Genomic DNA, 204,995 nt, shown 5'->3' on the forward strand with positions numbered 1-204,995 from the left:
AGAATCCCAGGGCTTCATTTTAGCCAAATCCCACTTTACCGCCAGGACTCACCACAGTCACCCCACACTTGCAGGCTTTCCAAGGCCTTACACTGTTTATGGTGTAAGAGATGAAGTCATTCCAGGCAAGTGATAACTCTTGAGGTATGTTAGACACCAAAAAGGGCTTCTCCCCCCCAAAGAATCATCTTTCCTTCCAAAATCTCCCCCACTTAGAGATCAGATCTTGATGTCTGAGGCTAATGCCTACAGCCACTGTCTGAGTAATGATTTTTCTAGATGCCTCAGAGTTGGAAGGGAAGAGAGAAGGGGATGGTCAGCTTTTAAGCAGTCTGACAGAAGTGTCAAAATCCAGCCCAGGCAGAGCAATGCTGGCCCTGATGTGTGTGCTGAGAACACAAGGAAATGCGCTCTGAATGAAGACAGCCTAGAAACTGTCTGTTTTCTTTGAGCTCCATCATTCTCCAGAGTTAACACTTACTGCAGGCAGCTACAGGCCGGCGCTACCCCTCGGTGGGTAACTGGATGGTCTGAGGTTAGCCCCCTTTGTTCCACACCTCTGTGAGGCAGGTTAAATAATGGCCTGTAGCACTGCTAGGTTTAACCCCTGAGGATTACTACTTCTTGGTCTTATAAATAGCTAAGTATGTGTTTGAATTAGTTTAATCCATGGGGCTGGCTTTAAGATTTCAGAATCTTGTCTGCATCAGCTAGAGACAGCACACATAGCTGAGCTGGCCAGGATTAAAGCTCTTACTACGAAGTTTGGGCTGTTTGGAGTCTGTAGCTGGATCTAAGGCTCATCAGAGCGGTGTCTGCTGAAGAATCACTGCTGTGAGATCCTGTGTGTGATCCTGGGCTGTCTCCAGGCCCAACCTGTGCAAGTGCTCGCCATACTGCTGAGGTGGCCCCTATCATTGAGATATTCTTTGCTGTAAAAGTTGTTTCTTTCAAGGGAAGGAAAATTCAGGTCCCAATGAGAGGAGGAAAAAGTTTGAAAGGGGTCAAAAGTGAGGACTCTGGACACTGGAAGGTGGGTGTGATTCTTAAGATAGGGTGTGATTCTTCTTTTTTTTTTCAAGTTTTATTTTTTATTTTAAAATTGTGTGTGTGTGTGTATGTGTGTGTGTGTGTGTGTGTGTGTGTGTGTGTGTTTTATCTGTGCATGTGTAAGCATAGATGTCCTGAGTCCAGAGGAGGGTGTTGGATCTCCCAGAGGTAGAGTCACAGGCAGTTGTGAGCCACCCAATGTGGCTGCTGAGAAATGAACTCAGGACCCCTGGAAGAGCAGTAGCAGTGAGAACTCTAGGCAGTGAACCATCTCTCCAGCCCTGTGATTGCTAAAGAAACAAACCCAGAAAAAGACAATGGCAGGAAGTCATGACTGTGATGCAAAGCTCCTTTCTCAGAAAATGAAAATTAAAAGGAAAAAAACATTGCATTTGTTATTTATACAGTTTAAGAAAATGTAAGAAAAACCTCCACGCAGCCTCAGTTGGAAACAATGAACTTCACTGACTCGTCATAGTGGAGGAAGGTTGACTTACCCTGGCCAATATCTTAACTGCAGCTTGAGAGACTCCGAGCCAGTATCTGCCCAGCTAAGCTACTCATGGAGGAAAGGCATGAGTTATTCAGTCACCAAGTTTGGGTACTGTTTATGCTACAGCAGTAGATCATTAATCTGGCCCAAGTCAGGCTCATTCCATCAACTCATGCTGCCTCCCAAACCATCTGGTTAAGGTGTCTTGTTTTTCAACTGAGAGAAGCTGGCCTTGAGGGATGAAGGTAGTGAGCTTTAGATGACAAAAATGAGCAATAAGTGGCCACTGGAGCAGAGGCAGAGGGTGGCTTGAGGAAGGCTGTGTGTGGAGAAAGCTAAGGGTCCAGGGAACCAGCTACTGAGAAGTGCTGAAGAAGACCCAGCTAGATGCCCCTTACAGTCTGCTTGGAGATTTTCTTTCTACCACGCTGGCTGCACAATACAGGCAGAAGGGAGTGAACAATGGATGGACGGATGGATGGATGGATGGGTGGATGGATAGGTGGGTACATTCAAAGTACATTCACAGTAGAGGAACAGTGTGGTTCTGAAACTGCTGCCTGTTCTCCACAAACAAAGCTAGTTCAAACACACAGTAAATGGAGCCTTATAAAATATAGAAGTATTGCATGCATCCTTGTACCTCTTTAATAATCCTAGTTAAAAAGAAACTAAAACTCCCAACCATAAACCCCACTCCCCCAAAGAAAATCCTCATAAATCCAGGCCAGACATCAGGTATTTGTTTGTACATTGACAGATTTATTATTATTTTTTTTTAAAGCTCAACAAACACATCTTCATATACACAAAGGCTGGTGAAAAGTAAGCCCTTACTGTTCTGTTAAAAACGAAACCTATGCATGAAGCTTGCCCACCACCTCCCCTAAACAGGCACACAGCACGTGTCTACAATACAGCTGGTTTTTGATTCATGTGGTTTTGAGCAGACCTGCCTGAAGAAAGAAAAACTCACTACTAGACTCTGAAAGGATAAAGTACATGCCTGTTACAACAATTAAGGAGAAGTTAGCAATAGAATCCTGAAAATTCTACATGAGTAGTTTAGAGTACAAAATTTCTCAGCTCTACATGGTTCACCTTTAATCAAAGGCAGTATCAATTATCAATACAAGAAAGCATTTGAACACACTAAGACAACTATGAGTATTTACAGCAACAAAAGAACATATCCCTCCAGCTCTCCTAAATGATCCCAGAAAGGAAATGCTCATCATAAATTAATGAATGGAGATTCTAGCCCAGCAAGAATCAATTTTTCTAAAAAGAAAACAAAACAAAAACGTGTCATAAAGAATATAAATATAAAATTCAGGAAAACATGTTCAGAAAAACTGCCACTTACTAAATGCAGGTGGTGTTAAACAAACAAAAAGACTAATAAAAATAATGGAAGAGGCATGGATTTACGAAATAAAGTTGATCACTGACATGAGAATAACTTCTTTGTACAGTATAAAAATGAGTTTCTTATTTCTTCCAAGGACACTTAGAAAACAAGCCATGCAAAAGAAAAGTGAGTTGCATGGTCTGAGTGACCGTCAAAGGTCGGCCCCTAGACCAGCTTTCAAAGTATCAAAGACCTGATTGTCCAACCCGATTCTTCCCCAGAAGTAAGAGGAAATATTGTACTCCTAAAGCAAGGCTCACTTACACCCTTCACAGACTCCCATACAGTGCCAGGTGCTTTTGTTTCTTCTTAAAGCAAAGCGGGGGAAGGGTGAGAGAACAGGGGAGAGGAAGACACACAGGCAAAGAACCTCATCATGTCAGTCAGGGAATGGTGAGCAGTTCTGCTCACTGGCAAGATGTGAGAAGGAGGCCCAAGTCTGCTAGGAGAGCCTGCCTGGGCACTCTGCTCCTGTTTGGGGAATGATGAATTAGCTCCTGCTTATCAGGAAGCAACAGAGCCAGCAAACAAAAAGGCCACAGAGACAGTCTAAGCACCAGACCCCCTCAACACTAGCCCTTTGAAGCCCCAGACAGTTTTGGCACGAGATGAACCAGCATTCACTCGGCTGAAAACAAACTTTTCAAAAGGCCTACTGATGACTATGGGTCTTGTGCTTTATAAATATACCCGTTCTGGCTGCAAAAAGCTTCTGCCTGACAGACCTCCATGGACTGTTAGGAAGCAGGTGAGATTGTACAGAAAACCCTAAAATGGTTTATGGCGGTGACACACAGGTATTTTCTGCTAAGGGCTTCATATGGCATAATAAGTAAGATGGTAACATGAACGGGGCTCAGATGAAGCATTGCTTCCTTTAGGTGGAAGGAAGGGTGTGTGTGTGTGTGTGTGTGTGTGTGTGTGTCTGTGTAAAATACCCGAAGAAAAGAGACAATTAAAAGTGACTTGCTTTTTAATGCTAATTTGGGGCCAGTAAGCAAAACCAAGGTTCTATGATTTCCCCAAATGGAACAAAGAATTAAAATACACAGCCCCAAAGCTGTGCAGCAAAAGGATCAATATGTAGCTTCACAGTCTGGCAGATGTTAGGAATTGAGCTGTAGGTGGAAACACAGGCTGAGAACATTTTAACACTCTGGTCAGACCTGGAAAGGGATCTGCTCCTTTGCGCCCTCCACAGGTACCAACCAAGTCAATGCCTTTCTCTAGGATTCCACCACTGGCCCCCATTTCCAGTCTTGGCCCTACTTCCCCTGCAATAACTCTGATGCCCCAGGAGGACACACACACACACACACACACACACACACACACACACCATTCCCCCTCCTTGCCACTCTGTTACAAGGGAGAGAAGTAAAAAAGAGATATTATTTTCAAATTATTAAAGAAATTAAGGGGGAAAAAAATGGGAAAATCGTGGAAAAAAGCCTGGAAAATACTACATGTGTTATGCCTTTTAAGAAAGGTAACATCCAGGGTTTGCATCTTTTAGATAAGATGACTAGGCCCACGTTTTTAGGATCCTCTGGAACAAAGAGTATACATCAAGAGTGTGGGAGCTGCTCACCCTTCTCCAAAGGTTCTTAGGAAGAGATCACACGGGCAACATGCAGTGACATCAGCCGGAAGGAGCCCTGCTTCTGGCAGGAAAATGTATTGGTGAACAGTCAGCCCAAATGGCAAGACAGTCTACAAATTACCCAAGTGAGAAGATGTATATTAAACCCATGCTACAATATACCTACAATACACACCACGGCTCTTTACTAATGTGTTGAATAACAACAAATATTAAAGATCACCCTGCTTTACACCTGGCATAGCCTCAGATTCTGCTTCAAGCTAGTCACTATTCATCACACTCCTGCTGTATAACAAGTCCCCACTTTAAAATCCAGCTCTTCGTTCTGCCTATCTGTGGGATCAATGAACCTTAGTGAACCTTTCTTCCTGAAATGGTCCTAAGGGAGGATGGCCAGGTACAATTATCTCCATTCTGCAGATGAAGAAATGGAGGCATAAAATGGCAGGGTGAATCATTCAGTCACTAAGTTCATCAACCAGTACAAAACTGCTTCCCTGCTTCTTTTTCACAAAACTTTAAAAGTGGAAACTTACCTTAAAAGTATCCTCAAATCAAACCTCTAATTTTCAAAATCTAGAGGGTGCAGACAGCAAGTATTTGATTATTTGTAATTATTAATCTAATTACAAGAAGCCCACCAAGAAAGGCTTCCAAAGTTCTAAGTTTCACTGAAGAACAGATGGTTGGAGCCAAAATTTTGTCTGGACAGCTCATTTACCACCAAAAAAAAGCACATTTCTTTTGCCACTGAGAGGCACACCTGCAACTTTATTTTCCTCAAGGTTAAAAATATTTATGAAGGAGGGAGAGCAGGAACCTGGGCAGAAAGCGGTTGAAGCCCCCTGTCAGTCAATCACAGAGTGAGCTCTCTTAGGAGACAAAGAATTTGCTGGACATTTTAATTTTCCTCTCTTTCCAACAAGGACTTGGGGTGCTGTTTACAAAATAAACCAAATCCTAAAACATAGCAGGGAGACTAACCCAGCAACAACAAAAGAATTCCTACCAACTATAAAGCAAGCAAACAACACATCTGTGATGTCTAGATAAAGCCAATCAAGAAAATAATTCCTTACTTCAGTTTGAAAAAAACAAAACTCAAATCAAAGTGCTTTCCGACTGTGTGTGCTTCATATACTGAAAGTATGATGGTGCGGACCCTCTGTTAACCTCAAATCCTGTCTTTGATGCTAAGTGTAAAATAAACCTGGAGATTTATCTCCCATTACAGTCTATTAGGTCTTTAAGAAAACAACTAGAAACAACTAGTTCACGAGAGTGAATTGTGTGCACCTGTGCCTTTTATGGAAAAGAAACTAACATACCTTTCGGCTCACCCATCATTTTCAGCAGACAGTACTTCACGACAGGAGGGGATCCCTGGCAGATGGTCAGTTTCATGGTTTTGGTCCCTAAATGTGCATATGTATCCATATAAACACACACATATGTGTACTTCATAATACTGATCTGTCACTTAGTAACTAGAAATATTTTCGTTATTTAAAGATAAAGCTAATGTAACTGAATTGTAAATAATTACAGTGCAAGGAGCCTCATTTGAAGTATGAATTTCACATATCATGTGTAAGTTTAACAATTTCCAAAAGCTATGCCACCAGATTTCATAAACAACTTTCTATTACAGACATGGTACTCTAACACTGAAAAATATACACAAACCCAACACAGAGGTAATTTCCAAAAAGCCTACTTAAGGAAGATTGCAAATCACGTACAGTCACCAATAAACATACAGCTTTAGGTTCCACAACATATATGCTGCTCAATTAAAATTCTACTTAAAATTCTCAAAAATTCAATTTTTCACAGAATGGATTCATCATGTGAAAAGAGTTTTTCAGATTTTTAAGGATTTGATTACTCTGACTTTAGAAAGCAAACATCAGAGCCAGCCCTGGTGGCAAACACCTGTACTCCCAGCACTTGAAGGATGGAGGCAGGAGGATCAGGAGTTCAGGCCATCTGTGATTACATTACATAGTGAGAATGATACCAGCCTGGGCTACAGGAAACCCTGTCTCAAAACCAAAACAAAAAAAAAATCAGAACCAAAATAAAAAACATTCAAAAAATTAAGCAAAAGAGGCTAACATCAGACTTAGATGTAAAAACACTGCCTGTGTTCTGACAGTAGATTTTCCTCAAACTTCGTCAGACAAAGCTATAAACTGACTTACTATAAATAGGCCTGTATCTCCCAGCCTATTCTTGTTTTAAGAAAAATAAAGAACTAGACTATGATGCAATACGAAACTTATCCATGTTCTTACATGTAGGTGTATTTTATTCTAAATATATTAAGGAAAACATTTCAATAATTACCATTACAATTAATTTCCAAAACATTTGCCACTCAAAAAATGTCAAGTACTAACTTTACTGTATGGCAACATACATTCTTCACATTAAGATTTTATGAAAAACAATCTGGAGTTTGGAAAAAAAAATCTATTCATGTTTGCTAAGAAAAGCATTATGAAAATTTCAGAGCCCAATTTGTTTTCTCCAAAACAGTTCTCTTTGTTCCTCCAGGAACCAATGTCATGCATGTCTCAATCAGTGGATAAAAAGATTTTTTACTTTGTTGTTTTTAGTTTTTGTTTTTGTTTTTTTTTTTTGAGATAGGGTTTCTCTGTGTAACCCTGACTGTCTGGAACTCATTCTGTAGACCAGGCTAGATTTGCATGCACCATCCTCACCTGGCCAGAATAAGATGTTTGTACTTTTCTTTCTTTCTCTCTCTCTTTCTTTCATGTGTATGAGTGCTTTATCTGTATGTACACCTGCATCCTACAACAGGGCATCAGATCCCATTATAGATGGATGTGAGATGCCACGGGAGAGCTGGGAATGGAACCCTGGTCCTCTGGAAGAGCAGCCAGTGCTCTTAACTACTGAGACATATCTCTCCAGGCCCTGGAGAAATACATCTTTTGAGTTCAGTCTTATGTTAATAAACTTTTAGGTCTCATGAATAAAAATTACTACCCAAGATAGACATTTTTGGGCTGGAGATGTGGCTCAGAAGTAGGAACTTGTGTTTGTTATTCATGAAGACCTGGGTTTGGTCCCTCACCTCCAGCACTGTTAAAAAAAATGTACACACACACACACACACACACACACACACACACACACAGAGTTATGAGTGATGAGATAATTTTGCAACATTTAAAAAGTATTTTGGTTGCTTTAAAGACCAATGATCCAATAGCTTTGTGAGAAACATTTCAATTAACCAGGCACTTGAACCTGTTTCTGAGAGCTTCAGTAAGTACAGGATCAGAGAGAGTTCAGGAAGCACTCACCAAAGGGGAACATAGCTGAAATGAGATCTCCTGATTAACAGTTAGAGCAGGAAGCTGGGTGTGGTCACCAGTAAAAATACAGCACTCTGGCCTGTTAGGCATTAGGGAAACCACTGCCCCTCTCCCTCCCCAGAGGCTGGAATACTGGGGTTGCCTTTCCTCCCCAGCAGTAATACCTACCATGCAAATGAGGGCTGGGGTGACATTCTTTTAGCACTCAGTGTTTGGGCAATTTCTCAAGTGACTACCCTTTCTAGGGAGTGGGTTTTGTTGTTCTTCAGAGTTTTAAAAATTAAGATGTAGCCGGGGGTGCAGTGGATCATGCCTTTAATCCTCAACATGCAGGAGGCAGAGGCAGGCAAATCTTTTTGAGTTTGAGGCCAGCCTGGTCTACAATAAAACTTCCAGGACAGCCAGAGAAACCCTGTCTGGAAAAACAAAAACAACAAACAAACAAACAAAAAATAAGATGAACATTAGATGCCTCTAGTTTTCAGTTATTTTGGAGGTGGGCATGGGAGGCCCCTCTTAACACATCTCCCCCAATGTTTTAAATGTACCATTCATGAGTTTTATACACTATACAACTATTGTAGCTACCTAGTTCTAGACTTCATCACCCCAAGCGCTGTTAGCTCATTCACCTCACTAAGTGGTCACCCCCCCACCTCCCTCTCAGAGCAACCTGTGGAAATCGCAGAGCTTCCACTCCCTATGGTTCTGCCCACTCTGTATTTTTAATAGAAATGACATCATGCAGTATGAAGGCATTTGTGTTTAGAGAGCCACTATTTCAAGCACCAAGTCCAGGGTGCTTAGGGCTGTTGCTTGGCCCTTGAAGTGCATCTAAGATTTCTTAGAACTAGCATATGTAAAGAAATTCTAGTTTTTTGGACTAACTTTTATCATGTAAAAATGCACTGTACTCAGAAGTACAAATCATTAGGCTGGGTGGGTAGCCGAGGGACAGAACCCTTGCCCAGCATGCACAGAGGCCCAGAGCTTAAGCCCCAGCACCATGCAAAGTTACCTTTTGACTCTGTGCATGGAGCAGAAAGATACTTCTTTTAGATGAAGTCAGTTTTCCTTTTTTTCTTTCCTTCCTTCCTTCTTTCCTTTTTCTCTCAACAGGTTCTCATTTAACCCAAGCTGGCCACAAACTCACTAACTAGACAAGAAAAGCACTCTTTAAGCTTTTTTAAAGATTGATTTATGCTTGTGAGTACTTCACTCACATATGTCTCCATCTCACGTGTATGCCAGGTACCCTCAGAGATCAGGACAGAGGACCGTATTACCTGGAACTGGACTCATAGATGGCTGTGAGCTGCCGTGCATGTGCTAGGAATTGAACCTGTGTCCTCTGTAAGAACAAGTGCTCGGAACTGCTTAGCTATCTTTCCAGCCCCTAGAGGAGGACACTGACCTCGTGGTGTTTCTGCCTCCACCTCCCAGGTGTTGGGATTAAATGTTCAAATGCTCCAGAGTGGCTACAGCTCCTGAAGGAAGAATAAGAGCAGAGCAGTGGGACAGTTCGTTTGACCGAAGTATATGATAGTGGTATGTGAGCAGCAAGCATTTTCTCTTGGTAATGCTGACATGGAAGCTATTCTGAAAGACTGACTGAGAACATCAAGACCATTTTTAAGTATCTTAATACATTTAATGAGGGCTTAGTCACCTGTGAAATGTTTTTCAAAAACCTTAAGTTAAAATAGGAAACCTCAGTGTACTGATGATCAGATCTCATGTTAACACTTAGGAAAAGGAATTTCTTCCATAGATTCATTTGTTCCCCATAAATTTGTTCCTGTGGGTTTTATTATTTTATTTTTCTTGTTTTTAAATTGTGTGTGTGTGTGTGTGTGTGTGTGTGTGTGTACATGGAGGCCTAGGCTAACTAAGCATTTTCCTCTATTGCTCCTTCATCCCCTCCCCCCCTTTTTTTTGACAGGGACTGTCTGGAGCTCAGCACTTTGCTAGACTGGGTGGTCAGCCGGGTCCTGGGATCAGCCAGTGTCTGCGTTCCCAGTGCTGGGGTTATAGATGCATGTCTCTGGGTGCCTGGGACCTGAACTCTGGTCCTCATGCTTGTGCAGCCAGAACTTGGTATATAGGAGCCACCTTTCCAGCCTCCGGTTTTGATGAGAGGTCTCAGGCTGGCCCAGGCTGGCCTTGAACTCTCAATGATGCTGTTTCAACCTCGAGAGTGCTGAGATCACAGGTATGTGTCACAACACCACAGCTACTTTCTATAATTTTAACTCAAATTGTTCAACCCTTATGCTTCAAAGTAAACTTTTCATGTACTTATATCGTCTGTTGGAAGCCACAACTTAAAAACATATAATTAAGCATTTTTAGCCTTCAACAAGTGGTCCACAAATGTGATGTACTGGGCTAGTCTTCATGTAATTGTTTTTTTCCTGGCATTGAGGATTGAACCCAGGACCTTGTCTACAGCCCATATAATTACAAAATATTATAAGTATTTATAGAAAGTAACAAAGTGTGATCATCCAAAAGGTCCCAGTTTCTCCCTACCACATCTGTTTCATAATAGCCAATGATAATTACTACAAGGACCAATCGGCAACAGATAAACATATAAAGAAAACATTATATATACATATATATGCATGTATACATATGTGTGTGTGTGTGTGTGTGTGTGTGTGTGCATTATTCAGCCATAAAGTTAAGTCATTCACAGGAAAGTGAAGAAAACTAGAGAATATGTCAAAATAAGCTAGTCACAGAGGTGGAAGTATTACATGCTTTCTCTCATATATGGGGGGAAGATGACATGAAGGTAGGACAGAAACGACTGCTGTTCTCAGGAAAGAACAATGGTAGTAGAGAGGGTGGTTAGGAGCGAAGCACAAGACACTAGTGCATGGAACAGTCATAGTCAAAGGCCATCACCACCAGCCTACATAATTAACGTACAATGAAAAAAAATCAGAAACCTAAATGGATTCTGTCTCTAAAAAGACAAAAGGTCTCATCTTTTCTATCTTTCGCCCATGTCTACAATAATATCTAGCCTGAAACAGGGGCACAAAACCTTAATGAAGACCTGTGATCTGAGAGGAACCTGGTGCCCTCTCACAACTCAACAGTGACCCAAAATGATTACCAGCACATTTCTGCTCTTGGCCAAAGTTGGAGTGGCTTGTGCCTGAGGTAGAAAACCCACTGAAAATCACCATGATAGTTAACAGAAATTTGTGCCATCAATAACAGGCACCACGGAGCAAATGAACACAGGCTTAGAACAGGAGCAGCAGCACACTGGGGTGGGTGTCACAATCACCGTGGCCCCTTTGCAGGACAGCAAACACAGGCAGAGAGCAGCAGAGCACTGAATTCATGAAGCTGGAGCTTGGGCTAGGATTTGAGGGCAAAGTCCCAGAGAGGAGACCACTCCAAGAAATTAAACAAGGAGTACTAACTGCTACCGGCTCCCTGGGGGTGTCTCTCAATCCTAAACTCTCCTGCACAAGGCCAGGCTTCAGGAAGGCCAGCAGTGGCAGCAAGTGAAAGCTGACAGAGTTGGCCAGAGAGAGGTCTTAGCAGTTCTTGGTACTGAGGAGACAGACATGGGAATTCAGGTTCATCATGGTAAACTGGCCCGAATAAATAACCCAGATTTTCAGTTGGAAACCCACAGTGGCCAGTTGCTAGGAGTAACCGCTAAATTTAGTATGTATGGCCCAATTCGTCCAAATGTCAACCCCTGATGCAGTCACAAGGCTCTGTCTGCAATTCATGTGATAGACAGAAGAAATCGTAACCCTCACAGGAGAAGACCAACAACCCAGGGCCTCTGTGATCTTAAAAACACAATACAAGGCATTTGATAAACTCACAAGGCAAGCTCAAAACAAAATGACTGAAACACAAGAGAAATATGGACAACAGAAACAACCAACATGTAGTAAGTCAGTCTTTTTTCCTCTGAGAGCTGAAATAATTTTAATTAATACGTTCGAGAATAGTATGTAAGGACCAATCTACATACTAGAGTGAAGACTGGTGCCTGTAATTCCAGCACTAGAGGAGGCAGAGGCAGGCAGATCTCTGAATTTGAGGTCAGCCTGGTCCACAAAGTGAGTCCAGGACAGTCAAGGCTACACAGAGAAACCCTGTCTTAAAAAACAAAACAAAACAAACAAAAAGGAAGATTGGGAATTCACTAGGTACTTGGAATATATGTAAGAGTCAATGAATATATTAGAACTTGATATTATAATATATAATATATAATATATATAATATTAAATTTCAAATTCTTTAGACATGAGAGAAGAGAGACCAAATGAACTAGAGGACAAATTGGTAAAATGTATACAGGTTCAAGTACAGGGGGAAATGATGGAAAACAGAAAAGATGGGGAGATAATAAAGAACATGGGGAAGAGGCTTTGGGGATTTCTAAAAAGGAAGACAGAGAGGATGGGTCTGGAACACTGATGTGAAGAATAACTCTAGGACAGCCAGGGCTTGACATACACACAAACCCTGTTTTGAAAAACAAACAAAAAAACAAAACCAACAACAAAAACCAGCCAACCAAACCAAACAAAACAAAAACAAACAAAGAAAAACAAACAAAAAACCCCCAACCTTCCAATAAGGAAAGTCATTGATCAACAGAGTCTATAAGTTTATTATCCTTTTAAAAGACCACACATAGGCATCTTATACTCAAAGTTTTGAAAGAAAGATAGAGAGGAAATCTTTCAAGATGGTCTGAGAGCAGGGGGTGATGGCAATACCTGTAATTCCCCGAACTAGAGGGGCTAAGTCAGAAGTCTGAGGTCAGCTTAGGCTTCAAGGTCTGAGCCTGCTCAACTGTTCCCCTCCCATGTGACTAGAAGGGAAAAACAAACAAACAACAACAACAAAAACAAAAAACCTTCTCTTCAAAATAAAACTCAGAGCTGACTGAGACAGAATTTAACAAATGGAACAGCATTTTAAAAGTGGCATACCTAGGATTTCATGCTCAGCATAACTATCCTTCAAAACTAAAGGCAACCCTGACCTGTACCTTTAAAATTTTTGGTTCATACTGATAAGTTTTATTCCAATAAAGGTGTTTCAAAAATAAAAGCAAAATAAATATTAAAAAAAAATTAAAAGCGTAGAGAATTCGCTGGTGGCAGATTTGGCGTTAAAGCAAACATCAAGTGTCATGTGATGAACTCTAGCCAACGACAGACCACATGTGACAGTGGTCCTGTAAGATGATAGGGTGTAGTGATGTCCTCTTATCTATGTAAAAAAATGCTAATTTTTGCATAATGGTGAACTCTTGTAGCTGCATTTCACACATTTAAAACCCATTCTTAGATTTATTTTTAATTATGTGTCTGTGTGTTAGTATATGCACATAAGTGGAAGTACCATGAGGCCAGAGGCACTGGGTCCCCCTGGAGCTGGTGTTACAGGCATGTGACACCATGATCGATAAATAAATAACTACTCCAAATCAAGAGTGAAGCTACTTATTAAGATGCAATAAAACTTGTATTGCTGTAGCAGCCCTTTTCTTCAAGCAGCCAACACTGAAAACATTTGAGACATACTTCTTCCTCTGTGAATCTTTTGGGTTCCCCCATCCTTGGATCTTAAAGTGAGTCATGAGGGCCAGGCATTTTTGCACAATGCCTTTAATCCCAGCAATTGAGGAGTGGATCTCTGATAGGTTTGAGGCCAGCTTGGTCTACATAGTGAGTTCCAGGACAGCCAGGGCTACACAGAGAGACCCTGTCTCAAAACAAAACAAAACAAAACAAAACAAAACAAAATGAAAAATCAAATAGCAAACAAACAGACAAACAGAAACCAAACATAACCCAAATGGTGACTTCTATTTCATGAGAGCTTGCTATGCTCATTTTAGTGATGGATAAAGGTATCAAGTGGCAACAGGAACTCACGTAGTATAGTTAATGATAAAAAAAATTGAGGTGTTTGGGTATAAGACATTTGAGAGGCCAAGCACTGTAGATCAAAGATATTTCATTATAATAATTCACCTGGAGACACTTATTCTGACAGAGCTTGAGTAACATATTAGAATTTAACTCAGTAGACTAAGTAATATTAGAGATGTTGCCACACAAGCACACCAGACACGCTGTTGCTGGCCTCTGGGAAAACACCTGAAAGTAGCCAGGAGCTCTAAGGCATAAAAAGCCAATAATGTATACAGGGCCAACAATGCGAAATTTCCAATATTTTAAAATAATGTGTACAGGGCCAACAATGCGAAACTTCCAACATTTTAAAATAATGTGTACAGGGCCAACAATGCGAAACTTCCAACATTTTAAAGCATCTTGTTGTAAATAAATCTAACAAAAATAGATGTCTGAAATAGAAGAAAAGTGGCCAGGCGGTGGTGGTGCAGGCTTTTATTCCCAGCGCTCAGGAGGAAGAGGCAGGTGGATATCTTGAGTTTGAGGCCAGCTTGGTTACAGAGTGAGTTCCAGGATAGCCAAGACTAGACAGAGAAACTCTGACTTGAAAAACAGAAAAAAGAAAGAAGAGAAGAAAAGCAAACAAGTAGACAATAAATTATATGCTCTTATAAAATATTTGCGTTCACATTTAGATAAAGAATTTTATTTATTTAAAAAAAAAACAGATCACTCATTGTTACCCTAGTAGGATTCTTTAAAATAATTGCCTTACATTTAAAATATAGCCATTTGCATAATAACTTAATTAGCAGTAATCTCAAAAGAAAAAGGCAGTTTTCATGCACAAATGAGCCTGCAACTTCAAGACAGATAATCATGTTGAAATTCACTTCATTCCAATAGTTAAATGGTTTCTTATAGAGGCTTGGGAGAAATGATGGATTTCAAGAGAGCTAAATTACTTCATTCAGCAACAGGACCTGCCACAGTAATTAGAAAAACTGGTCTCCTTGAGTCTTGTTCCCTCTCACATCCCTTTTCTTATTATCCTTGCCTTTCAATGCAATTATAAAATGTGTGACTTGGGATATTCAGTAGCATAAGTTAAACACAGTACAATCAATAAAGAAGGGTAGGATGACTTGACTCTATTCCCCAAACTATTGTCATAAAGAAAATTTAAAGTAGATATTTATTTTTCGTTGACCTACTTTTTTTTACTCCTAAAATCAAAAGTCATTTCACTTAATATTTTGGTGCACCAGAAGCAGGCATGGGATGCCCTGGAGCTGGAGTTCCAGGCTGTTGCGAGCTGTGTGAAATGGATGCCGGGAGTGGAGCTCATATCCTTCTGCCAAGAGCAGCGTCTGTCTTAACTGCTGCCATCTCCTCCAGGCCCCACTAAGTATTTTTGTATGGAGCATTTTGACTGTTTAATTTTGATGTGACCAAATGGAAGGTCTGTGTTTCTTAAAGGACACCTTGCTGCCCACTAACACAGACTCTGCAAGGGATCGTTAGGTACTGCCTTTCAAGTGCCTATAAATCGGGTGCCGGTGGCTGCATCTTCCTGAAGTCTCCTGATGTCTTTCCACAAGCTCCCTCTAGACGACTCAGTTAGGCTCACCAGTTCAGATAGCCTTATCTCTTCTTCTTACGCTACTTTTGCCCATTTCAGTGTCTATCAAATCCTCCAGAGGACACAAGGTGAAGAAATGAAAAACCATCAATTTCCAATATTCACTATGAACTAATCAATCATGAGGGAACGCCGAAACACTTTTCTGGATTACTTTCTGTTGGCAAAACAGTCTCCTTACTTTGTACTTTGAAACTCATAGTTCCTACCAGGATATACAATAAATAACTCCAAGAACTAACTTATACATTTCCAAATATAACCCAGATATATCCAGTGTAAAAATAAGTGGATATATTCTTATTAAAAACCTGTGCTCAAAGGCATCACATTTTGTTGAAATGGCTACAGTTTATTAATAATTCACACAGTTTCCTATCATGACTAGAAATGACTGAAAACTAGGAGTACAAAATTTTTATTGACTCAATGAGAATTATATAGCCATTTGGCCAGTCAGAGTATCAAAAAATATCCCCAGTAACTACTGTGAACAAAAAGTGAACAGGATAATATAATGTTTTGAAAATATTTTAATATTTACCATTTTGTTGCCTATATTTTTAATATATACACTGATTTAGTAATAAATATACTACCATTACACAGAATGCAGTATTTTTAGTATTCATAACTGCTTGAAATTAATGCTGCTATAATCTTAAGAAAGAGATAAGTAGGTGTTGTGTCCAAATTCCAAACTAATGCTGAAGAGATTATCACTAACAAAACTGTAAAATAAGCATGTTGGGCAGTATCTTTTTAAGCATGATTCTTGTAAACATAGCGGAGATCATTTTTTGGAGTCCTGACATTCCATGTAATGGCTTTAAAAAAAAAACCATACAAATCCTATAATTTCTTTTCTTGCATAGGGAATTAATTACTTTGTATTTTAAAATACAGCAGTCTTTCAGTGAAATGTCTTCATGGCATAGCACTTGTTTTCTGTATGAATTCAGAACTTTTGAGCAATAAAAGTGCTCTGCATAAGTTTATAAAATGCTTTGTGGATTTAAAATTTAACAGAAACATTTCAAAACAAGTATAGGTAAGGCTCTAAAATATTATGTCCATAATACATGACTACAGGAGGGAATGCCTCACTGTAGTACAACACAGTGTGCAGATGCGAAGCACAGTGTTGAGTTCAATGTCCCTTTACTTCTCCTCAGGTTGGTGCTAAGTGGCTAAGGAGTCATGGACAACCATCCTGTTCTACTTGCTGCATAGAAAGCAGAAGAGGGATGGGAGGACAAATTAGATAGTGAAAAGAATGCCAAAAATACAGTACATATGCTTTAAACAGTGCACCTTATAAGACAGACTACAATACCAACACTATTTTATAAAGTGCCATATTACATAAAACCAAGAGACATGTACCTTAGCTCCTGCAATAACCATTAAAACAAACTGCCAGGAAAGGGCAGTGCAAAATTAAAATAAACATAGCTTAGCATGCATCTCAGATGGGTCCCAAGTGCAGAGCATAGGACCTTAAGTTCTTAAATATATATATATATATATATATATTGCTTTTTAGAAAAAGATTAATAATAGCAGGTTATCAACATATATGACCATAAAATAAAAACAATAAGTTAAAATTCTCTTTTAAGAAACAAGCCATACATAAAATTCATTATAGCATCTTTTTCAAAAACAGACCTTTATCTCTGGTAATTGCTACCCAGAGGGTGCAAGTCTCTTAAAAAGCTTCCTTGTCCACCAGGCATGGCAGAAGTCATCAAGTCTTCTTGGCAGACAGGTGAAAAATCCATGACTTATCTAACCACTTACTAAAATTACAGAAACCTTTGCTGTTTCAAGAAGAATCTTGAGCTGGCATCATGTTAGTCCACTAAAAAAGTATCATGTGTCCTCTATTCACAGTAATGCTGTCTGTCCAGTGCTTTTGGACAAGGATAACCAGACAGGTTTCCCGAAAAATATTCATTACGAGGCAGATTCCAATGAGAACAATGGGACACATCTCTTTAAAGCACAGAACATACCTCAGGCACATGCTGAGGGAAGTAAGGTGTAAGGGTTAGCGACAACAGCCCACGTCCCGCAGCACTCAGTCCGAGAACTGGAAGAGCGTATCCGGGTTACTGCTGTCTGTGGGGTTGCTGGGCTGCAGTGTCTTGGTGGGTGTCGTTTTGCCATGGGAATGGGAGGAGGACGAGCGGGAGCTCTCACTGGAGCTGCTCCGTGTCTCTGTGCTGGTGCTTGTCCTCTTCATTTTCCTCCTCTTAGCCAATGGGGCCTTATCCACATTCTGAAGGCAAAACCCTTCTCTTTTGTATTTGTTAAAGGCCTGCAGAGAAAGGAGGGACAACAATGATATGAGGATAACAGCATTAAAGACTTTCTAGTAGTTCTGACTATGAGCAGAAGTCAGTTTTTCTGAAAAACCACAGTTCCACGTTGCTCTTCAAACAAAGCTCAGAGGACTTTTCCATCCAGCTCTTAAGACGCACACAAAGTTCTCTAGTGGGAACTAGAGCAGGGCCTCACATATGACAGCAAGTGCTCTGACATCAAGCAACGGTGTGAACTGTACAGCTGAGCTGTCTCAGAATTGTGATTACTTCTCTTTGTTGCTTTTTTGTGTTACTTAAAGTACTTTTTTATTTAACATGAGCAGGTTCACTGCTATTAGTTACTGAGTCATCTCTCCAGCTTGTGTTTTATGTTACTTGAGATAGGGGTCTCAGGCAGCCCAGGCTAACCTCAGACTTGTATGTAGCAGAGGATGACCTGGGCTGATTCTCCCGTGTCTACCTCCCAGGTGCTGAGATTCCACCACACTCACTCCATCCTGAATTTCCCTACTGTTGGTTATGAGGAGTGCTACAGTGATGCCTGCCAAGCCCATGTCACAGCCCCTGAGAAGAACTAGATTCCTATGGCCATTCTCTCTAGTCCTTCATGTGTTACATTTATCAGCTTTTCAAATCCTATTCTGTAGCTGGAACAGTGTTATTCCTTCTCCTTCCCCAGGATAATCCTTTCAGATGCTTTCTGCCTTTTTCAACTCATCTTGCACTGACTATCTCAACTGTGTGCATCTGCTGGGGACAAAGTGATACAGAGTCTCAGCCTTTCAATACAATGTGCACTTAGCACAGCTCATCTCCTTCATGTCCTTCCTGCCTCCAGCTGTGCACTAATGGGTTGCTAAAGAGTGGATGTTCACATAGGCCTTAGTTCCCAATGTTCTGTTGTATATTTTTCTAGGAAATGATTTCTCATTTGAGAGAGTTCTTGTATGTGTTGTTTGACTTTTCAAACATTCAAACATTAGATTACTGTCCACTTTCAGAAACTCATTTTAAATAGCTAGTGTTCTGTGAGTTAGTAACTCTGGCCTGCCATGCACTTTCTAGTCATAATGTGTTCATAATAGGAAGCAGTTTTTAAAAACACACCTAAAGTTAAAAGTACACAATTGTTTTAAATGTATTGATGGAGATCATGTCTCCAATGCTACCCAACAAGAACAAATGATTAGGAGACTTTTTAAACCATGCTCGCGCACAGAACAGGCTCTTACATGAAAGGTTGCTTTCACACAGGTGTGCACAGCAGCTCCTGAAGATCCCAGAATGTCTGGAGTCATCAGAGGATTAGAGGACAGCTGACTGCCATCCTGAAGCCATTCATTGTATCTCAAGCCAGACATTTTTAGCCTTTTATTTGGATCAACTGTAAGAAGTCCTGTGGGAATAAGGCATTGCAATTTTATCATTTTCCACTTTAAACAGTTTAACAATCAGTCTCAGATATGAAGGTCAATTATGTTTTTAAAGCATGATAGCTTCAACAAGCCTTTACTGCCTACATATGTGTTTTCATAAAGACCGAAATCTGCTTGCGGACACTGGATTTTAAGAAAAGGTCACAAGAACCTATTTCTATGAGGCTGTATGTAAGCCAACTGGCTTTTCACATAAGAGAAAATAACCACCCCTCAAAAAGACTCCACTGGTGACTTAGTAAACTCCAGATGAACCAAACACTAGCCATCTTCTAGGATAAAGGATGTAGTAGGGCACTAGAGACGTAGGGGCACACACTCAAAGAGGAGAGAATGGGAGACATAGAGACAAGGATGGCTATTCTAACCTGAGAGGACCAGTGCAGCAGCAAAAACAGATGAGTTGAACACAGGAAATGTGTTCAGCCTACAAGGCTTCTAGGAAATAAGGCCACATAATGAGAAGAAGGTGCCAGACTAAGAGGACCATGTGTGAAGAAGCAGAGGCCTCTGAAAGCTTGATCCACAAGGAACTAAAACATTCCACAGCAGTGTGCGACAGGACAATAAAGCAGAGGCAGGGCATCCAGGACATGAGAGGCTGGCTGTGAAGGCTAAGGAGCTGGACACAAAGCTACAGGAGACTTTTCAGAGGATTTTCCCTGAGAAAAGGTATGATTTCTGCCCTGTTGGTGCAGGACTGACTGGAAAGTCATGTGAGTAGAAAGGAAGGAACCTGGGTGTTCCAAGGCTTCTGTTTCTATGGTCTGGCCTTGGGGTAGTGCCATCATTCAAAAGAAAAGGGACAGAAGTACATGTTTGGGGGAAAGAAAGCAAAAAAGAAAAGATGAGGTTCGTTTTGGATCTGCTCATTGAGATGCCAGCAGGAGCCATGTGGTAGCTTATGCTAGAAATGGGATAAGGTTATAAAGGGAGAAGAGGGAGAAAAAGAAGACAAGCCACCTGGCAAGACTGTTAGACTCCTTGTGAGTTTCTGGAACAATTAACAAACACAAACTTGAGTCTTGGGCATGGTTCTACTTAGACACTACAGTTGATGCAGAATACCAGATTTCTTGCGAGTCTTACCTTGAATCAAATCTTTAGCCTCTTGGGATACATTCTTCCATGCTTCTCCTTCAAAGGAAAAATCTCCCTTTTTAATTTTCTTCATGATTTCTACTGCACTAGTGCATGTTAAACTTCTGTCATTAGACTGGAATGGAACCTGCCCTGACAGCATTGTATACTGCCATGGAAAAGGAAAGCAAAAAATCAGAATGACTAAAAAAAAAAAAATCCCTGTCAAATCATGCCAATAAATTAATACTAACTTCATGAGCACAATTTATCTGATACTACAATAAGCATTATTAGACTTAAAGACTTAAAGACTTCTACCACCAAAGTAACAAACACATTTCAAAGACTTACAAAATGAAGTAGCATGGCTTTTATGACATCAAAATTGAAATTTTTTTTATAACTACAGCAGCCCCCCCATCAATGAATGAGGAGATCTCAGAATTTTTGTTTAATAGCTACCCATCAAATTCTATGAAGAACAACTTTCTTTCATTTGCAAACAGTATAGCAAAAATCAAAGAAATAACTACACACATATGTGTTATATACTTATATATGTGAGTCTGTTTCCACATATGTCTTACATGTGTGTATTTGTATTTACAAAGAGCATGCACATAGAAGGGTCATAAAAAGGAAATCATGAAATTTGTAGGTAAATGGTGGGAACTGGAAAGGATCATCCTGAGTGAGCTGTCCCAGAAGCAGAAAAACACACACGCTATATACTCATTCATATAGATACATAATATACGATAAACCTACTAAAATCTGTTCATCTAAAGAAACTAATCAAGAGGAAGGGCCCTGACTAAAATGCTCAATCCCTATCCTGAAAAGAAAAGAGGATGGACATCAGAAGAAGAAAACAGGAAACAAGTTAGGAACCTGCCACAGAGGGCCTCTGAAAGGCCTCTGAAAGGCCCTGCAGACCTAACAAAGCAGATGCTGAGACTTATAGCCAACTATTGGGCAAAGTGCATGGAATCTTATGAAAGAAGAGGAAAATAGTAAGATCTGGAGAGGACAGACTCCACAAGGAGAGCAACAGAACCAGAAAACTTGAACACAGGGGTCTTTCCAGAGACTCATACTCCAACCAAGTACCATGCATGGAGATAATCTAGAACCCCTGCACAGATGTAGCCCATGGCAGTTCAGTGTCCAAGTGGGTTCCATAGTAATGGAAAGAGGGACTGCCTCTGACATAAACTGATTGGCCTGCTCTTTGATCACCTCCCCCTGAGGGGGGAGCAGCCTTACCAGGCCACAGAAGATGACAATGAAGCCATTCCTGATGAGAACTAAGATCAGAAGGAAGGAGAGGGGAACCTCCCCTATCAATGGACTTGAGGAGGGGCATGCATGAAGAACGGGGAGGGAAGGTGAGATTAGGAGGGGAGGTGGGAGGGGTTTATGGGTGGATACAAAGTGAATAAAGTATAATTAATAAAAAAATTCATTTAAAAAAATAAAAAAAGACACACATACACACAAAAAGCAAATACAGCAAAGTCTTAAACATTCACAGTATTACTTTCTTAACTTTTCTAAAAAAGTAGAGTACAGATTTTGGTATGATTATCCTATATTATGTCTAATATCCACTTATAAATGAGTATCTACCAAATCATACTAAAATCTGTACACCTAAAGAAGCTAAGCAAGAAGGAGGATCTTGGATAAGATGTTCAGTCTTCATTCAGAAAGGCAAACAGGATAGACATTGGAAGAAGGTGAAAGTAAGGAACAAGACAAGAGCCTACCACAGAGGGCCTCTGAAAGACTCTACCCAGCAGGGTATTAAAGCAGAGGTTGAGACTCATAGTCAAACTATGGGGAGAGTGCAGGGAATCTTATGAAAGAAGAGGGAAACAGAAAGACCTGAAGGGTCTGGGGCTCCACAAGGAGAACAACAGAACCAATAAATCTCGGCCTAGGGATCTTTTCTGAGACTGATACTCCAACCAAGGACCATTCATGGAGTTAACCTGGACCCACTGCACAGAGGTAGCCCGTAGCAGCTCAGTCTCCAAATGAGCTCCCTAATAATGAACAGGGATTGTCTCTGACATGAACTCTGTGGCTGGCTCTTTGATCATCTCCCCTTGAGGGGGAGCAGCCTAACCAGGCCACAGAGGAAGACTATGAAAGACAGTCCTGTTGAGACCTGGTAGACTAGGGTCAGATAGAAGGGGAGGAGGACCTCCCCTCTCAGTGGACTGGGGAAGAGGCATAGGAGGAGATGAGGGAGGGAGGAAAAATGGAATGGGGAGGGAATGAGGACGGGGCTACAGCTGTGATACAAAGTGAATAAATTGTAATAATAAAAAATTATATTAAAAATAATTGCACAAATTAAAAAAAAGGGAAAATAAGAGTAAAAATTTGGGAGCAAAAATATAAGAAGAAGAAGAAAACACTTGGAGAAAATGTTTTAAATGGAATCATGTGCTACTTCATAGGCACGAACATTGTTTTATAAATATCATGTTGTAGATGGAATGTTTTATCTCCCCTAACTAAATTTAGATGCTGAATACACAGAATCACTGTATTTAGAGCAAAGGCTTTTCTGGAGGTAAGGAGGATAAAGTTATGCATGAAGGTCCTGATCCAACTAGTACCCTTAAGAGAATGGATGCCAGAAAGCTCTGTCTGTTTAAGCATTTGTCACAGAAAGGATAAGGAGAGCTAGCAAGGAGCCAGCTGTAACCCAGAGAGAGGGTCTGTACCAAACACCAGTCCTAACACTGTGGGCTTGCATTCTCCAGCCTCCAAAACAATAAGAAAATGAGTTTCTGTTGTTTCACTCAGTTTGCAGCATTATGAGCAGCACAAGCAGACTCAGACTGACAAGCTATGCAAGCTGGGCATTTTAAACAAGAACTGTACATGCTTGGTGTATTCTAAGTTACAATCAAACCACATAGGACGCATTTCCTTGGAGTAATTTATTTGATTCAATAAAGGTAATATAATTTATTTAAAAACATTCCTATTTGTTAAATGCAAGATGAAAGAGGGGCATCTAATTCCAAGATAAAACAAAGAACTCCAATAAGTTTTGTGCTTTGTATACTTACTGCAGAGTAAGGTAGGATCTAGATATCTGAGACATATTCATTTATATGGAAAAAGTAGCAAAACTTTTTGATACTTAATGCATGTACTGGAACTTTTGTTTTTTATAAAACCCAGTTATGTTATGTTAATATGTTTTTCTTTTAATCCCAAGTGTGGGATTTTAGTTTGGGCTTTAGTTTGTCCACAGCTGATAATCCCCTTGTGTGGGAGAGCATGGTTTTTGCCAGCTGGTAACAGCCTGCCTCGGGTGCAGCACAGAGAGGGGCGTGGTCCAGGGCTCTGAGAGTATAAATATATGAGAGTCCAGAAAGAGAAAGTGTAGTGTGCAGTAATGGCGTGTGCTGAGTGGCAGTTTGGAGAGACCAGAGATGGATGGTGGCTTGGAGATAGACAAGAGAAACGATTCAATGCAACGGCTTGGAGGAGACTGCTTGCTGTGTCTGCTGTTGACAGAGATTGGTATAACCCCCGAAAGAACCCACAGACCCTAAACAGCCGGGAGAAGTAAAGTGGTCTGCGGCCCCCTCCCCACTAACCTCTCTCCTACCTAGAGGTGGGAGTTGTAAGGGAGAGGCTTTTATCTAATCAACGTTTATATTTTCCTCATTGTATCACATACACTGAGGATACATTGTAATTATATCAATTATATTCAGAATGTGAATTTAACAAACAATTTCAGTTAGGTTTTTCTGAAATTAGGATTCAAGAAGTACACAAATTCCGTTCCTTAAGGCTTTCTAATACATGGGTTTGCACTTTACTTTGCTTTGTTTGAAGAGACAGGATTACACACTGTTACCCAGGCTGGCCTGCAACCTCAAAGTCTTGTCAACTCAGTAACTTGGTTTGTTTGATGAGATAGCATTTCACATTATAGCCCAAGCTGGCCTGGGAACTTGAAAGCCCTGCTAATTCAGCCTCCTAAATTGCTGGGATTATGGGCATGAACCACCAAGCCTGGCCTCAAGACATCCTTTTCCTAATAAATTATCTACTAAAAAAGTTGGTAATTTGTACAATATTAGTGTTTACAGTCTAGACACCATGACTACGCTCTACGATACCATTAACCTGATTTTTATTCTGTTTTTCTTAAATATTTGACCATTAGAACTAATAAGCAGTGTGGCTTCTACCCTTGCCTTTCCAGAAGGTTGTTTTCATACACCCTCTCACACACAAAATTAAATAATTTCACACACACATATTAAGTAATAAGGATATTCTTAGGAGCTTATATTTCTTTGCATGTCTGAAACTCACTGAAAACCTTAAAAGAGCTTGATGGTCACAATGGTCTGAAATGTAAATATTCTCTTTTGTAATGAAAAAGAAAATACAAAAGATGAAGGGATCTTTTCATTTACATATTTTTAAGATATTGCTACTAGTAAGAAATGTCATAAATTTAAGTCTTAAACCCTCCAACCTACAGAAGTTGCTTGTTTACTTTTAATAAAGATTCTTATCCCTAAATATGTTACTTTAGTTTGAAAGTGATGAATGATGACTTAAATTGCTCAGACGAAAGCCATAGAAGGCTTAAAAATAAAGAGCCATCCTGCAGGGACAAGTGGCTAGCCACAGGGGAAACAAACTGACACCAAAATAAACTGCAGATGGAGTACAGATTGAAGTATAAAAATAAGAAAGTGATTCTGGAGGAAGTTTAGAAGAGTATTTCCGTAATCCTGAGTTGAGGGCGGGGTAGTGACATCAAAGCCACACTCCATGAAGATAAGACTGACACATGGAAATTAAAGAGCAAAAACATTTCTTTCTTAAACTAATTTAAAAAATAAAATAAATAAAAATCCTGTTTATTATAAAGAAAAGATAAGCCAGAGAAACATTTCCAATTATTGATGGACACAAGAGTTAAGTCTTTATTAGAGCTTTAATTCTCTCTAAGAAAAACTGCCTGGAGGAAAAGAGACAAACTCATAAATGGCAATCCAGAAAATAAAATATAAATGTCCCATGGGTGAAAAGATGCTCACACTGCATATTTAAAGAAATGCCTGAAATCTTAAGAACAATGTAATATTACTGAAGGCTAAAATTGGTAATATCCAATGTGTTCACATACAGTTGATAATGCCTACTAACCCTGACAGAAGAAAGTCTAGGCATCTGTGTTAAAATAAATATAAGTTTATTTAATTCCCTCCTGGGAATTCTAAGGTAACTGTGAGATAAATGCAACTATGCATATAAAAAAGATCTATCATTACAGCTTATAACTAGTGAAAAATGGGAGGAAATACTAATTACTACCAAAAAATGGTTCAATAAATTCTGGAAATTCAAAATATAGGTATAATATAACCCATTAGTTATTAAAAGAAACCCAGCCACCCTATATACACACACTGTGTAGACAAAGACAGATTAAGAACCCACATCCATGCAGCAATGGGAGGTGGGAGAGAGAAGTTTCCACATATCAACCTTGACTAGTGAGATGTGATTTTCAGTTCTATTTTTCTGCAGTGTCTGCAGTTCCTCCTTAACATGCTGCATTACAGATTATATGAAGACCAAGTAAAGCTATTTTGAGGTGAACATATGTGCAGGTTTTTCTAGTTTCATATCATGCACATTTTGTGAAAAGCATGTTCCCCATATAATTGTAAGGTACTATATATACTCCTAGTTGTAGCTATTAAACGTGTCAATTTATCCCAAACAATCCTGTTTACTTACACTTTTAGTGTGGAATTTCAGAGAATAAGTGTTTTTATTAAGGAGCCACTATTTTAGTATTTTGTCTAACACAGTATATGGCTTATGTAATCACAGTACTAGCTTCTTTCAAAACAATGATGTGTACTTTATCTGAACCACAGCAACCTGAATCTTCCAAAATAACGAAATTTTACTTTTTTCTATTACAGGCTTTAAGAAGTAGAAATGCACACTAGTGGGGGCTCTCCTGGTTATAGAGAGCAGGCCGGCGCACCTAGCTTCTCATGAACAAAGGAAAACTGCCATGAGAGCTGCACACCACGGACACCCAAGAGCAGATCAGGCTTACTGGCTGTTAGGACAAACTCACCAAGATGACACCCAAGCTCCACAGGTCACAGGACTCATCATAGCCATTGTGCGTCAAGAGCTCTGGTGCTGCATAGTGAAGGGTGAAGCATGGAGTCTTGAGCGGCTGGTTGTCAGGTGGCTTGAGGCGTGCAAACCCGAAGTCAATTACTTTAATTTCCAAATTGTCGTTTTCATCAGTGAACAATAAATTCTGTAGGATGTCAATACTCTCGTTAGATTCTCACTGAAATGACAGGAGACCTGCTGATCTATCTAGGGAACACTGTCTGTGTGAAAATTCTGGTATTTGACCAGAGCAGTCTCATGGGACAATCTGGGGTCTGGGTGTCAATGCACCATGATTTCTTCCTTACACTGCTTGTATCACTTCAGTTTTTACAGTGTCATGTCAAGTGCTCTTCAACTGCACCATGCTGCTTCTCAAGGCACAGCCTTTGTCTCTACTTTTTCCCGTGTCTGTGTTTGTATTCCACTTCCTCTACCATCTCACTTGCACTTGCCTGACTGCTGTATACTCACTCTGTTTACAGATGCTGCCCTAACCATCCCACCAAACTGAAGCACCAGTTTCCCCTTTTTTCTCCCATCATGTTTTAGTTTTCCTTTAGGGCACTTATCATCTCTCTATTTTTAGCTGAATGTTCTGGTCCCTGTCAGACCATAATTATGTAAGGGCAGGGACTCTGTGTCCACTTCATTTATGATGCTGTCCTCAGGGCCTGGCACACAAAAATACAAGTATAAATAATTTTATTAGACTGTCCTTTTAAAACAGGTTTGTGCCTGCCCCATGCCAAAGAAACCTTTCAACACAGTTTTTCAACAGGATGTGCTTATCCTGTGCCTGTCGAATTTGGGTACTTTTCACAATGTCAAGCTTCATTACTATTACATTTATATAACCAGTGATCTTTAATCTGACTTCTCACTGAGAAGTCAGAGACACCAACCAGATTAGAGATTAGAATTGCTTACTTTTTTATGTATATGAATGTTTTGCCTCCATGAGTGTCTGTGCCTGGTCCTTCAGAAGCCATAAGAATGGGTTGGATCCTCTAAAACTGTAGTTACAGAAGGTTGTGAGTGCTGGAAATGGAACCTGGGTCATATGGAAGAGCAACAAGCACTCTTAACCACTGAGCCATCTCTCCAGCCCCAGTGACTAGTAATATTTGCTATTAGTATTGCAACTTTATTGTCACTGATTGGGGACCATGAATTGCATACATGATAATGAATTTAATCAATAATCATATGTGTTGATAGTATCACTGGACAGATGTCTTCCAACTGTCTCTTTACTCAGGACAATCTAATCCCTGGGACACAATACTGAAATTAGGTCAATCAATAGCCCTATAAAGTGGCCAAATGAAAGGAAGAGTCACATATTCCTCACTTTAAAAGAAGTGATGAAGTTCAGTGAGGAAGGCAGGTAGAACAGACAGACAGCAGAGGCAAGTGAGCCACTTAGCTAAGTTATGAAAGCAAAGTCAAAGTTATTGAAGGAAATTAGAAGCATAATGCCAGTGAATACATAAATGATAAAAAACAAAAGGCCTTGTTCACATGGAGAAACTCTGGATAGATCAAACCAGCTACAGCATTCCCTTACTAATCCAGAAGCAAGGCCTTAAATTCTGTAAAGACTGAGAGGTGAGCCGGCTGTAGAAGAAAAGTTTAAAGTTAGTAAGCAGAGTTAGTTCCTAAGGTTTGTAGGAGTAGAGTCATTTTCAGAACAAGACATGAAGGCTGAAGCAGCAGGTACTGCTGACATGAAAGCTGCAGCAAGTCATCCAGAATAGCAGCTGAGCTCACTGAGAAGTCAGAGACACCAACCAGTTCTTCAAAACTGGAGAGTAAACTCAACAATGCCTGGCTTCAGAGCTGCAAAGGACAAGGTGGTGTTCCTGATAGAGGAGCACACAGCTGAAGACGTTAAGCTGAAGTCACTGTTCATTTGCCATTTTGAGAATCCTAGTGCCTTAAGAATTAAAATATACTCTGCCTCAGTGCTTAAATGGGCCAACAGAGCCTTGATGACAGCACTTGTATTTACAACATGGTTCACTGAACATTTACCTGCTCAGAGAAAGACCCCTTTCAAAATACTGATGTTCCTTGACAATGTAATGGTTCTCCCAGGAGCTCCACTGAAGAGGTACATCAAACAAGTGTCTGCTAACACAACTCCCATTTGGCAGTCCCTGTGTCGACTGTCTTTTAGGCATTCAAGTCTTTATTTAAGACAAACACTTAAGGTTATAGCTATTATAGATCACAATCCTGATGGATCAGAGAAAAATAAACTGAAAGCCTTCTGGAAAAGATTCACTGTCCCAGATATCATTAAGAAAACACTTGTGATTTCAAAAATAAAAATATCGACTAACGGGGTTTGCAATAAGTCAATCCTAAGCCTCATGGATGATCCTGACAGGTCAAGTCTTCAGTGGAGGAAGTAAAATCAGATGTGGTAGAAATAGCAAGAGAACTGTCATAGCAGCAGAAGATGAAGATGTGCCTGAATTGCTGCAGACTCACAGTAAAACCTTAGAGCATGAGAAGTTGGAACAAGAGAGTAGTTTCATGAGATGGTGTCTGCTGTGGTCAAGATATAGTAAACATGTTGAAATGACATTCTAAAACAATGGTTTTAGAATACCACACAAACTCAGTTGGTAAAGCCGTGGGAGGGTTTGAAAAGCTGGGTTCCAATTCTGATGAAAGTTCTACTATGGGTAGCATGCTATTAACATGCTACCGAGAAATCTTTCATGAAAGGCTTAATCAATTCCTGCAGCAACAGATCACCTTTGGGCAAAATTATCAGGACTCACTGAAAGCTCAAATGATCACTAGAATGGCTCAACAACCGTAACAAAAATTTAAAGTCTGTACATTGTTTAAAAGGTATACTGCTATTTCATACTCAACACCATACAGTACAAATATAACTTTATGGGCACCAGGAAAGAAAAGAAATTGTGATTAGCTTTACTGTAATATTTACTTTACTGTGGAATCAAGACCACAATATCTCTGAAGGGACTGCTGAATAAAACAGTAAATGAGGGACTAGAGAAATGGCTCAGTGGGTAGATGTTTGCTGTGCAAGCATAAGGACTTGAGTTAAAATCCTTAGCACCTACATTAAAAAATCGATGTTACCAATATGTGCACATATAATCTCAGCTCTATGGGAGGTGAAGCTTGCTGGTCACTAACATAGCTCCAAGGCTGAGTAAGATACCCTGCCTTAAGGGAATAAGGTACAGACACCAAGTGTCCTCATCTGGCTTTTGCTTGCATCTTCACAGGCGAATACCACACCCAATATAAAAAAAAAACAACACATAAATAAACATGTATCCACTATAGTCTATTAATAAAAACAGTGATCTGTATTATATTCAGAAGTAATTTTGCTAAAACAGATAATATTCTGATATTCAGAGATCTGCTTCCAATACTCAAAGTATTATTTTCAATCATTCCTTCACTCAAGGCCCTACTGCTAAGCCTCCCTGCAATACTTCTGCATTCCTTACATGCTTAGTGCATGCTGGTCACTGTATTGATGCAGACAGTTTAAATCAGTGTATCAAACAAGTACCACAATGTGACCCAGCAAGTGAATCTGATTATTTTGTCTTTAGCCAGTGTTAAGCTCTTACAGTGATTAAATGGTTCCAGTTCTGGAAAATCATTTACGTTCTTACTAATATAGTTGAAATAAAGAACATTTGATATTTCATTGATAAAAGGAAGAAAAACCTCCAGGCCCGTCTAACCCTTTGACAGTACAACTCCAAAGTTCATGCTCAAGAATGTACAAATCAAGTTAAAATTGTTTACCAATATCTGTGTATCTCTGTGTCTAAATGTGTTTCTTCTCTGGTTCTTTTTTTGCTGTTTGTTTTGTCCTAGTCTACTTTGTTAATTTTTACATTATTATTATTATTTTTTTATTCAGATGTCTGTCTCTTTCTTTTTCTTTCTTCTTTCTTTCTCTCTCTCTCTCTCTCTCTCTCTTTCTCAGATGTCTGTCTCTTTACTTTTTTCTTTTTTGGGGTGGGGTGGGGTGGGGTTGGGTGGGGTTGTTGAGACAGGGTTTCTCTGTGTAGCCTTGGGTATCCTGGACTTGCTTTGTAGACCAGGCTGGCATCACACTCACAGCGATCCACCTGCCTCTGCTTGTTAGTCTGTTTTCTAATGAGAGAGAAAGGGTGTAGATTTGACTGGGAGGTGGGGTGAAAATGGGGGAGTGGTAACTATAATCAGAATATATAATATAAAATTTTTTTTCAATATAAAATAAAAAAACCCACCAAAATAAACAGCAACAACAAAGACACACACACACAAAATCTAATGATGTGTTATGGTAACTTGCTCAGCCACGCCATTGCCATCCTATTTACAATAGTCAGGAAGTGAAAACATCCTTAATGTCCTTCAACTGATGAATGGATAATGAAAATGTGATATACATATAATTACAAAATTCTATTCAGTGGTAAAGAAAAATGAAATCATAAAATTTTTAGGTAAATGGACAGAACTAGAAAATATATTGAGATAACCTCTCTCCTCTGAGGTTCCTAGCTCCAAATTTTTAGATGTGACTATACAAGCTGGAGTAACTGCAGAAAGTAGGAGGTAAAACAGGGCTAGGGTAGAGTAGCTCTAGAGAAGAGGTAGTAGGATTGTTATAGAGAAGGAAGTAAGAAAAAATGGGGAGGGGAGTTTATCTGAGGAGGGAAAAAAATGTGCAATACACAGAGGGAGGGAAGGATAAAGAACACTAAAAACAATTAGAAAAGCTATAGGAAAACATGTTTTTCAAAAAATACATATACAGGGGCTGGAGAGGCGGCTCAGTAGTTAAAAGCATTGGTTGAATCATATGGGTTCAATTCCCAGCACCCATATGGCAACTCACAACTGTCTGTAACTCCAGTTCCAGGGGATTTGATGTCCTCACGCAGACATATATGCAGGCAAAACACCAATCAACACACACAAAATTAAACAAAAAAATACACACACACAAAAAAAGACTTAAGATTCTGCCAGGTACTGGGGGTACACACCTCTAATCCCAAAGGCAGGCAGATTTCTGAGTTCGAGGCCAGCCTGGTCTACAGAATGAGTTCCAGCACAGCCAGGGCTACAGAGAAAAACCCTGTCTCCAAAAACCAAACAAAACCCATATATAAGTGTATATGTGTGAAAAAGCTTTACCACTTGGGTGATAATGATCTACTCTAAAAGCCAAATACTAGCAAAAACCCAGTGCACTGCACAGAAAACCTCCCTTCCACTTGTTGGTAACAGGAGTCCAACAGACTTCCAAATCATAGACTACTGCCATTGACCTTGGCACTTTAAGACTACTGCTGACGATACTACAACTTCAGACACAGGACTTAGAGGAATTGGGCTGAAACTGACATGGAAGTCTCCTCCTAAGGAAATGTTCTCATAGTATTCAAACTGATGTTCAAACTGCCAAGGGAGAAAAATAATCAGCAGTTCTACACATCTGTAATGCCTGTGAATCACAATAATGACTAGCATGGCGAGGTATGCAATAGTGGCATTTATATCTTGGGGATAACTAATTGGTCTTAAGGCCAAGTCAACTGGAGGGAATTCTGGTTGATACTGTAACTTTAGTCAACTACTACGGCTGGTTAAGGGCCCTAGAGAGGAACCCACTAATGACTCATTCCTAAATCAATGGAAATCTTTTTTTTAATAAAATATTTTTTTAACTTTTATTAATTATACTTTATTCACTTTGTATCCCCCCATAAACTCCTCCCTCTTCCCCTCCTAATCCTACCTTCCCTCCCCCTTCTTTACGCATGCCCCTCCCCAAGTCCACTGATAGGGGAGGTCTTCCTCCCTTTCCTTCTGATCCTAGTCTATCAGATCTCATCAGGAGTGGCTGCACTGTCTTCCTCTGTGGCCTGGTAAGGCTGCTTCCCCCTCAGGGGGAGGTGATCAAAGAGCAGGCCAATCAGTTTATGTCAGAGGAATTCTTATTGCTTCCTAAATCCTTATATCCTTAGATATGAATAGCTCTCACTTCTCATCAAAGTCTCTCTCTCTCTCTCTCTCTCTCTCTCTTTCTCTCTCTTACACACACACACACACACACACACAAATATTCTTTCTGTTGAGACAGCATCTGACTCTGATGCAAGCCTGGCTGGCTTGAAACTCAATATGTGGATCAGGCTGAGATCTCAAATTCACAGAGATATGCCTGTCTCTGCCTCCTGAATGGTGGGATTAAAGGTATGTGCCACCATGCCCAGCTAAGAAGTTCATTTTTACAGAAGTCAGAGACCATGGCAGAAATTTACAAAAGGTTAAAATAAAGAGAACATTGACCCAAGGGAGTACTCATCTTCAATTGATAGTTTTATAACACAACTCTTCCTACATCTAAGGCTCAGGAAACATCACAGAAAAGGAGTGGGAAGATTGTTGAGAGCCAGAAGATCAGGATATTTGCTGTGAGATAGTCTTCTGTATATGTCAGGGAGCTGTACCCATGAGGCTGTAACAATCTGGTTGTCTAAACAAGACCAGCAGGGATACCACCAGTTGATACTCCAGTGTAGAGGACAGAAATCTTACAAAGCCCTAGCTAGCCTTAGATGAAGAGCTACAAGCCATGAATGACTGCCCACAAAGGGAAAAATCAGTCTTCTCCAAGGGCAAACCCTCGGAAACAGCCAGAGAGGGAGTAAAGGAGACATGGTGGCTGGAGTGGAGAGAAGGCAAGTGGAACTGAGGTAACTACAGTACTCACTTAGGAAATTCTAAAAAAGAAAAAAACATAAGCTTAGGTAAAAGAAAGAGAGGATGAAGTGAGAGTGAAAGAAAAGAAAGAAAAATATAACAGTTTTCTTAAATTTTTGATAACTTAAATCACAGCTCACGGGTGTTTTCCTGGGAGGTATCTGTCCTTCAGCAATTACGCCTAAGGCTCTCTGCAGTGCCGGGCACTGTACTACAGATCTTATAGGAAGCATGTTCAGCTCCATCTCCACAGGGTCTGCCTAGGTTCTAGAAATAAACCTTAGGGGACTAGTTTAGTCCCCTAAGGCTAATGAAGGAATTCCTTGGTCCTGCTTCTTGGAGAAATCAAAGGAGCAGGGCATTCAGTTTAAACTGACGACTTTAATCCATTCTTCCTATTACAGAATATGTAAGATTAGAGCACACTGACTTCCTATCTCCTGCCCCAAGGTAAAAAGTGAAGTGTCAGGACAGTTCTACGTGGGGGGCGTGTATGATCAGAAACGGGACGAAGTAATGGCTGATCCACTTCTATCCTCATTTCAATGTCTGCCTGAAAATACTATCACATATAGAACTTGTCTTAATCTTTTAAGAGGATCAATATGAAGACTACAAAGCAGCCTACAAAGAATGTCATCCAGCTTCTAAATTTGTCTGATTATCACCTAGAACTTAAGAGTTATGTCTATTGCAGAAAACGAATGTCATCTAACCATCTACCAAAAATAGTCAGAACTAAAATGCTGCATAGCAAAGGGATTAAACTTTTAGTTTGGAAATAATATACTCTGCCATTTAAAAGTCAAAGTGAGAGCTATGGTTAGGAAAATGTTAGTTCAAAGGTACACTTTCAGTTTCCTAAAACCTAGTTTAGGAATAAAATGCTGGTGGAACATGCTGTATGATCCAACAATTCTGCTTCATTTCCAGCTACAGAAGTAGAAGTATCTTTTTATCAGGAAAGTAAGTAGACAAATTTAAATTCTGCTGCAGAGGACATGTGCCTCATTTGAGACTCATGAGATGACAGATGGCCAGTTATCAAAGAATAAAACATGTGAAAATGAGTTCTATACAGTCATGGAACAGATCTTTTCCATTAAAAACTACATGCTTGTTCCTTGTCTATCAAGCAAACATTTAAGTGGTGTGCTTTCACATTTAAAAATAGACAGCTAATCTCCAAGGCACAGAGCACCATGTTTTCAGTGGGTGTTACGTAGGAGAGTGAGAACTACAGTGAAGGAAGTGGAGCGGGAGCTGTCATAGTTGCAAGTCCATAAGATGCAAGCCCATTCTGATTAATTACTAGCAATGGGAAGAACAGTGATAGAAAGTACTCACAGAAATTTAAACCTTTAAAGGAGAAAACCAATTGTAACCAGCCTTCTGTTTTACTGAGGACCACAACTGAGGGTTCAACCAACCGTGGACTGGAAACTTAAAAAAAAACAACCCCCGCAAAAACCAACTACAAAAACAAAAAACCCCAAACCCTCCAAAAATCGTATAGAAAAATTCAAAGACTTTTTTTCTTGTGATGATTACCTAAAATATACAGTATCATAACTATTTACATGTTTGTTGCTTATAGATATCATAAGTAATCTAGAGAGAGGAATTAAAGTATATAAAAGGATCATGTAGGTTATGTGACAATAATACACATTTTACGTAAGAGACTTGATACCTTTGACATCTGCAGGGGATCTGGGGACCAGTCCTCCATAGATACAGAGAGATGATTGTGTATTTGAATGCATGTATTTCTATTTTTAAAACATCTTTTTTGTTTGTTTGGTTTTTTTTGAGACAGAGTTTCTCTGTGTAGCCCTGGCTGGAACTCAATTTGCAGACCAGGCTGGCCTTGTATCTCTGAAGATACACCTGCCTCTGCCTTGTAACACCTGAGATTAAAGGTGTGTGCCACCACTGCCCAGCTTTTAAACACCTTCTAATAATTTAAGCACATGATAAAAAATTGATTTTATCGAAATATTCTTTTTGGTTTAATAAAAAAGGAACATCAAACCCATTAATATTTTAAATATACTTGAAAATATATTATAATCACATGGGAACTAAAAATAATGTCCTATTTTGGGCATATATATATACAATTTCTCATATGGTAAAGGATGATCTTTTTTTTCAGTCATTGGTTTTTGTTTTTCAAGTTTCATTATTACTTGCTTTTAGAAAGGGAGGAATTTTCACATTTTTGATACTAAAAGGGGATAATTCTGAGTTAAAAACCTTCATTAACCTTCTGAAAGAAATTTAAAAGGCTGTTGCTCTGCATTGCTCTCCAGGTCTATAAATACCACAGTGCATGAGCATACAAAAGCACAGATAGAGAGATAGTGAAGATAGCTTATTAAACCAAAAAAGTGCCTCATGTGTAACTATGTAGAACAGAATTACATACAGTATTGTTTAGGAGCTATCAATTTGATTAAAAAAATGTTAAAAATAAGGTTTCAAAATACACTATCAAACAACTACCACCCTCCCCACCCAAGACGGAATACATATAGCAGGGCTATTATTTTTTTGCTACAAAAATTTCCATCGCTATTTTTAGGATACAACTGTTGCATGAAGCATTTTTCCCATAAAAGGCTCTCACACTTACAAATATAACCTCAAGATGATCAGCTGGCAAGATGGAAAAAAAAGGACGAATTTATTTTAGACTGACACAGAAAAGAGAAGAGAAAGAAAAAAAAAACCCTAAGAAACATATCTTCCAGTATTTACTTACTGGCACCAGAGAAAAAGCTGCCCCCTAAAGCCTGGCGGCTACGTGAGGACTAGCTAACACTGAGAGCGGGCTGAATGGTAAGAGCTCACACTGGCCCACCTCAGGTTTCAGGTCTCTGTGCACTACCCCAACATCATGCATGTGGCTCACAGCCGAGACAAGCTTCCGCATGATGTAGCTCGCCTCAGTCTCGCTGAAGTGCTTCTTTTTCTTGATGCGCTCGAACAGTTCTCCCCCGTTCAGAAGCTCCATCACAAGGAATGTATGAAGCTAGAAAGGGGAGAAGAAGAAAGAATAACGTAGGGCCTTACTGAAAGGGAGCACATGTGTTCCAGCATTTTAGTAATCAGTAAATCTAAATAATCCCTTGCTGAAGCAACCTATAACAAGCTCTGTATTTAGAGCAAAGAGTTAAAGGATAATGTGGCTTTTTAGAATCCTATTTTGGCAAAGATAAAAATTCCAAGTATTTCAGCAAAATCTTCACAATCTTTTCCTTTACCTCATTTCCTTTCTTTTGAACTCTGCTCTAACTCTGAGTTTCTGCATTTTCACATTTAGGCTGGGAGCTGAGCTGACAGTAATCTAGGGGATTTTAAGTAGCGGTACGTGCAACTGCCGCCACTCAGCTAATGTGAAGTTTCCCTGGAAAGAAAGGCAGTGCTTGATAAATGTAGGGCTCGACGATTAATTACAGGATTTCTGTGGATATTTACTGCAAATATCTGTGACTCACTGTGGATTTTTTTTTTCCTGCGACAGGGTTTCTTTGTGTGTGGCCTTGGCTGTCCTGCACTGGCTTTGTAGACCAGAGTAGCCTAGAACTCACAGTGATCTGCCTGCTTCTCCTCCAAGAGTGCTGGGATTACAGGCATGCAATGCCCAGCAAATGTTTCTTTTAGAACAATTGTTTTGACTCTGAGGTCATTATTTTGATTCAATACTGTTAGAAATCCACTACATTTTGCATTATCTCTATGAAAGAGAACAGCCCAGAAGATATCAAAGAACAATCACAGGATGTCGTTTCCCTGTATAAATTCTAGGACCCTTATCAATAAAGTCTGGTGGTAAGACAAGCTACAGGTGGCACCTTGAGTGATGCCTCCAGATGACAAATCCTAACCTCTAAACCTGTGTTTCTTATCATAAATGGCAAAAGGGACTTTGTAGTCATAAGTAAGGTTCTTTTATCGCTGTTGCTTTTTTTTTTTTTTTTTCTTTTTTTGAGACAGGGTCTCACTATGTAGATCAGGCAGGCCTTGAATTTAAGAGGACTATCTGTCTCTGTCTCTTCTGGCTGGGATTGTGTGCCACCATGCTCAGCCCATGATTAAGATTCTTTTTTTAAAAAAAGATGTATGTATGTATGCATGTATATGTGTGTGTGTTGTCTGAATATGTGTCTGCACATCAGAAGAGGACACTGGATCCCATGGGACTACAATTATAGATGGTTGTGAGACGAATACTGGGAATTGAACCCAGGGCCTCTGGAAGAGCAGACAGTGCTCTTAACCACTGAGACATCTCTCCAGAGCACCTGATTAAGAATCTTGAGATGGGATGATTACCCTGAATTATTCATCAGCACCTAAGGTATGAGATTAGACTATGGAATCAAGACATTAGAGTACTGCATAGAAGGGCAACAAGACAAAGAAAATGAGTAGCTTCCAGAAGCGAAGAGTCAAGCACACAAGTTGAGCCTTGGAGTCTCCACATGGAGCCAGCTCTGTCTACTCCTTGAGTGTAAATCAGCACACCTGATTACAGACTACCAATCTCCATTCATTGTTTCAATAGAGAAGATATTAAGTTTGTGCTAATTTGTTATAGCAGCACTTAGGAATACACAGAGGATGTAAAAGAGATCACAGCACACAAAGTGACCTGCAACACTGTACAGCCAAAGGCTGAAGATCCACTCTTAATTAACATCACCACTACTTGAAAATAGACTGTATAGATATGAGGATCAGCTATCATGAGAAAAACTAAAGTGCAGAGCAGAATTATTATATCTATACTACTACATGTAGTATAGTATACAACATATACTAATACATGTAGCATTATATCATAAGAAAATTTCTGTTCTAATGCCTCTTGAACTTAAAAGTTGCCAATAATCAACTTGTAACATGAAATTTAAAAAACTAGGGATAGAGGTTTTTTTTGTTTGTTTGTTTTTGTTTTTTGAGAAAGGCTTTCTCTGTGTAGCCTTGGCTCTCCTGGACTCACTTTGTAGACCAGGCTGGCCTCAAATTCAGATCTTCACCTGCCTCTGCCTCCCAAAGTGCTGGGATTACAGGCGTGTACCACAGTAACTGGCTGTGATAGAGTTCTTGAGACATTAGTCAGAAGTTTCAAGATCCAATGTTTGGGCTGAGATACACTTAGGGTCACAGATGGGGTGTCGAAGGCCAGCCAGCAGTTTCATGATTGCTAGGTGAGTTTTCTCTGTGTTTGCATCAACAAAACATTGTCTTTCAGTGTGCATCTTGAATGGACAAGGGACTCACTGCTCAGATGAAAATTTGAGTAGGTCAATGAGGTAGAAGGCAGTGGAGGAGAAAAGAGAGTATTTTCAAGAGGTCTTGCTTATGAGAACCAGAGAAAGGAGAAGATGATACCAATTTGTTTGCTACCAAATTGTTTGTTACCTGACATAAAAACCAGGCTATGAACTTGCCTCCTCTACGACAGCAAAGTTAATTAAAGGCTTGTTGAAGTCCAGTGTCAGAGAAAAAGATACGGAAATACAGTATTTTCAGGCACTGGAAGGAGCTTAGAGGTGCTATGGACCAGCCAGAGCGATACTTCTCCCATGTCCAAGTGACAGGCTTCCATGTGAGACTTCTGTTGAAAAGCAGAACTGAGAGTAGAAGAGAGCATAGAAGGACCTGTCCTGAAGGCTTAGCAGATGTCACCACCTGGACCAAGATGAAAGGCAACATCTTTGTCTTTTTGCTTCCTGTTTGTTTTTTAGCTTGCAGCAACTGGCCATAAGAGTCTGTGTGATGCTGGGAGTGAAAAGAATGGTGAAGGCTTAAATCACCAAGTGCTGATATGCAGCAGTTAAGTGATGGCGGGTGGCAACGGCATTCACCATAAGCACACTGCAATTGGTGACAGTGGCATATTGAGTACTTGCCCCTCTGACATCTACCCATGTCAATATGGCAGCGAAGGATGGAGGCAAGTTGAAGTGAAAGGATGAACTGATCCAGAGGTAAGAGTGTGTGTGAGTTTCTCTCTGCTTCCTAGATGCTAGGGGGTAGTACATGGTCCTGATTCTCAGCAGCACCAATAAAACTGGTGAGAAGTTTGAATCCTGTATACGAACTAGTCCATGTGCATGGGACAAGGGAGTCTATGAAATACCTGATCATGGAAAACTTCATGTAGCTTCACAATGTTGGGGTGTCCTTCACAGAGTTTCAGAGCTGTTATTTCTTTCTGAGTATTGGCTTCCATTCTACAAAATCAAAAAATGAACATCTACACGTCTCTTCCAATGAAGTGAATTTTCACATCAGTGCACCACCATGCCTAATTGTTTTTATTTACAGTGTATTCAGAATACTTGTGTCAAAGTATCAAAATGAGATTCCACAAAAGTAATGAATCATACTGCCCACCAGAAAAGTAAAACTTTTTATTTTAAGAAAATTATTCCCTCTGAGTCAGAAGCGAGCCAGTCACACAAAGAAATGTATGCTCTTCTTGCCTAACAATTTGGTAATGGTAACATCCCGCTAGCAGAACAACTATCTGGCTGTTCTCAAAGCTATCAGGAGGCTTGCTAAACAATTTTGATTTCAAATACTCAGCTAAAAGAAGTCACCAAGCAAATCTGATTAAATATATCATTACCACAAGACAGTTTTCATATAAAATATAACAGATTATCATTTGTCCAGAATTGATTAATTCATCAGAAAAGATTAGTGCTAGAAGTAGTGTCAGAATCAGCTAATGCAGTAAATGGCTAAGCTTGGTGTGTAAAACGCCTTGCAATATATAGTTGATTTCCTTCTTCATAACTTACAGAACTTTTAAAGTAGTATAAACACCCAAGAAAGACTGCTAAGACTGCTCATACCTTTTGCTGATTATTTTGACGGCAAATGCTTGGTTAGTTTTTTTGTGTACGCACTTTCTGCAAATTGAAAAACTTCCTTCTCCCAAAGGTTTGTCCTTCAGATCTAGGTCATAGTGTTGATAGAATGGTGAGTCCTGATAAAAGATCAACATCACTTAATTTAATAAAAGGCTGGTAGCAATACACAAAGGATATGTAAAGCTGTAAATTAACATGAAATTGTTAACAGATTTGAATGCAATTATGTTTAATCATTAAAATATTTAGTATATCTATATTTTTATCCATACATTTGTTCAAGATGTACTGTCCTCTATCATGGTAAAAAGGAGCTCATAAACATTGATGTTAAGAATCCTCTAGGGAAAACACTGCTATTTCCACTTATTAATTTTCTAAAGTTGTCCTTCAGTTGAATGATAATCTAGCAAATTTACTAGACTTAAGACATCAATCGGTATCTAAACATTCAAAGAAACCACAAATCCATCACTGAGGCAACCACACCTATATACCTTCATCATTGCACTCCTGGCAACATTTGTTACTCCAGGACGTTCAACTCCCATATGGAACTGAAGAGGATCTATGACAGCTGCATTACGCTTGAAGAGGATAGAAGGAGCAACAAAGGAATAGCCCTAAAAAGAGAAGGAATGGTAAAAAACAAAGATTTGCAGTTTCACAGTTAGGCAGTTTAGATTGTGATTTTTTTTCTCAGAAAAAATGGTCAGATGAAGATAATTTTATTTGCACTCAAAACATAGCATTAACTCAACAGCAAATGTTTTTCAGAAGGAGATAATGCCATCTTCTGGCAGAACTAGACCAATTCAAAAATAAAGGTAGAAAGGCTTCCTTCCTATTCTAGCCCCAAAGCTGATGCAAACCTGTAATCCTTTTGCATTGCTGATAATATTGGTTTATGAACTCAGTTGATATCAAAAAAGATACAGTCAATACAGCAAATAATATGGCCCAAGTACTGTTTCAAACTAGAAAAATAACAAGTTTCATAAAAGCTCATCTCTAATTTAGCAATTATTGGATTTGTATTCTACGTTTTTAGAGTAACAAAACTTAAAATAGGATTCTGAAAAATAATAAGCTCAGTGGAAGAATGATATGATAAGCCAGAGTGATAAAAGACACTCTGTGGAAGCTAGGACATTTACTAGTTTACCGACAAACACCTACACATGGTTGGCCATGTACTCCAGTGACAGGATAAGCAAGAGGCAAACTCTAGATGGCCAGATTAAACCACACTACAGGCACTTACAGTGGTCAGAAGCACATCTATGATAACCTTTCCTAAGGGAAAAAAAATCTGCATTTTTTAAGTTTTTAAAGTTAAGATACAAACAATGTGTTTCATTATAACATTTTCATGTTCACATATGCACATATTGATGTGATAAAATACCATGACAAAAATAAATACTCTCATAGAAAGTGAAGAGATGGCTCAGTGATTAAAAGTGCATATTACTCTTTCAGAGGATCAAAGTTCAGTTCCCAGCACCCACGTCAGGCAGCTTGTAACTGGTAAGCTCAACTCCAGGGGACCCAACACTCTCCAATGTGCTCTGTGGACTTGCACCCACATGTGTATGAGCGCACACACACATACACACACACACACACACACACACACACACACACACACACACAAAATAAATCTTTAAACAATACTCTTGCAAAAACATGTTGGGAACAAAGTGCTCATTTTAGCTCCCAGTTCCCACTGACAGTCCATCACTGTCCGGGAGTCACAGAGACAGGAGCGGGGACAGCTGGCCACATTCCACATTGCATCCAGAGTCAAGAAGCAGAGGGCGGTGAATGCTTGTGCTGTCTTCTCCTTCTCATTCAGACCAGCACCCACCCTGGTCTGCTCACATTCAGGGTCTGTCCTCCCACTTTTGTTTACCCAATTATGAGACGCTCTCATGGGCATGTTCATATGCCAACCAAATCTAGGCAGTCCCTCATTCAGACTCTTCAGCTAACTGCAGGCTCTGTCAAGCTGACAACACTAACCATCACACCATCGCTGTTGTTTGCTCACACCTGCTTCCTCACACCAACTACTGCCCTCCCTTAGCATTCCTCACCTTGCCCAGCTGGCCTTCAATTCCCTGTGTGGCTGAGGATGACCCTGAACCCTTCATCCACCGGAGCCCTGGGATTACAGGTGAGTGCCACTACACCCAGTTTCATGCAGAGCTAGAGACTAAGCCCAGAGCTTCCTGCAGGCTGGACAGCACTCTACATCTCTGCTCTTCGTTCCAAGACCTTAATGAGCTAGAAAGCACACATAATTTATTATTTACTGGTGATAAAGGCCCAGATAAAGCTGAAAATTTTATTAGGATAAAAAAAATCAGCATGATTTCAGTGTGAGCCTCAACAAACACAAAATTTCAAGCATGAAATGAATACTTCCTCATAAAAAACACACATGGGTTGGCTGTTTTGGTGCATACCTTTGATTGCAGCAATGGGGAAGCAGAAGCAGGTGATCACTGTAAGTTCAAGATTAGCCTGCTCTATATAGTGAGCTCCAGAGGGCTACCCCGTAAGACCACTAAAACAAACAAAAACCAAAGTCCTAGAACTACAACTTCTCCTGTCTCAAAAAAACAAAAACAAAACAAAACAAAACAAAAAAACCAAAAACCAAACCAAACAAAAAACCCAATCCCTCCAGAAAAACAACAACCCCCCCAATCTAAAACAAACACATAAAAACTGTAATAAATCTGCTATTTAGCAATCTGTAAGCTTCAGTATTGTACCTTAACATATCTCTGCATTTAATCTTTTAAAAAACATGACTAATATTATTTTTATTTATTACAAGTTATTCACTTTGTATCCCGGCTATAGGCCCCTCCCTCATCTCCTCCCTCTCCCACCCTCTTCCCTTCTCCCTCCCATGTGTCCCTCCCCTAGTCCACTGATTGGGGAGGTGCTCCTCCCCTACTATCTGACCCTAGCCTATCAGATCTCTCATCAAGATTGTCTGGATCCTCTTTCTCTGAGGCCTAGTAAGGCTACCTCACCATGGGGAGGTGATCAAAGAGCAGGCAACTAAGTTCATGCCAGAGACTGTCCCCTGCTCCCCTATTAGAGAACCCCCAAGGAGACTGAGCTTCCCATAGGCTACATCTGAGCAGGGGGTCTAGGTCCTCTCCACACATGGTCCTTGGTTGATGCATCAGTCTCTGCAGAAACCCCTACTTAGCAATTAAAAACAAGGAAATCATGAAATTTGCAGGCAAATGGATGGAACTTGAAAAGATCATCCTGAGTGAGGTAACCCAGAAGCAGAAAGATACATATGATATATGCTCACTTATAAGCGGATATTAGCCATATAAGATAAACATACTAACTATAGTCTTAAAGAAGCTAAACAAGAAGGAGGACCCTAGGGAAGATGTTTAATCCCCATTCAGAAGGGCAAACATTGGAAGCAGGAGAAGACAGGGAACAAGACAGGAGCCTACCACTGATGGCCTCTGAAAACTCTACCCATCAGACTATCGAAGCAGATGCCGAGACTCATAGCCAAACCATGTGCAGAGTGCAGGGAATCTTATGGAAGAGGGGGGAGATAGAAGACTTGCATTTCGTCTTGAAAAGATTACAGAGCCCTGGCTTTCCGATGCTGACAAACCACCTCATCAGGGAAAACTGCCTTTCTTCTAAAGCATGTCTGGTGCACTGGGACTTTACCTGAAACAAGCGCTCAGAGCTCTGTGGCAGGGCAGCTGGAGAGTAGGTAGGGTCCATCTCTGTGAACTCCTCAGCGAAGTTGCTCACATCAAGCTCATCCCGGATCACTGGCTTGAAGGGCGCAGGCACTTTTTTGGCAGCTAAGTCATCCCAATTTATTTTCTAAAGCAGAGAATGAAAATTGGGACAGAGCAGAAATTTAAAAAAAAAAAATGTCAATAAAAATACATTACGAACAACAAACATAATTAATTTTTTTTAAGACACAGTGTCACTCTGTAGCTCTGGCAGGCCTAGAACTCTCTATTTCAGTAGTTCTCAACCTTCCTATTGCATGTGACCCCTCATGTTAGCCCCAACCATAAAGTTATTTTCATTGCTATTTCATAATTGTAATTTTCCTACTGTTATGAATTGTAATCTGTGTTTCTCAATGGTTTTAGAGGACCCCTGTGAAAGCTTTGGGGATCACTGACCCACAGGTTGAGAACCACTTCTCTAAGTAGCCTATGCTAGCCTTGAACTGTTCTCTAACGGCCTCTGCCTCCCAAGTGCTGCGTTTAGAGATATGTGCCATCACACATGGCTAAGACTTTAATTGCTAGTAAATGGGATTAAAAATAAGAGTGCACATTTCAAACTAAGGATTAAAAATAATATTTTTCTGGGAAGGATCCCATTTTCAGTCTGCAGCATCTGGAAGGGGCCTGCTGCTTTCTCACTGCAGGAATCTCAGTGCCCTCTAGGGGGCACCAACACACTCTGATTCACCTTGAGAGCTAAAATTAGTTTTGTACTGAGTCTTGGCAGAAAAGAATTAGGCCAAAATTAAAACTAGCAATCAACCAGTGACTTCTTCAAACCATAAAATACTGTTACAAAGGGCTTAAATGTATTCTGTGAATGTGATCCCAGCTCCTATTTTCTAGGGTGCTCACTGAGCTCTCCCCTTACACTGGTTCTCCTTTGGGTTACCTGGACAGATTACAAAGTGAAAGTGCATGAGTCAAGTGTTTGTATACTGGAGGTTTAAACAACACTGTCATAGCAGCTTGATTCTCATTCAACTCCCATTCAATATTTAGATACTGCCGCCTGTCTCCCCCCATACACACTGCCTGAGTAACTGACATGTTTCATATCATTCAAATTCAATCCTCTGTTGTTTCTTTATTCTCCTTCTGTCAATTAAAATATCCTTAGTAACCACCAAATTGAATTTTGAAGATTTACTACTGCAATGTTTTCAATATAAGATTATACCATTAAGAAAGAAAGAAGGATCATCAATAGGAATGGTGGTGATTTTCACTTAAAGATAGATTTCTCAGTCATGGGGAAATGTGAAAACTTATATTTGATGAAACTTAGCAAACTGTTTTTATAATAAAAATCATTATGCTCTCTTATAAAGGAAAAAGAAATAATTAAATGATGTGTTTAAGCTTTTCAGTTATGGTGAGTGTTAGAGATAATTTATCTTTTTAAACTTGAGGCCCAGAAATAAGAACTAACTATTTTTCACTGAGGCATCAGTTGGCGGAAGTGTGGATTAGGATACTGCCCACTTTCTGGCTAGTGTTCACTCCTCTGTGTGGCTTTAGGCTTCTATTACAGGCATATGCTTTATACTTTACTTAATGAAAATACATTAAGAAAAAAATCTAAGCTGGACAATGATGGTGCATGCCTGTAACCCCAGCACTTTGGAGGCAGAGGCAGGTGGTTCTCTGTGAGTTTGAGGCCAGCCTGGTCTCCAAAGTGAGTTCCGGGACAGCCAAAGCAACACAGAGAATCCCTGTCTCAAAAAAATGAAAGAGAGGAAGAAAGAAAGAGAGAGAGAGAAAGAAAGAGAAAGAGAGAGAAAGAAAAGAGAAAGAAAAAGAAAGAGAAAGGAAGAAAGAAAAAAGAAAGAAAGAAAGAAAGAAAGAAAGAAAGAAAGAAAGAAAGAAAGAAAGAAAGAAAGAAAGAAAGAAAGAAAGAAAGAAAGATTGATTCCAGGTCAGGTGAAATGGCTCAGTAGAGTAGAGGTGTTGACTGTCATCAACATGACAGTCTGAGTTTGATCCTCAGGTCCCCACATGGTTGAAGAAGTAGCTGGCTCCCATGAGTTGTCTTTCACCTCCATATAAGCATGTGTGCATGAACATGCATGTACAGTTGCATGCTCTCTTTCTCTTTTTCACTCTCTCTTACACACACATTAAAAATTCTAAAAAGAATCTTGAAAAATGACAAACTTCTAGAGTAAAGGAGTAATTTTCTTTAAAGAAACACCTTGTTACCAGAAGAATGTTCAATATGTAGAAAATTGAATGCTATTAACTATTCTTCCCACCTCTACACCATTACAGAGAAAAGATCATTTAGAACTTTCTAAGTAGACTTCTGGTCTACCCCATCATTTAAAAATGAAAGCAACTATGTAAATTAAAATTACTATTCCAAGCTATCAAGAAGATAAATACTTCCATACTAAAATATTCACAAGCACTGGGAACAGCATAGAAAAACATTGTAGAAAGACAATGGGAGAATTTTGTTTGAATTTTACTTACTTGTTAATTTTTAAGCCAAACTATGAACAAGATGTAATGTTTATTCAAAAATTAATATTTCTCAGCCAGTGCACAGTACTGTTCATTTTACTCTAAATGTGTTTGTCATCGTGTGCTGAACTTTGTAAGTTTCACAGTAATACTTTTAAATGGTTGGAGAGACTAAAATAAACATCTCTGCTCATACAGCGATGTGAAGAGATCTCATTTCAATAAGGAAACCACCTCCTCGCCCCATGCAGAGGACAAAAATCTATGGCCTCATGCACACAAGGCAAGTGCTCTTCCACTGACCTGCACTCCAACCTTGCTTCTTTATATTGAAAAGGCAATAAACAACACTATGAAAGCTCACTTGAAATAATTATTTCCTCTTTGCCTGCTATACTCTGTTCATCTGTTTGGTGATAATAATGTAACATTTTACAGAATAAAGCCACATAACGTGGATGACTGCTCCAGTATTTAATGAATACTCAGGTCATGATTGTTGATATGTGAAGTTATTTAAGTGCTCCCTGTTCAGGATTTTAGAAACCAGGGCCACGGCACCCCAGGTTTTACCGTTCAGACTGAAATTACTAAGCAGCTCAGCCACCTGCCAACATTATTTGTTAGCCTTTACTTGGAATAAACTGAGAAAATGAAATTGGCAGATGTGCTAGTGCTCTGTGCAATAGTGTCACCTGGCTTTTTCATAAGAAGAGCACTGTTCAGAGCAAAGAAAGCAAATGGCAACTTATGCCATGTCTGAGAAGCAAGCAGGCTCAGAACAGTCTGAGATTTCCCTGGGAAGAAGAGGAGATGGAATCAGTAACCAAGGGGAACCCGGTGCAACATCTCATGAACGCAGACAGGAAATACACACATCCTCAGCCCACGTGCAAACCCCAAGTCACCTACAGAAACTACCCCCTAGAACTTGTCCAGCTGTGTCCAACCTGCAGCTACACACAACCCTCAATGCCCACGAACAGGCACTGTAAACCTGAGCAAAGCTTGAGACTTCAGGGGACAGTATTTTTGGCAGCTCAGTTGTTTTCCTCTCAGGCACGCCCGCTGTAGCTGACAGCATCCTGCCTCAGTGGCAGAGGTCGGACATCACTATGGAGAAAACGACCTTCCTCACTCCTACTGCTCTAGGGAGAAAAGGCCATTCAGGTCTACACCTGTAGAATTATGGTCCTTCCTAAACATTATCTGTCGTAAGAATTAGGGGACTAAGGTAGGTGAGATGGGGAAGTGACCAAGAGGATTAAGTACACTCCTTTTCCAAATTTCACCTGAAAAAAGAGGTGTTCTTTGATTTCCTCCGCATCCCTTGGGCCACATCCCAATCGCTTCTTGGGATCTTTCATCAAAAGACGCTGAAGCAGGTCTTTAGCTGTAGCACTCATTTCCTGGGGATATGGAGGCTCACTCTTTAAGATTCTCCTGTGGATAGATAAAATTTACTGTTTAAAGTTACAACAATGGATACTTTACTAACAATGAGTATGGTGAAACATTCTGAAAAGAACTATGTACGTGAGAAAAATATTTGAGACAAGAGGCCAGAGAAAGGGCTCAGAGGTTAAAGGCACTTGCTGCCAAGCCTAAACATCTAAGCTCAATTTCTGGATCCACAGCTGTCCTGTGACCTCCCCTCACGGCTCTCCCCCCAAACAGACAGACAAACAAACAACAATCAATCAATCAACTAAATAAAGTGATGAGCAGGGATTAAAGGAAAACCACTTGATTATTCTTCAGTGTAAGTCAATCTTGGTAAGAAACTATTATCTCAAATATTTCACTAGTGAAAATTTAAAAAGGGGGGATACACCTTTTAAAAAGAGGCTAGAATATACCTCCCACACACAGTTCAGAATGATCCTGACTAAAGTCTCTAAACAACTCTTTTCTTTTAATTTTTTTAATTAATTACACTTTACGTCCCCCCATAAGGCCCTTCTTCCTCCCCTCCCGATCACACCCTCCCACCCCCTTCTTCACGCATGCCCCTCCCCAAGTCCACTGATAGGGGAGGTCCTCCTCTCCTTCCTTCTGATCATAGTCTATCAGATTTCACCAGGAGTGGCTGCATTGTCTTCCTCTGTGGCCTGGTAAGGTTGCTCCCCCCTCAGGGGGAGGTGATCAAAAAGCAGGCCAATCAGTTTATGTCAGAGGCAGTCCCTCTTCCCATTACTATGTAACCCACTTGGACACTGAACTGCCATGGGCTACATCTGTGCAGGGGTTCTGGGTTATCTCCATGCATAGTCCTTGGTTGGAGTATGAGTCTCTGGGAAGACCCCTGTGCTCAAATTTCTGGTTCTGTTGCTCTCCTTGTGGGGTTCCTGTCTTCTCCAGATCTTACTATTTCCCACTTCTTACATAAGATTCCATGCACATTGCCCAACAGTTGGCCATAAGTCTCAGCATCTGCTTTGATAGTCTGCAGGGAAGAGCCTTTCAGAGACCCTCTGTGGCAGGTTTCTAGCTTGTATCCTGTTTTCTTCTTCTTCTGATGTCCTTCTAAACAACTCTTAACAACTTCAGGTGAATTAATTTAAGAGACTATCATCTCTCCCCATCAATTCTTCCCAAGGATTAATAACCTTAAAAACCCAAAGAGAACTAGGGAGGTCAGGCAGGACAGCCAGAACCATGTGACTAACAGCTAAGTTTCTGCAACTAGACCTTGGCTTCTCAGGGCTGAAAGCATCTGCTTCCGCACGTGCTTCCACAACACAGTCCAGCAAGCCCACGAGGGGTGGAAGTCAGATAGAGAAAAGTGTTTGCACTATGGGAAACTTAAAAGACAACCAAGTTTGTTGTTGAGAAATGTATTCTATGGTCGTCTTCTAAAAAGCCTAATCTGAGTTTATGATTAGTAATGAGAAAAATAATGAGATCAGTGAAATGGAGAACCTTACCACAGTAGACATGATAATAAGCTTCATTATTTTGTTTTACAACAAGATCCTATGCTGTATGTGTTAATAACTATTACAGGGCCAGGGAGACAACTCAGAGGAAAGCCCTTGGCTAGTACGAGTCCCTAGGTTTAATATCCAATACCACAAAACCTAACCTAAACTAAACAAGCAAACAAAACCAAAACACCAAACAACAACAATAAAAGCAGGTAGGAAAAAAGCCTAAAATTAAATGTATAGAAGCATAGTTCGGTCAAACCATGGACTGAGAGGCCACAGGGAGGCTAAAGGCTGACTCTGCTCTGCCCTTTACTGGCTGTTTGACCTTGAGATAGCCTAATGGAGTTTTCTCACCTATAAAATGGAAATAATAAAAGCATCTACCTAAAAGCAGTATCATGAATGAAAAGACTTACATAGTGACCAATGCAGTACAGGGCACAGAGGAAATGCTTAATAAGTGTGAACTATTATTACAGTCCCTCCTTCAAACGTAACCATAAAGCAGAAGAGGAGTTGTATCAGCTAGCCACAGAGGATCATGAAATGATGCCAGAACTACAATTTTGGCAGAAAATTATAGCCATGATTTTAACATCAAAGCTAATTCTTCTTCTATATCTCTATTCTGGGAACCAAAGAGAAGACTGGTGCAGAGAAAAAGAGAGAAAGAAAGAAAAAGAAAGAAAAAGAAAGAAAGAAAGAAAGAAAGAAAGAAAGAAAGAAAGAAAGAAAGAAAGAGAAAGAAACCATTTTGCTCTTGCTATCTAATTGTCCGCTATTGCTCAGTGATTGCAAGGTTTTTAGTTCCAGCAGAGGCAGGCCTCTCCTTAGATATATTTGAGAAACTGGAAATCCTTTCTCAAAGAAAAATCAAATACAGCTTTTCCTATTTCTATACTTTTGCTGTACTTTTTGGAGGAAAGAATTCCTTGTGTATAGAACCACAATATAGACAAACACACTTTTGGTTGCACCCCTATTGTTGCATCAGGAAAGAGAAACATGCACCATGGCTGATGTCATCTTAGGTTGCAATGTTTGATGGAAGAGGAGAGCAGCAGCCAGTTCTAAAACAACACACAGAGCACAAACACCCACCTTTGTGGGCATGTCAACAGAGGAGCATCTGAAAACAAGAAATGGCTCTGCTGTGATGCCCACACTGGAAACAGGCTCATGGGACAACAGCCCAAGTTGGGAGCTTGTGTCAGACATGCCTGAAACAATGAGGGTATGCAAGAGAGCACAACCCACATGCACTGAGCTGACAGGTACTGGTGAGGTAGGGGCACAACATTAAGAAACTGGGCTGAAATCTGAAAGAATTTCTGCTGAAAACTGGTGAAGAAGTGTGGAAAAGCACAGGGGTCAATCCCATATGACAGTGTGACCAAAACCAGGAATTAACTTGGCAGTTGGTGAGATGCACCCCTCCTCAGCTTGGAGAGGATGAGGCATGAAGAAACCTATGGAATGAGGGTGGTAAGGTACTACTTCATTTTGGTGTGTGAAGTGGAGAAGGTCAGAAGCCTACTCCTGTTGCAAAGGTGCACGGCCAGGATGGTTCCTCAGTCAGTGAGGAGTGGTGAGGAAAAAGGGTTTATTGAGCCTTTACTCTGTGGGAATATAACCTCAGACTTACCTTTCTCTTACAATGTCTTTCAGCCTATTGGATAAACCAAAACAACTTGAAAGGGTGGGATTATTTTGGCTCACAGTTTCAGTTTACAGTTTACTGGCTTGTTACTAGGACCTCAGATAAAGCTTAATACGTTGATCATGGTGGGACACATGTAGTGGAGCAAAGATGCCAGTCTCATGGGGACTGGCAAGCAGAGACAAGAGGAAGAGCCCGGACAAGATACAACTTTTCAGCGCCTAATTCCTCCAACTGGGCCGCACCTCCTAATATTACCATAATCTCTCAAAAGTGCACCAAACACTAACAGAGATCAAGCTTTCAACACCTGAGTCTGGGAAACACTTTCTATTGAAACCATGACACACAGGTTGTGTCTTCATTCAACTTTGCCACTTTTCTATTTCATGACAACATTGTTGGCTCTTACAGTCTGGTTTCCATGTGTTCCCAGAATCACAGAATTATTTATAAGCCACCTGAGTTGGAAAGTTTTCAGTAAACCTCACTCTCATCTTTTGCTAATACTAAAAAGGAAGCTATTATGGGGTATCCACTCAACAGTACATTATATAGTCACTGCAAACTTATGTTTATAAAGAGTTAGTGATTAGAGAATGCTTACGATGCAATTTAAACAAGAATTTCTAGTCTGAATGAAATATCATACCAATGAAAAAGTCTAAAATTGTCTATTAGAACATCCAGTTTGAGGAAGGGCTCATTAGCCTTACTCTTAGATGAGAAGCTAATTGACAGTTGATGGCTTCTTGGGAGAGAAAGTCAGTTTTCTGTAAGGTTGTAGCTCTGGTAGGTCACTACATTTGAGTAGATAGTCCCATACCCATGAGTTATGAATAGCACAAACTAGACTTCATAGGTTATTTTAAAAAATGACAGGGTAGCTCTAGGAGAAATTAGGGAGAGGAATGAGAGGTAAATACGATTAAAATACCTTGTATATTAATTCTCAAAGAATAAAACTATTATCTTTTTTAAAAAGCAAAGCAAAATAAAATAAAGTCCTGCTTATTTTTGGGGTAGTATCTGTCTGTCTGTCTGTTTTTTGAAACAGGGTCTCATCTCATGTAGCTCAGGATAGCTCTAAATTGGTTATACAGGTAAGAATGATCTTGAACTCTTGATGCTCCAGCTCCATGTCTAATGTACTGAGATTACAGGCGTGCATCTTATGCCTAGATCTGCGTGTTATTACTGACATCTTCTATTGTGCATGTTTTAAACTATTATAAACATTACTTTTAGAATAGGAATAAGATAAACTTAACTTCACAGATTCACTAAGAGAAGACAATGAGACAAGGAAATCTAGAACTTTCCACGCAGAGGCCCTAGGGTGCCACTATACACAGCTGTCACCATCTGCTCTGCAAGGCATTCTCTTTCCCCCTCAGGCACAGCCCACACTGTAGCTCCATTATGATTACCTCCCTGACAACCTGGTTTCTAGGGAACCACACCTCTTTTGTACTTTCAGAGCGTCTTAGCACTCGTGCACATTTATCAAAACTCCTGATGTGAATTTTCATGTATTTGTCCCATATCTTCCTACACGCTACATAACTTTACTTAGGACAAGGACAAGCTATTTATATTTTGCTTTCTCCTTAGTAAAATTTCTCTGCAAATACTCCACTAATTAAATCTATTTTCTAATGTCCATAGGCCATACTTTGACAGCCTTTTATCAGAAATAAGCCCAGAAAGGACAACAGCAGCATAAAAATAAGCATTCCCAGGGAGACAGTACGAGTAACTTCCCAGTCACCATGTACTTGGTCCCTGTCCAACCTCACAGCAGCTGGGTCCTTAGGACAAGTGCATGACAGCAGCGACTGCTGTCTGCTTGTCAGAGTTGAGACTTTACCCAGGTATAATGTGGGTAACTTCTCACCTTAGATGCTCGCGTGAGTTTCTGTCTGAGTTGTAAATACAGTTATGTACTTTATAATGGCTTCCCAGGAAGCTATCCAACCACATATATGACAATGATCCCCAAAGCTCACACTGCCTCATGACAACATAGCCACTTAGTCAAAGTGCACATGTCTACATGCTGCCATCTCCCTGTCACTCAGTTGTGTGGCTGCATACCTCGTCCTATTTTCCTCTTGCACTCCATACACTAATGTCTTTAATCCAGTTCCTGGGATGCCTCTGACAGGTGCCTACTCCTGCCACCCCTTCCAGTAGTCAAGGAGATAATTCCTGTTTCTCACAGGTAGAAGAAACAAAGACGAACACATGTCTGACTGAATTATGCTGATAAGAGGTCACTGCCAGGCCCGCATATGTATATCTATTCTTAAACAACAACAAAACCCAGTATACTAGTAATTATTCTGCACATCACCCCAAAGCAAGACATCTGTAACTGGAACAAAATTTTAAGACTCAAATGAATGCACCATGATAACTGACAGATAAATGTGGAGAAAATATAAAACACACCAGAATTACTGCCTTCTTTTTCAGTGAGAAAGACATAGCAACTCATGCAAAACTCACTATATTAAAGTGATTCTCTAAAGAAAAAAGTCCTAGGCAGGGCAACAATAAAATAATTACCCAAAAGTAGGAGTTGGAATTTTTTTTAAAAAGTACACATGGTAGGCAGACTTTAAGTGTAAATCACTTAGTCACAGTTAGTTCTGAAGTCATAGCCCTTAGGTGTCTATTGGACTAAATGCCTTTCATGGTAAGGTTACCCATGCTTAGATGGAGTAAGCTGCCATGTTAGGCTAGAATACACAGTAAGGAAATGAAGACAGTCCTTAGCCGCCAGCAAGCAAGTCCACCAGTCTACAAAGAACTGAGTCTTGCCACAGCCATGTGAGCTTGGATACAGAGCTTTTCCCAGTTGAGCCCTGAGATGACTACAGCCTAGCCAAAACTCCTGACCGTAGCCTTCAAGTAGAAGATGTACCTAAACAATGCCCTAAATTCCTGAACCTTAGAAACTATAAAATGTATATTACTTTTTAGAGCGCTTTCAATACAGGTATCCTTGGTATCAGAACAGACTGGTTCCAGAACCCCAGGAATACAAAAATCTAACGATGCCAAGTTCTTAATATAAAATGATACGGGCATGGTATGTACATACAATTCATGCACACTTTCCCATGCACTTAAAATACCTCCAGGTTATTTCTAATACCTGATACAATGCAAATGTATAAACAGTTATTTACGCTGTATTTTTTAGGGGTAACTATAAGAAAAAGGCCTGAACTTGTCCATTACTGATGTATCTAACTATATATCTGTGGGTGAGGCTTGAAGGGCCTGCCTAGACTTTTGATAACACTTAAGCCTAGATTTAAACAACACTACACCCATAATAATATAAAGAAATAGTAATATAGTATTCTTCACTGAGGGAAAATGAAACACCAAATAAACATCTCATGACAAATTTCTCCATTTCAAAGGCAGAAAAATATAAGACAGAAAAGAAAATTGTCATGAGTGATGGAAGAGCAGTAGATAAACATTTACATCTTGATTTTCAGGTAAAAAGATGCTCATTTCTCATGGTTTTCAAAGCCCTGTCCTGTAGAAGCAGGCAGAAGAACTGATTCTCTGGAGGAGGCAGTATCTTCCTGTTCAACAGTAACACATGCTCACAAACAGCAAGCTGGTGGAAAGACATCAAAGAAACAAGAGCTCGGGAGACATACACACATGGATAAAGGTAAGAAACAGGTATACAAAGCTAAATGGCAACCATTCAAGTCTAAATTAACAAGTTAACATCTGTCTAAAGTGGTACCGAGGTGTGAGGAATCTCAAATAATTTCTTATGAGCATTCAACAGAAATGAAAAGGTTTATTCTACACGAAACTGTTTTCAACTCTCTGCAGTAATCATGTTACCAGTGGCTGGAGTCTGGGCCAGGTGAGTATGGATTCTTGTACTCTAATTCAAAGAGTTGAAATAAAGACTAACATAGAATGCAAAGGCAGCAAGGATGTTTTATTCAAAGCCAAGCTATAGAACAGGTCAGAACACACCACAGCAGAGCAGCAGGCCACAGAGTGAGGATACTCAGGAGCCCTGAACACTGTGTGGGGCTTCCTTTGATAAGGATCAAGAGAAGTATGATTACTAAGGGGCATAGTGCCACCTGTTCTCTATTTTGGTTGATCGCGTATGTCATATAAATCTACTGTATATGTCCTTCTCAATTATGTATCTAATTTTAATCAAACACACACCAAATTATGCATAAAAGTAATATGGTAAATAGGGGATTATCCCTAGGAGTTCACCTAAAGACACAGTTTTGCTTTATTGGGCATTCACCCAAAACTAGTTCAGGCTCCATCAATCATTGTATCAATTGGGAATACATCTGAAGACAAACTGTCACAGTCTAACAGTCAGACTGGGGAAAAACATGCTCCATTGCTCAGAGAGGGTCTTAGGCTGTCAAGTTCATTATCAGAGAAGGGGTATGTGCATAGCTTGAGCTGCATAAAGTCCCAGGTTACTAAACCATCACTTACGCTTGCCTGCTTCAATGTCCAGAAAGAGTAAGCAGAATTACTCTACATTCTTGACAGCACAGGACCCGGATTAACAAGAAAGATAAATTTGGCCTGTTTTAAGGCGGGGGGAGGGGGGAAACGGGACACGACAAGATATAGTTAACATAACTCACTATGGAATATAGAATCCATGACAATGTCGACCTAACATTTTCGGGGACAGCATGGAATAGGTAAGGAAATGCACCACCCAGGAAGAGAGTCTAACTTCAAGAAGAAAGTTGGACTCTTAGGTTTCCTTCTCATCTCAAGTTTTTACTACCTTTTGAAATTTTGTATACTAATACTCTTATTCAACATTTTAGGCAACCTGTAAACAATAATAGCAGGCAAATAACATGGAAAACACATTATTTTTGATCACGTTAAATAAGAATACAGGTAGTAAGCTAAATTCTTGAAGATCACAAAAATTAAGTAACAGGCAGGGCATGGTGGCATATACCTTTAATCCCAGCACTTGACAGGCAGGGGCGGGCAGATCTCTATGAATTGGAGGCCAGCTTGGTCTACATAGTAAATTCCAAGCTAGCCAAGTCTAGTAAGACCCTGTCTCAAAACAAAACTTAAGGAAAAAAATCAGTGAAAAAAAGCCTTCACCAATTAAAACACCTAGAGCAAGATAATAATATACTTATCTCAATGATACATTTTAAAGAGCATTCAGAATGATTATCTCAAAAGGAAAAGCTAGTGTAGGACAATCCAGCCATCAAAAACCACCAAATGATCACTTTAACACCAAGTTTTAAACAAAAATTAATTAACCTGACAAAACATATAACTGATTAAAGGAAGAAATTCCATTTTGATCTTGAAAAGCCATTTGGTCTAGCTTAAAGATTTCAGACAGATTTTGATTCACGATCTTTACTTGCTAAACCAGAATCCCAAATAGCTGATATAAAGAAAAGAAAATCAATTTAAATGTGAATGCTCTTGAAAAATTTCTGCTATCATAAGCAATTAGTTTCCTCTATAGGTAGGCAGAACTAGACTAAGAGAAAAACCATGGCCTAAATTTCCAGAATGATGGCCAAGATTTCCTATAATTTTGAAGCATTTTTCCAAAAATTAATCTAATTTTTTTTAGATGGGGATATCACAATTCTGCATAGGCTGGCTCCAAATCTGTAACTCTTGTGACTTAACTTCACAAACAGCTGGATTATAGATGTGAATCACCACATGCCACCTGAAGAATTTTCAAACTGTCAGAAAATTCATTTAAAATTAAGATTTAAAAATAGAATTTAGGATTTTGTAACAGGCATAATCTTGTCTGATTTTTAAAATGTTCCTGCTCATTTAAGTAAGCCGAAATACTGAAGTTTTTTACTTCTGAGTCTGCCCTGGAAACGGTACAACTTACTATTTTACTTTATTGCTATACAAAAGATACACAATAAACCCATACAAAGTGTTACTGGGTGAGGACTGCCTTGTTATGTATATGTAACTGTGAAACTGGCACCCACTCAAGATAGTGAAGAAACACATGCCCTTTCCAAGTTTCTCATGCTCCTTTGAGACTTCTTTTCTTTTCCCTTGCCAGGCCCACTCTAACCACCATTCTATTTTCTGTTGCTATAAATGAGCTGATATTTTTCAGAACTGGAATCATACTTACTGTATGATACACTTACACTCTACATTGTCACAATTTTTTTTAGATTATCCACGCCTTGTGTGTACACTTTTACCACTAGGTAGCTCTTTATTTGCATAGATACACCATAATTTGTTTATCTGCTTGTTGACTAATACTTGGGTTATTCCTGATTGGGATCACTTGCTGTACAAGGTTTTGTAAGGATATTTTTGTTTTCCCTTATATACACGTTAGTGCTAGAGTACACGGATCATGTAAAAGATGTTTTGCTTTAAAAAAAAAAACCTGCTCATTTTCTAACAATGTGGCATTCACACTGTACGACAAGGTCCCAGCCCTGTTCACGCTTCCTTGCATTTCCTATGTACTCTTTTTTGGGGATTGGGTTTGGGGTTTTGGGATAGGTTTTCTCTCCATATCCCTGGTTGTCCTGAAACTAGCTCTGTAGACCAGGCTGGCCTCAAAGCCAGAGACCAGCTGCCTTTGCCTCTGCAGGTGCCAGGACTACAGGCACCTCCTCCTCAAAGTGCTCAGCTTCCCCCCTGTTCTTAGTAGCATCTGGCTACTGTCTTTACTATAACCAGCTGAGCTACTATATGGTAGTGTTTCACTATGGTTGAATCTGTACTTCCCTAAAGTCCACTGACACTGCACATCTTTTCACATGTTCATTTGCTGTTCACTGATGATCTTTGCTGAAGTGTCTGTTCAATATATTTTATGAGCCACCATGTGGTTGCTAGGAATCGAACTCAGGACCTTTGGAAGAGCAGCCAGTGAACTTAACCTCTGAGCCATCTCTCCAGCTCACTATATTTTCTAATGGGGTTGGTTGTTTTCTTCAGTTTTTATATATTTTCTATATCAGACCTTTATCACATATATGATTTAAAAAATTTTTCCCAATCAGTGCCTTGCCATTTTGATTTGTTTAATGCTTTGAAGAATAAACATATTTAATCTGGAAACCATCTTGTTTATAAATTCTCTTACTGACTGTTCTGCTTAAGAGATTTTAGCTGGTTTTATATTGAACATTTGCCCCTCTCCGTCCCTAGAGATCAACAGCACAGGCTCTAAGATCAACAATCAATAAATGGGACCTCATGAAACTAAAGAGCTTCTGTAAAGCAAAGGACACTGTTGTCAGAACAAAACGACAGCCTACAGACTGGGCAAGGATCTTCACCAACCCTATATCTGACAGAGGGCTAATATCCAGAATTTTTAAAGTACTAAAGAAGTTAAAAAGCAACAAATCAAGCAATCCAATTAAAAATGGGGTATGGAGCTAGACAGAGAATTCTCTGTAGAAGAATACAGAATGGCAGAGAAACACTTAAAGAAATGTTCAACATCCTTAGCCAACAGGGAGATGCAAATCAAAACAACCCTCAGATTTCACCTTATATCCATCAGAATGGCTAAGATCAAAATCTCAAGTGACAACATATGCTGGAAAGGATGTGGAGAAAGGGGAACCCTCCTCCATTGCTAGTGGGAATGTAAACTTGTATAACTACTCTGGAAATCAATCTGGTGCTTCTCAGACAATTAGGAATAGTGCTTCCTAAAGATCCAGCTATACCACTCCTAGGCATATATCCAAAATATGCTCAAGTACACAACAAGGACATTTGTTCAGCCATGTTTGTAGCAGCTTTATTTGTAATAGCCAGAACCTGGAAGCAACCCGGATGTCCATCAACAGAGGAATGGATACAGAAATTATGGTACATTTATACAATGGAATACTACTCAGCAATTAAAAACAAGGAAATCATGAAATTCGCAGGCAAATGATGGGATCTAGAAATGATCATCCTGAGTGAGGTAGCCCAGAAGCAGAAAGGCACACAGTATATACTCACTTGTAAGTGGATACTAGACCTATAAGATAGGATAAATATACTAAAATCTGTACACCTAAAGAAGCTAAGCAAGAAGGAGGTTCCGGGATAAGTTGATCAATCCTCACTTAGAAAGACAAATGGGATGGACATTGGAAGTAGGAAAAAACAAGAAACAGGACAGGAGCCTACCAGAGCGCCTCTGAAAGACTCTACCTAGCAGTGTATCAAAGCAGATGCTGAGACTCATAACCAAACCTTGGGCAGAGTGCAGGGAATCATATGAAAGAAGGGGGAGTTAGTAAGACCTGGAGAGGACGGGAGTGCCACAAGGACCAAATATATCTGGGCACAGGGGTTCTTCTCTGAGACTGATTTTCCAACCAAGGACCATGCATGGATATAACCGAGAACCCCTGCTCAGCCCATGGTAGCTCAGCATCCAAGTGGGTTTCCCTAAGAAGGGGAACAGGGACTGTCTCTGACATGAACTCAGTGGCAGGCTCTTTGACACCCCCCCCAAGGGAGGAACAGCCTTGCTAGGCCACAGAGGACATTACAGCCAGTCCTGATGAGACCTGATAACCTAGGGTCAGATGGAAGGGGAGGAGGACCTCACCTATCAGTGGACTTAGGGGCAGGGAGGAGATGAGGGAGGGAGGGAGGGAGGGTGGGTTACAAAGTAAATAAGCTGTAATTCATATAAAAAATAAAACTTAAAAAAGAGATTTTAGCTGACACACATGGTATGTATTCTCTTATAAGTGGATTTTAGCCATATAGTACAGGATAAACATACTACAAGGAACAGACCCAATGAAGACAAGTAACAAGGAAGATCCGAGGGGGACACACAAATCTCACTTGGAAGAGGAAACAGAACACACGGAGATAGTGGTTGAAGGGAGGGAACAACGTAGGAGAGGGGATACAGAGAAATATGAGGTTGGAGACCAGGGGAGAGCAGGGTCAAGAGGACAGAAGACCTGTAGAGAAAAGAGAAACAGAGTGGGGGGCATTTCTGTGACAAGCTGGAGACCCAAGTCAGGGTAGGCTTCTGGGAAAGTCTGAGGGAGACTCAAGTAGAGACTCCTAGTAGCAGAGTCCATAGAAACTAAAGAGGACACCCTCTACCTAGACTAGTCTCCTAGCAGAGGTGGTGGTGGGGAAACACCAACCAACCCACAAAAACTTTGATGTAAAATTTACCCTGCCTACAAGATGTTCAGAGACAAAAAAAGGGCAGATAGAGAAGAGAGTGAGGGAATGCCCAACCAACGCAACCAAAGACCTGCCCTATCAGAGTGCCAACCTTTGACACTATAAATGATTCTCTGTTTAGTTTGCATACAGGAGCCTGATATAGTTGTCCTCTGAGAAGCTCTACCCAGAAACACCTCAAAACAGATGCTGAGACTCACAGCCAAACATTGAGTGATGTGTAGGGAGTCTTGTGGAAAAGTGGGAGGAAAATAAAAAACCTGGAGATAACAGGAGCTCCACAAGAAGACCAACAGAGCCAACTAACCAGGGCCCAGAGGGACTTGCTGAGGCTGAAGCATCAACCAAGGACCATGCACGGACTGGACCTAAACCCTTCTACAAAATATAGCTACTGGGAAGCTAAGGGTTCATGTGGGTTCTCAAGTAAGGAAAGCAGGACTGCATCTGACACAGACTTTCCTGCCAGCTTTTTGATCATTTCTCTCTGGCAGGACTGCCTTGCTAGGCCACAGGGGAAGATGACACTCTCAGTCCTGATGTGACTTGGAGTGGACGGGAAGGGTACTCTCCTTTTCTGAGGAATATGAGAGGAGGGAGGAAAGGAGAGTGGGACTGGGACGTGAGGTAGCATGGGGCTACAACCAGGATGTAAAGTGAATAAAAAAAATAAATTAAAAAAGAAAAAAATAGCTTATACAAGGCCACAATGAATTTTAGAAAATTAATTTTGTAAGAGAGATTTAAGTGCCACAGGACACAGGTCAGAGGTAACTTTAAGGAGTTCTCTTCCATCTTTATGTGGGTTTTGGGGATTAAACTCAGGTTCCTAGGCTTGAACAGCAAGAATCTTTAGCTGTTGAGATATCTCCCAGTCCTACAGATTTAAAAAGATGTTTTACAGTTACAACTTTCACATTTAGGCCTACTATTTCTTTTGAATGCATTTTTTTTTCTATATAGTAGTAAACATTTATTGAAAAGCATGTTTTCCCTTCTGAGCAGCAGTGGTTCTAGCATGATTTAATGAAAAGTCTTTCCCAAAGTGACAGGTATCTGAACCTTTGTCCAAAGTCTCTTGCCTGAACCTTTGTCCAAAGTAACATACAGAGTTACTTCTGGGCTCTCTATTTCTGTTTAGTTTATCTTATTTTCCCATCCTTCCTCCCTCCTTTTTTTTTCTTTTTTTTTTTTAACTTTTAACGAACAGGTCTTGCTGTGTAGGTAGGGCTGCTCTAGAATTCGCATGTTGATGAAGCTAGCCTTGAACTTGTAGCAATCCTCTTGTTTATCCATACCAGGATTGCAAACACGCAAATCATCCCCAGTATTCACCTGTTTGTCTTGATACCAAAACCAAAGTGTGCAATTATTACAGTTTATGATAAGTCTTGAAATTAGCTTTGTTCTTCTTCTTCAAAGGCAGTCTGGCTAGCCTAGGTCCTCTTCATTTCTACCTGAGTTTTAGATAAGATTACCAATCTCTATATACTAAAAACAAGCAAACAAACCCAGTAAAATTGTAATTGTATTGAATCTATGGATCAATCTGGAGGAAAATAACTATACTGTAAATAAATAACTATAAAATAATAAAAATTTTATTGTGTATTTTTTCATATAACAATACTTTAGCAAATCTCTGGGCATATCTCTTCTCTCAGACATTCCAATCAGCAGCACAGATGTCCAGCTCTCCCTAGACCTGTGGTTCCATTTCGTCAATGTCACGTGGGTTTTGTCCCTCTCTGTGTAGCACCCTGGGTGCTCTTAAGGTAGTGGTATGGGGCAAACTTGGGGCATACCTTGTTTATTTTCTGTATCTTTGAAAGCACTGCCCTCCATTGCCAGAGGTTCAATGTCTTTAAAACTGTTGTTTCACATTTTTCCCCATTGTTAAAATTGTTTCGGGCAAGAAGGCAAACTGAACCCTGTTATTTCATATTCATTTTAGTGGATGCAATATTTATTCTGTCAAATCTATTCCCAATGCTAGAAAATTCAAGTAGAAGTAGGACAAAAACAACACTGCGACTGTGATCCTTGCTATGAATGCACAGAAGACTCTGGAAACGTACAGGGGGATGATTGTATGACACCTGTGTAAGTCTTACCTAGATATCTCAGCCTGGGAGTTTTTTTCTCCGTCAACAGTGAAAGGAGATGCTCCAGTTAGTAGCTCATACATTAGAACACCTAAACTCCACCAGTCAACTGCCTACAAAACAATAATAATTTCATTTTGTAGAATTAACAACTAAAATACATATTATAAATAAGAGGACCAAAGTAAAGCTATATACTTTAAAATATTTTACAAAAACATTTTTCACAGCTTTCTTTGCAAGGAGTATTAAGTTAGTACATGTAAGAGACATCTAGAGGACAAATGTCTACATATACCCAGAACAGAAAGTGCTTTAATGATTTCTTAAATCAGTTAGTTTTATCACTGTTTACTTAAAATTTTTAACTTAAAAATGCTTTTCTAAAAGTTAAGATAGATGGAATATTAGGTTTAGTATCTGGGAGGAAAAAGTATCAACCATATTTTATAAAGTTCTTTAAACTCAAAGGCAAAAACATAAGCATCTCACACAGGGTATTAATTTTAAAACAGCCCCCTAAAATTAATTTTTAAAAATCAATTTCTCTTACAGAATGTGTCTAAATATCCCCACCATGAGGGAGATTTAAAAATAATAGAAGATAAAATGTACCCTAAACTGGAAAACTATTTACAAATACAATTTCTGAACAATAAATATTCAAGAAAGAATATTTTTTGGCTAGTTATTTCATGGATCTTAGTAATGCAGAAATTCTAGATGTAATACAAAGTTTTCATATTTGAAAATTGGTTCCATTAAGCTCTCAACTGCTGAGCCATCTCTCCAAACCAGTTCCATTAAGCTTTATTAGATAACTTTTAAAATATAAGTTATAAATTCTGACTAAACTTCACAATAGCTTTAAGTTATACCATGAAGCAAATTAAACTAGCATTTCAACTCTTGAATTCATAGAAGCAGTTCCAATGGCAGGTGAGTCAGTGCTGTCAGAATGTCAGGCACTGGGCGTGAAACTATGCTGTTTGGCTAACACAGATGTGAATCTGATTCTAGCCAGATTCACTAGAATCTGGGCCAGAAACTACTGCCATTCAAACTTGGAGAATGTCTTGATAGACATGGAACTGGTCTTCAGAAAGGAGACCAAGTATTTACCACAGACACTGGAATTGTATATGGTGTTTTGAAAGGAGAGGAGGGGAGGAGAATAAGGACAAACCAGCCAGAATTCATTTGTAGAATGTTATTAATAAATTAAAACTGATAGGAAAGTGTCACCTTTTAATACAGGATAGAAAGATGACCTAGATTTTATAATGACTTAGACCTGACAGCTTCTTTATTATCTTCATGGGCACAGGAAGAGACAAGACAGAAAAAACCTGAGCTCTTCAGAGGGCTAGGAAAACAGACTGTATTTTGAGTGTAGAATTTTCCTTTCAAGGTTGTGAAAAATGCTATTTCTGTTTGAAAATAGTCAACAAAGTCATCAATATCTTTGTGAAATTAAAGGCAAACTGGGAATAAAATTGATTTTCTTTGTCAGTGGCCTTTTCATATCTCGTTTGAAGGACATATTAACCAAAGTTGGCAAACACAAAAACCATCCATTTTTGTATGTTTGCTGAAGAACTTAACCATGCCAATAAAGCTGTGCAAAATCTTTCTCCATGATGCAGAGGGAAGCCATGTGCATAGCTTAGGTATTTAGTCACACCTCTGTATTATACTTGGTCCAAATGTGCCTCGTATAACAGAAAAGGGATGGATCTTTTTTTAATAGAGTCATGTTTGACATTTTGTTCAAGCTTACAGGCTCTTCTAATGGAAATAAAATTTAAAATTGTTTGAAGAGTAACTTCGAGATCCCAACCTTAACAAGAATGTCACAAAGCAAGAAACTTCATCAACAAAACATTAAAAGGAAAATCTAAAATGTCTTAAATTTTATATTTTTTCAATACAAAATGTTAAAACTCATAGTGTGTTCAAGTACACAAAACAGACAAATGAACTTAAGAAGTACCAGAAATATGACTCTGATTAAGAGTCTGTACTGGAAGTTATTAACTGGGATTCACCCTTATTGCACAATTTATGAAAATACACAAATAAGTATCAAAAGCAGAACATACCTTGTCATGTCCCGAATCACCCCCTCTGACAATATCGGGTGCCATGTATTCAATAGTTCCACAAAAAGAATATGCTCTTTCGGTCTTGAACAAACAAACAAAAAGCGGTTGTGATTTCAAGCTAGCATGACAAGTAATAATACAAGTCAGTGGTTGAGTTACAGCAGCAGTAGCAGCGGTATAATCTGCTGACAGACCTCTGTCCTGGGACAGACTTCTGCCTACTCAGAAGGGTCCTGGGTAAGCATCTGAGACAGGTTTCTCATGCCTGAAACACTGATGGTTATCATCCACCAACCCACTCACACATTACCCATTTATTAATGACTCTTTTGCTGTTGTTCTTGGTGCATGCATATTGCAGTTACTAAATTCTTTAATCATTCTTTCTAGGAATGGAAATATTACCAGTAAAGTAACGTGAATTAACATTTTAGCAAATGATATGCAAAACTGGGAAAACGTGAAGGAAGATCAAAGGCCAATGCGGAAGTATGGGAACCAAAATAGGAAACTAAGGTGAAAACATCTTTTCACCCATCACTTTGTACAGGCTGGGCACTGCTAATGGCATATTTAAATGATGAACAGAATTGTCTTGGGAAAAAATTGGTCTTTAATGACAGCCGTTGAGTTTTTTAAAATAAAACTCTAAAAATTTCAAAAGGGCTAATTTAATATATCAGCCTCAAAATTAGTTTTTTAAAAAAGATCTATTTATTTATTATTTATACAGTATTCTTCCTGCATATATACCTACACACCTGAAGAGGGCACTAGATCTCAGTATAGATGGTTATGAGCCACCATGTGGTTGCTGGGAATTGAACTCAGGACCTTTGGAAGAGCAGACAGTGCTCTTAACCACTGAGTCATCTCTCCAGCCCCTCAAAATTAGTTTTAAAAACTTAAAAAAAAAAATTAAAATGACCAACAGATCACCGAATGTAATAAAATGGAAAGCTAAAATTATCTACACTGAGTAAGAAAAAATTCTTCCATAAACACACACACACACACACACACACACACACACACACACACACACATTTATACAGCTATATTTAAAACATAAGAGTACTTTGGTGGCATTAAAATATTTCATCAATACCAGGTGTGGTGGTATACATACATCTTTAATCTCAGTACTCAGGAGGCAGAGGCTGGTGGAGCTCTTGAATTTGGGACAGCTTGGTCTACCTAGTGAGTTCTAGGCCAGCTGGGGCTATAAAATGAGACTCCATCTCAAAAAAGAAAAGAAAAATCAGAAAGCTATTTTTAAAGAACTTTGTTAGGGGAAAGATCTCTGATTTATACTTTATTCCTCCATCAGAGAGTTTTCAAGAAAAATGAACACTTCATTTCCCATTTTTAACTGTGAGGAACAGCTACTACTGCAGCGGTGACAAAGAAGTGACAGGAGGCTACTTTATTGGTTCAAGGTTAAATGCATTCACGGAAACAATGCTGTCAAGCACGATGAACTAAAACTATTCATCATAATAGACAGATACTTAAAAACATTAACATGGCTCATGATTTACTTCATTCATTTTAAATTCTATGGACACTGAAATATCCTTTTCCCTAGGAAATAAAAGGAACAATCCAGGTATGGGGCAGGAGGGGACTCTTGTTGTTAGCTGGCTGGCCTGTGTTTTCGAATAGTCAGTGTAAATCATAGAACACATACCACATCTCTCTGATTCATCATTTCATGACCAAATGCTGGAGGCAACTACCAAAAAGGTTAGCATTAAATAAAAACAATTTCTCCTGTGTATACAAAAGGCAACAATTTTAAACATTTTATTACATAGTAAAATGTGTATCAGGAAGTATTCATCAGATTATTAAAAATGTTTAAAATGTTCTAAAAAATTTCCTTAAAACTAAATTGTTTTTAAGTTAATATAACAATTATCTATAGCTCTTTTTTTGACACAAAGCAAAAAATACTGTATATCCAACCCCCAGAAGTATAGAAAAAAGTAATGAATCAATTATTACTTGATAGTAACCTGATAATAACCATTTTAAAAAGTTGTTTTTATTTTTTTGTGTATGAGTCTTTGCCTATGAGTTCATGCCTGAAGCCTGTGGAGGCCAGATGAGGGCAGTGGATCCCCTGGAACTGGAGTTACAAAGCAGCCACCCTGTGGGCACTGAGCATCCAAACCAGGTATTCTCAAGAGCAGCAAGTGCTCTGGACCACAGACACATCTCCCCCAGCTTCATCTGATATTATTTTTAAAGATGCCATCAAGACTTCTCTAAAACAGCAAATGCTAAGTTTTTTTAATTTAAAAAAAATTTACTTATTTTATATATATGAGTGCTCTATCTGCATGTATCCCTACATGCCAGAAGAGCGCATCAGATCTCATTATAGATGGTTATGAGCCACCATGTGGTTGCTGGGAATTGAACTCAGGATCTCTGGAAAAGCAGCCAAGTGCTCTTACACGCTGAGCCATCTCTCCAGCCCTGCTAAGTCAAGTTTTAGAGCACTTGAAAATATATTTTTCCATATTTAATAAGTAAAGATTTGATGAGTTTAAAGGTATTGCTTTCCTTAATTTTTGTTTAGAACTAGTTTTGCAGGCAAATAAAGTACAACTTTCATTTCCATTTATAGGTGGCTTTGCTTCACATATTTTAGTTATGCTGATTTCCTTCCCAGTGTAAGACAATAAAAATCAAATTTTAATTTGATAAAAACCTCAAATTTGGGCTGGAAAGATGGTTGAGCAAATAAGGGCAATGCCCACAAGCCTGATGACCTGAGTTTGACACCCAGATTCCTGTAAGTTGTCCTCCCATCTCTATATGTGCACTGTGGCATGTGTGTCCATACATGCATACACATACAATGAATAAATGTAGATAAATTTCAAATTGAAAGTCTTAAAAATCAGCATTTTCTTCTCTAAAACACTAAACACCTGTAACTTTGATTTTAAAAGTATATGAAATATCTGTATTGGTTAGTACCAGAAAAATGTGTCCTCACTAGTAGTCATGTTTTATTTTCCACATCCTTTTACCATAAATAGAATTTATCACTTTCCCTTGTCCTTTTCTTCACTCTAGCTCCTTCCAGCTACCTATTCAAACCCCTCATGTGTCCTCACTCTAAAGTATGTATGTATGTATGTATGTATGTATGTATGTATGTATGTATGTACGTACATCTATATATATAACCTTATTGAGCCTGTTTTTTGTTTACGTATATATGTCTTCACACTGCACTGGACATACAATAAGGGGGCTCTACTACATTCTAAGTCATGTTTCATTTTATCTGATAGCAACAACTATATATCTCATTCTTTATTATCTTAATATCAACTTCTACATAATGCACACATCATCCAAAGACAACATGACAATGAGTTTTGAAACAGTAAAAACAACAGAAATCAGAACTTGAGAGAGATAGCTAAAGGGTGTTCCTAGAAACTCTTACGTATTGTTTTAAAAACCAATTAGTAGTAATAACTATAAAATTCCAAGCTATGGAAAAGAACAAAATAAACTTACAGAGAGAGTAAAAGGAACAAAGGAACTAATTAAAGGAGTGGGAAACCTTGGGGACTGAGTGGAGCATTTCTTAGAGAAGAACAAGAGAAGGGAAACCCATGGCAAGACGATTGGGGCAATTATAAATTGTTAATATTGGTAATTGAAAAGAAAACATTACAGGAGTTTAACAAATATTTAAAAAGAAGGAAATTCTATGAACATATGAAGGCCAAAGAATTTTAGACATAATGTAGTATTTGATATAAAATTACAGCAACTTAATCAAAACTGATTCAGAATTAATGTCAAGCAGAATGACCTTCTAAAATAGCTCTGTTCATGTCATGCTACTCAGACTCTCAGCTATCTTGTCTGTACATAGCCACCAGAGTACATACAATGCCTTTTCTGGCCAATATAATCCTTCTTCCATATGGTTACATGCCCTTAGCCCCAACTCTTAACCATCCATATAACCCACACTGCCTCATTGTTTCACAAGCACTTGGGATAGTGTACAACTCCCTTACCTAGAAAACCTTCCCCAAGATATCTATGTGGACACCCTCATTTCCTTCACACATCACCTTCCTGGCAAAGCATCTCCAGGACAGCCTAGTGTGCCCTGATCCTTCCATCTCTTTCTTGATGGATCTGATTACTTACAACCTATTACCACATGGGTATTTGACTTACACACGTATTACTGTCTGCTGGCCATTTAGAGGGGAAACCTTTGATCTCCATACCTTGACTGAACAGTGTTCGGATCATTGCAGACAATGATTCAATAAGTCCTGAACATGCAGGAAAAAATGAAAGATGTTCATAACAGAAAATGTGAATGCTGAATCCATACAGAGTCATATTTTTGCCCTCTGACTTTCATATGCATATCCCACATCATGGACATGCACACATGTATATACACACAATGTAAAAAGAAATGCACTCCTATTATTTTGCTAAATGGACAAAGCAACAAAACAACTCCTAATGACATGTTACTACACCCATCAACGAATGCCTCACTCATCATTGAAGCTTTTTGCAGTAGATGACAAAACAGAGACCCACAATTTGTTAACATGAAGAGAATAGTTTAGAGTACTTGACCCTCTTGACCCTAAGTGTGATATCTCTACCACACCCTCTCTCAAGGCTCAAGGATCTATGTGAAAAAGGGACAAAAAGAAAGTAAGAAAGCCAAGAGCATGGTGGCATACGCCTTTAATTTCAGCTCTCAGGAGGCAGAAGCAAAAGAGATCTCTTATGAATTCAACAAGCATGATCTTTGTACAAAGCCAGCGTAAGGCCAGCCAGGGATACAAAGTGAGACCTTGTCTCAACATTCCCCACCCTGCCCCAAAAGATTATAAGAGCCAGAGAGGGTGGGAGTGGATCATTTCAAGGAAACTGTATTTCTTTTTTCATATACAACAGGGCAGATGCACACTTGAACTCACAGTGATTGTGACAGTATGCATAAGACATGCCAAAGTTCAAGTTGGACAAAATCCTAGCATGGAGGAGGGAGATGGACACAAGGTCCTCCTATCAAGGAGCTTTTGCACTTAATTGCTGCTGGGAGAAGAAAAGTCCATATGGGGTATATTGAGCACACTTCAGAGCAGGCCTCATGCCCACAAATAGTCAGCCAACATAAACTGGACTCCACGAGCTTAAGAGGAGAGGGAGAGAGAGAGGGAGGAAAGGAAAGAGAGAGAGAGAGAGAGAGAGAGAGAGGTAGATAGGCAGGGAGATAAGGAAGGATCTGGAAAGAACTGTGGGATGGGGATGGCTATGTTAAAAAACACTATAGAAACTGTCAAAAATGTAATAAAAATAGTATTTTACAAATAAATTTACAGAAAACAAACATTAATCATATATTTTCAATCTTAATATCCCAGGGCAAATTCTGCTAATTCCCCTGGGTTTGAAAGTCCCTGACATTCAACATAGTTTTAAGTAATTCTCATTTGCTTCTCATAAAATAAGTGAGACAATCCTATACTGGCAGATGCACCTCATCTGCTCCTGATGTGACCAGTGGCCCTCTACTGGACATAGCATGGAAATGCTTTCTGTGATCTCCAAGGCAGTGACCAGCCTACTCTCAGGGAAGCTAGCTTCCAATAGCTAGCCATCAGAATATAAACAAAAATTAAAAGAAAAGAGTTAAGATAAAACTGGCAGCTAAACATTTTTCAAGTAGACAAAAATATTTAACATTATTTGAATAAATAGATTATTTAATACTGAGGGTGATGTCAATTCAAAAGTTGTTGCTGCTTGCTGTCGTTATTTACATTAAATTTGCCTTAAAACATTAAAAAAAAAAAAAGAAGAAAGATCCTTAGTAAGATTTATCAGAACCAGTAATTTCTGCCATAAGGAAAAGTAAAAGAAAACTGTGAAGCCATCTTGTCCTTGTTTTTTGGAGGGTCAAAAGTTCTGCTCTGATGTCTGGGATGGGGCAGAAACTTCACAAATGGTTACAGTTAAATATGTTAACACTAAAACATCGTGTCTTTTCTGTTTTTATTATGCTTATTTATTTATGTGTGTATGTGTGTGGAAGTCAGAGGACAATTCTCTCCTTTTACGATGTACATCCCACAACAAACTAAGGTGGTCAGGCCTGGAAGCAAATGCCTCTGCTCACGAGCCATCTTGCTGGCCCACTTTTAATTTATCTTTTTTTCAGCTAAGGACAAACTGAGGCCACAGGTTAATACTTTGGATTCTGGTGCTCTTCCTTTCCAACACCTCCAGCCCAAGGCTTACCTGAAGAGTAATTATCACCCACAGTCACTTACTTTGGCAAATGAATGACGGGAACAATTGAGAGAGACTTAGTAGGCCTCCCAGAGGCGTAAGCAAATGAGAATCAATCGTGAATACATGTAACACAAATTAATCAAGACAGGAGATGGATGAAGGGAATCATAAACTGCCACTAAGAGTTATTGTGTAATTCTTCTTGCAAAAACGCTGTGCAGATCCTTACTCTCTCGTATGGTAGTTTGAAAGAATGTCCCCAACAGGCTCTGGTATTTTAATATTTGGTCCCCCGTTGGTGATGCTGTTTGAGGAGGTTTAGAAGGAATGGCCTTGTTGAAGAAAGTATGTCACTGGGGGCAAGCTTTGAGAGTTTTGCTCTCTCTGCTGCACGCTTTCAGTTAAGGGTGTGACCTCTCAGCTTGCTGCTCCAGCTGCCATGTCTGCCTGCTACCACGTCTCCTGGCCAAGATGGACTTACTCTTTTTTTCATAAGATGCTTCCAATCATGGCACGTTATTATAGCAACAAAAAAGTAACTAGTGTGCCTGGCTATCTTGAGATATATACATTTTAGTAAGCAAAACCTGAAAATGACATTACTAACTAGGCACTTACTAAAGATGTAATTTTCTTACAAATAAGAAAATAAAGGAAGAATAACAAGACTCTTGCGTATATTTTAACTTTGCTCATAATAATCTGAAATATGAATAGTATACCTTACAAACAGAAGTTGATATACACAATGATTTAAATTTCAAAATTGTCAAGGCCCATGTGAGAGGAACAACAAAAGGCTTTAGAACTCACAGAATGCGGCCCACAGGTTAGCATAAACACAATGGGTGAGCCTCGCAGAGGCAGAGCCTGGAGGACTTTGTGTCCTAAGGATTTCATGCCTTTATGGAACACTGTACTGCGTGTTGTTTTGTGGCCTTTATATTCTTCCTAATATACAAACTGTATAAAAACTTCCAGCCCCTCACTGGGCAGTTTTACTGGCACTCACAATAATAATGCTTGATATCTTTAGGCATTGCTGAAGCAGATTAATGATTCGGTTACCACCTTTGGACTGAACTTAAAATCATACATATATCCATAATGACCACTACCTATAGAAAGAATTTGGAAAAACAGATTACTAGTAAGGTTAAGATGTTTTTGTTAATGGCTCTGATGTAGAAAATTTTGAAGAACAGTTTAAACTTCAGAAAGGCACACAATTAATAGTTGAGCTAGGGATCTTTTGAGGTCAGGGAGCAAGAACAATACCCCAATTAGCACTAGCTGATGTGACCCTCTCACTGAAACTGGGCTGGTAATCAAGGTGATTAATTTTTTGTAAACATTTTTGCCCTCAGCTTCTTGATATGATTTAATCAAAATTGTTGAGTAGATGTGCACCTTGAAGATTTAAAGTAGAAATGGCTGATTTTTTTCTATATACAAGCTTAGATTTGTGATTCTTTTTATAAGATTACTTTTTAAGATAACTGATTCTGCCAGTAAACAGAAACTGGCTGAAAAAAATTACCTTGCTTGCTTACACTTTGTTAATCTATAACAAGTTGCTTAGTAACAAATGTATATGGATTTTGGGAATAATTTGTTTTTCATACTTGTTTCTCACCCAAAATATGTGAAACATTTGATCATGTGAGAGTATTGGCGAACACGTTTTTTTTATGTATATTCATTGTAATCATTCACTAAAAAATATAGAATGTAATCACACTGTATTTTTTATACTGCTTGAAAGATTTTGCTGAGATATATAAGCTGTGGAAGAAAAATAAAACTGTTGGAGCTTGCTTTTTGAAATTTGCTCCATCTACTCAAACTGTTGAAACTTGTTGGAACTTGCTTGATGAAGCTTCTCTTGCTTCATCCATTGTGTGTGTGGTGTGTGTGTATGTACACACACACATACATGATCTATTGGTTTTTGTTTTGTTCTGTTTTTCATTTTCTCTAGTTGCCAGCTACCATCAGTAGCAGCCTATGCTGGCTGTTATCAGTGGCAGCCCCCACCAGTTACAATCAGTTCCGGCCTGGAGATTCAAGCTTTTTATCTATGCGGGGTGATCAGCTACCAACCCTATGTCTCACCTCACTGCACCCTGTGATAAACTGGTCTTTGACACAAAATATACTTTAATGAGAAGGTTTATTACATTGGTATTACAATCAAATAAGTAGCTAAGATAACTATTATGTTACAGAATAAGAAATTAGGATTTGGAGGGTGAATGCCTAAGCAGCCAAAAGATCTTATCTTCAAGATAATAAAATACTTCTTACATAATCAAATAATTAATCAATGATTTGTTACACATGAACTGATCAAACATTTGCTTTTTAAAAAAGTTATAATCAATCTTCAGGCCTTTTACTTTTAAGGATAGATACTATGGCAGTGAGCTGTAACTTAGTTATCTCACTTTTAAATGTTGAGGACTTATTTTTCTTGACTAAAATGTATAATTTAGTCTACCTGGGGATTTTTATCTGTTATGAAAATTTTTAAACATTCATTGTTAAAGTGTGAAAAAACACAACTTTAATCCATATTTACATAAAGGAACAACACATGAAAATATCATTTTCAACATATTATTTTATTCATTGTTTATGTTGTTTATATTCATTATTTTATTCATTGTTTATGAATAAAAAAGACAAATTTGTCACAGTTATTCTCTTCATTTTGTCCTATTCTTATTTTTAACTGTCTTATTTCACATTAGAATTAAATATGCAATACATAGTAGATTATCTCCTTAACTCAATAATTAAAAAAAGATTTATTGGTTTTTATTTCATCTGTACAGATGTTTTGCCTGCCTGTAGGTCTACACCATGTGTGTTCCTTGGTGCCCATAGAGGCCAGATGAGGACATCAGATCCCCTGGGATGGGAGTTATGGACACTTGCAACCTACTATTTGGGTGCTGCCAATAGAACCCAGGTCCTCTGGAAGAGAAGCAAATGCTCTTAACTGCTAAGCCACCTCTCTAGACCCTAACAAGTATTTCTTAACTACCAAAGAAAGTCTTGTGGAAGACACATCCTAGTCTGCAGAGACTTATGTTTTCTTTTACTTCCAGAATCTCAAATTTTATAGTTGAGAAAAAGAACATGCCACTGAAACTATCAAACTGTACAAAGTATGTACTGTCATAAAAGATGTTTACTAAACTAAAATCGATTCTATATAATTCAGATTAGCAACATCTATCTAGAAATAATCATGCAGATATTTAACAAATACCTCTAAAATATATGCTCATGATTTGTTAGGGTCCCCACCTAAGCTATGAAGAAGCCTCAGGCAGTATAAAGAGCCTGCAAAAGAAAATAAGTCAGGGGCTGGTGGTACTGTACTTCCACAGCAATGACTTTCATTGGGCAAATAAGTAAGACAAAAAAGAAGAAGGAGGAGGAGGAGGAGGAGGAGGAGGAAGAGGAAGAAGAAGAAGAACAACAACAACAACAACAACTAAAAGTAGAGTGATACTGGCTAGAGAGTTTCAGCCAATTGGTAGGGAGGTGTAAGACAAACTAGAATTCGAAGTGCTAAAATGAGTAAGCAGAGGCAGAATAGAGACATATGGACAGAGAACAAGAGCAAAATAGGTAGAGAGAAGATGAGACACCCAGAGAGATTTTTGTTTGTTTTTTCTGTTTAAGTCAGTCCATTTCTCCAAAAGATGCTCAACTTTGTTCATACTGACTTTATTCATAATACCTAAAAAGTAGAAACAACCCAAATGTCCCTCAACTGAAGAATGGATAAAGAAACTGTAGTACAACTACACGATAGAATACTACTCAGCTATTAAAAACAAGGACATCATGAAATTTGCAAGCAACTGGATGGATCTGGGGAAAAAATCATCCTGAGTGAGGTAACCCAGACCCAGAAAGATATACATGGTATATACTCATTTATAAACGGATATTAGCCATGCAATACAGGATAACTATACTATAATCCATAGATTCAAAGAAGCTAAGTAACAAGGAAGACCCTAGGGAGGAGCTTAATTCTTATTCAGAAGGGCTTAGAATAGACACTGGATATGACTGAAGAGAGGGAACAGGATGGGAGCCTCTCATAGATGTCTTCGGAAAGACTCCACCCAGCAGAGCATTGAAGCAGATGCTGAGACTTACACTCAAACTTTCGGCAGAGCATAGGGAGTCTAATGGAAGACTGGATCGATAGAAGGACCCAGAAGGACAGGTGCTCCATAAAAAGACCAACAAAGCCAAGAAATTAGAGGCCTGGGGGGCCTGCGGAGACTGATGAACCAACCATGGACCATGAATGAAGAGGAACCAGGCCTCCTGCTCAGATGATAGCTGATAGGCACCTTAAGTCTCCATGTAGGTCACCTAGTAAGGTGACCAGGGGCTGTCTCTGACATGTTCTAGGCTGCCTGGTTTTCTATCACTTATCCTGGGAGAGGCAACCTTGCGAGGTCACAGAGGAAGATGACGTAGGCAGTCCTGAAGAGATTTGGACCCGAGGCTAAATGTTCTGGCCTTTGTTTTATGACATCATTGATCAATAAACTTTCAATAACTCAGTAACAGACTCCACTATGGTTACCACTAAACTTTTGAGCTGTAGCAAGCTTATGTTCCCACATTTAACACTGTTCACTATACAACCCTACAGATTAGACATCATATTTTCATTTCAATAGTATCATATCACATATTGATTTGTAAGTTCACAATAAATATCTATAAAATATGTATTTGGTAGTATTGAAGTTTTTAGAGAAGCTGTGGATTTCACAATAAGATAAGCAATTTCTTTAATGCTTAGAAAAGAAAAAAAACCATTAAAATTAACTTTTAAACTAGGAGCTAAAGGATTATCATGTGGCAAAACAACACAATAACTTAATATTTTCAATTTTATAATTTTTAAATAAAATGTAGATACTGAAAAAAAATACAGGTGTTTGCAGTCAACTAGAAAGTGAACTTATCAATAACATACCTCTCTGCTTTAGCTTGTATTCTAACATGTTTGCACAGAAACAACTAAGTGCTATTATTTTCTTAGGGGGTGGTGTTTGACCTTATCAGTAGATAACACAGGACACTTTGGTCATAAGAGGGGACTGGCTGCTTAAGTCACACAGGACATCTGCTGATCTGTGACTACTCTATCCAAGATCTGCCTAATTCTGATCAGCTTTGATTTTTGCCTTGGTTTTGTTTTGGGTCCCAACATTTCACTATTCTCTAGGGACACAGTCTGTTTTCTCCTATTGTAAATAATCAGCCACATGTGCTTTTAAATGTTCAACAAATGATTATTTGGCTTTGTATTTCGCCTAATATCTAGCACATGGAAGGTTCCTCAACAGATACAGTGAATGAGCAAATGGGTGAGTACCATGGGGAGAGAGGAAAGTAATTATTAGAGAGACCTCTTTGTCAGGGGACAGCCCACATACTACATGACAAGGACCATCTGGCAGTGTGGTGAGATACTTTAAACACATCACTTCAGAAGAAACCACTACACTGAAATACATTATTAAAAAAGTCACAAAACTGATACACCTTCACAGTCATGCTTCTGTGGCCCAGGCAGACAGGGCTTATGAGACTGCAGACTCCTCTACTGAGATGTGGCTGAAAAGGTTCACTTTCAAACTCCCCAATGACAGCATCTGTCAACTTCTTAAAACAAGGCTTATTTGTTTTTAAATTTATATATATGAGTGTTCTTCCTGTATATATGTATCCCAGGTTTTGTGCCTGAGGTCAGAAAAGAGTATCAGATTCCCTGAACTGCAGTTACAAAAGAAGGTTTCGATTTGCCACTTTGGTGCTGGAAACTGTATCCAGATCCTCTGCCAGAACAGAAAGTACTCTTAATACTGAGCCATTTCTCCAGTTACAATCTGTCAACATTTGGTCCTTTGTTTCTCAGTGGGAGTCCTCGATACTCCTGTTTAAGACATTACTGTGCTCATGGTGAGGTTTTGGGAACACACCATGGGCCCTGAACAATATAGGGCATCAAGTTTTGCTTTCCCCATTAATTTCCATTGGGCATCCTCACTCTCAACTCTGCCTTGAACACAGTCTATTCCTCCTGAGTATGATGAAGGCATAGGGACCTAAGTAAACAGAGGTAACACAGGGCCTGAAGATATAGGGACTCATGTCTTTCTTACAAGACTCCCAAACAATCCTCCTGGATCCTCGATCACCTACACTTGTACTTGAGGGACAACTGGTGGCTACAATTCCTGAGAAGTTCTCAGCAGTCAGAGGTGCAAAGCAGACTGCTTTTGAACCTCTTACCTGACTAGGCTAGGATTCAGTTGGAACTATCATCTCATCATTGACCAAAATGTAGTTGCCATCATCTTACCTTCCTTTTGGATGTATGCATACTTCCCTTTTTTACTTTAGCACGGTTTAGAGAGGAAGAAACAATAAACACATAATCCTCTACATGTTACAGTTGCCATTAAGTTTTTTTATAGAGGAGTAAAGTGTTTTAAAATAAAAACAAAACAAAACGTGGGACTAGAGCTAGCCAGACAACTTGGCAGTGAAGACTACTTGCTGTTCTTGAAGAGGACCCAGGTTAGGCTAATAACACCCATATGGCCACCCAAAACTACCTAAAACTCCAGGAAGCCAATGCCCTTCTCTGGCCTCCATGGGCACTGCATATATGTGATGCATAGACATACATGTAGGAAAAACACCTACATACACAAAGAATTTAAAAAGTCAAACTTGGAAGTAAATTTCTCAAAATCAATCTAATCTATTTTATAACTATTATTATATGTCTGAGAAAAAAATAGCTAAAATCACAGTGTCATAAAGGCAAAGATAGTCCCTATTTTATTTCTCATTGTACTAGTTAGTTGAGAGGTGATCAGTAAATACATGCTGAATGACTAAACAAAGTTAATATAGCTATGATAAAAATTTAGGACTTTTAGTCTTTATGCTAGTTATCTGGGAGAAGGAGGATCAACACAGAAAATGCTTCCATCAAATTACCTGTAGAAGTTTGTATGGTATTTTCTTGATTAAAGATTAAGGTGGGAGGGCCCAGTCCAGGGAGAGGGGGTTGTCAACCTTGGGAGGGAGGTCCTGAGTTGTATAAGAAAGTGGACTGAGCAAGCTCTGAGGAGTAAGTCAGTAAGCAGCATTCCTTTATGGCTTCTGCTTCAGCTGCTGCCTCCAGATACCTGACTTACATCTCACAGTGATGAAGTATGACCTGAGAGTTCTAAGACAAAATAAACCCTTTCCTCTCCAAGTTATGTTTGGCCATAGTGTTTTATCACAGCAACAAAACCCTAGCTAAGACACTCAGGACTGGTTTTGGAAATATTCCAAAAAGCAATCAGACCTACAGATAGATTTAATTATCCCTACCTAAAATGCTTGAGACCAGAAGTGTTTTAGATTTCAATTTTTTAAACTTGGATTCTAGCACACTACACTATATATATTATATATATTATATAAATTATATATATATATATAATGGTATCTTGAGGATAAGATAAAATTCTAATTGGAAAATTTACTTAGGTTTTATACACAGCATGTATGTGCATACATATGACAAAGAGACCGTCAGAGCTTGAATGTGATTCTAAGAGCTTTTTAAATAATTCTGTGCAGGAAGCAAGGTTTACACTGACTCATCAGAAAGCTAGAGTTATAACTCCTTTACCTACCCCTGTGGGCAACTTGTAGTTGTTCAGCATCACCTATATTACTGGCTCTAAGTTTATATACAACCACTAACCAATCACTCTTTTTTATTTATTCACAAGTGTGTATTTAGTACTAAAAAATATGGCATTGTCTTAATGGAGAAAAACAATCATGCATCACAAAGGCTTGTCCAGAATCCTTGGGTTGGCTGTTTGGGAGGTTTAAAGGTTACTGGACACTGTATTTTAAGTTTGGGTGAGAAGATATGCTACTGGCAGTTGATCCACACCCATGCCTCTGTTCACTGTGCTAGCATGTGATTCAAGCAAGAATTTTCACTTTTACTCCTCAGCAAGTTAGGACTTAATCTGCTCATATGGCAGAACTTTAAAGGGCTACATTGTTTTTGATAAGAACTTCAGTTGGAGGGTGAACAGAATAGCGATCAACAAAACAAAATCAAGACATTTTCATCTAGTCCAGCCACGCTAAATATGCACTGGCTGCTGGTCCAAAAACAAACAAACAAACAACAACAACAACCCCCTCCCCCCCCCAAAAAAAAACAGTAAGAAAAAGAGATCTCTAGTGATCCAGCTTTCTTGCTAGTGTAGTATGGTATGGTAAGAAATTCAGCTCCAGAAACTTGAAGTTTTTTTTTTTTCTTTCATACAAGTCTCTCACTTGCTTGGTTAGAGTTACACCAAGATACTTTAAGTTATTTACAGCTATTGTGAAGGGTGTTGTTTCCCTAATTTCTTTCTCCCTTTTGTCTTCTGTATACAGGAGGGTGACTGATATTTTTGAGTTAATTTTGTATCCAGCCACTTTGCTTGAAGGTGTTTATCAGCTGAAGGAGTTCTCTGGTTGAATTTTTGGGGTCCCTTATGTATACTATCATATCATCTGCAAATAGTGATACTTTGACTTCTTTCTTTCTGATAATGTGTATCCCCTTCATCTCCTTTAGTTGTCTTATTGCTCTAGCTAGGACTTCCAGTACTATGTTGAAGAGATATGGAGAGAGAGGGTATCCTTGCCTTACCCCTGATTTCAGTGGAACTGATATAAGTTTCCTTCTGTTTAGTTTGATGTTGGCTAGAGGCTTGCTCTATATTGTCTTTACTATGTTTAGGTATGTGCCTTGTATCCTTGATGTCTCCAAAACTTTTGAACATGAAAGGGAGTTGAATTTTGTCAAAGGCTTTTTCAGCATCTAAGGAAATGAGCATGTGGGTTTTTTTTTCTTTAATTTTTTTATATGGGTGGATTACACTGATGGATTTCCATATATTGAGGCACCCTTGCATGCCTGGGATGAAGCCTACTTGGTCACGGTGGATATCTTTGATGTGTTCTTGGATTCGGTTTGAGAGTATTTTATCGAGTATTTTTGTTCATAAGAGAAATTGGTTTGAAATTCTCTTTCTTTGTTGGATCTTTGTGCAGTTTAAGTATCAAGGTGACTATGGCCTCATAGAATGAGGTTGGTAATGTTCCTTCTGTTTATATTTAGAATATTTTAAGAGTATTGGTATTAGCTCTTCTTTGAAGGTCTGGTAGAATTCTGTGCTGAAACCATCTGGCCCTGGGATGGGAGATTTTTGATGACAGCTTCTATTTCCTTAGAAAATACAGGACTATTTACTTTACTCACCTGATTCTTGTGCAGAAGGCTGCATATGTCTACGCTAACTTCCTTCTGTGGGTGAGGGGCCTGTACTGGAGAATTTGGGCATTCATGCAAAAGATGTACCACAATTGACAGAGACTCTTGGTCTTGAGGGACACTGAATAAACTAGGTTGTGTGCCTATATTTTGACTGTGACACATCACAAGATGGCAGGTATGACATTTTCATTTATGACATTATGTTGGCACTCACGCAGTTTTACATTTTGAAATTTTGGGTTTGGGATGATCAATCTATACTTAATTTGGAACTCAGTAATGATGTGTTATATTCAGTGAAGTCTTGTATTACAATACTTTTACTATGATTGTGTGTTCTACATCAATAATTTCCTTGATAGCAACAAAATTGGCCCCCAAACTCAATTAGTTCTCTTAAATAATTAGTAGTTGAAAATACTTCATTATAACTCCTATATAAAATTAACATTTGATTATAATTAGTAGATATATAGCTTTAAATGTAATTGGAAGCATTTGTAATGTTAAACAACCCTGAACTAATACTGAAAATGTAAGACCTCTGTCTATATCTACAATCAGTACATCAGCATCTATGTTTTAGTAACAAACTTTCTTTTTTTTTCTTTTTCTGAGCAAAGCCCAGGAAGATTATTAAAGAATGAGATTTGGTAGGTCCTTGTCACCTTTGCCCAGTGAACTCTAAAGGTCCTCTCAGCAAGTCTCAGTTGGTAGCTACAATGTAAAATAAATGTGTTTCACTTTGTATTCTCTTAGTATCACCACCCACGCTTAAAGGGCAAAAGGGGATATTTTAAATATTAGTCACACCTGACACATTTCATAGAGAAGTTATGCCTATAATGTCGAAGTGGAGGACTCTGATATATCCCTGAAGGGTTTACTGTGATTTTTGTTTGTTTGTTTTTGTTTTTTCAACAGAGGGTTTCTCTTTGTGGCCTTGGCTGTCCTGGACTCACTTTGTAGACCAGGGTGACCTAGAACTCACAGAGATCTGCCTGCCTCTGCCTCCCTGGGATTACGGGTGTACACCATTGCGCCCAGGTGGTTTACTGTTATTCTAATAGGATGTTTTCATGATAATTTTAAACTATAAATCTCGTCGGTCCATTTATATCAAAATGTTCCTTTGAACAGCCTGTACAAACACCTGTAACCCATATGGTACTATTGTCCTATTATTTATTGGTAATGAATTTTTTATCCTTGTTTACATTCTGCTATTACTAACTTTAAATTAAAATATTATACTCACTTCATCAGCCACAAACTCCTTACTCAGACCAAAATCTGTCAGCACCACATGGCCATTAGAATCAAGTAGAATATTTTCAAGCTTAATGTCACGGTATATAATCCCCAACTGCAAAAACAAAACAAAAAAATGCACTTTAAGATACCTTCTAAATGAATTAAGACAGCATTTATCTACCTTTAAGGAAGTTCCTCTTCAGGATTCTTGGCAACTCTGACAGCAAATACTCCATATCTTGGGGCTCAAGTGCTGGCTTTCCCAAAGCTCTCCAAATGTCTTAGTTCTGTGTGATGAGGGTCGATCCCCGGAGCCAGCTGCTTGAGTCTCCCTATTGACTACTGATTTTTTTCTGTCTCTATCCTCCTTATTTCACATTCACTCCAAATTATCTTCATGGGCATTCTTGTACAATTCTTGTCCACAACTCTGTAATGGCTTCAAAAAACCTTCTTAAAGAGCCATATCCTATGCTGATCATTTCTTTGTTTTCAAACTATGTACTTACCTGTAAATTACTAATGTTTCTTTAAAATTTACCATTTATCCTATTATATTTATACTGTCTACTTTTTCAAATTGTATATCCTTATCTGGTATCCTGTATAATGGAATGTACAAGCAATTACAAAAGGTAATTAAAAAAGGCTTTTTGAATAACAAGCTCTTAAACATAAAGGTTAAAGAGCACAGGTTAATTTTGATGTTTAGTTCTAAATCAACAAAGCAAATCATTAAATAACATGCATACAGTCAGTCATGCATTGCTTTATGACAAGAGTATTTTATGGAAAGTATGCTTTAAGTGATTTTGATTGTGCAAGCATCATGGAGTGTACTTTGTACTTACACAATCCTTGATGTTGTAGTGAAAAAAAAATATAGCCTATTCCTCCTGAAGCCACAAAACAGCATGTGGGCAAAAAAAGCAAAATGATCACAGACAGAGTAAACATGGGACATACAAAGCTGCTTCCAGTGAAACGTAGCAAACTGTCTTACAGTAAACCTTCTAAAATGATGATTAAGCATAGAGTAAATACATAAGCCAGACGCATGGCTGGCTTTTGGCCACTGATTATCAGGGTTCATTCTGCTGTGCATAATGGTACGTGGTGTATTATTATAGGAGTGGTAGCACAACAGGTTTGTTTACACACATCACATAAAAAGGGATGGAGTCAAGGATAGCACTGTCACAGCTACAGTCAAATGTATGGCTCATCACTGAGTGAAATGTTACACAGTTCAAGACTAGATGCCTCTCTGTTTTGTTTTTCATGTTAGCAGGATGGTAAAACATTTCAATTATATAAAATAAATATAAAAGGTGTTTGATCCACCTCAACTTTATACTTTATGTTTCTAGTTATATGTACATGGATCAAATGTTTTGATACCTTGAAATATTGCTTTCCTCAATATTACAAATACAGGAGAAAGCAGATTATTAATAATCTCTCAAAACTGAAATCAAAATTATACATTCCTCATTAAAAGATAAAAACAATCCCCCCAAACAAAAACAAACAAACAAAAAAAAAAAACAGATAATTTTTCTATGAGAGCTTCGGTGGTTTACAAGAGACACAGGAAGGAAAACACAGATGTTTACTGAACATACACTTGACTTGGAGCATTACATATACCTAAGAACCAGCAGCACTTTCCATTTAAACCTCTTTGGAAAAGATTTTTAGAAACAGATTATTTACCAACCAATTAATTTCATCACTTCCAAATAAATGTGTAGTCTCTTCCTATAAGACTTATTATTAGCATCTCTATCAAGATGAATATTGCTGGCTTTGTGTATGCTTGTCTTTTTAGGGTAGGAGAGCTGAGAACTCATTTGCTATGCTGCTTTCATTGCATATCCTTCACATTTATTCCCAGTTCCATTATGTTCTCTACACTCGTGTGTTTTATTACTGTTTAGTAATAATGAATGGCACGGAATAATCCTTTAGTAAACAAAATGAATGAATTTAAGTATTACATAATTTAAAGACTGTGTTCTCTAGCTTACCCATTTGGCTTTGTGTTTTGGTTTTAGCTTTGGTACTTATGGTGAGTTTTACTGTCTTTGTTATATTATAAAATATTGTATCTAATTATAAGCTTCAAAGGTATTTGTAGCTTATTATGTAGAATATAATATCTGATATAAACATGTTTAAACTAAGTAATATCACACAAAAAATAAGCATAGACATGAACCTTGCCACCATAGTAAAATTCTACCAAAAGCAGCACAAAATGGCCATTTATTGTTCCTGCTCTCCTTCCTCTCCACTGCCAGCTCTCTTCTTGTGTCTCACATATTTTTATTCACTTTTCACTTAAGACAGAGTCTCACTATATAAAACCAGGCTGGCCTCAAACTCACAACCCTGATCTCTGAAGCTCCCTGGTACTGGGATTTTTCTATATATTACAATTCTGTTTCCCTCTACTGGTCCTGTCTTGTTTCTCTTCTGGGCTAGGCCTGCCTTATTTTCTTGTACCTTCCAGAATTTTTTCTCAGTCTCTCCCATTTATTGTCTCCATCTCTGACTTAATTACTGATCAAAACTCCCTGCCCCTTTAAGATGCCTTCCTTATTGTTCTTCTTCAACTCTCACCTCTTTTTATTATGTTATGTATCGTTCTTTAATCTGTTCATCTTAAGATAAGGGAAGAATGACAAAAATGACAAAGGGTGGCTTCATGATTTATCTGAATTGTTGAAATTTGGTGACTCAAATTATACTGTGTCTTTACAAACTTCCATATCTTTGATATCAATTACTTTAGCATTTTCTATTTCTGAGCAAACCCATCATACTGAGGCAACACAGAAACCACCCACTTCTCCAATAATTTAAGTAAGTTAAGTCAAGATTTCTTGGACCAGAGTTAAGAATATCTGCAATAATACAATTAAACTTATTTGCACAGAGTTCCAATAGGATCATAGATACAACGTCCAGGTAAAGTTTCAGTCTCTGAGATCATGCCACATGGAGACAATGAGAAGAGCAGAGCAGGGTAGGTGCAAAAGTAAGTTAACACAGGAGGGAAAGAAATAACTCCAAATCATCAGTAAAATCAGGAAGGACCCTCTGAGAACAGACAGGTTGTGTAATGGAGCAAGTCACAATTAAGAAAATACATTTTACAACTTGGGGCTTCATTTTAACAACCAACAACTTTTATTCTGATGATACATTATACTAAGCAAAACACTGAGATTTTTCATAAAGACAAACAAAAAGAAAAAAGCTCAAGTTTTTTATTTTTGTTAATTTTTTTGTGTCTCAAAACACAACAGAAAAAAAAATCTATTTTCTGTTCATTTATTTAGCTGGGGGGGTGGTCTCACTTTGTAACTCAGCTTGACCTTCAACTCATGATCCTTCCGCCTCAGCTTCCCATGTGCTGGGATTGTAGGCACACCACACCAAGCCCAGCAAAAAGCAAATACGAAACTGAGAACACAGTAACATGCATAAGCCCTAAGACAACATGTGAAAACATCAACGTGTTTAGCTCCAGCAACACGCCAGTTAACAGGCTGTTCCACAGGGAACTGCAAAGACGAAGCGCCTTACCTTATGCAGGTGTTCCAGGGCAAGCACGATCTCTCCAACATAGATCTGCACTTCGTGCTCTGTGAAACGCTCTCTTTGAGAAAGATGAGTAAAAAGTTCTCCACCATTTATATAATCTAAAAACGAAATATATTTTTTCTTTCTTTGATTTGCATTCACAAATGAAAGGAAATAACTCCTTTTAATCACTTTGGCTTAACCATTAATTTATTTTTGCATAACTCCCAGTATATGACAGTTTCAAAGAAAGTATATTACTTTCATAACGTCATACAATTTCCTAAAACAATGCTCATCCTAAACCAAACAAATTAATGTACAAAGAGCAATGTCATTAAAACTGTCTGCGGACACAAAATCCGCAGATTTAAGACTTCTTCAAAGACAGAATATCAGCGCCCTCTTCCTCAGTGTGCAACTTACTGTAGAGCATCAAACATCAGCCAGATGACAACCAAACCATCCCCATACAATCCCACACAAGCCCAAACAAAACACAAGCAACATCCTATCTTACCATGTGCAATAGTTGCCAATCATTAGTTTTAAGCCTTTAAATAGATTCCAATTTTGTAGAGGCAAAATGGCTATAAAAAAAGAGGGTTGGTTGCCTCATTGGGAGTAAAAAGAAACACTTATCATTAGCATTAAGAAATTAGGTAACAATAGGTTATTACTATTATAAAGTGTTAAAAATTATACATGACAATAACCTTTCTTTAAAAAAAATGAACTCTAATTTCATCAGAGACTAACCACAAAGAACATTTCTTCCTTTCTGTATTTTGCAAGATGTTTTTAATGTTTCTGAACACAAAGCTAATTATTTAAAAGGTGTAAAGGAACACAACATTGCAACAAATGAACAACAGATCTTTCTATTTTTAAGCAGTTATTTACTTAAGCTTAAATTTCCATAGTCACAGCACAGATATATATATAAAATGGACAAATTCCCACAAAGTCTCAAATGTTCAATTCAATCACTTCATTTTCTATGACCAACTTCAACAGAGCCAATTTCTTCCTCATGGCATAACTATATTATTAAAGACTTTTTACCAATGAACTTATCTTGCTGTGTTCCTAATTTAGGTTGTACTCCTTTCTTTCTCTGCTACACTGCATTTTTAAGCATCAAGACCAATATAGTCACCATACTATGCTACCACAAAGGCATGAATATAACACTCAATAGATATTTTTTAATTTAATAAAAATTAATTTATACTGCTGTTTTGTATGTCTATCTTTGCTTTCTGTTATTTTTAATCAGCATACAAAAGAATGGATTTCATTCCTACACCTTTATATGTGTTATGAACTTTGCTTACATTCTTTGCCCCATTATGTTCTCGTCACTCCTCTCAATGATGCTTCCCCTCTCTGAAAACAATCATTAAAACTGAAAGGACAGTCCAGTGTAAAACAAAACGAAATACCTCCAATAATTTCCTATCTCAGAGGCACTGTGACACATTTAGAGAAATGAGGGATTTATAACTGAGAGACCCAAACTAGACAATGGTTCTACTGTTGTCCTGCTGTGAGCAAATTAAGTCTCTCTGATCTCCAATTCTTTATCTATTAAACAAAGACAATAGCTTTCTGTGAAGTACTGTTGCCTAGGATATACGAAGTGCTTTTCCATTGCTGGGTAGACTCAAGAAAAAGAAACTATAAATCCAAGACAAGCAATACATTTTTCTACTTCTGAGATAGATTGTTAAGACATTCATAAAAACCAGTATTTTTACAGGTTTATGTTATATACTTTACAGGTAATTCTATCCAGTCATCCAGGCTTTAAGAGTGGTAAAGCAGAAATGAGGCACCCCAGGGAATCTAACAGCAGAAGCTACAGTAAGCACAGTAACCAGAAGCAGACACAGTACAAGCTGAGGAAAGTCAAGAGGCTGACTAGTTGCCACCCCTCAGTCTTGGTTCTGCTCAGCATGTAGCACATCTCATTAAAGTTTCAACTGTCATTTCCTGAATATGTAGTATTACTTAAAATGTTTAAAGGACCCAGTGAACACCTCTACATCTTTTGCAGTGAAATACACATGAAAGTTACTCTCACTGACTGCTTTGTTTTTGAGATATACTTAACACACCACGAATTTACCCACTTCAAGTACAAAATTCAATAATCTGTTTGTTCAGATTTGTATAGCTTCTACCCTAATCAACTGAATTGCCTCCAAATCCCAGAAATTCCAATTTATCTACCTTCAAATGCTTGTGCTTCTGATGACATATGTAAAAAATTATTACAAAATTCAATGCCACAAAGATTTGCAACATTTTTGTCTAAGACTTTTATAGCAATTATGGTCTCTTAAGACCCTTATCCTTAGTCTTTGATTCATTCAGTTTAGAGTTTTGTTTATGTTGGGAGGTATGGCTCAATTTCATACTTTATCATATAGCTATCCAGCTTCATCACCATTAGTTGAAAACCTCTTCTTCACTGTCACTCTTGCTGAAAAGCCAGTTGACTGTGAATGTGAGGATTTCTGGACTCTAGGTTCTGTTCTACCAACCACATAAATTATAGGTCTAAAGTCAGGTAGTGGTAGTGCACACTCTTAATACCAGCACTAGGGAGGCAGAGGCACGTGGATCTCTGAGTTCAAGGCCAGCCTGTTCTACAAAGGATAGCCAGGGCTACACAGAGAAACCCTGTCTTGAAAAACCAAAACCAACCAATCATCAACAACAACAAAAAACCTAAACTCCAAAACAACAACAACAACATTATAGGTCTGTCTTTATACCAGAGTCACCTTTTTGTTGTTGTTTGTTTGTTTTAAGACAGGGTTTCTATGTATAACCTTGGCTGTCCCAGACTCGCTTTGCAGACCAGGCTGTCCTTGAATTTACAGGGATATGCCTGCCTCTGCCTCCCCTAGTGCTGGGTTTAAAGGCATGTGTCACAACACCCAGCCTTGGAGTCTCATTTTTACAATCAGAATAGTATTGTCGTTTTTGTTTTTCTGAGGTCAAGTCTCACTATTGCCCAGGCTGACTTCCAACTCCTAGGCTCAAGCACCCTTAGTCTCTCAAGTAGTAGGAGTATTACAATATTTTTGAAATCAGGAGGTGAGTTTTTTTATCTTGGTTCTTTCTTCAGTTCTCCTCAGCCCCTTAAGTTTCCACCTGAATTTTGGGATCACCTTATTATTTCTACAATAATATGACCTGAAGTTTTGAAGTCTGATATTCAATTTAGGAATATTGCCACCCCTAACATTCCATGATTATGTCATGATTTTCCATTTATATAGTTCACTTTCACCCTGTGAACAATGTGTGAGGTTTTCCTGTTCTTTATTGCCTAATGTTTTATTGTTTTTATTCTATGCTAAATGAAATTGTTCTCTTGATTTACTTTTCAGACTCCTCACTATAAGAATATCAAATTTTAGATGAATGCTGCTTATATACTGAAACTCTGCTTAACTTGTGAATTGATTCTTATATTTTTAATGGGTTCTTTAGAATGTAGTAAGATCATGTCATCTTAAGTTTTTCTTCCTACTTCGCAAATCTATAGGTCTTTTGTGATCTTTCCCAGACTACAATGTTTAATAAAGTGGCAAACATAGATATTCACTCCATGTCTGACTTGAAGAGGGAAGCATTTGATCCTTCATCATTAAATACTATGTTCACTGTATTTTGTTTTCATATATGTTTTCTCCAATTGGAAAGTTCACTTCTTTGCCTTCTTTCCCTGTTTTGGTCTGTGTTTTTCATCATAAATGAATGTTGAGTTTTAGCCAATGCTTTTTCTATATTTACTGAGAAGATCATATAGTCCTTTATTCTACTGATATGGTATAATGAGTCTTGGATTTTAAGACAATCTTGTACTCCTAAGATTAATCCTACTTGGTCAAGCTATATAATCCTTCTTATTTACTCCTGAATACAGTCTGGCAGAATTTTGTTGAGTAATTTTGCACTTCATTCATGAGAGATGTAAGTCCGTGTTTTCTTATAATGTTTTCATCTGGTTTGTACACTAAGATAATACTGGCTTCAGAGGACAAGTTGGAAAGTGTTTTCCATATTTTGGCCAAGTTTATGAAATTTTTGGTATTAGTTCTTCTTTAAATGTTTAGTTACAGCAGGGCAGAGTGGCATATGCCTTTAATCCCAGCACTTGGGGAGGTAGAGGCAGATGGATTTCTGAGAGTTTGAAGCCAGCCTGGTCTACAAAAAGAGTCCAGAACAGCCAAGGCCTCACAGAGAAACCCTGTCTTGAAAACAAACAAACAACAACAACAACAGTAACAAAAAGCTTAGTTACATTCACCAGTGAAGACACTTGGGCCCTGCATTGTCTTCAAGTACACTTCTACTTCCTTGAGACCATCATCAGTGGAGTCAATTCCAGTACTCCAGAGCATCCTAGAAATGCTTCTCTTCCTTCCTAATTTTTTGTTTGCTTTTCAACAAAAGGTGTCATCAAATTTCCTGGGCTAACCTCAACTTACAATCCTACTGCCTTAGCTTCTTGAACGTTGGTATTATAGCCATGGCTACTAACCTTGGCTAGGCCTAACACCCAGTTAACTGAATGTTGTTACTTAATTGCTCATAATACTCTGTTGTAATTAATTTTTAATTCAAAAGTCATTTCTTCTATATCATTCCTGATTTTGCAGTCTTAAAAATTTTGGTCAGTTTAGCTAAAAGCTTATAAACTTTTTTTTTTTTTAAGACCACTTTTTGCTTTCACTGATTTTTCTCATGTTTGCATGGTCTCTGTTGGATTGTCTTCTGGTCTTTATTATTTTCTGCTCTTTTCTTTGCTTTAAGTTAGTTTGACCTTCCTTCTGCAATGGCTAAAGGCAGAGAGTTGAGTTACTGACGATGGGGTTTTAATTCTTTTCTTAAACTAGGGCAGTTACAGCTATACATCTGCTATTAAGCATCACCTTAGCAACATGTCAAAGGCTTAAATAAGTCATATGTTCATATTTTCCAATTAAAGTATCTTCTGGTTGCTTTTCTTCTTTGACACATTTTCTTTTTCAATTTAGGGATGTGTTGATGAAGTTGCATTTGTAAAGAACACGGTTTTTTGTTGTTGTTGTTTTTAATTTCTAATTTTACTTCCTTGTACTCAGAGAACATACTTCTTAATGCTTTAAAATCCTTAAATTTATTGAGGTTTTAATGGTCTCAAATAAGAACTATCTTAATGTTCCATATGTACCTTGTTATTGTTCCAAAATATTCTGTACATTGTTGTTACTGATGCTGTTTAAGAGAATTCTATATACACTTGTTATGAGTAGGTAAAGTGTTGATCAAGTCTTTTATTTCCTTTTTGATATTTTCCCTAGTGTGTTTACAATTATTGAGGTAAGACAGTATTTTGCATTGTCTACTTCTTCTTCCATTTCTTTCAGTTTTTGCTTTATGTATTTGGTATGCATGTTTATTTATAATCATCACATCTTTCTAATGCATTTGACCCTTCAGTCACTGTGAAATGTCTCCAACCAATATCAAGTAATAATATTTTGTTTGTTTCTATGCCCATTTTGTCTGACACATGTATAACTTATCTGTCAGGTCCCAAAGAAACCTGGGACAAACAGCTAAGGTGCCCACTGGCATACCAAAGTATGAGCTGGCCTCTAGGCTCTCTCAGCAAGTACCCTGTCCCCTACCCTACACCTCTCCAACTCAGGGGCTTTGCTTCCCTTCGCCAAGCTTCTCATTCCTATATAACCCTAATGTTTCAGCCATGAGCATTCTTGGTCCTCGCACCCCCCCCCCCCAGCCCTTGGCTCCTCTCTTGGTCTTCTTTCATCTTCTCTACTCTTCCTTTCTTGCTGAAACACCACCACTTAATCACCCGGCCAGGTTCAGTCTATTGGTCATGTTCAGTCTTACTATTTTTTCTCCCTGCTCTGGACTCTTCCAGATGCCTCTTGCTACACTCTCCCTCAGATCTACAATAAAATCCTTCTCCTCAACCATACCCTGGAGGAGCCCTCATTTCATTCATCTGGTGCCAAAACTCAGGAGAGGAATATCTGAGGCCCTTCCGAGGCGATTCGTCTCTCTCCTAACCAAACTAAGCTGCTGACAGCCCAAGCTTCCCTGCCTACACTAGAATACCTTTATAACCATAGCAATTTACAAATGTATTTTATTCATCTAATATATGTTGCTACTTATTTAAAATTTTCTAATTTCCTTGAACCTGACATTATCCAGCTTTCTTGTGGTTGCTGCTTTTTTATTTTCTCATCTTTCTCCCATTTAGAATATTTATATATTTAAACTCTGTAGTGTGTCTCCTTTTGACATTCCATAGTTCGACCTATTATCTGTTTTTACATGAAGTCTGACAACTGCTGCTTTTTGGTTAGAATATTTAGCTATTTGTAATTAATGCTGTTACTGATTACAACTAGCCTTGTGCTTGTCATTTTACATACATCAATTTTTATTCTTCTATTGTTTTTTTCTTTATTTTTCATTGGATATATATATATATATATATATCTTTTTAGCCTAACATTTTATTCTTTTAATTGGTTTTTATTTTATTTTCTTAACGGGTAGTCTCTAGCTTACTATGTAGTGACATAGTAATGTACAATACACTACTCCTAATCAGCTTTATTCTTTCTTCTCACTTTTGTGCTATTAATGTTACATACAACTATTCACAGTTGGCATTCTGGATCTTATTGGGTTCCACATCTGTGAATTTAACCAGCTGCAGATTGAAAATATTTGGGAGAAAGTCTGTGTCTGAACTGAACTTGTAGACTTTTATCTTTGTTATTAGTCCATAAACAACACAGTATAACAACTATATGCATGGTATAAGGTATTATGTACAATCTAGTGAAAATTTATTACATTCAGGAGAACATGCACAAGTTATATACAACAGTACAAACCAGGCTGTAAAGGACACAAGCATTTGCTGGCTCTTGCCTGCACACAGTATTTATGTCCTTGAATTCCCTGCCCCCATGGATACTGAGGAGAACTACATGTTCCACATCTTAAATGTTGCTATGATTATTACCTTCTATTTTTCTCTGCAAGTACATATTTATAGTTTGTTTTATCAGTCTTCCTAGTTATTTTTCATTTTGTTTTTGTAGGAAATTCAAATTACAAACTTCCCTAGCCGCCCCTGGTATGATGTGTTTGTTTTGTTTTGAGACAGTCTCACATAGCAGCCAAGGCGGTCTTCAAAGTGATTCAGAATCCTGAATGTTGGAATTTCAAGTGTGAGCCACATACTCTGCTTGTTTTTTTTTTTTTTTTTTAATTGTTTTGGCTTTTTTCTTATTTAATAGCTTGGTCTGGCTATTTAGTCAAGTCTCTTTGATTGCAATATGAGACCTCCAATGTTGCTCCTCAGAAAACAGAGCCCTGGGAATTTACACAAATTTCCCTCACTGGCTAGGTTCTATGCCTCGCTAGTGTTACAAACAGCTGCTAGGTTCCACTAATTGCTATTTGATTGCTCAATTGTTTCCAGTAATGCTCTAGGGCACTAACTACTCCACAGCCTGGTCCAATAAATTCAGGCTTTTAAATGAGGAGTTTGAGGACAGTGTCTGAGATCTATTCTTATCCCAGGAGGACTTTTTAAGATTCTTCTTATTGCTGTAATGTAGTTATCACACACCTTGTAATCATCATAGTACCCTAACACACACTCTGTTTCAATCAGTCTTCTGTGGCTACTCAAGATTTCTCTCTTCTTATGAACTGCCCCTTCCTCTGGTAAAAACCAAAACCTCCTCTGGAGCTATGAGGGCAGTGGCTGGATTCTTTTGAACTGGCATCCCTGCTTAGCTGGCAGGATACTGGGTAAGGGTAGCAGTCTCCTGACTGATCAGTTTCCCTTTATTTGTATGGAACCACCACCCTATAAAAAAAGTAGAACTGGACCGACCAGAGTGCTGCACTTAGCCTGCCTAGCTAGCACAGAGGTTTCAACCCAACAGGAAGAGCTGGTGAGGAAAGGAATCCTTAGCTTCTCAGACATTTTAGTTATTCTCTGTGTCTTCTTTCTATAGAACTGGATGGGGTTATTGTTGAGATAAGACTGCTCTATGTTACTCCATGTTGTTAAAACTTTCTTTTGTTTGTTTGTTTTTGAGTACAGGGTTTCTCTGTGTAGCCTTGGTTGTCCTGGAGGCCCACTCTGTAGACCAGGCTGGCCTCTGCTTCCCTGGGTGCTGGGATTACATCCGTGAGCCACCATGCCCAGCTGTTGAAACTTTCTTAAGGCTGTGCCTTGCCTAAGAGACTCCATTTAACAAGCACCACCTGACTCCACTTTAAGTGCACACAGCGGCAGGATGACTCTGCATCTTGTTGGGCACCTCAACGAGAAAATGGTTCATATGGTCAAGTGTCTGCACAAGAACAAGAACCTGACTGCAGATCTTTAGTACTCATGCCTGTAACTGTAGCACTGGGAGTGGGGTGGGATTGGGGAGACAGCCAGAGAGATCCCTGACACTCACTGGCTGGTCAGCCTAGGCAAAAGGCAAGGTAAAGAAACAACTGAGGAACATGCCCGAGGTTGACTTCTGGGTCCCACAGACATATACACTCAAACCTGCACGTACATGTACACTAACGTCTACACACACAATTTTTAAAAGCAGTATCTCTTCAGCATTACCTCCAAGGCACAACATTAATTTATTCCTAAAAGTAGAACAAGTAAGATCCTATAAACTTAAGCAAAACAGGACTATATGAGCATATGGGCATATTAAAAATCACACCAGGAAAACTAGGCCTGAGAACTTACTAAACATACCAGACTTTGGAAGGGGTGCCACAATGCTCACCTCTGGACCCCAGAAAGAGGAGCTGTCAAAAGCCCTCACCAACCTGTCGTCTGGCTATTCATTGTACACATCAAGGGACTGAATTCCAAATTTCCTGGGGCTTCAGCTGGGCTCTGTCTCCATGGCAGACAGGCCTACTCCAGGCCTAGTCTAGATTTGGTTTTGCACTTTAGAGCCTCCAGGATCCCACACCCTGCCTGGGCAGCTCTACTTTACCCTGAGACTCCTTATGTCTAGGCTTTGAATTATACTGCCAGCAAGCCTCCTTGTGAGTTCTCAGTATCTTACAGACCTGTAGTGAGTCTCTTCATCTATATCCAATTTTGCAGGAATCCCTCTTTCACTCTGGTGCAACTTTTTTTTTTGTTTGTTTTTGTTTTTATTTTTTTTACAACTTATTCATTGTATATCCCAATTATAATCCCATCCCTCAGCTCCTCCCAGTCCCACCCTCTTTCCCCCTTCCCCTAGTCCACTTTCACCTTAACCCACACAGATCAGTATAGATTGTGTGATATGTAGTATGTGGCCTAAAGGTTAACTTAATATTGTAATAAAAGGACTTGTTTTAGATATGATAAACATAATGAAATCTATACACCTAAAGAAGATAAACAAGAAAGTGGACACGGGATAAGATGATCAATCCTTACTTAGAAAGACAAATGGGATGTGCATTGAACGTATGACAGGAGTCTACCGCAGAAAGCATCTGAAAGACTGTACCTAGCAGTGTTTCAAAGCAGATACTAAGACTCATAACCAAACCTTCGGCAGAGTGTAGGAAATCATATGAAAGAAGGAGGAGTTAGTATGACATGGAAAGGATAGAAGCTCCACAAGGACCAAATATATCTGGGCACAGGGGTCTTTTCTGAGACTGACTCTCCACCAAGGATCATGTATGGATATAACCTAGAACCTCTGCTCGGATGTAGCCCGTGGTAGCTCAGTAACCAGTTGGTTTCCTATAGTAAGGGGAACAGGGACTATTTCTGACAGAAACTCAATGGCAGGCTCTTTAACCTCCCCACCTCCCAAGGGAGGAGCAGTCCTTCTAGGCCACAGAGGAGTACTGAAGCCAGTACTGAAGATACCTGATAAACCAGGGTCAGATGAAAGGGGAGGAAGTCCTCCCCAATCAGTAGACTTGGAAAGGAGCAGAGAGGAGATGAGGGAGGGAGGGTGGGATTGGGAGGGAATAAGGGAGTGGGAAATAGCTGGGATACAGAGTTAATAAAATGTAACTAATAATAAAAAAATAAAATTAAATAAATAAAAAAAAGAGTGAGTTTATATTGGTAAATTTCTTCAGTGAGTGGTTCTGTGAGCATCCTTGGAGCAGACAGCTTCCATACTATGTCAAAATTGACATTTGAGAACTTATATAATTACAGATTAATAGATAAATATATGGTGCTAGATAAAGAATGCACAGTGTTATACTCAGAGGGCAAATGAGTCCTCATTGAAACTGACTGAACATTTTACTTTTCTTTTTGAAAAAAAAAAAAAAAAAAAAAAGGACTTGTTTTTACCTCACCTAGATATCAAGAGAAATCAGGGCTACTAGGTAAATTGCATTCAACACCAACAAAGCACGTGAATTTATAGTTAAGTTATTCAATAAATTCTGACACTGTAGAAAGGCATAAACATGCCCATCTATGTTTCTGACATAGCGAGCTAAGGATAATTATTCTTCTAGTTTGTTTCATATTTGCATAGGAACCGTAAAGTCTGTGTCCATCTCTACAAACACAAAAAGTCTGTTTTGATCCAGACAACTTTGCATGCATAGTTCAATTTGGTGAAACCAGCATTTTAACAATATTGAGTTTCTAATCATAAACATGGTATAGTTCTGTTATAAGCAACAATAAAAGCATTCTAATCTATTGAGTAAATTTATTAACCAAGTGTATCATATTTTTAAAAAATATACTTTAAAAATTTCACTTTATAGTTGTTTGATACTTGCATCAGAAATACAACTGGACCTTGGTTTTTACTTTGAATCAACTGTTAATGCATAGAAGACTTGTAAGTGCAACATACAGAATGCATCTTAAAAACAGCTAAGTCACCAAACAGCCAACTGGTATCTCAGTAATTCATAAACACTTTCATAAACACAACCACTTACAAATCAGGAAATTTACATAAATTTATCATTACCACCTGATCCTCAATCCTAACTCTTTTACTCAAATTATTCCCCAAGTATACCTTCTATAGTGAATAGATCCAGCTTGGAATGTACTTTCTTAAATATGCAACAAATCCTCAATCTTTCCTTGACTTCCATAACCTTGGCACTTGAGGTTACAGGCGTGTCACAATGTGAGCCGACCTCACGCCTTTTCATCATCATACTCAGTGAGTCTCTGGGAGAGCGCTCATCTTGTAGCATCCTCTCCGCTGGTGCATTATTTCAACTCATCCTACCATCCATGATTTTCACTTTGATCATTTGAGTAAGGCAGTTTTCTTTGGGTTGTCTCATAAGAGAAAGAGAGCACATACTTCATCTTTATAATTAACAATCCCTTTTGTAAAGGTAATTGGAATATATGGCTGTTCTTGCCCTTACTAAACATTCAGTTCTTTAGTTGTATTTGAATAAATTCGTGGTTTCCTATTTCATTAAAAAGGCCAGATTGTACCACTGTTGGTTAACAGGTTCTAAATCCAGAAACCATAGGACAAGACTAGACCCAGAAGGATATAGGGGAAGGCTTTATAGGGACATCAGTTTGAGGCAGACAGTAGACATGGCACTGACCAAGAGCAAGTCAGGCCAGTGGCTCCCTGAACAAAGGAAAAAGGTGATTAGGATAGGGCAAGCTCCAATAAAGGTCCCCATCTGGGTACTTCATGCAAATAGGGACTGTCCAGGCCTGAATGGTTAACATCTAAGCTTAGTTGGAGATAAATTTATTAGTCACCTTTAAGACAGAAGGCCAGTTTTCAGAGGGGGCCCTTCTTTGAAGCTGTGTTAGTGGAGTAATGTAAGAGCCAAAGTTAACCTGTAAGTTCCAATTGCCCAAGGACAAGAAATCTTCCTGGAATGCTGGGAGCTGTAGTTCTTGGGAAATAATAAGCCACATGATTTTCCTCCCCTAAAAACGTTTGTTTGACACACCTGTACCAGCTGTGCTTGATCCACCCAGGGGTTAACCTTGTCAGAGTCCATCAACCTGGCAAGTATTTAATTAAAGCTTGCTTCAAATTTGGCTCAAAATTGTGGAACTATTTTTTCTCTCATGAATTTTAGGATTGACAGTAAGTTTGTAACTATTCCATTTTTAATTCTAGAGACATTATTTGAGTTCTGGGTTTTGATATATGTTAACTGATTGGCTTTGCCATGAAAACAAAATAAATATAAGACTTGTGAGGTCCTTTTCAACATTTAATCATTCTGCCCTTTTTTTGTGTGTGTGGCCCCTGAATGCCTCACTGCCATCATTCATTAATTCTGATTCTTTTATTTATTTATTTATTTTTTAGTCAAGATCTTATTATGTGGTCCTAGATGGTCTTGAATGTATTATGTAGATCAGGCTAGCTTTGAACTCATAGAGACCCACCTGCCTCTGCATCCTGAGTACTGATATAGAAAGCATGAGACATATGACCAACCTGTGCTTATTTTCTTACTCTGTGTGTGGAGGTGTGCACATGCATGCATAAACATGAGTGCAGATGCCTAAGAAGCCAGAAGCTCCTCTGGAACTGAGTTCCAGGCAGCTGTGATATATACTCAGCGTGGGTTCTGGAATGGAATTCAGGTCCTCTGCAAGAGTAGTATATGCTCTTAACTGCTGAGCAATCACTCTAGCCCCGGATGGTTGTTGCTAAAGCATGCTCTGTCTAGAATTTTGGCTAAAATTTTGTTGTATTCATGAAGCTCATGCATCGTGGGAGTAATTAAGTCCAAACCCTCTGTCCCCAGAGTCAAGGAGCTACTGAAACTACATTCAGCATCTCAGCCTTCCAAGAATTTCTCCTTGTAGCTGGGCGACTTACAGCTCTCTTCCATGTGCTCACTTATTTCCCTGTGTGCAGGATTCTCCTCTTCCACAACCAGCAGCTCCTCTATTGGCTCCAAGTTCCAATTCCTAACTCCCCATCCCTGTGCTGCTGTGACCCTCAACTACACTTTGCCCTCTGGACTGTCCTTGGATGGATGCAGTAGTAGAGAACACGCTTCTTCCCACAGCCTTTATCAACTGTGATCCAAATCCATTTTCTAAACTTCATTATACTGTGTATGTGTCCGCTGTGCATATGTCACGGCACACGTGAAGATCAGAGGGCAATTTCTGGCCGGATGCTATATTGGCCCTAACAATCACAGAAGGCAATGTTTTCTTGAGCATCTAGTCATTCTACCCCGACTTGAGCAAGTTTGGTGTGGCTATTCTCGGGTTTAACTGTAACTGTAATTGGGCTGGTGGGCTTCAGAGCTTAAGAACGGTACTAGGGAACGTGGTGTTTTTGTATTCAGTGAGCTCACTATCAAGGATGTACTGAAACTGAGGTTCTGCTGTCAGTACACTTCTGGAGAGCAAATGACTCTGCTGGGTAAAACTGGAGCATGCCCAACTAGAACAAGCCAGACAGAAAACAGCACTGGTGATATTGTTATACCACGCTGAATTGTGAAGTTTTAATTCTCTCAAAGGAGAGTATTGAGCCAAGTGTAATGGTAAATCGAGTAGGTCAAGTAGGCTGACCTTGAACTCGGGATACTCCTGCCTCAGCCTACTGAGTGCTGAAGTACAAATATTTACCACTGGCTTCAAAATGGTTGGTGATACCACGAATTGTCAAATCCTCAGTGACATCAGAGGCTGGTGGTTCTCAGCCTGTTAGCTCAAGAAAGCCTACCTTGGCACTACTTATATCCCTGTATTTTCCGAGTAGAGTATACATTTCATTTCCCGTTGAAGAGGCAATAAAAAGCTTGAACTGAGTATGTGTGTCTGAGTGAAAACTGCTGCTAGAATTACACATGCCCATCTGCCTGGTTGACTCTTAGCCGCGTCAGCAGCTCATCTGCCCTAAGTAACTTTACTGACCATATGGATCCATCTGGTTGGAAATTTCTTCACAAGTTTCTAGTGGCTTTTGGTATAAGTTGCAAGCAAGAATTTTTGTTGTTGTTGTTTGTTTTGTTTTGTTTAAGACAATGCTGGTATTAGTTTATCATATGAACACTGCAGGAATAACATGGTTTCTTAGTTTTTACTGACAATCTTTCAGCTTTTGCCTCTATGATTATTATTAGTTTATACTACAATTAACGACAAAATAAAATCACAACAAACATGGAATGAGTGATAGTCAGTACACACTCTTGGCTACTGATGCCTGCATAGAAGTAGTACCTTCATTCCCTAGAATCAGGGACAGGTGAGTAAGCTGCTGAAAGGAACTCAGGCCAGTGTCTGAAGCTAGACTAAACACACAACTCACTGCTTCTGAGGCTAGCCTAAGAAAAGCAACTATAGACACTGGGCATTTATTTTGTACTGGTTCCATTTAGGAAGGAAATATCGAATCCTCACAACACTATAAAGTAAGTACTATTACAATAATACAATCTTAGAGAAAATACAACACTATCAGAGATAAGTGAAACTTGCAGGTTAAATAAACTCTGCAGAGTGCTACGTCTGCTTAGGTGGACATTAACCACGACAAAGCTGAGAGCTACTGTTCTATATGCTCCCTGCGAAATTCCCTTTCCCTCATCTCTGCCCTACTACTGCTTCCCTTCTCAGAATGTTGGCCTTGCTCATTACTGTCAGAAAAACTACCTGGAGATCAACTCTTCCACCTTCCAATATTTAAATGATTTAGGGTCATGTAATCCTCATAATTTGGCCATATAACTTCACTATTTTATATTCTTGTCCCATACTGAATTGTTGAAAGCTCCTGTGAAGTCAAATAACCCTACAGAAGACATTCTGTGAGGATTATATGCAGGATTAAAAAATATCTATAGTAAATACTCAGTTTCAATCTTTATTATGGCATCTCGGCTGGCCTGGTACTCAGACCACTGAATTCCCAACAGTCATCCTAACTCAGCTTCCCAAGTGCTATGATTACAGATATGAGTGCCATCATTCTCAGTTTTTTTTTTTTTTTTCCTAATGCTGTGGTAAACTACAATAATCAGTGGTAGATTTTTAGGGTAGAGAATTCAAAGGCAGCTATTCTTGTCTTACACTAGTGAAAACAGAGCTGTGCGTTCTTGGAGAAAGAAACAAATAGGACTTGGCTTTATCTGCAAGAATATCTGCATCTTTGCAAACCTCTTTAACTTTTTCTGAAACATTTCTTTTAATCCATCTATCTGTTCAGATAGATGAGAAATGGGTACTAGAGAAGATCTACATTCACAGCTCTTACCAGGATTAGAACCTCACACTGTTTACAATCAAGAACCATCAAATGGTCAGTTGTGAGGAATAGTATGTAATCTATTATACTAATATCATAGATACTACAATATATACATTTTTTTCCTGTTATACCATTATGCCACACAGTGCTCATCAAAGAGGAGTTTCTTCTAGGATTCAGTGCCTCAACTATGGCTTTATAAAAACAGAACGAAACAAGTAAACAAAAACAAAACAAGTTCAACATGCTTCAACTTCAAACTTAAATGCATAACAGTACAAAGAACCCCCATATGTTCCCTATGAAAATCCAACATACTTGCATTTTGCTCATTTGCTGTAGAATTCTATTCTCTGCTCTTACACATGAATATCTATCCTGAACCAACTAAGAACAGGATTCTCTATTCCTAAAACTCTCCAGAAATATTCTCTCACATAACCACAGGATAAAAATATCATTAGTTCATCTAGACTCCCTGTTCAAATTGTGTCATTTACCCACTACTTTGTAATGACTTTATTCCACTTTAAAATCCAGCTCAAGATCACACAACGCATTAGAAATTATGTAACATATTGTGGAAGATCTGTCTTTCTTCTTCTTTTTTTTTTTTTTGTTTGTTTGTTTGTTTTTCATGACAAGGATTCTCTGCAAAGCCCTGGCTGTCCTCAGAGACCGGCTTGCCTCTGCTGTCTAAGTGCTGGGATTATAGGTGTGTGTTACCACTGCTCGGCATGTCGTTATCTTCTTATTCCTGAGGCCTTTGAAGAGGGTACATCCTACAGTGTGGACCAATCCTCCATGTGGGTTTTATACGATGTTTTGTCATAACTGTGTGAAAAATAATAAACTCCTAGAACAAATACCAACAATGATACTATCTTCTTAGACCACGTGAGAAGTATGGATTAGTTAGTTTTCCCAAAACTAGAGTTAATTTTGATCATGTCATTAAAGTGTTGATTGTCAAATTTCTCCATTGTAAAGTTACTATGCTTTCCCTTGAAATCAACTGGCAAACTATAAAGAACTAAGATTATGGGCTGGAGAGATGGCTCAGAGGATAAGAGCACTGCCTGTTCTTCCAGAGGTCCTGAGTTCAATTCCCAGCAACCACATGGTGGCTGACAACCATCTGTGATGAGATCTTGTGCCCTCTTCTGGCATGTAGTTGTGCATGCAGGCAGAACATTGCATATATAATAAATAAATAAATCTTTAAAAAAAGAACTGAGATTATGCAAAAATATCCTGCTTCTCCCTAAGTTATCACCCACTCATTTTAGCGTGGAGTGATGATTTTATAACTCCTCTTTTCCTTCTCTATGTCAGTATTATTCCACAAGGAAGAGCGCTACTTCTGCCCCCGTTACACTTTCTTCTTTATACCACGACAAGATGTTCTAGTTCCATCTTGTACTTTTCTCAGTTTTATTTTGATACAGTGACACTGAGGGACCACTGTCTGCCAGGGGTGGCACTACGCACTTTGCAGACATCATCTCAGTCAGACAGCTCCAGGGGAGAGAAGTGGGCTTGGCAGAGGACCGGGGAGATTACTAACCAATGGCCCCTGGAACTCTCAGTTAGGAAAGGCTGAAATAGTTTTCAAACAGAAATTTTTGAAGAGGAAATGCATGTTTTTAGAGGAGCTCATCTGAAGCACAGATTGCAGAGCAGGATAACAGGAGACTGAGTGGCAGAGAAAGACTGGTCAGAGTAGCCTGAAAGCCTGACTCTGGAGCTGAGACTATGGCATGGTTAATATTTATTGCCAACTTGATTACACTGAGATTACACTAAAGAACACCTCTAGGTATATCTATGCAAGCATTTCCAAAAAGCACTATGTCATAAGGAACCTAATTATTAACAGTTTAATAATCCACTGATGGATTACAAATTTGAATAAACTGTTGGAAGACGGTGCAGAGTGGGACCTGAAGAGAGGAAAGGTTGCTGTGGTCAGACCTCTGACAGCGTATTGTGGCTGTGGCCCCTTCCAGTTCTGCTGTTTCCTGGATACTAGAAGTGAAGAGTACTGTTCTACAATACCCTTCCACCATGGCGTTAATTAAGCCTTACTACAGCCCAGACACAGCAGACTTTGCCAACTATAGACGGAAACTATGAGCCAAAATAAATCTTTCTTCCTTTTAAATTCAATTATTTATCACAGAGACAAAAAAATCTAATTAATGTGTATTACATAGTTTCAGTTAAATGAAAATGAATAGGCTTATTTAAGCAGAGGAGTGACCCAAACGTGAGAAATGGTAAGAAGACTTATTAAGTACACAAGTAAGTAAGAAGAGAAAACTGGGAAAGATAAAGAAAAGTAAGAAAAATATATATTACAGTTGTTTTCACAATCTGTTACTAAAATAAAGCTGCTTCTCCTGATGCACTGAAATGGCACAGGAGCTGGACACACAGATGCCACATTATTTCTTTAGGTGCCAGCCACTGAGCTCAAGACACTGCATCTGTATCATAAAGATGATACAACAATCTGCAGGGCTGCTTGCTAAGACTTCATTAGATATACACATGAAACTGTCAAAAGAATAACAACAAAAACCCCTTTAAAACAAGTAACCATAGTCTACAAGGTTATTCTGAAGAATAGATAACATATAGTATTTTCATTAGATTAAAAATGACACTTGATTTCAATCAAAATTATTGTCTTCTAAACACAGACTACTTATCTATCCACTTGGTATAATTAAAAACAAAACGGGCAGATTCAGCTTATCAAGAGGATACAAATTGGAAAGGAAGAAGTCAAAGTATCACTATTTGCAGACAGTATACCTGAGTGACCCCAAAAATTCTACAGCTGATAAATACCTTCGGCAAAGTGGCTGGATACAAAATTAATTTAAAAAAATCAGTAGCCCTCCTGTATACAAAAGGCAAAAGGGCTGAGAAAGAAATTAGGGAAACAGCACCCTTCACAAAAGCCACAATGGACATAAAGTACCTTGGTGTGACCCTAACCAAGCAAATCAAAGACTTGTATGAAAAAAAAATTCCAGTCTCTGAAGAAAGAATTAGAAGAAGATATCAGAAAATGGAAAGATCTCCCATACTCATGGCTTGGCAGGATTAACATAGTAAAAATGGCCATCTTGCCAAAAGCAATCTACAGATTCAATGCAGCTGTAGTTGTAAACAGTTTTTACTCCTGGCACTTTATCTTTCCATATGTAACACTTCATGAATTTTCATGTCCTCCTTGCACAGGGACCATGCTAATCTCTGTATCCTTCCAATTTTGGTATATGTGCTACTGAAGTGAGTATTCTCCTGACACTCCTAACATCCCTGGCAAGAAGCCCTTGTATTAGAGCAAGGTAAGCAATTCTCTCTGTTGAAAGTATACCTCTCTCTTTGGTAGAGCACATTTACAGGTTTTCATAACCTTTGTACACACCACCTAACATCAAACCCAGAAATACCCCAGATATTCTCAAATTCATTTGCTTTAATTAGCATGTGGAGAATTTTGGTTGCTTGTTTTTCAAGACATGGTTTTTCTGTGTAGCCTTGGCTGTCCTAGACTCGCTTTGAACACCAGGCTGAAATCTGGTGTTCAAAAATCTGTCTGCCTTTCCCTCCCTGAGTGCTGGGATTACAGGCATGTAGGGACAGGGAGAGTCCAAAGTACTACTGAGAACTACAGAATGCCTCCACTGCAGCTTCCACGGAGGATGCAGTGATGCACAGGATGCACAGGAGGAGCCAGTGAGCTGATTCCGGGCATCTTGCTTGCAGCTTCTACAAGTCTCCTGTGGGAGGGCAAGCAGCAGACAGGCAAAAGACAACTCCTGCTTTCAAGGAAAGCCTCTCTTCTGCCTTCACTCTCCAATCACATTTTCCTTTTTGTTTCAAGTTTTGTATGCCTGCCCCCGCCTCTTGACACTTTACAATGACACCTTACAGCTCATCAAAACCATCACAGGGAGCCTTCTCCTCAGTCTTGTGAATTAGTTGTATTTACTTAAAAGAAGCAGTTCCTGTCTATTCTGTGACATCAGTGACTGCAGCGCACAATGAACCATTGTTACCATCTCATCGAGCATCAACACCTTTGCAATTTCCAAGATGAAAGGACTCAAAAGTGAACTTATAATGTCTTAAACATACAACTCCTATTGAAAGGATGACACATGAGGACAGAACTATCTACAAGACTGAGGTAACATTTGCTAAGAATATTCTAAATACATTTGTAATTTGCTTCTCTAATGTCTAATGAATCCCACTGATTAACTTGACTGATTGGTAAAGTCAAAGCTCGCTGTTTTTTTTTTTTTTTTTTGAAAAATCACCATTTTTAGAGACTACTAAAGGAGACACTTTTGTACAGAATATTTTCTACATAGAATTCCAATTTTTGTTGAAATAATCTGAACTAAAAAAAAAAAAAAACCAGAGAATAGATGAAAATGTTTTTATACTTCTTGTATAATAGTACAGGTAGAGAGAATATGTAAAGGAGTTAAGCTGCCCATGTTGTAAGATTTGGAAAAGCTGCAAGAAATATAAGGGGGAAAACTCCATCAAATATATATGATGTCATGCAGTTAAATAAAACAAAGAAACCTAAACAGTATTTTATTCAAATGATCAACATTTTAAACAAAAATATGACTTAACTGGGCTGGAGACATGACTCAGTCAGTAAATGGCTCTGTAAGAGTGAAGACTTGACTTTACGCCCCAGAACCCACATAAAAAGCCAGATATGGAGGCACACACTGTATTCCTAAAGCTGGAGAGGCCAAGACAAGAGAGTCCCTAAGAGGCCTTTTAAATTCCCAAGCTAGCCTAACTGATGAGATCCAGGTTCAGGGAAAGACTCTGTCTCAAAAGATAAGATGGAGATAGATTGGGGAAGATACCTAATGTCAACACCTCTGACTTCCACACCTGTATCCACCCCACCCCCGTTTAGCATACTTTCAACAGCTGGGTTTAGAGCAAGGGTCAGCAAATAATAACTCAGAGGACAAATCTAGCCCACTAACAAATCTCTAAGAAAAAAATTGCTGGAACTGTTCTATATATCTATCTGTTTACTACAGTCTATGGTCAAAGAGACTTGAAAGCCTGCAGAGCTTAAAATAGTTACCATCTGGCCGTTTACTGGTCAGAAAAAGTACTGCCTACTGATTTAGAGAATGGCAGATAGAATATAAACAAATGAGAGATAATTATAATTAAAGCTTATTGTGGGAAGCAATCATACATGCTCAGTTCTGTTAGAAAATGCTAGTCTATTCCATAACTGGCTACTAAAAACAAATGATACAGATAGCATCTGGTAAGATACTACTACTATATTATCATAATTATCTTATTTGGAGAAGCCTGTGCCAATCAAGCAAATTTTATGCCCCTGGAGTAAGCCAGGTCAAGCATTCTGCAGTAAGCCATGGTTTGATGTTAGCCTACACTTGAATCTCTAAAACATCCTGAAAAACAGCAGGGATGGCTATAAATCTCCTTGAGTTAAACATCAGGAAAATAGGAGATAAAGAAAAGTCACAGACACAGAACAACATGTCCTGGGGCAGGCTGTAAAAGAACAAAGCATTAAGATCTCAAGCTATAAAATTAATGCAGAAAAGTGGAGCCTGTCAGCTTTAAGATACAGGTGATGTTTACAATAGCAATAAATGATGGGAAGTTCAATATTCATTCAAGACACAAGGATAGAAAGTCAATTTTAAAACATTAATGATGATCTCAGATGCAGATTCCTACAGACAAGGACAGACCATTTTCTTGAACAGGACTAACCAGTATCATCAAAATGGCAGTTTGCCCAATGTTAATTTTTTAATTTAAAGAAATCCCATTAAAACCCACTAACAATTTTTCTCCCCCAACTCTAAGAACAAGACAATTTGATTATAAGGCTCATGTTGAAAAATAAGAGAAAGAACCCTTCATAAAGTTCTGAATATCAGCAATAAAAAGCAAGGGCTGTTGGAAAACTGGAATTACTGAATACTAGAATATACTGTAATGCCTTGATAAAGATTATCACAGTATGGTGTTCAGGCATCAGCCAATAAGCCAAAAAGAACAGAAGATAAAGAAATACACTCTAAACACATACAAGATGGTCACAAATGAAGAAAGGCCGCCCTTTAAATCAGAGTAAACCGTGAGCTTTTGCTCTCAATAATGCAGGAAAACTGAGGAGCTACCTAAAAAGCTGGATCTTTATTTCCTGTCAATCTCAACAAACAAAAACTCTATTTGGATCAAAGTTCTCCAAATAAAAACGAGACCCATGCAAATACTAAAGAAAAACAAGAAACCAGAGAAAAAAAGGTCTTTCCATTATTATAACTATATATGAAATTATAATTATAACATTTCCAATATAATTTCCATTATACTCAAAATCAAGGCCATAAGGATAATTAAAAAAATAAATCTTACTATATATAAAATCCAATTTGCTTGATAAAAGCATTGTAAACAAAGTTAAAAAAGTGAAAAATATGGAAATACTTATCACAAATAGCAAATATTTCTAAGAGATCCTAAAAACTGAGAAGACAATAATGAGCTAAGGGTGCAAATAAATACTTCTCAGAACTATACAAATGGCTCTTCAAGAATATAAAAAGATGTCAGTCTCAGGAGAAAAAAAATAAAAAGAAAGTTGGTCCTACCTACAATGACACTTCATTTAAGAGATACACAAATATCCAGAAATTTGGTGATATGTTCTGTACAGAAGTGCACCTTCTCATGCAATGGAACGGTATTTGACACAATCACAGATGGTTAAAATACAGATTCTGCCCACACAGTTTTTCTACAAAAGTTGAAAACAATACACATGTATGTTAAACCCTGAAGTATCCACATAAGACAAGGCTGCAAACAAGTTAAGGATCCAGCCACAACAACAGCTCACACAAGTACACAATGGAGTGGGGTGGTGAACTAGGCAGAAATTTAAAAGAGCAAGGAAAATCTTTATTAATTATACAAAGTTTATATAACTTGTTTAGTTATAGTAACCATATGTTTTAATATGTTAAAGTCATATAGTGTCAAAACACCACACAGAACATATTTACTTTTGAAAGAAAAATGTAAGATTATAATAAAGGAATCCAACTGTAGCATTCTGAGTTAGGAACAACCAGAGAATAGATTTCTCCTAATGCTTTACAATATGAAATATACAGCATTTCTTACTGTATAATCCAGCCCCAATTGTCTAACTTCAATCTATCTAGCTTTTGCATCTAACATCCCAAACACTAGAATTCAACAGAAGTAAAAGTAAGCTAAAAGATAGTATAAAGACAAAGGCAAGGAGGTTTTCTTGGAATGGACAAACTATTTTAATTAGTTACATCTGAACACATATTTGTTTTGTACATGACAACAAACTCATTGCCGTTCCCCTCAGTAAGATATAAATCTATTCTGATCATGTGCTGGTAGAAAGACTGCCTGAGTTCCTGATGAGCTGTGCTACCTCCACCATTCCTCTCTTAGCAGTCACAAGCTGCTCTCCAACTCCAGCAGAAAGAAGCTGACTTGCTGCGCTAAAGAATGGGAAGCCACATTGGGAAGAAACAAGGTGGCCCAGGCAACAATAACACCAAGTGTCAGATATGAAACTGTATCTACCATGATCTTCTACTACATACCATACAAGTGAGAAGAGCCTAAAGCAGTAGAGAAATGCCCTTCCCACCTTGAATGACAGCTACAGATAAATTCAACAACTGAGTATTGAATAAAGCAAAAATATATTAATTGGGAAATGTGTTAGTCACTGTTCTACTCCTGTCAAGAGACATCATAACCAAGGCAACTCTTATAAAAGAAAGCATTCAATTGGGGGCTTGCTTATGGTTTAAGAGGTTTAGTCCATTTTCATCATGGTAGGGAGCATGGCAGCATGCAGCTGGCACTGGAGCAATAACTGGGAGTGTTATATCCTGACCCAGAAACACACAGAAAGAGAGACAGAGACATAGAGAGAGAGAGAGAGAGAGACAGAGACAGAGAGAAAGAGTGAGAGAGAGAGACTGAGACTGATCTACTAACTCACTTTGGCCTGGCTTGGCCTTTCAAAACCTCAAAGCCCACCCCCAGTGGCACACTTCCTCCAACAAGGCCATGCCTACTTGAAGACCATATCAACTAATCCTTCTCAAATATTTCCACTCCCTGATGACTAAGCTTTCAAATATATGAGAATATATTCTTACTCAAACCACCACAGTAAAGGTAGATATCATTAACTAAAAATATATATATAAATAATACACATAAGATACTCATTTTGATCAAACATACACATATTTTAAAAAGACTTGGTAGGCTATTCTAAGTTTTAACAAAAGGATATATATGATATCTTGACTTATGACAGTGTTCTGTTCTGATAAAACCATGTTAAGTTGAAAATGCATCAAATGTACCTAACAAACAGACTAACCTAGCTTAGCAATACAATGCTCCAGAGCTGTAGATGTTTGTCCCTTGTGACTGCAGTGTGGCTCACTGACACTGCCCACATCACAAGAGAGGATAAAGTTCAAATATTGCTAGCCTGGTGGGTGAAAAAAATAAAAATTCAGAAGCCGAGGAATAATTACTACTAAATATGTATTTCTCTTTTACCATCTTAAACCTAAAAACTGAAGTCAAATCTTCAGTCAAGAACTATATGAAGTAAGATAACAAGAGCACTCCGGAGACAAAGGAAGGGGGATCTCTTTGAGTTCAAGGCCAGCCTGGTCTACAAGGCAACAAAGCAAGTCCAGGATAGCCAGGGCTGTTACATAGAGAGAAACCTTATACCAAACAACAACAACCAAAACCAAAACAAAAAAACAGAAAACAAAAACAACTGGAATGCTCATTTTAAAACTCAAATAAAAAAAAAATGACTTTCAACATGGAGAAAAAACAACTGTGCCAAGTAAATCTATGTGGACAGAATGGTATGTTTTCTAGTCTACTGACACTTATCATGGAATGAAAATGTTTCCTTGTTCACAACTCTTGAGCTAGTAAAAGAAACATGGTTTTCCTTATTTTATTTGTATCTGGTTATTGGAACACTGTTCAAGATTAAAAATAATGGAGAGTAAGTGATAAAAATAAAAACAAAACAAACATGATTCAGGGCTACTTAACTTAATCAAATATCCATCTTCTTTTAAAACTTAAAATACTATATAAATAAAAAAGAAAACTAAAGTAGTTGCAATAAATAATAAAAAGTAAAAGGTGGGATGATCAATCCTCACTTAGAAAGACAAATAGGATGGGCATTGGACGTAGGAGAAAACAAGTAACAGGACAGGAGCCTACCACAGAGGGCCTCTGAAAGACTCTACCTAGCAGTTTATCAAAGCAGATACTAAGACTCATAACCAAACCTTCGACAGAGTGCAGGAAATCATATGAAAGAAGGGGGGTTAGTATGTCGTGGCAAGGATAGGAGCTCCACAAGGACCAAATATATCTGGGTACAGGGGTCTTTTCTGAGACTGATACTCCACTAAGGACCATGTATGGATATAACCTAGAACCTCTGCTTGGATGTAGCCTGTGATAGCTCATTAACCAGGTTTTCCCTAGTAAGGGGAACTGGGACTATTTCTGACATGAACTCAAAGGCAGGCTCTTTGACCTCCCCACCCCTCAAGGGAGGAGCAGTCCTACTAGGCCACAGAGGAGTATTTTGCATCCAGTCCTGAAGATACCTGATAAACCAGGGTCAGATGAAAGGGGAGGAGGTCCTCCCCAATCAGTGGACTTGGAAAGGGGCAGGGAGGAGATGAGGGAGGGAGGGTGGGATTGGGAGGGAATGAGGGAGCAGGATATAGCTGGGGTACAGAGTTAATAAAATGTAACTAATAATAAAAATAAAAAAAACTTCAAAAAAAAAAAGGTGGGAAGAGAAGATCTGCAGAGAAGGGAGAGAGAGTGATATCAGAAAGAAAGAGAAGGGCAGGCTAAATATAATAATTCAGGATGGGGGAGTCTAGGCTCTTACCAGCTTTCATCTCCTGTAGACTATAAAGGTATAAGAAGCATACAGAACACCAACTAGACAAGATCATAAAAAAATTCCCAAGACACAAAATAATCAAAACACTAAATGTACAGAACAAAGAAAGAATATTAATGTTGTAATGGGAAAAGACTAAGTCACATATAACACCAGGCCCATTGGAACAACCCTGACTGCCAGAAGGCCCTAGGTGAATGTTCTTCAACCTTCTGAGAAGCCATAGATGCAAGGCCAGATTACTATGCCCAGCAAAAATATCAATCACAATCCACAAAGAAAAAAACCTTTTTACTATAAAAAGAAATGTAAGCAATTTCTGTTCACCAACCCAGCTCTACAGAATGCATTACAAGGAAATTTTCAGTTTGAAGAGAAGATTAACACAACCATGAGGACACAGGGAATAAATAATCCCAGAACAGTACATGCGGGGCAGGGAAGCACCAACCAAAACCAGGAATCAATAAACCTTCTCATTAATAACTATATTGATGGTCTCAATTTTTCAATGAAAGAAGGAGGAGATAGAAAGACATGGAGGGGACAGGAGCTCCACAAGGAGAGCAATAGAACCAAAAAAAATCTGGGCCCAGGGTTCTTGGCAAAGACCAATACTCCAACCAAGAACTATGCATGGAGCTAACCTAGACCCCTTGCTCAGATGTAGAAATGGCAGCTCAGCCTCTAAATGGGTTCCTTAGTAAGGGAAGGAGGGGCTGTCTCTGCTATGAACTCAGTGGCTGGCTCTTTGATTACCTCCCCCTGGGGGGAATTGCTGCTGTACCAGGCCACAGAGGAAGACAATGCAGCCAGTCCTGATGAGACCTGATAGGCTAAGGTCAAATAGAAGGAGAGGAGGACATCCTCTATCAGTGGACTGAGAGAGGGGCATGGAAGATGAAGAGGGAGGGCACGAGGGAGGGGGCTACAGCCGGGATACAAAGTAAATAAATTGTAATAATCAAAAAATAAGTAAACAATTTTAAAAAGACACAGACTAACATTTTGGATTAAAAAACAGGATCCATCTTTCTACTGCATGCAAGAAACACACCTTAACATCAAAGACAGACATCAGAGTAAAAAGATGGAAAAGATATTCCAAGCAAATGAACTCAAGAAGCAAGTAGTATAGCCATTTTTAATGTATAATACTATAAACTTCAAACCGAAAATAATCAGCAGAGATAGGAATGCACAGACACTATATACTCATTAAAAGAAAAATTCACCAAGAGGATATTGCAATTCAAAACATTTATGCACCAAACACAAGGGTACCCAAGTTCATAAAAGAAACACTATTACAGCTAAAATCACATATTGACCTTTATACACAGTGATAGTGGGTGCCTTCAATACTTGTCTCTTGCAAATAGGTAAAACTAAACAGAGAAACACTGAAGTCAATAACATCATTAATTAAATAGACCTAACAAAGTAGACCTAAAAAAGTATATTCTTTAGTGACTGCCACTAAAGAATATACTTTTCAGTAACTCAAAGAACTTTCTTCATAATTGATGATATATTAGCATATAAAGCAAGTCTCAACAGACATTAGAAAACTGAAATACTACTCTGCATCCTATCTGACCACCATGAATTAAGGCTGGATATCAACAACAAAAGAAACAGTAGAAACTATAGAAAATTAATGGAAACTGAACAGTTCACTACTTAATGAAAATTGGGTCAAACAGAAAATAAAAAGAAAATATTAAATTTTTTAGAACTGAGCAAAAATGCAAACATGAAATATCCAAATAAGATGTTCTAAGAGGCAAGTTCACAGCCCTAAGTGCCTACAGAAAAAAAAAAAGAAAAGCTCTCATATTAGTTATTTAATGGCACCTGAAAGCTCTAGAACAACAAAAAGAAATAATATCTAAGAAAAGTATGTGGGAAGAAATAATCATTCTGGACTAAAATCAATAAAATATAAATAAAACAAAACAAAAAAACCAACACAAACAATCAATGAAATAGTTGGTTCTTTGACAAAATCAACAAGATTCACAAACACTTAGTAAAATTAAACAAAAGATGAAGAGAAAAGATGTAAATTAATAAAACACTCCTCAAAGAATTCTGCAAAATAGAAACTAAAGGAACATTTCCTAGTTTTTGATAAAGCCACTACTACCCTGACACTAAAATTAAAAACCCAACCCCCACAAAAGAAATATTCCATAGAAGCAAGAATTCTCAATGAAATATTTGCAAGCTGAAACCAAGAATATATCATAAAGATTATTCACCAGGATCAAACTGGTTTCATCTTGGAGATATAGGGGTAACTCAACATACATAAATTAATAAATGTAATCCACTACATAAAGAAAATGAAAGAAAAAAAACCCACAATCATCTCATTAGATGCAGAATAGGCCTCTGACAAAATCCAATATCCTTTATGACAAAAGTCCTGGAGAGACTAGGGATATGGGGGGGATCTTACCTCAACATAATAAAGACAATGTAAAGCAAGCCCAGAGCCAACACTATCCTAAACAGAAAAACTGAACACACTTCAAAGTCTTAGCTACAGCAATAAGACAACTGAAGGAGACCAAGGGGATACAAACAGAAAAGAGAGAAGTCAAAGTATCTTTATACCTAAAAGATGCTAAAGACTACACCAGCAAACTTCTACAGCTCATGAACACTTCCATCAAAGCAGCAGAATACAAAATTAACACATAAAAATCACTTACTTTCCTATACACAAATGATAAACAGAATGAGAAAGAAATCAGAGAAACAATCCTTTTCACAATAACCTCAAAAAAAATCTTAGGATAACTCTAAGCAAACAAGTAAAAGACTTGTATAGTAAAAACTTGAAGATATTGGAGAAAGAAACTGAAAAAGACACCAAAAGATGAAAATTCTTCCATGCTCATGATTGGTAGGATTAACAGTATGAAAATTATCATCCTACCAAATGCAATCTGCAGATTCAATGTAATCCCCATCATAATTCCAACACAAATTTTACCAAATTAAAAAAAAACAATCTTCAATGCCATATGGAAACATCTAGAAAATAAACAAACAAAACAGGACAGCTAAACCAATCCTAAATAATAAAAGACCTGCTAGAGGTTTCACCACTCCAGACTTCAAGTTGTGTTATAGAGCTATAGTAATAAAAACAGCATGGTACTGACATACAAATAGATACAGTGACCAGAGGAATCAAACTGTACACTCAGATACAACTCCAGACACTTGACTGTTTTACAAGGAAGCCAAAAGAACCACACTGGGGGCAGCATCTTCAACAAATGCTGCTAGTCAAACTGTATATAGAAGAATGCAAATAGATGCATACTTATCTGCACAACACTCAATTGCAAATGGATCAAGGACATCAACAGAAAGTCAGATACTCTGAATCTAATAAAAAAAGAAAGAAAGAAAGTAGGGAGTAGGCTTGAACTCATTGGCCCAGAAGATTTTCTGAACACTGGTAATATAGGCATTAAGACCAACAATTAGTAAATGGGAACTCATGAAGCTGAAAAGAACACCATCAACTCAGCAAAACAGCAGCCCCACATAGTGGGGAAAAAAATTACCAGTTATACATTTTGTAGAGGATTATTATCAATAACAAAAAAAGCTCAATTTAAAAATGAGGTCCAGAACTGAACAGGGTTCTTAAAGGACGAAAACACAAATACGCAAATCGCTGAGAAACATTTGAATAAATGGCCAAAATCTTAGCCATCAGGAAAATCAAACTAGAATTGCTTTGCAATTCCTTCTTATCCTAACCAGAATGGCTAAGGTTTAAAAAAAAAAAAAGGCAAAGCAAAGCACATGTTGGTGAGGATGTAGGGGAAGGGAAACCCTCACTGCTGCTGGGGAGTGCAAACAGATGGTACAGTCACTAAGGAAATCAGTGAGAGATTCCTTAGGAAGGTGATGATCAACCTTAAGACCTCTTATCATAGAGATACTTGCTGATCCATGCTCACTCCTACTCTCCTCACAATGGCTAGAAATTGGAAACAGCCTAGATGTCCATCAACTGATGAATAATGAAAACGTGGTACATTTACTCAATGGAACATTATTCAGTTATTAAGAAAAATGAAATTGTGAAATCTGCAGGTAAATGGGTTGAGCTAAAATAATCATCCTGGGGGATCATGACCCCATAACACCATCTTTGAGCTTATGGTTTATGCTACAACCCAAATAGCCACAGAGGCTAGAGGAACCTCCCAAGGAAGAGGAAACAGAATATAGTGTTACAGAGCAATAAAAGAGACAGTGGAGTAGGAAAATTAAATGGGGAGTGAGATAGAGAGGGTAGAATAAAGGAGGGACTATGGGGAGGGACAACCAACACAAAAGGTCTTATGACAAAACACACGAATGGAGAAAACATAATAAAAATATACTGTAAAAATAAATAAAATAATCACTTTATAGAGCAGACATATACAGGAGGCAGAATGTAGGGCCAGTTGTTGCTGATTAGAACAACAGGAAGATGATGATGTTGCTAAGCATTCTGAAAGGACATATGCATACAAGATTTAAGATCCGTAGCTGATGATAAACACTGCACAATTAGCCTAATGGGTAACTTCATGTCAGAAAAATAACTACAATTTAGACAATAAGAACATGTAATAAAATTGTCACATACATATTTAAAAACTATGTTACTGCTAGTCAACAAATGGAGGCAATTTTATTTGGCCAACAGAGAACAGACTTTTCATTGAGTCAGGCTTGAGTCCCAATCTTAATTTTCAAGCCTATACAAGGCATGTATGTTCAGTGCGGGCAGCTGAAGCGCTGTGAGGAGCAGACATGGTGAGATCATGGATACTTCCTAGCCTAATGAGGACATACTGTTGACACTTAAATAGATACTGCTTCCAGAGCACTGCATGAAGTTCTAGCTTATCTAATTCTCACACCAATTCCAGGAGGAAGTTATAACATGTATTTGCAAACAACAACATGAAATCCTCAACTATGGCAGAGTGCAAAACTAGAAGTGATGTCATTTTCTTCTAGTAGGACCAAAATTGATACCATTTTTCTATGGTAATATATGCTGGAGCTCTCCCAAAGATCATAAACAACAGTCCAAGTGGGAAAGAAATGGATTCAGAAAATACCTATAGAAAATGAGAGGGTTCAGTGGTTAGTGGGTACTCCCTTAGGTTTCCCACCACGACAAACAAAGTGTTGCTAGGAATAAAATTCTTTCTTCTTTATGTCTCCCCATTAGTGGCTTTCATAACTGTCTCCTGTCAGCCCAAACCTGTACATTCTTGAGAACTAAAATACTAATCATGGCCCACTGGGCCATCAAGTTCCTCACATTGCTTGGATGCACACTGAATAATCATGGAGTGTGGAACAGAGATGTACAAATGTCTTCATGCTGGGGCCATTTCCCTTCCAGAGCAAGATGCTAAAGGAAACAGCACCACAAAAAGAATGAAAGGCAAAAACAATTTCTTCTAAGTCCAAACTATGTTTTCTCAAGACCTAAAGAAAAATATTCTCATAGAAAGTATGACAACAAGGGACACTTACCTAAGATGAGATGAAGCTTGGTCTCTGTCTGGAAAGCATAGTGCAATGTCACCAAAAATGGTGACTGTCTAATGTGCTCCAGAACTTGTCGCTCTGTCCTTGTATGTTCTGTAGTTTTAGCCTTTTGAACTATTGTTGCCTTTTTCAAAACTTTCATGGCATACAGCTTTCCAGCATCATGACCACTTATTTTACGAACTAGAAATACTTTCCCATAAGCTGAAAAAGAAAAGAAAAAAAATCTTATAAGTTGAAAAAAGTTAAAATGCTACATTGGCAGAATGGAATTTTATGGAAAAAAATTAATACATCCAGCCAACACACACACAAAGATACTCTTTCAAGTGAAAATCACTCTTGGTGCTATTTCAAATAGTTCTTTGGTGAAATTTTCAGCCTTTTACCAAGCATATTTCTAGGTCTAGCCCTCAGTATTTATATATCTAGCCACTGCTGATGAAGTCCTGCTTTCACTCTAAATGTTATTCTCTCCTCAATATTTTTAGGTCTGAGAAGATAACTGTTATATGGTCAGCTAACCACAGTCCGATTCAGGAATAGGCAGAACATTTCAGCCATCAGATAAAACCTTGAAGTATGTATTTGCTACTGGATTTCACTTTTCTCTTCTCTTCCCTCTCTTCTCTTCCTTTCTTCCTTTTTTCTTTCTCTTTCTCCCTTCTTTTCTTTCTTTCCCTCCCCCCTCCCTCCTTCCCTTTCTCCCTCTCCCCCTTCCTTCCTTCCTTCCTTCCTTCCTTCCTTCCTTCCTCCCTCCCTCCCTCCCTCCCTCCCTCCCTCCCTCCCTCCCTCCCTCCCTTCCTTCCTTCCTTCCTTCCTTCCTTCCTTCCTTCTTCTGTTTTGTTTTTGAGAAAGGGTTTCAGTCTGGCCTTGACCTTATATTCTTCTACCTAAGCCTCCTAATGTCTAAGATTCCAGGTGAATATCATTACTTCCAGTCTCCATGTGTGGTGTGCGTGCATGCATGTCTGCATGTGTGTGAACAAGCACACTTGTTCACGTGCATATGGATGTCAGAAGCCAATGTCCAGAATCATCTTTGATTGTTTTTCCATCTTACTCATGGAGGCAGAGTCTCTTGATCAAATCTAGAGCTCACCAGTATGGCTAGCTTTTCTAACCAGTTTGCTCTGGGAATCCTCTGTACACCTTCCAATCTTTCTGGAATTACAGGCAGGTCACAAAGCTAACCAAACATTTATGTGGGTTCTGGAGAGGCAAACTCTAGCTTTCACAATTGCCAGGGAAACACTCTAATCACTGAGCCATCTCCCCAGGCCTCCAAGACAGTTTTTTTTTTAACTTTTATTAATTATACTTTATTCACTTTGTATCCCCCCCATAAGTCCCTCCCTCCTCCCCTCCTAATCCCACATTCCCTCCCCCTTCTTCACATATGCCCCTCCCCAAGTCCACTGATAGGGGAGGTCCCCCTCTCCTTTCTTATGATCTTAGTCTATCAGATCTCATCAGGAGTGGCTGCATTGTCATCTTCTGTGGCCTGGTAAGGCTGCTCCCACCTCAGGGGGAGGTGATCAAAGAGCAGGCCAATCAGTTTATGTCAGAGGCAGTCCCTCTTCCCATTACTATGGAACTCACTTGGACACTGAACTGCCATGGGCTACATATGTGCAGGGGTTCTGGGTTATCTCCATGCATGGTACTTGGTTGGAGTATGAGTCTCTGGAAAGACCCCTGTGTTCAAATTTTCTGGTTCTGTTGCTCTCCTTATGGAGTTCCTGTCCTCTCCAGATCTTACTATTTCCCACTTCTTACATAAGATTCCATGCACTCTGCCCAACAGTTGGCCATAAGTCTCAGCATCTGCTTTGATAGCCAAGACAGTTCTTAATAAGAATCTACTATATACAAATAAACGAAGCACTTCAAGGATTCTTCTATATTTATTCCTTTAAAACCAAAGCAATATAAACAGACATTATGTAAAACAAGGAGATCTTTTTATTTAACAAACATTAAGATACCCCAAACTGAAGGCAATATAGACAGAAACCCCTTTAAATCTCTAGACAGAAATCTCATGTTCTTCTTAGGTCAATCTCCTCATGTTTCACAAGTAAAGGTTGTGGGAGGCACAATCTTGTATGTGGTACTACTCCTTCAGGTCAAAGATTTAGAACCTTGTGGCTAGAGCAGATTCCTTGAATGTATTTCCCAAAGAAGAATAAGGAAGTGCAAGGAAGAAGGAGCAGAAAAAGAGAGGGGAGAGCTCAGGAAAGGAGGAAAAAGAGGAAGAGGGGGGTTTGAAACGTAAATGTGTCTCTTGGAATGGTTATGCTCAGTTCCATTTCAGGGGTTAAATGCTTTAGTCAGACCACTCTGAGCTGGGCTCAGTTTTGATCCAGATCACTGCTCATAGCTCCCTGTATTTAGCCCATAATTCCATTATCATCCTCCTACTAGAGTAAGAGAGCTTTACGGGAAAGGCTCTTCACTGTTATTCAGTTCAGGTCTTTAGGAACTAGATCAGTACCGACACTTGGTATGCCATGGATTAATGCTAGACGACTAACCCTGAGGACAAGATTCCAACCCTTGAGATGGAATAGCCCATGCCAGCTTCTCAGCTAACACACCCTGAGGACAAGATTCCAACCCTTGAGATGGAATAGCCCATGCCAGCTTCTCAGCTAACACACCCTTCTACATTTGGACTCGCTTAATCCTCACCACAACCAGTGAAGTGATTCTTTCAGTAGTTCTAGTTCAAAGATAAGAAAATAAGTTCAGAGTGGTTAAGTAACTGGCCAAAAGACTTGATCTACAGAAAAGATAAACAAATGGATAAGTACATAGAGAAGAGCCAACCCCATTCCAGTTTACGGCCTGAATTGGCAAAGGAGTCTTCTGTCCTCAGGATTCTGGCTCACGGTAGAGAAAAGAGGCTCCATCTTATGGTTTCCTCCTTGCTCCCTCACTCCCTTTCTCCCTCTTAAAAGCTCCCAGGATAATCGTGGTGCTGGTTTCAAGAGGGGGAAAAAAGCAAAACAACAAGAACAACAAAAGAGCAGCAGCAGCAGTGGAGCTCTGAGTCACATACAAGTGACTTCTAGGGCCATTCTATCTGTAAATGAATAAAAACCCAAATTCTTCCTCAATGCTTAGAAACCTGATTTTCTAGATGATAATAAAGCCAGTGCTATAAAGCATTTAACATATTCTAAAGACAGGAAAACTTCAGAAAAGTTTGTGTTGTACTTACGTATGTGTGATAATTATAGGTTGAGATCTCAGAAAGGCTGAAGTGAATCAAGAAAGAAAATTACAACTTTCAGGATCTAACAAATCAACTTAAAGAATGAAAATGGAACAATTTATTTTGTACAGCAGCAATGAAACCAAGATAGAAACTACTCTAATGCAACAGATTTTATCTTCCAACCAAGGAAGCTCCTATACAAACTGGGGAAGAAGTAAAGTCCTATTCAGGCATCTTGGTGCTTCCATGAGCCTTACATATATACATAGTACCTACTGCCAACTTACATTCTCCTAGATGCAAATCTCTAGAATGTCCTAGAAATTGCAAAATCTATCTAGTCTTTGAAATGTAAGAATCCTTTCTATATCACTGAAACACAATCTTCCTAGCATTCCTTCTGTCTGACACAAAAGAATGTGGATATTGTGACAGACGTAGGATATAGGCACCTAAAACTGAGTACTTATCAGGTATTCTAGACACATTAACACTTTCAATTCTTAGAACATCTTTCTAAGAGAGGGTGGGTGATTTGTAGAGGAGGGAACTCAAGCATAGACCAACAGCTCACTTATTCATGATCACACTTGCCCATTCAGCCCAACTTCTATGTATACGCTCTTTGCTCTGCTTCTGTTGATTCCCTTAAAATGAGTGATCTTATCAGTAAGTAAATAAGGACTCAGATATTAAACAGAAACCACAATACAAGCAGGCATTATAACAGTGCAATGAACCCAGTATTACTATTTTTGAGTTAAGAAAAATTTGCAAGGCAGCCATTATTTCATTGATGAGCAGTTTTAAGTGGTAGAAATATTCTTCATATTGAGTAGAAACAGCCTTGTTCTTAATATCCTTTGCTTGTCCTTCTATACCATCTGGACATATAAAAAAAGAATGTTACTCTTTTAAAAATAACTTTCCAAAATATTTAAAAGCAATAGCATGCAATCTCCTCACACATTAAGCCAACTTTAAATATGAACTTGAGACCTCTGGACATTAGGAGAGAGTTCACTAATGTGTTCTGTTAATTTGTAAACATTATTTCATTCCTTTCCTGTGGTCTTTTTTTATCCAACACTGTATTTTACTCCTGACAAGCATAAAATAGCATAGGAGGACAACATATACTGGCCAAATAGCACAAATCATGATTACTGCCATGTGTATTTGTTACTTTTATCACTTCTGTGAAAAAAATACCCAAAAAAAGCAACTCCAGAAGTTTACTATGGCTCACAGTTTGAGTGTACAGTCCCTCATGAGGGCATGAGGTAGCTGGGGCTAGAGCTTATGGGATGGTGTCAACACTTTAGCTTGAATAAAAATAACCAAGTGCATCAGTGACTTTTTATTACTGTGATAAAATATCATGATGAAAGCAAATTCTAGGAAAGTTTATTTGGCTTATGGTTCCAGAGAGAAGAGTCGGCTATGCTGAGGAGGTATGGCAACAAACAGCGGTGTGGCTGCTGGAAGTAGAAGCTGAGTCCTACATCTTGAACTGTGAGCAGGGAGCAGAGAGTGAACTAGAAATGGTGGGTCCTTAAACTCTCAAAGCCTTCCACCAGTAACATACTTCCTCCAGCAGAGCCACAACTCCTAAACCTAGCCAAAAAGTGCCACCAACTGGGGACCACGCATTTAAATGCCAAGACTATGGGAGAAATTTATCACTTAAAACACCGTAGCAAACAAGAAAGAAAAGACATTCAAAATGTACTTGCAGTGCTAGAAAATTTTAAATAATTTTCTCGATTCAATTATTATTTTATTTGTAAAATTTTAATGTATATGTTCAAGCAGGGTCTGGGGAAACAGCTCAACAGGCAAGAGTGTTTGCTACACAAGCATGAAGCCCTGAGTTCATATCCCCAGCACCCACGAAAAAGCCATGGGGTAGCAACGCACTGTAAGGGGAAGAGACGGGAGGACCGCCAGGGACTGCTGTCTGCAATCCAGGTTTGGTTAGAGGCCCTATCTCAAAGGGATACAGTACAGAGAGATAGAGTAGGATACCCAACATTCTCCTGCGGCTTCTGCAAGCACACAAGGAAAAGGTACATGTACCAAGACATACAAGTACATACACCACACAAACTCATATATAAACACAAAATAAATAAATGCTCAAGTAGTCTTTAATTTTAAATTTCAATTAAATTTGTTTAAAAGTGTTCTTATAGTCTGCCTGTAAATATACAAATTCTCAAAGTATTCTAGTTTGAATACAGAATGCCCTACATAGGCTCAAGTGCTGAATACTCAGTGGCTGACGGATGGTTGCTCTCTAGGAGGTGGTGGAACGTTAGGAGCTAAGGATGAGCTACAGGAAGTCTGCAGGTCATTATGCCTGGTCCCCTGACCGGTCCTCATGCTTTGCATCCTGTCTGCTATGAGGTGAGTGACCTCTGTCACATGCTCTCTCAACCATGATAGTCTTACTGTCCCCAAATCATTGAAGCCAAGTACTAGGGAATCAACAAAGCCAAAAAACCTATGAAACTGTAAGCCAAACAAACAACTGCTCCCTTTACATTGCTCTTAGGGATATTTTAATCATAGCTACAGAATGTTAAGTAACAACAATCAAATGTAATGAAAGTTATGTAAACAGTTTTATTTTTGAGTTATTTTAAACAACTGTTCCCTTTATACTGTTCTTGGAGATGTTTTAATCATGGCTACGGAAAGTTAAATGACAAAAAAAAAAAACAATCAAATGTAACGAAAGGTATGTAAACTTTATTTTTATTTTGAGTGAGGCATTCACGGGTCATAAAAGGTTAAGGGCCACTGTTCAGAAAGCCTCTGGCTCATGTCCCTCCTTAAGTCGCCCAACCTGGGCATGCTACTGTCACTGGGATTTTATGCTACAACCATCCTGAGACCTGTTTCCTGCCACTCAATTTTTCTTATGCTCTTTAAAACTATACATTGTACAAACCTCTTATTATTTAAGTTCATATCAAACTACAGCAGAAATTCTAAGTGACTTGCTCTTAGGATTCCCATGACTGGCATTCTTTCTAAGTGTGCCCACATAATCCACACCTGTGCCTATTTCAGTCTCACGCTTCCCACCTGTTACTGATACTAGCTGTCCTACAGGGTTATACTTTTTGTAGATGCAGTTCTGTAGTACACTATCATTAAATATTACATAAACCACAGAAAGTGAATATGAGGAAAATGAGGCTGATCGTTCTGAGCAGATCAAAGTAAAACACTTTAAAAAGAAACTTTAAGATATTAGTTGTGAGTGAAACAACTTGAACGATCAGGAAAAAACTAAATCCAAGATGCCTTTGTAGTCAAATTGCTTCAAATATGTCTAGTTCTCATTCCACTTGAAAGAATCTGAAACTGTTACTTTTTGATGAAGCATTACAAGTGTAACTTTTCAACAAATTAAACCATTACGAGCCAGTTCTCAAAATCATATCCCGACCACTAAACATTGGCAACGAACGTATATGGGTATGTTTTACATGGAAAAATAAGTGTTCCAAGAAATGCATAGAACTATCCTTTTTGAATGATTCCAGCTTTTTTACTAACTGCAAGTCTCAAATGTGTCAAACAAATCTGTCTACTAATTAAAAGACGATTCTGGATTATCAGAATCTTTTAAACAGGGCCAACTACATTAATCTTTCAAGTTATGCTTCCCAGCTTGCCTTATCTATAACCTGATAAAACACATCTTTTGTGCTGTCATCTAACTTTTAAAAATACCCTTTGTGTTCAAAAGACCCCATTCCTCATTGTTCTTAAAATTCAGAGCACCTTTAGCATAACCCCCAAAGTTTTGAATTAGCTGGCTCATGCCTCTCTCCTCACCCGTCCCACCTTGACACTGGCTTACTTCTGCAGGTATTGGTTCAGTCCTTTTCTGCCTTCACAGATAAGCATATATCTTACTTTACACTCTCATAACTCAAAGCATTCCTTTCATAAAAATTGTATTTTTACTTTTAATTCTATGACTACTTCATTGACTTTCCACTACTCGATGAATTAAGAAAAATCCCAGATGAGGTATTACTTTGTCATAGAAATCCAATGGCAAATGCATTTTAAAAAAGGCTAAGTGCATAAGAAAAAAAAAAAAAACAACAACAACGAACATCAGAGAAACAACTGCTCAGAGTGTTAACAAAGTGTCTGCTGTTGAAACTGTGTCTTTAATAAAAGAATTCTGTGATTTAGAGCACAGAGCACAGAGCAATAGCTGGCCAACTCTTTCCCTTTGGCAAAGACTGTAATGAAGTATCCTCTCTTAATTCTGGTGTTAAATCTGAGTTCCTGATACACTCTCTGCTGAAAGTGGGCCCAGGAAACCTAGCTGCTACCATAGAAAAACCAGAAACTATCTTAACATAGTGACATCTGTAAGCAGCCTCTGCTTATAATCTGCCACAACTAATCACAAGGCCTGGCCACACATCCTTCCCACGCGCTATTCAACTGGGAAGAAGAGATGCTTTCCCACAAATGGCCTAGCACAAGCTCCAGCTCTAAAACTCATCCACTTGCCCATGCCCACCTGCTTCCCTGCTGTATTGATCACTCTTGAGCTGCTGTGATAGGATATCCTGACACAGCAGCTAAAGGTTCATTCAGGCTCACAGGTCAAGGCCATCCATCACAGTGGAAAGTCCAGGCACGGGAGTTTGAAGCAGCTGGCCACATTGCTACTCATCTCTCAGCTGAAGGTAGACTATCAACTAGAAAGCTGGTGCGATCATCACACCTGCTGAACTTCAATCCTTCAGGACAGTAGCAGTACTGGAGACAAAAAAAGAAATGCACCCCTTGAACTTTAATTTTCAAATGTCACCCTTAGAAGTTAGGATTCTTACTGGATAGCTTTTTCCCTACTGAGTGTACACACCAAGTACCACAAGGGTGGTGACACGTTAGTGCCCTGTAAAATCACTGCCACTGAAAAGGATTCTTACAGAAGTGGCTCCACATCAGTGTCAGTATAATCTGAACAGCAACAACAAAAAAAAAGCAGATTTTAGCTTAAAATAATGAACATAATTTTGTACATCGAAAGACTCATGGAAAAAATCCAGTAAGACCTCAGATCTACAAAAGCCCTTACTGTCCATCCTAATAAAGTCTCTAAAATAGCCGTGCAGTACCACAACTGAATTAAAAAAAAAAAAGTTTTAGTAACTAGAAACCCACCAAGATGCCTCAGCAGGCAAGGGTGTTTGCCCTAGTGACTGAAGTGCAATCCCTGGGGCCCGCAAGGTAAAATAAGGAAAGGGACTCCTTCAAGTTGTCTCTTGCTTAGACAATGGGTGTCACGGCCTGCACATTAGCATAACTGTGCATGTGTTCACCTACCCATCTGCCACCACACACAGGTAATCTGTCATTTTAGTATTTTTCTTACATTTATTATTTATGGGGAAGGAGGCATGTGCATGTCTTGATATGTGTGTGGAGGTCAGAGGATGATCTGCAGGAGTCAGTCCTTTCCTCACCGTGTGGGTCCTGAAGATTGAATTCAAGCTTGGAAGCATCTGCCTTTACCCACTAGCCATCTTTCCAGCCCTTCCTGCCACTTTATTATTATTATTTTTAAATTTTATGTGTATGGAAGTGCTGCCTGCAAGTATGTCTGTGTATCTGTGGATGCCTGATGCCCATGGAGGCCAGAAGAGGACATCAGATTCCATGAACCTGGGGTTATGGATTGTTATGAGGCCACATGTGGGAGCTAAGAACTGAACCTGGATCCTCTGGAAAAGCAGCCAGTGCTCTTAACTGCTGAGCCACCTGTCTCCAGCCACCCTGTCACACATATACATATATATATGTAATTTATATGCATAATGTTTTCAAGAATATCTTTCTTTTGCCAAAGATGCCATTCTCATGTTTTAAAGCTCATGACAGAGAAGACATTAGATAAATTCAGTTCTTGTTGAAAGTCTGTCCATCAGCGTTTTCATAAACACTGGGCTATGTATTGGTGGTGGATGATGATATCACTATAACAGGACTTCAAAGCACTGAGAAATAAAAACAAGATCAAGCTTACAAAAAGCAATTCATGAAAAAAATCTGCTTCTTCTTATACATAAACATATATGTGCATATGCATCTGAATGTAAATAAATCTGCGCACAAGGGAGAAAGGATGGCAGGAGAGGCAGTGCAGAAGTGAAGATTCTAGTGCCAGACTACATGGATTTGAAGCCTAGATTCACAGTTTACTATGATGTTGGAAAAATATTTAACATATCTATCTCTCAGTTTTCATTAGGGTTAGAAACAACTCCCTTATTATGTAGTCTAAGGATTAAGTAAGTTAACTAGAAGAGAACCTGGCAGATTTAAAAAAAAAAAAAACACTGTATTAAGCATTAGTTAAAAAAAATATGTATATCTTTTTGCTTATACACATAGGCCAAATTAAGTTACAACACAAAAATGTACCTGAAAAAAACCCGAAAGTCCCTTCAAGTCCCCAAAACAACACAAGGAATTGCCACTACTGCTGGATGCCCATCAGAACTAAATGCTAAGACCCTCTCTCTGCTGAAGCCACCACATGCTTTAGTCAAAAGACATAAATCAAGCTGGAACTGTGCTGGAAGCGTCTTCCCTACCGTCCAGCCCTCTTAGTGTCAGGAGGGCTATGCTGGCTGCTGGGGCTGAGGGTTATCATCAACAGTATCAGTTAGCTATGGACCTTGCACGCTAACACTACTGACCTGCCAATAAAGAACAGTGCCATGTCAGTGACAGGCATATAAAAACACTTTCTGACTGGATCTGAGGCCTACTTCTGGTATTAAAAACTTGGTCAAAATTCCATAGCTGGAGAGGTCATAGGCCCTAGTATAGAAGCTCCTGTCATTACTTTGCTAAATGGACATCAAACTGACCTCTGAATATTTATGTTTATGACCATGTTTAGTGCTATTTTCAGTGATGGTCAGAGGTGTTTTTGATTTTTTTTTTTCTACAGTGTATAGTAAATACTGCAGAGACCATTAATTGGTCAAGGTGCTGAAATGCTGAAAGTGACTGCTGAGTGCTCAGCTAGAAATAAACATTGATATCACCCCCTCAAAGACTCAAGGGAATCATGGAAGAGAGAATAGAAGCAAAAGAAGAACCAGAAGAAGTACTGTGGAATGCAGAATTTCTGGTATCACATGGTCTTCACACTCTTGAAGTAATGGTAGATGTGATCATCTGACCAAGACCTGTACAACACTGGACCTATCAGCACCCTGCCATAAAGTTCATGAGGCTCCATATCCCCTCCCTAAGGATCGATAGGCAACTAATGGTTACTAGGGAAATCTGACACATTTTCTTCAGTTGGTGAAGCCACAAATAAGGTGTTATTTCTTGTACTTGGTCCAAATAATTTGAAAATACAAAGAACATTGGGGTTAACTAGAGAGAGAGAGAGAGAGAGAGAGAGAGAGAGAAACTGGGAAAAAAAGGCAAACCAACATGTTTTACTCTGAGTTTTAATAAGATCCTTTGGGAATTGATTCCATGGGTAAGTTTTTCCAAGTTTAGGTTAGAAAAAATTATCTTGTATTTGATTCCCAGAGGATCTTATTAAAAGAAAATTTTCAATGAGAAGCAAGAAATCAAGGTTGGCATATTCATAAATAAAGTTCATATATTCTTAATAATCAAGACATCTTAGCTGACACAGCCGATGAGCATTTGTACAGGATGCAAATGTGAACCATGAGCTCTACCCCACTAGTTTGGCGCACAACACACCCACTAATGACCCACTCTGGACCCAAGCCACCCCATTTTCTACTTCTATTTCACTCCTGTGTAAGCAATCTGAAGCCAGCAAATAACACAGGCATAGAAAGCCTGCTTCTTCTTTTCTATCCAGAGCTACCCATGAGTTCATGCTAAATCTAGACTCTACTAAGACAGGAACTTGCCTAGGTTCCTCCCAACACCCCACACTCCCCTCACTCTCGTTCTCCTGAAGCACTCTCAGAATAAGTCCCAGGTAACCAAACTCTTCCCTGGGCTGTTTCTAGCTCCCATGACTTCATATGGCATAAATAACTGATAAGTATTATTTATACCACGAAGGCAATACCTTTCATATGGCACAAAACATCATAAACAACCTCTAGGAATTGTGTACACACTACAGGCTTACATGGAAACATAAGGCATACTGGGTATACACAAATGCAAATTTATAAATTTTTGAAGGACAACTTAATGAACATATGCTTTTAAACATGTTTCTAATAGGGATACTTTCCAGACATTAAAAGAGAATAAGATGACAAATGATGACTAAGTTATCAAACTATTTAAAATAATCTTTTACATGACTCAGCCTAAGTTTCCCCTCTATCATGTTATCAAAAAGCAAGTTCCTTGCTGGAAATAATGGGGCACATCTTTAATCTTACTACTCAGGAGGCAGGTTGATCTTTGTTAGTTCAAGGCCAGAACATAGTGAGTTCCAGGACAGCCAGGGCTGTGTAGTGAGTCCCTGTCTCCCTACTCCTCAAAAGCACCACCCCCAAATAAGTATCTTTAAGTTGCCTAGTGCAATCTCTAGCTCACTCTAGTGGCAAATTACACAGGAAAAGTGGAAGTATATTTTCTTTAATAAATAAAATGTTTATGGAAATCCTGCATAAAAAAGAAAACTAAAGCTCTATGCTGAGCTAGCTCAGCTGGCAAAGTGCTTGCTTCTCAAGCATGAGGATTTGAGTTATGGTCTCAAGCTCCCATGTGAAAAATGGGTATAGTAGTGTACCAGAACTGACGGGACAGACGTAGGGGTTATTGTGAGCTCACTGGTCAGCCATGCTAGCCAAAACCATGACTACCAGGTTTGGTGAGAGATTCTGGTGGAAAGTAATGGAAGACATCCAACTTCACCCTCTGGCTTTCACATCTAGAATATAGATACCTGCTCCCAAACATACATAGTACACACATGCATACCCCGACACACACACACACACACACACACACACGGCCTATCCTGATGGAGTTTTCAGAATCTGGGGCCACTGGGTTAAGACATATCACAGACTTACAAATGTAGGTAGTTCACTGAATTTAAGTTGAGCAACCCAAAGACAGTCTCTATTGCATATATCATTACTTCCATAAAACCACTGGTAAGATCTGTAAGTGGTTAGATGATACCATCCACATGAGAAGAAAATTTTTTTAAAGAGACCCAGGGAAGAGGCTAGGAAGAGACGGTACTGCTCACCAGACACTGCTGTGGATAAAGTCTAGCCTGCCACACTCAATCTCATTTCAAGGTTTCACAAACCTTGTATTACATGAAGGTCTGTTTTACTACATTGTGAGCTTTAAATAATGTATAATTTTAAAATCTGCTACTCTATCCCCAGCACCACCAAACAGTTGATGCCTATGAATCAATGAATGAATGAATCAATCAATCAAACAAACAAGCAACAGGAATGGACTGAAATTTTTTAGGCAGAAAAGTGGTGTGATCTAATTTGTACTTTAGAAAGATTAGTCTGACTTACTGTGGACAATGGACTGGCAAGGGGCAACTTGACCCCAAGTGCTGTGGTAGCTGTAGATCCCTGTTTCTGGACTTTGGGCTTCCAAGTCAACTAGGCAAAAGAATGATACTTGCTGCAGTAAGAGAACCTGGGAGCTGGTAGTGTCTATAGCAGCTCCTTTAGGAGGAGAAGCATTGTTCCCTTCAGCTTCCACAAAAGCTAGAACATTTGGCACTTAGAATGTATCAGGCAATTTGAGCATTTTATTACCCATATGTCTATCTTGGAATGTAACTGCTACCTACAATACACTGTTTGAGATTTTATTGTACTTCAGAACCCCAATTGTTAAATAGTTAGAAAGAAGATAAAGAATACATTTGTTTCATTTGGCATGTTATTCTTAAGGCTACATTCAAAAAAATGTCTTAAAAATGATAAGATCTCTTTTGTATACAGGAGGGCTACTGATTTTTTCAAGTTAATTTTGTATCCAGCCACTTTGCTGAAGGTGTTTATCAGCTGAAGGAGCTCTCTGGTTGACTTTTTGGGATCATTCATGCATACTATCACATCATCTACAAATAGTGTTTGTTACTTTTGACTTCTTTTCTTTTTTGTATCCGTTTCAACTCCTTTAGTTGTCTTATTGCTCTAGCTAGGACTTCCAGTACTATGTTGAAGAGATACGGAGAGAGTGGACATCCTTGCTTTGTCCCTGATTTCAGTGGGACTAATTTAAGTTTCTCTCCGTTTAGTTTGATGTTGGCTATAGGCTTGCTGTATATTGTCTTTACTATGTTTAGGTATGTGCCTTGTATCCCTGATCTCTCCAAGACTTTAAACATGAATGGGTGTTGGACTTTGTTAAATGCTTTTTCGGGATCTAAGGAGACGATCATGTGGCTTTTCTCCTTCAGTTTGTTTACATAGTGGATTACATTGATGGATTTCTGTATATAGAACTACCTCTGCATGCCTGATAGGAAACCTACTTGGTCATGGTGGATGGTATCTTTTATGTGTTCTTGGATTTGGTTTGCAAGTATTTTATTGAGTATTTTTACATCAATGTTCATAAAAGAGATAGGTCTGAAGTTTTCTTTTTTTTTGGGGGGGGGTCTTTTTTTGGTTTAGGTATCAAGGTGACTGTGGCTTCATAGAATGAGTATGGTAACATTCCTTCTGTTTCTATTTTGTGCAATAGTTTGGAGATAATTAAAGTTAGCTCTTCTTTGAAGGTCTGGTAGAATTCTACACTGAAGCCATCTGGCCCTGCTGAGAAAGTAATTAGGGAAACTACACCCTTCACAATAGCCACTAATAACATAAAGTATGTTGGTGCGACTCTAACCAAGCAAGTGAAAGATCTGTTTGGGGAAAAAAAAAAAAAAAAAAAACTTGAAGTCTCTGAAGAAAGAAATTGAAGAAGATATCAGAAGATGGAAAGATCTCCCATGCTCATGGTTTGGCAGGATTAACAGAGTAAAAATGGCCATCCTGTCAAAAGCAATCTACAGATTCAATGCAATACCAGCACAATTCTTTACAGACCTTGAAAGAACAATTCTCAACTTCATATGGAAAAACAAAAAAACCTAGAATTGCCAAAACAATCCTGTATAAGAACAGATCGTCTGCAGGTATCCCCATTCCTGATCTCAAGCTGTAGTACAGAGCAATAGTAATAAAAACTGCATGGTACGAGCATAGAAGCAGAATGGTGGATCAATGGAATCAACTAGAAGACCCAGAAATAAACCAACACACCTACAGATACTTGATTTTTGACAAAGAAGCCAAAACCATACAATGGGAAAAAGACAGCATCTTCAACAAGTGGTGCTGGTCTAACTGGATATTTCTACATGTAGAAAAATGCAAATAGATCCATATTTATCACCCTGCACCAAACTAAAGTCCAAGTGGATCAAAGACCTCAACATAAAACCAGACACACTAAATCTGTTAGAAGAAAAAATGGGGAAGAGCTTTGAACTCATTGGCACAGGAGACAACTTCCTGAACAGAATACCACCAGTACAGGCTATAAGATCATCAATCAATAAATGGGACCTCATGAAACTGAAAAGCTTCTGTAAAGCAAAGTACACTGTCATCAGAACAAAACAACAGCCTACAGACTGAGAAAGGATCTTCACCAACTCTATATCTGACAGAGGGCTGATATCCAGAATATATGAAGACCTCAAGAAGTTAAAAAGCAACAAATCAAGTAATCCAATTAAAAACTGGGGTACAAAACTAAACAGAGAACTCTCAATAGAGGAACACTGAATGGCAGAGAAATACTTAAAGAAATGTTCCTCATCCTTAGTCATCGGAGAAATGCAAATCAAAACAACCCCGAGATTTCACCTTATACCCATCAGAATAGCCAAGATCAAAAACTCAAGTGACAACACATGCTGGAGAGGATGTGGAGAAAGGGGAACCCCTTCTCCATTGCTGGTGGGAATGTAAACTTGTACATTTGGAAATCAATCTGGCACTTTCTCAGACAATTAGGAATAGCACTTCCTCAAGATCCAGCTATACCACTCCTAGGCATATACACAAAAGATGCTCAAGTACATAACAAGGACATTTGCTCAACCATGTTCATAGCAGCTTTATTCATAATAGCCAGAACCTGTAAAATAACCCAGATGCACCTCAACTGAGGAATGTATACAGAAATTGTGGTACATTTACACAATGGAATACTATTCAGCAATTAAAAACAAGGAAATCATGAAATTTGCTGGTCAATGGTGGGATCTAGAAAAGATCATCCTGAGTGAAGTATCCCAGAAGCAGAAAGACACACACAGTATATACTCAATTATAAGTGGATATTAGAGATATAATATAGGATAAACATACTAAAATCTGTATACCTAAAGAAGCTGAGCAAGGAGGAGGACCCTGGGTAGGAGGATCAATCCTCACTCAGAAAGACAAATAGTATGGACACTGGAAGAGGGAGGAAACAGGGAACAGGATAGGAGCCTACTACTGAGGACCTCTGAAAGACTCTACCCAGCAGTGTATCAAAGCAGATGCTGAGACTCAAAACGAAATTTTGGGCAGAGTGCAGCAAATCTTAGGAAAAAAAAAGGAAGAGATAGTAAGACCTGGAGAGGACAGGAGCTCCACAGGGAAAGCAACAGAACCAAAAAAGTCTGGACACAGGGGTCTTTTCTGAGACTGATCCTCCAACCAAGGACATTCATGGATATTACCTAGAACCCCTGCTCAGATGTAGCCCATGGCAGCTCAGTATCCAAGTGGGTTCCCTAGTAAGGGGAACAGGGACTGTCTCTAATGTGAACTCAGTGGCTGGCTCTTTGATCATCTCCCCCTGAGGGAGGAGCAGCCTTACCAGGCCACAGAGGAGGATAATGCAACCAGTTCTCATGAGACCTGATAAGCTAGGGTCAGATGGAAGGGGAGGAGGACCTCCCATATCAGTGGACCTGGAAAGGGGCATGGGAGGAGATGAGGGAGGGAGGGTGGCATTGAGAGGGAATGAGGGAGGGGGTTACAGCTGGGACTCAAAGTGAATAAAATGTATTAATTTAAAAAATTAAAAAAAGAAAAAAATGGTAAGATCTCAACTTACTAGGTTTTCATTTACAAAATGTTCACAGTTGAATTTTCACTAGAAATATTGCTTTAGTTAAAATTATTCTGCAAAATGCTAACAAAGTAAAGCAATTACATGCAATAACTAGTAATCTCTCCTTACATGGAAGATCTAAATAATTTTATTTTTCCAACTTAAGCAGTTTCACTATGGAATTTCCAACTGAAAAATGTAACCTGTGTGAACTGCTAGCACTCTTCCACTCTACCACACACCCCGCCTAAGGGCCACTCTCAGACTTCATGAGAAACTAGGAGATGACAATAGAGAGCAGTCCAATTTACTTCAAAGTTTCTAGATTGTAAAAGTAATCAACAGATTAGTGACAGACAAAAGGAATCTCAAAACGAAATAAATCAACCCTCTAAGTAAAGTTTAAGAATATTACATGAATTTAAATGTAAAATTCTAAAAAATGAAATAGAACAGAATTTGAGCTGGTCTTACAGAGCAGGCCTACAACACTCAGGTGGATCCCAAGATCAACATCACCTAGACTAAAGGCTGACTCCAAGGTCAGCCTGCATAATTTAGTAGGTCTTTTCTCCAAACAGAAAATTAAAAGAGGGCTGGTGGTGTAGCTCAAGGGTGCAGCACCTGACCACCATGCACAAAGCCCTAGGTTCAACCTGCAGCAAAAGAACAAAATAGCTGATCTTCCACGTTCAAACATTCAGCAATGCCACATTTAAGCTATTTGATGACAGAATTTTTCTAGTTCAGAATATGTGAAAATTAATTTATCAGGGAGCTTTCAGTTTTACTTCCCAAGAAAAACCTTACATGACACACAAAGACATATGATGAAGTTCTTCTATTATTCTAAGTGGTGCTGAAAAAATTGTCTTTTTTAAAAAAGGCAATAAAACTGAAAGATTAGTGGTGAAATTTTGAATAAAAGTTGATTTTTATTATATTCATAATAAAAGTGTCCACCTACTCCATTTAGTCATCAAAACTTTGGTTTTAAATTCAGAAACATCTACAATGACATTTCTTAGTTACCCCATCTTTCTAAAGAGCTACACTGTCACAGAAAGAAAGAAAAGCAGAATCTATGGCTAACAATAGACCCATTAAGGCAAAGAGAGGAACATGAAATGGAGATGGATGGAGAAGTACAACATGACAATGACACCACTTCCTCACCCTGAAAGCAGTCTTCAGGGACTGTGAGCCAAACACTCAAAGGGAAGGGAGACATGAATCAAAGGATCAGATGTGTTGAAAGGAGCCCAGGGTTTGGTTCTGCACATACTATACACATTTTTCACAGATGTGAAATGGCTTCTGATTTCCTTATATTGCCCTGGCATGCTCAGTGAATCAAGGTTCTAGTACCCTCAGAAAATGAGTTGGAAGAAATAACATTTTCCTGTTTTCTAAGTTTGTAAAACTTAGAATTATCTTTAAGACACATTAACAACTTGCTCTTAAAACTGTACCAAGCATTTTACCAAGGAGAAGCTTTTCACTTATTGACCATAGTTATACAACCACGCACATTTTCTAGTCTTTTTTTAAAAAAAAATGTAAGCTGGGGCAATTTGTTTTAAAACAGGGCCTCTCTATGTAGCTGTAGATGTCCTGGAATTGGCTATGTAGACCAGGCTGGCCTCACACAGAGATCCACCTGCTTCTACCTCTGGAGTGCAAGGATTAAGGGCATGCACCAACATACCCAGCAGTTTGGTAATTTAAACAATGAAGATTCACATGCATTTTATGGTATTTACCTCAGAACCAGAGTTCCCATCACCTCTGAATTCATATGTGATTTTGTTCAGTATTCCACCTGTCTTAATTTAACGATACAAATGAGACATTATAATTACAGTCTTATATAAGTAATGCCATTTATGTTTTGTTTCCTCTAAATCCTTTCTGTACCTCAGAAACTCTCCTGGCATCATTTTTCTTCCTCCTAATAGCTCATCCTTTACAAAGTTTTCCAGTGAGGACCTATTAGTGTAAAACTTGCTCAGCATTTGTATGTTAAAGTGTCTGCTTTGGGTTGAGAAGACAGTTCAGGGTGTAAAGTGTTTGTTGTCACAAGCCTGAGGATCTGTGTTCAATCCTCAGAACTAACAGAAAAGGGCAGAGCATAGTAACACTCACTTTTCATGCGCCTGATGGGAAAGGCAGAAACAAGAGGACCCTTGACGCTTGCTAGCCAGCCAGACCGTCTTCATGAGTGAGTCCCAAGACAGTGAGAAATCCTGTCTCAAAACACAGTGTATGTTGCTGCTGAGGAACTAAACCCAGGGTTATGCTCTGGCTTCCACATGTACAAGCACACACACATATGTATATTCTCACAATCACAGGCTCACGTGCATGCATGCACACATACACATATAGATATATAGATATAGATATGAATCTGTTTTATTCTCACTTCTAGAAAACAGCTTGGCTAGAGATACAATTCTTTATTGAATTGACAATCTTTCTCTGTGCAATCTGCAAAGACTATTCCTTCGATGGCAGCTGCTGAAGATAACAATTATGACTGAGTTAAAATAATTATTCTTGGCTTTGCCCAGAAGCTAATGAAAACTGATGCTGAGTCCCATAACCACGTATTTTCAAAAAGTATCTTACTGCCTGCTTTTGGGTTATCTCTATGCCCTTATTTTCAACCAGCTTCTCTCATTTATTTACACAAGAATTTCTTTTTACTTGTCTGCTGAGGATTTGCTGTTTCCTTAATTCCCAAAATTTGTTTAATCAAACTTCAGAATCCTTCTGTAACTCTTCGTTAGACAATTGCTACATCTTGTCATCTATGCTTTAACCCCACTTTTTATATGATATTATCTTTTGTTTTATTGTATATGAGTGTTTTGCCTGTGTATGTATGTACACCATGTATATGACTGCTGACTGCAGAGGCCAGAAGAGGGCAGTGGGTCACCTGGGACTGGAGCTATACACAGTTGTGAGCTGCCATATGTGTGGTAGGGATCAAACCCGGGTCCTCTGGAAGCCCAATGAGCCATCTCTCCGCCTCCATAACCCCAATTTTAATGTATGCTAAATTTCCTCATTATGTATTTTCATTTTTTCTCAAATCTATCTAATCTATCTTTGAATTCATTAATTATCTTTACCTTTACCTCACTTACTATTTAACAATCCACAGTTTTTATAATTTGGATTATTAATTTTCTGCTTATAATAGTAGCACTGATTAAGTATTATTCTGCTTATCTATACCTTAAATAGACCTTTAGACAAAATCTTAAATGCATGTGTGTGTGCACACATATGCACATAGAGTCCATAAGAGGGTATAAATCTAGCCTGGGAGTACAGAGAATTGAGAGATACCCAATGTGGGTGCTAGGAACCAAATTTAGGCCCACTGAAAGAGCAGCAAGCACTCAACTGCTGAGCCATCTCTCCAGCCCCATGGCCTTTTCAGGGGGAAAAAGGCACATAGTAGTTCTTCTTGGCATGTCTTGTTCATTGATTCGCTATTGTCTCTTTTCTGATAGCCTAAGCTGACCCTGAAATCATAATCTTCCTCTCCTCACCTCCTACTGACAAAATTATAGGCATATGCCACACCCAGAGAGCATGTTTTGTATTTTTTTTAAAGATTTATCTATTTGTATGGGTGTTTTGCCTGCATGTGTGTATGCATGTGTACCACTGAGGATGCTCGGTGTCCAAGGAAACCAGAAGAGGACATCTCTGGAACTGTTGTCATGGATGGCGGTAAGCTGGGAACTGAATTTGGATCCTCTACAAAAGTAAAAGAGCTCGTAACTGCTGAGCCATCTCTCCAAACACGTATCTGTTGTTAATACTAAGATCAAAAACCTCTGAGATGCTGATCAAAATAGGTTCTGGTCAACTGAAAGAATAAATTTTGTTTTCCTTGACTTTTCTTTGCTGTTTGTGTTTTGAGAAAGTGTCCTATCTGCGTAACCCTAGATGTCCTGGAACTAGTTATGCAAACCAGGCTGGCCTCGAACTCAGAGATCTGTCTGTCTCTGCTTCCTTGGTGCGATTTCCTGACTGAAAGAAGTGTTAGTACTGTACTATTGTGTTGCATAGTAACCACAGTTCAAGATAACAATGTACTGCATATTTAATGTTGCTAATAGATTTTTTCACATTCTTACTACAAAAGTCAGTGAGGTGATAACTATGTTAAACAATTATCTTGAGTAAATCTCCATACAACATATAAATAAATCAAGCATAACATTCCAGCCTATAAATATGCACATTTTCCAATTGAACTAAGTTACTAAAATAAACATAAAGTATTTATATCATTTTCAAATCTAAAATAAGCAATCTATATTTATATTGCTTTATTGATTCCATTCTTTAAACCCTACTTCTTTGCTTTTGGATGTTGGCAATGTTTATAGCATGGTTTTAACTTGTATGCTTTCTTTAGAACTTCCTTTAGTATCTAGGTAAAGGCTTGGGAGATGGCTCAATCTTTAAAGTGCCTGCAAGCAGGAAGCCCGTTTTCAAATTCCCAAACATAAGATTCTCTGCACTCTGCCCAAAGATTGGCTATGAGTCTCAGCATCTGCTTCAATACCTTGCTGTGTAGAATCTTCCAGAAGCCCTCTGTGGTAGGTTCTTGTCCTGTTCCCTGTTTTCTCCCACTTCCGATGTCTATCCCATTTGCTTTCTGAGTGAGGATCGAACAACTTCCCTAGGGTCCTCCTTCTTGTTTAGCTTCTTTAGGAGTATAGATTTTAGTATGTTTATCCTATATTATATGTCTAATATCCACTTATAAGTGAGTATATACCATGTGTGTCTTTCTGCTTCTGGGATACCTCACTCAGGATGATCTTTTCTAATTCCCACCATTTGCCTGCAAATTTCATGATTTCCTTATTTTTAATTGCTGAGTAGTATTCCATAGTGTAAACTGTGTACCATAACTTCTGTATCCATTCCTCCATTGAGGGACATCTGGGTTGTTTTCCAGATTCTGGCTATTACAAATAGTGCAGGGAATCTTATGAAAGAAGGGGGATATAGAAAGACCTGGAGGGGACAGGAGCTCCACAAGGAGAACAACAGAACCAAGAAATCGAGACCTATACTTGCAAAGACTGATACTCCAACCAAGGACCATGCATGGAGCCAACCCAGACCCCTTGTTCAGTCTCCAAATGAGTTCCCTAGTATGGGGAGCAAGGGCTCTCTCTGACTGGCTCTTTGATCACCTCACCCTGGGGGCAGTGCAGCTGTACCAGGCCACAGAGGAAGACAATGCAGACAGTCCTGCTGAGACCTTACAGGCTAGGGTCAGGGAGAAGGGGAGGAAGCCCTACCCTATCAATGGACTGAGGGAGAAGCATGGGAAGAGAAGAAAGAGGAGGATGGGATTGGGAGGGGATGAGGAAGGGGGCTACAGCTGGGATACAAACTGAATACACTGTAATAAACAAATAAATAAATAAATTTAAAAAATTAAAAAAAAAACAAATTCCCAAACAACATATAAAATCTGGGTGCAGCAATTTTTGTCTGCAACCTCAGTGCTGGCAGGCAGAGATGGGCAGACTGTGAGCTCATTGATGAGAGAGCCTAGTTGTTTACTAATTTCCAAGCTTAGAAAGAGATCATTGAAGGGAGGGAAGAAAAAGAGAGAGGGTGGAAAGGAGGAAAAGAGAGAGGGAGGAAGGGTTAAAGAAAGGAAAGGAAAAGAAAAGAAAAGGTGAGAATGACCGAGGAAGACATTTGATGGCCACTTCTGGCCTCCATACACAGGCACACACCTGTGCACACACCCACACAAACACATATATACACATACACTCCTCTACACAGAAAGCAAAGTGTTAAGAGTTTATTCTTCCTAAGAGGATTAATGTTTTCTTTTTCTATAAACCACTAGTATAAGCTAGATTCCAGTTTGACTTTAGTTATTACATAGTACATAGTGTTGAAGCTGCAAACTTGAATGAGGCCTAACTTATAGCTGAGCATGCTCAGAAGACTTGCATTTCTCTGGGACTCCACCCTCAAGCCAATGTTGAGCCAGAGTTTTTTTCTCCATCCCTTTGCAGGCTTGTTTTTTGTTTTGTTTTGTTTTTGTTTGGTTGGGTATTTTTGTTTGTTTGTTTTGTTTTTTTTGATGAGCAGTGGTTGTCTGTATCTCTCCCATGCCTTGGATACAATCTCCCATACTAAGTATGCAAACTGCAAATTTAAAAGCTTGCTCACTACTGTATACTTCCCAGAAACTTCTGTCTTCAGGGAGCTCATTTGCATTCTTGCTCCCATTTACTCTTTTGAATCTAAGGTTCTTCCTTACTCTTGTCAGTTAACCTGTGCACTCAGTGGCAGACCTAGTTTTTAAAATTTATCTAGCACTTTGGGAATTTAATAATAAAAGGGGTTTTCAGGACATCTTAGCTAACATCTAACCCGAAAGAGAAAATAAAGTATCTTTTCATTTCTACTAGAACATTTTGCCATATATAAAACTACCAGATCAAGAAATGGAATTAGTTTTACAGGTCTTGTTACATACTATAATATGCAATATAAAAACTAATATTTCATCTTCATAGAATGTTTAAGAGAGTTCAGTAAATATATTACCACTGATTTAAGTATCTTATGGCTTTATCCATAAAGCATGTCCTCATTTACTTTTTGGTGTAACTGTATACTTCTACTGAAGTAAAATGAACAGTAATTGAATTGATGAAAACAGAGTTTCTTTTGGTCAATTATGTTGCTAACTTCTGCTTTTAGTAAAGGGAATAATAAAAGCTGACATTTCCAAAATTTAATATGGAGTAATACCTAAATTCTTTTCCAGAACATAATCTCCAAAATACAAAGTAGTCTGCTTTCAAATATTTAAGGATCATATAGAAGTACTATAATATGACATAAATAAACTCAAATTCATTCTTTCAGTATTTACTGGGAAGCTACGATGTATACGGCATCACTCTTGAAACTTAACCAGAGGTTAATTTCAGAGGTGGATGGGCTGTTTCTGTGGCCCAAGGGCTCCTTACTGAGCACAGCTACACTCCTGAGAGGCTGCCCAGCTGGCCAACTGGCTCTGCTGCTCCTGCATACTTCCTATGTGGTCAAGGTGAACTGTAATCTGCATCTGAGGCAAAGGAGATTATAGAAACGAAATTTAGTTGGCAACAACACCATTTTCAAGTAAGACCACTTGAAAACTTTGACTCTCACTACCCTACACAAATTCTGTGTGGATCAAGCATTAGAAGGAGCTGAAAGATGGTTGCCAAACATTTTAGTGCATGTGTGTGTGGCACACAGGAAGGTCAGAAGACAACCTGCAGAAGTCCCTTCTCTCCTTCTACATGTGAATTCAGGTGATCAGACTTGGCAACAAGTGCCTTTAACCACTAGCCATCTTGCTGGCCCCCAATCACATTTTTAACTGCTGATGGTTCATTCTAACTTTTATTAATACCAGGAGATGAACTGCACTTAGGAAATTCCAGTGTTTTTGAAAAAGCTTTTGTCTACTGAAAAAGGTTGAAAAACCATGAAGGACAGTATGAAATGTAACTGAATAGTGATGACTTCCATTATTTATGGTGTCCACATGACTGTTAAAAGAATAAGCAGATTTTTCCAAAGACCTATTTACAGTAAGAACTATCTGTAGATGCTGCTTGCTTGTAAGTTGCTCTGTTAAAGATTTGCTAATGAACTATGAGACCAACTAAATTTATCTAAAACCTAAGAATCCTGAGTCTGTAAAAGTTCTAATGCAGTGTGTTCTGTGTCAGGTACAACATGGACAACAAGTACAACAGTGACTGAGATAGCTTTTACGGAATAATGACTTTTTTTGTGATGAGATTGACATTCAAGACATAACACTCAGCTTAAAACCAAACAGCATTTGCTTTTATGTTTCCCAAATAAAAATCTACTTTAGTTATTATTTTTAAGCATATGTAACAATATAAAATTTATCAACCTTAGAGTACTCATGAAGTACTTAATGAATGCAAAGAGACTAAAAAGTTGCAGTGGTAGATTAATGATGTTTCATTATTTTAACATTGATATTTTTAAATTTTTATTAAAGAAGAATAAATTTTTATTGCTTAAAGATGGGAAATGAGCTGGGTATATGCCTTTAATATCAGTTTTCAGGAAGAAGGTAAATGGATATCGGTGAGTTTGAGACTAGCCTGGTCGACATTGAAAATTCCAAGCCAGCAACAGCTACGTAAAAACAAAACAAAACAAAACAAACAAAAAAAAAAAAAGATGAGGAGGAAGATGACAGGAAATGATAGTTAAGAAAAAATTTTTAGAGCTTTGTATTATGTATTATATAGTGGACTTCACTTATGAAATATCTTAGTTTTCTTGCCAATAAAATAAAGGCAATGATGAGGCCGGGTATTTATTCAAAGCCTATTTTCCTGAAATAGCAATAAATTCTAATACGAAAAAAAAATGTGCCAAGGGTACTAAATTCCTGTAACCTTATGTTGCCCCAGCATCAGTCTGTGCCATCCATTTAAGGATGGTCACACAGGGTTTACCCTGGGATGCCAAGAACACAAGGTTGGGTTCCAGCTATCAGCAAATGAGCAGGTAAAGATAAACTACACACGAGCTGACCAAGGCCACAAGACACTGAGAGTTCAAACAAGCTTCCTATGTGAGTGCCTCCTTGGTTGTGAGTTACTCAAACAGGTAGGCATTAGGCAATGTACCAGGTAAAAATATACTCTGTGGCAGGCACTGTCCAGTTTCCCTTCTTCCCATTATGGGAAACATCTTGCTGCTCTGGTGGGAGAACTCTGGTTTAGCTGAGAAGCTCTTCAAAACACATATAAACTCTCCAAACAACACTTCTAAAAGTGAAATTTATACTTGAAATATTTTTCTGATTCAGATATCTTACTGACTCACAAATTGTTAAACCCAACCTTCAGTAAACAGACAAAATCACTGTCACATCAAAGATGATTTAAAACTGGAAAAAATTTCAGGGAATTTATATAACTTTTATGCAAAATATTTAAAATTATGCATGACTTTTTGTAAACATCTGAAAATGAAAAATAAGTGCACTAAAACAATTTAATCACTTGGCCAGACAACAGAAACTATTAATGAATTATTTTTCTTCAAGACTAACCTGAGTTTACATATAGTAGAATGATGACAAAAATTAGATAACAAGTGTTGACAAGAATGTGAAAAAACTGGAACCCTTATACACCTTCATGGGAATATAAATGGTGCAGCCATTTTGGAAAACTGTCTTTGAGAAGCTAAAGAGAGTCGCTGTTTAAATTGGCAATTTGCTCCTCGGAATATACCCAAGAAATGGAAACCTTGGTAGACATGAAACAGCAAGTACGACTGTTTATAGCACTCAAGTTTTCACTTCATGGATAAAAAGTAGAGCAACTCCAATGGTCACTGCCAAGTTTCACTTCTGCTGATATGATAAAACACCCCAATAACAGGCAGCTTAGGGGGAAGGGGGTTTATTTTAGTTTATAATTACAGTCTACCACTGTAAAGTCAAGGCATGAATGACTGACACATCCACTGTCAAAAGCAGAGTGCAATGGAAGCATGGTATCGCTTGCTTGTTTTAATTTCTCCACTTTTAAAACAGTTCAGGAACCCCTGCTAGGGAATGGCGCTACACACAGTGGGCTTGGTCTTTCCACAGCCATGAACTTAAGACAACAAACATGCCCACTGGCCCACCTAATGCAGATAATGCATTGTTGAGACTCTTTCCAAAGGATTATAGGTTTTACTAAATTGACAAGTAAAAATAACCTTCCCAGTTATAAACTCATGAAGAGATGAACAAAATGTGGTATACAATGTGATACAATGTATACAATGTGATACAATGTATACAATGTGATGAATAGATGAACAAGTGTGGTATACAATGAACTATTTGGCCATAAAGAAGTGTTAATATCTGCTACAACATACTTTTACACACAGAACATTATACTGTATCAAAGAAGCCAGTCACCAAAATTCATGTGTTATATAAATCTACTTACAGGAAATGTTCAGAATAACACAAAAAGTTAGTAGTTGTTAGGGGTGGAGAGGATGGTAAACTTACAAAGTAACAGCTAAAGGACTTGAGGTTTCTTCTTAAAGTCAAATCAAAAAGTTCTAAAATTGATTGTGACTATAGTCACACAGCTCTAAATACACTCAAAGCATTAACTGCATACTTTAAATGGGTAAACTGAATGGCATATGCACTGTTATCTCAATTAAGCTGTCACTGAAAAGAAAGAAACTATGTAAATGCAACACATTCTCTGGGCAGAACTTGACCTGAAAAGCTTTTGACAATATGTTGCAAACACCATTTTTAAAGGAACCAATTACCATAGGCCTGGACTTGTTCTCCCCTTTGAGTAGGTAGATACAACTGGCAGCTCAGACTCCATATGGATCACAGAGTAAGGAGAGCAAGGGCTGCCTCTGTCATGAACTCGGCTGCCTGCTCTTTGATCACTTGCCCCTGGTGATGCGGCCTTACCAGGCCACAGAGGAAGAGGATCCAGGCAGTCCTGATGGGTCCTGACAAAGCTATGGGCAGGTGGCAAAAGAGAACTCCTCCTAGGGGAAGGAGATGGGGGAAAAGAGAGGGAGAGTAGGACGGGGGGGGGAGTTGAGGAAGGGGGCTTTAATCAGGAAATATAATGAATAAATTGTGAAAAAAAGTTAAAAAAAAAAAGAAACAGGAAAACAAAGGTAGAGATAACCAACATTTTGATATTTCAAGAACATTTTTTTCTTGGGGATTAGGTAAGGTGGGGCTAATTCCATTCCTGAAAAATAAACTTCTATAAATCCTCCAAAGGTGAGCAAGCACTGGAAAATACTCAAGTTGACAGCTATAACAGATCCTTTCTGGCAGTACAGCCTTAGCTGGTAGGAATACACCATCAGGCTTGCTCATTGGTACTTATCAAAGGTGGCTCTACACTGTATGCTAAAGAACAAGACCCAAGACACAAAAGCTCACTACTGATAATCTGTACATGTGCATATAAACATGTGTGTGAGGCCAGGGCAAGGGGAGCAATGACAGCCCAGATTTCTCTCCTGCTGGAAAGTTGGCAGGAGCAACTTCCTACCAGAACTGAAAAAAAATCTATAACGGCAGATGCTTCTTAAACCATGAAGATACATTTTAACAGGAAAGAAAAATGGTCTGTCCTCTGAGGCCTTACTTCTCCTTCCATGGAAGCACCCACAACCTACTAAGGAAAGAGGAGTTCAGAGCTTCTTCAGTAGGACTTGTTAGAGGAGAATGAGAATAGAAGGATCTCTCAGTTGTCATAACTGCAGAGCAGGACATTCCAGGGCCAGCAGAGGGACACACTGACAAGACCAGCCACAAGATTGGCAGGGCCCAGTACAGACATGTGTGGCTTTGTGAATTAACTCAGAAGGTTGACAGCAGAGCATTATACTGTACACAGGCTCTTCTGAGTGCAGGGATCTCTAGACCTGCACAGATGCTAGGCCTGCAAGACCAGCCTGACTTCTGAAAAACAGGAGTTGAGGTGGAGAATTTTCAAAGACACAGGAAACAATAAAGCCCAAAATACAAAACCACCCAGAGACTATCACATTAGTGTTTGAAAGTATATCCCAGAGATTTTTCTCCATGCTAATACATGTAGACATTTATTAATATAATTATTTCCATTATATAATTGCTCAGTGTATATCTCCTCTGTGGCTTTTTTTTTAATTTATGACTTGGAAAAGCTTTCTAAAATGTTAATGAGTACAGATCATTTCAGTCTTACATAGATGATAGACCATAAATAGAACTATGCTTCAATTAGCCAGACTCTGAAGTGTTGAGTTAATGAAGGATCCTGACTTGTTCATTATCACAATGATGTGCTCTGAATTATAACAGCCTGAACAAGAGAAGACTGAATAAATCAATCAATATAAATCACTTTAAAAGGCACTGGCATATAATAAGCTCTATATATATGCTAGTGACTTCTAAAGACTAATTTACATTCATAGCATCAGACTAAGAAGGCTTTTGTTGTTTTGGATTGTTTGTGAAATAAGGTCTTGCTTTATACCTCAGGCTAGCCTGGAACTCTTGCTAGTGTTGTCCCTGGACTGAACCAGGCAAAAGAGATTCTTTAGTTCTCTTATTGAATTCATCATGCTCCTAAAATTGTCAATGACTTCCACATGAAGGTTATCAACCCTTTGTGACAGAATATCAAGTACTTTGTTCTGAAAAGGGGGGTGGGGGAATAAACCTGAGATTTACCTCCAGTTCCTAGGACCTTCAGCAGCTCAAAATTTTCAATTCCCACCTTCTCTGCATGTCCTGTTAAGTTGGCTAAAGAGAAAGAAAAAAGAAAGAAAAAAATTAAAGGAGTCAGCAACCAGATGGCTCTGTGGGGGCTTTTGGAGGTATCAGCAAAGTTTTGTTTCTTAACCTGGAGATTTTCTATATAATTGCTACTAAATTGTACAGTTGTATTTTACATATTAATTATAATAAAACTTTTTGCCAGGTGATGGTGGCACAAGAATTTAATTTCTGCACTTGCGGGGCAAAGGCAGAGGCAGGGGAATCTCTGCGTTTGAGGCCAGACAGGGCTACACACAGAAACCCTGTCTCATAAAACAAAACAAACAAAGAAAAACTTTTCTTAAAAATTTAGTGACTAGATATTATTTATATCATAGGCTAAGTTAACATGAAATCTAAAAAAAGTTATAATACACAGGTAGATTTGTAGTGACAACCAGACAGATTTAGAATTATTTATTTACATAACAAATACTAAGTGTGTAACTACCATGCTAGATTCTGGGCTACGTTCTAGTTCCATTTGTGCCACTAAGAATGTGGGCATGAGCGAGTGAGCACAAGCTATGTGCACACACTGTCTCTGTCCCCATCTGAAGTGAAAGCACTGGCTAAAGAACTTTATGATCCCTGTCAGCTCTAAAATCCTAGGGTGTGCTTAAATACACACTCTTCAAAACATATTCTGTCGTAAACAAGGCAAAGAAGGGTACTTTACAAGTCCGCATTTCCCACAGTATTTCCATTGGGTTCTGGTTCTACCTGGTGACGTGTGAAAAGGATGTTTGGAGAAAGTGGAGAACAGGGTACTCTAGTGGAAAAAAACTGAAAATGGTTGGCTATAGCGAAGTTAAATGGCTTCTTTCACACACGACTTCACAGATCCTGTACTATAAAAGCCTCAAGGCTGAGATACTACATTCTTAAAATGTATTTAACCAAGTACCTTTATAACAATGCCTGTATTATATGAACTCGCTTTCTGTAGAAGTTGTGAAGAAATGCTTGCTACCACCTAAACGCTGTGCACCCTTCAATAAGTCGCTTCTCTGTTTCAGTTCCCAGTAATGTAAGATAGGGGCAATCAACCAAAAACTTTACCCCTCCGGCATACTGGTGTCTACAATCTACTGTGAAAGCATTAGAAGATAAATAGACCGATGGCTGAATATAACTAGCTGCCATAAACTAAATATAACAAATACAGATCCTAGACAGTGAACAAAAGGGCGTTCAACATACAATCTTTCAAAATGTCTGTAAAATAACAGAGACTAGAACAAGATCTAGCTCATAAAGTTCTAATGAAGACTGAATGAGTCAATTTTTATACAGGAAATTTATACAGTACTTGCTGGGTACAAGTTAAGTTTTTTTTTTTTTTCAGGTACCAAGTTCTGAGTTTTATTAAATTTAAAACTTTGCATTTTTATTAAATTAATTAAAATAAAACTTTAAAGTTTCATTAAAATTGAAAAAAATTTTAAATTTTATTTTATTAATTACACTTTATTCACTTTGTATCCCCCCATAAGCCCTTCCCTCCTCCTCTCCCGCCTCCCCCTTCTTCACACATACCCCTCCCCAAGTCCACTGATAGGGGAGGTCCTCTCCTTCCTTCTGATCTTAGTCTATCAGATCACATCAGGAGTGGCTGCACTGTCATCTTCTGTGGCCTAGTAAGGCTGCTCCCCCCTCAGGGGGAGGTGATCAAAAAGCAGGCTAATCAGATTATGTCAGAGGCAGTCCCTCTTCCCATTACTATGTAACCCACTTGGACACTGAACTGCCATGGGCTACATCTGTGCAGGGGTTCTAGGTTATCTCCACGCATGGTACTTGGTTGGAGTATGAGTCTCTGGGAAGACTCCTGTGTTCAAATTTCTAGTTCTGTTGCTCTCCTTGTGGGGTTCCTGTCCTCTCCAGATCTTACTATTACCCACTTTTAAAATAGGATTCCATGAACTCTGCCCAACAGTTGGCCATAAGTCTCAGCATCTGCTTTGATAGTCTGTAGGGCAAAGCCTTTCAGAGGCCCTCTGTGGCAGGTTCCTAGGTTGTTTCCTGTTTTCTTCTTCTGATGTCCATCATCTTTGCCTTTTGGAATGGGGATTGAGCATTTTAGTCAGGCCCCTCTTTTGATTAGTTTCTTTAGATGTACAGATTTTAGTAGGTTTATCCTATGTAATATGTCTGTATGAGTGAGTATATACCGTGTGTGTCTTTTTGCTTCTGGGACAGCTCACTCAGGATGATCCTTTCCAGGTCCCACCATTTACCTGCAAATTTTATGATTTCCTTATTTTTCATTGCAGAGTAATACTCCATTGTGTAGATGTACCACAACTTCTGCATCCATTCTTCAGTTGAGGGACATCTGGGCTGTTTACAGCTTCTGGCTATTACAAATAAAGCTGCTACAAACATGGTTGAGCAAATGTCCTTATTGTGTACTTGAGCCTCTTTGGGATATATGCCTAGGAGTGCTATGGCTAGATCTTGAGGAAGCACTATTCCTAGTTGTCTGAGAAAGCACCAGATTGCTTTCCAGAGTGGTTGTACCAGTTTACATTCCCACCAGCAGTGGAGGAGGGTTCCCCTTTCTCCACATCCTCTCCAGCATGTGTTGTCACTTGAGTTTTTCATCTTGCCCATTCTGATGGGTGTAAGGTGAAATCTCAGGGTCGTTTTGATTTGCATTTCTCTGATGACTAAGGACATTGGGCATTTCTTTAAGTGCTTCTCTGCTATTCGATATTCCTCTACAGAGAGTTCTCTGTTTAGCTCTGTTCCCCATTTTTCAACTGGATTACTTGGTTTGCTGCTTTTCAGCTTCTTTAGTTCTTTATATATACTGGATATTAGCCCTCTGTCAGATAAAGGGTTGGTGAAGATTCTTTCCCAATCTGTAGGCAGTCGTTTTGTCTTGATGACAGTGTCCTTTGCTTTACAGAAGCTTTTCAGTTTCATGAGGTCCCATTTATTGATTGTTGCACTTAGAGCCAGTGCTGTTGGTGTTCTGTTCAGGAAGCTGTCTCCTGTACCAATGAGTTCTAGGGTTTTCCCCACTTTTTCTTCTAACCGATTTAATGTGTCTGGTTTTATGTTGAGGTCTTTGATCCACTTAAACTTTAGTTTGGTGCAGGGTGATAAGTACGGATCTATTTGTATTTTTCTACATGTAGACATCCAGTTAGACCAGCACCATTTGTTAAAAATGCTACCTTTTTTCCATTGTATGGTTTTGGCATCTTTGTCAAAGATCAGGTGTCCATAAGTGTGTGGGTTTATTTCTGGGTCTTCTGTTTGGTTCCATTGAACCACCATTCTATTTCTATGCCAGTACCATGCAGTTTTTATAACTGCTGCTCTATAGTACAGCTTAAGATCAGGAATGGAGATACCTCCAGAAGATCTTTTATTGTAGAGGATTGTTTTAGCAATTCTGGGTTTCTTGTTATTCCATATGAAGTTGAGAATTTTTCTTTCCAGGTCTGTAAAGAATTGTGTTGGTAATTTGATGGGAATTGCATCGAATCTGTAGATTGCTTTTGGCAAGACAGCCATTTTTACTATGTTAATCCTGCCAAGCCATGAGCATGGGAGATCTTTCCATCTTCTGATATCTTCTTCTAATTCTTTCTTCAGAGACTTGAAATTTTTTTCATACAAGTCTTTGACTTTCTTGGTTAGGGTTACACCAAGGTACTTTATGTCATTTGTGGCTATTGTGAAGGGTGTTATTTCCCTAATTTCTTTCTCAGCCCATTTGTCTTTTGTATACAGGAGGGCTACTGATTTTTTTTGAGTTAATTTTGTATCCAGCCCCTTTGCTGAAGGTGTTTAGCAGCTGTAGGAGTTCCCTGGTAGAGTTTTTGGGGTCACTCACGTATACTATCATATCTGCAAATAGTGATAATTTGACTTCTCCCTTTCCAATTTGTATCCCTTTGTTCTCCTTCAACTGTCTTATTACTCTAGCAAGGACTTCCAGAACTGTGTTGAAGAGATATGGAGAGAGTGGGCAGCCTTGTGTTGTCCCTGATTTCAGTGGGATTGCTTTAAGTTTCTCTCTGTTCAGTTTGATGTTGGCTATAGGCTTGTTGTATATCGTCTTTACTATGTTTACATATGTGCCTTGTATCTCTGATCTCTCCAATACTTTAAACATGAATGGATGTTGGATTTTGTCAAATGCTTTTTCAGCATCTAGGGAGATTATAATGTGTTTTTTTTTTTTCTTTCAGTTTGTTAATATGGTGGATCACATTGATGGATTTCCGTATAGTGAACCACCTCAGAGGTGAAATAAACATTGCCAACTCCATAACTGTCTTCTACATTTGTGAGACAGTCACGAGACTGAATGAAGTGCAAATCACATTACCCAGAAGATATGAGCTTCAGGCTTGCAACTGAGGTAGCAGAGGTAGCACTGCCGAAGCAGTGACAACCAGCCACTGTTCATCTCCACACCACGAGGGGGATGGCACTTTAGAGGACAGCAGCCTCTGTTCCTTCTCCTGTTCAGATCATGCCTCCAGTGCACTCCCTTTCTAGTTCTCCCCAGTGAGAGGAAACCCATGTATAAGTCGGAAATGCTGAAAGGAAACTCACGATTACATTTTCTGAATACATGAATGGGGACACAACACATTCTTAGTAGCAGGCAGAGTTACTATGTTCAAAAGATCACTGCTACAGAGGTCTTTTTATTATTACATTTATTAGTTATTTACTGACTTGTGTGTGTGTGTGTTATGGCACATGTGTGGCAATCTTCTGGTAGTCAGGTCTTTCCTTCTATCATGTGGGTCACCATGACCAAACAGGTTGCCAGTCTCTGCAGCAAGCACCTTTACCTGTTGATCCATCCCACCTGTCCCTTTAAGGGTTTTTGACTGAAATTTCCAGCATGGCCTGACTTCTTTAGAAAGACAGACCTTTCTCTTACTCTTCTCCCCCAGTTTATACAGTAGTTAACAAAGCAGATGTGGTTGTCCTGATGCTGTGTTTTGACCACTTTGACTGTTTAACAAGAGAAGGTAACAGGATGAATACATTCATAACACACTACATACATCTGGAAAATTGTCAAAAATTAAATAAAAAATAATTTCTAGAAAGAGATAGGAAAGAACACATTTCTTTCTTGCTCTGCTTTCTGCCCGATGAGACAGCAGTCACCAGGGACTGCAGCTGACAGTGTCTGATCCTGGGCATTTCAGCCTCCAGAATGGAGTCATGATTGTGTATTGAGTTTTTGTTGTAGTTGTTGTTTGGGAGTATTTTTTTGGTTGTAGATAAAGTCTTACTCTGTAGCTCAGGCTGGCCTACAACTATATAACTCAGGCTAGCTTCAAATCTGCAGCAATTCTGCTTGAGCCTCTCAGATGCTGTGAGTATAAGTGTGAGCCACTGTTCTCACCCTGAATAAGAACTGAAGCCCACTAATTAATTTTCTCTTTCTTCTAACATTCTAAGCCACATGCCTAAACACACTGAGACCCGGTCGGGAAGGAGAAAGCCTCACTTGCGCTTTGAGCCTAAATTTCCTGCAGAGATTACAGAATAGCTCTACACTGACATGCTCGAAGTATACACAGCTATTTACTAAGGTGGATCTCTGATTCTTAAGAGCAACTGCTGTTCTATGCAGACAGGGCCTTTGTGGCTCCTGATGGGTAAAAGAGCATACTGCAAGATCAGAGTTTGGGCACTTTTGGTTATAACAGCAAAATGACACCAAACTACAATATGAGCCTAAATCCTAAAATTAACTTCTTCCCTCATAAATAACACTTCATGAAAACTCAAATTAAAAAAAAGCCTAACTACAAATTTAGAAACTTAAACTGGAGCTAGTCAGTTTGTACACTATAATCTAAGCTTTGTCAAATGTTCAGAGCGGGTGCAGTACCGACATGAGGTGAGTACTTAAATACTAGTAAAGCTAGAGTAAAATAATGCTTTGGATCTTTCTCCTACAAGCCTATCTTTATGGTTAATTAACCGAATCAGAGGCACAAGGATCTCTGGGAGTTCAAATCCAGCCTGGTCTACAAAATGAATTCCAGGCCAGCTGAGGCTACTCAGTGAGACCCTGCCCAAAAATAAATAAATAAAATTCTGAAAATGAATTCTGATCACAACTCCTCCCAGATCCTCCCCTCTCTCTGTGTCTGGCTTGAACCCGTGTTGGCCCTGTGCATGCTGCCACGGTCTCTGCATGAATCCTATTGTGCCTGCCAGACACTGTGTCCTTGGCATTTCCATCTCCTCTGGCTCTTGCAATCTTTCTGCTTCCTCTTCCACATAGCTCCCCGCATATACAGCTTCTTTTTGCACTAACACATTACTGAGGTTAATCTAAATGATTTAGGAAAAGAAAGGTATAAACAATTTTAATGCTTTCGCAAAGGAAGTCTAACCAAATATTTTTCTCATTAAAACATGTTGAAAAATCCTTTATGTTTTGATTAGTGTTAGTTTCTTAAAATGTATGCTCTTTGGTTCAGTAATCACTGAAATGGAATTTAACTAATCTCTTCATAAGCACATCAAATGTTTTTAAATGTCAAAACTCAAATGAATACTAAAATGATTCATTTTTAAAACAGTATGATTTATTAACAATTCTTAAAGAAAGAAATCATATATTACATAATAGAGTTAAAAGGATTGGTTCCTAAGCAGGACGTTGTGCATGTCCATAGTCCCAGCACTAGGAAGGTGAGGCAGGAAGATTTTAGTTTTGAAACTGGCTTGCCATACAAAGTAAAGTCCTGTCTCTACGGGAGAGAAAGGGGGAAAGAAAAAATTTAGTTCCTTACACCATATTTTAACTTTTTCCAGCCCGCTCTGTATTTAATATATACTAATACAGCCACATGTAATTTGGAAAAATATGACTGGCCTATCTTTTCAATCTTTACTGTGGTAAAAATCATGTAACAGAAAATTGACTATCTTAGTCATTTTAATTGTACCAATCACTGTTACTAAATAAATTCTGATGTTGTGCAGCCATCACCACCTGCGTCATTTCCATCTTGGAAAGCTCAAACCTCTATAAGGTGCTACTCCTCAAACCCGCTTGCCCCCGACAACCAATAATGGACTTTCCCTGTCTATGATTCTGGCTACTCCATGTGTCGTTATTTAAGTGTGATCACACCCTACTGTGGTTAGCTTATTTTACTAGGGGTAAAGTCCCTAAATTTCATCCATGTTAAATCATGTGTCAAATTATCCATTCTTTTAAAAACTAAATAGTATGTCATTGTATGTATATACTACATTTGCTTATAAATTCATCTGTCAATGGACATGTGGGTTGATATAAACATGGAAACTGCTTTCAAATCTTGAAATATTGATTTCAGCCATGAGTTTCATTATTTCCTGCCATCTACTCCTCTTGGGCATGTTTGCTTTTCTTCTAGAGCTTTCACGTGTGCTTTTAAATTGCTAGTATGAGATCTCTCCAATTTCTTTATGAATGCACTTAGTGCTATGACTGGACCACCAACCTAAAAGCTTCCATGGGCCGGACCTAGAACCCCTACATATAAGTAAACAGATATGCAGCATGTTCATCATGTGGGTCCCTTAACAATGGGAGTAGGTGCGAGCTCTGACTCTGTTGCCTTCATCTGGATCCCTTCTCCCTTGCTGGGCTGCCTTGTCTGGCCTCAGTGGAGAGGATGCATTTAGCCCTGCTGTAACTTGAGGGACCAGGGTAGGATGGTACTCCTTAGGGGCCCCTTCTCTGAGAAGAAGAGGTGAAATAGGAAAAAAAGGACATAGGGCAGGACTGGTTGGAGAGGAGGGAAGGGACTGTGATCAGGCTGTAAAGTGATTGTATTTACAAAAAAAAGGAAAATTCAAGATGAAAAAAAAATTATGCTTCTGAAGCCATTTCAAATATGTTTTATGCTATATGATTAAGGTACTTGATTCATTTAATGAGTTAATCCTGTATTAAATTTACATAACTATATGAGAAGTATAAATTAATAGGCTATTGGACCCTACAGCATGTCAAGTATTATCATATGGAATTGATTAGAAAGGCCATTGACAATATATAGCCCATCATCCTCTTATTTTAGAAAAGTTCACAAATTCCTAGTGGCTAGGGGTGTGTCTGAAAGAGTACAGTTTGGTGGCAGAATATTTGTTTAGCATGCATCAAGACCCTGGATTCAATTCTGTATACCACAAAAGAGACTGGGGAATAGCTGAGGAATAATAGGTGTGAAAGATGCCAGAATAAAATACCTAGGTAGGAGTAACTATTCCCCTAATAGATGAGGAAGAGGGCTATTTTTAATTAACTACATTATATGGAAAACTTTTATAATATAAAAAAGGCACACAAGACTAGCTGATTCAATAGCTAGAATGTCCAACTAATTTGTTTGATTCAAATCTGTAATTAATAACATCTTTTACCATGCTGAAAATAAGAAAATAATGCTTCAGAAAAAAACCACTCTAACAGTATATTATGGAGTTAAAAGCAAAGAAAAAGTCAATGCTGAAAGACAGCAAGATTACTGAAATAAGCTGTATATATTTGAGTGAGAGTCTGGCCTGAATATAAACCAGAAAGAAAAGGAAAGAATGAATCCAAGAATCACTGTAACGTTCAGTTCAAACACAAAACCACTGAATAACTGCCGTGTAAGCTGAGACTACAAAAAGCAAACATCTGATCATCACTTTCAAAGACTCATTAAAATCCTGTGGTAGGATTTTCAAACTGGTACAGCCACAATGGAAATCAGTGTGGAGAGTTCTCAGAAAAGCCAAAAGAGCATCTACTATAACTCAGCTATACCACCTCTGGGCATACACATTAGGGACATACTATCCTTCTACAGAGATATTTGCTCAGCCATTTTTCTCTATTGGCTTCTGCTATGGGCTGAATATTTGTGTCCTTTCAAAAAAAATTAATGTGGAAATCTAATCCCAATGTGATGGTACTAAGTGATGATGCTTTCAAGATGTAATTAGGAAAAAAAAAAGAAGTAATTAGGGCTCTACCCTCATGAGTGAGATAATTATCCTTACACAAGAGCTTGAAAGAACCTATGTAAGGGCATAGCAAGAAGAGCTACCTATGCTACATAGCTCTTAGAAGACAACTATTCTCACAGTGCTTAGATTTTGAACTTCCTGAATTGTGTAAGAAACAAATTTATATTGTTTACAAATGCCTAATCCAGTTATTTTGTTACAGTCCAAACAGACTAACTTGGTCCCTAAGCAAAGTGCAAGAAATGTAAAGTCTCTTGAATGGCAGTATTACTGGCAGAACAAAAAGTAAAAAAGGAAGTTCTGGAGTTTCTACACTGATTCTAAAATGATGGCAGAACATCCCAAAGGGCTGTTGTATTTGCTCTAGTTAAGGAACTAAAGTTTTATGTAGACGTCTAAACAAAGTTATAAGGAGAGGGTTATAGCTAAAACTTAAATAAGAAAAACCTTTGAGACCTCCCCTGACACACAAACAAACAAGAACCATGATTATTATCTGGAGTTATAAGGCAAAAAGAAAGAGACAGAAAAAAGGGGGGGGGTGTCAAAACTAGCTGCCACCTGAATCTGAGCAAATACAGAGGATATCAATAAAAAAATAAGTAGTGATGAAGTCAAAGCAAGATGGTACAAATGAGTGAAGACTGAGACACCCTAACTCAGGGTGATTTTTTTTCTTTCTTTCTTTTTTAGGATTCTTAATAGAAAGGTGTTTGAGCATTCCCCAGGTAGGGGTCCTGAATTGTTTACAAGTGGAGAAATCCAGTTGGTCTGAAGAAAGTCAGTGAGTTTGTGTAAGCCTTTACTTCTCTCTGCTTTAGACTGAAAGAGACAGGATTAGCTTTTTGAGGTTCCTACCTTGATTTCCCCATAGTGAAAGACTGTAACTCTGAACTGTAAGCTGAAATAAACTTTCTCCCTTAAGCGACTTTCTGTCCACACAACAGAAGGAAACCAGGATACAGTAAGAACAAACGCTGCCCCTCCCTTGATATCAGCAGTTCAAAGTTGTCAAACTGCCACTAGAAAGCTCCTTATCACTCTGAGCAATGTTGCTGTATTAGTTTTCAGTGCTAGTCTCTGCTGTAAGCAGATTGCGTCCTTGACATCAGCTGTAGCCAGACTGACCTCCATGAGTAAAAATTCATATTGCTGAGCCCATGTATGATCCCCATCCCTTTTACCATAACCATTTTGTTCATCAGTCTCTTGAATCTTACTGCACTATTTTTATTATTAATAATTTTCTGTTGAGTTCAAAATTCTGGTGGGCACTGACACATGACACAAATATCATCATGACTTTTCTCACTTAGAGTCCTAACCACAAACACCCTCACCAGGCTTCCTAGTCTCTACTTTCTAATGGTGTTCCATCTAACCTGACTTCCTAGTCAGCCTAATGGCTATATAGTTCACAAGTTAATGTAGAACCACCCATCTGATCATTACTCCTTCCAAGCAAAATAAACACCCATATACACTACTCAAGTGTCCCCGACTCCCAAGATCCCTTCACTACTGCTCTTCAGGAATGTCTCAGAAAGAAGTGATAAAGCTACAAATGCCCTCTTTGGTGTGGTACCTGTGTATAATGCAGAAATATTATAAACCATGCCTAAATTTTCTATTCCTCTGTCAGTCAACCATTTAAGGACTCACCATGAGACCACAGGCATAGGCAGAGAGAAGGTAACAGTTCAACAGAAATGAGAAACATGTATATTTAGGCCACTTCATGTAACTTTACCTTCAGAAAATGCTTGGCTCAATATATTACTTTCATTTCATAACAGAATGCAGCTATGAATACCTACCTTTGTGAAGGGAAGTTTGCTTGACTTGAAAACTGACAGTTTAAGCATTACTCTCGTAAGTCTTGAATACCCAGAGCAGTGCTTAACTACTATCTGTGTACCCTATATCTAAATAGTCATCTATTATTCAATGTAAATGTGTGTATATGTACGAGCATATACATGAGAAAAAAGACAAACATGACAGACTTAGAAATTAGGGGAAACAGTTTCACATAGTGGTACATGCTTGTAATTCTGGCATTTGGGAAGTAGAAGCAAGAGAACTTCGAGTTAAAAGTCAATGTCAGATTTAAGGACAGTCAGAGTACTTGAGACATTGTCTCAAAACATAAACAAGCAAACAAGTAAGGATAAATAAAACATGATTTTTTTATATATTATCAATTAATCAAAATTTATAAAAATACAAGTTTATCTAGTTACTTTTGCATCTTTGGAACTTTGTTCCTTTAAGATAATTTTTTAAATTGACCACTTTACACTATACCTGTATTTAGAAACACAAAGACCTGTAACTTTCCTCAGGGCAGCACTGTGCTAACAACCTTGTAAAAAAATTAGAAGCATTGCTTGAGTGTTTTTAGGGTTCATCAAAGCCTGAAATGGGAAAAGTAGGGGTACCTGTACCTATAACTCTTTACCAATCCCAAGTTCCTCCCTAGTGCTTTTTATTTTTATTTTTAATTTTTGGAAGTTAAAAATTTGGAGCTAGAAATATGGGTTTGTTTGACAGTAAAGCTGAGGTGCGGAGGGCACATACTGTACATCTAGTTCTTTGGTCCTTGGTTTTCACAGCACCAGATTATATAATCCGTTGTGAGTTAAAATTAACATTTAAAAGCAGGATTATTGTTAATAAATGAGCTGTCAGTAGCCCTTTGAAAGTTTTAGAGCTGTAAGCACAAATTATTCTAAAGTAACATGTGATTCAAGGTTGCTACATTTAGTTCCAATAGAATTCAAATTGGCACTATTAGCAGCGTGTAGTCTGGAAAATAGCAAAAGGGAAGGGTGTTGATAAAGTATTTTCTCACAATAGAATTGAGTGCAGAGGTGACAACAGAACTGGAATGGAAACATGAGGTTATAACTCAGAAAGAACAAAGAACCGCTGTACTTTCATATATCAAACTTAAATCTGATCCTTGGGAACATTACTTGGGACTATTAAAAACATCTTGCATGAGATAACTATATCATAATATTAATTTTGGTAGCATTTTAAAAACTGGAATATATGCCTTGTTTTAGTGAATTTATCATTTGTTTAAAAAAGACTAATTTTTTCCTTTTTTCTATTTATTAGTTTATTCACATTGTATCCCAGCTGTAGCTTCCTCTTTTGGCCCCTCCCAATCTTACCCTTCCTCCCTCTTCTCCTCCGATGCCCTTTCCCCACTCCCCTGATAGGGGAGGTCCTCCTCCCCTTCCATCTGACCCTAGCTAGGGTCTCATCAGGACTGGCTGCAATGTCCTCCTCTGTGGCCTGGTATAGCTGTCCCTGCTCAGGCAGAGGTGATCAAAAAGCCAGCCACTGAGTTCATGTCAGAGACAGTCCCTGTTCCCCTTATTAGGACACCCATTTGAAGACTAAGCTGCTAAGGGCTACATCTGTGCAGGGGTTCTAGGTTATCTCCATGTATGGTCCTTTGTTGGAGTTATCAGTCTCAGAAAAGACCCCTGGGCCCAGATTTCTTGGTTCTGTTGCTCTCCTTGTGGACCTCCTGTCCCTTCCAGGTCTTTCTATATCCCCCTTCTTTCATAAGATTCCCTGCACTCTGCCCAAAGTTTGTCTGGAAATGTCAGCCTCTGTTTCAATACTCTGCTGGGTAGAGTCTTTCAGAGGCTCTCTGTGGTAGGCTCCTGTTTTTTGCTTGTTTTCACCCTCTTCCGATGTCTATCCCGTTTACCTTTCTGAATGAAGATTGAGCATCTTACCCAGGGTCCCCAGGTCATTAGAGAGATGCAAATCAAAATGAGATATTACCTTATACCTATCAGAATGGCTAAGATCAAAAACTCAAGTGACAACACATGCTGGAGAGGATATCAAGAAAAGGGAACCCTCCTCCACTGCTGGTGGGAATGTAAACTTGTATAACCACTTTGGAAATCAATCTGGCACTTTCTCAGACAATTAGGAATAGTGCTACTTCAAGATCCAGCTATACCACTCCTAGGCATCTATCCAAAATATGCTCAAAAAAAATTAATTTTTACTTGCAAAAATACTAGCTATTGATTTCTGTTGCAAACAAAAATCTGAATTAAAAAAATACTACGTTGAGTGTAAATATCTGTTCTGTATCTATTCTAGATTCAGATCTGACACATGACTATCTATAATCTATGTATCACATGGTTAATAATTTATGAGTTAACAATAGGAGAATGCAGTTCTAAAAATAAAGCTCTTGAAAATCTCTACACACTCCTTTTGATTTGTTGTATTGTTCTTAAAATTTTCTTTAAAAAAAATCATTTTGTAAGTATTAAAGGTCAGTCACATTACATAGCCAGGAAATGCAGTAACTATATGTACAGTTCTCTTAAATAACGTTGTATTTTACAATAGTTACAACATATGAAGTAATTTGATTACAGTAAATGATTTGCTCCCGGTGGGCCATCTTCATTTTGAAATGCTATATGCAATTCATATCTTCCTAAGCTCATGAAGTTTATGTTCGCTGAATCTAAACACATACATAAAGCTGAGCATAACAGTGATGCACTGTGAAATAACATTACTAAAGCAAAGCTACAAAAACTTGTAACATACGAAAACACTTTAATAAACAAGAGATTTTTAATTCCCTAGCACTTTATGGGATCTCAGGACCACTTAGGGAATTCACTTTTTTTTCTCTCCCTTCTTCCGTGGCCTGATGCAGCCTTGCTATCTGAGCATTTGCTGTTGTGTTAGTCAGTACGTGGTGTGCTGTCTCCACCTTGGTTCTTTCCTGCTGAACCGCCATACTGTAGCTGCTAGCCTTTTTAAGGTACAACCACCTTATTCTTCTACTTAAAAGTCTTCCCAACTCACATCATCCTAAGATGGTTCGTTCCTGGTGTTGTCCTGTGCTTGCCTCTTGATCCCGGTGACCTGAGTCTATACTCAGTACACATCCCCAGTCTTGCCATCTTCTGTTGTCTTGGTGGTTTTCTATGTACCTCCTGACTTACAGGCTTTTCCCCCCCCACCACGATGCCTCCATTCCTCAGCGTTCCGACAGCCCCAAGCCTTCAAGTGCTTTCTGTGCTCATTGATACTGTTTACTTGAGACTTTCCTAATGTTTGCACTCCAGATTTGATCACTTGTCCAAGTGTCTCCTGTGGACCCAGTAGTGCTTGGGTTCAGAGGGAACTGTTTTATTTCTGTCAGTGTTTAGGACAACACGGGGTACAAGGAAACATTTAGGATGTCTGCTCAATTAGTAGCCTGGATAATTACATGCAGACTATGATGACTACACAAAACACAAGACACAACCAGGAAAGCAAAACATCCCAGCGAAAGGCAGTAGAATTCCTTACATAAAGAAACTGCACTGGGAGCACTGCCTTTATACCACATTTCTTTCCAGTGGCAGGGAGCACCATGAGTGCTGACATTACCTGGGTTGAGATTTGAAGCAGCAGAGGGAAACAAGAACACAGATTTGCTGGGTTTAACTAACAGAGAAGTAGAGAGAAAAGGAGAAAAGTAAAAAAAATGATGTGAAGCCAGGGGAAAGGAGAGATAAACATCCCCTTCCCTCAGGCCAGATGATTCAGACAGATGCAAATGCTGTTTTTTAAGCTACCCTCACCAGAGCAGCTGTTGTCACTTGGTGCTCTACACTTCTGCCTTTCTTCAGACATCTTTGCTAAAGTCTGGGATGCTTTATCTGGAGTATATAACAGTTAAATAAGGTCCATTTGGTATCTAAATTCATGCAGTACGGGAAAGAAATGGTGAGGAAAATAGCTCTGAAGGTTCAGAGAAATGGAGGGAAGCAGACAGTGAAGGCACTGTACTTGCAAGTCCCTGGCACTAAGAAAACTGAGTCCACTTGCCAGAGTAAAGGGAGGCTAGCAAGTCCCATCTAATTAGGACACAATAGCATACAAAACAAGCATACAAAAAGTGAGAACAGTTTGCATGCAGAAGGTGGGGTTAGGTTATCATTAGTTTTAGGGGGGCACTATCCACTATCGCTGTTACAGTTCATAATAAAAAGAAAATTTCTAGGAAGGCAGTATCTACACTTTATTGATGCTTCTTGACTTGCAATAGGCTTACATTCTTGATAAACCTGTCTTAAGCTGAAAATATCCTAAGTGCAAAAATGTCTTGAATATACCTACCCTGCTTTTCATCCTACCTTAACAACCCACCTTAACAATATAGCACATGACAGAAAACCAAAGGATTCCCCTAATGGACATGGGCTGACTGGGATACTAGAAGCTAAGGCTCTTAGCTGCTACCTAGCAGAGAAGATTGAATCACGTATTGCCATCCAGGGAAGAGACTGAAATAAAAACTTCAAAGTATGAGCATTAGCCTTCACATCATCATAAATACAGATCAAGGTAAACCACTGTGAGTCATGGACCATCTATACACCCTCTACAGCATTTTCAAGTAAGAAGTTGCACAATTCATTTATTTTGTCATGTTTCTTTTGTCACATTTCACCTAGCAGAAGTTTTCAAATTTTGTTTCCTATGACTAAGTTTTTGAAGAATAGTGGCCTGGTTATGACTTGTCTAAATTTTTCTGTCTGACATTTTGTCATGATTCAGGTTATAAATGTCCAGTACTTATGTTTCTATCCATTTCAATCATTTTTCTCTGGAAAAAAAAAACTTTTCTTTTTTTCTGTATCTCATATTTTTAAAGAGAAACATTTCCTTGTTTTTTCAATGCCTGTATTAAAACTGTACTGGGATCGATTATCTGTTTTTCCTTAGAGACTACATATAGTTGTCATTTGTCTTTTCCTTATTTATTTTTTCCAGAATCAAGCTTACTCTCACTGTATTTCTGTTTGTTTTGTTTTGTTTTTTGTAAATCCATTTCTTTCTTATTTCATTTTTTCTACATCCCCTAATCCTTGCCTGAGGATATTTATTCAATATGTTCTTGTTTTTTTTTCTGCACACTAAACATGTTTTGATTCGTATTTTCTGTATTATTACAATAGTTTTATTTATCTTTTCCTATTTCTAGTCACTCAGTGCCCAGGGCTGTGAACATAAAAGCTTTCTACCAGTTCAGACTGGTAAGATATCTCAGTGAGTACAGGCACTTGTAGCCAAGCCTGACAACATGAATTTGATTGCCAGGACCTAACATGGTAAGAGAAGGGAACCAAGTTGTTCTCTGACTGTCACATGTGTACTATGATGGCACATGTGCTCAAGTGTATGGGAGCACAGGCATAAATGTTAAAGTAAACACTTCTAAATATCTCCACCTCTATCAGTTCAGTGAAGTTTACTTGCCTTAAGAGATCATGAGGGAGCCAGGCACAGTGGCACACACATGTAATCACAGCACTTGGGGAGGCAGGAGCAGGTGGATTTCTGTGAGTTCAAGGTCAGCCTGATCTACAAAGTGAGTTCAGGACAGCCAAGGCTACACAGAGAAGTCCTTTCTTGAGGGGAGGAGGGATGAGAAAGGACTGGTGTGGAATTTTTCTTGTTTCTGCAAGATCTAATCATTTCTTTCTTTCTTTTTTCTGATCAAGTCTCCAACATGTTTACCCTCTGCTATCTATCTAGTTCTTACCTATGTATTCCCTAGAGCTGCCGCTGCTGGCCCTCCTTACATTCACACCCCTTTCCTTTGCTAACACTTTAAGCCAACAACTCTCACACTGGAACACAGTATCTTGACACACACACAGACACACACACTGTTGACATTTTCTATGGTGGTTTTTGTTGTTGGCTTTGGCTGGTTGGTTTTTTCTTTTCTTTAACCTAAATTAGCGAGGCTGCTTTTTTTTCCCCCCCAACAATGTTACTTAAGATTCTCTTCCTTCACTCTGCCCTCTCAGGACTTTGGGGTCCAGAGTCTATGGAATTTATGGTATTTTCCTTTACCTAATTACAAGTAATCTAAAGAGTATACTGTATTCCCTTCTTTCTCATCAATACTGAAAATATGGTTAATATATGATTTCACTTGTACTTCCTTCAGTATTATGTTTGAGGTATGGGTAATTTGGAACATGGTAACTGTCATTCTTCTCTAGACCTAATATCTGTCCTTTGTTCGTTATTAAAGTATAATTTCTGATGTTCCTAAAATTTCCAAGCACATTAGAAGCTTCCAAATTAGTCTACAGGTCTCTGAGTATTGTTTCAAAGGTTTAAAAGTCCTCCAATCCTATATCCATCTGACCCTCAGTGAAAACAAAATATTTTTGTTTTGTTCTTAATAAAATAGTGGACCCTCTAAAGCATCACAGTCCTAGAAAATAATTTTGAGAAGTTTATTACCAAAATAAATAATGGGAAGATATACAATATATAAAAGATACATATATATTTGATAATGTATGAATTCATAATTTCTAAAATGAGAAAGATATGTAAAACATTATTATTCACTATAGCTGATGAACATATACCAATGTGTCTAAACATACAAAATGTAAATTGAAATAACAAAAACTAAACTCACAATAATAATTACCTCTGGAAAAGAAGAGAAAGAGAAATGGAATCAAGGGAGTGTTGTACTTTGAATGTTAAAGGTCCCCAAAAGCTCATGTGTTCAAAGCTTGGTCACCAGCCTATGGTGCTGTTGTAGGCAATTAAACCTATGTAAGGCAGGGTAGCAGAAGGGAGTTTTATTACTGGAGGAATTCTCTTGAAGGAGTATGAAAACGCCAACCCTTCCTTACAACCAAAGTTAAAACAGCCTTTTTTGCATGTGCTACTATTTAATAGATTACATTGCAACAGGGCCAACAAGGCCACACACTAAAGATTCTAAAATCATGAGTCAAAACAAACCTTTCCACCTGTGCTAGCTACATTTTTGTCAACTTGATAAGTTGTTGATAGAATCATTTGTGAAGAGAAACTAGATTGTGAGTGCCTCCATAAGACCGGCCTATAGACAAGTATGTTGGGCATTTTCTTGATTACTGATTGATGTGGGAGGGCCCAGTGCACTGTGGTCAGTGACAACCCTGTGCAGGTGGTCCTGTGTTGTGTAAGAAAGCAGGCAGAGCAAGCCGATAAGCACTCCTCCTCCACAGTTTCTGCTTCAGTTCCAGCCTCCAGGTTCCTGCTCTGATTTCCCTTCACAATAAACTGTATGATCTGGACATGTAGCCTGAATAGACCTTTTCCTCCCCAAGTTGCTTTGATCATGGTATTTTATCATAACAATAAAAACCCTAACTATACAGACCCTGGTACTAGAGAGAAACTAGATTACTGGCTGTGACAGACATGACCATGTTGTTTTGGGGAGATGTAAAGGGATTAAGGAACTTTGGGCTAAAAAAGCCACCGAGAGTTCAGAGCTTAATGAGCTGGTCTGCAGAAGCCTGAAAGAGAATGCTGAGAGCCATATAGACAATGGATGCCTGCTAAACTGCAGAGGGAAGTTTGAGACTTCTTCAGAGGCTCTTATCAGGACTGGTCATGTGATATTTAGAACTGAAAATATGTGGCTCTAGTCAGCTGGGGCGGAGGAATCAGATGTGATTAAGAGCAGCAGCACTGAGGTGAAATCCTCTACTATTTATTTCCTCAGTGCAGCACAGAGAAGCTATGGCTCTGAGAAGGCCACGGCTGCATCTTATGCTGGCAGCTGAACTTGGTCATGAATAAGAGTCTCTCTTGTGGTAGTGGTTTTGAAGGCATGAAAGGGTCATAGAGAACAGCTGAGGCTTGGCACTGTGGGAGGGCAGGAGAGGTCACTGGTAAAGATGCAGCTTCAGCTGCAGTAGAAGGACCAGGACTGAAGAGATCACTGACAGAAGTTGAGGCTTGGCACCACGTGGCATGGTTAGAGCCACTCTAAGGAAACAACTGTGGAGTGAAACCAGGCTGTGTGTGAAACAAGCTGTGTGTGCTGCCAAGAGGAGACTTGGAGAAACTAAGCTCTTTGAATGCAGAGGATCATGAGTGGATCGCAAGAATCAAACATTAACACTTTTACATTGTTTAATTTTGGTTTTGCATTGATTTGACTGTGACTATGTCCCGATTCTTCCTCTTGGAATAAGGAAGCATATAACTTTATTTATTTTTTTATTTTACAGGAACCCAGAGTTATGAGACCTAGGATATTTTAAAGAAACTTTGCAATTTTAGAGAGAGACTTTGGACATTTCAGAAAGGGTATTTTATAGAGTGTGGGGCTTTTATAAGTTGGGATGTTTTATATTATGATGCTGATATTAATATGAGATGTTGGGGACAAACAAGAAAGTAAAGTTGTAGTTGAATAGTGATGATTTTACATGATAAGTTGATAAGAAGACAGTTTTATTGGCTAGGTTTGTCAACTAGAAACAAAAGAGGGTCATTTGGGAAGAGAAACTCTCAACTGAGAAAATGCTTCTATAAGACTAGCCTATAGCAAGCTTGTGGGGCATATTCTTGATTAATAATTAACGTGGGAGGGCCCAGCTCACTTTGTGCAGTGCCAATCCTGGCTAGGCGATCCTGAGTTGTATGAAGAAAGCAGGCTGAGCCAGCCAATAGTAAGTGGCAGTACAGTGATCTCTGTTTCAGTTCCTGCCTCCAGGTTCCTGCCCTGAGTTCGTACCCTGACTTCCCTCATTATGAACTGTGATTAGGATATGTAAATCAAAATATATCCCCCACCGTATGCGCACAAGTCCCAAGTTGCCCTGAACACTGTTTCTATCACAGCGATAGAAATCCTATGACACCTCCTTAAGTGACTATCTCTCTGCAACAAAAAGCTGATGAGCATAGAAGGATACATACGTAAGCATCCACTAAATTAGCAATGCTAAGATTAGATAATGTTAAGTTTGTAGTTTTACGGTTATATATACTGGAGTGGAGTCATCAGAAACTATCCACACTTTAAAAGTCATCTGTCAAGACAAAAACAAAAATTATACACTAGAGACTATGGGATAGAGGGATAACCCAGCAAAGTTAAGAGCACTTACTGCTTTTACAGGACCTGGGGGTTCAGTTCCTAGCACCTATGGAGCAGCTGATAATTGCCTATAAGTCCATTACCAGGGGAGCCAAGGCCCTTTTCTGACCTCAGCAGGCACCTCCATGTGTGCGTGCTCACACACATATAAATAATTATAAAAAATTAAAGACAACCAATTTGAACCAGTGTTTCCAGCCTCCATCATTTCTCAATTCTGCTCCTGAAGCCTCCATAGGTGCACAGCTACTTTACATGGAACTCTGTCTCACCTTTCTTCGGCCACTGTCATGACACAAGAATTTCTACAAGGAAACCTACTGTCAAAATTTTGTCTAGATGGATCTAGAACTTCACTAGTATCTGATCCCCATGATCACCTCTGAGAGACTTTTTGATTACAACCCAAATCGCCCCTATTGAACCTCTACCCCAGACTTATACATCCTGGACTAGTCCTGTTCTCATTTGTGGCAAAGGATAACACATGTACAACAAATCTCTTGCTGAGCTGAAAAGGGGTTGCGGGGAGAAAGACAGACACAGAGACAGACAGACTGATCCTAGCATTGGAAGTTCAAGGCCAGCCTAGGCTAGATGACAAGCCTCTCTCTCAAAAATAAATTTAAAATAAATTGAATTGAAAAGAAAAGATAAAGTAACAATTCCTAAAGATAAATGTCTTCATTGGCTGCCCTCTTATTCTCAACACTATTGTCCATATACCACTACTATCTGAAAGTGGATAAACTGAGGAACAAGCAGATAAAGATAAAATTTAAATTAAAACAAATAAAATTATGTTCTCAGGAAGGACAAAAAAAAAAATCAGTCAGGAAAAAACACCAGAACATGATTTCTGAAGTCCCGATTTCTGGATTCTTACTCACTTTAGCCATTTACAAGATGTGTGACGGGCCCTTATGCTTAGTTTCAACTTCTGAAACACAGAGGTAATATGAATATTTACCATGATTTCCATGAGACTACACAGACAAAGTCAAGTGATCATAAAGACTCACAATTCTGAATGACTTATGGATCACAATGCTAAACACAACAGGGTCAGAGATAACGTCCAAGTAGAACTAAAATATTTCAAAAAAAAATTGGTTCATGAGTATATTCTCATATGGCTTACTTTTTCTGAAAAGGATAAACGCAGAAATTCATATACAGAGGTCCAGTAAAGTTAAATAGACAGAAGTAAAGAAAACTAACTTTAAGTGAAAAAAATGAACAAATGTATCTTAGGACAAATATCCACCCTCTTCCCATTTCTTTTTACATAACCTCAGAATACAGGAAACTTAAAATTTTTTTTGAACAAATTCAAGTCAAAGCTATCTTTCCTCTGATTTAAACATCGGCAGATCAATGAGGTCCAACACTCACATCTGCTTATTTACAATATTTTTCTATAGGGGTTTCTGAAGGAAGTCAGTCCTTTTGAGACTCTGAGAACTATCACTTATACACAGACGTCTTACTTTAAGCTTCGAAAATCTTACCTGATTTTTGTGTCCAGTCATCATAGAAACAACATAAAGCAGAATGTTATAAATAATAAATGAATTAAATGGATTTGTTGATTTGAAGGAGGATAAGTCAAGTTTTTTAAATGCCATAAAAAGCTGAATTTAAAAAACCAAATTTCTACCACTAGAAACATTAACAGGCAAAGAATCTGAATTTTCTGATTTCTAAAGAGAAATAACTGTATCATTGAACCTTTAATTTCCAAACCAGTTACCAAAAAAAAAAAAAGACTACCCAAAATCATAGACCATATTTTTAAGTTCTAAAAAGCACATTTGCTTAGCACATAGTGATGTTCTACCATAGCCACATCCATAGCAAAGTTGGAAAACCAAGTACGATACATTTAAGAACTCAAGTTTGACATTGAGAAGGTAGTTCAATACTAGGAAGCTTTCTCAGCATGGATAAGTCCCTGAGTTCAATACCCAGTCCAAAAAAAAAAAAAAAAATATATATATATATATATATATTATAATCTCTTTTAAAGGTTATGAGCTTTTTACCATTTGACAGAAAGGATATATTTTGAATAACAAAAGATAATAGATCATTTATATACTGAAATTACTTATTTAAAAAAAAACAGTATTTTGGCAGAAGCCTTTTTAGAGATACTTGTATAAGAAAATTATTTCAGATTCCAGATTAACTATTTAACAATATTAGAGAAAAGATAAAAGATACTTTAAATCTTAAAAATTAACAATATAAACTATGTAGGAGAAAGTGGTGATCTTATTACCTTAGACTAGTGGTTTTCAACTTGTAACCCCTTGAGGTTAAATGACATTTTCACAGGGGTTGCCTAAGACCATCAGAAAATACAGATATCTACATTATGGCTAATAACAGTAGCAAAAGCAAGGGTCACCATAACATGAGGAACTGTATTAAAGGGTTGCAGCATTAGGAAAGTTGAGAACCGCTGCCTTAGATCTTAGTATTATGATAATAATAAACCATGATCACTATGCAACCTATACTCCCTTTAAAACTGAAGATCAATCTGATTCAAAATACTCACATTTTTCAGGCTGACTGAGGTGGCATTCATCAACCTTTTCTATCCTGTTCTAAGTCATTTAGCAGGTAAGATTTCAAAGAAGACAAGATAGGACTTTAATCAGAGCCTTGGTGGCACGCCCTTTGATCCCAGAACTCGGGAGGCAGAGGCAGTCAGATCACTCTGAGTTCAAAACCAGCTTGGTCTACAAAGCAAATCCAGGACAGCCAAGGCTACACAGAGAAGTCCTGTCTCAGAAAATAAAGTACAAAAAAATTTATAGGTATCAGGGTCAATTAGTACTACTTGAATCCAAACTTCCTTATCCATCCTGAAAAAGAAATGAACGAACAAACGAACAAACAAACAAACATACAGGGAACAAAGAAAGCAAACAAAATTATGCTGGGTCATGCCTTCTGCAGTACAAAGAATACCACAGCCTCCAAATTGTTTGTCATGGAAAAACCAGCCAAATTGCAGCAGAGTTCCCTTTCACAGGAAGTCTGGTCTGGGGATGGTAAGAAAAAAAAAGGGGGGGGGGGGAATTGTGCAACACTGAAAATGAATAGAAGGGCACCCAGGACTTAGACAAAGCAAACAAAATCATCCCAGAGAGAATACAACAGTATAACAATACACTGAAAACAGGTTACAGCTGGTGATTTAAACACAAGCTTGAAAAGGGGATCAGCCTTGGAGAAGCACAGTTTCTGACAGTAAATCAGATAGAGGAATACATTTCCTTGGCTAGAGTAGGGAAGAGAAAATAGAGAAAAAAATCAAGGATCCAACAAAAATGAATGAGAAATAAGACATAACAATCCCACCAGCACTATCGGTAAATGAGACTGCACAAATAAGAACACTATAGATTACTCCGAGGGAGAACTATTACACCACCAAAAAAAAGCAGGCAGTAGATACAGAAAACTACTATTAAAATGTGTATCAGAAAATGATAAAATATTTCATCTGATCAAACTCTTCCTTCTCAACAACAAAGTAACACATACACAGCTCAGGAAAACAGGAATATAGCACTTCAAACTGAGTACTATATTCCTCAACCAAGCAGTTAGGATATGAATAAAAAAAATCCTGAGGAAGACATATAAAAACTGAGAATAGAAAGAGGCAAACAAACTAAAAAGGAACAAATAAAACAAGGGTTGACTGAACTCAGAAAAGAAACAGAAGTACACAGACATGTCCCAAATAGACGGTGGGGGTGCACCCACAATGAAGCACAGGGAAAGGACAGAAATGATTAGTTAGCAAAGCCATGAGCATATGACTAGCACAATTTAGACTGGTGAACTATAAACAACCAGTCCAAACCACGGGCAACAGGACAAGACCACTGAGAACATTGAGCAAACTAAGGCCCATCAATTTAATCTTCAAAGGTGAAGAAGAGATTCAATCAAGGAGAAAATGTTTTGGTTCAAATGATTTCAGTTCAGAACTCAAGTTCCACCACTTACTAAAGCTATGCATGATAATTATTTTCACCATTCTAAGCCCCTTATTTCTAATCTGTAACTGGATGAATGAAGGATGGATGGATGGATGGGCAGCCAGACAAATGACAGGCAGACAAAACATACGTATACAAATGACAATTGTACCTGTCTAAATAAAATGTCTTCCCACAAAAGTAACATCAGAATACTATATTATGAAAATTTAATTGGAAGAAGTAAAAGACCAATATGTCAATACGGTACTTTGCTGACATGGTCACTACTGTGGATACTGGACCTTAATCTTGCTGGCACTCTCTGAATGAGTGGAATGCTCATAGAACTGTGTGGGCAAAGGTGGAGGGAAACATTTCTCCAATGGCTTCTGCCCCTACTGCCCCTACTAAATGAAAGTTGTCACAGGATTTGGATTAACTTCCGATACTACCAGCTCTTCATGCTTATAGACCCTCCCATGTTTACCTCCTGCTGAGTGGGCACTGGAGAAACTCTGGAGCAGAAAAGAAAAGATATCTAAGGAACATGCTTGAGACTAGACACTTTTGGGGAAGATGAAATCAAAACTGTCAATCGAGAAGTATGAAGATGATGTAAGAGGTAGTGCTTATGAGGCAACTAATAGAAAATCCTTTCCTGCCTTTTGATACTGAGTTTACAGTAAACTATGTTAACACATAATGGTAACAAGAAAGTTACCTAGATCTCAAGGGATAAACTGTGATGTTTCTTGTCACTTCCATGATTGCTGTAAAATAATGAACACAGCTTGAAGCAACCACAACCCAACAAGTGAAAGCCAACTGAAGGTTCATATCCCTCAGAGATGAGTCTGATTCACATTAATCAAGCAATACCCAGCTTTCCCTGACTTATCAGCCATTTCCTACATATCTGTGAGGGCATCCTAAATGTCACTTCAGCCCATTATAATAGTTACACCCCCCCCACTCCAAATGGGAAGCACTATATAATCTCCTCATCTCTGCAACTGAAGAATACTATATTTATGAATATTATTGAATCCTATGAAAATCCAACTTCAGAATAGTACCTCTTGGCAATTCTAGACTATATGCTTCACTAGCAATTTCTTTATGAACTGAGTGAAGTTTCTTCTTTGGGCTCTCCTATGAACACAATCAGATAGTGTATTCTCCTGTCTCACACACTAAGTCTGCTCCAGTTTTCTCTCTTCTAGGAGACTTCTGACCATACTCTGCAAAAAATTCATGTTCAAGCTTTAAGGACAAAGTGACTAGGCTATTTAATTCTGAGTTTTGTTAATTAAGTTTAATTACATTATCCCTTATTCAGCTTACTTCCCTTCTACCTTGCCACACCTGCTCCATTTAGTAACTCCCAGATTCACTTATTCCACATAAGTCTTCTACTCTGTTAGCATATCTAAAACCAGGTGCTGGAATGGAATTATCTCTTTTCTCCTGGAAAAAGAATACAACCACCCTGCTTAAACTATGTTGAGACGTGTCTAGTTACTGTTCGAGGGGAAGTGAGGGAAGATATAAGGCAAATCTTAAGAACAAAAATGTGTGAGACATTCCGTTCAACAGGATCTTTGCATGGACTTCAAAAAAACCACAGTCTGTTCTTGTCTAGCAATGTGTTAAACTCTAGCCAAATGTCCTTTCTGACATCTAAGAGTCCTACTCTTTCCATATTAGGGCCATGAACATCTGACAAAAAAACATTTTTTAAAGACATAACTATTGTAAATGACATATAGTAAGAGACTTTAATAGGGTTTGGGCCTGACGAAGTGTGGGAGTTGGTCTCTTTGGGGGTCTATTTGTTCCACATCTGAGGCTAGGGTTAAGAACAACAGGGCAGGTAGTTAGAAAAGAAAGCAGACATGAAGAGGGAAAGAGGAAGGATAAACGAGAACACTGAGAACAAACTGGAACACATAAGGACAAACAAAAGTATTTATCTGTAGGTATCTTCAGAGCTCTAAATTCAGTCATGCCAGTGACATTCAGAGAAGCTAGACGCACTAGTCCTAGATTCCCCAAAGCTCATAGAGGTAATCCAAAAGAGCTAGGGAACCTGCAGTGCTGGCCAATACTCCATGCAACAGTATGATATAGCAGATTAGCGACCTATAACACATGGGGTTATACCTAGAACACAACTTCAGACCATCAGTGAAAGGAACTCAGCTGCTGCTTCATTTCTGGCCCCTGTCTATCTCACCCAAAAATGTGTATTATGATCAGTGTTAGCCCAAGATCCAAGAGGGAGTTCCAAGAAACAATTCCAGTTAAGACCAAATGACAATATAAACTTAGCACAGAAGGTACAAGACTCTGCTACCCTTATGATTAAATCCTGAGTCCAATATTTTATATAATTTGTCTAAGCCCATAGACTTTGAGGGTCTTTCTAAAGTTTCTATGAATCCTCTTTTTTGTTTCCAAGGTTTCAAAAACTGAGTCAGTCAACTCAGGGGCCTTAATATTACCACTTTCCCCACCAAATACTCAAACTATCATGTATGTCCAACTCTTCCCCTTCTATTCCATGCTAGTCTTGATCCTGTCACATATCAGGTTTATCAGCACCCACTGCTACCAACAATGGGATCCTTGTTATGGGTTCTACTAAGACTCCCTGTGAGTAACCCTCTGCAACACCCCATCCAAGGGTGTGCTTTACAGACACTAACAGTCTTATCCCGGACTGCCGTGCAAGTGGTTTACTTGGAAGGTAATCCCAAAGAATGAAAGAAGAAGAAATTGGCAAGAGTAAAATAGAGAAACAAAGGTACATTATCAACTCTAATCTAGCTCTTTTGAAGAGCAGGTGGAATGCCTCTGAGAATTTTCCACTCTAAAATCAATATAGAGAAGTGCATATGTTATCAGCTCCCACACCCCATTAGTTAAAGGCTGTCCCAGTGGACTATTAATGCCTTTTCACTTTAGAGGCAAATTCATACTTGCTGAGCCAGCTCCCACCAGGAACTTAAGCCTTAGAACAAGAATCAATGTCTTGAGCTGAAAGTGTGTCCAAAGTAAATGCCATCAACCTGAAGTGGATTGATGCTGACACAGAATTGTTTATCACAGCTATACTTGGGGACTCCAAAATGAGACAAAGAGGTTGGGAGACTGTGTACCAGGGTATGAGATACACTATCCATCAAACAGATGTGACACTGCCACCCTCAAGTGTCTTTAGTGCAAAATGGTGCCTGTGACCATACAAACACAGTTAAATAAATGTTAGCTGTGATTGTTAAGACACTTAACTAAGACTGTGCTATCTCAACAGTGAGCAAGAAATAAAGGAGATACTTCAGTTATAATTGACAGAGAGAGAGAGAGAGAGAGAGAGAGAGAGAAGGAGAGAGAGAGAGATCGATCCAGTGTTTCTAACTACAGTTTTGGCAGGATGAAGATAGCAATGTCACAAAATAAAACATAAAAGGCTGGAAAAAGAAACACTGTTTAGCTTGAGAGACTAGGGTATCTGTGGGTAATCAAATGTTTTATGTACATTGGGCTGATGAAGTGAATGATAAGGAATACAAGAAGAGATCTAAAATAAAAACAGAAACTTGGCTAATGGTTCAAGCAGTGAAGAGGATGGCTGAACCAGAGAAAGAATTGTAGAGAGAATGAGAGAGACAACAATGGAAGGAGATGGGGCAAGCCAGTCGGAGAAAGAGCCAGACAGAAGAGTTTTCTGTTGTTAAACAAGGAGATCAGTATCAACACTCAAGCACCAGGTGCTCCAAAGAAGTAAAGCTAGATTCGAGCTGAGACATCCCACCAGACCAGCAAAAGAGGACCATGTTAAGTAACTCTGGAAGTTACTACAGTTTCTGTGGAGCCGTTCAGATGGAGGCCTGAAACTAAAGCATATCAGAGTGAGGGGAGACAAAAACATAGAAACTAGTGGAATAAAAAGCCCATCCAAAGTTCTGTGCAAAAAGGAATGACAACAGTAACTAGAGGACTTGGTTGGTCGATTGGTTGGCTGGCTGGCTGGCTGGCTCACATAAGAAGGCACAAATATGCTTCCGGGAAGGAGAATAGGGAAGAGGTTAATCTGAAGTAGTCAATTTTTTAGTAGGTATAGAACACAATCGGACTTGATCCTCTCTAATCTGCTTAAAATCTGCTTTTAGTATACCAAATAGAAAAATGTGTATTTTATGATCTCATTTTCTGGGGCCAACCAAGTAAGATTAAAAATAGCTCTTCCTATAAAGTCTTATCCTTGATTATTCAGCATTACAAAACATAATATTCTTGGGCTAATTTAATCTCAGTCCAAATGTGACAATTGTATGCAGTGAGAAAAAAAAAAAAGTCTGCTGTTGCTTTTTGAAGGGTTTGTTTTCCCCCTGTTCCGTCATGCAAGAAAATATTTGTAAAGCAACTTATCAGATAAGCTACAATTAGGAAGTGCCCCACAAAGTCCTAACAGCACATACTTAACTGAATGCTAAAGCCTTGACTCCCATTTACAAAGTCCAAGTAGTGCAATTCTAGTAAATGCATGAGAGCTTGAAAAATCAGCGAAATTGCTAGCACGTTGAGTTCCCTTTAACTGCCAGGTGGTAAGCTGTTCTGAAGCTGTTTAGATTTGTGGTTGGGCCTCAAACCATGTCTCTGGAGAGCACTGGCAGCCGAACAAAGTCATATTTAATATCTGTGCACTTTAAAACAATGTTGCCCATTTTTCTCTTATTGCTGTGATCACTTACCTTAAAGGCTTACTGTATTCTGGTGTATAAAACAGCAGTGTTTTATCACTTATTCAAGTGACTCAGGAATTATAGGACAAAACCTATACAAAAACTGAGTCAAAACAAAACACGTATATAAAACAGTAACTAACTGCCTTTCTCCCGCAATACATGTACCAAATAAGTATAATTTATCACTAAGTTAAACTAAACATAGAACATATTAAAAGGAAGAAACAGAAAATTAAGCTTACTAAGAATCTGGCATCAACTAGAGGCTATGTTCAGTTCTCTGAACATAGGAAGCACAGAAATGCCTGATTGCTAGGGCCTGAAAACCTCTTTGGTACATTTTTCTGTAACATGCTACAAATTTCTCCATACAGCCTGAAAAAAGAAAATACTCTTAGTGCTTTTTTTCTGTATCTTAGAATTTTTTCCAAAGATCAAAATAACATCTTTTAAACAATGAAGCTATTGCTCTTGAATAAAGAATTGCCTTTTCTTTATAATTCACAGAGGGACAAAACAATCATGCCCTCAAAACTTCCTCATCTTCCTGTCACCAAATCTACAAATGCACCTGTATCCTTTCCCCATTCCTTTTATAAAAGAAGCGGTTTTTTTTGTTTGTTTGTTTTTGTTTTGTTTTGTTTTGTTCTCTGAACGCCAACCTGCCCTCCAGTCCCAGGTAAACTAAATGCTATCCCCTTCTCAGATTCTTGACACCATCACGTATGGTCTGAGCAGTTTCAGTCTCTGTGACACACACTGGTACTTCATTATGACCTAGCATCAGTTACCTTAAAACAAGGAAACAGAAAATAACCCTCCCTGAAGTCCCTATTTTAATCCCCTCCAGAACAAAGTCTCTCAAAAGTTACCACACTTGCAATTCACTCTTCAACCCATCCCAACCTGACTTTCCCCAACTCAACTTCCCCAACTCAAGCAGAATGACCTTAACAAAGTTACTTTGTGGTCTACGGAATCCACAACCCACATACACACCCCAATCCTCTTCAGTAGGCATCCACAATACCAAAACTTTTGTCAGGTTATTTCCAGGATCTTCCTCTGTATTTTTTCTTAGCAACTCATTTTTTTGGACAATTCTTGACTTTTATTAGGTTTTTTCAGGACTCAGTGCTAAGCCTTCTTTCTATAGCATCTCAGAAAGAGATATTACCTAAGTTGGCTTTAGGTGTACTTACATTTTTGTGACAACAGGATTCTTATTTGAGCCCAAGCCTGCTTTGGTTTCAAAACTGATTGTTGTACTCACTTCCTGGGAAACTGAGCAAGTCACCTCTCTAAGACTCAGTTTCCCATTTGTGAAACTAGAATAACAATAACAAGACTAGCTTCACAATGTTAGTGCCTGACTTAAATGAGTCAAAGTATATCCTGTAACATATAAGGGTTCATCATCCATAATTACTATCATATATATCCATCAGAATATGTCAAAGGCCCCTAAAAGTTACTTTAGTCTGTTAAACCGGGTCCTATGCTTTCTGCAGACTTAAATATTCATCTCTCCTAAGTTCACCATCTAGAAACCCTAAAATAACCCCAGTCACTCCATTCTTCATGTAATCTCCACCCAGAGCAAATAAATTGATCACTTTTGTAATAAAGGGACTCTACATATGTGAAATTCCACATTGCATGACCTTACAAATGGGACAATAACTCCAGTAGACCTAAGCTAATCATATGACTCTAAGTCTATGCCAACAGATGAGAAGAGACCCAAAGACCAAAGTCAAAGCACCTAAAGATGCTAACATACTTTTGCTGGCTTAAAAGAAGAGGGGGCACTGGAAAAAGGAATGCATACCAACTAGATTCTAGAAGCTTACAGTGGTCCCTCACTGACAGCCAAGAAAGAAACTGGAACTTCAGGCTGACAATTACAGGCCCTGACTTCTAGCAACAAGAAGCTGGAACCTGGAAGTATGCAGAACCTCCAAACAACAATCAAGTCTGGCTAACCCCAGGTCTCCATTTTGTGATACCCTAAACAGAGAACCCAGTCAGGTCATGAAGTCCAAGAACAACCCAAGTGTGAGTTATGATAGGCTACTAGAGTAATTGACATTAGCACACTACCTCAGTGAACAGTATCTTCAAACACATTTGTTCTTACCAAAAAGCTCGTATCAATACAATGCCATGTTCAATTTATTCTACTTCCAAAATACTTCTTAATTATACTGACAATTCTCAATATCAATTACCATCCAATCTTAACCTTTATGTTCTGTCTGAATTTCTGCAATAGAGTCTTAGCTGGCCCTCTTCACACATCCCCCTCCCAGCAGTGGGAATCATATCTTGTAACAAATTAATGTGATCAGTTCCCAACGGGCTTCATGCTTTTGCACATGTCTAAATAGTTTATCATAACTTACTAAATCTTGTATTAAATGGCCCTTGCTACCATTCTAATCACATTTCCTGTAGCTTTCTTGGATACGATAGCCTAACCAGAAGCCTTTCCTACTGAAACCTCACTGTATAGAGCCATTTCTGACTTTTGAACCATCTGTTGCTCCTCTGACAGAAATAACTTTGTTCTGCCATCCTTCACTGTAGGCATCCTTTGTATCTACTTTCCTGGGGTTCTTGTACCTCTACCTCCCCTCCAACCCCTATCAATCCTAATCCCTTCTAGCCCCCAAATATTAGGTAAGAGAGAAAGACGCAGCGTATGTCTCTTTAGACTACTTCCTGCTGTTTATGGATGTAGCTCTGTGGGACTAGTCCAATCTTTGTAGTCTGGATATCTAGCAGTCCAGCAACACAGCAAACACAACAGCAGCAGCAAATGAAGCAGCAGGACAAACCAGCAGCAGCAGTGGGCAGCACCAGAAAGAGCAATAGCCGCCACAGGCCCTCTGGAGTTCTGGCATTTATACCCTCACAAGTTCTCCGAATTAAACTATCTGCAACAGGCACAAATCACATATCTTCTAAAGCACGAGACAATCATAGCTAACAGCTGCAGACAAACTGAAGCAGCCCCATATCCCGCACCTGGGATTAAAACAAAAACATATTCACATAACGGGGTTTTTAGAGAAAGTAAAACTCTCACTATACTTCACCCCATCCACGAAAGCTAGGGTCTCAGCTTATGCATGCACAGCCTTTCCTCACTCACCGCACAATGCTGTTAGCATTAGACAAAACTCTGAACCTACTTATGACAACTGCAACCCTAAAGCTAGCTGTATGATCAGATATACAGGGTCCCTCATCATTAGACAGTGATGGTGGAAGCTATTGCTAATTGTTTTCTACTAAAAATTCAATAATCCTCAAATGGATGAATAAAAACTGCCACGGCTTTGCCCAATTTGTAATGAAAAACTTAGGTCAGAATTTTGAGTTTCATATGTAGTTGGCCAATTAGATTTGTTCCAGCCTAATCTTAACTGTGATAACTGCCTACAAATAAATGGTGTGAGTATAAAGGGAAAACAAGCAAAGATTATGAGAGTTGGTTAGCACAAGTACTGCTACAACTCAGTGGATCTGGACAGCAGTGACACTTTACAATGTATTTTAAATATTTCTTCCTTTAAGAAACATAATATCAGATCAGCTAACATATGTGGTTAGAGAACAGAGTGCTTCAATTGACTAAGTATTTCAGTTAATGATGGGATTTTCCACTGATAAAGAAGAGTGCCTGATATAAGGAAAGCCTTGTGTACAGTCTCATATTTTTTTCTGAATACAGAATTCCTTTAAATATGCCTTTTTTTTTTACGGATTAATCATTTTATATCTGTTCAAAGAACAAAATTCACTTTCTTTTTTTAGGATAAAGTAAAAAATAAAAACAGAATGACAAAGATTTTACTTAAGAAAAACACTAGAAAGTCAACTGTCTTCCCACATTTTCCATATTATTTGTGTTATGTATACTTGTATTTAAGTATAAGGGTACTTATATCTTTTAATATACACTTTGGTATGGAAATATGAAAGGAATATTATTAGGATTATAAAGAAGAGAAAGAAGAAAAGTGCAACTGACAGAAGAAAACTAAGGCTACAATCACACTGTCAGATGCTGTGTGCCACCCACATAATATTAGTCTTCTAGGTCAGGAATACTGGCACAACAAGCCTGGAATACCAACTTCAGGAAACTAAAGCAGGGAGGCTCATCACAAGTTGCTGCTAGCCTGGGTTACAGCAGGAACCTACACAGAAAAGTCAAAAAAATCTACTCAGGCACCTACCCAGAGCATTCCTATGAAAAACAGAACAGCTGGTTTAAAGCAACACACTAGCTTTAGGGTAAGATCAGAAAGAAATGTCATGTCTGGAGGCCTCAGAAAGGACAAAGCTACCTCTACAAAGAATGGCACTGCTACTATATCCGATATAAAGGGTTTAATTTACTGCTCCATGTTCTGTTATCACACTTGTGCAAAATTGTCTCTTGGAGGAAACTGAGCTGCTGTTTCAACCCATCTTCAGGAAAATGTTCTGGCTTTCTATTGCTACTGGGAAGAATAAAGATGAACATAAACTTGATGATTTATTAACATGAATTTTTTTTCTCTCTCTCTTTTTGCTTTTTCCAGACAGAGTTTCTCTGTGTAGCCTTGGCTGTTCTGGAACTCACTCTGTAGTCCAGGCTGGCCTCGAGCTCACAGAGATCAGCCTGCATCTGCCTCCCTGAGTGATGCAGGATTAAAGGTGTGCACCAGCACTGCCCGGCATGAATCTCTTTTCTTACAGTTCTAGAAATCAGAAGTCTGAAATTGAGCTAAAAAAAAAATCAAAGGGACCACAGAGCTGTGTTCCTTTGAGACATCTAGAGAAAAACCAGTTACCCAACATCTGGAAGCCATAGGTCTTGATCCTTTCCAGCAACGGCATCACACTGATCTGCGTCTACCCACAAGTCACCGACTTTGGTTCTTCAATATTCCTACCAGTGTGATTAGATAAACCAGCACAATCTTCCAACCCAGGATGCTTAATCACACATGCAAAGTTTTGGTTTTTTAACCATGTAATATGTAACATACTCCCAGGACCCCTGGGATTAGAATGTGAGTATCTTTAGGAAGAGAGGTCATTATTCAGCCTACCACACAAGACTTGATCATGGGCTCAGAAGATGGTTCGATTAGTAACATACTTGTGACCTCTGTTTGATCCCTAGAACCCATGCAAGAAAAAAAAAATCTGGGCCACAAAACTGAAATGCACATTCCTCTATATTCTAAATAATTGTTTTTGTTTTTGTTTTTTTTACATTATTTACATTATTTTCAGGACAGGAATATATAGATTACAAGTGGTCCATACTTGTAAGACGGAAACAGGAAGATCCTGGGGCTCACTAGCCCACTAGCATAAAGCCTACTTGGCAAGTCTCAAAAAAAAAAAAAAAAGAAAAAGAAAAAAGTAGACGGTGCCTGAGTATTATGTTCACTAGCCTTCACAGGCATGCACACACGTCTATATATATAAACCTGCACACTTGCAAACATGCACATTTGAATATGACCTTTTAAAAACCTCATTAATATTACCTAAATTACAAAGACTGCATGTTAGAAAGTTTTGAGTTTTATATGTAGTTGGCCAATTAGAGTATGAGTCACAATGGAAACCCAATCAGAAAAAGATTTTTCAATAAAAGAGCTTATGATAGAATTTGTTTAAGTATCAAGTTTACTTTCACTATTCCAAATACTTTGCTATTTAAAATACCATTTTGAAGGCCACTTAGACAAAATTTTAATATAATAAAGTAACTATAATACCAAGAAAATGGGAACTTGAGGGTTGGAGAGATGGTTTTGTGGGTAAAATGCCTGCAATGTTCCATTTCTTAGCACCCATAGACAAGCTGGGCATGGTGATTGCTTTAATCTCAGCACTTCAGAGGCAGAGACAAGTGGATCTCTAGGAATTCAAGGCCAACTTGGTCTACACAGCAAGTTCCAGGACAGCCAAAGCCCTGTCTCAAAAAGAGAGAGAATTAAAAAAGAAAAAGGAAAGAAAAAAAGGGGGGGCACAGTGGCATTTGAATGTAACCACTCCTGGGAGGCAAAAGCAAATCCCCTGGGCTTTCTGGCCAACTAGCCTAAAAAACGGTGAGCTCCAGACATACACACAAAACTTTATCTCCCTATTCTCCCTTCAGTCTTGTGGGACAATGTCTAACAGATGGTTGAAAAAAAGAGGGAAAAGTGAGAGTTCAATTACAGTTTTAAGTCCAGAGAACTCATTGATTTGGGGAGAAATAGGTATATTTGAGCAGGAGGGACACTGCTAGAAACAAACACAGCGAGGTTAAAATTCTGTTTCAGAACCTATTCATGTCCCCTGACAAACAAGATAAATTCGGGAGTTATTACACCTATTCGGTGAATACAAAGATCTGTAAATCATTCAGAGAATTCAAAGGTGATGCCTGTGGCAGCTTCTTCCTTTTCCCTTCCTCTGCTTTTGAGGACTGACATCTCTCAAACCAAAGTTTACTACTGTGAAATTCAACCAACACAAAAAAGGTGTCAGCTTTTCCCTAGAGGAGGTCTTGTTCACATGAAAGATTTCAACCCCTGCCCATCAAAACACTTCTGTCTTCAGTTCCAAGGTGCTTTTCACTTTTCAGCAGAGGTTAATGTTAGTGTTGATACATCAGATCACATGAGGCTTTTCCCCAGTCTGAAAACACAAAATACACTTGAATCCCCCTTTGACATGATGTAGAGATGGCACTCTATTTGCTTAGATTATTTTCTCAATCTCTGACATTCACAATAATTTTTAAAGGGATTTTCTTTTAGACTGTCGAGCATTTAGTTGTGGGACAGGTGGGGAGTGGGAGGTGGCAACAAGATGGCTTGGCAGGTAAACTGGATTCAATCCCTGGAACCTATGTAAGGGTGGAAGGAGAGAACCAACTCCACACACAACAGGAGACTGTTCATTTTCAGTGGGATTCTACATGATTCATCTGGTAAAATAGTAACTTTTAAAAGCAAATAATGATTCCTGACCTTTGTCTATTGCACAGAAATATCACAAGACACTAGCTTAATGCTGGTGAGTAGTCTGCTGTCTTCTAGCACAACACTTTTGCTTTGGGAATAAGAAAATTTAGGCTCAGAAAGGCAAATAATTTACTCCAGGTCATACAGCAAGTTAACCAGGAGCAGACTCAAAACTACAGCCTATCCTCTGGCCTTTGTTTAATCTTTACTTAAAAGACTCCAAATAACAGTATGAGTAATTAAACACTATAGGGAATCTCCATAGTTGGTGGCAAAAAAGAAAAAAAGATTCTTTGAGAAGCATCACAAAATAGGAAAGCAGATACCTCTAAAGAACAATAAACACAATAGTCCTCAACAAAATAGTAGAAAATTGACTCCAGCAGCAGAGAAAAGCAATCATGATCACATCGGGTTTATCCCAGAATGTGAGGCCATCCTAACAACCAATCATCAATAAACCTCATCAATAAAACAAAATTATATTATCACCTAACAATGAAGAAAAATCATCTGACAGAGTCCAGAACCTTTTTGCAATTAAAAAAATGCCCAAACTAGGAAACAGAAGGAAACTTACTCAATTTGTACAAGGCATCATGGAAAACCCACAGTCAACCCTATAATTAGTAATGGGTGATTAAAGCTTTCTTGCTACATAAGGCACTAGACAAGGGTGTCTGAGGAGTGTAGTTAACATCTCTAGCCAGGACAAGTAAACAAGAAAATGACACAAAAACATGCATATTAGGAAGAAGAAAAAACTCTCTCTCTCTCTCTCTCTCTCTCTCTCTCACACACACACACACACACACAATGTATATATGTATCTGTATAAAAGATAATCACAATATAACTAGTGAACAAAATACTAAGACATACACTAAAGTACTATTAGAACTAATAAACTAATTCAGCAAGGTTTTAAGACACAATCTCTATACACAATTAAATAAAAAAATAACTTCATTAGAATTATTATACATAAAAAAATGAAATATTTAAAAATAAATTGAACAAAACGGACATATTTATACTTTGGAAACAACAAAATACTGTCCAATAAATGAAAGAAGAGCTACACAAGTAGAAAGATATCCCATCTTCATGGATCATATTTAATACTGCTCCGAAGATAACAATCTTAAAACTAATCTATGAATTCAATGCAGTCCATACCAGAACATCACCCAAATAGCTTCTTTGAAGAAATGGACATGCCAAATTCATATGAAAATATCAAGAGACCCAAAATAATCAAGACAATCTTGGAAATAAAAAAGTTGGGCCAGGCGCTGCTGGTGTACTCCTTTAATCCAAGTACTTTGAAGGCAGAGGGCAGGCGATCTCTGGGAGTTCGATAGTTTACAGAGTGAGTTTCAGGACATCCAGGCTACACAGAGAAACCCTTTTTCGAGAAAAAGAAAGAAAGAAAGGAAGGAAGGAAGGGAGGAAAAGAAAAAAAGAATTACAAGATTATAGTTTCCAACTTCAAAACTAAGTTTGTAACTTGCAGTTTTATGGTACTAGCTGAAGAGAGACAACTAGATCAGTGAACTAGAACTTAGAATCTAAAATAATCTATATATCTATGGGTTAATTTTTTTCAAAGCAGGTTCCAAGGCATAGATAGGGAAAGGGCAGTCTTTTCAAAAACGGCACAAGGACAACTGAAGATCTACATACAAAATGTGAATTTGCATCACTACTTCATATGATTCAAGTTCATCAAAAGTCTAGTTGTAACAGCTAAAAATCATAAAACTCTTAGGAAAAAACGAAGGCGTGTCTAAGTCAGAACAAGAAACAATGAGAGGAAGAAACTAATTTTTATCAAAATTAAAGCCTTTCATACCACCCCCCCAAAATGAAAAGTTGAATCAATTTATGAATGAAATATTTGCAATTTTGTATCTGATAAGAGAGATGCATCTAAACTAAAGAATTTTCAATAGTAAAAAAGAAATGAAGATCTCTGTGAGTTCAGGGCCAGCCTGGTCTATACAGGAGCTCCAGGCTAGCCAGATTTACTAGCCAGGCTAGTAAGACTCTGTCTCAAATCAGAGAGAGAGAGAGAAGATGGGGTGGGGGGTGGGGGGAGAAAGGAAAGAAAGTAACCAAGTGCAAAACAGGCCAAAAATAGAAGTAAACATTTCTCCAAAGATATACAGGTAGAGTAGGTTCTTAAGAGCATATACAACACCATTAGAGAAATAGTCAAGGCCACAATGAAGACACCGCTTCACCCATTCTAGGATGGCTAAAAGCATGAAAGACAGATAATAACAAACAATGGTGAGGCTCTAGTGAAAATCCTTCATATACTGCTGTTAGAAAAAGCTTGAAAAAGTTTGAAAAAAATTTTCCCATAAAATCCAACAATTTTACTGTTGATAACTACCCAAAAGAAATGAAAATAGATCTGTTCAAAATTCTGTCTAGAAATGTGCATGACACAAAAGGTAGACATTGCACAAATGTCAATCAACTGAATAGCTAAACAAAATATGGTCTATCTAATACAAGGAAATACAATTTGTCAACAAAAAATTAAGTGTTGATACATGCTATAATGTTGATGGATCTTGATAACATGTTTGCTGAAAAGCAGACACAACTGTATTATAACAAAAGAATGGGCAAATATATAAACAGAAAATAAATTAGTGGTTGGCTTAACCCTGGATAGTAGGAATGTAGGATGACTAATGTAAATGGGTATAAAGTTTCTTTATAGGTGGAGAAAAGTGTTTTAAAATTAAATTACTGTTATGGTTTTAGCTCTGTAACTATGCTACAATTTGTTATATACTTTAAAAAGGACTGTATGGTACCTAAACTGTATACCTTAGACAAAGCTATGTAACAAAAAGCAACATGTAGCTTCCACCTTGCTCTCTTGGATCACTTGTTTGGGGAGAAGCCAGCTTATGTGTCCTTCCACACTCAAGCATCTGTGTGGAAATGTCCACACAGAAAGGAACTGCTACAACCTGTCAAATCCATATGAGTGAGCAGTCTTTGAAAGAGAACCACCAGCCTCAGGGAAGCTCAGGGGACTGTAGTTCTGGCTAACATCTTCATTATTCCAGGGGCTTTAAATTTATTCTTTCAATTTCATATATGTATTCTGTATTACATCCTTTTTCCTATCCCTTTTTCTCCCCCCAACCTTTCCTGTACCTCCTCCCTTGCTCTCTCTCAAATCTGAGGACCCTTTTTCTTTAATTACTGTTGTTACAAATATGAATAAATTGATAAATGCAACTTGATGAGTCCATTTAGTGTTGCTCATATGTATATGATTTTAGAACTGAACACTGGTTACTGGATTGGGAGTTCATCCCTGGGGAAGACCGATTCTCCCTTTCTGAACGATCATTAATTTCCTAGCTCTTCATCTAGGGGTGGGGCCTAGTAAGAACTCCCATTGATAAGAGTCTGGGTCAGAACATCAACTAAGCAACTTACATATCCCTAACAAACAAAAATCATGTCGTTTATAAGCCATTAGAGTTTCCATTGTTACTACACAACAGATAACCTTCTGCAGCCTCCTCCTAAAAGTTAGCAGTCTCTCGAATTATCCTCCCAACACTCTGCCTCCTCTAAGAGTTTATCCTCATCCATGGGTTTACTGTAATTGCTGGCATGTTAGTAGAACTCAATCCTATCACCAAGTCTTAATTGAATGAATCAAAAGCAGACACCTGACCAAAAGCCAAAAAAGTCCTCCTCTCAGAATTTAAGTGAAACTGTCAAAAGGATGGTGTCTTTCAACAGCTGAAGCCATAAAATGTAGAACTTCCATGCTGTCCATTTTCTGTCCCAGGGTTGGGCGAGACTGGACAGCAGTGAAGAAACTTGGCACATGGACTAGAAGAGATTTAAGGCACAGTAGAGGCAATTTAAGTCTCTGGTGCTGATTCCTCAGACCTGTCTTTCCAGAGGCGAAGCCACGTTATTAACCACAACATGTATTTGTTGAATAAATGAGTGGGTAAAATCATCTCCATTTTCCAGTCATGTTCACCAAAGTTACATTTGACTATTTAAAGGCTAATGGCTTTAATCTTTCTTTTGTTGCCTTTATACATTTTGAATCTCTCCATTATTGTACTTAAGAAATAATATATCCTGGTTGTTGGCTTATATGGACTCTTCCTCTGCAGCTAGATTCAGAACATTTTCTTTGCTACCTTCAATACCAGAAAACAGAAAATGCTCAAGAATTTAGTTTGCTTTGTTTGATCTTGAATTCTGTATTTTTCAGCTTTTATAATTACTGTCATCAATTTATCAAGACCTAACATCTGCAAACCTTGCCCTTATTTTCATCCAAAATTGAGGACACACAAATGCCACTGTATCCACCATCACCTTCTGTTTAAGACAGGGCTTTTTTTCTTCGCTACTGTATATACCAGGTTAGCTGGCCTACAAGCTTCCACGAGACTCTTCTGTCTCCAGCTCTCATGGTGCCATACAAGCACGAGGATTACAGATACACACTACTATACCCAGCTTTTTTGTGGGTCCTAAGGATTCAATCTCAGGTCTTCACATGTGTATGCTAAGTGCTCTACCTGGGGTTAAAGAGATGGCTCTGTGGGGCAGAGTACTTGCAAGATATATACAAGCTGCTCAACAGCAGCAAGGGCTACAAGAGTTTATACTCTGCTTGAGAAAGCAAAGACACATACGGAAAGGTAATAGCCAGGTCATGTATTTTCCAGGTATACTAGATTAATCCATACATCTTATGGTAGGATCTTATTATGGAGTAACTTTTTGAATTTTCATTCAACCAACATTTTCCTACTGCCTACTGTGTGTCATGTAACTTGATTAACATTTCCCCAACAGTTTTCCATTCATTTCTCATTTTATAGATGAAAGAAGTAAGCCTGCAAAGGTGTAGTGATTTTCCAAGCTTAGACAGCCAGCTAAGTGACAGAGATAGTACTCATCACTACGTCTTCCGACTCCATGTCCAGGCGTGCCACACTAGTCAGTTCCAGTCACATGAGCCATTTCCATGTCCTTATACTGAGTTTCCAACTGCATGTTCACTCATCCTATACCATACAATATAATCGCCAACTACCAAGCTGAGAAATGACGACATCAGATCTCACTGCTCTAGCACCTGTTACAGCACCATGTGCTAAGAGGAGCAAGTTGGCTGATGATGGATAAGTGACTCTTTCAAGCTATATTTTAACAGCGATTTTGACCATTACATCTGAGCAGTTGTTCAAATGTTTAGCAGTAGGTTGAAATGACTGTACCTTTTCTTTGACATTACTAGTGAATTCAGTACAGGCTCATCGTTCATCAGAAAAAATTCTAAATGCAAACTTGATGATTCCCGCAGTCAGTAGAGAAGGGGAAATAGAGAAATGCTCACTGTTTTCTGCAGAAATAGCACTGTTTGCAAAACCCAGAAACTGAGCAATTGGCTGAGTACTAACAAGTAGGCTGCCCCTTAGTCCTTGAGCAAAAGACTGCTTGTTGCAACACAATCAATGGCTAAGAGTGTAAGACTTCGAGGAGCATTTGCTAGACTGGATGATTCCACACGTGCAGCAAGGAATCATTATGTAAGATTGGGGGAAAACCAAACTCCTCACTCTAGAAAGCACGTGACAAGCACCTGCTGCAAACTGGATAAACGTATACTGAGAAAAAGACTTGAAAACATCAGTTGATTAAATTTGGAGGGAAAAGCTCCACCAAGGGAATCGACACTGGCTATGCTAGGAACTCAAAAATACTATGGAATAACTGGTTCAAGATACTTTAAAGAGCCAGAACAATCAAAACTGCAGTGCTTAAAACTGACGCACTGAGAAAGCATGAATTTGACAGCTTATGCTAAGTCCTAAGACTGGCACCCAAAGGAATGCTAATGAGCAATCTCATTAGAAGGAACGAAAACTAACAACTGTGGACCACAGCTCGCTTTACAATCGGTTTCAGTCTGTCCCAAACAAAAGCAAAGTGAACATGGCTCATACCTGAAACCTACCACTTACCCTTGGTACCTACTTAACACAAGAGTCCTTCACAATATGCCAAAGACTTAAGTATCAAAATCTCAAACCACTGTCACTAATAACAAGCGAGTCGTTAAAATGCACTGTACGTTCAGAAATGATAAAGTGTAAGGGGAGACCTGACTCCATCCATGGTCGTGGGGAAGACCCAAACTGAACCAATTGATCCAGATAAGAAATTTCCAAAATAAACCCCAGATTTCCACAATGGAAAAGCAATCCAAGAAGTAAAAAGCTTAGCACACAGAGCTTTACTGATCACCAGCACCAGGGAGGTAAGCGCAGGAGTCGCCTAGTGACCCTTTCACCTCGAACTTTACATTTACCATTTACAAGGCTGCTTTCCAAAAGACGCTGGCAGAAAAAAAAAAAAAAAGAAAAGAAAAGCCAAGGCGAGCACGGCACTTCACGATAACTCTAAAAGAAAGGACTCCATCCCAGAAGAGCACGAAGCCTTTTTACCTCACCAGAGCCTAACCCAGGACCAACCACCCCTCAGGTAGGAGTTGCAGGACCTCTGTCCCTTAGGGATGGTGCACACACACACGCACACGCACACGCACACACACACACTCCCTCGCATCCCCTCACACCTGGACCACCCCAGGCAGAGGCGCAGTGTAAAGTGAGTTTCAAGCGCTACAATAACGCACACAACTCACCTCACGCTGACGCCAAAAGGCACGTTTCGCTCGAGACAGGCTGTAGTGACAGCTGTCACCTATGCAAGAAGGGGAGCAAGAAGGCATCCTCCCAGGCTGGGGCCCCATATCGGGGGGCCCAGCGGGAGCAAACTGCCAAGACCCCCTGCCCTGAGCCTCCGGGGACCCCCTGACTCGCCCCTGCCCGCACAGCCCCGCCCCGGGCCCGTCCCCCCAGTCCGCGCCCCCCTCGGCCTGCGCGCGCCCAGCCGGGCCGTCGGGCGCGCTCCCGCGGCCGGCCCGGCCGGCAGAGGGCGGGGTCGCTCACCGGTCCGCAGCTCGTGCTTGACGGTGAGGAGCCGCTCGCCGCCTTCGCCGCCGTCCCCGCTGGTGCCCGCGCCGCCGCCGCCGCCGCCCTCCCCCTCCATCTTCACCCTCTCCCCGATCGCGCGGGTCGCTCCGATGGGAACCTGACGGGACAGCAGACGCCCCTTCGCCTCACGGCCCCAGGAGCCGGGCTGCGGCCGCGCCACAACTCCGCCGCCGAGGCGAGTGGCTTTCCCGCTCTGGCCGCGCAGCTCCTCCGCCTCCTCCCCTCGGCGGGCACCGCTAGTACGGCGCAACCCCGCGCCCTGCGCCTCCACCTCCTCCGCCAGGCCGCTCCGCCCACAGCCCGCCCGGGAGACAGCCCCGAGCCGCCGGCGCTATTGGGCGCCGTGCGCGCGCGTCCGCCAGCGCCCGTCCCCATTGGGCGGCCGGCTCTGACGTTTCACGAGGCGCCCCGCCCCACCGCTCGAATTGTTGTTGCTTGGCGGGGAGGCAGGAGAGGGAGGAGCGCGGACGCTCCGATTGGCAAGACCCAAGCTTCGGCCCCGCCCACCGGCGTGGGTGCGCACGCGCAGGCCAGGCCTTCCCTCTCCTGACCTCCCCAGAATGGTTACACCCCTTATTCCCCAGCTTCGATCTGTTAGTAAACAGTGTCTAGTAGTCAGGAGGCGCTCCGGACATCTGATTGGCTACTGCGGAAAGAGGCGGAGAAAGACGATTGGACCGCTTGATCCGCCAATCACCGTGGACAAAGGAGGGTCCTGGAGGGAAGCACTTGTCACCCACGTGTTTGCGTGTACGCGTCTGAGGGTCCTAGGCAACGGTCCACGAATGTGGGCCGCCTGGGAGATGCTGTGTCTTCCGCGCTGAACAAATTCCTTGGATTTTGTGATTAAATACGGGCAGGGGCTGGCGAGATGGCCTGTGGGTAAAAGTGCTTGCCACCAAACGAAGACAGCCACCGTGCAATTCCGGTCTAGAGAGAGGAGAGAACCAACAAGTTGCCCTCCGCACAAGCTTCATGGCACGCATCACCCACGCACAAAATTAAGTTTTTAAAAACAAAATTAAGTTTGAAAAAAAATAAAGCAAATACGGGTAGTTCCTACCCACAGAAAGTCAAGGTTCTGGCTCGCGAAGAGGAATTGTGGGGGAAATTTTGTTTTTCTTTTTTGTAGCTCGGTACAGCCTTGACCTCCTTCCTGGTCCTTCTGCCACCACCTCCCAGCGCTGGAACTAGTGGCACGTGCCGCCATGCCCTGTTGATGTAGTGCTGGGGATTGAACCCTGGGTGTTAGGAATGCTAGGCAAGCGTTCTCCAACTCAGCCACAACCTCATCCCAATTTTGTTTTTTTCGTGTTTACCAGACTCAAAAGGTGTGGAGAATCATAAAATAAGATACAATTTCTGCTCCTGAACAGCTTTTAGTGGAACTTGAGAAATAAACAATTTGTATACATGAACAGGAAAATATAAAGAATTTAACCAAAACCGTGGAGCAGTGTAAAACGTTAGAAAACCGTTCAGGTGGCAACAATTGTTCTCAAGGCTTGTAGGGCAAGGAGGAAATCTGGATAGCCAACTTAAGGGACAAGTAAGACAAAAAAAAAAAAAAAAAAAAAAAAAAGCGACTGCAGACATTTCATACAGAGGTAACTGAGCCTACGTCTAGAGAAGATCACGTGGCAAGTGATGTGATCGGCAGGCTAGACAGACGTTTAAGGGAAACAGCTGGATAGGCAAGGTGATTATATCTTTATTTTTCTTCTTCTTGTAAAAAACACCTTTTCAACTTAAAGGAAGAAAAGGGCTTTTTGGCTCACATCTTACACATAGAGGGTGTCATGGAGTGGGGAGGCAGAGTGGCTGGAACAGGAGACCACTGGTCACATGTGTCTGCGATCAAAAGCAGACCGAAAGGAACCGTGGTCCCTGGCATTCTCCCTCTTACTGAATCCAGGACCCCAGCACATGGATGGGATGTCCAGCACAGCTAGGGTGGATCTTCCCTGTTAAGCCTCCCTGGAGATGCCATTAAAGAGACAGGGGTGTCTCTTAGGTGGTTCTAAATCCAGTCAAACTGAGAAAGAAGATCAATCACGTCGGTAAGACAATGGAGACTCTTAAACGCTCTATTGAGCTGCAGATATTATTTAGTACACGAGGAGTCCCGTATACCAGTTAGAACAACCAAGCCATGCTCTTATAACTTGCCATATCACGTGAGATGAAGGGGAGGGAGAACTCGGATGGAAAGAATCTCCTGCAAGCAGAGCACTGACAGCCTAATCTCGGGTAGCAGAAAGAGATGATAATGAGGAAAAAGACTTGAACATAAATAATGTAAAAAAAATGAGCTTCTAAACTGAGCACGGATTAGATGAGGGAGCGGCAAACTGTTTCCCTGTCAGAGGCCAGACAGCAAATTCAAGGCTTTGTGAGGAATAAGCTCTGATTTGTAAACACGTGGCTCTGCTGGAAAGCAGTCAAGGACAGTAACGAATGGCTGTGTTGCCATAAGATGTTTCGATGGATATTGGAGTTTGAATTTCACATGTCATAGTGCATTATTATTTTAATATCTCTTCAATCACTTAAAAATGCAAAACCCAATTCTTAGCTCTTGGGACCTTAAAAAATAGACAGTGGTCTGTCTATATACGGTCTTCATAGTTGACAGACCCTTGCATCGAGTTACCATGAAAGAGAGAAAGCAGAGACATCTCAAAGCCGCCATGAGATTGCTGCCTCAGCCCCGTGGGCTAACCTGCCTGGCGTGCCTGTTCCGCTACACTGTGACTGCGTACTTAGCTGTGCCATTTGGAGCCAAGCGATGGCTGTGTGCGATTGTTCATGTGTTCATCCAACAACTTTCTCACCCATTATGTACCGGTTACTGTGGTAGGTGTCAAGGACACAGTGTCCGCAAAAGAAGTGCCATCCTCGCTCCTGGTGCAGATTACAGGTTAAGAAAGGAAACAAATTCTAGGTAACCACATAGAGAAACTGCAAGTTTTCGTGAGGATCACACCATAAGCAAACAGCAAAGCGCTATAACGGGATCCATCAGGAGTACCTAGTTTAAGTCAGAGTTGCCGGAAGGCTTGTGTATGGAATATTTTTTTTTTATTCTGACTCTTTAAAGATGAGTAAGATTAAGCACTGCTTTGGAGAAAGTGTCCTGAAGATCACCAATCTCATTTCCTCTTCTTGAGCAAACAGGAAGAACTTTTTCCTTTTTTCGGTCCGTTGGCAGCTAGGTTCTTAAGACAGTTATCTAGCCATTGGGCAGACATGGCCAGACATTTTCAAAACCAGCCACATACATAGCCTCGTGCACAATTACAATCTCTCGCGCCAGCTTTGCTTTCTACAACAACCACACAAGCCATATTTGTCTTTTGTTTGTTTGTTTGTTTGTTTGTTTGGGGTTTGTTGTTGTTGATGATACAGGGTCTCACTAAGTATCCTTGGCTGACCTGGAACTCACTCTGTAGATCAGACTGGTCTCAAACTCACAGAGATCTGCCTGTCTCTGCCTGCCAAACAAGCCATGTTTTGAATACTAGCGTGCCACATTTTAGAAGACTCCTGAGCTGAGTTCTCAGTAGAAAAACAATGGCCTGGCAATAAGTTTTTTTAAGTATAAGCTACCAAGATGGTGGGATGGTTCATTACGGAAGCATGACAGAACATATTCTATTCACAGGGGCATTATTCAGAAGAAGACAGTTTTAAGGCAATGTCATGGGACAGATAAAGAACCTGTTGCACTTGAGAGACTGAGAGAAAGCCAGTGGAGCCTTTGTTACCGTAAGCAAGAGCATGCTGTGAGATGTATGGGCAAAGGCCTAACCATGCAGTGTATGGCTGATCTTATTAATATTTATTATATTATTATTAATATTTATTATTATTTAATATTATCAATGGAAGGAATTTAAACTGAAGAATGATATAATTGGGATAGTGTGTGTAGTATGTGTATGAGCATGTGTGCATCCATGGGTGTGTGTGCTTGTGTGTGTGTGTGTGTGTGTCTTTGCTGCTGCGATGGATAGCCAGCCCAGCTGGCCCATGAATGCCCCGGGATTTTCTTGTCTACCCCCCATCTTGCCGTAGGAACACTGGGAATACGAAGGTGTGCCTGGCTCTGTGTAGGCTCTTGGAATGTGAGCTCGTGCCCTCTTCTGCTTCTGCAACAAGTGTTTTACCACTGAGCTTTGCCCGCATATTCCAGATCTGTATATTTTACGTATTCCTAGATAATTTTAAAATTGCAGAAGAGTTGCTGTTTATTATTAGCCCTATAACTATTGTGGCAGTATTATTTAACCCGCTATCATAAATAACAAGACATAGACACCTGTTAGATTTTATCATTGCCTTATTACTTGGCTGATATTTCTACCTACACTATGTCAATAACCTCACCATCCATCTCCCAGCCCCATCCAATGCCATCCTCCTGAATCATCCCCATCTTGGCTACCTTCCATCCATAATCCCAAGATATTTGCTTGTATTCTTCATCTGGGCCTTTTCACACCATTATTGGAGTCCTTCCTCCCAGTCCACATGGTTTCTTCTCCATGCTAACCGTGGGTCCTCCTTCCTCCTCTCTTCCCGTCTATCTCTTTCCCTTGATTCTCCTGTCCCCAAAAGGACGGGAACCTTCGACAAACCTACCCCATTCTGCCCTGCCAAGATATAGGCCATTTAATTAGCCCATCAGGTAGGTTTAAACAACAAGGATGGGTGTGCCCAGGCAGTAACCAGCGTTAACAAACAGGCATCAGACCAACCCCCAACAGTTGCAAAATATACCAAGCTTAGAAGTATCACCTGTGCTTGGTGATAGGAGAGGAGAAAAGGGGTGCGTTGGGGACTTGGGGGAATTTGGAACAGCCAATGAGAGAAATAAATACGGTGAGGCAGCTTCGATTAGCTGTTGACTAGCACCAGGGTCTCAAATGGAGTTAGGCACCCTGAATCCAGATCACTAAGTGTCTTTCTCTAGCAGTTTACATTTCTCTCGGGGTTAGAGATCAGCGATGCAGCGACAACTTGGCTCAAATGAATGGCCCTGGGGCCTAAGTAAGAAACGAAGGCAACAGAAGGTGGAGTGAACCAGTCAGCTGGGAGGACAGGACAGATGGAGTTCAGGACAGGTGAGCCTCCCGCTCCAATTGCATCATGGGATCCCCACTTGAAACACTTTTAAGAAGGGAGAATATAAATAATTGAACAATTAGCCTTGGGTGAGGCCTGAACTTTGGATTGTCCTACAGTTCCCTCCAGTAAATACAGTGTACATCCGGGTTGTAAGGCACAGTTCTGTTGAACAGCCCTCCCACTAGAGGATGATAAAAAAGAACCGGTGGAATTTTGAAAAAGTAGCAGCTTTCTGAAGGTGACATTACTATTAAATAGTATAAGAAAAGACACCATAAGCCCAGGCAGAAAACCTCAAACAAAATGGGAGGAAGTTTAACTGTCTGGAAGTCAGTGAGAAAATTATTGAAAAGTTGGAGATAATAAGTGTATATGGTCTGAATGTAGCAACTGGAATTGAGGAAGCCATCACCGCCCTAAAAGATGGGCACGTGCAGAGAGCAGGATCTGTCCGTAACAAGGTTGGATGTCAAACTTGTTCAGGGGAAGGCAGGCCTCTGCTAAGGCTAAAAAAAATAACTGAGAAGAAAGCTTGAAAATGGTTATTTTCTCTTAACACTGACTTTTTTTTTTTTTTTTTTTTTTTTCTGCTGTGCAGGAATGGAAATCTCTACTCAATGCCTGAGCTGTGAGCAGGCGTCTGGGGTACTATTCCATGTAGCCTCATGGACTGCAGCTACATCCCTTTCGTTGGTATGGAAGACATAGCCTAGGAGAGGCCTGACCTACTGTGAGCCACACAACTTGATGGACCTCATTTCTCAGGCAGTGAAAGCGAGAAGCCCCTCCCAAAAATGCCCAGACTCATCGAATTAGATGAGGTAGTTTTACTGTGAAATGTCCCCCACAGACTCAAGTTTTTAAATGCGTGTTTCCCTGTGGGCAGCGCTCTTTTAAGGGGAAGCAGGGAAACACGTAAGACAATGGTTCTCAACCTGTACTTCTTGACCCCTTTGGAGGGGTTGATGAATGAATGAATCTTCTACAGAGCATCCTGTGACCATCAGAAAACAGATCTTTACATTACAATTCATAACAGTAGCAAAATTACAGTTATGAAGTAGCAACAAAAAGTGATTTTATAGTTGGGGTGAGCACAACATGAGGAGCTGTATTAAAGGGCTTCAGCGTTAGGAAGGCTGAGAACCCCTGCTCTGGGAGATGGTACCCGGATGATGGATGTAGCACTGCACCTGGACCCCTGCCCTAACTCTCTGCTTCCTGGTCTGCTATAATGTGAACAGTCTCCAACACACACTCCCACTGCCAAGCACCAAGGTGTTCCACCATGCTTTCTCTACCACGAAGGACTGAACGTGTGAACCAAAATCAATCTTTACTCCTATAAAGACCCTCAGGCATCTGGTTCACAATAATGCCAAGTAGAAGATAACACATTGCCCCTTAAGCAAAACAGCCCAATATGTGCTCAGATGGAAACAGACGTCTTCCAAAAATCAAAAGCAGGACTGTGCCAGGCATGGTGGAACATGCCTGTAATTCCAACACTCGGGGAGGCAGAGGCAAACTGATCACTGTGCATTTGAAGCCAGCCTGGTCTACAAAGCGAGTCCACGACAGCCAAGGCCACACAGAGAAACCCTGTCTCAAAAAATTCAAACAAACATACAAATAAACAAAAAACAATAAATAAATAAATAAAGCCAGGCATGTGTGTTGTTTCACACCTTTAATCTCAACAATCAAGAGACAGAAGCAGGTGTATCTCTTATGATCTAGAGTCCAGCCACCTCTACATACCTTTTCTTTTCCTCACCCTGTTCCAAAAACAATAGAAGAACAAAACAAAGCAAAACTGTAAGAGGAGAGGGGGAAGCCACCTTTTTTTTTTTTTTTTTTTTTTTTTTTTTTTATGAAACAAGGAACTTCTGAGAACCTCAAACCACAAACCATAAAGTCTGTCTGCCAGATACTGCAGAGTTAATAAAATGCTGAGCACTGACATACAATAGAAAATGTCTCCTAGGGTGTTAGCACCACAGGCCTAAGGGACAAAAATCATCGGTGTGTCTCAAAAGAGAGAAGGGACTTGCTGAGAAAAGATGCAATAAGATTCAATGGTATTTGGGATAGTCATCTAGCTGTGTTAAGTAACATGGTTTTTGAAAGTGGTTTAGTTTTGTAGTCTTTCAGTTTGATTACATCAAGTACAACATCTTACTGTGATGCCGGAACCCATTAGTATTTCTGTAACTCATGCTAATATTTCTTTCTAATAAAGAAAAGACTTAGCTTCCAGCAGGAAATAGGTCTAACCAGAATTTTATTTTATTTTATTTTTGTCTTCCTTGCATTTGTTTTAAAAGGCAGGTGTATCTCTGAGTCCAAGGCCAGCCTGGTCTACACAGTAAACTCCAGGAGAGCCAGTGCTACATAATAAGACCCTGTCTCAAAAAAAACAAAAAAAAGAAAGAACAGAAGGAAGGAAGGAAAGAAGGAAAGAGAGAGAGAGGAAGGAAGGAACAAATGAACAAACGAACGAATGTAAGTTACTTCCTATTTAGGGAATGTGATACAGGTTCTTCATTTACAATAGTGGTATGACTCTAGCAGAAATCAAGCTAGAAAAGAATATTGTCTTTAATAAATGTGACAGTAGATGTGGGGCTGAAATTGAGATTTGACAGCCTCCACGACTCCACAGGAAAATAGTGGTATTTCCGTGAAGCGCCAACGTGATGAGGAAAGTCTGCTTGAGCACACTGTCAACAACACAAGCAGACGTGGTGATGTCTTTCCACATGTCAGACTTTATTGATTAGCAACAAATGTACAGACTGTGTCAGTTTCGTCGTATGCAATTTATCACGTAATCTTGACTTCCCTTGACAGCATGCCCTTTGACAATCACAGGCTCTTTTCATTTCTCAGATTTAGCTTTTTATTGCTTAATTGCATATAAGAATGCGCACACACACAAGCATAAAAATACCCAAGGAGGACAGAGATGCTGGATGCCCTGGAGCTGGGGTTACAGGCAGTTGTAAGCCTCCAAACACAGTGTTGGGAACTGAACTCAAGTCCTCCACGAAAGCAGTATGCCGTGAACTGCTGAGCCATCTCCCCAGCCCAATCACAATCTCAGTTATTAATATTAACTCTCAGATCACACATTATATTTCACAGACCAAGACACACGTGCGCACACAAACATAGAGGAGTGTCTACAGAACAACATTAGAGTGGCTTTTCTGGATTCAGAGTCGGTGAACTGATTCAGGCACCAAAAGGATCATTGCACATGGTTAGATGACCTGATTAGACCTAATTAGCAGTTGAGTTGCTGCTGAGAGCATCTAGAGCCCAGTCTCCAGAAGCGTAGGAAATGTGGCGGGGAGGCACAGGACCGAATTAACACAGACAGATGGACAGATAGCAATTTGTGTGACTCACCTCAGGCAGTGAGATGGTGCCTAGCTGAAGCCCTGGAGACAGTTTTCTACCTATTGGTCCCTTGAGGCATCCACCAGGGGGTCAGGTGACAGCACTGGGGCCACCTACAATTCCAGTGTTAGGTGTTTCTTAGTTTATGGAGTCCAGGTGATTTGGGTGCATCCCTCAGTGATCTGGTATATCCTGTAAGTTCACAGGCTTGGGGTTTGGGTGTTTTGGCTTTTTTCTGATATATTCCCAACCTACTTAAAAAATAGATGGACTTTTATTTTTTGCTCGGATGAATAATTACCATTCTGTTCCTTGTGACTCATGCTGGACAGGTGGTGGCGTCTACGTGTACAAACAAGATGCCGAGTCATTCTGCTTCGGTGCTTGGATGCAGAATGGAGTCTTGGCTGCTTGTTGAAATGGAGCTACCAGAAAGTTCTTCATGGTGGCACATGCCTTTCGTCTCAGGGATCTTGGGAGGCAGAGACAGACAGAGCTCTGTGAGTTTGGCAGTGCCCTGATCTACACAGAGAATGTCAGGCCACCCAGGGCTTACATGTCACAGTCAAACCAACGAAGAGGGGGAAGGCAATGAGCAAGCCATAACCAAAAGCCCAGGGTTTTGTTAGGGACTTCAGGAGCCTCCCACATAGCAGTATCTGAGACTCTCAGAGATATGTCTCGTGGAGAGGAGCTTTCCGGAATCACACCAAAGAGAAGTTGTCAACTGGATCAAAATCCTTCTCCCTCTTTCAGTCATGCTATTCAACAAATAACTTTCCATTGCACTGGAGAAAGTTACAAAGCTTCCTCTCTCTGAAATTAGGAAAACAACTTAAACAGCAGTTTGGGGGCTACAAATAAGGAATTCTAGAAAAACAAAAGAAGGGGGAAAATTGAGCTACAAAACCCAGAGAGAGAGAGAGAGAGAGAGAGAGGGTGAGGGAGAGAGAGAGGGAGGGAGCCATTCCAACTAAATGAAAACCAGAATAAACACAATGAAAACACAATGGAACACTGTGGGAAAATGCAAAGAAATAAAAAATGATAGTTAAGGAAAACAGGCAATAGGGTTCTAACGTGTGCACAATTGTCATTCCCGAAGCACTAACAGTAAGTGGACAGTAGAACAAGAGAAGAAACCTGACTTGAAGTAAAGACGCAGGTCAGCAGGCCACTAGCATACACTGTATGTCAAGGTAAAATGTTTGCAGATTAATCAGTAATAAAATATACAAGATAAAAGTAGTCAAGAGTGAGGGCTGGCCTTGGAGCACAGCTGGTAATAACAACAGCAACAACAACAACAACAACAATAATAATAATAATGACCAGTTAACACTTAATGTTAAATGACAGTGATGCAAGCTCTACAAAATTTAATAAGATAAAGATATGATTAGTTACTCATATTCTGCCAACTTGTTATAAAGGCCACCGACCGACCGTCATTCATGAGAATGAATAAACTCAAGGTTTTCAGAACAACTGTTCTCTATGAAGAAATTCAGTCAACCAAGAAATGAACCAAAAGAAAGGAGTCATGAGAAGAACTGATAATCCCAAGAAAATATTGATAGTGAGTTTTGATTTTTACACATATCATCAGGACCAAAGAGCTTGGGAATCTGTGATTAAATAAAAAAATCAAAATTAAAGGCATTTACAGTGTAAGAATAATTAAATGACAGACAAAAATGTAGAAATTAGGAGAAAGGTCTATGAAAGTTGTCTTAAATATGTAACCTTACTCATTCTTGATGGCAGAGAAATAATTCATCCCCAAAATGAAATGCACCAGGCTTTACTCCCAGCATTTGGGAGACAGAGGCAGGTAGAATTCTTGTGAGTTCAAGGTCAGCCGGGACTACATAGAGAGTTCCAGGCCAGCCAATGTGAATAGTGAGACTACAACATAGGACAAACCCACTAACACCTGCGCATCTAAAGAAACTAAGCAAGAGAGAGGACCCTAACTAAAACGCCCAATCCCCATCCGGAAAGGCAAAGAGGATGGACATCAGAAGAAGAAGAAAACAGGAAACAACCTAGGAACCTACCACAGAGGGCCTCTGAAAGCCTCTGCCCTTCAGACTATCAAAGCAGATGCTGAGCCTGATGGGCAACTGTTGGGCAGTTGAACGGAATTTTAGGTAAGAACTGGGAAATAGTAAGAGCTGGAGAGGACAGGGTCTCCACAAGGAGAGCAACAGAACAGGAAAATTTGAACACAGGGAACTTCCCAGAGACTCATACTCCAACCAAGGACTATTCATGGAGATAACCCAGAACCCCTGCACAGATGTAGCCCAGGGCAGTTCAGAGTCCAATTGGGTTACATAGTAATGGGAAGAGGGACTGCCTCTGACATACTCTGATTGGCCTGCTCTTTGATCACCTCCCTCTGGGGGGGAGCAGCCTTACCAGGCCATAGTAGAGGACAATGCAGCCACTTTTGATGTGAACTGACAGACTAAGATCAGAAAGGAGAGGAGAACCTCCCCTATTAGTGGACTTGGGGAGTGGCATGCAAGCAGAGGGAGGAGGGAGGGTGGGATTGGGAGGGGAGGAGGGAGGGGCTTATGGGGGGATGCAGAATGAATAAAGTGTAATTGATGAAAAATTAAAAAAAAAAGAATCATTTGAAAAATAAAATTAAAAAAAAAAGTAAAAGAAAGAGAGGGAGCAGGGAAGAAGCTCGTTCTGTTTTGTCTTGCTTGTTTCTTTTTGAAGAAACCATGATTACAATTTCTTGATGATATTTGTAGTGGTTTTCTTTTTGTTAAAAGCCATGGTTTAAGGATTTTGGGGTTGTTTGTTTGTTTGTTTGTTTGTTTTTTGTGGTAGGGAAGAGGATGGCTTAGTGAATGTGGTGCTTGCCAAGCAAGAGTACCTAACTACAAGTCTGCAGAATCGGTGGGAAACCGGACACAGTAATGCAAGCGTGCAACTCCAGGGTTCTTGCAGCAAGATGAGAGGCAGACACAGGCCGGCTCTTAGAAGTTCATGGGCCAGCTAGCCTGGTGCACACACTCAAGAGCAACAACAATGACGACGGAAACCAGATCCTGTCTCAAACTAAGAGAAAGATGAGGACTGTCTCCCAGAGCGGGTCCCCTGACCTCAATGTATGTTCCACGAAAAGTGTGCACCCAAATTCATACTTACACACACACACAAAAAAAAGAAAATAATAACTTTGCGTACCATAAAAAAATGTTTAGCTGATGTTCAGCAGTTTCTTCTAACTTTGTTCTGTTTCTTTCTTTTGTGCAATTAAACTAAATTTTACATGAAATTAATTTGCAAGTAAAATCCACTGTTGTCAATTGTTCTTTTTGCTTCATTTCTGCACAGGGACCCATTCAGACAATATATTAAATACTGATGGCCTGGTTCCAGGAAACGTAACTTAGTGCACTAAAAACAGACAACAACAAAATAAACACTTCGTGACATTCATATACGTATACCTTTCTTGCTTCATAAACTCCTCTCTCTCTCTCTCTCTCTCTCTCTCTCTCTCTCTCTCTCGACCTCCTGTATCTCAGGCTCACCTTGGGATTATGAGCCCAGCTTATACAGTACTCAAGATCAATCCCAGGACTTCATGCACCCAAGACAAGCACTCTACCAGCTGAACCGCATCCCCTGCCCTGAGAAGTATTTCTTGATTCTTCATCTTCTAAGATGAAAGCAACATCATCGTTACTCTTCCCTTCAGATTCTCTCTCGTGTCTATCACCCAGTGTCTGCTGTGTATTATAAAGGATTACTTCTATTCTTAACCATAATTAGCTAGTCCACATACTTATCCTTAACAAATGAAAATCACTTAGCCAGCATCCATGTTGCCATGAATCAACATATTGTTCTCTGTAGAAACAAAATGTCTGTGAGGGTTGCTATTCATTTGATTGAACATTCCCCCCGCCCCGCCCTGATTTAATATCTCTGTTCCTTTTATCTTGTTGCCATTTTCTTTATTGTAGCACGTTTTATTGCTGCTTCTTCAGGCACACGGTTTTCTTTCTTTGCGTTTAAGACCCTCTCTTCTGTGGCCCGCTGTTCTCACATGGCAGAGCTGACGTCATGGATTTCATGGAGCAATTCCGGGTCTGCCAGGATCACTGCCTCCTACTTCTTAGGTTATACTGTTGTTTTATGCCAACAAGTTTTCAAGTAACTTCTCAAGCACTGGTGTGTCATGGGTCAATTTCCAAACCCTGTTTGTCCCAGAAGATTTTTATTCTATGTTCACCCTTGGCTGATATTTTGGCTAACTATGATAGTCTAGGTCAAAGGTCATTTTCCTTCGGAATAATAAAGACCTCACACTATTGCCTCTAGAGTCTAGTGTTATCAGTGAAAGGTCTGTTTTGTTTTCATTCCTTTATATACAACCTTTTCTTCATATTGTAAATTTTTCAATTGCTTTCTTTATTTTTACTGTTCAAAAAAAAAAAATTATCAGATTACGTGACAAATGAAATCCCTCCTCCCAGCTCTGTGTCTTTTTGGTAAACATATGTGGCCATCAGTGCTGAGAGATTCTCTTCCTCCTCTTTTCACCTCCACCTCTTCCTCCTTTTTTCTTCCCATTCTGCTGCACCTTCTTCCCCTCCTCCTTGTTTTTCCTGTATGATTAAACTTAATTTTACTCGATACTAATTTTTCACAGGGACCTAGTCAGATGCTATATTTCAAATACTGATGGATTATTTCCAGGAAGTGAAATTTGGTTTACTGGAAAAACAAACAAACAAACCCCATTTTGTGATAATTGTATATAACTTGCACCTGACAACCTTCTCTTCCTGCCCTCCTCCTGCTGCTTCTCTTCTTCCTTTTCTTTCTCTTCCTTTTCCTCTTGTCCTTCTTCATTTCTTCCTCTCCCTTGGTCATTTTGTTATTGCTATTCTTAGTTTGTTAGTTGGGGTTTGGTGTTTGAGCTTTTTTCAGATAGCACCTTGCTAAGAAGCCCAGGCTAGCCTGGACCTTGAGGGAATTATCCTTTCTCAGCATGAGGTGCCACACCTCATCTTGCCTTGATTTTATATGACTTTTCTTCCTAACCCACTAATAGTTACTGTCCAGCCTCTTTATTTTTTATTTTTTCTGGTTTTGTTTTGCTCTCTTAGTTTTCAGTTCTGCTTTCTGGAAGAGCAGCACAGTTTCAATCTTCCAAAGTCCCAGTGGCTCTTTCATAATTTAATGGCCATGTTTTTAATTAATACTAGCTCTTTTGTGTGTCCTCTGCCATCCATCCTATTTCTTCTTTTGTGGATGAAACATCTTCATCATGAGTCATTTTGAGAACATAAATGGTTCAATTTGCTTAGATTTAGGTTTTCTTCCTTAAAAAGTAACTATGTCCCCTAGCTTTGTTAATTTGGTTTATTTTTTTTTCTCTTCATTGTAGTCTTTCTGTTTCATTATGGAGTCTTTTATCTAATTATGCCTTGATATTCTTTATTGTTCATTTGTACTTGAAAATGAAACACCACACACACCCTTTAAAATAGGCTCTATGGTACGGCTTGTTTCTTTTCTGTTTTTGAAAATAGGTGGTTTTTTTTATTTTGTTTTTTTGTTTTGTTTTGTTTTGTTTTTGTTTTTGTTTTTGTTTTTTTGCAGTGTATTCTGACTATGGTCTCCCATCCTCCTCCCCCTCCCCGGTCCTCCCCATCTGTATCCATACCCTGTCTCTTGTTAGAAAACAAACCAGCATCTAAGGAATAATAATGAAATAAAATAAGATAGACTGAAAACAAACAAATTGGAACATGCCAAAACAAACAAGGAAAAGAAAGAAAGAAAAGGCACAAGAAACACACAGAGATGCAGAGACACACATGTTAACACATTTGGGAATCTCACAAAAACCCCAAATGAGAAGCCATAATATATATGTAAAGGATCTATAACTTCGGGGGAAAATGGCCTGACTTAATGTTATGAAACAAAGAACCTCCAAAGATGCCGTTGGGTTTGTTTTCTGATGGCCATCTACTGCTGGGCATGAAGACTGCCCTTAAGAGTGGTTTGTTTCCCCCAGGGAGACTCCCTTGGAGAAAGCTAACTTTTTATTTGTAATCTATCATCAATTGGAAATAGCCTCTGGGTTAGGGATGGGAAGATGCTTTCACTTCTCCTTTCAGCTCTAGGACCCCATCTGGGACAGACTTATGCATGCTGCCAATCTCTGTGAGTTCATATTTGTGCCAGCCCTGATGTGGATAAAAAGCATTGATTCCTTGGTGTCCTCCATCCCCTCTGGCTCTTGGCCTCTTTCCACTTCCTCTTCTGCAGAGTTCCCTGAGTTTTGCCTAGAGGGACTTTTTGGCTTTTTTGTTTTGGTTTTTCAAGACAGGGTTTCTCTGTGTAACAGAGCCTTGGCTATCCTGAACTCTTTGTAGACCAGGCTGACCTAGAATTCACAGAACCTCTGCCTCCTGAGTGCTTGGATTAAAGGCACATACCACGCCCAGCAACTAGAGGGATTTGATGGAGACATCCCTTTTAAGGCTGAGTATCTCAAGGTCTCGCACCCTCTGCATATTTTCTGGCTGTGGATCTCTGCATTTGTTCCCATCTGATTCAGGAAGAAGCTTCTCTGATGATAGCTGAGCAAGGCACAGATCTAGGAGTATGGTTGAATGTCATTAGGAGTCACTTTATTGCTAAACTTCTGTAGCAGAACAGTAGTATTTGGTTTTCCTCCAGGTTCCTGGTTCCTGGTCTTTCTAGTCTCAGGTTCTTGGCCAAACAAGCAGTGTTGTGTCTGGGTTCCATCTCATGGAGTGGGCCTTAACTCCAATCAGCCGTTGCTTGCTTACTCCTATAAGCTTTGTGCCACTGTTAAACCGGTATGTCTTTGCAGGCAAGTGACTCTTGTTGATGGAAGGGTTTGTAGCTGAGTTGGTATTTACCTTTCACCTTTAGTAGAGTACAGAGTACTTTCCAGTTATGGAAGGATCTGAGGGCTATGAAGTACTGAATGTTAGACTATGCTGATTTCCTCCCTCTGGAGATAGCAACAGAAAGTGACATTGAAATCTGATAGCATCTCTAACTCAGCTAGAAGAGCAGGAAGCTTCTCTCCTCTTCAGCTCTTGAGTCACTTTGCTCAAAGAATGATCCCTCACCCCAGCACTCATGTTTTTGAGATGACAAAGCCATTAGCATATTTCATGAGTTCTACACAAGCATTTCAGAAAGTGGGAAAGTAGGCCAAGATCAGAGGCCCTGAGAGGTGGTCCAGTGCCTGTGGGTGGCTTGCGCGCTCCATGGACAGGGGCCTGCCACTTGCTGGGTGGAACTGGGGGTGGCTGAGAGGAGGACACAGGCTCTATCATCACTATCTGAGAGCTGCATCTCAGTCATTAGCCACAGCCTGCCTGGAAGCTGGGAAACAGACCAGAAATCATTTTATATCATTGAGCCCAAGCTTCTGCAGCCATAAAACTGGGACAATAAAAATAGCTGTTTGTACTTCAGAGGATTGTTCCGAGAATCAAGTGAGATAATGTGCAAGGTGGCGTGGATCGTCGTTGTGAATAAACCATTGCCTCTATTGGAGAAATTAAAGAATGCATTTGGATTGCGCAAGGTTGGAGGAGGAAAACAAAAACTGCAAAACACCCCAAGGTTATTCCATGATAAATTTCCAGTCATTTCAGGGTTGATGTCATTCCATCTGATGCAATAGACTATAGTTTATTTTATATAAATCAAGCCCATTGCAAGAACACGATGCTTAAAATAACAAGATACATCAAAAAAGCCAGAGACTCATCATCAGAAGTCCTTGGAGTGTCTTGATTTCTGCCTCTAAATAGTACAGTGGGAGGAGTCACTCTGAAGACACAAGTTCTTAGTGCTCAGGGACTTTGTGTGTGTGCTGGTCTGCTTCAAAGAATCCTCTTTACATTCCACATTCCACAGTCTTTCAGGAAACTGACAGCACTATAGTGTCAAGGCTGCAAGAGCTCCAGTTCAGCTCAGTGATCAAGAGCAGGCCCCTGGGAGATTACTTTGGTTGAGTGAGTCTAGCCTACTCTTACATTGATGGTGTCAGCGTTGTCATTCTGTCTCATCCTAACTTGTGTGCATTTCCTATTGCATGGCAGAGGTTCACATACAAACATTCACAGAAGCGATTTTAACAACAACAAACAATTTGAAAATGACATATTCTAAAAATAGAGGAATGACTGAGTAACTCTTAGTAACGTCATCTATGATGAAGGATTTTGCAGCCTTTAGAAACGTTCACCGCACAGAAGCACGACTTGAAATAATGCCCCTCCTCCAGCTGTTTCCATATGGTGAGCCTCTGAGAACTGTGGCAGGTGAGGCCAACAGCTCTAAGAAACGGGGCTCTTCACATCAGAAGGACATATCCATCCTCCTACAAGGTGTCGTAAAGGTACACTTGGACCAAGAAAATCTTCAGCAGCACGCATTTCCTGAAAGGACTGCATATAAGAAACTATCCCGTTACCAGTGTCATTCTAAGGGAAGCCAAGTCAGGATGGGAGATCCAAAAGAGACACGTATGTATCACACAGAGGAAGCTCTATGTGTTTACCCTAAAGCTACAAATAACACAAAAGAAAGGTTAGGCTCAGTCATTTTAGAACAGGCAGTGTGAGTGAGTGTGTGTGTGTGTGTGTGTGTGTGTGTGTGTGTGTGTGTGTGCGTGCATAGGATGTCTCACTTTAAATCCAGGGGACAAGAACTGGGTTGGAGAAGACCATGTTCAAAGAGGTTAGTTAGGAGTCTTGAATGAGCAATCCAGAAGCAACAGCA

The 204,995-nt window shown here is 39.1% G+C and overlaps 1 protein-coding gene and 1 non-coding gene across 4 annotated transcripts; both read right to left on the bottom strand.

Moving 5' to 3' along the window:
• Positions 1-2,284: 2,284 nt before the first annotated feature.
• Rps6ka5 (ribosomal protein S6 kinase A5) lies at positions 2,285-187,935 on the bottom strand. Of its 3 annotated transcripts, none has more exons than XM_060388047.1 (17): positions 187,602-187,935; positions 144,723-144,794; positions 115,990-116,208; positions 85,054-85,169; positions 81,464-81,571; positions 64,494-64,577; positions 62,401-62,504; positions 47,749-47,899; positions 43,908-44,069; positions 40,679-40,804; positions 40,164-40,297; positions 39,443-39,536; positions 36,155-36,325; positions 26,468-26,659; positions 20,323-20,482; positions 19,030-19,193; positions 2,285-17,790 (listed from the first exon to the last, which is right to left on the bottom strand). In XM_060388047.1, exons 1-17 carry the CDS (start codon positions 187,699-187,701, stop codon positions 17,551-17,553), a joined length of 2,397 nt encoding a protein of 798 aa, XP_060244030.1. In that variant the 5' UTR covers positions 187,702-187,935; the 3' UTR covers positions 2,285-17,550. The 3 variants fall into 3 exon arrangements, with proteins under 3 accessions (XP_060244030.1, XP_060244032.1, XP_060244031.1); XM_060388049.1 differs by lacking the exon at positions 187,602-187,935 and adding an exon at positions 187,295-187,436; XM_060388048.1 differs by lacking the exon at positions 36,155-36,325.
• LOC132655504 (U6 spliceosomal RNA) lies at positions 103,545-103,648 on the bottom strand. Its single transcript, XR_009593309.1, has one exon. It is a non-coding gene; the product is annotated as a U6 spliceosomal RNA (small nuclear RNA).
• Positions 187,936-204,995: the final 17,060 nt, after the last annotated feature.

The sequence above is a fragment of the Meriones unguiculatus genome, chromosome 7, assembly GCF_030254825.1.
Source record: "Meriones unguiculatus strain TT.TT164.6M chromosome 7, Bangor_MerUng_6.1, whole genome shotgun sequence".
Classification (NCBI taxonomy): Eukaryota; Metazoa; Chordata; class Mammalia; order Rodentia; family Muridae; genus Meriones; species Meriones unguiculatus.

Coding starts and splice junctions, on each gene's coding strand:
- Rps6ka5 (XM_060388047.1), bottom strand. CDS start 187,701: ATGGAGGGGGAGGGCGGCGGCGGCGGCGGCGCGGGCACCAGCGGGGAC. Junction 36,326..39,442: donor ATGAAGTTTTCCATGATCAG/GTATTTCATAGA, acceptor TCCCCTTTCTAG/CTTCATACATTCCTTGTGAT. Junction 26,660..36,154: donor ACAGAGACCTGAAACCTGAG/GTGGGCCAGTGT, acceptor GACATCCTACAG/AATTTATTGTTCACTGATGA.